Here is a 288358-nt window from a genome sequence, read left to right as displayed (position 1 = left end):
TCTTGAGTGCTCTCTGATTCTCATCATTCTGTAAGAGCTCTCTGAGCTCAGCAGAGTTTGGGTTCTTGGGCTGTTTAAGGCCTCTAAGAGTTGCCAAATGCCTGAGCTCATTCTGATTAAGGGTAGCAAAGCTGGATGGTGCCCTCTGGGGGTCACTCTCAACAGAGATGGGTACAGTGGACCCCTCTGCCCCGGCCATTGCTCTTAAGTGTGGGTGGATGTGTTGCAATCTACCTACACTTGGGTTTACCTACTAAACCTATCTAGTAGTTGTAGTCAGGGTGTGCTACTCCCTTTGCTCTACAACAACTAAGTTCAGTAGAACTTAAGTATATCTAATCTTGTTTTATATGTACCTACAGGTACCTATGTGATCTTTCAATTGGTAACCAAGAGATTACAATGGTAAAACACAGCAAGCTCAAATCCAACCGCTGCTCACCAATGTGAGAAGTTGGCCTGGTATATGCTGTTCACTAGTTCTAGTGACCACCTTGTACCATGCCAAGCAACCCTTATGGTGTGGTTGTAAGTCAACCTTTTTGGACTAGCTGCCCTAGTGGTAGCGTAGGCTAAGCAGTCTTTGAGGCTAAACTCGTGATGCGTGTTAAGCCAGCTGTTTTACCAAATGCAACCCCCTTTTATACCAATGAAAGGACACCACACAGATATATATTCAAAATATATATGTATTTATTTCTCAAAGTAACCCCTAGTCTCTTTATGAGCACAGGAGCACAAATCGTCAAACAAGATTATCACAGAATACACAGAAGTTGCACTTTATATGGATAGGCCCTGGTGGCCACTCGAACCATATACTAAAATAGTGGTATAAGTACCACGAACAGAAAAGGGAAAAGGCCTAGGGCCTCTAGAATCGCTGGGCCTACGAGGAGCTAACGTCAGTTAGTGACCAGGAGGTCCACGGGTGGCGTGTGCAGAGCAAATAGTCACACGCGGGCTCCCATAGGTTTCAATGGGTGCGTAAAAAGTACAAAGTTACTGCAAAAGGAATCTTCCGGATGACCTAGGAACTTAAGATTTGGAACACAGGCACTAGAGATGTATTACTACACATGGGCACCGGAGTACCAGCTTTACCTCACCCACAGGAAGCGGGTGCATAGGCCTCAAAGTGCGTCGGGTTTCTTCTATCTGTTCCGTTGAGCCTGGGACAAAGATGCTGCAGGCGGTCGGTCGGGAAGAGATGCAGTGGATCCAAGAGTGGATCGGAGATGTTGAAGACCTGTAAGCAGAGGGGACAGTGTTCACAGTCACTAGCCAGTGACCAGCGTGGCACCAGGTGGGTACCAGGCGATGTCGGGTGCAAACAGGTGATGAGGGGTAGCTTGTCTCCGCAGCCACGTGGTCCCTGAAGGTCGACGACGTCCAGGAGTCGGCTCACGAGCTGTCCCACGCAGGTTCTCGCTGTCGGCGGTGTCGGCGACTTGATCGAAGCCAACAAGCCTTGGCAAAAGCAATTGCAGGAGGATTCGGAAATCAGCTGTTGGTTCTGACCAGCAAGGTCAGAGGGATTGCTCCTTTGGAGGGGAGCAAGGGCCAGTCTGGAGCAACCAGACCAGCGGTGTTTGTCGTAGATTTCGTCGCCAAGATGGCCACTAGCCAGCGGGCCAGCAACCGGTTAGGCGCGTCGAGTGGCAAAATGCAGAAGGGCCCCACGCAGGTCGTGGAGATGCTGGAGGGCTCACCTTTGGTGCAGATGCTGCTCGAGGGTTGGGCTTCTCAGGACCCAAAGCACAACTTGGAGGGAGCCTCGGTTGTTGCACTGGTCAGCTTGTCGTAGTCGTTCCAAGATGGCTGGCTCCACGTGTCTCGGTGCCTCCACGGGTCTCCTCTTTGCAGGGACTGTGGATCGGGCGGTGAGAGGTCTGGAGGTCCAGGTCTTGTCAGTCTCTGGGCTCGGGCTCCGGCGGGAGGCGGCGGCAAAGCAGACGGTGATTCGCTGGATGGTGCTTGCGTTAGCAAGGTGGTCACTCCCTGACCACAGGGGAGATTTTCTTCAGTCTTCTGTGCAGCAGAATGTCGAAGTTCCCGTCTTCTTCTTAGTTTCAAGTTGATTCCAGGATGTCTGAAGTCTTAGGACACAGCTCCTACCTTTATTCGGATTCTAGGGGCCGGACTACCTGCTAGGTCCCTCCCTATGGGTGGGACCAGGAAGGGGGGTGGTTACACCCCCAATCCTTTGTCCAGCTCGCCCCGGGCCCGGGACTGGTGTGCCCCAGGACCGGTTTGAACTGGCATATGCACCGAGGCTCCTTGTGAGCCACAGGCATGTCTGGTTTCTTTCAAGCCCTACCTGACCAATACACAAAATCCTGTCTGGGGTGGTGCACGCACCTCCCCTGGCAGGAAACCCTTTGTCCACACCTCCCAAGCTGGAAGGACTCCCAGCAGCAGGAGGGCAGACTTGTGTCTGTGGTGGCAGCATCCATTTTGTGGAGCTGAGGCTATGTCTGATTTTACCCGGGTTTCAGGTACTGTACATGTCGTGTCCCTCTAGAAGGGTGGAATGCTAACCCCGTCGCCAGAATTGGCGAGGGGTTAGTATTCCAATTCGTATGACACCTTACTCGACATGTTTTGATAAAGCCAAACCAAAGATAGCATTTAACCGCGAGGTTCATAATGCACTTAAGAGTATATGGTATGACGATATCTGGAAACAGCAGAAGGAAGTTGTTCCGACCACTGCAGACAGGCTCAGCTCATGCCAGAGCACCATCTCACATGGAACCAAGCACTCTGCCTTCAGGATTGTTAAGGCCTGCCATAGGAGTGACTTAGAGGTTACCAGGTGTCCCATTTAAGGTTAGGTATAGGTATACTACACCTAAGTAAGAGGTGATTACACCAACTTACCCCAGCTGAGTGATCAGCCAGTTGTGTCAGATTGTTAGGCCAAGCCTGGGGTGGCATAATACATGCTGCAGCCCCTGGCAGGCCTTGGGTACACCAATGCCCTGGGTACCTAGTGTACACTGGTACAGGGGCTGACAGGGTGATCCACTTCCAATTGGTTATGCACCTAGGGTGCATAGTTTTAATTTAGTAGAGAGAACAGCAGGCTGGGGGTCTGATTGGCAGGCCCACAGCCTCAATATGTCAAAAACCAGTGAAGCAAAAAGCAAAAATTTGGGGTGACCATAGGATAGCAGACCCTACTCTCCTACAGTTACTACCCAGGGAACAGAACTGGGCAGCTATTGAGAAAGAGTGCTTTTCCATTGTGTGGGCCTTGCACATTTTCCACCCTCACTTGTTTGGCACTAGGTTTGTAGTAAACTGATCATAAGCCTTTAAATTGGTTGATGTCTACGAAGGGAGAGATTGGCAAAACTGGTAGGAAAACCCATCCGCATACCCCTGGCTCGATCCTGCTCCGTGATCCATTACATAATCTAACCCTTACTGAGAAATAGACCATCTCAACAACTTGGGATTCTCAACCAGCCTCTCCAGGTTAGGAGTTGGTTCAGGATAGTCTGACCTGGGAGGGATGTCTGTTGGGATCGAAAAGTCCCCCACCAGGTGGTGAAAATTCACTGCTGCCCTATGTGCCCAGCTGCAATGATATCTGGATCTTTGGCACCGATTTTGGCGACGGTGGCGAACATGGATCATGCTCGCCATGACCTAGGCCTGTGTCACAGATTGGGGTCTTGTCTGACTGAGACGGACGCCCAAAGCACTACCTGTGTAGTGGTAAAGGGCTACTGCAGTTACCAAGAGTTAGACAGCACGAACGAGGTGGTGACAGCATACCATGTTTTTGAAACGGTGATCAGTAGAGTGTTTTTTACCAGCTTCATTGGAGTGTGACCTACCAGCTCAATCATGTAAAGTTCTGCTACTTTGTGCTTAACTCACCCTGGGCCTACATCATGTTTTCATGTAGTGCTGTGAAGAGAGCATGAGTGTTAGAACTGGGATTTCTGGTTGGCTAAGGCTTGCGCCAAAGTCAGGCAGAAACCACCACTCTAGTCAGGGCAAGGAAGTTACACGCCAAAGACAACCCCTGCTCACCCCCTTGGTAGCTTGGCACGAGCAGTCAGGCTTATCTCTGAGGCGATGTGTAAAGCGTTTGCGCGCGCACCCAGCAACAACACCCAAGGCCCACCACAAAGGAAACTCCACACAAGGTATTCTATAAAAATAGCCTTTGTATTATAGTAAAACACATTAGATAAAAACACACACTTTACAATGTGCCAACAGGCACGGGCAGAATTTACAAGGGATTATATGTACAGGGGACAGGGCCACATGGACCACTGTCAGGAATCAGCACTTTTAGAATATAAAATTACTGTAGCACAAAATACACATATAACACACAACCAGTAACTACTGGTAACCAGAAATTACCACCTACGCAACCCTAACCACCTTCGGAGAATGTCACGCAGGGAACTAGGACCTCACTAGCACCACCTGTACTAGGAGAAAACAAACAACCACCTAAGTATCACAATACCTGTAGGGGTAAACGCACATTACACATGATGCATAAAACATTCAGAGGTGTAGGACATGGAAAACACATGATGCATAAAATACATTCAGCGGTGTAAAGCAAGGCACATGACGCATCAAAAATACATTCAGAGGTGTAGGTAAGGAAACTCACATAAGCCACCACCTTGTGGCCGTCCCTAGACCAACTGGCCTTGTCGGGGCTAGGACGCTCTGTCCCAGTCAAACTGCGCCAGCTGCGCAAGCCAAAAGCGTAAAGATCCCCCAACCTAAACGTTGCAGCTGCCCACTAAGTGCTGGGCAGCTGTAGGAATGCTGGGCACCACTAAGATGCCCTGGGACACGAATCCGCCTCTCTCGTGGAGCCTTCGTGGGCTCTGCTAACAATATGTCCCCAAGAGCCTTCGTGGCTCAAGACCAATGTGCCCCGGAGTCCCTCTGGACTCTAACAAAATCTCGCCCCCAACGTTGGAGCGTTAGCGCTCTAAAATACACAGTGGGGGCCAACGTTGGAGCGGCCCGCTGCCTTTCGGGGCCGCTCTGAGTGCCAAAGAAATGCCTCGTTTCACCTGGCAGCCTCACGGGGCTCGAGACCCCAATACTTCGCCCCTTCGTCGGAGCCACGGGGCTCAGAAACCAATGCGCCCCGTTTGGAGCCTCACAGGCTCTAACACTACTGCCCCCTTCGTTGGGGAGCAGAGCGAGGCTCTCGGTAGCAACGGGCCCGCGCCGGAGACGGGGGCCGCCTACAAGCTCAGCCGGTCTGAGACCGGCACCCACGGTACTCGTGCAGAGTCCCCAAGCCCTTCCCTACTCACCGGGCTGTCCTCGGGGGACTCCGTTCCTCTTGTCCGCACTTCCTGGTCGCCGGAGCGCGGGGTGGCCTCCCGCCTGCTCCCTTCCCCAGCGCGACGTCTCTCGGGGCCTGTGAACACGTGGGCCACACCTCCTCCCGCTGAACCAATCACAGCGTGGCAGGGGGATGACGCGGCCGGAACTCCGGGCTGCGGCGGTGAACTTCGTTCTCTCTACCGCGGCGATGCGGGGGGGCTCCCTCGGAGGTCACGCCAACAAGCGGGGTGGGCACCCGCCAACGAGCACAGCAACGTCCCTGCAGGGTGGGCACCTGCCAGGGGTCCTCAGGATCAGCAAAGACGGGGCAAACGCCGGGTGGGCACCGGCTTCCTGAAATAAAGCGCTCACCGCGCTATAAAAGCCCAAACAGCGCGCCCAGCGCTATAAAGTCCAAAGAGCGCTCCCAGGAGCTACAAAGCCAAAAATGTCCAGCCATAAAGTCTTTCAAGAGCAGGGGGGGCAAAGACTGGGCCCAGAGCCAGCTCACAGGGCCCTCCAGCAGAGAGGCAGTCCCCAGTGGCGGTCTCTCCTGGCGCCCAGCAGCAGCAGGCCCCCCCTCAAGTGGATCCTGCAAGAGAACAAATTGTAAGGGGACACAGCCCCTTTTTATACAGTAAAAGTCTTTGTCTGAAGGTGTAGGGAAGGGGCGAACCAGTTACAACAGGTTCCTGAGCACTTTGTTTTGCTCAGCCCCTCTCCCTATTCACTGGCAGGGCTAGGGTCATCAGACGCACCACAGGGTCCGGAGCCAGCATTGTGTGGGGAAAGCCCTGTCCTATTCAGGAGCCAGGTGTACTCCTCCCCAGCCATCAGTATGCTAAACTCCCCATTCACCACTGGGTGACTCCTCCTGACTCTGGGGAATCCCTAGCCCGTCACATGACCTCCACCAGCCAATCGCCAGACAAGCCACACATTTCATACTGCACACCGAAGAGCCCACTTCTAGAAGTGGCACTTCCACACTAGGTACATGCACGCCGCACACATCATCGCGCAGCATTCAATCACACGAGTCCGCACATACCAAACTCGGGCCTGCACACCCCACGCATCAGGAAGTACCAGGACACATACATTCCCCCATGCATTCCTATGGGAGGGCAGGCCAACCTCACAACACGCACGCACTTTACCCTGGGACACAGCGGTAAAGTGCGCAGGAACCAAAAATCACTACACCAAGTCACCAATAAAAAGCAAAAAGTTTCGGGGTGAACCTGCCAGAAGGGCCGGGTCCAACAATGAGTTTGTGTGTGCTCTGCAAATGATGCTCTTTGATTCTGGAGAGGTCACTGATCAGAAGGGCCTGGGCGCATCTCAGGAACAGGATGGGCTTATAAGGGAAATGCTGCAGAGACCGGGAAGCATAAAGAACAGGGCCTTTGTAAACTTTTGTTAGGCATATATCAGTGAGGCTGTCATTCAGGTTTGATCCTCGAGTCATTCCCATGGCCTGTGTTGTGGGGCTATCAAACTTGGGCTCACTCCTGCTGTGACAGACTGCTTTCTGGATAAAGGACAAGATAGAGGAGTGGACACTTTGAAGGAGACAACTTCCACCACACAAATGTCAAACACTGAGAGACTAAATCACATCTTTGTCTGGAAATGGATTATAGAGAGGGAAAAGATTGCATCTCCCAAATGGTCAACTAGTCAAACTGTGGCTGTACAGCAGCGTAGAGAAGCTCAGCATGACCTCTGCCTGAAGTGACCAGGATATTGGACCAAAGTCAGATAGTATTCCTGCTGGGTGAGGTGATGGTTTGCTCTGGAGCACCTACACCTGCCTACTTGCAGAGACCAAAGGACCCCTTAGAGGAGAAGGAGAGTGCCTGGAGGGAGCGAGGTCCAGTTTAATCCTGTCAAGTTGACTCATTAAGCAAAGTGTGAGATTCACTGTCCTGAACACTGCACTGTTTGGGCCATCTGCCTGTGTGTCACCTAAAGTCTACAGCCCAGTATTCCATAGGGGGCACCAGTGAGGATCAGTACTGTCGAACCGATTTGATCACTGCCCATGTGCTGCCTTAAGTGGGTGGCCCCGTATGCCAGATGGGGCCGCCGTGAAGATCAGTATTGCCACACCGATCATACTGTTGCCTGTGTGCTGCCTGTAGTCGGCGACACCGGATGCCAGAGGGGCCTCTGTGAAGAGTAAGGGCAATTACCCTAGAACAGCATGCAACAAGAGCACCTACTTGAGCATGATAAACCCAGTAGCTGCCCAAGACTTACCGTCTGGATCAAAGGAACTTACCGCACCAAAAGAGAAGCATCATGGACACCCAGCCACTTTGCCTGTAGCGACAACACTACCGCTCATCACAGACTGATCGCCGGGCCGCAGAGCCTTGGGGGAACTTGCTCAGACTAATAGAGCTACGGTTTTGGGACACTTTGACTTCTATGAAGCCATCGTAGAACTTTAAAGACTGGTACTCCCCAGTGGGCCCTAACCTGAATGCTGTCTCTTATTGATGGGGAATAACTACTGTCAGTAGACGGAGAAGTGGGACTCAGAATCTCACCTGGACAACACTAGAGGGCCATCTTTATAAAGACTGTGTATTGTCTGTGTGTGCCGTTTTTCACTTTTTCTTCATATATAAATACTACTTTTGTCATAAAAGTATCTACCTGCACATTAATTTATTGGGGTTGCTGGATGTATTTTGAGTTGTGTACCCTTGTAAACCTTTCACCTACCTCTCACTGAGAAGCCTTGGACTGCTCAACCCGCACTACCACTGAGAGTCAAGTGCTAAAGGGGTAGTACTTGGTCCCGTTACTCAGAGCCCCACAACATCAGGAGTAAAAGGCCTCAAACCCCATTGTTGGGCCCAGTAACTCATCTTTGCCCTGTGGCCCTCTGAAAGGGGTTCTGGCATATGGTATATGGTATGCTTGTGTGGTACAGTAATTGTGGCAGGAAATCAACATTCAAAGCATATTGTCACATCTTCATTCTTCTTTATGTGCCAACACTCCGGCAACCAATAGTGCAAAGCTCATTAAGGATGCCACCAGCTTTAAGGTGTTCAAATGTCATTGGATTTCTGCTACGTTCGTGGGGTGCCAGTGGTCCAGACCCTTCTTTGAAATGTATGTCATCTTCTAAAGGATGTAGTAATCTTCTTTTGAGCTTCTCAAATGTTCAATTAGCGCATTAATACTACTTGAGCTCAGGCTGGCGTTTCTTTCTTAAAGTTTCTTTCTACCATTCTTCCACTGATGATTCACCAGAATCCAGTTTCCTCGTCAAAAAACTATCTTCCCATTGGCGAATGCACACGGTTGAGCCAAAATGACCAACAGCACAAAGGAATTAGTCACTGGTAATGCAGTCTCCTTAATCCTCATACCTCCAGTAACTAAACAGTAGGAATCTCTTTAACTTGAAAGCATGCTGGCAGGTTGACCCAGGAATCACTGCGAAAGATGTATTTGTTGCAGCCACTTATTGCTATAGTCATCATATCTGGCTCCTTGCTCAATGGTGATAAGTCTGTTCGAAAGCAAGGGGATTTCTCTTATTGGTACTGGTGCCAGCACTTTCAGCTGAGCTCCATTTTATTAAGCAGTACTGCAGCCACAGAGCGCCTGGTGTGGGGGACATGATAGATGCTAGGTGATACTGATTATCTCTATTGACAGCACAGCCTTGATAGCTTGTTTCATGATAAACCCTTTATACGTTGAATTCCAAAGAACATATACAACTCTTACGTGTATGACAGACCAGGAGGGATATGTGGGCTGGCCCAGAGAAAAGTCTCTCAGGATGCCAGGAAGCTATTCTGAGGAATCCTATTCATACCACGAGAAGAAGAGGTGGATCTTCAGACCTCTTTGAACCTTTAAGAAGTCTTTTCCAATTTTCTAGACAGAGACAGCAGCATTCTAGAGGAAGGAACCCATTACTTGGAGAGGTCTACCACCAAATGTTTTCAGCGTAGTTCAGTGTTTGGCCAATAGGTTTGTAGATTCCAATCGCGGGGCACCTTTGGTTTGATAGGGCTGGAAACTTTTTTTTTTACTAAGGAGCCTATGGCTCAGCCAAGGAGGGGTTTGTGAACGATGCTAAAAAGGTTAGTTACGCAGGTTCTGTGTGAACACTCGAGCAAAACATTATAAAAGTGCACGAGCGCAGTGGTAAAGCACTGGCCCAACATTTAGTAAATCTATGCCAAAGAGTCTTGCATTGTGATTTCCCAATGATTTTAGAAGCCAGAAAGGTTATCAGAGAGAAGAAGTTATGTGATTGTTATGCCTTACTTGTTTTCAATGGGAACCATGCGAGGATGGCCACAACAAAGTCCAAGGTGATCTGTGGGATTTGGAGGGAGGGTGGTGCACTCCAAAGCAAATGCAGATAGAGGATTGTGCTTTGCAACTGCAGTGACAAATGAAAGGCAGATTTGCTGGCTCCCTTCTCTGCGGATGGGTCCATTGATCCACGTTACGTAAAAGGCAGTGGTGAGTGTTTCACCAGGTTTACAAGCCTGATCTCTAAGTTTTCACTGACCATCTTAGCCAATTTTGTTTCATCCAATACTGAGCTTAGACAGTTTACAACCCGATGGCAATCCACGATGCCTCCTCCAGCTTAAAGAGTATCTGTGTGTCATCCACAGAGGGAGGGTGCAAATTCCTGGGGGGCTCCACGCATTCAATTTGTGGTAACTGATAACATAGCAGCCAGTCTGCCTCTAGAAGAGCAATTATTCAGGAAGACAGTAAACCATATGCGGGTGGTTACTCCTGCTCCAACAAGGTTTCTGATCACTGAAGCACCTTTCTTTGTCAAATGCTCTTGGGTAGTCTAGCACCAGCAAGACTCAAGAGTACCCTTTTTTGCAAGCAATGAGTAGCTTTTCTCTAATGTTCAGGAGTGCACTTTCTTTCCGGCAACGACGGTGGAAAGCAGGCTGGAAGCAGATCGTTGTTATGAATCGCTGCATTAGCTTTACTACTAAGGTCTGCGAGGAGCCTGTACCTGAACAGACTCTGGGTAATTTTTTGAAGGGAGGTGCAATAATGGCACATTTCAGTTTTTGCTGGGCTTTGCTCGTCGGAAGTAAGGTATCAATGATCTTGTTGGTGATCAAAACAAGAGCTTGGAACCCAAATTGATGCCTTTGTGCTGCAGATGTGTTTAGGTGGTGCATATTTTGTGAACGATGGTAGGATATTAGTGCTCGCCAGTTCTTTTGTAGGAGTACACTCAATGCACCTGCTTCATAAACAAGTTATACATATAAACCTGCAGGTGTATGACCTCATATTGATTGAAGTCTGTCTGGTATCCACAACATATTTCCAGACAGTGCCTGGAATCTGCACCAGCTGTAACTTTCGGGGTCTAATCTTTTTTTGTCTTTGGCAGAGGCATTTTAGAATTAACTATTGTGTAATGCCTGGGTGCTTTTCCAATGGCACTTTTAAAAACAAAAAATTCTTCAATGCTACAATTTTTCACAGTGGAGGAACTTCTTTCCTTACACCTGTAGTGGGAGTTGTGGTGGGTCTCCAGTACACGTAACCTAAGATTCAAGCCCCTTCCCTTTCTATGAGTAGTAGTGATTGCACCATCAAGGCGGTGTCACTGCTCTATAGGTTCACTCAATAACCGGAAGTACAATACAACCTGTCCCACCCAGTCTGGCCATGGGTATCTGTCATATCCACTCACAGTTCTTATTCCAAAATGAGTGGGTATTTACATTTTTAATGCGTTAGATTAATGTGAGAAAAAAAAACATTAATAAAAGCCAGTACCATTTACAATACAAAACTCACACTAGTACAAATGCAGTGCAATAGATTTCGCAATTACAACAAAGTGAGCTATTGCCATTTTGCATTACACCATTTAATTAATGCTTCACGAAGGGGAAAAAAAACAATAACATTTACAATGCCAATAGCTCAAAACAATGTCATTGCGAGACCTATTGCATTGTAAATGCTTTTTTTCCTTCCTGCCAGGACTTGAAATTACCGGTGGTGCCGGTAGAAAATCGACCAGGTGGCAACCCTGTTCACCTAAGATAAAGGAAAAGGGGCAAAGAAGCACAGAGAATGGAGGTGGAGTGGATATAAATGGGGTACGACAAAGGAAAGAACTAAGATACAGAGGTGGGGTAGATATGCTTGAGTAAAAGTACAGCAGAGAAGTGACTGATGGCTGTAATGGGGGCAGAACGGCAACAAAGAGCAAGAGACTTGAGGAAACAGAAAGAGGAAGAGGAGCAGTGAGAGAAGGGAAGAGTCTGGGCAGGGCTGGCGCTAAGCATGGGCAATGTGGGCAGTTGCCCAGAGCCCTATGTTCAAGGGTATGGGACCCTGCTTCTGTGTGAAATACCACACTATCAGTTATCCCACCTGCTCCTCCAGTGCCCCTTCCCCAATCCGATCATATCACAAATATATTTTTCAAGGGAGGTGTCTTGACCTCCCTCGTCCAAGGTGGCATTCCTGGGGGTGCAGGGGTGGTGAAAAGAAAACAGTGGGTAAGGAAGTGGGCGGCAGTCAAGCCAACAATTGTGTTGGTTCACCACGTCTGGAGCAGAGCAGCATACCTCGCTTAAAAAACTGCCCTGAAGCCTTGCCTGCCTTTTCTGTTTTGCATTGCCAGGCAACAAAAGGACTCATTTATTCCAAAGATCAGCCAGACATTATCAGGTGAGATGAGGTGGCTTAAGGGAGGAGGAAGCAGCCAGAAAAGACTGACATGGCAGGGCAGCGTTTAGCAAAGCTCAGTCACCTGGGCTTTGAAGCACTGCATCAGGCTGCAAGATCAAGGTATGGGGCACCTTTCCCTGGGCCTTGTTGCCATTATCCAGGGCCTCAGTACTGTGACGCCCAGGGGATACAACTCTCTTACCTGGACCCCGCAGTACATGGTGTAGTTTAATGGGAATGGGGAACCAGTTACAGGTCCTGGCGTTAGCTCTAAATCCTATAATTCTGGGAAAATCATGAAATCTCCAAATTCCTTAAAATAAACCCTGACCTTTTGTAATGGGATTGGTACTTGTGTAAAGCACTCCAAAGACATTTGGCTGAGTTTGTGCTATATAAAAGTGCAAAAAAAAGGAACCACAACGCCATGTCTCAGTCACCTTACATCCTGACACTGTGCATCATGCATGACTCGTGAACTCCCTGCTGAACGGATGGACGGAAGGGTTGGTGAATGAAAGAGTGAAAGCAATGATGGATGGACGGAGTGAAAGAGTGGACGAGTGAAATAATGGATGGATGGGTGAACGGATGGCTGGGTGAGTAAAAGGTTGGATGTAAGGATGGATGAGTGAAAGGATGGACGAAGTGAAAAGGTAGTTGGATACAGTGAAAGGGAGGATGGATGGATGAACAAAAGGATTGTTAAATGTGTGAAAGGATGGATGAGTGACAGGGTGGATGAGAGAAAGAATGGATAGATGAAATTGGTGGAGGGATGAAAGAAAGGATAGTGAAAGTGTCAATGGATGGACGGATGAGTGAATGGATGAGTAAGTGAAAGGATGGGTGGATGGGCAAAACTGTAAATGGATGAATGAGAGAAAGGATGTAGTGAAAGTGTGGCTGAATGGATGTGCGATAGGATGGATGGATAATCAAAATGATGGGTAGATGGATGAGTGAAAGGGTGGATGGAGTAATGGATGAGGGAAATGATAGATGGATAGGTTTGGATGTGGATGGGAACACGGATGGATGGACATGGTGAATATCAGCAGGTGGATGGGAGAAGGAAACGATGAATGGATAGATGCTTAGATGGAAGAGACAAGAGGGCTATTCTGGGGAGGGCTACAATGACTTGCTTGGTGCCATAAAGGTTTGCTTCAAAGTGGAGGGTATTTACATTTTTGGGCTATCCCTTGCCTATGTGTGATGCTATGTGTATTTGCTGTGTGTTTACATATGGCATATCTACATCATATGTATGACATTTTGAGTGCCACCCATCTACTACTTCAATGTTACACTAGTAATTGTAATTGTAGCATGTTTTGTTTTAAGTGTTGGGTTCTAAGGAAAGCCTTATAGTGCCATGAGCTGTGCTTATGGTGTATATTGTGCTTGTAGCAATAGGCAAGGTTTCCAAAACTGTGTAATAGTGTTTTCTCTAAGCCTTCTTCAAAAACGCTTTAGAGAAAAGCACCTTTGTGACCACTGCCGCCCAGTGCCGGCTTCCCGGTATGGCAAACATATTGCAGCTCTATGCATTGCCCACATGAACAAAGTCTGACTCTCTATTTTAAGTCCCACTTGTTAATACATTTATAATGCGCCCCTAGAGTGGGTCCTCCACAGCAGTCCCCCTCTTTGTTCACCACTACAGCAAGAGCTCTTTAGTAACACCCCCTCAGCAATGCAATGCAAGAACTTCTTAATGACTCCAAGAGTATATAAGACCAATTCTCTGGGGATGAGTAAGACGTCAGATTTCAGTGTCTAGCTAAGAGCCTAAACTCTAACTCTCATAGCACAAGCAGGAATGAACAGTGGAGAGCTCAATTGCCTACAATACATGCTTCGCTTTGTTTCTGCAGAACTCTGTTGCCCCTTACGTTCTGACCTGTGATTTATAAAGCTTTCTAATAAAAATGAAAAGGTACATGTATTTGAACTCAACTTTATTTAGCTATATCCAACGGATCATTTTTACCATAGTGAAGCCATTCAAATAATATTCTGCGGTGCTCTGGACCTTTTATCATGCACTAGTCTGGAAACAATTAGTCAACATTGAGTAAGGAATTCCTTCCTTGTGAGACAGTGCCTAGCTTTACCGTTCAATGTGACTAAAATAATCCACCTAATACGGTGTTAAAATTGACGGATTTATTTCAATGGGTATTTATCTTTTTATTCATGTTACTGATATGCACACACATGGTCCCTTGGCGATCCCAAAGAAAATTATAAGTCCCGTGATGTCACTCTCTGTGATGCCTCTTCTTGTGCTGTCACATACAAATTAGAGGGGCCTCACATCTTCCCGTTTGTTCCGGACCCAAAATTCCTAGGACCGACCCTGACACGAATAATAAGTTCGATATCAGCACCTCAGGAACACTTTATCTCTCCACGCATTCCTGGTTCTCTATGCACTCAGCTGAATGACTTTCATTGTTCCTCTGGCCATCCGGGCCGTACAGCTGGCGTACATCAGGTGCATATCAGGCGCGTGGGCACTGTGAGGTAACAGTGGAATGTTCAGTGAACGCCCAGTACAGTTCGAAGGCAACCAAACAGAGCCACCTGTTGCATAGGGAAGGCACTTTGGTCCAACCAGTGCTTAATTTGTCAAGGAATAGTGCAGGGACCCAAAGAGTTGCTCAGGAGTTGGAACCAGTGTTACTGAATGTAAGCGTGCCGCATCCCAAGGCTGCATATTCTTGATTTCACCCTACACCTCTTTCATCCACCACATTATACTTACTACCTGCCTCTTTATCTCATTCTTTAAAGTTCTTTTTCAACCATTTCTTACTCACTGTTTTTTACTCTTCCGCCGCCTTTTACCCTTTTGTGCATTTCTCTCTTGCTTTATGATGAGTTAAAATACGTGTTGGTCCTCGAAAATTGGTACCAGTTGGCCCCACCTGCAACCACTGACTCAAATTAAGCACTGCTCCTGTTAGGAAGAAAGTGCCGATTGCTAGAGAAGGTCTGTGGTTTTTTTTATTCACTTTTGACCTTTCCTTCAAGCATGTCTGCCTCCAGACACTGGTAAATAGTGCATTGTTTATATTGGGAATTAAATACTTGTTTCCAGAATGGTAATATGATAAATTGATATGCTCTCGTGGCTGTTCTATTTTTGGCCTGCTGAAGAATGGTATCAGTTGTGGATTTGGGCATCGTGTGGGATGCCAGTGGTAAAGAAGTAATTTTACTCCTAGACTATGCTCTAATGATAGTTAGTAACCAACAATTCCACTGGGACGTTGCTTTACTACTATTTTCCTAAAGGTTGCACACTTCTTAGCATTGGAATGACTTGGAATTCAGTGTGCTCTACTTGGTGGATTCCGTTATGTGACTTGCACTGCATGTATTGCTGCTTCTATGTGTGTATTGATGCCTATTGAGGAAATATGTTGTAAATGTTTATTCTCAAATGTATTTACTTGGTTCTAGCCCTTCCTTTGTGTCCTTTACCTTCATGCTTCTAGAACCAGGGAATGTTCTTTGTGTGTTCTTTGAACCTGGCTGTGTTCGAGCTTGGGCATTTATGAGTTCGGTCAGCTGGGGAGTTGTACGCTGTTACCTTCGTTCCTGAATAAACCTCACACCTACCTTTAAGTGAAGTACTTAATGTTATTCTTCTCCGCTTCATCTGACATCACTTGGCGACGATCTTCGAAGCTGATTGGACCGTGACTCAGGAGCGGTTTTGGTGTGGAGGAACAACTTTTGCGACAGCGACTCTTCCCAAGCATTTGATCCTGCGTGCAACTGCACCGGCATCGTTTTGTGCATCCTATCCTATGGACTACAGGCGATTTGGCTGTCCTGTTTTGTATTCAGAGGAGCTTGGCACCCACGTCATCTACTAACGGTGAAACGGAGTCTCTTCGCGCTCGAGTTCACGCGCGTTGCCTAGTTACGTTTGGTGCGCACACCGCGTACTCGGAGCGCCACCTACTGGAACAATGACATCATCGCGTTGGGTAACAATCGGAACTATTCAGGATGCGAAGCAGCTAGAAAGCTGTCTTCATTAGTAAATCTCTGATTCGACATATTGACTTTCAATGCTCACCGTAGCGACACAGTAGCCCACAATATTGAAGTTTACTGGTAACTGGTGACTATTTACTTATATTTTTTGTGTGTGTTCTTATTGTATGTACCTACATTGTTTTTTTACCAAGTAAAAGCAGTACTAGTTAATCGACTGTGGAGGATCACATCCCTAGTCACAATTTATTTCAACCTTTTGCGCTTTCACTGGGCTTGTATTTCCAGATTTGTGACTACAATTAAACTTCACATAGCTTTAGATTATCAGTATGGCACAACAAGTTAATGTGGCTCTTCCTCCACCCTTTTTAAGTGAACCTGGAACACCTCAAATTCCTTGGGAAGACTGGATAGTTATGTTTGATAACTATCTTGATGCCCTTGACGGTCAAGAGTTTTCTGCAAAGCGGAAGAAAGCGCTATTATTGGGTGCCCTTGGTAAAGAAGCACAGCGTATTTTCAAATACCTACCTCAAACATTGCAAGCTTCTGGTCAAGCATCGCCCAATGAATACAAGGACGCTGTATATAGACTAGAGGTAAAGTTCACAAAGGAGGAAAACCTAGTTATGAATAGGTATAAATTTTACACACACAAACAACGTATTGATGAGTCCATTGATGATTTTGTAACACGGTTAAGAGAATTATCCGTAAAATGCAATTTTGGTGCTATGGCAGACAAACTAATACGCGACCATCCCTTATGTGTGTATTCTGGCAGGGGTCCCTCCATTGAGACCAGGTCAACGTGAGGAATACACTGACTTGAAAAACAAGTGTATTCATAGGCTGAACAGGAATCGCTCTCTCCCACACGGAGTTTTGGCCAAAATTCTTTTTGTAAGAAGGGTGGACTGGGTTGGGCAAAGTCAGAAGACAATTGAGGGGGACTGTATTATTATTAATTTTGGGGACACAAGAGCAGGGGAGTACATTTGTAGAGAGCATTACCAAGGTATGGTCTCTAAGATAAGACCGTTACCCTTAACATACTTTTACCCTGCCTCCCGTAGGTGTTCAGAAGACTAGGGCCTGTATGAGCGAATTTGGCGGGGTGGCCCGCTAGGAAATAGATTTGAAATATTGTCTGGTTTAGAGGAGTGTGATTGACCATTAACTACAACTCTTCAACATAACCCAACACGTATTTTAAAAGGTTCCGCTCCCCCAAGCCAAGGTTTGATAAAGATTGGTGTGGATCAAGGAAACCCATATGTTTCTAATTACTCCCTTGTTGAGACTTTACCAAACAATGGGAGCATAGGGGGTAACAACTTAGAATCATCAGTGGGGACACCCATGATTTTAGGTTCTCCCCTCATCTATGGGGGTTCCCCTATGCTAAATACTTCATGTACCCAAAGTTCTACAATTTTAAAATTTCTATCTTGGAATATTGCAGGGTTGTGTTCCTAGATGGCACACCCTGAATGGTCAGAGTATATTGACATGCATGATTTATGTTTCTTTCAAGAAACATGGGCAACAGTGCCCCTTTTTCGCCTGGGATATTTATCCTTTCAGGTCATTGCGACAAAACAAGCGAAGGGCCGCCCCAAGGGGGGCCTGGTAATATGGGCACGACAGGCAGTTAGGTGCAAAATCACCCAAATATCCATAAATTGCAATGACATTCTTGCCATAAAAATTACAATAGATCAAAGTCCTACCCTATGCATTTTTAATGTCTATGCAAGAGGACTGCCTGGTGGTCATTGTTCTCATGTTATAACAGCCCTGGAAAGGTCGTTGGATAATATCCAAAGGGATTTTGATTTGATGGTTGTGGGGGATTTTAATACCACGTTTGAACCGTTGGGCTATACTGACCAAAATCTAATGATTGAGGAGGATGAACTTTGGGGCATACCCTCATTGGAGGTGGAGCCAATAAAAAAATGGTCAGATGTGGCAATTCAAATGACTGGATTGTGTATCGGTCACCGGCTGAGGGCCGTTAATGGCCGCACACCCTCTGACAAGATTGGGGCAAACACATTCAATAATGGGCGTAGGACGAGCCATATAGATTATGTGTTGGTAGGTCTGTCCCTGTGGCATTGTGTGAAAGACATGGCTGTAGTTACCTGAGTAGAAAGCGATCATGACCCTCTTGTTGTCACAATGGAGGGGCTTTTGGGTGTATTAACGCCAGCTAGCCTAGTGCAAGAACCCATAGATTTAGTGGTATCCAACGACACACGTCATTTGCAGTGGGAAAATGTCTCTAGATCCCAGCCTACATTGATAGAGATGAACTCTGAGTTGGATAGGGTGCTTGAGGTCTGGGCCTCAGGTGAGGGAAATCCAATTCCCCTGACCCAATTCACTGTGATGCACACAGCACTGTTTGAGCAACTAAAACTGTTCTTCTGTAAACCTGCCAAGTATCTTCAGGGCAAGAGGAAAGGGAAAAAAACGAGGGATGGTTTTCCGACAATTGTCGCCAGTTGCGAAGAAACCTGGGGTTAGCGTTTTGTGAAGGAGACCCAGGTAATGTAAGGATGGTTCGGAATTCTTATAAACGAGCAGTTACTGACGCCAAAAAATCCTGGGATCAAGCAAGATGGTCTGAGCTTAAAGAAGCCTGTATGTCGCGGAACCCTAAAACATTCTGGGATACGTTTAAATGGGACCGGGGGGGGATTCCAGACCCCCCGCAGAACAACGTTGCCCACCACCAATGGGTGGAATATTTTAAACCCCAGTATGCATCTTCGGAGGATGAACAGTTTATAGGGTCCATCGAATTAACATTCTTCTCCGGAGAGGTATTTACGTTAGGTGATGTAGACAGGGCTTTGAATACCATAATTCCAGGTCGTGCTCCCGGAATGGACAACATCCCAGGTGACGTGTTTGTAAATTACAAAACATCTTGGCGTCTGTATATAAGATATTTAGCAAATGCCATTGCCTGTGAGGCTCCGATTCCGGCCTCTTGGAAAGGGGCCGAGATAATACCGGTTTTTAAAAAGGGGGATAAATCAGTTGCGGCAAATTACAGACCAATAAGTCTTATTGACTCCATCCAAAAGATCATGGGGAGACTGATCCTTCATAAGATTCACTTATGGATGGATGAGGAACACATTCTTACCCCACTGCAAGCGGGTTTTCGTCCCTTTACAAGTACTATAGACCAGGTTTTTCATTTTATCAACATCTATTGGAAGATAGTTGTTTTGGGAAAAGGAGCCCTATATGTGGTATTTGTAGGCCTGAAGGCAGCCTTCAACCTGGTGCCACGACGAAGGATGTGGGACGTCCTTAGTAAATTAGCAATTCCTGCTGATTTGTTGTCCCTGATCATCAGCTTACATGAGGATAATCATGCGCGAGTTTGGTGGGGCACAAAGGGTGAGGTTACCGACTCTTTCCCCGTTGCCAGGGGTGTATGTCAGGGTTGTGTGCTTGCTCCTACCCTTTTCTCGCTCTTTGTGAATGTGGTGGCTGACTTCCTCCTGGAGACCCCAACCGATGCTCCTGTGTTGGCAAATGAACGCATACCTGTCCTCATGTTTGCGGATGATACCCTGATAGTGTCTAAAACCCCTAGCGGGTTACAAAAGGCCCTGAGTAGATTTGAGGCCTTTTGTTCATCTCGTGGTCTCATAATAAACACAGAAAAGACAAAATTTATGACATTTAATGAACACAAGTCTTTTCGGGGCAAGGTTTTTATGAACAACGTACCTCTTGAGAAAGTAGATGCCTTTACCTATTTGGGGGTTATGCTTCAGTCAGATATGAGCTGGTCTAAGCAAATCAATACAGCTACTCTGAAGCATAAGCAACATGCTGGGATCCTTGCAGAAAACTTTAATATCTCCTTCTCCAAGCCAATTAGCCTATTAATGGAGATATATGGTCTAAAAGTCCTAAGTTCTACTCTTTATGGTGCCGAACTTTGGGGGTTTCAGAACTTATCCACCATAACCATTGCTGAAAATTCGTTCTTGCAAAAGGTTATTGGTGTCCCGCAAAGTACTCCCACGTGTCCATTATTGCTCGATATGGGTAGGAAACCTATAAGGGATTTGGCCAAACTCCGCCCTCTCTTATATTGGAGAAGATTGTGGTGCACGGCCGAACTCTCACATTATGCAAAAGGTTTAAAAGATGTGATGGACTCAGATCATTACCATAGGATTAAATGGTTGAGGGAAATAAGGTCACTGTTGGTGAATTTAGGCTTGAGAGACCTTTGGGAGGACCCCTATAATGCTTCTTTTCCCTCTAAAAAGGTATTAAAAGAGTTGTTTTGGGATATGACAATGGCATCAATGCGAGCTAAGGGTGCATTAAAAGATCTGTCTGGTCGGTTTCTTGAACTGAAGTCAAAGCCTGCCCTAGAAGACTATTGGTACTTCATGGAGAAACCTTTCGACAGGAAGCTATACTTTCAACTGAGGATCGGTACCCTACCAGTTAGATCATTTACTGGTAATTGGGTTGGGGTTAACATGAAAGCTTGCCCAAAATGTTCCGATAAAGATGAAACAATTAGCCATTTACTGTTCTTTCGTCCACTATACAAAAAACCTCGTGCTAAGTGGGTTATACCTATCTGCAAGATTCTGGGCTTTAGGAAACATGAAGAGGCCTTATGAATACTTACTACGGATCCATCGCAGCCTATAGCAATAGCCATGGCTAAGTTCCTAGGTTGGGCTTGGTCCATTAGACTAAGGGCGTTGCCTTAGATAGTTGATTATTTTGGCCCTAGTAATACTGCCATGTTTCTTTTTGTCGTAATTGGATCAGGATAATTTTGATTGAATATGGGCTTTTATCAAAAAAGGGAAAGGGAAAGTTACCTTTCTATTTTTATGTGCAATGTATTCGGCAGCTATCATGTTTAATCTGTTTTTAAATGTTTTAGAATTCAGAATATTTATTGTCTTAAAAATATTGTATGTGTGTACTTGCTTTATGACAAAACTGTCGAATAAAGCTTTGGAAATTGGAATACGCGACCAATTGATCGTGCAGTGCAATAATAAAAAGATACAAGAAAGACTCTGGGCAGCCAAGAATCCTTCGTTAAAAGTTGCAGTGGATTTGGCTAAAGTTGTTGAACAATCCAAAATATGTATGAAGGAATTACAGAGATCCAGTACTCAGGCACAGATATCTGAAGTATCTGAGAAATATATGCAAGAGTGTGAAAGCGTTGATGAGGAATCTATTGCTGCACTCAAATTTAAAGGAAAATCCTTTGTAAAGAAAAATACTTTTGTGAGAAATCCCACAAAATTTTGTTCAAGATGCGGTAGCAACACACATGCCTCAGACGCCAAAGAATGTCTAAAATGTGGCAATATGGGGCATTTTTCAAAAATGTGTAGCTATAAAGGAAAGCCTAAAGTTGCTGTTGTGGACGATAAGGTCATTGAAATTAAGAGAGAGAAAGATAAAATCTTACTAGTAAATGATTCTGATGTACATGTTAATGTTATTAATGAGATGAGGGAAAAACGTCCAAGGGCAGACTTCGATATTAATGGTCATGAGGTAACCTTAATGGTGGATACTGGTTCAAGATATACAATAATTCCTGAACCTATATTTAGAAAAGAGTGGTCTGATTTACCCCTCTTGTCCTGTGACATATGTCTCACAGGTTATCAAGGCGAAAGTATAGATTTGTTAGGATATTTCAATGCTGACATTCCTTTTTCAGGCAAGTTCACTAAAGGTAAAGTGTACGTTGCTGTTGATGGGCCTCCAATCCTTGGGTGGATTCACCAGTATGACCTACATATAATTGTGAACCCTAGAGCGTTTCCCCAAGTGATGGTTGTTGATGAGCTTTCACTTAATAGTATTTTACAAGATGCTAGCAGTGTATTTGACAATGAATTGGGTGAACTAAAAGGGTATGTCCACAAGATATTACTAAAAGAAAATTCTATTCCCATCCAACATAAACTGAGGAGAGTTCCCCTTACAGTTAGAGATGAAGTTAGATCTCTAATTAATGAAATACTACAGGGTGGTATTATTGAGCCAGTTGAGGCATCCACGTGGATTTCTCCGGTTGTGATTTCCCGCAAATCGAATGGGAAAATTAGATTCTGTGTGGACCTCAGGTCCCTTAATAAGAGTGTCATAGCTGATACCTTTCCTCTGCCTAATATTGGAGAATTAGTTACCACATTAAGTGGTGCAAAATATTTTACCAAGTTAGACCTTAAGAGTGTATACCATCAGATTCGCTTACACGACGAATCTAAAAGCCGTACTGCATTTATTACCACAGAGGGGACATTCCAATTTACTAGGCTCCCTTTTGGTCTAACCTCTGCTGCCAGTGTATTTCAGCGGATGGTGACAGAATTGTTTAAAGGTATCAATAAGGTCGTGTTTTCCAAGATGATATCTTAATTTTTGGGGAAACTATTGGTGATCATAATTGTGTCCTTAAAGAGGTTTTGAGGAGGGTTGGTGATGCTGGTTTAACCCTTCGCAAAGAAAAGTGCTCATTTTTAGTACAACAGATCGAATACCTAGGGTATGAAATTCCTGCACAGGGTGTTAGGCCCAAAAAGGATTTGTTGCAAGCCATACGTTTGGCTCCTTGCCCTGCTGATAAGGATCAACTCAGATCCTTTATGGGTCTTATTGAATTTTATTCGAAATTTGTTAGGAATTTTTCTGATAAGACTCTGACCTTAAGACTCTTGCTAAAAAAAGGTGCGAAATTTGCTTGGGATGTGAGTCATACTGAGTGTTTCAATGCAATAAAAAAAGAATTGTGCGAAGCTAAAGTTTTAGCATCATTCGACATCAAACGTCCCTCGGTGCTTATGGTAGATGCAAGTGCAACTGGTTTAGGGGCTGTTCTTCTCCAAAAATTTGATGAAGGCAATAGAACTATTGCCTTTGCATCACGCACTCTTTCTACTTCAGGACAGAATTACTCAGTGATTGAGAAAGAGGCTTTAGCTGCCGCATGGGGCATACAATATTTTAGGACTTACCTCTGGGGTACCAGGTTCCAACTCATGACAGATCATAAACCGTTGATTCGGGTTTTGTCTCCTGGGGGAACTGGGAAAGGTTCTCCTAGACTAGCTAGGCTTGCATCCAGACTTCAGGAGTACCAGTATGATATAATTTATATCCAAGGATGGCGCAATATACAAGCTGATTGTTTGTCAAGGTTGTCTATGCAGAGTGAGAATTGCAAATATGACTCATCTGAAGTTCAAGATGATGGTGCTATTGCATTTGTTCATGATGTTGTGGCATTGAGTGATGGTACTTTTGATAAAGAGGAGTGGTGTTCTGCCATGTCTGGAGATAATGTTTTATTAAATGTCATGGAGTTGGTTAAATTAGGAGCAAGACGTGAGAGTTGTGTTCAACCCTCGGTCCGTCCATTTATTAAGATTTTGGATGAATTATCTGTTTGTGGCGAGCATATTCTTATGAGAGGGGACAAGTTTATTCCCCCATGTATCTTGAGACCCAAATTAGTGAAATTAGCCCATGAAGGCCATTTGGGACAGACTTTCACTCAACGTAGAATTAATGCAGATTTTTGGTGGCCGGGTTTGGATGCACAGGTTTCTGCCTGGGTTGAAAATTGTCCGGTTTGCAGAGACAGTGAGAAAAGACTTAAACTGGTTTCTACTCAGACCATGGGCAGTATTTCTACTCCTGAACAGGCTTGGTATAGTATCTGCCTCGATTTTATTGGTCCTATGGATGAGTTGCTATTAGACCAAAGGTTTGCCATCGTTGTGGTGGATGTGTTTTCTAAATGGCTTACGGTCAAATTTGTAAAGGACATAACTACTGAACGCTCTGTAAAGTTTCTTAAGGATTTATTTCTAGAAGAAGGTTGTCCTTCAATTTTGATAACGGACAATGGCACACAGCTCACTTCACATAAAATGCGTGCCTTTTTGTCTGGCTGTGATATAACACACCACCGTACTTCTTTGTACAATCCTCAAGGGAATGGTGTTTGTGAGAGGGCTAATAGAGTGGTGAAGGGATTATACAAATGTCTTGTTCTTCCGGTTGTTTTACTGATGAGATGGTGCAAGACATGGTGTGGGCTTACCGTACCACATCTCATGAGCATAAAGGAAAGTCTCCTTTTGAGTTAATGCGAGGGAGGCGCCCTGGTACCAAATTGACACCTTCCTGGATCAAGAACAGACTATCTGACAACAGAAAGGTTGATACTTGCTTGCATGAAAACCGAGATTTTTCAAGGTCTATATCTTGTGGTGATTTAGTTAAGGTGAAACCGGGGAGGTTTACTAAAGGTCTCGCTAAGTTCAAGGGCCCATATAAAGTTAAGGAGAGTTTTCAAGATTATGTTCTACTAGACAATGGGCAGAAGTGGAATCTTAGGAGAGTCGCTTTATATCAAAAGTCCTCTTCTCCCAATTTTTCCAATCATCTGATTCAGGAATCCAAGTCCAACACGGGGTACATGCTCTCTACTTCAGTTGAGGGAAATCCCTCTCCTTCTACAACCTCTCGCAGTAGTGAAGGAGGTGGTGATGCCTTTCAAAGCGGTTCTAGCGAGCAGGTTTCCCAAACTCCTACTAGTCAGGCTTCCCAAGAGTGTCCTTCTGACGGTGAATCCAGGAGTGGAAGTGTTCGCAGACCTCCTATTTATTTGAATGATTATTTGCGCTAGTTTTCAGATCTTTTTATCACACACACCACATATGTTATTGAACAATTATTTGTGCTAGTATTTACAGGGGGTTGTTTTATTGTTGTGACTTATATTTAGTTGTAAGGGGGAAGATGTGTTGTAAATGTTTATTCTCAAATGTATTTACTTGGTTCTAGCCCTTCCTTTGTGTCCTTTACCTTCATGCTTCTAGAACCAGGGAATGTTCTTTGTGTGTTCTTTGAACCTGGCTGTGTTCGAGCTTGGGCAGTTATGAGTTCGGTCAGCTGGGGAGTTGTACGCTGTTACCTTCGTTCCTGAATAAACCTCACACCTACCTTTAAGTGAAGTACTTGATGTTATTCTTCTCCGCTTCATCTTACATCAAAATACTTATATGCTGACTGTCCGTTATGCCGGCTGGCATGTAGGGCAGCAATGAAGGACCTCCACTTCTGTCTGTCTTGGGCACATTTATGTATGGTGCCCCTCTTGACTTCAAAGCTATACTTACTAACTCCCACCTTAAAGGACAAATTATCATAGAATCTCTGATGAAGAGAACTATCTGCTGTGGTATGCCACAGGCTATCAGTCTAGGCCAGAGGTTGTCACAGTGGATACTGTTAATGTTTTTTTCAGAATCAATAAAGTTGATGCATAGTTGTTTCTGCCACTCCATGCACTGCTCTACGATGTTTCGTAGAGTAAGACTCTGATCACCACACCCTCTGCCCTTGCGGATCCCAGCCTGTTCTTTTCTTAACTACTTGTCCACGGCATTATGTATGCGCTGTATAATGATTTTTACCATGATTTGCTCAGGTGAGGGGAATGAGAGAACTCAATATGGCCGATGTGTTTGTGGGCAATGAGTGAACCCGACTGGCAGATGTGTCAGTTCATGTAGTTCTAAGGGAATGAGAGTTCCCGTATTGTGCAAATGAGGGGTTAATGAGAGTACCGGATTTGGCTGATGTGTTCACAAGGGAATGCAATACCTGATTTTGCTGATGTGTTAGGAGAGAAATTCAAGCACCCAATGTTATGCATTTAAGAGGGAAATGGTAGTACCCTCGTTTATTCTTGATGTGAGGAGAATTAGAGTACCCTCCATGCTATGCAAATGTACGCATTGTTTATAATTAGAAAGATTTGTGGCAGGTTGCCTTTTAAGGATTATAAGCAAGTGTTGATCATTACATAGGTTGGTGGCTGTGTGCTTTGAGTTTATTAGTGAACGTGGAAGAATAGTAGTGTGGCTGGAGTGAGTTGCCCATGAATAAAATGGTTTAGTGGATGGGTATGCTGGTGTACAGGCATGTGGTTTAGGTTGTCATGTGTAGTCCAAGCAGTGGTTGTGCGATAATCATGTCCTTGTTAAGGAGGGGGCTATGATATAACTGAATTTTTCTTGTTCTTATAAGGAAAGGGGTGTGTTATATCTATGGTCTGCGTCTGTTACTGCTCAGCCTGTATGAGTGATGTTGTGAGAATGGAAGGTTAGGTGTGGAATGTGTGTTGTGTGAGCCGGTTGGTGTCTGGAAGACCTTGCTCCTGGTGGATGTCCCATTGATCAACTTGCCTCTTATATACTTCTTCCATTGGAGTGTTCATGGAAGTACGGAATAAAGAAGCATCCTACATGATCTGGTGGTTCCTACCTCTTGACTCCACACACACTTGAATATGACATGTATGCATAAATAAAAGTATTTATGACAGCAAGGTCCCCTTATGCTAATCAGATGTACTTGTAAATCCAATCACTTGAACATCCAAGTCAGATCTGACCTTTGCAAATAGGGCCCTGTGAGTAGTGGTACGGACCTGGGCTTCTAGGTGCTATAGGTGTGGGCTGGAGAGGTGGATTGCTTTTTAGCAAGTGAAAACCTGTAGTGAAAATGTGTTGGTATTAGTGCCACTCTACACCAGTGACACCACTGTGGCGTTCAATCGACCATAATGTTAGACAGGCATTGGCATAGCCAACAGGTCTCGGCTTTGGGACCTTATAAGTGTTTAGCCATGCAACAGTTGATGTTGTTGCACCAAGGATATTTTGCTGGATAACTAAACACTTATAAGGTCCCAAAGGCGAGACCTATTGGCTATGCCAATGCTTGTTTATATAGAGCACGATTGGGTATTCCTTGGTCACTAAGGCTTAAGGTTTGCGTTTCTCGCAGAGCTATAGACAATAGCGGGATGCTGAGGAAGCACCCACAGTGTCTCTTCTTTATTTAAATTCGGATATGCGCTTCTGATCAAGCCTACGGAAAGACAGCCTGGTTTGTGTCAGTTGCAACATATGGGATATAGTCTCTTTTCTGTAATTCCGTGGCAGAGAGAAAGACACGAGCAGGGAGGGGTGTGTGTGTAGGTGTGCCCTTTTTCCCATAATGAATGCCGCAGTACAGGCATGTCCAAGTGTAGCAGGATACCTCCCCGCTGAAGTACTAGCTCTGAGTTTTGATTAACTTTAGCCATTTAGTGAGCCCAAACCGAGATGTTTACGAGTGGTGTGGTTTAGGAGCTTAAATGCCCATTCTGTCATCCCAGAATAGCAGGCCCCTGTACGGAAGTCCAAGAAAATGGCCTCCAAGTGGCTGACTGCCTAAATAGCAGGCGAAGCCCATCACCAAGGGTGGAGGGACCCTTGTGCAAAGCATGAAGAGAGATGTCAGGCTGAGCAATGATCAGCTTGACAGACTATCATGTTTGGGTCAAGCAGCCAGGACTGTACATGTGCTAAATGCACAGCTGCCTGTTAGTCTGAGTCAAACTTTGCTGGGCCGAAGATTTCACAGCCCTGAGGACCTGACCTTCTCAGTTCGGCAGAGCCCTTTGACCCTCCCCTGATGACGGAAGGTCATGTCACCGATAAACTCTGACCTGAGCACTTCAGTTTTAAGCCCTGAAGTGCCGAGGTTGGACTGTCAATCAGTGAGCCTAGTCACAGACTGGGGTGGGGCCAGCAACACCAACTGACCCCACCACACTCTGTGAGAAGTGAAGTAAGGTCTTTCTCTTATTGGCTGACCTATGATGTCAGCTGAGAGAAGGCGGCAGGATCATCTGGTTTTCATTGACCTCCTTTACATGCCTTTTGCTTCCCCTCCTGCTGGACCTGCCATCACTGTCGCAGCTCGGTTAAGTACCTTTTGTTTAATATTTGGGTGCATGTATGACTGTATGTCTATTTGGAAGTGTGTGCTGTAAATGGGTGTGTGTATGTGCTTGTGAATGGTGGGTGTATGAGCGTGCACTGATGAATGTATGGTTTTAGGTGTGCATGTGGAAGGGAGAGTGTGAGTGTGTGCATGAGTGTTGCCCACCCGACTGGTCAGTCATATCAGTGGCCACCACTGCTAAATAGAGAAGCAAACTCCCACCTCGTTGGGATCAAGCTCCCTGTCCCGATTCCATAGACTCTATAAACAGCAGACACCTGCAGCGAGAACTTCCTAGATCAGTATGCTCATGGCCTTAAGTGGTCACCCAAATGTAAAGCACTGTTCTGCTGATATCCCTGAAGCTGTGACCAAGCAGGAAGAAGTACTGCCTGGGCCCTTACCCAGCTTTCCAGCCTGTTTAAATGTTCATCAGTAGACCAAAAGCCCTCACCAGCATGAGTAGACCTTCAGTCACCAGCTCAGGGTCGACTTCTGGTTTACAGACTGTCCCTGTGGATCCATAGTGGAGGAGGCTATCCAGAGGGGCAGTATGACAAGCAGCTTGGAGAACTGACATGTTGGCCAGTACAATTCCCTGCACACACAAGCAACCTTTCAGACTCTGTAGACACGTGGTGTCATATCCCTTCTCTATCCCGGGCAGCTAGGCTGATTTTCTCACAGCCTAAATGGCATCATGTTAGTCCTCTCATGAAAAACCTACACTGGCTCCCAGTGAGTATGCGCGGTCTCTTTAAGATGGGTTGTACCATTTTCAAAGCTCTACAAGGCATTGGTCCGATCTTTATCTCGGCGCGTTTGTATCGCTATACCCCCTCCCGTAATCTTAGATCCTCCCATCTAAATTTGTTGAAAGTCCCTATAGCTAAGCGAAAGAAGCATGGTGGACTAAGATTCTCCGTTCTCGCCCCACAATTCTTGAACTCCCTTCCGGCTGAGATCAGGTCCTTGGCCCAATTCAGGAAACAGCTTAAGACTTGGTTGTTCACGCAGGCCTACACCGATTAAAGCTATCCTTCTGCTCACTGCTGTGACCTTTCCCTGAGCGCCAAGAAACCGTTGGTGTATGTGCGCTTAATAAATATTTTTAACATAACATAACATATCCCTACTAGCAACCTGGAATCATCCAGCATTTGCTGGAAGTGTCTAGTGAACATCAGAGTCTCAACCAACCTATGCACAAAATATTCTTTTGGCCTGGAACTGGTATTCCACATATCTGATACAAATCACATGCTTATGTTGGCCTTTAGAGGAGTCCAAAATCCCCTCGACATTGGACCCCTCAAACATTACCCTTAAGGAGGCCCAGGAAAGTAGGATTAGAAATTTCCCACTGAAAAGTAATTTCCAAACATGAGTGATCCACCCACACCTTTGTCTAGCCAGCAGCCCTAATTAGAAAACCGTACATCATTAAAGTCTTCAGCACACTGGGGAAAACAGAAAGCTGTCATCACCAGTCTAAAAAGAATGTACAAAAGACAAGTGGGCCTAGAGGGATCTAAATTCCAGATTGTAAGAGCTGAACACAAGTCCTTCTAAGTACTCCTCAAAGTGGCTGGGCCAGGCGGATAGAAGCTTCAATCGGAAATGAAGACAGCATCCGCTGTCACATCTACAGATATATTTTTTTAACATCTCAAAGAAGGCGACGACAACCTGTCATACAGGATCAGTCAAAGTTCCTCTCTGAATGACAAAATATTGTTCAGGTAATTAGGCCTGGACGGCTCCTGCATCTTGCACCCACTTTGTTCCTCTTGCAGCTACTGGCTACATACTCATTCACTCCTTTCACAAGCTCTGGCCTCTGGTGGATGACTAACACCATGCCAGCCGCAGCAAGTATGGATGGTGTCATATCATGAGGCGAAGTGCCCGGCAGATTGAGAAAACTGACTTTACAACGCTGGTGGCACAATAACTGCAAGACCACTCCTCCATGTATAGAGGATCTTGCGCCAATGGGACCAATCCATTTTTATTTTAGGTTACACTATATTATTAAAATTCATTAAGATTGCAGAAAAAGGCAAGATCTTATATAGTGTATCAAGATATCCACAAATGTTTCACATTTTATCTAGTTTCTCTAACAATATAAATCAAACCGTATTTCTTCTCAAAACAAAAATATCAGACTGGACTTTGACCTTTTTTTTTAATAACTTATTTTAGGTTTATGTTTAAACTCAAATCTCTTTAGATGGCAGCTGTACCCCTCCACAATATATTGATAACACAATAGGAGATGAGAGAAATGATACACACAATAAAAAGATTTAAAATTCATTCAACACTGCGTCACCCAAAATCACGGCGGGAGCAAATGCTCTGATGGGGAAAGAGCTTCTAGGTGCTGGGGTTGATATTGAAAAAGGCAGGGCTTCTATTTTTCTGTGCGAGATGCAGGGGGTATGGGCAAGGAGGCATACAGCCGATCTTGGATGCCTGATAGTGGTAAGTGGTGTGAAAGTGTTGAGGTAAGCAGGGCCAAATCGAAAATGTGTCTTGTATGCGAGTTGTTTGAAGGTACCCCATTTCTGGATGGGGTGCCAGCGGAGCTCTCTAAGGTGTGGCGAATGTAAGCTCGAGGAGGGAGGTTGAGTAAGAGTCTGCCGGCAGAGTTCTGAACAACTTGAAGTCTGTTGGTGAACCTGGTGGAGACGCCCAGGTACGAAATGTCGCCGTAGTTTAGTCTGCTGGTGATAGTTGCTGGTGTAACTGTCGTACGGGTGTCCAGTGGGAGCCATTTGAAGATTTTTCCGAGCATCTTGAAGGTATGGAAGCACACTGCAGCTAAAGTGTTGACTTGGCTGTCCATGGAGGTTCGGCTGCTGACTAGCATTTCCAGATTCCTGGTGGCGCTGGTGGGATGGGTGCGGGTCCTAGGATGTCGAGGCATCAGGCCTGGGTCCTTAGAGAGATGTGCTTGATGAATAGTACAGCTTCTGCTTTTTTGCAGTTGAGCTTAAGGCCGTCTTTTCATGCAGACTGCTATCTTAAAGATGAACGCTGAGGTTGGCTTGAGTTCTAGGTGCTTTCCTAGAGACAGAATACGAGTTTCATGCAGTGCTGCCTGCCACATTCAGCGTGTTCTGGGATTATTTGCAACCTGCAGGGTTTTGGAGGTTTTTTGTATCCAATGCTAGAGAGCCCAAATCCAAATGTCTCATACACATCTGCATTCATTTGGTCAGAGTTGTGTCCTGCCTTGGAGCAGGTGTCGGTCAACACCTCATGTGTTGTTGAATGCACAGGTCTGTATTTATTGTGTTAAGGAACATTCTGCAATCTTTCTTTTTTTAAAGTTTGTTTGAGACCAATAAAGGTTATAGCAGTTAAATACTATATTATATACACATACATATATATACATATCTTCACTTTTTCCAGATTTTGCTTGGGACGCTCGATTTAAGGACTCGGACTGAGCCTGCTCGGCTCAGCTCAGTAAATAGCAGCAAGGGGGATTATCTTTATTGTAAAATGCATGGCTTTTTGAAACGTGGAATAGACAGAGAATATGTCGAGATGTCCCTAGGGCAGGGGTCTTCAAACTGTGGGGCGCGACCCCCAGGGGGGCCGTGGAGTGATGCAAAGGGGGTCGCGCCTTCCCAGTCACACTTCTGCCCAGGCCCAAGGGCTTCAGCCCCCCCCTGTCTTCCCCCGTCCTGTGTCTCAGTCCAGGCTGCTGCAGTGAAACTCGAGCTGCTGTGGGCTAGGCTAGGCAGTGTCTGGAGTCTTATCTCCGCACGCCCGTGTTTTTCACAGGTCTTTAAAGACCATTTGCATTTTTACATGCCTTTACAAACTGGTTTCAGAGACTTAGGTTTTTTCCCTGGCTCCAGTACCCCCTGGGTCCCCACTTACATTTGTATGTTACATTTACTGCTGTTGTGTGAGAATGCATTTCATGGAAAGGAATATAAAGTAGGCTTGCCAAAAGAAAAATGCCTGCCCTGTTTTGTTTAAAGAGTCTGCAAAGATCTCCTCTTGGCACTAAATAGACTAAGAAATAAAGAAGTATGTATGCATTCGTTATATGACTTTTCCGTCTTTGTTCTCTTTAATTATCAGTCATGGATCATTGAGGCAGCCCTAGAACACAATTAAAAGTGCTTTCTATTTATATTTGCTGTTCAAAGTATGCAAAGATAAGGGCTGAAAATACAGCTTTAGGTGACTGCTTTTTTTTTGTACCGAATGGGTCATCAAAATAATCTGCTGGCAACCCTAACCATAGGACTGGAAGTTTGTTGCAGGAAGGTGTGCACGTACCCGAGGTTATGACACCTATGCACAGCGTGAGGCTCCCTTGGAACATTGGTATACACAGGTTGGAGGTGACACAACAGAACTAAAGGACTCCAGGAATTGAGTGAATGATAAACGTGCAAATGAACATGCTTTTCACAGAAATGCAGCCCTTTCCATACACTGACCGTATCTGGCAACTAAGGGAACTAACACACAAGAAGGTAACTTATTGTGTTCGGGATCACATACGCGTTCAAGTAAGAAATCTTACTGCGAGAACTTTCCAAGGTTTGACTTTCTAAGATCCGAGCATGTTTACACACTTGTTTTTCAAGCTTCTTTTAGTTTTACCCTGGAGGTGAGCAGCAGGCCCTCTCCCAGGAGCCGATAACCTGCTCTGTCTCCAGGAACCGAGGGGATTGTGTGACAAGAAAACAGCTCTCATAATGGGGCATGATCACTTCGACCACAGGCTTTAAAAAACACAAGAGGAAAACCGACTCTGAAACCTCAGTTAGCAGCACCTGGCGCCCATCTTTCCCTACCTGGCGTGGCTTTGCGTGCACTGGAGCTACTGTAAACGTTAGACGTGTGTGAGTGTTGCATTCCTAACAGAAAGGAGACGAGAGGGCTTCTTCCTGCGAAAATGGGGGAAGCGGATTTTTAGGTCTTGCGCCTAGCGTTGCGGTGCGAAACCCTGCTTGCGCAGTGAGAGATTTATTGGGGTAGAGGGATTTTAGTAGAAGGACTTTTGCTCCCGCCCATGCTTTCTATTGGGCAACGTCAATATGTATGTTAAACCCTGGCTTCTTATTGCTGTGCAGGGGTTTTCCTTACCGCCCTGTGGCTTTTTAGGTCTCGCCTGACCCAGCGCATGCGCTGGTCTGGCGAGACTTTTAGTGAGGGCTCAAAAAATGCTGCCATGGCCAGCCTAGAGTACAGTGCATTTGCGCGGGCGCGCGCTTAGGAGCAGAGGCACCATATGGCAAATCTCATCATGCTCATTAAGCGCCCGCGATCACTTTCACTTTTGCCCTCAATCACTTTCGCAGCGCCCCTTTGATGTTCTCGTTCAAAGAACATCAAACATCAAAGAACCTGTTGTTGTGTTAATGCTTTGCTGCGCCCTTTGACTTACAATGTGCTTTCTCTTTCCACAAACTCGATGTTATTTTGATATGCTTTTAGTATTAGTGTCACACACACAACCACACACAACCACAACCACACGCACAACCACACACACACAACCACACACACACAACCACACACACACACACACAACCACACCCACAACCACGCGCACACACAACAACCACACAACAACCACACAACCACACACACAACGACACACACACAACCACACACACAACCCCACACACAACCACACACACACACGAACACACACACAACCACACACACAACCACACACACACACAAACAACCACACACAACCACAACCACATACACAACCACACACACAACCACACACACAACACACACAACCACACACACAACCACAACCACACACACAACACACACAACAACCACACAACCACACACAGACCGACACATACACAACCACACACACAACCCCACACACAACCACACACAACCACACAACCACACCAACAACCACACACACACACACAACCAGACACACAACCACAACCACATACACAACCACACACACAACCACATACACAACACACACAACCACACACACAACCACACACACAACACACACAACCACACACAACCACACACACAACCACACACTACCACACACACACACAACCACACACACAACCACAACCACACACAACCATACACACACAACCACACACACAACCACACACAACCACACACAAAAACACACACAACCACACATACACACACAACCACACACAACCACACACACAACCACAACCACACACGCACAACCACACACACAACCACACACACACAACCACACCCACAACCACACTCAACCACACCCACAACCACACACACACACAACCACACACAACCACAACCACACACACAACACACACAACCACATACACAACCACACACACAACCACACACACAACCACACACACACATAACCACACACACACAACCACACACAGAACCGCAACCACACACAACCAAACACACACAACCACAACCACACACACAACCACACACAACCACATGCACAACCACACACAACCAACACCACACACACAACCACACACACAACCACACACAACCACACCCACCCACACACACACAACCACACACACACACAAACAACCACACACACAACCACAACCACATACACAACCACACACACAACCACACACAACACACACAACCACACACACAACCACACACACAGACAACCACACACAGACAACCACACACACACAACCACACACACAACCACACACAACCACACATACACACACACACACACAACCACACCCGCACCCACACACAACCACAACCACACACACAACCACACACACAACCACAACCACACACACAAGCACAACCACACACACACAACTGCAACCATACACACAACCACACACAACTGCGCACACACAACCACACATACACAACCACACACACAACCACACACAAAACCACACACAAAACCACACACACAACCACACGCACACAACCACACGCACACAACCACACACACACAACCACACATACACACACAACCACACACACACACAACCACACATACACACACAACCACACACACAACCACACACACAGACAACCACACACACACAACCACACACACAACCACACACACAACCACACATCCACACACACACACAACCACACCCGTACCCACACACAACCACAACCACACACACAACCACACACACAACCACAACCACACACACAAGCACACCCACAAGCACACACACAACCACACACACACACACACAACTGCAACCATACACACAACCACACACAACTGCACACACACAACCACACATACACAACCACACACACAACCACACACAAAACCACACACAAAACCACACACACAACCACACGCACACAACCACACACACACAACCACCCACAACCACACACACAACCACATCCACACACACAACCACATCCACACACACAACCACACACACACAACCACACACACACAACCACACACAACCACAACCACACACACAACCACATACAACTACACAACCACACACACACACAACCACACACAACCACACACACAACCACACACACATTCAACCACACACACACAACCACCCACAACCACACACACAACCACATCCACACACACAACCACATCCACACACACAACCACACACACACGACCACACACACACACAACCACACACAACCACAACCACACACACAACCACATACAACTACACAACCACACACACAACACACACAACAACCACACAACCACACACAGACCAACACATACACAACCACACACACAACCCCACACACAACCACACACAACCACACAACCACACCAACAACCACACACACACAAACAACCACACACACAACCACAACCACATACACAACCACACACACAACCACATACACAACACACACAACCACACACACAACCACACACACAACCACACACACAACCACACACACAACCACACACAACCACACACACAACCACACACTACCACACACACACACAACCACTCACACAACCACACACACAACCACAACCACACACAACCATACACATACAACCACACACACAACCACACACAACCACACACAAAAACACACACAACCACACATACACACACAACCACACACAACCACACACACAACCACAACCACACACGCACAACCACACACACAACCACACACGCACAACCACACACACAACCACACCCAACCACACCCACAACCACACACACACACAACCACACACAACCACAACCACACACACAACACACACAACCACACACACAACCACACACACAACCACACACACAACCACACACACAGACAACCACACACACACAACCACACACACACAACCACACACACAACCACACACAACCACACATACACACACACACAACCACACCCGCACCCACACACAACCACAACCACACACACAACCACACACACAACCACAACCACACACACAAGCACACCCACAACCACACACACAACCACACACACACAACTGCAACCATACACACAACCACACACAACTGCGCACACACAACCACACATACACAACCCCACACACAACCACACACAACCACACACAAAACCACACACACAACCACACGCACACAACCACACACACAACCACACATACACACACAACCACACACAACCACACATACACACACAACCGCACACACAACCACACACACAGACAACCACACACACAACCACACACACAACCACACACACAACCACACATCCACACACACACACAACCACACCTGCACCCACACACAACCACAACCACACACACAACCACACACACAACCACAACCCCACACACAACCACACACAACCACACAACCACACCAACAACCACACACACACAAACAACCAGACACACAACCACAACCACATACACAACCACACACACAACCACATACACAACACACACAACCACACACACAACCACACACACAACACACACAACCACACACAACCACACACACAACCACACACTACCACACACACACACAACCACACACACAACCACAACCACACACAACCATACACACACAACCACACACACAACCACACACAAAAACACACACAACCACACATACACACACAACCACACACACAACCACAACCACACACGCACAACCACACACACAACCACACACACACAACCACACCCACAACCACACTCAACCACACCCACAACCACACACACACACAACCACACACAACCACAACCACACACACAACACACACAACCACACACACAACCACACACACAACCACACACACACACAACCACACACACACAACCACACACAGAACCGCAACCACACACAACCAAACACACACAACCACAACCACACACACAACCACACACAACCACATGCACAACCACACACAACCAACACCACACACACAACTACACACACAACCACACACAACCACACCCAACCACACACACACAACCACACACACACACAAACAACCACACACACAACCACAACCACATACACAACCACACACACAACCACACACAACACACACAACCACACACACAACCACACACACAGACAACCACACACAGACAACCACACACACACAACCACACACACAACCACACACAACCACACATACACACACACACACACAACCACACCCGCACCCACACACATCCACAACCACACACACAACCACACACACAACCACAACCACACACACAAGCACACCCACAACCACACACACACAACTGCAACCATACACACAACCACACACAACTGCGCACACACAACCACACATACACAACCACACACACAACCACACACAAAACCACACACAAAACCACACACACAACCACACGCACACAACCACACGCACACAACCACACACACACAACCACACATACACACACAACCACACACACACACAACCACACATACACACACAACCACACACACAACCACACACACAGACAACCACACACACACAACCACACACACAACCACACACACAACCACACATCCACACACACACACAACCACACCCGCACCCACACACAATCACAACCACACACACAACCACACACACAACCACAACCACACACACAAGCACACCCACAAGCACACACACAACCACACACACACACACACACAACTGCAACCATACACACAACCACACACAACTGCACACACACAACCACACATACACAACCACACACACAACCACACACAAAACCACACACAAAACCACACACACAACCACACGCACACAACCACACACACACAACCACCCACAACCACACACACAACCACATCCACACACACAACCACATCCACACACACAACCACACAACCACACACACACAACCACACACAACCACAACCACACACAACCACATACAACTACACAACCACACACACACACAACCACACACAACCACACACACAACCACACACACATTCAACCACACACACACAACCACCCACAACCACACACACAACCACATCCACACACAACCACATCCACACACACAACCACACACACACAACCACACACACACACAACCACACACAACCACAACCACACACACAACCACATACAACTACACAACCACACACACAACACACACAACAACCACACAACCACACACAGACCAACACATACACAACCACACACACAACCCCACACACAACCACACACAACCACACAACCACACCAACAACCACACACACACAAACAACCACACACACAACCACAACCACATACACAACCACACACACAACCACATACACAACACACACAACCACACACACAACCACACACACAACCACACACACACCACACACAACCACACACAACCACACACACAACCACACACTACCACACACACACACAACCACTCACACAACCACACACACAACCACAACCACACACAACCATACACACACAACCACACACACAACCACACACAACCACACACAAAAACACACACAACCACACATACACACACAACCACACACAACCACACACACAACCACAACCACACACGCACAACCACACACACAACCACACACGCACAACCACACACACAACCACACCCAACCACACCCACAACCACACACACACACACAACCACACACAACCACAACCACACACACAACACACACAACCACACACACAACCACACACACAACCACACACACAACCACACACACAGACAACCACACACACACAACCACACACACACAACCACACACACAACCACACACAACCACACATACACACACACACACACAACCACACCCGCACCCACACACAACCACAACCACACACACAACCACACACACAACCACAACCACACACACAAGCACACCCACAACCACACACACAACCACACACACACAACTGCAACCATACACACAACCACACACAACTGCGCACACACAACCACACATACACAACCACACACACAACCACACACAACCACACACAAAACCACACACACAACCACACGCACACAACCACACACACAACCACACATACACACACAACCACACACAACCACACATACACACACAACCGCACACACAACCACACACACAGACAACCACACACACAACCACACACACAACCACACACACAACCACACATCCACACACACACACAACCACACCTGCACCCACACACAACCACAACCACACACACAACCACACACACAACCACAACCACACACACAAGCACACCCACAAGCACACACACAACCACACACACACACACAACTGCAACCATACACACAACCACACACAACTGCACACACACAACCACACATACACAACCACACACACAACCACACACAAAACCACACACAAAACCACACACACAACCACACGCACACAACCACACACACACAACCACCCACAACCACACACACAACCACATCCACACACACAACCACATCCACACACACAACCACACACACACAACCACACACACACAACCACACACAACCACAACCACACACACAACCACATACAACTACACAACCACACACACACACACAACCACACACAACCACACACACAACCACACACACATTCAACCACACACACACAACCACACACACACACAACCACAACCACACACACAACCAAACACACACAACCACACACACAACCACACACAATAACACACAACCACACAACCAAACACACAACCACACACAACCACACCCAACCACACATTTACACACACACAACCACACCCGCACCCACACACAACCACAACCACACACAACCACACACACACACACAACCACACACACAACCACACACACAACCACACACACACACACACACACAACCACAACCACACACACACACACAACCACACACAACCATATACACACACAACCACATCCACACACACAACCACATCCACACACACAACCACACAACCACACACACACAACCACACACAACCACAACCACACACACAACCACATACAACTACACAACCACACACACACACAACCACACACAACCACACACACAACCACACACACATTCAACCACACACACACAACCACCCACAACCACACACACAACCACATCCACACACACAACCACATCCACACACACAACCACACACACACAACCACACACACACACAACCACACACAACCACAACCACACACACAACCACATACAACTACACAACCACACACACAACACACACAACAACCACACAACCACACACAGACCAACACATACACAACCACACACACAACCCCACACAACCACACACAACCACACAACCACACCAACAACCACACACACACAAACAACCACACACACAACCACAACCACATACACAACCACACACACAACCACATACACAACCACATACACAACACACACAACCACACACACAACCACACACACAACCACACACACAACACACACAACCACACACAACCACACACACAACCACACACTACCACACACACACACAACCACTCACACAACCACACACACAACCACAACCACACACAACCATACACACACAACCACACACACAACCACACACAACCACACACAAAAACACACACAACCACACATACACACACAACCACACACAACCACACACACAACCACAACCACACACGCACAACCACACACACAACCACACACACACAACCACACACACAACCACACCCAACCACACCCACAACCACACACACACACACAGCCACACACAACCACAACCACACACACAACACACACAACCACACACACAACCACACACACAACCACACACACAACCACACACACAGACAACCACACACACACAACCACACACACACAACCACACACACAACCACACACAACCACACATACACACACACACACACAACCACACCCGCACCCACACACAACCACAACCACACACACAACCACACACACAACCACAACCACACACACAAGCACACCCACAACCACACACACAACCACACACACACAACTGCAACCATACACACAACCACACACAACTGCGCACACACAACCACACATACACAACCACACACACAACCACACACAACCACACACAAAACCACACACACAACCACACGCACACAACCACACACACAACCACACATACACACACAACCACACACAACCACACATACACACACAACCGCACACACAACCACACACACAGACAACCACACACACAACCACACACACAACCACACACACAACCACACATCCACACACACACACAACCACACCTGCACCCACACACAACCACAACCACACACACAACCACACACACAACCACAACCACACACACAAGCACACCCACAAGCACACACACAACCACACACACACACACACAACTGCAACCATACACACAACCACACACAACTGCACACACACAACCACACATACACAACCACACACACAACCACACACAAAACCACACACAAAACCACACACACAACCACACGCACACAACCACACACACACAACCACCCACAACCACACACACAACCACATCCACACACACAACCACATCCACACACACAACCACACACACACAACCACACACACACAACCACACACAACCACAACCACACACACAACCACATACAACTACACAACCACACACACACACAACCACACACAACCACACACACAACCACACACACATTCAACCACACACACACAACCACACACACACACAACCACAACCACACACACAACCAAACACACACAACCACACACACAACCACACACAATAACACACAACCACACAACCAAACACACAACCACACACAACCACACCCAACCACACATTTACACACACACAACCACACCCGCACCCACACACAACCACAACCACACACAACCACACACACACACACAACCACACACACAACCACACACACAACCACACACACACACACACACACACAACCACAACCACACACACACACACAACCACACACAACCATATACACACACAGCCACACACACACACACAACCACACACACACACACACACACAACCACACACGCAACCACACAACCAGAACCACACACAACCACACACACACACAACCACACACACACACACAACCACACACAACCACACACGCACAACCCCACACACCACACACACACAACCACACACACACAACCACACACACTCATAACCACACACACACAACCACAACCACACACACACAACCACACACCCACAACCGCACCCGCACCCACAACCACAACCACACCCACACACACAACCACACAAACAACCACACACGCAACCACACACACACACAAACACAACCACAAACACAACCACACAACCACACAGACACACACAACCACACACACACAACCAAACACAACCACACACACAACCACACACACAACCACACCAAGCATTGGCATAGCCAATAGGTCTCGCCTTTGGGACCTTATAAGTGTTTAGCCACGCAACAGTTGATGTGGTTGCACCAAGGATATTGTGCTGCATAACTAAATACTTAGAAGCTCCCAAAAGCGAGACCTATTGGCTATGCCAATGCTTGTTTGTACACGCCCTTGGGACACCGAGTCTACGGCTTCCTTCAGTTTTATGGCTTTTCTCTTATCTGATGGGGCATGTCAAGGGAAGGTTCAGGGAGAGTTTAGCATGGCATCTGCTTTCCAGGCCGTCACAAGCCAGTCCGGCTCTCTCATTGGCCATGTATTTCTGATCGAGCTGCCTTCACGCCGCATTCTGCCTCTTCTCTCACCCTTTCCATGTCTCCCCCGCCCTTCCACCTTCAGCCTCTTCCTCTGCAGTTGTTAACGCTACTCCTTGCTCTGGCTTCTTGGCCTCAGCAGCTGTGAGACCGTGATTGATAAAGTTTTATTTTATTTATTTATTTTATGCGTTTTTATATAGCGCGGACTTTACCCGAAGGTGTCAGAGCGCTTCACAATAGGAACAGTACTGATACATGAGGAGAAAATGACAAGTGAGCATGTTACAAAAGCAAACGTTACGTTACATGAGGCAATAGTGACAATTGTGCAAGTATCGAGAGCAAACAAAATACAAGAGGTAGCAAACGATGTGTTACAAAAGGAAAAAGTAACATGTGTGCATGTTACAAAAGCGTACAAAGTACAAGTAGAGGTAAAATACTGCAATAAATGGCAGACACTCAAAACACAAAAACAAACGTTACGTTACATGAGGCAATGGTGGCAGTTGTGCATGTATCAAAATGTATGGAAGGGATTGATTGGGATGCGGCTCCCGGTTACAGGGGGGGGGGGCTAGTAATGACAATGAAGAGGGGAGGGGTCTTATCAAAATGACTAGATGCAAAATGTTTATTTTATTTATTTAGTGCATTTTTATAAAGTGCGGACATTACCCGAAGGTGTCAGAGCGCTGTACAATAGAGCTAGTTCCGTTACAAGAGAAAAGTGATACAAAATAGAACATTACAAAGACTAAAAATGAAGGGTACACAAACACAAAATCCAACACAGCACACAAAGGTGAGGAATGTACAGGAAAAAATACAAATTTACAACGAAGAGCGAACTTCCAAGAGGGGCCTGAGAATGAAGGGTACACAAACACAAAATAAACACAGCACGCAGGGGTGAGGAATGCACAGAAAAAATAAAAATTTACAATGAAGAGCGAACTTCCAAGAGGGGCCTGAGTATGAAAGTATTAGTTCTGAAAGTGTCTTTGGAAGAGAAGAGATTTGAGTTCAGCGTTGAAGATCCGGGTAGAGGAAGTGGCACGGAGCAATGGGGGAAGTGAATTCCAGATACTCACCGCATTGCCTGAGAAGGATTGCGCCATCGATCTTTCCCTTTTGAAGACGGGGGGCTGAAGCAGAAGCTTTCCCGCATTGCGAGAGGGTCGAGAGCCTCCGGACAATTTCAGTTTATTCGCCAGATAGCGAGGGGAGGAAGTGTTCAAGGCTTTCTGGGTGATGCAGGCAGTTTTGTAAATAGATCTTGCCTCGATCGGAAGCCATCAAAGAGAGGACAGGATAGGAGTGATGTGGTCGCTTCGTTTAGACCCTGAAATGAAGCGAGCTGCTGAATGGAGGATGGATTTGAGAGGGCAGAGGTGGGATTTGGGTAGGCCCGTCAGAAGAGAATTGCAATAATCCAGTCTTGAGAGAACCAGCGATTGTACCAAGGTTTTTAAGTCTTTCTCCGGGAAGAACCTACGGATCCCCCACAGAAGACACAACTGGTACCGTGCGTTCTTGGCAATAGAGTTGATGTGGGGGATTAAGTTGAGTCTTTTGTCAAGAATGACACCTAGGGATTTAGCGCTGTCGACAATGATGGGTTTGTTGTTGAGCAGGTTCAGCTGATCCATCCACAATTGAACAGGAGGAGGTGAGAGAGAAGTCGAAAGGAGGAGGAATTCAGTTTTGGCGGGATTTAGAATGAGTTGGTGAGCTAACATCTAGTTGTGGATGGAGTTGAGAGTAGAGTCGAGTAAAGAGAGATCGTGTGCGGAAGACACCTTGAGGTAGATTTGAGTGTCATCCGCATAAAGATGGTAATGGATCCCAGATTTGCTTAGGAGGTTCCCTAATGGTTCCAGGTAGAGATTAAACAGAGTGGGTGCCAGGATAGAACCTTGAGGGACACCTTGAACTACAGCCAATGGAGATGAAAGACTGTTCGCTATCTTAATCATTTGGGATCTGTCTGAGAAGAAAGAGGCAAACCATTTAAGCACTGTGCCATCCAATCCCATTCTCTGTTGAAGAATGTTGAGGAGGGTGCTATGATTAACAGTGTCAAAGGCTGCAGAGAGGTCTAGAAGAATCAGAAGACACGATTCCCCGGAGTCGAGTATATGCAATGCATCATCTATCACTTGCAGCAGGGCTGTTTCAGTGCTGCAATTTTGGATGAAGCCAGATTGGAGGAGATTATTGTCCATAATATGTAGGGAAAGTTGTTTCGCAACACATTTTTCAGGGATTTTCAAAAGAAAAGTGAGGTTGGTGATAGGGCGGAAGTTGTTGAGGTCGGTCACATCAGCGGAGGTTTTTTTTAGAAGAGGGTTAACCTGTCCTGATTTAAGGGCAGCAGGGAGGGAGCCTTGACTGAGGAAGAGATTAACTAGCCTGGTCCAATAAGAGAGAGTATGGGTGTAGAAATCGATGGCGATGATGCTAGGGATGGGGTCAGAGGAGTGGTTGGAGGGTTTGGTTTCAAGGATGCATTTGAGGAGGTCATCTTCCGAGATGACGTCAAAGTATTGCCAGGTGACTAAGGATTTCCGCTCCTCAAAGGGGGTGGGGTGGGCGACTTGATCCACCAGTGCTTTCACCTTTTCATCGGAGAAAATAGCGAAATCGGCTGCTTTCTTTGTGGAGTCCTCGGGCTTAGTAGTTAGGAGAGAACAGTTTGGGTTTTTGATGAGGTCAAAAAGTTTTTTGTGTCTGTTTTTGGCTGAGTCAAGGAGGGATCTGAAATGGGATGTTTTTTCATGGAACATGTGGTTGTGGTATTTGGATCTTGCTGAACGTAGCAGAGAGAGATTGAAGGTAGGAGGAGATTTTCTCCAATGTTTCTCCAGGATTCTAAGGTTTTTCCTTTCATTGTAGAGAGCTTTATTGAACCAAGGTGCTGAGGGGGTGTGTCTTTTCCTTTTGCTTTGGAGTGGAGCGACATTGACGATTTCAACTGCTAGGACTGAGAGGCACTGAGTGGTGAGAGCTTTGACATCCACGTTAGGGTCAGGTCTAGTTAGTGACCGCATAGCAGAGTCACAAAAAGTGTCAAGATCAATGTTTTTAGTGTTGCGGAACCAGGTAGTAGCTCTTTTAGGTTGGCCGAGAGTTATAACGTGCGAAAGATGAAAACGGAAGGGAACGAGGAAGTGGTCAGACCAGTCTACATGGATGGGGGGAGCAGTAGTCAGCAGGCCTGTTTTGGATATAACAAGATCCAAAATTGAGCCCTTGGAATGAGTGGTTTCCGAGCAATGTTGGAAGAGATCGTTGGCTGAGAGAAAAGTGGCAAGCTTGTTGGCAGCCGAGTCTTTCAAAGAGCCCCAATGGAGATTAAAGTCACCCAGGGAGATCTGTCTGTCACTTTGAGAAAATTGGTCACTGATGAAGTCAGTGAGTTCCTCCACAAAGGAAGAGCAGTTACCGGGTGGGTGGTAGATGGCATGGAATCTAAAGGGTAAGCCATGATGTATTTGAAGTTCTCGGGATAGGCATTCGAATGTACGGAAAAGGGTGGTAGGGAAGGCTTTCAGTTGAAGGGAATTCCTGGAGATGATAGCGACACCGCCCCCAATTTTGTCTGATCTGTCATTTCTGAGGATAGAGTAGTCAGTGGGTACCAGAAGGTCAAACAAAGTATGAGAGGAGTCATTAAACCAGGTCTCAGTGAGGAAGAACATGTCAAGATTCTGGAGGATGATAATGTCAGAAATTTCCAATTTGTGTTTGATTGCAGATTTGCAGTTGTGGAGCAAGCAGTGCAGCTCTGACGCAACTGTTTTGGTAATGGGGGTGTTAGGGCTGTTAAGGGAGATAGGGATAAGATTCTTGAATGAGGGTGCCCGGTAAGAGGGAGGCTGGTAGGCTCTGACAGAGGAGATGGTCTGAATAGTGAACTGCGTAGAATTAATGGGAGAGGAAGGTGGAGGGGGAGTGACGCTGGTGGTCTTGTAGCTGGCTAGTAAGTTGGAGATGTCTGTAGAGGACAGACTGTGGTTTGCTTTATTGGGGCGCGGGAGCACGGAACTCCTCGGGAGGGTATTAGGGAAGGGGACATCTTGGCGCTTAAAAGTGAGATGGACGCTACAAGCTGGGAAATAGAAGAGATGAGAGAATCAAGTTTATTTTCCAGGGAGAGGAGAGCTGAGCACGGAGTGTTGGGTGGCTCGATGGATAAGGGTGGGAGTGCGGAGGGTGAGGGGGGATGGGTGGGGGAACAGGATAAGGGAGGTGGTGCAGAGGGTGATTGAGGACGGGGAGGGATGGATGAGCGGGAAATGGGAGGGAGTGCAGGGAGTGAGGGAGGACGGGGCAAGTTGGGGGAGCGGGAAAAGGGAGGAAGTGCAGATGGAGAAGGAGGGAGGGGAGGGGTGGGGGAATGGGTGGGGAGGTGGGAAAAGATGGTGGGCGATAGGAGAGGATGATAAAACAGAGGTGGGAAGAGAAATATTTTTACTGGTGTTGAACATAGGGGAAGTGTAGAGATCATAAATAGGAGGAGAAGGTTGAGGAGTCGGAAGGGGGTCAAATGAAGGCCAAAGGTAAGGGGAGAAGAGAGGAGAAGAGGCTGAACAGGGAGGGGAGGACAGGGGGTTAGATGAATGCCAGAGGTACGTGGAGAAGAGAGGAGAGGGTGCTGTACAAGGGGGGGAGGGAGGGGGATCCAAGGAAGGCCAGAAGTATGGGGAGAAAAGAGAGGAAGGAGCTGGACAAGTACTGTAAGTTATGAACGGTGATTGAAGGGGGACAGGCAAGAGGTGGAGTGAGGGGGAGACGAGGAAGGAATTGTCGAGGAAGGAGACATGGTTAGGAAGCACAGGACGAGGGAGGGGAGGTTGAAGAGAGAAGGGAGGTGGAAGAGAAGAATTAAGGGGACGGGGGATGGGGAAGAGTGGAAAGGGATGAGGTGAAAGGGGGAGGGAAGGGGGAAGGTAAGGAAAGTTGATCGGTAGGCCAGGTTGTAAGACAGGTGGAATAATAAGGGGGGGAGGTTGGTTGGAATAGGGGGGAGGAGAAAGCGTTAGAGAATTGGGCAGGTGCAGGATGGGGAGGGGGAGTGGATGCCGGAGGCAAGGTAGACGAGCTAGGGGGAGGAACCAATTGGGAAGGGGGAGGAGTGGGAGAGGAGGGAGCAAAAGTAAAAGTAGGGGGAACACAGGGTAGGCCTGTGACTCCCGGGAACGAGGCCTGATCGAGTATCGGGGAGTCAGGGGGGGAGAAAGGGAAAAAGGAGATGAGCTCAAAGGAGAATCCAGGGAAATCATAGTTGTATGGGTTGGACGAAGGGAGTGGAAGAGATGATCAAAGAGAGAGAGACAGGAGTCTGTAGCTTGTATCATGACAGTGCCATTATTGTAAAGTGTAATGGTGAGAGAGCCATTAAAGCTAGTGGAGGGGGAAATTTTTAGCCGCTGTCCATGCGGGATAGATGAGGAGGAGGAGACGCTGAGGGAATTGAAGAAGCTGGTGGACCAGGAAGGGATATCGTGAGTGAAAAAAATTAAGTCATTTTTGAGTTTCCCTTGGCACCCGTTATGGAATTGATCAACAAAGAGGGAATCAGGGATCTGTTCAATGGCGTTGTCCTTGAACCGTTTTGCTGCTGCTTTGGACAGATTGGGGGATAAATGACTTTGAAGCAGTTAACTCCCGACTTAATTCGAATGGAAGCCATGATAGGGAGAGGAGGGGCCACTAGGGTAGCGATAGCGCAAAGAAGAATACTAAGAAGAAGAGGGCGCATATTCCGGAAGTCGAGTGAGGATAATCCAATAAGATTGTGGACAGGAGGCGACTAGAAATGCACGGTCAGGGACTCTGGTCTAACTCCCCTCTAAGCCATCATACCGGTGGGATAGAAGGCTAGGTTGTGTCCAGTGGCGGAGAGGGAGTGGGATCATAACGGGGCCAAAATCTACCACCCAGGGAATAGGACCTCCAAGTATGGAGATCAGCATGGAAGTGGGAGTCCCCTAGAGGATCACAGTGCTAGGTAGAGACATTTATCCTGACCTGGATCGAAACTCCGGGCGAAGGCAGCTCTACGGGCAGGAAGAAGACCGCCGTAGTTGCAGGACCAGAGGGGAGGTCATGCTGGTTAAGTAGAGACACAAGCGGTTGGAGGGCAAGTAGAATTGGACCGATAAGGAGGAACTCTTGGTCCTCCTTATCGTGCATATCATAAGTGTACCTTGCAAGCTTTGTTGTTGTTTTAAGGCTCCAAAGTGGAACTGCTTGGTCTTGGCTCACATTGGCCTCGCGAAATGTCGACGCTTTATTTGGTAGATACAGCGCGGCGCTGGGCTCACTCAAAGCACGCCGTTCACAGGAGGCATTGGAGGCCTGAGGGGGGACACCGGCCGGCTCAGGGGCATTGCTCTCCTCCCCTCACGCTATTGTAGTGAATGACCCACTTTTGGGGTCTGACACCCTATGATGACCCTCAACCACCACCATTTTAACTGATTTTAGTGTGTTATGTTAGCCTAGCCTTAACGTAGGATGGCCATGCATATGTCTGCTTCTCTTCTGTCCTGTAATCTTGGTGTCTTTCAGTAGAATAGTCTTTCTAAGAATAGAAGGTATGGGATGTTGAGGTGCAGTGTTGTGGGTGGTGGTGCACACATGTGCTCAATGTTGTATACTGAGGGATAACGTCTATAGTGTTATTTGGGTTATTTGAATTATGTGTTGAACTATTGCCTTTGACATGGCTTCATGTCATTCTGATATCTGACTTTCTCTTGCTTAACAGCAGTGCTTGCTATTGGCTTTGGCATGATCATCTTGCATACTAATTTTGCTCTTTTGCGTGAATAGAGGCTTATGCTTGAGTGACTCCATTTTCTGAGCTGTCGCCATTTTCTGACCTTCACTAGGTGAGAAGGGCATGTTTTCCTTTTCACTTGTTTTTCGCACTTTATTGACCAGAAAGAACTGGATCTTGTCAGAGGAATGTGCTCGCTCTGCTCTGAAGCCATAACAGACGCCTGGCCAGCTGAAGCTGTGGCCTTGGTGCGGAGTGGTACGGACTCTGATGGGAAAAGGGGGCGAGGCTCACCAGGAGCTTCGTCTTACGTCTCCACTTGTACTAAAGGAGGTGTCTGGGTTCTGTTCGGTGAAAGTTCATCACAGGGCAGACGTGCAGCTGTGGCAGTGGGGCGTATAGTGTCACTACTGTCTCCTGTTTCGGCCGAAGAACCGGACTCCCCTTTGGCGAAGTGGAAACGGGATGGACAGACAGTTGGTGAGTTGTTACACTAATTTCTAGTTTTCCTACTGTTCTTGCTTACTATAACTTTATTTTCAGGTTCCATACATTTATATACATGTATATATTTCTACATTTATGTTTGCCTTGATTGTGTTTCAATCATACTATTGATGTGTTAGAGTCTGCTATGATAGGTACATTTGGCTTACCGTGTGGTGCTATTTACTAATAAATATATCCCAGATATACCAATCCGTCTTTTCCTTGTAGCAGGAGGTGTGGACTCTTCTTGGCCAAGTATTCTGTTGTAGAAGGATGGGTGAATTCCTTTCTAGCAGGTAATTGTGTTATAGGAAGTTGTTCTACTCCTGGCAAGTGATGTGCAAAGTATATCTCGCTCTAGAGAAGTGTTGTGTGTGTTACCTTGGTCTAGAGGAGACTCATGTGATATTGTTTTCTTGCCTTGCCTTTGGGGGAGTGTTGAAAGTTTGCCCACCTTAGGAAGTGCTGTGTATACGTTATATTCCATAAGTTTGGAACTGATATTCTCTCCCTGGGAAAGTGCCTTGGTCCAGGGGAGATCTGAGACCTTTCATTACAGCTATGTCTAGAGACTGCTCACACTCTGTCCCGGCAGCTAGCCTTACAGCCCAACGTGAGGTCGATCCAGAGCTCCATGTGACGTGCACTAGGGTGGCGAGGGCTTTGATGTTTGTAGCTGGGTCGGGTGGTTGTAGCCGGGGTGTACTCCAGTCCCGTCCCACCCAGCACCATTGAACAGGTTAGTGGCAGTAATGCGGCGTTGTGTGAGGGTGTGTGTGACCGGAGGGCTGCTTGTACCATATTATGCATCCCCTCGGCTGGCACTCGTGCCCGCTACCTGTGTGGTGAGTAGCTGGTGCCAGCGAGGGCTCTCAAGTTCTATCCTAGGTTGAGGAGGTGTTTGGGGGTTCTGTCCTGATGTATGCTCTTGTAACGCGCTGTGTTTGTTTTCGTGGGCATGGCTGTAGTCAGCACTACCCTACTTCCCTCTGTGCTATGTCAGTCGTGTGTGCAGTGTTGTGCCTGATGCGTGCACTGAGCCTTGCAATGAAGGAAAGTCTGGTGGTCATCACAGAGTGCTGGACACGCTATATGCCATAGAACTACAGTTCCCAGCAGGCCTCAAACTTTTGCGTGTTTAGAGACACCACATTCATCCTTAAGGTTCATGGCGTCCTGTGCATAGCAGCCATGCTTCAGTGTGGCTGCAGTGAAGACCTCGCAACACGGATGTGGGATTTCAGTTGTGAACATGTGTGACTTCTTAAAGGATTATTCAACAGACATACATACTGGTTTACAGAAAAATACCTTAAAGTTGTCTGCTGCTTCAAACCTACTTTTTCCGCTCCTGCAATACATAGAGTATATAACATGGGGACGGGTTTATCTGCTGCAATAAAGGGATCCTGCGAACGGCATCTGTAAACTTCAATATCACATAAGCTGCGCTATAACCTGACATTAATGCATGGGTAAAATACATTGCATATTTAAGGTTTGACTGGCGCTAGACCCTGTTGTTTAATAATTAATATTATCACATTGTTCTTTTAAACTAGCACTTTGTTTCACAGTAGATTACATATTGCCTATCTGAGTTGTACACATCTGTGCATCTTCAGAACTATCATACTGATTTAGCCTGCAGCGACCACACCCAGCTGCACATAGCTTCCGCCCAGATCTCTGCAGCAGGCGCACTAGCTCACCAAGCTATCCAACCAGCATAGTGTTTTATCATTTTACAAAGAGTCAGTTTAGCATCCCTATCAGTTCTTGCTGCCCATTCCCTAAGGTGTAATAATTTGCGCAAGAAATAGGAGTGCTACACAATAGGATATAACAGGGGTCGCTAATGTACGCAACTGCTAAAGAAGAAACGCTGTCCTCCGTTGGAAATGCCAGTCAATTAAACAGCGCCCCAGGCCACACCAAATCAAAACAATCAACGCCCCTACCCCAACAAAACAGCATGTACTACACAAGCATTGGCATAGCCAATAGGTCTCGCCTTTGGGACCTTATAAGTGTTTAGCCATGCAACAGTTGCATAACTAAATACTTATAAGGTCCCAAAAGCGACACCTATTGGCTATGCAAAGCGGCCGTGCGGTCGCGAAAGTGAAAGTGATCGCGATCACGATCAAACATCACAGCGGCCGTGCGGCCGCGAAAGGGAAAGTGATCACGATCGCGATCACGATCAAACATCAAAGTGGCCGCGAAAGTGAAAGTAATCGCGGTAAAGCGCGGCGCGCGCGCCCGCGCACATGCACTGTATCTCTAGGCTGGCCTGGTAGCACTTTTTGGAGCCCTCTCAATAAGTCTCGCCAGACCAGCGCATGCGCTGGGTCAGGCGAGACCTAAAAAAGCACGCACACACATCCCCGCTGCGCAGCACGCGCCCGCCTTCCATCACTAGTGTTAAAGCGCTATAATAATCACGTGTTAAAGTGCTATAATAATCACTAGTGTTAAAGCGCTACAATAATAAATGTTACTGCCCAAGCACTAAAATAAACAGGGGGGAGGGGGTTGGGGCGCAAAAAGCCTTTCAGCACAAAAGGACGGGATTTCTTTGCCTCGCCCTAAGAGGCCATTCTAGGCATAGCTGACACTCTAGAGACCCCTGTAAAATGCACAGTGCATGGAGCAGTGTGCTAAGGTGAGGAGAGGATGTGGTCCGTCGGCTAGACTGCCGACTTTGGTGCTGGAAACCAGGGTTCGAGCCTTGGGGTCACGTCCACATCCTGTGATTCTGGGCAAATCATGTAATCTCCCCGTGCCTAAATATGTAATGTAAATACGGGTGCTCATTTACAGCGCTCCAATACCTTTGGGTCATGTTTGCGCTATATAAAAGATGCAAAAATAAATAAGGTAGGAAAGAAGGCAAGTTTGTTGGTGGACGTAAGCCCACCCACAGTCTAGGCGACGGCCATTTTACATGGGAGGAGACATTAAGGGAAACCCCTTTTAAATCAGGCTGATGTAAATACATTTAAGCTATGCTGGTCCCTCGATTTCAGCCTTATGTGCCATCAGCATATTTTGTTTCAATGATCCCAGTTTCCCCCATTTGTTTATAGGGAAGGCTTTTTACATTTTTAAGTCCCTTTCACGTGAAAACCTGTCTCCCCTGCGCACACATGGACTCAACCTACTTTGTCACCCTTGCAAAGCCTATCCTTAGGAGTGCTGCAGTGGCATGGCTGGATGTTTTATGCGTTGTTCGCCCACTTTTAGCCAAACTACGGGAACAGGAGCAAACCGTCCAAAAAATACATATGCACGTTGTACAACACATACGTGCTACTTACCATGTTAATTCTTTAGTAAGGAGGCTGTGTTTTTAGGTCTCGCGCCTAGCGTTACATTGTGCAGCAGTGTTCGTGCAGCGAGAGTCCTTTTGACGGGGTTTTAGAAATGGACCCTGGAAATGAACACGCTCGTGCGTGTATGGTCTTCTCTAATTGGGCTTGGAGTGCGTGTTGTTTTGTAACAGAACACGCAATAGGCCATAGGCGGTCGCGTTGCTCCGCCCATGGCCTATTGGTGTCTGTTACGCGCACCAAAGCCCATTTGTCTTCAATTATCATGCCCAGACACGGGAGCGATAATTGATAATTGAAGACATATGGCTCGTAGTGTGATCGCTTTCAGTGCTGCTTGTTTAGTATTTGTACTGATCGCGACGACCGCACCTGCTGACTCATGGAGAGGATCAGCTGTCTGTTTTATTTGTCAGGATTTCTACTCTTCAAAGATGGCCGATCACATTACTCGACTTTAGAAACATGCTCTCTGACCGGTTTGATGCCTGTCGCTAGAATAATGTCATTTATAGGCCCCGTTGACTGTTTAAAAGACCCGGAAATACTCATTGCTGGTTTCTTTAATCTCTTAGCATGAGGGCCGAGAGGAGTGGTTCTGTTAACCCTTGGCACCAATTGCAGTACGTTTTCTCCATCATTTTTGTACAGTTGGTCGAGAGGCATTTCTCTTAAGAGAATGTGTGCTTTCTATTTTACCTACATGCGGCTGAGATTAGAGAGACCTGTTATGTGTGACTGGAGGAATTTTTTAATTTCATTCATGGTGGTGATAATGCCGATGCACACTTAAGTGAGATACTTTAGACATTGATTACATTTTGGTTTTGGCTTTTGTGAAAGGGGTTTGTTGATTGGAGTGCATGTTCACCATATTATGATACGTATACTATTGGAGAACGGGACTTTTGCTTTGAGTCCTAAAAATTCAGATGCTTATTCCAAGCATGTCGTTGGGGGCTTTTACCTTGTTCTTTTATGTATGCATGAGACTTTCCTCGCTCCAGAAATTTGCTTTGATATTTTATGGTTCCCTGCTTTGTAAATAGGAGCCATGCACATTCAGCTTTGGTGAAACAGTGGGCCTGTGCTATAAGCTCTTGGGGTGTGTATAACTATACATGTCAAAGATGGGCTCCATATGGTCAAACAGCAAGTCACTGGGTTATCTGTCATTTACTTCACCATATTAAAATGGCTGAAAAAAATCTTATGGATGATCCCCCTCTCTGCTCAAACAAGCATTGGCATAGCCAATAGGTCTCGCTTTAGAGACCTTATAAGTATTTAGTTATGCAGCAAGCACACAATAGGCCAGAGGCGGGCGCATAGCTCCGCCCCTGGTCTATTGGTGCCTATTACGCGCATTTCCTGCCATATGGTTTCAATTATCGTGCCCAGACACGGGCGCGATAATTGAAAGCATATGGCGCGCGCGCGCACCACTCGTTTCCCTTTGTTCTGCATTTGATAGGCCTGAAGCCCCGAGTATGCCAAGCCTTTATGTCGCATTTATAAATACATTGAGAGTGTTGTTGCTTCCTTATTTTTTCTTAGGCTAAAGAAACCTGTGTGTGTGTGTGTAAGCCGACGGCTGGAGTACTAGGCACTTGATTCCAGCCACAGCTGCGAGCGCCCCTTGGCCTGGACTCCATTTCCCAAGCTGCCTTGCTGCTCGTTAATAGATGCAGTGTGGAGTGTGCCTGTCCATGTGAGCTGCCAGGAGTCTCTTGAGAGTAGTGCAGCAGCTCAGTCACTGATCACAGCCAGCAGCACCGACAGGCAGAGCTGCTTCCTCACTCTATGGCCCAGCAGCACCGACAGGCAGAGCTGCTTCCTCACTCTCTGGCCCAGCAGCACCGACAGGCAGAGCTGCTTCCTCACTCTCTGGCCCAGCAGCACCGACAGGCAGAGCTGCTTCCTCACTCTATGGCCCAGCAGCACCGACAGGCAGAGCTGCTTCCTCACTCTCTGGCCCAGCAGCACTGACAGGCAGAGCTGCTTCCTCACTCTCTGGCCCAGCAGCACCGACAGGCAGAGCTGCTTCCTCACTCTATGGCCCAGCAGCACCGACAGGCAGAGCTGCTTCCTCACTCTATGGCCCAGCAGCACCGACAGGCAGAGCTGCTTCCTCACTCTATGGCCCAGCAGCACTGACAGGCAGAGCTGCTTCCTCACTCTCTGGCCCAGCAGCACCGACAGGCAGAGCTGCTTCCTCACTCTCTGGCCCAGAAGCACCGACAGGCAGAGCTGCTTCCTCACTCTCTGGCCCAGCAGCACCGACAGGCAGAGCTGCTTCCTCACTCTCTGGCCCAGAAGCACCGACAGGCAGAGCTGCTTCCTCACTCTATGGCCCAGCAGCACTGACAGGCAGAGCTGCTTCCTCACTCTCTGGCCCAGCAGCACCGACAGGCAGAGCTGCTTCCTCACTCGCTGGCCCAGAAGCACCGACAGGCAGAGCTGCTTCCTCACTCTCTGGCCCAGCAGCACCGACAGGCAGAGCTGCTTCCTCACTCTCTGGCCCAGAAGCACCGACAGGCAGAGCTGCTTCCTCACTCTATGGCCCAGCAGCACTGACAGGCAGAGCTGCTTCCTCACTCTATGGCCCAGCAGCACTGACAGGCAGAGCTGCTTCCTCACTCTCTGGCCCAGCAGCACTGACAGGCAGAGCTGCTTCCTCACTCTCTGGCCCAGCAGCACTGACAGGCAGAGCTGCTTCCTCACTCTCTGGCCCAGCAGCACTGACAGGCAGAGCTGCTTCCTCACTCTCTGGCGCACACACACGTTTTTTTCCTGCTGTTTTTTCCTCTTTTGGAATCTGGTCCCTGGTGAAGCTTTTCTGCAAAATCGGCATCCAGTGCCTTGCGCTCTCCACTGCAATGCACGTGTGTCATTTTAACGGGGTAGAGGGCTTGTGAGGATGGGGTGGTGTTGTCCTGCTCAGGAAGTCAGTGCTGAACTTTTTTATGGCGGTGCACATCTGCAGCGTTGCTGCAGCTTCCTGGCCGAGCATGACCGGGGCCCCCGTGTGTGTACCTGCGGGCTGTGCCAGGCCTGGCTGTGCTGCCCCAGTCAGTTGTGGGGGTCTGCAGGCACCGCGCCCCCCCAGCCCCGGCTCTGGGAGCCAGGAATGGAAAGAACTCTTCTCCCATTGATGACAGCTCACCGTATATGTTGTCTGAACACCACGTAAAGCACTCTTAGATCCCCTCATATGTCCTGTTAGTTCCGCGTCTGTGTTCTCTTAGCCCTCCTGCATGCACTGTTATCTAACCGAAAAGGGACATTTAGCTCCCCCTGCACAGTAATGTTATCTAACCATGCAGGCACTCTACATGTAATCTTCGCCATCCCTGCATGCACTACCCATAAAAGCACTCTCCAGGTACTCATAGCGCCATGTAAAGCACTATTTTCCCGTACAGGCACCCTCCAAGCAATCGTACATCCCTGTACATAGAACACTGTTATCTACCCGTACAGGCACTCTCAGCGAACTGCACAGTACGGTTATCTGCCTTTACAGGCACACTCCAAGCAATAATACGTCCCTGTACTATAATGTTATCTACCAGTACAGACACTCTACAGGCAGTCTTAGCGAACTGCACAGTACGATTATCTACCTGTAGATGCACTGTCCAAGCAACCTTAGCTTCATGGACAGTACTGTTATCTGCTTGTGCAGGAACTCTACAGACAGTCTTAGCTCCCCCTGCATGCACTATTATATACACTCTCCGGGTGCTCTTAGCTCCATGTGCAGTGTTGTTACCTACTCGTACAGACACTCTCCGGGTACTCAGCTCCATGTACAGTACTGTAATCTACCCGTACAGGCACTCTTCGGGTACTCTTAGCTCCATGTGCAGTGTTGTTACCTACCCGTACAGGCACTCTCCATGTACAGTGCTATAATCTACTCGTACATGCACTCTCCAGACAATCTTCGCTCCCGGTACAGTACTGGTATCTATCCGTACAGGCACTCATAGCTCTCTGTACATCATTGTTATCTGCCCTTACTGGCAGTCTCCAGGCAGTCTTAGCTGCTTATACAGCACTGCTCGCTACTTCTGACCCACTCCCTCCCCTTTACCCCTTGCAGTCCAAGCTTAAAATTCAAACAACACTCGGTGGCTCTCAGTGCTTCCGGAGGTACAGCTCCTCTCTCAAGAATGTTGCAAAGAAAGACGTTCTAGTGTTATTTCCTTACACGTCTTTCAAAACGCGAGAGCAGGAAAGACAGGCCAGATAATAACAAGCATTTACAATGCAATAGGTCTCGCATTTACTAGAGTTTGAGCTATTGGCATTGGAAATGACAATGCCTTTTATTTATTTGTTTCAAAAACCAACACATTAATAAAAGGCATTGTAATCTACAATGCCAATAGCTCAAACTCTAGTAAATGCGAGACCTATTGCATTGTAAATGCTTGTTGTACCTTATTAAAGGCCACATATTGTAAATCCCATTAGTAAATTTGGTAGCTATTTACAATTGAAAATAACAAGGCCTTTTATTTATGTATTTTTTTTTAAAAACACGTACTTTACAATGTCAATAGCTCAAACTAATATAAATGCAAAACCTATTGCATTACATCCTTAAATATCCAGGAAAATACTTCATTTTAGGTGTCAGTAAGTATCGCATTTACATGAGTTTCTGCTATTAGCATTAAAAATGCATTATATTTATCTGGTTTCAAAAAATTACATTAATATAAGCCATTTACAATGCCAATAGCTCACACTATTGTAAATGCAGTGCTATAGGTTTTGCATTTACAAAACGTTTAACTATTTGCATTTTTAATTTCAATGCCTTTTATTTATATTTTACAAAAGAAAAATATTTAAAAAAATGTCATTTACAACATCAATATCTCAAAATAATGTCAGTGCAAGACCTATTGCATTGTAAATGCTTGTTATTCTTTGCCTCGACAATCTGCTCACGGTTTATTTAATTGTGGGGGTAAGGGTGACCCCTCTCCTGTCGCAGGGAACTCTGCGTGGATTCCACTCACAGAGCTGCTTTTCCTTAAAAGGAAATCTTTGGTTGGACGCGAGACAGCCGTGCCAAGGCATGCCAAGTGTGTCAGGGATGACGATCTAAAGACCCGGAGCTGTCCAAACACAACACTGCCACGAGCAGCCAGAACCACGGCAGAACCCTCGGCTGGAGCGGGAGTAAGTGCGAGATGTGCTCCAGGGCTTGGGGTACAGGTGTTCCACATGTGTGACCGCTGCAAGGTGTAGCGGTGTGGTGAAAACCGACCGCTACTTGGGGAGCGAGGGGGCGCTCCCTCTGACAGGACCACATTTCGGTGTAGGATGTTGTGAGAAGTTGGCCTGGTATATGATGCTCACTAGTTAAAGTGATCACCTTGTACCATGCCAAGCAACCCTTATGGTGTGGTTGTAAGTCAACCTTTTCGGACTAGCTGCCCTAGTGGTAGCGTAGGCTAAGCAGTCTTTGAGGCTAAACTCGTGAAGCGTGTTAAGCAGGCTGTTTTACCAAATGCAACCCCCTTTTATACCAATGAAAGGACACCACACAGATATATATTCAAAATATATATGTATTTATTTCTCAAAGTAACCCCTAGTCTCTTTATGAGCACAGGAGCACAAATCGTCAAACAAGATTACAGTAGAATACACAGAAGTTGCACTTTATATGGATAGGCCCTGGTGGCCGCTCAAACCATATACTAAAATAGTGGTATAAGTACCACGAACAGAAAAGGGAAAAGGCCTAGGGCCTCTAGAATCGCTGGGCCTACAAGGAGCTAACTTCAGTTAGTGACCAGGAGGTCCACGGGTGGCGTGTGCAGAGCAAATAGTCACACGCGTGCTCCCATAGGTTTCAATGGGTGCGTAAAAAGTACAAAGTTACTGCAAAAAGGATCTTCCGGATGGACTAGGAACTCAAGATTGGAAACACAGGCACTAGAGATGATACTCTACACTTGGGCACCGGAGTGCCAACTTTACCTCACCCACAGGAAGCGGGTGCATAGGTGTCGAAGTGCGTCGGGTTTCTTCTATCTGTTCCGTGGAGCCTGAAGACAAAGATGCTGCAGGCGGTCGGTCCGGGAGAGATGCGGTGGATCCAAGAGTGGATCGGTGTTGTAGAAGACCTGTAAGCAGAGGGGACAGTGTTCACAGTCACTAGCCAGTAACCAGCGTGGCACCAGGTGGGTACCAGGCAATGTCGGGTGCAAACAGGAAGAAAGGTGTAGCTTGTCTCTGCAGCCACGTGGTCCCTGGAGGTCGACGACGTCCAGGAGTCGGTTCACGAGCTGTCCCATGCAGGCTCTCGCTGTCAGCGGTGTCGGCGACTTGATCGAAGCAAACAAGCCTTGGCAAAAGCAATTGTTGTGGAGAACAAGATAAGCTGATTGTTCTGACCAGCAAGGTCAGAGGGACTGCTCCTTTGGAGGGGAGCAAGGGCCAGTCTGGAGCAACCAGACCAGCGGTGTATTTCTTGAAGTTCGTCGCAAAGATGGCCACTAGCCAGCGGGCCAGCAACCGGTTAGGCGCGTCGAGTGGCAAAATGCAGAAGGGCCCCACGCAGATCGTGGAGATGCTGGAGGGCTCACCTTTGGTGCAGATGCTGCTCGGGTGTTGGGCTTCTCAGATCCCAAAGCACAACTTGGAGGGAGCCTCGGTTGTTGCGCTTGCAGCTTGTCATCGTCGTTCCAAGATGGCTGGCTCCACGTGTCTCGGTGCCTCCACGGGTGTCCTCTTTTCAGGGACTGTGGATCGGGCGGTGAGAGGTCTGGAGGTCCAGGTCTTGTCAGTCTCTGGGCTCGGGCTCCGGCGGGAGGCGGCGGCAAAGCAGACGTTGATTCGCTGGATGGTGGTTGCGTTAGCAAGGTGGTCACTCCCTGACCACAGGGGAGATTTCCTTCAGTTTTCTGTGCAGCAGAATGTCGAAGTTCCCGTCTTCTTCTTAGTTTCAAGTTGATTCCAGGATGTCTGAAGTCTTAGGACACAGCTCCTACCTTTAAGCGGATTCTAGGGGCCGGACTACCTGCTAGGTCCCTCCCTAAGGGTGGGACCAGGAAGGGGGGTGATTACACCCCCAATCCTTTGTCCAGCTCGCCCCAGGCCCGGGACTGGTGTGCCCCAGGACCGGTTTGAACTGGCATATGCACCGAGGCTCCTTGTGAGCCACAGGCATGTCTGGTTTCTTTCAAGCCCTACCTGACCAATACACAAAATCCTGTCTGGGGTGGTGCACGCACCTCCCCTGGCAGGAAACCCTTTGTCCACACCTCCCAAGCTGGAAGGACTCCCAGCAGCAGGAGGGCAGACTTGTGTCTGTGGTGGCAGCATCCATTTTGTGGAGCTGAGGCTATGTCTGATTTTACCCGGGTTTCAGGTACTGTACATGTCGTGTCCCTCTAGAAGGGTGGAATGCTAACCCCGTCACCAGAATTGGCGAGGGGTTAGTATTCCAATTCGTATGACACCTTACTCGACATGTTTTGATAAAGCCAAACCAAAGATAGCATTTAACCGCGAGGTTCATAATGCACTTAAGAGTATATGGTATGACGATATCTGGAAACAGTAGAAGGAAGGGGTTCCGACCACTGCAGACAGGCTCAGCTCATGCCAGAGCACCATCTCACATGGAACCAAGCACTCTGCCTTCAGGATTGTTAAGGCCTGCCATAGGAGTGACTTATAGGTTACCAGGTGTCCCATTTAAGGTTAGGTATAGGTATACTACACCTAAGTAAGAGGTGATTACACCAACTTACCCCAGCTGAGTGATCAGCCAGTTGTGTCAAATTGTTAGGCCAAGCCTGGGGTGGCATAATACATGCTTCAGCCCCTGGCAGGCCTTGGGTACACCAATGCCCTGGGTACCTAGTGTACACTGGTACAGGGGCTGACAGGGTGATCCACTTCCAATTGGTTATGCACCTAGGGTGCATAGTGTTAATTTAGTAGAGAGAACAGCAGGCTGGGGGTCTGATTGGCAGGCCCACAGCCTCAATATGTCAAAAACCAGTGAAGCAAAAAGCAAACATTTGGGGTGACCATAGGATAGCAGACCCTACTCTCCTACAGATGTGCTCCAAATGTGTAACTAGAGCATGGGTACAGGTACAAGAGTGGTGTATCACTGGAGCATGGACATGTGTGTGTGATATGCCCCCGGGGCACTGGCTGGAGCATGGGCTACTGGCTTAAGTGTGAGCCCCAGGGCCTATCAGGGGCATGGGGTAAAGGTACACATGGGAACTCCAGAAGTCTGGGGTACAGGTACTGCGAAAGCCTGACCAGAGAGGCAAGCGTCAGTGCGAGATGTGCTCCAGTGGCCTGAGCAGAACACAGTGAACAGGTGCAGGCGTCAGCTCCGCAGGCCTGACTGGTGCATAGGGAAATGGTGGGATATGTGCTACAGGAGCACTAAGTATAGGTGTGAGCTCCACAGGCCTGACTAGTGCATAGAGTAATGGTGGGATGTGTGCTCCAGGTGTAAGCTCCACAGGTCTGACCAGACGATGGTCATAGGTACAGTGCAAGTCTGACCGACACAGGGTATTTGTGTGAGATGTGCTCTGGACTCTTGATCGTTGCATGAGCTTTATTTACAGGTGTGAGCTCGACAGGCCTGACTGAAGCACCAAGTACAGTTGTGAGCTGTGCTCCAGAGCCCTATAGGCTGCATGGAGCACAAGGGGTAAAAGGTACAGTTGTGAGCTCCACAGGCCGAACAGGAGCAAGAGTACGGGTGTAATGTGTGCTCCAGAGGCCTGCCCAGAGCCTGGCGGTACAGATACAGATATGAGCTCCAACGGCCAGACCACAGCACGGAGATACAGGTGCGAGTGCTCCATAAGTCTGACTAGGGCATGGGGTGGAGATGCAAGTCTGAGTTCTACAGGCCTACCTACCCAAGCAATGCACAGATGAGACCTCAGACCAGTGTGTGAGCAGAGCTAAATGGAGCCACTAACCGCTGGCTTCAATGGCTGCTATGAGCATGAACAAAGAATGAGGTTTGCAGTCGGGACGGGAGAGTTGGGTAAGGATGGGAGCCCTGTTGTGCCGACACAAGACTGCTGAGTATGGCATACTATCAGCATGAACTGAAGAGCAGCCCTGACGGGAGTAGAACACATCATTGAGAGTTGTGCAGACCTCAATGTGGAGTATGATTGTGACAATGAATTGTTAGATACATCACTATAAGGAACAGCACGACATCAAGAACAGCTCTCACTGAGGAATGGAGCACTCGTGTTCCATGTTAATAGGCGTCACACACAAACACACAGATAAGTCCAGCTCTTAAATACCAGGAGGTGCTGCACGTCGGAACGAAGCCGTGGCTGTGTCTGGGCGTGGGTAGGAGGGTAGCAATGGGTGATTTAAGTCTGGACAGAGAGGCACTGGCAGGGCAGTGTTTAGATCCCAACCCCGCAAATGCAGGGGATGCTACAGATCAAAACTGAGGAGCACAGAGGAACCCACGTATGGACGGCAGTACTGGAATTATAGGTGCTGAATAACAGCACTGAGAGCTTTTGGCAGGGCCCATGTACCTGTCTGTACACCTCAATCAACAATAACTCACTTAACTCCAGTTATTTTAAGTGGAATTATGGCATCGCATACGGACCGCCACGGCTCGCATCAAATGACCCAGGGAATATGGGTGTAACACCGTGTAGCAGAGCTTCCGGTGTATGCACGTGAGCATCTGTCCCGGTGCGTACTAGCAGGAGATACTGTGGTGGCGCCGCATGTACAGGTGGGCCGCAGTCCCAAACGGCTTAGAGCACTGGCCACAGGTGTCCTTCAGAATGCCAGCCGCAGCCCCAGTCACCCCTTACACTGCTCGGCTCTGGAGATCTTTCGGCTTGCATAAAGACAGCCCTTCCAAGCTGCAGGGCCGGGCCGGGCCAGAGACCAGAGCGGCAGTCATGCAGCATGGTAGTGGATTAAATAATTAGTGCATAAAGGGGCAGCTGGCCATCGCTTTCGGCACCATTCTCACGTGAGAGTGAGAAGGTGGTCTGACGAGACCTCGACTCCCACTGCAGGACCAACAAGCGAGGCGCATGCACGAAGTTTGCCACAGTCAATGGCCACGCTGCTTTCCCACCATAAACAAACACGCGAGAGGGGGAGGAGGCAGCAGGGGGAGGGGAGAGAGGAGGGGGCCTGCTTCTGTTTCCCTTGCGGGAGCGAGCAGGAACCATCTGTTAGTTACAAAGAGATGGTTTCAAAGCTCGCTTCAGCAAGGGAATCGCCAAACGTGCACGCGTTGCCATTCAAAGCAATGCAATGGGTGCCTGTTTTTGCCTGAAAAACGGAATCAATTTCTAAAGGTCTCCTCCTATGCAACGCATGCGCGCTGTGTAGGCGAGACCTAACAAGTAACACAAAGCTGTGCAATGAGCTGCTTTGCATTACACTACATCGAGAGGGCATTCTCTGCAACCACTAATGTGTTCTTTTATTTTTATAAAACTTTTTAGTAACAACTCAGCAGTACAATCACATTACAGATGAGGGATGAATCTTACGTCGTGACTACAGTAGGCAATTGGCATCATTACAGAATAGAGCCCGGAAAGTCTAGGGTGAAGGGGTATCTTCATTACATGTAGCAAGGGGCGGTTGACATATATCACCCTGGTAGGCATTCCAACCCAGGCCCTTAGAGGCTGCATGCCACACATGTACTGAGTGCTTGGTGGGGCCCGTAAGCAGAACACAGCGCGGTTTGGAATAAAGGGCTCTATTGTAGGTCCCCCCAGAGAGCAACCATCTGTCCATGTTATAGCCCGGGTCTTCGGGTCTAGCGTACGTTCCGTGATTGATGGAGGCTAGGTGGGCCGCCCAGTAATACTTTTTAATATCGCCACTAATGTGTTTTGATTAAAATCCCTATCTACAAACATTTGTAGACTGGGATTTGCTGCAAAATCCTACATCTCCTCAAGGTTGGGGCAATGAGGAGAAATGTTGTCATTTCTCCTTATTCTTGCTATAGCACAACTACAAAGCAGGAAAAGTGTTAAGGAATAGTTTGTGTACCGGGAAGGAGATCCTTCCAGTACAAAAACGACATCTTCCATAACACACATACCCGTGCACTATGACACAAGGGTTGGTACATTGCCACGACAGCCAAAAGTGTGACAGTGCAGGGAGAGAGAAAAAACCACCACATCTTAGTAGATATGGCTCCGTTCGGCTCTCTCCTTTTCCCGCAATGTAGGGTAAAAGTTGTGCGCTGCATTGCGCAACTTCCTAGTAAATCTGAGCCTCTGAGACTGCCCTCACCTCCCTGCCTCATCTGAACCCTGTTCTCTCTGTGTTGTTCTGTTTTAATATGCTCTATGCCAGGAGTCTCCAACCTTTTCTGTAATAAGAGCTACTAATGTTCAATGAAAAACATCCAGAGCTATTGATATTCTAAGTGTTGTAACAGTGACCACATCAGACATGATTACATTAGTGGCCACTATATGCAAGATTACCATCAGGAATGGTTGCCAGCAGTAATGTAAAACAAGGTATTAATATTAGTAATACGTCTCCCCTAACACTGCATGATTTATCGCTCAAATATAAGCTGTAAATATATTTTGAAAATTCAGCCATTTTCCTCCAATCATCAGCATATGATTTCTTTAAATATGCCCATTTTTGCGTTGAATACTCCATTTTCAATGTAGGTATACACATATATTCATTTGACGCATCAAAAGCTTCTAATGTGGTAGGCAAGGCTGCACACAGAACAGCTACTTACATGTAGCCAACGAGCTACCAGTAGCTGACTAGCTACTTGTTGCAGAAGCCTGTTCTATGCTCTCTGAACTCTTGATTTTTAATATCTGATTCTTTTCTTCGGACCCCGACCCATGCTTACTGCCCTTCTTGCTCTCTTATTGTTTTAACCAAATTTGTATTCATACTCTAATACAGTTGCCAGAGTTGTGTGTATTCTGTGCAAAATACATATCTCCTTAGTCAATTTCTAAAATTGTTTTGAGGTGAATATTAAATCGTGTTAAGAATAGTACTATGGAAAAAGTAAATGGTTTAGAATAAAGAATAAAGATCTCTCTTCGCGCTCCATCCTTTTCAATCCCCCCCATGGTGTTGTGACCATTTTATACCACTAACTCCCTTACACCAACTATATCTTGCTAAAAAATAGGAACAAGGGAAGCGCGTCCCTCTAGGCAAGGCCAGAAGAGAGAGGGCATCCAAGGAAGGCACCATGCCTACTGGTAGCAACTGAGCACGGATCAGGTAAATTTTTTAGCTTTTAAATGATACTTACTTAAAAGAGAAGGAAAGTAATAGTCCTACCTGCTTGCATTGAAACATTAGGTTTATGCCTGGCTAACTGCAGTGCTCACTACTCGGCCAGCACTGTTTTCTGATTTAAAGCAACGCTTATCAGTCATGCCTGGCTCTGGAAAAAGGCAATTCTCTTCAGATTCAGTCTTGAGGTGTAGTGGTTGTACCTGGCCCCCAGAGGATCCAATGTTCGCTTACAATCCTCCTTGGACTCCGCTATCCAGCAATTGACCTCTGCATGGCACTCCTCTCTGACAGATGTCCTACGTGCTTCTTCTGTCTCACAGCTTCAGCAAAACTGGGAAGGTAGCTTGCAAAAGCAAGCACCTGCAAGTACCCTCGTCTCAAAATGTTATTGTTCCATCCGCAAGCTCTGTCAAAACTGATATCTGTGCGTACAAAAGCAAGCGCCTTCAAGTGCAATTTGATGCCTGCCTGCAGTAAGACCCTTTAAAAGTGTAGGGCTTTTAAAGACATGAAGCCCTGCATTTAAGACCTATGGAATACTTCTCTCTAGCCTACATTCCTGACTCTGGGGTCACTGTGGCTAATTCTTTGGCTTTATATACTCCCACTTCCCAAAATATACCTGTGGTAGTTCCATTTTTAGGTCTCGCCTGAGCTATCGCGTAAGCGATGCTCTGCGAGACTTATTGTTATTGAGTGGGCTCCAAAAAGTGCTGCCAGGCCAGCCTAGCGATACAGTGCATGTGCGCGGGCGCGCGCGCGCTTGACGCGTTTACTTTCACTTTGGCGGCCGCACGGCTGCTTTGAAGTTTGATCGCGATCGCGATCACTTTCGCGGACGCACGGCCGCCCTGGAAAAACTCCCAGCCATTGATTTATTGCTTTTCATAAACAAGCCCTCCACTTTAGAGGTTTCTAATTCATGAGAGCATGCAATCCATGTATAAAGACTCATCTTTAATGTACTTATTACAGGCAAGTTGTAACATCTGTAGTCACCCGTAATAATGAAATAACATTGTAAATTACTGAAGTAAGATATTACAGTTCAGTTTTGAGGAAGCAAATTCCACAACTGGCTATTATGTGCATTTAGTTAACACTGGAGAGAAGTAAATACAATGTTTCTAGTGTATTAAATATAATGAAGGACTCATAGCTGAGATGGGTATGCCTAGTCAAGTTTCAGTCACACTTCAAATGCTTGTGAGATGCAGAGCACACCCTCATGTTTTCTTTTTCTCTGCCTGTGCATCAAGAATCCTAGAACATGACCTTCAGTTTTCTATTTAATATACAAAATTCAATTAGCTCTTCAGTGCAGCTTGCACTGTAATCTTTTAAGAAATATCATTTTCTGGTCATGTTGTTCCTGAGGAAAGGACGGAATTCAACTGCATACAATTGAAGGCAACTTCCTTTGGCTGAAAGGAGAGGCTGTTTATATTGTTGAATGTGCTTTTCTTCTAAAGGATTATTGAATAGATGTAGGGCAAGAGTCGTTTTACCATGTGATCTGTTTGGTTTTCTGTTTTACTATTGGTTAATAATAGGCAACTTTTATGATGAACCATAGTGACTGCAAATTCTCTTTCTACAAATGTATAAAAACTCTCCTTTTATAAGACACGTTCTTTCCCAGTCCCCTTAGAGAGCAGACTCCACGTTAGTCTGTTTAATGATTTGTACTTAGAATATTTTCTCATGTTCTTCCCTCCTGCCGTTATTGAACAGTCTATAGTTCTTTGACTATGATTGGTTATGTGAAAGGCCATATTTGGTTCTGCATATTGACAGATTGGGGCTCAGCTTACACTGTCATTGCCGATTTACATATAATTGCATTTAGAGTATTTTGAAATGATTGACTAACCATTGATTTTTGTCTTCTGTAATGATTCTTAAACTTTAATAAACCGTTGTAGTTTGCAAACCTGAACCTTGTCTTGTGTGGATTTTAATTACTCACAAAGAGGTCCGATCCATAAATCGGCCATTTTCATACTAAAAGGACTGGCTGTTATGACGTCATAACGCCACCTAGCAGAGCCAGCATCCTATGCGGAAGACAGGTCAAAGAGCATGAGTTCAGCTGGCGCTGGAAAGAGGCATTACAAGAACTCGTTTTTTAGGTCTCGCCTGAGCTATCGCGTAAGCAATGCTCTGCGAGACTTATTGATATTGAGTGGGCTCCAAAAAGTGCTGCCAGGCCAGCCTAGCGATACAGTGCATGTGCGCGGGCGCGCGCGCGCTTGACGCGTTTACTTTCACTTTGGCGGCCGCACGGCCGCTTTGAAGTTTGATCGCGATCACTTTCGCGGACGCACGGCCGCGTGTTTCAGTTAGCGTCACTGTCACTGTGTCCTGCACTCTCTCCTACAACTTTTCCACATGCTTTTCACTCCCCATGGCTGTTACTCTGCTTTGCTTTCAGGGCCGTTTAAGCCGCTCATGTACCGCACACATATGCTACTGACCACGATCCAATCACAGGTAGCGCCGCAAGGCACAGGTCCCTGGAAAGACAACTGACCTGTGACCTGTTGCACATAGGCAGCAAAACTTATCATTATTTCACATTCAAAGGCTTTCATTAAAATATTGAATAGAAGAGCATTACAACTCATTGGATGTAATGTCATTAACTAATAAATTAGGTTTTGCTTATTATGCTCACTAGCCAACACAAAAATCATTACATAAAAAAGTGATTTAAGATTAATCATTTTCGATCACATATGCATGTACTCTTAAAACAATATAGTTTCCATAATATCATATTAGTCTCAGCACCCTTGGCAGTGTCTGCACGTACACCAGTATCAGGCCTCACTCATAGACAGACTACGTGGGTGACGTGTAGACCTCGTACGTGGCAATGCATTACACAGTATCGTGCAATCACACACTGCCCTTGCCATACGTGAAGTCAAAGTAATACAACATTCTGATGCACGTGCACCACTCACCTGGCTCAAGCTGCGAGCACCCAATCAAATTAAACAACGATGCCCCCTGCAGCCAATGCAGGCCCCATTCAGTATAAAGCCTATGGATTTCTGTGGCATATATAGGAGTCTCGAGGGCCCTCGTCCTATTCTGCGGGGGGGCGGGGGGAGACAGGGTGAGGCAACACATTTCGTATTACGTAACCATGGTGATGCCTTATCGATATTTGTGCCTTATATGAACCCGTGATAAATTAAGAATGAACTTTTTTTAAACCCGGCCTTCTGGTAATACAGTGCTACATTATAAAACACACAACAGTATTAGGCACACAACATTAAACACACATAACAGTATCAGAGGTTTCGTGGCTGCACGTCTACTCTACATCTGAGAATATGTGTGATGGTTAAAATGTTTCCTAAAATAACACTCAAAATGTACGCATCCCGTTTGTATGAATTTCGGGGCATTCTTTAAAAGAACCTATACTAATGGACTGTGCCATGCCATCTCACACATGCGTAATTGTTTTAAGTTTTACATAGCGCGAACTCGACCCGAAGGTATTGGAGCGCTTTACCTGAGCACCCGTTACATTACACAAGGACACATTAATTTTAGGTAGGCATGGAGAGCTTCAGTGATTTGTCCAGAATCACAGGATGCTGAGCCGACGCCAGACTCGAAACCTGGTTACCCAGCTCTAAAGTCGGCAGCTCTGGCCGTTAGGTGGCACCGGACCCAGCGTTCCCATGGGGAACACGGATGCTAATGGCGCAGGGCACAGCGTTCCCATGGATAACGCAGATGCCACTGTTCACATAGACAACATGCGAACTGCGAGGAGGCAGCAAGCGTTGCATTTTGCATAGGTTTCCATTGACAGCAAGGAATCCGTTTCCATTTATCATTCAGGAAGCACATAAAAACAAGCATTGGCATAGCCAATAGGTCTCGCTTTTGGGACCTTATAAGTATTTAGTTATGCAACTGTTGCATGGCTAAACACTTATAAGGTCCCAAAAGCGAGACCTATTGGCTATGCCAATGCTTGTTTTAATGTATATCGAGGCTATGTTCTTAAACAGAAGAGGGCTTCGTGCTTTCTAAGATATGTGCAAAGGCGAGACAACCAGAGTTTCTCCTATACAGGCAAGGCTGAATTTGAGGCTCTGCATTCAACACAACACATGTATGTATTCGGGATAAGCACCGATTGATCTTTGGGTCTTATAGAGGCTCTTATGCTGTTTATATACATGTGTCAACAAACTGCACAATCTGACCGCTGATGTGATGAGAGTAATGCCTCATAATTCACCATGAGGTTCTGCATTTTTTACAATGTTCTTTTTTTAATGTACATGTGATGATTCTAGTACTGTTAATTGTCCTTTGTTAATCGTTTGAGCACGATTAGTCAATATAAATATACAAGAGTTCGACCTTACATAGAGAAAGATATCGGAGTTGCAATCCTTTGATTGTACTTCATATGGCTGTTATTTGTAACCTTACACTGCTATGCATGGGACTGTGGAGTCCAACCAGTAATTGAGGGTGCCTCAACGTTTTCTCAGCTGTGTGCATGGCACGCATTTGCCTTTTGTGTATCATTTGACCCATGTGTCGTCTCCTTATCTCCTCCTTATCCAACAGATATTGTCAGGATTTGTTCCCCTCTACGAGAGAATTTTACAGCTCATGAGATTTATCGTGACTGAGTTAGTCCCTATCACTTGTCTGATTTTTCAATGAGACATTACACCTGATAACTAAATCACTGACCTTTCCCTCTCCATTTTTATAGGAGCTACTTTTGAGCTCAGTTTCTTCTGAATGCACAGCACTTGTGCTGTTGCCCAAGCAGGTATTTGTTACCACTTTTATTTAAATCACTCACCCCTTTTGCTTAGAACCATAAACCACCCTCACACATCTCTCTGATTATTCTCAGATGCTCTTCTCAGCCTTGTCCTGAAGAAGGCCCCAATGTGAGGACTGAATCTACCCTCAACCATAGGGGTTGAAACATTGACACCATACAACCCTACTACAAGTTCTAAGATAAAGACAATTAATATGTACTTCTGAGCTATGTATATACTCAGGAACAACTGACCTGTGTTAGGCTGAAAAGGATTTATTTGATTAACAAATGATGTATACATGTCACTATACCTTTTTCCTGTCCCTCACTCACAGATCCATCACCATCTACCCAACGTTTTCCCCTTACACAAAGAACACTGTAAATATTTATTGCACTACAAACTTTTGTGGAGCAACTGTATTGCCAATAAGTAATGCTTTGACTTGAAATTGCATTCGATGCTTCTCAATTTTGGAATTAAATTAGATTTGAGCATCACAGATAAGCAAAAGTGGTGAATGTATTCTTTTTCTTAAGCTATTGCTACCTCGACCGCTTTTTCATTGTACTGCATACTGGTAAGTAGCATTTTCCGTTCGAGGCATATGAGCAGCAGATCATATACTTGTGCATAGACTGTACAGCAGTTATCTCCCAAAGCGGTGGCTAACCTGTAGCTGTTGCAGTAGTCTGAAAAAGTGTACGTAAAACTGCCTGGCCAACTCTAGCTTGTTGTGTTGCTAATACATCCACTGAGTAATGTTTTGCGAATGTGTGTGGGGTGGCCCATGTTGCAGCTTTGCATATATCATCTATGGGTATATTCCCTAGAAATGCCATAGAAGCTCCCAGTTTACGTGTAGAGTGTGCTCTAGGGGAACCGGTAATGTTCGTTTAGCCTTTTGATAGCAAATTTGAATACATTTTAGAATCCACCATGCAATGCCTGATTTTGATATGGCATTGCCCTTGTGTGGTGGAGCAAAGGCTACAAAAAGTTGATTAGTGTTTGTGAGAAAGTGCCACCTTTCTTGCATGGTATGCCCCCACTTTTTGCTGAATTGCTGAATGTACTTTGACTGAGTGTGCCCTGGACTCCTGCCAATCAGGTGCCCAGGGCCTATGTTCCTTCCCTAAAACAAACAAAACCCAAATTGGCAAACCCTGGCCACATGTCAGCCCCTGGTAAATGGTACCCTAGGTACCAAGGGCCTTGTGACCAGGGAAGGCCTCTAAGGGCTGCAGCACTCATTGTGCCACCCCTAGAGGCCCTGTACCCTTACACACACACACTGCCTTTGCAGGCTGAGTGTTTGGGTGCAAGAAAAAAACAAAGTCGACATGACACACATCCCTGTGTGCCATGCCCATCACCTACACTGCCATGGCATACATCAGCCACCCCTCTAGCTGGGTGCCTTATGCCAATGGTGTGGGCACAGGAGCAGGAGCCCTGGGCTCCTACAGTACCCAGGTCCATTCCTGAGCACTGTAAGTGCAGTGCTGCCATTTAAGAGTACATGGTGCTGAGAGCTCGTCAAACACGAGCTCCACAGCACCATAATGGCAACACTGAAGACTGAGAAGTTTGGTATCAAACTTCTCAACACATTAAACCCACACTGATGCCAGTGTGGGATTTAATGTACCAAGCACCCCAGAGGGCATCTTAGAGATGCCCCCTTAAACCTAACCTACAATCCACGTCTGCTCTGAGGCTGCCTAGGCTGCCACACAGGAGACATGTTGCTGGACCCCTGCTCTCCTGGGCCTGCAACAATTCACATCCTGGGCGAGGTGCTAAATCTCCTCTCCCAGGATGGGCAGGGGGAAGCTTCAAAGGCATGCCGCCTCTGTGAGCTTCCCCAGGCCACTGCAACACCCACTCTGGCGGGAAGCTTTGGCCGGAAACCCCAAATAAGGACAGGGGATGTGCCAGCCTGCCAACCCCACCCCTCAGGTGGAGGAGGCGAGGTGAAGCACATCTCCGGGCTCTCGCCATCTTAAAGATGGGGAGCCCTACCCTATCAGGACTAGGCTACTGCCCCCCTCCCACAGGAGAGAGGCAGGAAAGGGGGTGTACCCACCCCAGGACAGGGACAAATTGGTCCTTGCCCTTCACCTACCTGTAACGCCCCTAAATCTAGTATTTAGGGGCACCCTGAACCTTCCTTCCCGGGATTCCAGATTCAAAACTACAAAGAAGAGCAAGAAGAAAGAAGACCTGCCCGGCAGCTGCTAAGAAGAGGAAGACACCAACTGCTTTGGCCCCAGCCCTACCGGCCTGTCGACCCTCGAACCTGCTCCTGCTCCAACCCGGCATCTCTTGTGGCCAGCAACCTCACAAACCCCGGAGGACCTGGCTACCTTTTGGCTCTAAGCCCCTGGGACTCCCATGAGTAGAGGCTCTACTCAAAACCGACCTCTAATCCCTGGCAGCAGCCCGGAACCGCGAACCCAGCACACTTTGCACCAGCCAAGCCTGGCCAGTGCCGGAGTGAACAAAGACCACGAGGACGACCCCACGGCGACTGTGACCCCGAGTCCGGCACCCAAGGACCTCCCTCGACACTCCTGAAGACGCCTGCAGCCTCAGAACAAGGTGCTCCACCCACCGCGATCAACAGAGGGTAAGATTTCCCGACACCAAAAGGCACCCCTGCACGCGGCGCCCCGTGGCCCCCTGTGCCCAATCCCGGGGTACCTACCTATCCTCCAACTACCCAACTTACCTCTCGAAGTGGTGGTGGCACCTGAAGAATCCTCGTCCCCGAGCTTGCAGTCTTTTTCTAAACCGGAGATTTCCCATTGAAATCAATTGAGCGCCCGAAGGCTCAAAAGCACCCTGCACCGAGCCGCCCGAGTGGCCCTGGCAGTGAAACCTATACACCTTCCTACTTCCCCACTTGCCCTGAGTAAGTGACCAGGAGCCCAGCTCCCACAGCCGCGTGGCCTACCAGTCAGCAGCCACCAACCAAGGCCCCCCTATCCCTCCTAGGATAACATTGGGCCTAACTCTCTCTGCACCCGGCCGCCCCAGAGTCGCTGAGGGTGAACCAACTGTACCTACCTGACCCTGGGGGACCCCAGAGTCTATGCCCAGAACCTCAACTCTGCCAGTCGAGTACTTACCCTTAAACCGATAACTCTATTTTCCTCGTAAGGTAAAATTGACTGGCTTTTTCCTGAAATTTCTTTCAAAGTGTGGACTTTTCAAATCTTAAAATATTCACCAAAAATCAGCCGAGTAACGAAAACGAAATTACTCACCTGCTCTTAGGTGAGCTACTGAGTCTAGGCACCCAGTACTGGATTACAAAAGTTACGAGAACATACTGTACCTGCAACTTGAATTTTCTTCCATAGGGAATCATTGACTGTTTTCTTTTAAATATTTTCTGTCAACTTTTAAAATAGCTAAATATTGTTTAAAAATCGTTACAGTAATTAAGTCGACTTTCATCACTTGATTCTAAGTACTGACCCAGGACTGAATCTAGGATCCAGTCCTGGAATTCCAAAAGTAATCCAAAAAGTAATCTGTTGCAAATAACTTGAAATTTCCATTGAGCTCAATGCATTGTTGTGTTTAAAATAGAGTTGCCTATTGCAACCACTTGTAACTGTTTACAAACGTCAATTGCATATTGCAAAAGTATTTATAAAAAAAACATCTAATTCTGAGAAAGTATATTTTAAATCCAAGTGTTGGTTCTAAAATAAAACAAACATATATTTTTTTTATATATAAACCATTGGCCTAGAGTTCAGTTATTGAGTGTGTGAGACCATTTGCTGACTGAGTGTGTACAACAAATGCTTTACACTGTCCTCTGATACTGCCATACTGCTCGACCAAGCTACCACTTTAGAGAGTAAGGTTATATCTAACTTTAGCCTCTGTCAAACCCTTGGGCACTGTGGACTCTGTACACCCTGTACCTATTAAGGAACAGTATATACAGAGCCACTTTCTCACATTGGTGGATCAGCGGTGGGATACAAACTTGCATTTGTTGGACTACTTGGTTACCATCTGATCACACGACAGAACTCTTAACATTGCTTTTAGAATTTTGATTGGTCTTTTCCAAAATTACTAAAAGTCTTGCTAGGGCCTTGCTTAAGTCCCATTAGAATTTTAAAAAAATAAAAGTCACTATAGTCAGGGTAGAGGATTAGAACTGTCAGGTTAGAATGACTCAAACAAACCCAACTGTTAGTGACAATAATAACATGGACCTGGTGGAGGAGCTCGACCTCACACCTTACTTACACTTGTCTTTCAAGGAATTGAGGTCCCTATGCAAACTTAAAAAATTACAAATGGGCCTGCATCCAACCAAACTAGGGCTCCAGGAGCTCTTGGCTGAGTATGCTAAGGACCACCCATCTGAACATGGTGATGGCCAGTCAGATGAGGAAGGGGAAGCAGAGGAGGTTGACAATAACCCCCCATACTATCCCCTAGGGAGGAGAGGGCACCCATACCCTTCAATCCAAGAATTAGCATCTGGGCACCTAGAGATTACACAGGTGACTCTGGTACCAGAGAGATCACTGGGGGACCCACCAGTGAAGAGGACAGCCTTATGAGGCTGGCCAGAAGATTAGAGCTAGAGTCCAGGCTCCTGGCTCTAGAAAAAGAAAGGAGAGAGATGGGTTTAGCACCCATCAATGGTGGCAGCAATAATAAAAATAAGGATAGGGAGGAAACTTCTGACCTTAAAATCCCCAAAGGGATTGTCCCTTAATTTGAGGAAGGTGATGATATCACCAAATGGTTCACAGCCTTTGAGAGGGCTTGTGATATCAGAAAAGTAAAGAAACCTCTCTGGGGGGCACTCCTGTGGGAACTGTTCTCTGGTAACTGCAGGGACAGGCTTCTGACTCTCTCTGGGCCAGAAGCAGGATCCTATGACCTCATGAAGAAAGCTCTGATTGAGGGATTTGGATTCACCACTGAGGAGTATAGAATTAGATTCAGGGGGGCTCACAAAACCCAGACCCAGTCCTGGATTGATTTTGTAGACTTCTCAGTGAAGACACTGGATGGTTGGTTAGCTGGACATGGTGTGCAGGATTTTACTGGATTGTACAATTTATTCATGAAGGAACATATATTAAGTAACTGCACAAATGAAAAGTTGCATCAGCATTTGGTAGATCAGGTCTAATTTCTCCCCAAGGATTGGGAAAGAAGGCAGACCACTGGGTCAAGACTAGGGTGACAAGGACAGCCACTGGGGGTGACCAAAAGAAAGTGGTCACAAAACCTCCCCAGGGGAAAGGTGGTGAGAATCCCCAAGATAAAAAGTCTGAGTCTTCCAAAGGGCCCCAAAAACCTGTTCAGGTGGGTGGGACCCAAACTACTCCCTATGTGCCTCAACCCTATAGGGGGAAGAACTATGATCCCTTAAAGGCCTGGTGTAATAACTGTAAGAAGTCAGGACACCTAACTGTATCTTGCCCCCACAACAAAGCCCCTAAGGCACCCAGTACAGCTACTCCTGGGGCAGCAAGTATACAAATGGGATCAGAGGTGTACCCTGAGCAAATCTGGGAACACACTGAAGCAAGTCTAGTCTCCTTGGGAGAAGTGGAGTTTGCCACTGTAGCTGTGTGGCCCCCCAACTTAAAGAAATACTTACAGTACCCCTGGGTGAATGGAACTAGGGTAGAAGCTCTGAGGGATACAGGTGCCAGTGTCACTATGGTGAAAGACACACTGGTTTCCCCTGAGCAATACTTGATTGGGAAGTCTTCCCAGTCACCAACGCTGACAGTGTCACCACTAGCCATCCCATGGCCATGGTGACATTAGGCTGGGGGGGGGGGGGGGGGGGGGTTACTGTCCTGAAACAGGTAGTGGTCTCTCCAAAGTTGCCAGCTGCCTGTCTGCTTGGAAATGATCTGGAAACCTCAGCCTGGGCTGCGGTTGAGCTAAAGGCCCATGCAGCCATGCTGGGCATCCCTGAATTGGTGTGTGTGCAAACCAGAGCACAGATCAAGAGGAAGGGTGAGAAAGTAGGTCTGGAGCCTGAAATAATGGCCCAACCAACCAAGAGAAAAGGTAAGAAGACTGGGGAACCAGCTTCTGTACAGCAGAACATTCAGGACCCCTCTCCACAAGGAGAGGATTTGGATACCCCTGAGGGAACTGAGTCCATGGAGCTTGACCCTTACCAGGTTGAACTCTTGGGCCCAGGGGGACCCTCTAGGGAAGAGCTGTGCCAGGGTCAGCGAGACTGCCCCACTCTTGAAAGCCTGAGGCAGCAAGCTGTTTCAGAAGCAAGGGGAGATGTCAGTGGTACCCACAGAGCTTATTGGGAAGAGGGATTACTGTATGCTGAGGCAAGAAACCCCACTCCTGGAGCCACCAGGAGGGTGGTAGTGCCACAGAAGTACAGGGAGTTCCTCCTAACTTTGGCTCATGACATCCCCCTAGCTGGACATCTGGGGCAATCCAAAACTTGGGAAAGGCTAGTGAGTCACTTTTACTGGCCCCAGATGCACCAAAAGGTAAAGGAGTTTGTCAGCTCCTGTGTTACCTGTCAAGCCAGTGGCAAGACAGGTGGCCACCCAAAGGCCCCCCCTCATCCCACTACCAGTGGTGGGGGTCCCCTTTGAGAGGGTAGGAGTGGAAATTGTGGGTCCACTTGAACCTCCCACAGCCTCAGGGAACAAATTTATTCTAGTGGTAGTGGATCATGCCACTAGGTACCCTGAAGCAATTCCACTTAGGACTATTACAGCTCCTGCAGTAGCCAAGGCCCTCCTTGGTGTCTTCACCAGGGTGGGGTTTCCTAAGGAGGTGGTTTCAGACAGAGGTTCCAACTTCGTGTCTGCTGACCTAACACACATGTGGAAGGAGTGTGGCGTGCAGAACAAGTTTACTACACCCTATCACCCAAAAACCAATGGCCTTGTTGAGAGATTCAACAAGACATTGAAAGGTATGATCATGGGTCTCCCTGAAAAACTCAAAAGGAAATGGGATGTCCTGTTACCATACCTGCTTTTCGCTTACAGGGAGGTACCACAGAAGGGAGTAGGTTTCTCACCCTTTGAACTTCTGTTTGGTCATCCTGTAAGGGGACCACTTTGTCTTGTAAAAGAGGGCTGGGAGAGGCCTCTTCAAGAGCCCAAACAAGACATAGTGGACTATGTGCTTGGCCTAAGGTCCAGAATGGCTGAGTACATGAAAAAAGCATCCAAGAACCTTGAGGCCAGCCAGGAGCTCCAGAAGCACTGGTATGACCAAAAAGCTGCACTGGTTGAATTTCAACCTGGGCAACAGGTGTGGGGTTTTGAGCCAGTGGCACCAAGGGCTCTCCAAGATAAATGGAGTGGCCCTTACCCTATCCTGTAGAGAAAGAGTAAGGTCACCTATCTAGTTGACCTGGGCACTAGCAGGACACCCAAGAGGGTCATCCATGTGAACCGCCTCAAGCTCTACAATGACAGGGCTGACATCACCATGCTGATGGTGACTGATGAGGAGCAGGAAGCAGAGAGTGAACCTCTCCCTGACCTCCTCTCCTACAGCCCAAATGATGGGTCAGTAGATGGTGTGATCTTCTCAGACACCCTCTCTGCCCAACAGCAGACTGACTGCAAGCAAGTCTTGCAACAGTATGCTAGCCTCTTTTCCCTGACCCCTGGTCTGACAAACTGGTGTACCCATGATGTGGACACTGGTGACAGTGCACCTGTCAAAAACAAAATCTATCGACAGTCAGACCAAGTCAAGGAGAGCATCAAAGCTGAGGTCAGCAAGATGCTGGAGTTAGGGGTCATTGAACCCTCTGAGAGCCCCTGGGCCAGCCCAGTGGTTCTGGTCCCCAAACCTCATCAACAAGGTGAAAAGAGAGAGATGAGGGTCTGTGTGGACTAAAGAGGGCTCAACTCTGTCACCAAGACAGATGCCCACCCTATCCCAAGAGCAGATGAGCTGATAGATAAATTAGGGGCTGCCCAATTCCTCAGTACCTTTGACTTAACTGCAGGATACTGGCAGATTGGCATGGCCCCAGGAGCAAAATAAAAGACAGCATTCTCCACCCCTGATGGGCATTATCAATAAACTGTGATGCCCTTTGGGTTAAAGAATGCCCCTGCCACTTTCCAGAGGCTGGTGAACAATGTCCTGGCTGGGCTGGAGTCCTTTAGTGCTGCTTATCTTGATGATATTGCTGTCTTTAGCTCCAGCTGGCAGGATCACCTGATCCACCTTGGAAACGTTTTTAGAGGCTCTGCACAATGCAGGTCTCACTATCAAGGCATCCAAATGCCAGATAGGGCAGGGCACTGGGGTGTACTTGGGCCACCTTGTAGGTGGAGGCCAGGTACAGCGCTTACAACCCAAGATCCAGGCCATGATGGACTGGGTAGCTCCAACAACCCAGACCCAAGTCAGGGCATTCCTTAGCTTGACTGGGTACTACAGGAGGTTTGTGAAGGGGTATGGGTCCATTGTGACCCTCCTCACAGAACTCACCTCCAAGAAGATGCCCAAGAAGGTTAACTGGACAGTTAGTTGCCAAAAGGCTTTTGACACCCTAAAAGAAGCAATGTGCTCAGCACCAATTCTAAAAGCTCCAGATTATGCCAAGCAGTTCATTGTGCAGACTGATGCCTCTGAGCTAGGGATAGGAGCGGTCCTATCCCAGACCAATGATGAAGGCCAAGACCAACCTGTTGCTTTTATAAGCAGGAGGCTACTCCCCAGAGAGCAGCGTTGGAGTGCCATTGAGAGGGAGGCCTTTGCTGTGGTTTGGTCCCTGAAGAAGTTGAGGCCATACTTGTTTGGTACTCACTTCCTGGTTCAAACTGACCACAGACCTCTCAGATGGCTAATGCAGATGAAAGGGGAAAATCCAAAACTACTAAGGTGGTCCATCTCCCTACAGGGAATGGACTTTGAAGTGGAACACAGACCAGGGACTGCCCATGCCAATGCAGATGGACTTTCCAGGTTCTTCCACTTAGACAATGAAGACCCCATAGGGCAAGGTTAGTCTCATCACCTTTCGTTTGGGGGGGGGGGGGGCGGGGTTGTGTGAGAAAGTGCCATCTTTCTTGCATGGTATGCCCCCACTTTTTGCTGAATTGCTGAATGTACTTTGACTGAGTGTGCCCTGGACTCCTGCCAATCAGGTGCCCAGGGCCTATGTTCCTTCCCTAATACAAACAAAACCCAAATTGGCAAACCCTGGCCACATGTCAGCCCCTGGTAAATGGTACCCTAGGTACCCAGGGCCTTGTGACCAGGGAAGGCCTCTAAGGGCTGCAGCACTCATTGTGCTACCCTTAGAGGCCCTGTACGCTTACACACACACACTGCCTTTGCAGGTTGAGTGTTTGGGTGCAAGACAAAAACAAAGTCGACATGAAACACATCCCTGTGTGCCATGCCCATCACCTACACTGCCATGGCCTACATCAGTCACCCCTCTAGCTGGGTGCCTTATGCCAATGGTGTGGGCACAGGAGCAGGAGCCCTGGGCCCCTACAGTACCCAGGTCCATTCCTGAGCACTGTAAGTGCAGTGCTGCCATTTAAGAGTACATGGTGCTGAGAGCTCGTCAAACACGAGCTCCACAGCACCATAATGGCAACACTGAAGACTGAGAAGTTTGGAATCAAACTTCTCAGCACATTAAACCCACACTGATGCCAGTGTGGGATTTAATGTACCAAGCACCCCAGAGGGCATCTTAGAGATGCCCCCTTAAACCTAACCTACAATCCACGTCTGCTCTGAGGCTGCCTAGGCTGCCACACAGCAGACATGTTGCTGGACTTTCTGTCGAAGGACCAGTTTGACCGAGGTCTGAAAATATTATTAGCGCTCATTGTGAGCACTAAGGGATTGTGATCCGAGATAGTCTTCGGGAGTTTGTTTATTTGTGTCTCATTCACACATCTACTTGTCATCCAGATGTAGTCGATGCAAACATATTTATTATGCAGGTGGAAAAATATGTGTATCCCGGATCTGAGTGGTGCTTCATATCCCATACATCCGCCAGGCCTAGACTTTCCTTTAATTGTAAAGCAGCTCTATATACCTTTGGTTTATATCCGACATATTTAGATTGAACATAGCTACATATTGACCCTTTTTGAGTCAAAGAGATGTTAAAATCCCCACAAAATATTAGAGTATGGGGCCAGGATGCTAGCTCCAGTACTAAATCGGTAAAGAAAGAGGGATCATCCTGATTGGGTGCATAAATAGAACATATAGTAATACCTATTCTTAGCTCAAGAATCACCCACCTACCCATAGGATCAACTGCTTTACGTATAGGCTGTCCTAAAAAAGATTTTGCCAGAATAGCTACTCCTCTTGTTTTAGTGGTATGGGTTGTACATGCCAATAAATCAAAACCCGTGATCCTCAGTACATTTCTTTCTAACCATGGGATATGTGTCTCTTGCAGACAGAGTATATCAAATGTATTTTGAGTAATCAACCCACACATTTGCTCCCTTTTCCCTCTATCATTGAGCCCCGCTATGTTCCATGAGCATAATTTTAACCTAGCCATATTCTCTTGTATTTATTATCCAGTCAAATTTTACTGTGTGACCAAACTTAACCCCAAACTCATGAATACCATTTCTATCTCTACTTCCATTTTTGATTTCTACAACTAAGGTTGCTGTTTTTACGTACTTTCCCCCCCCCTCCACCTTCCTCCGTCCCATCCCTTATCGAGTGCCCTTACCCACCCTACCCAGACCCCCCCCAACTTCCCACATTTGGGGCGAATAGACTCCGTAAGAGTCTATAGTGATGAACGTGTAGTGGATGAACCGGTGCTCACAATTAAATAAATCTACACACCTCCTTACCCTAGTCTCTTTAACGCCTTCTTTTTTTTTTTTTCCTTCTTCCCTCTTTTTTCTTAAATTTTTACGTTTTTTTTTCTTTTTCTTTTTTTTTCCTTTCCCCCCCTTTATAAATTTTAAGGAGTACTTCATAGCATGTCATAACAAACAAACAAAAAAACAAAACAAGCCGGAGACAGCATAGAGAGACAACATAGAGAAGAAAATACAAGGAATATTGAAGATTTTCAGTATCACCTATTTTCTATCCATATATGTAAACAGGAAATGTATCCCTAAAGGGTATCCAGATATTCCTTAGCCTTAATTTCAGAGGTAAAGAATTTTATCTGATCACCATTGATCACTTTCAGACAAGCCGGGTGATTCAAAAATGCCTGAGATTTTTTGTCCTGAAAAGGTCTGATGAGCTGGCGGAGACGCCACCTCCGCTCAACCGTTGCATGACAAAAGTCAGGTCGTACAAAATAGGTTATTTGACCACTAGTTTTTTTAGCTTCAGGTCTCGCTTTTTCCCAAACTGCCTGTCTTAAAAGAAAGTTTCCGAAATATACCAATATTGCCCTAGGATATGCTACGGGTTTAGGTGTATTTCTCACAGTGAGGGGTACCCGATGTGCGCGCTGCACCTCAATATCCCATTTCCAGGCTGACAACTCAGGGAGGGAGTCCTGAAATAGTTTAACCATGAAGGAGCGAGCATCCCCCCCCTTCCGCTCCTTCCGGAACTCCCAAGACTCGTAGGTTGCTTCGCCTTAGACGATTCTCCATATCCTCGAGCTTCCACATCATATCTGAGAGATCTTTGTCATGCGCATCAGTCTTTACCCGATTCAGAGCTGTTTCTGTTTCATTGACCAGTAATCTTGACTCCATCTCAGTCATTCGATCATTAAAGGTGCTGATTTTCCTTGTAAGTTTACGGAGCACACCCTGCACCTTACGAAGCTCTGCTTGAGCCTTACGACCATCATGGGAAGTCTCTTCCCTATGAGCGGCTATAGCTAGCAAAACAGTTTCTAGCGTTGGCGCTAGTGTGTCTTGGGAAATTCCTGGCTCCTGGTGTTGATTGGGGCCAGGGGTGAGCCCCTGTGACTGTCTAGGAGTATCCACTGGGAGAAGATTACTGGTAGGTGTATAGTCCCATGTCAAATCTGTTAAGTCATGATGGCTTTTCCTGTGTTTGAGTGCCATTTTCTGAGCAGTTCTGACTCTATTATCGTTAATCTCCTCGTTGCTAGAATCACTCAGATGAGATGCAGTATCAGTTGACCACCCCAACTCATCTGAAAAAGAATAAAAATCGCTGGGATCTTTATCCTTATCCCTATCCTTATCGGTATCTTCGTCACTCGGATTTTCAGAGCCTTGCTGCCTAGTTTCAAGTCCGTCCGATACGGATGCTGAAGCATGGTCTGATTGCGGACCTCCTAGGCTATTTATTTGGGCAGAGAGAGTTACTTGTGAATCTTTAGCCAAAAAAAGATTGCTCCCGGGGTCGGTGATGAGAGTCAAAGGGAGATTACTAGCATTTTTTTCCACCCCCTCTGATTCGATCTGTGCGTGCAGCTGCATCTCGTGTCTAGTACCTTTTGATAAGTCTTTGGGATAATCCCCTATTAGAGGGGAGATCCGTCTCACCGTATGGTCCAGAGGCTGCATAACCCCCGCTGAGGAATTACCTCCGACCTCGGTCCCGGCTTCAAGCTCTGATTCTGCGGTAACTCGAGCAGCGCCCAACAGAGCATCTGGCGCGTTCCGCGTACTAGGCTGACTCCGCCTGCCCCTGGCTGAGTATGCTAAGGACCACCTATCTGAACATGGTGATGGCCAGTCAGATGAGGAAGGGGAAGCAGAGGAGGTTGACAATAACCCCCCCCCCCCCATACTATCCCCTAGGGAGGAGAGGGCACCCATACCCTTCTATCCAAGAATTAGCATCTGGGCACCTAGAGATTACACAGGTGACTCTGGTACCAGAGAGATCACTGGGGGACCCACCAGTGAAGAGGACAGCCTTATGAGGCTGGCCAGAAGACTAGAGCTAGAGTCCAGGCTCCTGGCTCTAGAAAAAGAAAGGAGAGAGATAGGTTTAGCACCCATCAATGGTGGAGCAATAATAAAAATAAGGATAGGGAGGAAACTTCTGACCTTAAAATCCCCAAAGGGATTGTCCCTAAATTTGAGGAAGGTGATGATATCACCAAATGGTTCACAGCCTTTGAGAGGGCTTGTGATATCAGAAAAGTAAAGAAACCTCTCTGGGGGTCACTCCTGTGGGAATTGCTCTCTGGTAACTGCAGAGACAGGCTTCTGACCCTTTCTGGGCCAGAAGCAGGATCCTATGACCTCATGAAGAAAGCTCTAATTGAGGGATTTGGATTCACAACCGAGGAGTATGGAATTAGATTCAGGGGGGCTCACAAAACCCAGACTTAGTCCTGGATTGATTTTGTAGACTTCTCAGTGAAGACACTGGATGGTTGGTTAGCTGGACATGGTGTGCATGATTTTACTGGATTGTACAATTTATTCATGAAGGAACATATATTAAGTAACTGCACAAATGAAAAGTTGCATCAGCATTTGGTAGACCTAGGTCTAATTTCTCCCCAAGAATTGGGAAAGAAGGCAGACCACTGGGTCAAGACTAGGGTGACAAGGACAGCCACTGGGGGTGACCAAAAGAAAGTGGTAACAAAACCTCCCCCGGGGAAAGGTGGTGAGACTCCCCAAGATAAAAAGTCTGAGTCTTCCAAAGGGCCCCAAAAAACTGTTCAGGTGGGTGGGACCCAAACTACTCCCTATGTGCCTCAACCCTATGGGGGGAAGAACTATGATCCCTTAAAGGCCTGGTGTAATAACTGTAAGAAGTCAGGACACCTAACTGTATCTTGCCCCCACAACAAAGCCCCTAAGGCACCCAGTACAGCTACTCCTGGGGCAGCAAGTATACAAATGGGATCAGAGGTGTACCCTGAGCAAATCTGGGAACACAGTGAAGCAAGTCTAGTCTCCTTGGGAGAAGTGGAGTTTGCCACTGTAGCTGTGTGGCCCCCCAACTTAAAGAAATACTTACAGTACCCCTGGGTGAATGGAACTAGGGTAGAAGCTCTGAGGGATACAGGTGCCAGTGTCACTATGGTGAAAGACACACTGGTTTCCCCTGAGCAAAACTTGATTGGGAAGTCCTACCCAGTCACCAACGCTGACAGTGTCACCACTAGTCATCCCATGGCCATGGTGACATTAGGCTGGGGGGGAGTTACTGGCCTGAAACAGGTAGTGGTCTCTCCAAAGTTGCCAGCTGCCTGTCTGCTTGGAAATGATCTGGAAACCTCAGTCTGGGCTGAGGTTGAGCTAAAGGCCCATGCAGCCATGCTGGGCATCCCTGAATTGGTGTGTGTGCAAACCAGAGCACAGAGCAAGAGGAAGGGTGAAAAAGTAGGTCTGGAGCCTGAAATAATGGCCCAACCAACCAAGACAAAAGGTAAGAAGACTAGGGAACCAGCTTCTACACAGCAACACATTGAGGACCCCTCTCCACAGGGAGAGGATTTGGATACCCCTGAGGGAACTGAGTCCATGGAGCTTGACCCTTACCAGGTTGAACTCTTGGGCCCAGGGGGACCCTCTAGGGAAGAGCTGTGCCAGGGTCAGCGAGACTGCCCCACTCTTGAAAGCCTGAGGCAGCAAGCTGTTTCAGAAGCAAGGGAAGATGTCAGTGGTACCCACAGAGCTTATTGGGAAGAGGAATTACTGTATGCTGAGGCAAGAAACCCCACTCCTGGAGCCACCAGGAGGGTGGTAGTGCCACAGAAGTACAGGGAGTTCCTCCTAACTTTGGCTCATGACATCCCCCTAGCTGGACATCTGGGGCAATCCAAAACTTGGGAAAGGCTAGTGAGTCACTTTTACTGGCCCCAGATGCACCAAAAGGTGAAGGAGTTTGTCATCTCCTGTGTTACCTGTCAAGCCAGTGGCAAGACAGGTGGCCACCCAAAGGCCCCCCTCATCCCACTACCAGTGGTGGGGGTCCCCTTTGAAAGGGTAGGAGTGGACATTGTGGGTCCACTTGAACCTCCCACAGCCTCAGGGAACAAATTTATTCTAGTGGTAGTGGATCATGCCACTAGGTACCCTGAAGCAATTCCACTTAGGACTACTACAGCTCCTGCAGTAGCCAAGGCCCTCCTGGGTGTCTTCACCGGGGTGGGGTTTCCTAAGGAGGTGGTTTCAGACAGAGGTTCCAACTTCATGTCTGCTTACCTAACACACATATGGAAGGAGTGTGGAGTGCAGTACAAGTTTACTACACCCTACCACCCACAACCCAATGGCCTTGATGAGAGATTCAACAAGACATTGAAAGGTATGATCATGGGTCTCCCTGAAAAACTCGAAAGGAGATGGGATGTCCTGTTACCATGCCTGCTTTTCGCTTACAGGGAGGTACCACAGAAGGGAGTAGGTTTCTCACCCTTTGAACTTCTGTTTGGTCATCCTGTAAGGGGACCACTTTGTCTTGTAAAAGAGGGCTGGGAGAGGCCTCTTCAAGAGCCCAAACAAGACATAGTGGACTATGTGCTTGGCCTAAGGTCCAGAATGGCTGAGTACATGGAAAAAGCATCCAAGAACCTTGAGGCCAGCCAGGATCTCCAGAAGCACTGGTATGACCAAAAAGCTGCACTGGTTGAATTTCAACCTGGGCAACAGGTGTGGGGTTTGGAGCCAGTGGCGCCAAGGGCTCTCCAAGATAAATGGAGTGGCCCGTACCCTATCCTAGAAAGAAATAGTGAGGTCACCTATCTAGTTGACCTGGGCACTAGCAGGACACCCAAGAGGGTCATCCATGTGAACCGCCTCAAGCTCTACAATGACAGGGCTGACATCACCATGCTGATGGTGACTGATGAGGAGCAGGAAGCAGAGAGTGAACCTCTCCCTGACCTCCTCTCCTACAGCCCAAAAGATGGGTCAGTAGATGGTGTAATCTTCTCAGACACCCTCTCTGCCCAACAGCAGACTGACTGCAAGCAAGTCTTGCAACAGTATGCTAGCCTCTTTTCCCTGACCCCGGGTCTGACAAACTGGTGTACCCATGATGTGGACACTGGTGACAGTGCACCTGTCAAAAACAAAATCTATCGACAGTCAGACCAAGTCAAGGAGAGCATCAAAGCTGAGGTCAGCAAGATGCTGGAGTTAGGGGTCATTGAACCCTCTGAGAGCCCCTGGGCAAGCCCAGTGGTTCTGGTCCCCAAACCTCATCAACAAGGTGAAAAGAGAGAGATGAGGTTCTGTGTGGACTATAGAGGGCTCAACTCTGTCACCAAGACAGATGCCCACCCTATCCCAAGAGCAGATGAGCTGATAGATAAATTAGGGGCTGCCCAATTCCTCAGTACCTTTGACTTAACTGCAGGATACTGGCAGATTGGCATGGCCCCAGGAGCAAAAGAAAAGACAGCATTCTCCACCCCTGATGGGCATTATCAGTTTACTGTGATGCCCTTTGGGTTAAAGAATGCCCCTGCCACTTTCCAGAGGCTGGTGAACCATGTCCTGGCTGGGCTGGAGTCCTTTAGTGCAGCTTATCTTGATGATATTGCTGTCTTTAGCTCCACCTGGCAGGATCACCTGATCCACCTTGGAAAAGATTTAGAGGCTCTGCACAATGCAGGTCTCATTATCAAGGCATCCAAATGCCAGATAGGGCAGGGCACTGGGGTGTACTTGGGCCACCTTGTAGGTGGAGGCCAGGTACAGCCCTTACAACCCAAGATCCAGGCCATAATGGACTGGGTAGCTTCAACAACCCAGACCCAAGTCAGGGCATTCCTTGGCTTGACTGGGTACTACAGGAGGTTTGTGAAGGGGTATGGGTCCATTGTGACCCTCCTCACAGAACTCACCTCCAAGAAGATGCCCAAGAAGGTTAACTGGACAGTTAGTTGCCAAAAGGCTTTTGACACCCTAAAAGAAGCAATGTGCTCAGCACCAATTCTAAAAGCTCCAGATTATGCCAAGCAGTTCATTGTGCAGACTGATGCCTCTGAGCTAGGGATAGGAGCGGTCCTATCCCAGACCAATGATGAAGGCCAAGACCAACCAGTTGCTTTTATAAGCAGGAGGCTACTCCCCAGAGAGCAGCGTTGGAGTGCCATTGAGAGGGAGGCCTTTGCTGTGGTTTGGTCCCTGAAGAAGTTGAGGCCATACTTGTTTGGTACTCACTTCCTGGTTCAAACTGACCACAGAACTCTCAGATGGCTAATGCAGATGAAAGGGGAAAATCCAAAACTACTAAGGTGGTCCATCTCCCTGGACTTTGAAGTGGAACACAGACCAGGGACAGCCCATTCCAATGCAGATGGACTTTCCAGGTTCTTCCACTTAGACAATGAAGAATCCATAGGGCAAAGTTAGTCTCATCACCTTTCGTTTGGGGGGGGGGGGGGGGGTGAGAAAGTGCCATCTTTCTTGCATGGTATGCCCCCACCTTTTGCTGAAATGCTGAATGTGCTTTGACTGATTGTGCCCTGGACTCCTGCCAATCAGGTGCCCAGGGCCTATGTTCCTTCCCTAAATCAAACGAAACCCAAATTGGCAAACCCTGGCCACATGTCAGCCCCTGGTAAATGGTACCCTAGGTACTCAGGGCCTTGTGACCAGGGAGGGCCTCTAAGGGCTGCAGCACTCATTGTGCCACCCTTAGAGGCCCTGTACCCTTACACACACACACTGCCTTTGCAGGCTGAGTGTTTGGGTGCAAGACAAAAACAAAGTCGACATGACACACATCCCTGTGTGCCATGCCCATCACCTACACTGCCATGGCATACATAAGCCACCCCTCTAGCTGGATGCCTTATGCCAATGGTGTGGGCACAGGAGCAGGAGCCCTGGGCCCCTACGTACCCAGGTCCATTCCTGAGCACTGTAAGTGCAGTGCTGCCATTTAAGACTACATGGTGCTGAGAGCTCGTCAAACACGAGCTCCACAGCACCATAATGGCAACACTGAAGACTGAGAAGTTTGGTATCAAACTTCTCAGCACATTAAATCCCACACTGATGCCAGTGTGGGATTTAATGTACCAAGCACCCCAGAGGGCATCTTAGAGATGCCCCCTTAAACCTAACCTACAATCCACGTCTGCTCTGAGGCTGCCTAGCCTGCCACACAGCAGACATGTTGCTGGACCCCTGGGTAGGAGAGCCCCTGCTCTCCTGGGCCTGCAACAATGCACATCCTGGGCGAGGTGCTAAATCTCCTCCCCCAGGATCGGCAGGGGGAAGCTTCAAAGGCATGCCGCCTCTGTGAGCTTCCCCAGGCCACTGCAACCCCCCACTCTGGCGGGAATATTTGGCCGGAAACCCCAAATAAGGACATTGAATGTGCCAGCCTGCCAACCCCACCTCTCAGATGGGGGAGGCGAGGTGAAGCACATCTCCGGGCTCTCGCTATTTTGAAGATGGGGAGCCCTACCCTATCAGGACTAGGCTACTGCCCCCCTCCCACAGGAGAGAGGCAGGATAGGGGGTGTACCCACCCCAGGACAGGGACCCATTGGTCCCTGCCCTTCACCTACCTGTAATGCCCCTAAATCTAGTATTTAGGGGCACCCTGAACCTTCCTTCCCAGGATTCCAGATTCAAAACTACAAAGAAGAGCAAGAAGAAAGAAGACCTGCCCTGCAGCTGCTAAGAAGAGGAAGACACCAACTGCTTTAGCCCCAGCCCTACCAGCCTGTCGACCCTCGAACCTGCTCCAACCCGGCATCTCTTGTGGCCAGCAACCTCACAAACCCCGGAGGACCTGGCTACCTTTTGGTTCTAAGCCCCTGGGACTCCCATGAGTAGAGGCTCTACTCAAAACCTACCTCTAATCCCTGGCATCAGCCCGGAACCGCGAACCCAGCACACTCTGCACCAGCCAAGCCTGGCCAGTGCCGGAGTGAACAAAGACCACGAGGATGACCCCACGGCGACTGTGACCCCGAGTCCGGCACCCAAGGACCTCCCTCGACACTCCTGAAGAAGCCTGCAGCCTCAGAACAAGGTGCCCCCACCACCGCGATCAACAAAGGGTGAAATTTCCCGACACCAAAAGGCACCCCTGCACGTGGCGCCCCGCGGCCCCCTGTGCCCAATCCCGGGGTACCTACCTATCCTCCAACTACCCAACTTACCTCTCGAAGTGGTGGTGGCACCTGAAGAATCCTCGTCCCCGAGCTTGCGGTCTTTTTCTAAACCGGAGATTTCCCATTGAAATCAATTGAGCGCCCGAAGGCTCAAAAGCACCCTGCACCCAGCCGCCCGAGTGGCCCTGGCAGTGAAACCTCTACACCTACCTACTTCCCCACTTGCTCTGAGTAAGTGACCAGGAGCCCAGCTCCCACAGCCGCGTGGCCTGCCAGTCAGCAGCCACCAACCAAGGCCCCCCTATCCCTCATAGGATAACATTGGGCCTAACTCTCTCTGCACCCGGCCGTTCTAGAGTCGCTGAGGGTGAACCAACTGTACCTACCTGACCCTGGGGGACCCCTGAGTCTATGCCCAGAACCTCAAATCTGCCAGTCGAGTACTTACCCTTAAACCGATAGCTCTATTTTCCTCATAGGGTAACATTGACTGGCTTTTTCCTGAAATTTCTTTCAAGTGTGGACTTTTCAAATCTTAAAATATTCACCAAAAATCAGCCGAGTAACGAAAACGAAATTACTCACCTGCTCTTAGGTGAGCTCCCAGTGCTGGATCTTGGTGCCCAGCACTGACTCTGAAAAATACTTACAACTGTACTTACCCGTAACCCAATTTTCTTCCGTAGGAAATCATTGATTTTTTTTCTGTGAAATTTCTTCGAAGTGTCAATTTCTGCAATCTATAAATATTCTTTAAAAATCGTATAATATCTGAAAACGTAATGACTTACTTGTTTTGGATAACGGTCCCATTACTGAGTCTAGGCACCCAGTACTGGATTACAAAAGTAACGAGAACATACTGTACCTGCAACTTGAATTTTCTTCCATAGGGAATCATTGACTGTTTTCTTTGAAATATTTTCTAAGTGTCAACTTTTAAAATAGGTAAATATTGTTTAAAAATCGTTACAGTAATTAAGTCGACTTTCATCACTTGATTCTAAATACTGACACAGGACTGAATCTAGGATCCAGTCCTGGAATTCCAAAAGTAATCCAAAAAGTAATCTGTTGCAAATAACTTGAAATGTCCGTTGAGCTCAATGCATTGTTGTGTTTAAAATAGAGTTGCCTATTGCAACCACTTGTAACTGTTTACAAAAGTCAATTGCATATTGCAAAAGTATTTATATAAAACATCTCATTCTGAGAAAGTATATTTTAAATCCAAGTGTTGGTTCTAAAATAAAATAAGCATATATTTTTTTATATATAAACCATTGGCCTAGAGTTCAGTTATTGAGTGTGTGAGACCATTTTCTGACTGAGTGTGTACAACAAATGCTTTCCACTGTCCTCTGATACTGCCTTACTGCTCGACCAAGCTAGCACTTTAGAGAGTAAGGCTATATCTAACTTTAGCATCTGTCAAACCCTTGGGGACTGTGGACTCTGTACACCCTGTACCTATTAAGGAACAGTATATACAGAGCCACTTTCTCACAGTGTTACGGAAAGGTTTTGTCCTTTCGATGTAATACAGCAACGCTCGTTTGACATCTAACGTGTGCAGAGCATGTTCTGCCACTGAATCTGGCTGAGGGAAAAAAACAGGCAACTCAACCGATTGATTAATGTGAAAGGCAGAAATTTAGGGCTGGTCCGAAGAACTACTTTGTTGTGGTGGATCTGCAAAAAGGGTTCTTCTATGGTTAATGCCTGTATCTCACTGACTCGTCTGAGAGATGTGATAGCAACAAGAAAATTGCAGTTCACATCTGTGTAACGGTTCAAAAGGTGGACCCATTAGCCTAGTGAGAACCACATTGAGATTCCACACTGGAGCAGGTGGACGTCTTGTTGGAATAACTCTTTTGAGTCCTTCCATAAATGCTTTAATGGCAGGTACCCGAAAAAGAGACAGATGCTGTCTATTTTGGAGATATGCAGCTATCGCAGCAGGATTTAAGCGGATAGATGAGTATGCTAAATTGGTACGTTGCAGGTGTAACAAATAGCATACGGAAGAGGTGTGGCGCCGCGGACAGGGCGACTGATGCTGGAATCTGGGGCTCATGGTTCGATCCCCGGCATCGGCGGCAGGTCAGCCCAGCACCATGTGACTCTGGGCAATAGCTTGCTTAATCTTCCTGATGGCGCCCAGTGCCAGGATGCCTTCGGGTAACTGTTCGCGCTTTACAAATACTGGACTTACATTTACATATAATGTTCTGTATGGAAGCGTCAAGCGGGTTGATGTGGTTGTTGTTACAATAAATCACAAACCGCTTCCATTTGGCTGCATAGCAGGCTCTGGTGGTAGGACGCCTAGCTTCCTTGAGAATGTTCATACAGTCTGGTGGTAGATTTAGGTAACCAAATTCTAGGACTTCAGGTGCCAGATCGCTAGATTGAGTTGAATTGGAATCTGGGTGTCTTATCTCGCTATGGCTCTGGGTGAGCAGACCGGATGAAAGTCTAAGTTTTTGGTGAGGAACTACTGAGAGTTCCAGCAGAGTTGTAAACCACGGCTGACGTGCCCATGTGGGAGCAACCAGGATTAGGGTCAGGGACGTTTGTTTGAGCTTCCGAACCACTAATGGAATGAGTGGGAGAGGCGGAAAAGCGCAAGCAAATATTCCTGACCAATTCATTCATAGTGCATTGCCTTTGGACAATGGGTGTGGGTATCTGGAAGCGAAGTATGGGCATTTTGCGTTTAGATGCATGGCGAATAGGTCTATGTCTGGGAAGCCCCAGATTTGGAAGAATGGGAGGAGTACCTGAGGATGTAGTTCCCATTTGTGTATTTGCTGTGTCTGGCGACTTAGCAGATCTGCCATCTGATTGTCCACTCCTGGCATGTGTTCCGCCAGGAGAAAGATTTTGTGATGAATAGCCCATCTCCAGGTGTCCTGTGCTAGCTGGGTTAGTTGGAGGGAGTGTGTCCCCCCCATTTTAAGGTCGAGCTTGTAACAGCGCGCATGCGCTGTTCTGGCGAAAACTCTATGTAGGGGCTTTTGAAATCTGCCCTCACACTCGCTCACGCTCGTGCATGTGCTTTTTCTTTTGTCCTACGCTATTGGCTTTTGTGTGCGTCTTTTTAACAAAGACAACACGCAATTGGCCAAAGGCATGCGCATTGCTCCGTCCATGGCCTATAGGTGGCGGTTACCTGCACGGCCGCCATGTGGTTTCAATTATCGTGCCCATACACGGGCGTGATAATTGAAACCACATGGCTTGTTGTGGGGCGCACACGCTCTCGTTGTGTCTTCGGGCTGTATTTGTTCTGGTGCCGTTATACAGTGTGCATAATATACTGATTTAGTAATTCCCACGATCCTTTAATATGTTTATGTATAAAAAATGAAAACAGGCCCCTCTTTCACGACTGAGCCCTAATGTCTATGCTGAGTTACTGCTGCCGCTAAAACTCATTATTCATCCGTGGGTTGAAGCCTTCTGAGTCTCGGTGGTCGGGTCCTATTTCGTGTTGACTGTAGGAAACGAAAGGGCGAAGAGCAGCCCCTAGACTTCAGAACACTATTTTTTCTACCTGACGGTGTGCCCCAAGAACTTTGTGATAGGTCACCACTATAATCAAACAAGCATTCGCAAAGCAATAGGTCTCGCATTTACGCGATTTTGAGCTATTGGCAATGTAAATGACAATGCCTTTTATTTATATTTTGGTTTCTAAAACATAAATAAAAGGCATCGTCATTTACAATGCCAATAGCTTAAACTCGCGTAAATGCGAGACCTGTTGCATTGCAAATGCTTGTGTTTTTAGTTTATGAGGATACGCTGAGCTTCCAAGTTTAGACTCAGGCAGCACGATGCATAGTGCAAGTGAGATTTCAGATGCATGCTGGACCCTGTATTTCCTTTCAATTATAAAGGCAATTCCTTCACCATTCTTTTCAGTTGACGCACTAGTGAAGAGTTTGTTCATTGAGTCTTCACGGTGTTTGCGGCACAAAGATCTAGATTGTTTACACACTGTTTGTGATTGAGCACATAATTGTGAGCACGCACTGGTTGGGTGTTGCACTGTTCCTCCCTCGCAGCTCTCTCTGACCATTGACCATTAACAGGAGACAGTTCTAGCCGGCCAGATTGGGTGTGAGGTCTTGCGGGTGTCGGGTGTGAGGTTGTCTGTGTGTCTGACTGTACGTGCCTCTGTGTGCGTTTGTGTATTTCTTTCTGTCTGCCTCGTCGTTTTTTACTGGAAACTGAACTTTCATTCCTTTTCGTCGACAGCTCTCTTGCGCCGAGATGTCTTTCCATCTGCGGTGGACGCTATAAGAAGGGTCAATATTATAATTCTTACAAATATTTTGAGTTACTTTTTAATGAGACGATGTCTGAGAAGAGCAGACACATCTTGTGCACGCCCGCACAATTTTATGCTTAACTCTCATACTCTCCGTTTGCAATATAACTCGGGAGTACATTAATGTACCTTATTAAACACTAATTGTTGCGTTTTATATTATACATGCCGAAGCACAGTGTTTATTATATATAGTAAGCATGCTGGAATAACCATTGTTTACATTACGTATATTAAATCTGCTGATGTAGGTACTGTATACGTTGGCTAGTATTTCGGCAAGTACGACAGTAATATTTACTAGAGGGTGTAATGATTTATGCAGTACTGAATATTCTACGTAGGCGGCGAGCTGGGTTATAAACTTAATACCCAAGCCATGTACTTGTTATAATAGACTACAAGTACTATAAACATATTTTGTGAAAGATTCGTGATTCGCTGCTTAAGAATAAAAAAACCATGGTCTTACTGGAGTCAATTTCAATTTCTATTTATAAAGCTTTATTCGATACATTGCAATAATGACCATAAAAGCACATATAAACAAACGTCATCATACTAGATACAGTGAGATAATTGAGCCTTTCAATAATTAAAACATCATACTATTCCTCAAATGCATACATTTAAAAAGGTAGGTAGCAGTAAAAAAACAAATATCAGCTTCATACATGTTAAAAAGCAATTTCATTGAATCGCACACAGTCCTTACACCATATTTAACAAAAATTGGTTTTAAAAAGTATATTCGTAGATGATGATACAATTTACACGTTAAAAGTAGATGCAAAGTGCTTTGTGCAGAAGTGCCATCACAGGGACAGGGACCAACAGGGTGTGATTTAGGGGAGGGGAAGGCTACCAGGTTAATACAATACCCAGTCTTAGTCTGGTCAACACAAACCGGTGTGAGGCTCTAGTAACATTACTAAGATAAATTGGGTAGCCATCACCATCTGCATTTTTGTTGTAAAATATGCTGGTAACTAGATGGCCAGTGTTCACCTTCCGTCTCTCCCCCCAATAAGTCATAAAAATATTCTTCATCTCTGCTTTAGACAAAACTGAAGCAGCATAACAATCCACAGTAACATCTATTCCATAAATATCTCTAAAACTACATACAACATATTTTAACCATGGAATGTTAAGATAATTATCAAGGGAAAGACAATCAGTTATAACAGCCCTATTAAGGGAAGTCTCTTCCTTCGGCCAAGCAGAACGCCACAACATCAGTGGCTTTAGGGAAATCAAGTCGGATAAATGATGAATCCCTAGCTCTCTATGGGTTAATTCGTTAGGGGCTGATTTGGGCAGGCACAGTAACCTTTTGAGAAAAAGATTTTCCTCTAATTGTAAGATGCTGTTGGATGTAAATCCCCAGACCCCCGCACCATAGAGGGCAATGGACACGCTACGAGCTTTATAAATTTGTAGCATATCCCAAATACGTCTTTCCCCAAGCTTAGCAGCAAATTTAAAAATACCATGGGCACTTTTCGCCATTTTAGTCCGTACATTAATAGTCTCATAGGTCCATCTGCTATCCTTAGCGAATGTGATTCCCAGATAGCAGAATTTATCCACTTGTTGGACCTTGTATCCATCCAAAAAGAAGGATTTAAGTCTCCTAGACCCTGCCCCACAGGTCATAATAAAAGTATTGGTTTTATTGATGAGTAGTTTTCTATTCTCAATAAAAGCAGAAAAACTATCCATCAGGCGTTGAAGCCCTAATGGAGTCCTAGCAAGTAACACGGCATCGTCAGCATATAACAGTACCGGTACATCTAGGCCATTGATCTTGGGGACATCCGCGCTCACCCCCTTTAAAACAGCATCTACCTCGTTTATAAAAAGCGTAAAAAGAAGTGGAGCAAGAACACATCCTTGTCTAATTCCCCGGCGTACCCTGAACTTTGTCGTACACTCCCCTGTAGAGCCATAACGAATACTCGTTCGAAGATTAGAGTATAATTGGGCAAGAAAGAAGACAATACCTTCTGGAGCTCCCATTTCTAACAGTTTATTCCAGAGAATCGAGTGATCCACCATATCGAAGGCACTGCTCAGATCAGCGAAGCAGAGATAGAGGGAACCCGTTTTGGCCTGCGTATACTTCCCTATAAGGAGATTCAAATTTAAACACTGATCCACGGTTCCACGCCCCTTCCTAAAACCATACTGGGTACTAGCCAAAATCCCATTGTCTTCAGCCCATTGTTCCAACCTCGCCAATAAAACCCTACTCATTATTTTGACCGAGGAATCTAGGAGAGAGATAGGGCGGTAGTTCTTAACATCCCCTCTGTCACCTTTTTTATAGATTGGGATAGTAATTGATTCTTCCCAGGTTGGTGGGACCCCATCGCATACGGCAGCATTAAAAACCGTGGCTAACAGTGGTCCCCACATGTCTGGCAAAGCTTTATAGAAATCAATAGGGACCCCATCAGGGCCCTGTGCCTTGCCCCCCTTACTCGCTTTAATACTCGATATGACCTCTAAGACGGTAACATTCAGCGGGATAGAGGGCCATGAACCGCCACTATTGTCCTCGGACAATAAATTAGAATTAAAAATAGTGGAAAAGTGGGTTACCTATGTAACATTGTTCACGTTTGAGGTAAGTTCAGGTACCATATCATCTTTGAGAAAGGGGCAATTGACTGTTTCCCAAAATAGAGCACAGTTATGTGTCTCCGCAGCCTGAGTCAATTTGTCCTAGGCCTCTTGCTGTAGCTCCTTCTTGCGCCGCATTACCTCGGTCTTGTAGTTCTGCCTAAGTTTGTTGACCATAGTCTTATCTCTAGGCCTAACGGCCAAGCCCTGCTTAAGCTCTGATAATTTAGTAGTACAACCATGGTCAAACCAACCTTTCCTGGGGGCTAGTTTCCCAGAGACATTTTTAGTAAATTTATTTTCGATTACTTTATTAATGAAAATAAAATCCTTTACAATGTCATTGGCCTCACAATCACACTCTAGGATAGCAATACTTTTTTCTCGGCAATCCTTAACTATAGATTCAATAGCTCCTTCCGCTTTTTCTCCTTTCCATCTAATTCTTACGCCATTGGGTCTGTGAGCTTCTATATTCGCCACAGAGCGTTCGGGGGGAGAAGCTCTATACTTCCATAAAAAGATGATAGTAATAATGCAATTATGATCACTCATCATATAATCGATGAACTTGGGTGGTTTACACAGTGGAATAATGTGGGATGATACACAAACATGATCAATCACTGTGTTTGCATTCCTGCCCGTAAATGTGGGGATAGTATCACCCTGATCATTCTTTGCGTTTTCTAGAATTACCAAATCAAGGGAAGCCACTAATTTATTCAGGGCCTCCCCGTAGAGATTATGCGGGAAGTGCAGATCATCTTCCTCAAAATGGTTCTTAACCCCACAAACCCCCATGTTAGAAAAAATACAAGTGGATATATTAAAATCCCCTACCCAAATGTAGTTAAAATCGATATTGGCCCCAGACGTTAAATTTTCTAGGGCAACCTCCAACTCATTCACAGCACTGTACCTTGAGCTATCGAAGACGTTGTTTTAAAAATTAATTAAAATAATATTAGAACCCTGGTTGTCTGAAAGCCATAGGATCTGTGAGTGGGCCCCAACGGTCCGGTATCTTTTTACCTCAATTGGAATTTTAACAGAAACCAAAACCAGGAGCCCTCCCTTCGGTCTGCCAGATGGAGATTCCAGAGCTGGCAGATTAAATGAAACATGGCCAGAAAAGCTGACACTTTCTTTGCACCAGGTTTCTTGAAAGCAAACAATGTCAAAAGAGCTAAGAAACTCGGCCCAACCAGGGTAACCATCTTTGGCAGCTATGCCAGCAATATTCCAGCTAACAATAGAACAGGGTGGGTACTCATGACATTTTTGGGGCCTTAGATTCGAGAAACCCACCTCCATCCTCCCGGATTCATCCTCCACTATACTGGGTAGATCCGCGTCCCTCTTGGTAAAAGCCACTGCGGGGCCATATTCTATCACAGTGTTACCCCCCTCATTCACAGAAACAATAGTTGGAGGTTCAGGACGTAAATACTGGCCTACTCCTCCCTGGCTTGTACTGTTACCGCTCAAGGGGGGAAAGTACCCAAGGGAGCTCCCCCATTCGCCTGTTGTCAATCGACAGTCTCCAGTCCACTGAACCGGTTTTGTACGGGAATCTCACTCAAAACGGGCGGGTACACTTGCCAACCCCTAGTGGTCATTCTCTTTCCTTTCCGTTTAACTAGTGTCCACTCATCCTGTTGTGTAGGGAAATGATTGGGGAGATAGAAATAAGACAATGGAAAGGATTGGATTGTAGCTCCTGGACAATGGGTTTCCCAATTACAAATATATTCCACGGTTCTTGGATCCCTAAAATTAACAAGAACACAATCACCCCTAATATCCTTGGTCAAATGTCCCACCCAAGACGGACCATAAGTATTTTACTAGAGAAGTGGGGGGGCAATGGCCTAAATTTATTTAACCAGTCGACAACTTTGTTCTTTAAACTCATAAACGATTCTTGACCAGATTTACACAGTTCCGGGACCCCTGTTAAAACCACCAGATAGGGACTCACTTCCGGGGGCAAATCAATAATAATATTGCCCGAAGGGGCCTGAGTTGTAAAAGCCCCCACTCCCTCTTTAGACTGAACCGGTTTCAAAACCCGTGGGTTCGTGGTCACATCTGCCATTGATATCTTCGGTGATGAAGCAACTGAGATTGGTAAAACTAGAGTAGCAGTTGCGGGGGGTGCAGGTTCTATAACATCAATTCCTCCCCCATGGTCATTGAAAGGTACAAAGTCTCTAGGCATAAATCCTTTGTTTTGGAAATCTAGAATTTCCGAGGAAACAAGTCCAATCTCATTAAGCTGCTGTTCAATCTTAGTTAATCTGGCTTCAACTGGGCGAAGGAGAAGGCTAAATAGATCACTCAGTTTGGCTAAAATGGCGTCCTCAATCAGCGCCCTCACCCCCTCACAATTATCCTTATCCTTAACCTGTGGTATCGTTCCCATAGTTATTGAATGTTCTACTGATGCGGCAAGGGTGTCCGGAGGGTTAGTAATGGCCTGCTTCCTAGCATTAAGTACGGGTACAGTGATAGGCAATTTATTTTTTATCGACTTCCCTCTCTTGTCTTTATTGGCGCAAACCTGGCCTTGTTTGCGCTTTGTAGTTGCCCCTTGGCGTCTCTCCCGTAAAAGCCTGGTATTAGGAGTCTTGACAGGGCTAGCCACTATAGGAGGTGATAGAGCTGGTGAAACCGAGACCCTTGATTGCTCCCCCGGTCTAATGCAATCCAAATCTCAGTCAGTCGATATTGCGTGCATAGATTCAGAAATCACCGGAATAGTATTACCTCTAGACTGACCATGGGAATTGGGAGACCGCACATTAGCAAAATACCCCAAAGAGGATCTTCTAGCAATGGCTAAGTCTTGGGAAACCCGCCGCTCCATCAGCGTAATCCCTTGGTCAATAACTGAGTTGGCCCTAATGATAAAGTTATCAAGGGTACCGGTTAAGGTCCCGATACCCATTTTACTTCTGCTCTCCCTCAGGGCCATAATATTGTTAATGTATAGTGCTCTTAGGAGTACTTACAAATACGGGTCCGGGAAAACAATAAATGAAAGGGAAGAGAGGTGGCCCAGCCCGGCCTCCCTCGGCCCCTGACGGGCACGGACGGGCACGGACGGGCCCGCCCTTGGCCCGGGCGAGCGCGCGTGCGTCCCGCGCTGCGGGAGGCGCTCAGTGCTTTTGAGGGCCTCTGGCGCCCTCTAGTGACGTCCGGTGCGACTTCGGCGCAATGCCCCCTGGGATGGGCAGTCCCACCGCAGAGCCGTTCCCCTCACGGCTGGAAATGATGCGACGTTGGAGGCAAGCAGGCGGGAGGTGAATGGCAGCCGTTCCCCTCATGGCGAGTGAAACCCGAGAAGCTGGAAGATAGCTCGGTAGTCCGGAGTGCCTGCTGCAGAGGTGCTGTTGTTTCGACTCCCTCAGAACCAAACTCGGCTTTCATCCTTCTAAGATCACTGCAAGGGCCATACCAGCGGACGCGAATCACGCCTGTTATTCTAGCGCCAAGGGGGCGGTGAGTGCTATAACAATAGCCAGTTTTATCAGTGTTTAAACTCACTGTCATTATGTACTCGCGTCATGTGTTTTCGGACTACAATTCTTCACCAGGGAGATGGTGCACCGACCTTGGAGACCTCTCAAGCCTGAGGGAAATGTTTACTTCAGTGGGGAGTTCATTCATGGGCGGGAGCTCCACAGACAATAACCATTTAAATGTGCCTGAGCAGGGAGGGGCGCTAATTCCAAGGAGGGGGCTGGTGCCATGAATTACTAAACACAAAGAGGCGTTTGGTTGGCCAGGGGGTGAGATTTGTATGTGTAAATGGTAATTAACACGCACTGTGCTGCATTTCTCCGTGTTGTAAAGCCATGTCTCTTCCTACCATGTTCTCGAAAATCGTATCGCTGATTTAAAAAATACATGTTCCAGTGCAACAGGAAAGGCGGATCTTCACAGGCAGTTGTCTTTTTTTGCCTTTCAGGTTTCATTCCTTCCATGTTTAACCATGTACTTACTGGTAAGTGTCTGTTTATCGAGGCTCAAAAAATGTTTAGTGACTCTTCATGCATATAACATCCTCTACTTGTCAGTGATCAAACAGCCGCCTGAGTGAGCAAAGGCCAGACGCACATATAAAACAAGAATAATATGCTGTCTGAAGTTTAAAAAAAAATCCACATTAAGCTTGTGACAGGATACAATTTTCACAAAGCAGTGGGTACAAAAATCAGCAGGGCTCGTTTTAGAGCTTTTACGGTAATCTTGCTTAAATTATCCCAGTCACCTCTGCCAGTGTTGGGAAAGTTGTTTAACAATCTCGGGGGTCGGAATGTAAAGATAGGCGCAAGGGCCGGCAGTCAGAGCGCTCAGGCCCGTAGTATCTGTATATATACCGCGCTGTGCATGAAGAGGCGAGGTGCTGTAAAGTGGTGCTGCACGGCACTATGACAGCGCTCCCAAGCGGCAGGAGCAGTGCCGTCTGCATTGGTGGCCTCGGTTTGGCAAAGTGTCAATCACCCTGCGAGCCACGCCATTATGAATAAAAGCCATAATTAAAGGTAAAGCGCCGTGCTGGATGTGCTGCTTCTGTCTCACTGAGCAACAGCGTTTGACAAAGTGAGAGTCACCCTGCGAGCCGCTGTGGAGAGAGAATAAAAGGAAGGCGGGGGCCATGATGAAAGATAAAGCCGGCCTCGGAAATGCCCTACTGGAAGTGCTCTGTGCGTCAATGAGCTTGTCCTGCCAGCAACAAAAGCTATTTCAAACAAGCATTTGCAATACAATAGGTCTCGCATTTACGCGAGTTTGAGCTATTGAAGTAAATGACAATGCCTTTTATTTATGTTTTCGTTTTTAAAACATAAATAAAAGGCATTGTCATTTACAATGCCAATAGTTTAAACTCGCGTAAATGTGAGACCTATTGCATTGCAAATTCTTGTTTAATGTAGTACATGGCCGTCATGTTGTCTGTGCGAATTAATACTGTCTTGTGTAATAATTGCACTTGAAATGCCTTGAGAGCCAGAAAAATCGCTAGTAGTTCTAGGTGATTTATGTGAAGCTGTATCTGCTGAGGGCTCCACAACCCCTGAATTGTGTGGGTTTGGAGATGTGCTCCCCAACCTGTGAGTGATGCGTCTGCCGTCAGTACTATCTGTGGAACCGGATCGATTAAGGGCCGCCCTTTTAACGGGTTTTGTGTGTTCCACCACTGCAGAGAGCGATGGGTGCGGCCGTCTACCAACACTAGATCTGATAACTGACCGCGAGCCTGGTTCCACTGACGTGCTAAGCATTCTTGCAGAGGGCGCCTGTGAAGTCTTGCATATGGGACTATGAAAATGCAAGACGCCATCATTTCTAGTAGTTGCATAAACACGCAAGCTGGTAAGGAGTGTTGAGGCTGGAATTGAGACATTACGTTGTGAAACGTTTTGAGTCTGGCTGGAGTTGGATAAGCTACAGCTTTGTGTGTATGTATGGTAGCCCCTATAGTCTTGAAACATGGAAGGTTGAAGATGGGACTTGGCGTGATTTATTGTTACCCCCCTAGTTGGTGAAGGTGTTGCACAATTATGTTTGTGTGTTGCAGGCAGCTGTCGTATGAACTGGCTTTTACAAGCCAGTCGTCCAGGTAGGGGAAGACCTGGATGTGTTGTCTTCTCAGGTGGGCTGCAACTACTGCCAAGCATTTTGTGGCGCAGTTGTGACTCCGAATGGTAGGACCTTGAATTGATAATGTTGGCCTGCCATGACAAACCGTATGTATTTGCAGTGAGCAGGGTGTATTGGTATATGGAAATAAGTGTCCTGTAGATCGAGAGCGGATAGAAAGTCGCCTTGCTTAAGGAGAGGAAGCACTTGCTGTAGTGTTACCATGTGAAAATGTTCTGAGTGAATGTATAGGTTGAGTTGTCTGAGGTCCAGTATGGGTCTGAGAGAGCCGTCCTTTTTGGCAATTAGGTAGCATAGTGAGTACACTCCTGTCCCCTGATATTGTAACGGGACCGGTTCAACTGCCCCTTTTTGCAATAATGAAAGAACTTCTTGCTTCAGAAGTGTAAGATGTTCGTGTGACATGAGATGTGACCTTTGGGGAATATTGGGTGGAGTGCTTGTAAGCTCCAGGCAATAACCAGATTGGATAATTTGGAGAACCCATTTGTCGGTTGTAATTGTATTCCAAATGGGTAGAAATTGTGAGATGCCCCCAGGAGTGGGATAATCGGGGGGTATGGGGAATAAGTAATTGTTTATTGTTATTGGCGGGGGAGGTGCAGGTAGAATTACCTCTGCCCCTTACCCTACCATTATTTCCCCGATATCCTACTCGAAAATAACCTTTGGAAGAGGTCGATTGATTGTTGCCCTTGTAGGAGGAAGAGACATTGTTGGTAGAGATGTTTTTGGAGCCGCCTCTATAGAATGAGAGACGAAACAAACCTCTGTTGGAGGGTGCTTGCAATGCCCCCAATGACTTAGCAAGCTCTGTGTCTTTTTTAATCCTTTCTAAAGATGCAGCAACCGTTGGCCCAAAAGGTGTTTCTTGTTAAAAGGTTGATTAAGAATAGAGGCTTGAACCTCAGGTTTAAACCCAGAAATCCGTAGTCAAGCATGTCTGCCAAGCAGTACGCTAATATTTATTGCCCGAGCCACATTAGCTGCCTAACCTAGGGCACATCTGATGGAGGTATTAGTTATTAATTTACCCTCTTGAATAAGGTCGCTGGCTTTAGGTTTATGCTTGCCAGGAAGGAATTGGATGAGCTTCTCAAGTTAATAATAATGAGCTCTTTCATATCTTGCCAGTAATGCCTGGGCATTAGCAATGCGCCAATTATTAGCAGCCTGTGATGCTATCCATTTACCAGAAGCATCTAATAACTTGGACTCTTTATCCGGGGTTGGGGCGTCATCTGTGGTCTGGGAGTTAGCCCTCTTACGAGCATTAGAAACGACCAAGGAGTCCAAAGGTAGTTGTTCCTTGATGTAGACTGGGTCATTAAGTGCAGCCCGGTATTTCCTCTCTACCATGGGAGTGATGATCCTAGCTTTGACAGGGTCCTGGAAGATATCATCCATATATTTAAGACGGGCGTTTAACATTGGTGAGGTTTGTGTAGCCCTTTGAGATGAACTAAGGGTCTCTAATATAAAATCCGCTTCTAGGCTTTCCTTGTGTAGCTCTACCCCATGGTATTGAGCAGCTCTATTAATGAGCTCAATTTACCCAATATTGTCATCCGTAGGGGAAGGTTTAGAAGGATATTAATCAGGGTCATTATCCGGTTGGAGGACATTATAATTATCCCAAGGATCGGGATCCTGTGGGACATCTTCTGGTGCATAGTCGTCTAAATCCTCATCTTCATCGTCTCCTTTACCGTGTGGGTCAGGTGAAGGTGGTGTAGGAGAATGTGTAGGTGAAATAAGAGGAAGTTCAAAAATGTAAGGGGAAGAAGAGTCAATAGTCAGCACTTTCCTCTTCAAAGGAATGTGGTATACATCCGACAAGCCCATTTTCCTATTCTCCGGAAGTTTGGCAACAATGTGTCCAGTTACCGGGTGGACTGCAATTTACTTTTGTCTGGGATCCAGTGGATTTTTGGTCCGAGGATCTTTATTTTCGCAGCACCTTCTTTGGATGGCAGTCTTGGCATCGAGAGTTTCGGATCCGGTGGATTTTCGGTCTGAGGATCTTTATTTTTGCAGCACCTTCCTTGGATGGCCGTCTTGGCGTCGAGAGTTTCGGCTCCGAAGTTTTCGGCTCCGAAGATTTTCCTTTCTGTAACGGCGGGATGGAGACCAGAAGGGGTTTCGGTTTCGACACCGAAGGTTTGGGGTCGGCACCGGCGTGCGTACGGGTTGAGCCAGAGTCTGAAGGCTGGTTGAGCTTCGGCGACGAGCCTGAATGCAGTGTGCTCGAAACTTCTTCTCAGTGCCGACCTTGGCCCGCAGGCAGAGGCGGGACCGGAGACTTTTTCTTGTAAAGGAGATGATAGGGGAACAGATAGTCTTTACTCACGGTCCTTTGAGCCGGGGGAAGGCCTTCGGCATCAGAGTCGTCGGACACAGAGACATGCTCCTCCTCCATGTCAGCCTCCTGCGCGTGTGATTCCTCTTGATCGCACTCCTCCACGAGGAGGTCAGTCGCAGGGCCGCTTTGCTGGTACATTTCGTGACGTTGAGCCAGACGATCACGGAGGGTTTTCTTCGACCAAAACGACTGGCACGCGTCGCAGTCTTTCTCGTCGTGTTCCGGGGATAGGCAAAGATTGCACGCCTTGTGCAAGTCAGTGCGCGGGAACTTAGCGCGGCACCTTGGACATAACATGAATGGAGTTCGTTCCATCAGCTGCGACCAATCCCGGCGCGGGTATGTCCAACAGCCTTCTACGAATGTTACGATTGGAAGTGTTCAAAGTTAAACGATACGCGGAGAGCATGAAACGCAGACGATTAACAATACCGTAGAGGGTAGTGGATTGCGTGTCGAAGGGGGCCCGAAAGACTGTGCCGAACCAGAGCACAACAATTCACATCCGAACCTAATGGCGGGAAAAAACTATTTAACAATGGAGTCGATGCCCATGCGCACTATCACCTAAGGGAGGAGTCACCTACCTCGTGACTGGAAAGACTTCTCTGAAGAAAAACAAAGTGCAAACATCCAGACCCAACACTAGATGGCGATCTATGCACAAGTATATGATCTGCAGCTCATATGCCTCGAACATTTTGTTGTCTTTGTTTATGAGGGAAAGGGGTCTGTACGAATTGCATTTGTTGGGAGGATTTTCTTGCTTGAGTAATGTAGAAACGACAGCCTCCCTAGTGGTCGGGGAGAGAACCCCATTTTGTAAGGATTCCGAGTACATTGCCGCAAGATGAGGCATCAACAGTGAAGCGTACATTTTGTAGAAAGCAGTCGTCAGACCATCAGGCCCGGTGCTTTATCCGATGGAAGACTTTTTATGACCTGTAGTATGTCGTCTTCTGCAAAAGGCTCATCTAAGTATTCTCCGTGAGCATTACTAACCCATAAGAGCTCCAGAGAGTCCAGATAAGCGGTGAGCTCAGAGTCTATTTGCGGTGTTGTATAGCGAGGAGTAAAATTGGGTTAGATAGTCGTGTATTTCTTTGGGGCCCCTAATGGGCATACCGTCATCCCCTGACAGTTCCATAATGTAGGGAGAGCAATGAGAGGGTTTAAGGAGATTTGCAAGCATTTTTCCAGGATGATCCCCTTCACCATATCGTCTAGCAGTGGCATATTTCCCAAGGAATCTGGGCTCTCTAGTGGCGTTATCGTTGAATTCAGACAGTTTCTCACTTAAGGAAGCTAAGAGTGAGGGGTCATCGTTGTCAAAATATTGGAGTTCAAGGGCTCTGATTTCAGTTTCTAGCTTGCGTAGTGTACCTCGGAGAGCCTTCATAAACCCGATTGACAAGTTATACATTTCTCCCTTATAACAGCTTTACAGGCTTCCCATAATACAGAGGAAGAGGAGACGGAACCCAAATTTAATGAAAAGTATTCAACAATGTCGCTTCTTATGTCGGCGTGGAATGCCAAATCAAGGAGGGCGTAAGGTGGGAGTCTCCATGTGAAATCCCGTTTAATGGAAGTCCGGAAGGCTACTGTACAGATACAGGGGGAATGATCCGATAATGTCCTGGAAAGGTGTTGTGCATCTGTTGTCCATGTTGCGACATCATCGGAAACCAACCAACAGTCTGACCTGGACCAGGAGTTGTATTGTGTAGAAATATAGGTGCCTTCTCGTGTGTGTGGATTCAAATGTCTTTATATGTCAACTAAATGACAGTCAGAAATAATTGAATTAAGAGCATGACTAGAAAAGGGTTGTAAGGTGCGGTATGAGCCTAGTCTGTCCAGTTCATCAAATAAAATAGCATTGGAATTCCCTATCAAGGTAGTGTCACAACCCATTGCCACAATTTTTGCCCATATATCATAGAAAAACTCTGGGTCATCAATGTTCGGTTCATAGATGACAGTTAAAACCAACTGCGTGCCTCCTTGAGATCCTTTCAATATGATATATCTTCCTTCAGTGTCTACATGTGAATGTGATAGTGTCCAGTCTAGGCCGTTACGTATAAGGATGGCTACTCCTCTGAAGTAGTTAGGATAGGCGGAAGAGTAATACTATTTATTTGTGTCTGCTGACTGGAGGTGAGTCTCCTGTAGGAAACAAACATCAATTTGTTGTCTTGCTAAATAGGCATGTACAAGCCTAGCTTTTCTATAGTTGTTGAGACTTCGGACATTCCAAGTTAGAAAATTGTACTGAGCAGGTGCAGAAGCTGGCGGCATGTTAGAGGTGTGTTGTATGAAGTGTAGAGGTCCCTATAGTAATTGGAAGCCTTTTATAGGTGACCTGATTAGAGACATTGTGCGCCAATCGTTGCTGTGAACAAGTGTGAAATGAAATGCGGTGTAAATCTCAAAATCGCAGTGAAGACTGTGATGTGTGCGCTTCTACAAAAACGAAACATACCAGTTTAACTTCCCCCCTGACCCCTGCCCACACCAACCTCCCAATTAGGCCATGCATAGTTCCCCCCCTACACCCATCTCAACTGAGAGAACAAGAAACATTATTGGTGAACTTAGGGAGATCTCCCAGGGGTCATGAAGTCGCCAGCACACAACCCCACCATGTGGAGGGGTGGCCGTGCAGTCAAATAATTACCAATGGGAGTTCACTCCCCATAAGTACCAAGCAGAGTTGAAGGACCGGTGCAGTTGAGTCTATGAAATAGATCGGCCTTGTAGGAGAGTGGCATCGACTGCATAGTTGCCCCCAACTTTTTGCTGATGTTTTGACTGTTTTCTGACTCTAGCCAGGCTGTGGCCCTGCTATCCAGGACCCCAGCCTATCTGCTTCCTCTCTAAACTGATGTGAGTACCCTAGGTACATCCCAATTGGATACTGAGGACACCCTATCAGCCTCTTGTAGATGGTACCCTAGGTACCCAGGGCATGGGTCCCTCAGAGGCCTACCAGGGGCTGCAGCACTTATTGTGCCACCCCTGGGACAGCCATACAAACTGACACCACCATACCACTACTGTAGTCTGCGTAAGGTGGTGCTTGCACCCCTTACAGGGATATAGGTATTCTGTATCCCACTTAATACAACACATATATCCTCATAGGTCACCCCTAAGGCAGGCCTTGCTAATCCTACAAGGCAGGGTGCTGAGATATGTGTGAGGGGGAACCCCTACCTGAGTAGGGCCCCTCTGCAACCTTTGTAAAACTATTGCTGGGTTGTTTGAAGTGCAGCCATACCATATACTCTTAACCGCATTGTAAGTAATCGCGATAGCGTGATAACTTGAGAGTGGCTGCACAGAACCATGTCGTGTTTGGTGTCAAACATGTAGGAATCATACCCCCAATCCAACCATGGGAGTGAGGGCATGATTCCCCCCTGCTAGAGGGGCGATATGGTAAAAGCGGAGATTTTAGACACCAATTTAAAAGTGCACACGTAGTACAAAATGGATGCTACCCGCCACCTTCACAACTCTGGCTACCTGTTGCTGGGCAGAACTCCAGCCACGGCAGCTGGACAATAGGGATCTTGTTGCAGGGAGGTGCTCCCACCTCCCCAGACAGACTATGTGGATTGGAACTGGGTGGGTGCACCATAGGATGTCTTTCAGACTTGCACATAGGCTTCTCCAGTGCCTACTTCTGCATACACCGCCTCAAACCGGTTCAGGGGCATCCTGTCCCCTGCCCGGGCGGGAAACCACACAAAGGGGAGAGGGTGTAGCCACCCTTTCCCGCCTGAACTCTCATTGGTGGGCTCTGATCTAGACACTCCCCTAATCCTTGGATAAAGGTGAATACAGGGGCCCTGGGAGCCTCAGATTAATCTTGGACTTCACAGACTTGAACCTTCGACTTGCTGCCGCACAGCTGAATGAAGAAATCTCCCTTGGGGTAAAGGAGTTACCCCCCTGCTTGGCAGGCACCTGAAACACTGCAAGTGACCTGGTTGGAACTCTGCTGCTCCTACGGACAACGAAGACTTCTGCCTACCTTGAGGTGGGTTTCCAGGCATCCCAGAGGCCAGTGAGTGTGCACAGCAAAAGCTCAGCACTGTGGACCCCGTGGGTGCCGAGATCCCCAATACCCCAGGACACCGGCCACCTCTTGCACAGAACAAGACCCCGACCAGTGGGGAAGTTGTGCTTTGGCCCATTATTGAGCCAACCTCTCAGCATCATCTGTGCCAAAGATCGATGCCCTTGCCCGCTCCGGCGACCCGTGGGCGCATCTTTACGCATGCCAAATTGCTGCCTCCCGCGGTCCCTTGTCTCTCGACTGGTGGGCCCTAGCGGAGGCCAATCTTCACTTTAAAGGGCTCCCCTGGTTGCTCCAGGCCTGCTCTACAGTCTCCTCGCTGGAGACCTTGCTCAGACCTCGTGGGTCTGCACCAGTAGGTGTTTTGTGATTCTTGTGTGGGTTGCGGTTGCCAAGGTTTAGTGGATCGAATCCGGACACTAATACCGCAGCGACCCTCATCCTTCGTGGGACAGTCGCCCTCCAGAAGCTGGCCTTCCTTGAAGCCTCCTGGACCCCGTGGCTGACGATCCAAGCTACCCATCTTCCACCTGGAAGCACCCGACATTGAAGGGCTCTTTCTCCTGAGCCCCCTGGTCACTGTGCCGTGACCCAGACTCTGTCCCCTCTGCTTTCAGGTCCTTACCTTCAAGATCTACATCTTCAATCTGCACGACATCGACGACGCTTCATGCCAGCAGCAGTTCTTCACCTTTTTCCATTGAAAACAAGATCGCGACCCGACATCGAAAACGACCTATGCACCCGGCTTCCCTGGGGCAGGTAACAGTGGTACCTCGGTACTGTCGTGGCTGTGGGCCCTCCAAGAGCTTAACTCCAAGCTGCTGAACTTGAACTCCTACTAGAAGTGTTTTAATTCTTGCAATTTCCAACCGCGACATTCTCCATAGGGTTTAATAGAGTTCCTGACAGTAGTTTATATCACTGCACGCGTCTCCCGTGGGCCCCCTTCCTCACTACCTTGGGTGGTTTCTTCCTAGGCACTGTCTGTAGAATTGTCGTGGTTCTTATACCACTTTTTAAATATATGGTTTGGTCCCCCCCAGGGGCCCTATGATTCCAGTGCTATTTATTGTAACTATCAATGCTTGTTTGAATTGTATCTTTACCTCCAGTTTCATAAAGAGACTAGTGGGATTATCTATGGTAAAACAATAAGCTTAACACTCCTTCAAGACTTAGCCTGAAGGCTGCTCTCCACAGCTACCACTAGGATAGCTTTCTTTAAAGGTTGTCTTTTACCCTATCACCACAAGAGTCGAATTGGACTGGTGCAAGGTGTCCCCTATAACTAGTGGCCAGCATATGCCAGGCCAACTTCTCGCATTGGTGGCAGCGGTGGGATTCAAGCTTGCCATTGTTTTACCAGATAACAAATTGAATTTCTAAAGTGAAAACCACTTTGGTACTAAAGGTACATATAAATTAAGCTTAGAATACAATAAGTTCTACTGAACTTGGAGTTGTGTGTAGAGGGCTTAGCACATCTTGACTACAACTCAAGAAAAGGGTTCAGTAGGCCACACCTAGTGTAGGTAGATACAACAATCCACTACACTAGAAATGTCTTCAGGATCAGAAGCCCATAAGGCCCTGGAAGGACCTTCAAAGGTCCCAGTCGACAGGTATGACAATCTCACTTTTGCTGAGCTTAGGGAGATGTGCACTGCTAGACATTTGAAGACAACCAAAGGTGCCAACACTCAACGTCTCAGAGAAATTCTGCTCATTGCAGACTTCAAGCAGACTTTAGTGTCTGATGGGGTAGACAGGTTGGGTGGGCATCCCACAGAAGAGGACACCCAGGTGGTGGACTCTGAATAGGACCAGGAAGAGGACAATGAACTTGACCTGGATGAACCAGACCACTCACAACATGGAGGTGATGGCCCAAGAGGCACTCCCTCCATCCCTAATGGGAGAGTGGTGGATCCAAACAGACGGGACAGATCCCCCTCAGAGGAATCTAACCATTCTAGGAGATCCAAAGGGACCTCTGCCTCTTCTCAGAGAAGAGAGTCCTCCCAAGAGAGGAAAAGCAGACTGATCCAGTTTGAGCAAACTAAGCTTCAGCTCAGGAGAGAACAGTTAGCATTAGACAGGGAGTCCCTGGAGCTTCAGAAAGCTTCAAGAAAGTGGGGTCTAGAGACCACTGGTGGCAGTAATAATACCCCTAGAGTTAGAGAGAAAGCTCCTGACCATAGGAACCTGCATAAGATTGTGCCCCCCTATCAGTCAGGGGATGATATCCATAAATGAATCACTGCACTTGAGAGGGCCTGTAAAGTTCAAAGGGTCCCAGTAGATCAGTTGGCAGCAATCTTATGGCTCTCCTTTGCTGACAAAGGAAGAGACAAGCTCCTCTCTATTAGGGAAGAGGATGCATATGATTATTATATCTTGAGAGATGCTTTGATAGATGGGTTTGGTCTAACCACTGATCAATACAGGTTAAAGTTCAGAGATACCCAGAAAGTACTAAATCAAGATTGGGTAGACTTTGTAGATTGTGCTACCAAGGCTCTGGAAGGTTGGTTAAATGGCAGTAAAGTAAATGATTATCAAGGATTGTACAATCTCATCATGAGGGAGCAGATTCTTAATAACTGTCAGAATCAACTATTGCATCAGCACCTTCTGGACTCAGATCTGACCTCTCCCCAAGAAATGGGAAAGAAGGCAGACAAATGGGTCAGAACCAGGATCAAGCAAAAGGTCCAGCCCTTGGGGGTGCAACTAAAAAGGAAGATGCAAAAACTCTGAGAAGGTTGGGGAAAAGACCAGCAGTCTTCAACAGGCCCCCAAAAAGCAGCATCTGATAATTCCCAATCCAACAAAGCTAAACAGCCAAGGAAGCCATGGTGTAAAATCTGTAAACAGAAAACCCATTGGACTTCAGACTGTAATAAGGCCAAAGACTTCACAAGTACCACTACACCTGCCCCTAAGGCACCTGTTCCCCCTAGTCCAGCTATAGGTGGTGGTACACAGAACAAGGGTATGGTAGGGTTGACCCTGGGATCTGGAGAGGACTCTGGCCTAGTCAGAATGCCAACTCAGGCTGTATTGGTTTGTGATGGGGACCTGTCCCTATTTGTGAGTCCCAGTGGTCTGGGCAAATACAAGCAACAGCCTAGGATAAATGGAAGGGAGTCTCTAGCATACAGGGACACAGGGGCTAGTGTCACCATGGTGACTAAGGACCTTGTGGATCCTAGCCAAATCATACTTGGAGAAACTTACCAGGTGACCAATGCGAGCAATGTCAGTACTAACCATGCTCTGGCAGTTGTTAACTTCTCTTGGGGAGGGGTAACTGGCCTAAAGAAGGTTGTGGTGAGTGCAGACCTACCAGTAGAATGTTTGCTAGGGAATGATTTGGAGACCTCAGCATGGGCTGAGGTGGCGCTGACTACTCATGCAGCAATGCTGGGTATCCCTGCAGAAGTGTTTGTCCTGACAAGGTCAAAAGCTAAGCTGACAGAAACTGAACAGTCCTTGGATCCTGGAAAAATGGACCAAGGACCTTCCAAGAGAAGGAGTAGCAGGGGTAAGGCAGTGCCTTCCCCCCAGGATCAGTCTGAAGAGAATCTTATAGCAGAAGAGGATCTGACACCTGAAGAAGGAACTGTCTCAGAAGAACTTGAACCTGATCAGGTTGAGTTCTTGGGGACAGGGGGACCATCTAGGGCAGACTTGAGCCTGGAGCAGCAGAGCTGCCCCACTCTTGAACCCCTCTGACAGCAGGCTGCTGCTGAGGCTGCTGGGAATGCTGGTGAACCCATAAAATATATTGGGATGATGGACTCCTTTACTCTGAGGGTCGAGACCCCCAAGCCTGGTGCAGCCAGGAGGTTGGTCATATCTCAGAAGTTTAGGGGTTGCCTGCTCACACTAGCCCATGATATTCTCTTAGCAGGACACCTAGGCCAAAATAAGACTTGGGACAGACGTGTCCCTCATTTTCATTGGCCTCAGATGAGTGAGGACTGTAAGAGCTTTTGTAGCTCTTGCATTACCTGCCAGGCCAGTGGCAAGGCAGGTAAATCCACAAAGGCCCCCCTGATACCACTACCTGTGGTGGGGGTTCCCTTTGAACGGGTAGGGATTGACATTGTTGGTCCCCTTGACCCACCAACCGCATCTGGGCACAGGTTTATTCTGGTGGTAGTGGATCATGCCACCAGATACCCAGAAGCTATTCCCCTTAAGACCATCACAGCAACTGTGGTGGCAAGGGCCCTCCTGGGAATCTTTTCCAGGGTGGGTTTCCCTAAGGAGGTTTTGTCTGACTGAGGTACAAACTTTATGAGTAGCTACCTCAAGGCAATGTGGAAGGAGTGTGGTGTTAACTACAGGTTCACCACCCCTTATCATCCTCAATGCAATGGGCTTGTTGAGAGATTCAACAAGACACTAAAGGGTATGATCAAAGGGCTCCCAGAAAAGATTAGGCGAAAATGGGATGTTCTTCTGCTCTGCCTTCTCTTTGCATACAGGGAGGTGCCACAGAAGGGGGCTGGTTACAGCCCTTTTGAACTTTTGTTTGGTCACTCTGTCAGAGGCCCACTCTGTCTAGTGAAGGAGGGATGGGAGTTACCTCTCAAACCCCCTAAACATGATATTGTGGACTATGTACTTGGTCTCTGCTCCCGGATGGCTGAGTACATGAAGAAGGCGACAAAAAACCTTGAGACAAGTCAGAAATTGCAAAAAGCCTGGCATGACCAAAAGGCTGTACTGTTGGTGTACCAGCCAGGACAGAAGGTATGGGTGTTGGAGCCAGTGGCCCCAGCAGCCCTCCAAGACAAATGGAGTGGACCCCATACCATATTGGAAAAGAAGGGAGAGGTCACCTACTTGGTGGACCTTGGCACTCCCAGAAGTCCCAACAGGGTACTTCATGTAAACAGACTGAAACCATATGTGGACAGGGCTGACATGGGCTTGCTCATAGCACCAGATGAGGGACAGGAGGAGGAGAGTGACCCTCTCCCAGACCTGCTCTCTCACAACCCTGATGATGGGTCAGTCGATGGTGTAGCCTTGGCAGGCAGCCTCACTGCCCAGCAACAGTCTGACTGAAGACAAGTTCTCCAGTCATTCAGGCATATGTTTACACTGACTCCAAGTCAGACCACCTGGTGCACTCATGAAGTGGACACTGGGGACAGTCTGCCTGTGAAGAATAAGATCTACAGGCAACCTGATCATGCCAGGGACTGCATAAGGACAGAAGTCCAAAAGATGTTGGAATTGGGAGTTATTGAGCCCTCAGAGCCCGTGGGCTAGCCCAGTAGTCCTGGTACCCAAACCTCACAACCAAGACGGCAAGAGAAAGATGAGGTTCTGTGTAGACTACAGAGGACTCGATGCAGTCACTAGGACTGATGCACATCCCATTCCCAGAGCAGATGAGCTCATAGAGAAATTGGCCTCAGCCAAATATCTGAGCACATTTGATCTGACAGCTGGCTACTGGCAGATAAGGTTAACTGAATCTGCAAAAGCCAAAACTGCATTTTCTATCCCTGGTGGGCACTATCAATTTAAAATGTACCTGCCACTTTTCAAAGGTTGGTGAACCAAGTCCTCTCAGGCCTGGATGACTTTAGTGCAGCATATCTAGATGATATTGCTGTCTTCAGCTCCACCTGGGAAGATCACCTGATCCACCTGAGGAAAGTTTTGGAAGCCCTGCAAAAGGCAGGTCTCACTATCAAGGCGAATAAGTGCCAGATAGGGAAGAGTCAGGTTGTGTACCAGGGTCACCTTGTAGGCGGAGGCCAGGTTCAACCACTACAGAGCAAAATCCAGACCATCATGGACTGGGTTGCTCCAACCACCCAGACTCCGGTCCGAGCTTTCTTAGGCCTGACCGGTTATTACAGAAGATTTGTAAAGGGATATGGATCTATTGTGACCCCCTTAAATGACTTAACCTCTAAGAGGATGCCCAAGAAAGTTCAGTGGACTGTCAGCTGTCAGAAAGCTTTTGATGACCTAAAACAGGCAATGTGCTCTGCTCCAGTGCTCCAAAGCCCCAACTACTCCAAAGAATTCATAGTTCAAACTGATGCTTCTGAGGTGGGGGTAGGTGCTGTATTATCACAACTGAATGAAGAGGGCCAGGATCAACCAGTAGCTTTTATTAGCAGAAGGTTGACCCCCAGAGAGAAACGTTGGTCAGCTATAGAGAGAGAAGCCTTTGCTGTGGTCTGGGCCTTGAAGAAGCGGAGGCCATACTTGTTTGGCACTCACTTCATTGTTCAAACCGACCATAAGCCCCTCCTATGGCTAAAACAGATGAAGGGTGAAAACCCCAAACTACTCAGGTGGTCCATTTCCCTACAGGGGATGGACTATACAGTAGAACATAGACCTGGGAGCAACCATGCCAATGCAGATGGCCTCCCCAGATATTTCCACTTAGAACATGAAGACTCAACTGGTCAAGGTTAGTTTAATGTCCCTGCGTTTGTTGGGGGGGGGGGGGGGTTATGTAGGAGAGTGGCATCGACTGCATAGTTGCCCCCAACTTTTTGCTGATGTTTTGACTGTTTTCTGACTCTAGCCAGGCTGTGGCCCTGCTATCAAGGACCCCAGCCTATCGGTTTCCTCTCTAAACTGATGTGAGTACCCTAGATACATCCCAATTGGATACTGAGGACACCCTATCAGCCCCTTGTAGATGGTACCCTAGGAACCAAGGGCATGGGTCCCACAGAGGACTACCAGGGGCTGCAGCACTTATTGTGCCACCCCTGGGACAGCCATACAAACTGACACCACCAGACCACTACTGTAGTCTGGGTAAGGTGGTGCTTGCACCCCTTACAGGGATATAGGTATCCTGTATCCCACTTAATACAACACATATATCCTCATAGGTCACCCCTAAGGCAGGCCTTGCTAATCCTACAAGGCAGGGTGCTGAGATATGTGTGAGGGGGAACCCCTACCTGAGTAGGGCCCCTCTGCAACCTTCGTAAAACTATTGCTGGCTTGTTTGTAGTGCAGCCATACCATATACTCTTAACCGCATTATAAGTAATTGCGATAGCGTGATAATTTGAAATGGCTGCACAGAACCATGTCGTGTTTGGTGTCAAACATGTAGGAATCATACCCCCAATCCAACCATGGGAGTGAGGGCATGATTCTCCCCTGCTAGAGGGGCGATATGGTAAAAGCGGCAGATACTAGACACCAATTTAAAAGTGCACACGTAGTACAAAATGGATGCTACCCGCCACCCACACGACTCTGGCTGCCTGTTGCTGGGCAGAACTCCAGCCACGGCAGCTAGACAATAGGTATCTTGTTGCAGGGAGGTGCTCCCACCTCCCCAGACAGACTATGTGGATTGGAACTGGGTGGGTGCACCATAGGATGTCTTTCAGACTTGCACGTAGGCTTCTCCAGTGCCTACTTCTGCATACACCGCCTCAAACCGGTTCAGGGTCATCCTGTCCCCTGCCCAGGTGGGAAACCACACAAAAGAGAGAGGGTGTAGCCACCCTTTCCCGCCTGAACTCTCATTGGTGGACTCTGATCTAGACACTCCCCTAATCCTTGGATAAAGGTGAATACAGGGTCCCCAGAGCCTCAGATTAATCTTGGACTTCACAGACTTGAACCTTCGACTTGCTGCCGCACAGCTGAATGAAGAACTCTCCCTTGGGGTAAAGGAGTTACCCCCCTGCTTGGCAGGCACCTGAAACACTGCAAGTGACCCAGTTGGAACTCCACTGCTCCTACGGACAACGAAGACTTCTGCCTACCTTGAGGTGGGTTTCCAGGCATCCCAGAGGCCAGTGAGTGTGCACAGCAAAGCTCAGCACCGTGGACCCCGTGGGTGCCGAGATCCCCAATACCCCAGGACACCGGCCACCTCTTGCACAGCACACGACCCCAACCAGTGGGGAAGTTGAGCTTTGGCCCATTATTGAGCCAACCTCTCAGCATCATCTGTGCCAAAGATCGACGCCCTAGCACGCTCCGGCGACCCGTGGGCGCATCTTTACGCACGCCAAATTGCTGCCTCCCGCGGTCCCTTGTCTCTCAACTGGTGGGCCCTAGCGGAGGTCAATCTTCACTTTAAAGGGCTCCCCTGGTTGCTCCAGGCCTGCTCTACAGTCTCCTCGCTGGAGACCTTGCTCAGACCTCGTGGGTCTGCACCAGTAGGTGTTTTGTGATTCTTGCGTGGGTTGCGGTTGCCAAGGCTTAGTGGATCCAATCCGAACACTAACACCGCAGCAACCCTCATCCTTCGTGGGACAGTCGCCCTCCAGAAGCTGGCCTTCCTTGAAGCCTCCTGGACCCTGTGGCTGATGATCCAAGCTACCCATCTTCCACCTGGAAGCACCCGACATTGAAGGGCTCTTTCTCCTGAGCCCCCTGGTCACTGTGCCGTGACCTAGACTCTGTCCCCTCTGCTTTCAGGTCCTTACCTTCAAGATCTACATCTTCAATCTGCACGACATCGACGACGCTTCACGCCAGCAGCAGTACTTCACCTTTTTCCATTGAAAACAAGATCGCGACCCGACATCGAAAATGACCTATGCACCCGGCTTCCCTGGGGCAGGTAACAGTGGTACCTCGGTACTGTCGTGGGTGTGGGCCCTCCAAGAGCTTAACTCTAAGCTGCTGAACTTGAACTCCTGCTAGAAGTGTTTTAATTCTTGCAATTTCCAACCGCGACATTCTCCATAGGGTTTAATAGAGATCCCGACAGTAGTTTATACCACTGCACGCGTCTCTCGTGGGCCCCCTTCCTCACTACCTTGGGTGGTTTCTTAAGTGGTTAGCGACCCTAAGTGCCCTAGGCACTGTCTGTAGAATTGTCATGGCTCTTATACCACTTTTTTAATATATGGTTTGGTCCCCCCCTGGGGCCCTATGATTCCAGTGCTATTTATTGTAACTATCAATGCTTGTTTGAATTGTATCTTTACCTCCAGTTTCATAAAGAGACTAGTGGGATTATTCTTAGAATAAATACATATATTTTATATATATATATACCTGTGTGGACTACTCTTTCATTTGGTTATTCAAGAGGTTATCTATGGTAAAACAATAAGCTTAACACTCCTTCAAGACTTAGCCTGAAGGCTGCTCTCCACAGCTACCACAAGGATAGCTTTCTTTAAAGGTTGTCTTTTAACCTATCACCACAAGAGTCGAATTGGACTGGTGCAAGGTGTCCCCTATAACTAGTGGACAGCATATGCCAGGCCAATTTCTCACAGGCCTCTGAAATTATTCGTCTAATATCCTTAAATAGAAAGAGTGGTGAGAATGCACGGTAATACGATAGATGTCATTAGTCATTATCACGGAGATTAGCATTAGAAGCAGTGTCAATGGTCGAGGCAGGTTTGTTCTGTTGCATTTGGCCAATGTGCCCTGCAAATTTCAGTGCTCATTTGGCATCAGTGAAATAGTGTGGCATACACTCGTGTGGCACTTTCAATTTTGCTGGATAATGAAGAGCATACGTAGTGCCGGACTTTTGAAGAAGACGTTTGGCTGGGCCAAATACCCGCCGCGCAGCCTGGACAGTTGGAGTGAAGTCTGGGAAGAATGAAAGTCTATTTCATTGATGAGTGATTGCCCCTTTTTCCCTGGATTTTTGCAGTATGATATCTCTGTCCTAATAGTTCAACATGCGGGCTATGATGGGTCTGGGCGTAGTTCCGACAGGAGGTTTGGGTGCCAGCGTGCGGTGAGCTCTTTCTATTATGAACATAGGGGATAAGTCTGGTCCGAAGAGGTCACGTAAGAGGTCTTCCATGAACACTTCCATTTTGGTAATCGCGGTGGTCTCTGGAACCCCAAGAACTCGGATGCTGTTTCTCCTAGAGCGTGCTTCAAGATCTTCTTTCTTCGCTCTAATGACAACCAGCACCTTTTCCATATGGAGGTGTTCTTTAGATTCAACTTGAAAGTCGTATGCATCCGATGCCCTGTTCTCAAGTTGATCAAGACGGACCTCATGAGTATCAACCTGATTACGAACCTGATCCAGTTGGGAAGAGAGTCTGTCAAGTTTGTCAATAGCTTTGAGGCTGTTCTTGACCTCTAAGAGGATGCTGCGCAGATCTTCAGACGGGTCTGTGAGAGTATTCACGGGTGATTCTGCGTCCTGATTTGCTTCAGAGTCAGTGGTGCGGGTACTGCGTCTGCTGTCAAACAATATTTTGGACTGCTTAGGGTCAGATTTCCCCATTTTGACTAAGGCAAGGGGTGATGGCGGGTCTTCGTGGAGAATACCGGTCCGAAGGACAATATCATAGATTGTGGTTGGGCAGAGTAGGGATCCTGAGGGGCAAAATCGCGTTAAGAGGTACTGGATGGCACAGGGCTAGGGAGAACCATGGACCCCGAAATGAATGAGCACAGCGTCGTCAGGAGCCTTGTTCAAGTAGCAGGTGCCTGAAATGTTCACGACCTTCAAAGTCAATGGGGTGCAAAGGCTGGGTGTGAGACAGAGTTCGGTATATATGAGGATAAGAGTACCTGGTGACTCCAGGTGATTAATGCGATGAGAGGCTAGTTGGTGGTGTTGAATATTGCTACGAGGCACGGGGTATAAGTTGCAGTTAGACGATTATGCAAGGGTGCCCAGTCCCAAGTCAGCATGTAGATAAAGTTCCTCTGTGTTCAAGAGAGGTACTCACGGTGCCACTTATAATGACGCAGCAGTGGGCCCCGGCGTTGGCCACGAGCACGCAGCAGGCGATTAAAGCAGTGTTGAACCGAAGAAGACTGTGCCAAAGTCTTGGTATGAGGTGCCGCACTGCTATGGGAAAATTCAGCGCCAGTCTGCGCGCAATTCTCCAAACGACTGCAGGCCCCAGCCGGCCAGGGGATATCTCAATGAGACCTCCCCGTCCCCCGCTCTCGCGCTGGACAGTGCAGGTACAATCAGGCTTAAGATCTGCAGCCCCCATCACTTTTTAACTCCCAGGTGAGCCTTCCGCTCTCGAGGTACAATAGTATTGCAGGGCCACTGGGGATGAGTGGATGAGCTCAGGCGGTGTCAGGAAATCACACCAAGCATCAATACCGGATCAGAGCTCCAGTGGTCCTAGGCCAGTGACGTGCAGCGGCGTCTCCGAAGATGTAGCAGCAGGTTCCCAGCAGGGACTCCGGGGGTGAGTCAAGCCGACCGAGAGGGACTACATGGCAGACGGGGGCTGCGAAGACGTCTATGAGTAAGGCGCAGGGTTCCGAGGGGAAGATCCACGCTTGCCGCTACGCAGCTCCCCAAATCACTGCAGGCCACCGCGGGTCACGGGGCCGTGTGACCGAGCATTCGTGAGGGTCGCCTGAGCGTTGGCTGGCACAAGATCGGCTATGTCAAGTCGATGACGGCTCCTCACCTTCTAGGCGCCGGAGAGGATTCCCGTCCTCGCAGTCGAACAAGGCAGCAGCGCCGCCTGGAGTGAAATGGCAAGCCCGGTCTTCCGCTGGGCGCCGATCACCACACCCAGTCTCTGAAGATCACTGCGGGTCTGGGAGGGGCCCTCCCGTCCACGCCCTCACATCCGAACCAAAGAGCTGGTGTTGCACGTCTAGGTTTCGCAGGCTGAAGGAGCAGTCTCAATAGGTTCACAGGGCTCCCAGGTGCCGGGAATTGCACCGACGCAGGGCCTACGCCCCCAAGCAGGTCTTCAGTACCCACAGTCGCAGGTCCGTATCGATAGCTGTATCACACCAATATCGTTCTTTGTAGGATCGCCTGGGACTCCGGGCCAATCCTAGTCAGGATTGACGATGATGTAAGTGGAGAGCGCCCCGATTAGGCAGGATAAATGCCGGATATACAGCACGGCCGGCAGAGCTCACTTAGAAAGCGGCCATCTTGCAGCTCGGCTTGGCCATGCCCCCAGGATTCCGATTATACTTGAGTAAACCATTGATCCTCCATATCTTTGAAGGGATCCTTCTCAGTAGCACAGGGAGGAGAATTTGTGGATACAGGAGCCAGAAAACGCTTTTCAAACACTGAGCCTACTGTTTCCTTAATAAGATGTGATAAAGCTGCAGGAAGTAATGCAGTTGTGCAGCCGGAGAAGGAGGCAAAGAGAAAGGAGGCAGTGGAGTCCCAGGACCTGGAACAGAGGGAGAGCACTCATAATTTTGTTTGTCTCTTATAGGAGCATGAATGGCTCCTAAACGTTGAATCCATGTGCCTCCCATGCAGGAGCGCTTGTGTGAAGAACTTCTGTCACTCATAGTATCAGTCTACCCAGCCACCATCTTGCACAATATCCAAGTCTGAAGTAGTCTATAAGCAGGATGAAACAAAACGACTCCCACAGTGAAGAAAAACAATAAGGAGACACTTATCCAATCTCTGTGGTGCCTTTTTTGTATACTTAGCAACATGTCTTCCTCCTCCTTCCACTTCCAGTTGGCACACAGACTTGGCTCCTGAAAAGTATTAACACGCATGCAGAACAGTCATTTGCACTTCCCAACAGGGAGCTCCTACTAAAGACCCTCATGCCCCTAGACCCACAAAGTGAGTCATAAAATTGAAATTTAGCACTACTGGCGATAAATGAACTGAAAGATGCCTCCATACAGCCAATGTCTTATTCTATAAAGAACATTGTTGCCATGGAGTGACTACATAGCAGTGTCCCAAAGTCCAGATGCAGACTAGAAGACCCAGAACCCTGTACAGTAGAATTCTCTGGGAAAAGATAAAAGAACATTAGTGCCTTGCCTAAGAGGCAACAGCACCCAGGAGCTTGCCTTGCGAAAAACAGAACATTTTCTAGGAGGATGACTTTCTTAGTTCTCCCAAGAGAGGAGCTGAAAAATAAGGGACTTGGGGCTCTGAGGACCAGGTCACCTCAGTGATTAGGACAGGGTGGAGGAGAGGGTAATATGGTTAGATTATTCTTTTGGGCACACCCAGACTACAACAGTTTGACAGCTCCTGTACCCAATCAGGAATTCTGCTCTTCCCAGCTGTAGCTCCCTGTCCTCACTACATCCTGTGCTCACTCCAGGCATTCAGGATTCAGGGCTATCATTAAGGGGTTAGGTACTTTCGCTGATTCATCATGTGGGGGCGGCAGACTGGCAGTTGGACTGTTTAATCTGACAGCCTTCTGGTGTGGTCTTCCCCTAAAATATCGACCTACTCAACTTCTGCTGCTCAAAATCAGTTTTGTTGGCTTTAGGACTTACTAAACAGTGCTGAAGTGCTTGTGGTCACTCCTTAAAACATGGGAAAATTGGCCTGCACTTGATTGACACATTTAATTTCCTTATAAGTCCCTAGTAAAGTGGTAAAACATGTTCCTGGGGTCTTTACATTAAATGTTACTAGTGGCCCAGTAACACTTATTGTGCCACCCACTTAAGTAACACTTTAAAATATGTCTGAGGCATGCCATTGCAGTTTGTGTGCAGTTTTAAACTGCCACTTCGACCTGGCAAATTTTGCCAGGCCTAAACCACCTTTTGTAATACATATAAGTTACCCCTAAGGTAGGCCCCAAATAAACCATAATGCAGGGTGCATTGCATTTAAAATGTTGGACATGTTCTTTTAAGTTTTATGGTAGTGAAAAAACTCCTACATTTGATTTTCACTAGTTTGAGTCCACTCTCTTCTATAGGATAACATTGGATTACCTGATTACATTTAATAGGTGCTATTGTTTTATGGGGAACAGGTAGAAAAGTCATATTTAGATCTCAAAAGAATTGTAATTTATCATCTGATTTTAAATCACAATCCTGAAAATGCCACTTAAAGGAAGCTGGCATTTTTTTGTACTAACCATTTAGTGCCTGTGACCTGGGTCACATGACTGTGAATAACTGGTGGTTGGCCTTTGTGTATTCCTTCCAGACAGAGAGACTAGATGTCAGGAGGATGGGAGGGACAGAGATGTTCCCAGCCCCAATTACATTACAAAGGAGCTGCCTCCAGCACACAAAAAACATCACACCAGTCCTTTGTCATCCTAGACTTCTTGCAACCTGGGCAGAGGAGGAAGAAAACTCCAGAACCAGAATTGGGGAGTTTGGGAGGGGGGTCTAGAAGTTTCTCCCACTTCAAAGGCTGAAACCAGGTATAAATATTGGACCCTCAGACAAATTCTTCAGTTCACTTCTAGACCTGTGAAGGACCCCCAGAAGGACTACTTTGTGATCCAGAGGACTGTTCTGCTGCTTGAGGTCTGCTTAGTACCTTAGAGGACTACCCTGCTGCTTGAGGCCTGCCTTGCTTTTTTTAAGCTTGCCTTGCTGCTTATTCTCAGGACTGCCAGAGTGACTTCAAGGGCTAGTTGGCTGCCTTCCTGTTCTGAGCTACAGGGACACAAACAAGGTCCAACAACCTTGCTCCTGCACCCTGTCTGAAGTGAGTCCTCCCCTCCAAGTGGTGCCCTCCCAGGCCTGGGCCCTTGGAAGTTGTGCTAAAGGTGCCCAAATAGCCCAAAAACTAAACTTGGGACTTTGAAAACTTTTCTACTAAAAATGACCTGAGAACTGACAGGAGACCGGGACCTACTTGCTCACCGATAAGCCCAAGATGCAGCGCCGGTCGGCCTGACTTCTGGGTAGCTCCAACTATGTTCTTTCCGCAGCAGCAAATCCTGTTCAGCTGCTCCTCTTCAAACGGGTATCTGGCTCCATGGAATCCTCATCAGCTACAGCCTGTGGATTTTTGACGTCCAAAAAAGTGCCAAAGTCCGAATGTAGAAATCTTCACCGCACCTTTGTCCAGCAGTTCCTCGATGACGATGCCTAATCCTTAGACACCACCGACTGCCTTGCTCCACTGAACTTTACTTTCACAAACATTTTTCTTCAACAATTCTTCTAAGTCTGAAGGTAAGCTGCGATCGGGCCCAATCCACTTCTTGTATCTCGGACCTGGCCATCGTGGTCGAGCATAATTTTTTACTTTGTCCAGGTCTCTCACTAATAGATGCCCTGGTTGGCGCTTTGATCTTTTAGGAGCTTGTTTTCATTCAAAGGTTTAAAAATACAGAACTCTGGTTCAACTGATTGAATCTTTGTCATTCTGGTGTCAAATTATTTATTACAATTTTTTCAATTTTTCTAAAGTGGTGAGGGATTTTTCTTGTGTGGTGTTTTCACTTTATTACTTGTTCTGTGCTCCACAAATACATTACACAGTGCCTCCAAGTTAACCCTGACTGTTTATGTGCCAAGGTACCAGAGTTAACCACAGATAAATGTAGTGACGTTTGTGGTTCACCCTGACAAGGATTGCGTTTGTTGCTTGAGAATGGTTTTCACCCCACTTCAATCAAAAACCCAAATTCTAACAGGGACGAAGCACTATTTATCTACAGATCAGACAACATGGAAGGACGATTTTGAGCCTTCAGTGATTTTGAAATTGGTCTCAAATGCTTGAGTGTATATCTGGCATACATGGTCCTCGGAAAAAAACACAGATGGATTATAAAGATACAGCACTGCCTTTGATGGCAATACCACATAGATTAGAATTGACTGTGTAAGGGTTGAAACTTACTTTTGATGGATGACCAAAGGTGAAGACTACAGAGGAGTTGGAATATGGTAGGTGTGTAGGATGGTGGGTAAGACTATAATGGCTACAAATGGTATGTACTGCAGTTCCCTGGAATAAATCATTGTTGGAGGAACATGCAAAAGAAAAGCAAGCTGTGTGAGGGAACCACTGGAGTTAGAATACGAGTATGGGGATTGCATGATCAGTCAATGTAGGAATTTGAAGAGGCTGGTGCATATGGTCCTAATGAGGTTAAAAAGAGAATGGCGGGCATGGCATTTGGTGAAATAATAGAGGGAGGTACAGCATTACAGGAATCTAGAACAGGGGCAAGACCATAGGGAGGGAGTGGAACGTGACTTGTGAAACCACAGAGGGGTTAGAAATGCAAAAAAACTTTCAGTCACTGGTTAAAAACACAGGGATATGCAAGACTCCGTAAAACCACAAACTGTGTTGAAATGATATGGGTTCAAAAGTGAGTGGATAGGAAGGTCCTGCAAGAGACCTCAGAGAAGGTTAAATTGCAAGGGACTTTTGAAAAATGAATTAAAAATATACAAAGTTATCTTGTTCCCAGTTTTTTTTACACTTTATTTGGTGTTCAAATAGCAATTCAGTGTAAACAGAAGCTTTTCCAGCATACCCCAGGCATGCAGCTCATACCAGTATTCTGGCCTGGACTGACTCAAGCGTTCGTACATTGTCAAAGGCTTGTAGACGATGGCGAAAGATGCAGATGGGCTTCATTTTATTTCCAGGCACTGTGGATAAAGTGTAACATGGATCCTTGATCCCACGTCTGTGATGGCTGAAGATTGAATAGACAAGTCTTGAAGTAGCTATCCACTGTTCGGTCATTAACAATGAATGTTGCACGTTAACTGTTGCTCACCTCCGCAAGAGTCCAGGATACTCACACTCACTATTTAATTGCTAACACATCTCTGTTATGTGGCGTGTTATAAGGGTGGGAGTACCAATGCCATTATCCTAACACAGGCCCAGTAGCCCATATCTGATCAGAAAGCTTTACTTGGCTTTTACTGGGGTCTGCACATCAGATGGCAGTTTCAGCAACAAAGAATGAGACGGACGGGGTTTTGGGGAAAGTCCATGGTACCTTCCTGCCTCTGCCCAAATGTCCTGCTCATCTTGAACCTTTAACAACTCTCTTCTCCCTGGCAAGACAGGGTATATAACTAACTGCCTCCCCAATACCACACACTGACTAAGTGGGAGAGGAACAAGTGCTGGAGTCCAACCAAATAAGTGATCCAGTCATCCATGAAAGGTTCAGTGGCCCTTGAGTGACAGGCTCTTTCCTCCTTACTTAAAAAGGTACGAGTGGAGTTCTTTGTTAGACCATTATTGGGATTTCCGGACCCTCAAACGAACTGAATTAGTGATGGATGCCAAGATATTTTCTCTTTAGTATTTTCCTTTCTTTGCAAGCACTAGGAGCAGAATCACACGTGTCTACATGCAACCTAACCTAGTTTGTAGAAAGCCTGTTAATATTTCATTAAGTTTGCATGTACCTTCATCATAACCAGTGTATTACCACATGGAACCTGTACTGCACCCTCATTATCAGTATCTGAAGATGCCTGCCCTGTTCGACTGGCCCTAACTGTCCGCTCATGATACTGTCACTGGGCCTTGACTCACTCCCTTTTGCAAGAGATGTCTATGTGGTCCACTATTGCTACTGTGTAGCCGGGGTGCCAACATTCTTATTTTAGCAGGTAGGTCATCTATGAAAATGCATAATTAGAGGTCGGCACTAGTAGAAGTGTGGGGACCCTTAACATGTGGGAGGCCCAGAACGTGTGTGGTAAAGCAGGTCTCCATGAGCCCGATACCGGATTCATTGCTGTGTGATGAGCCTAGAAGGACACTAAGGGGAAGTCGGTTTGGCACAATAGGATGCTTTGATGTGCTGTACATGTGGTCTCAATCTCACTCACCATTAACACTACACTTGGGATGTACGAGTGAATTGCTGAACTCAGACCTCAAACCAAGCAGAGATCAAAAAGTAGGCTTGCCAGTGTCCCAAAGTGACATCATCAATCTGTACCTTTCACCAAACTTTGTTAAGACTAAGGATAGAGGAGTTAGTTCAACAAATGTCACCAGCTTTCTTAAAGGCCAGGGAAACCCAAATGGGTTGCACAGGCCTGGTGTCATGAGCAGGAGACTTAAGGCTTATTATCCTGGAGTAACAATTAATATTGTAATTCAACATTTCTGTAGTAGACAATATTTCTTGTAGTGAGTTCCAGGAAACACCCATCTAATGTAGACTAACACTAAAATGCAGAACCCATGAACATGGATTGGGGCGTTTGATCTCCTTGAAAGATAGGGATGCAGATGCATCAACTGGCCTAAATGCACACAGACATATAATCCATCCAATTTCCTAATGACTAGACATTGTATTAGTCTGTGTAAATATTTTTCTCTGTAGTGTGTATGGGGTCTACAGCCTTCTGTGCAGCAACCCTAACTGTGTGATTCCCTAAGCGGAGACCTGATGCGTTACGTAATAACCCCATCCCTGAGATATCCCTAAAGACTGTTTTGTAAGTAATGCAATGTAAGTTTTTGCTCACAACATTTCTCAGCCTATGCTCCAACTCTAACGTCTAGCAGGTGACTGCTTGATCATCAGATGTTCCCAGTAGAAGAGTAACACCATCCCTTGCGTAGATAGGTGCCATTTGCAACCGAGCCTCAGATGGCAGGATTAGGTCAATCTCCTCACCTGGTAGTCGAGTGGCTCCATCTTCCAGCCTGGCAAAGTTGAATGCTACCTATTATAGTGTCTCACATGGTAGAGTGTCACAAGCCACAATTCCCCAGATCTTGTGTGGTATACATTTTACCATTCTAAGTGCTGCCCATCACTGCGATTCACATGTTTGCATGGTTGCCAATTCCCTTTCAGTGACCTTAACATGGTGGATTTGGGTCCATCTCACCGTACTTGATAATTGAGAGCCATCCATTACTATAACCACATGCATGCATGTGTGCCCCACATGGAGGGACTGCTCCCTCTCACTTTGCATGGTAGTTGAATATGCCCCCCATCATCAAAATTCACATAGTTGGGTTTGGTGTTGACAGCAGTGGCACATTGTCTTGCATGCGGCGGTTGTGGCCTCTAAGCAGTGAGGGTCGGCGGTAAACCTCGCCATCCAGCAAAGTCTCAGGTAAGGGCTTGCGCTTGCTCTCAGGAAGCAGCATGATACTGAGGATACAGAGGATGGCTAGCGAGGTCAAGATCATGTGTTGCAGGAAGTAGCCATGCTGGTTGTGCAAGTCCAGAAGTGGGGAGCTCAGCTTCCCCAGCCAGGCAAGGGCAAGTGTAAGGCCCAGGCAGCGCCCCCTAGGAGATGAAAGAATGTTCACAACATCAGCGAGGGCAGAGATCAGATAAGGTATAAATTGAAGCATGCAAGAATAAAGATGCACCTGAATCAGGGTGCCCAGGAACTGGGATAGCAAGAATGGACAATAGTAGAAATAGGGAACCTCAAATACAGCCCAGCAATCAGGAAAAACACCCAGAAAAAAACATAAGCCAGAGTTCACTGTACTAACAACATGAAGGACATAAATCGGGTGCAGGACTGAAGTACAAAATCAGACAGTGGAGAAATAAGGTAATCAGAGGCCTGGAAGTATGAAACAACAAGTAGATGAAATAATTCTAGGGATTTAGCAAGCACAGGACTGAAAACAGGGTGTACAAGAATCAGACAATTAAGGAATATGAGTCCACAGGAAGCATAGTAACCAGGAGATGGGGCCGGGATCATACAAAATGAAGGGCTAAATTCTGAACACAAAATTACAACATGCAGGGATTAGAGACAAGATTAAGTGTGGCCAGACATCATGTTGAGCATTACTATACCTATTTTAATCCACCTTTGGTCACCACACTACACACACAACATAACCCACACCTCATCATACGGCATACAAAAAATCTCCGAATACATATTTATATAATGTATTAATTATTAGCAGAATATTTGATTCACAGTATATTAAAATATTTAACATTTACTACTTTAAACTCTATATTAGAAAACTCCCATATTTTTGTCTTCTTTTGGACGATATTAGTGTCAACGATTTCCCCCCGATATTTTTGTACTTACCATTAGAAGTATAGGCTCATGATATTGTGATAAACAATATTTGTGACAATATTTTTGTCAACGATATTGTATACCAGGATATTGTGCAAGTGATCCAATAAAACTCTGCCCTTCCATTTGCAGCTCACCAACACTTTTGCAACCAGGTACTCCAAAAGTGGGATGTTAGGCTTCTGCCTTACTTTCTAGGTAATCTGCATTTCTCAATAATGCAGGAATGCCTCCACCACCATATTGAAAGATCCCTGCATACCTTTCTCACAGGTGGAGGGCAGAAGCAAAGGACTTCCCCAACCAGGCAGGTCCCTTGCAAAGGTCTAATGTATTCCAATATCTTTTAGAGAGAAGTTGAAACTCTACAGCAGGGCAAGGCAGGCAACACCTCTGTAGATTCTGAGGCTGCTTTGCATCCAGAATTAATTGGCTGCTGTTTCCTATTGTTTGTTCGCATACAGCATTTATTTCTAAATACCAAAGACTTCCAACTGGGGCATGGTAGGGCATAGTGCCTTAGGAGGACTCCCTGAGGCTGGATACAAGCTGCTGTCAGAACTGAGTTTTGTCAAACCCTTGGATTCTGGTGCCAAAAACTCAGAGCATACCAAACTTGCAACTTGTAGCAGCTGAAGTCTTTCCATCACTGGCATCGCCTTGCTGCTGTCACCAGCTCTCTTTCTCTTCATTTGCAAGTCTATGGAGCTCAAAATCCTGCAGCAGCGCAAGGCTGGCTCAGTCCCAGTCCTAATTTTAAATCCAAACTTCTCAGGTTAATGTGCATCTTTCTAGAAGTCACTGAACAGAGTACAGTCTCCACAGAAGCACATTTAGTAAAACTCTATCAACAGGTTACTTCAGTAGGCGAAGAGCAACAACTTTTATCTCAGGAAGGGTCCTTGCCCTTTTGCAAATTAACCACAACATTGAAACGAAAAGAGACAGTTTAGCGACACGTCAGAGGATTGAAAACGAAGCAAATTTAACTGGAGGAAAAGTGACCACACAATCCAAGTTTTGAAAGAACTCTGTTGGCACCTTATGGAAGTCTCCTCATGAGGTAGTGCTCCCCTGTCTTCTTTAAAGTAAAAGGGGGGGGACGTTCCAAACAGTCAACATCAACACCAAAAACGTTATTGGACAGAAATTCAGTTTGGGCAGTTCATATAGAAGAACAAATCCCACTAGATGTTAGATTGTGTTGCTAGCTTGCTGAATTTAATTTCACCATAGTAATCTCCCATACGTAGAACATTATTGGATGTACAGGAAGGTACTCCCTATAGTAACTGTGACAAGCTTCATCCCCTTCGACAGATGACCCGTCCTGTAAACTAAACACATGCTGAATAGAACATGCTTCCACTCATAGACCGAAGCAAAAACGTTCGAGTGGAAATGTTTGGAACAGAGTATGCGCTGGGTGGCAGTATCCTCCTCAAAGCATGCCTTAAACCTGTTATAGTCTTGTGCCATGACTTGGCATCTCATGCATATGATCAAAGGGCTAAAGGACTAATAGTAACAGTTACTAACATGTCGACTAAACTGCACTTTTGAGGTGGTACAACTCCTGGTCTGTTCTGCATATGCACACTCTTTATCGTCCTTTCTCAAGGTCTCTATCGTTTTCCTAGGAATTAAACACCAGTTCCCCTTTGCCACCCAGATCACCAGCAGTTGACCCTTTGGCCAAACACACTCACCTGACAACAGTTGGGGTGATTTCCGCGGCAAACAAAATGCTCAGGGAGGCGGCAGCATAGGAAGCGAAAAGACCCAACATTGAGAATGTCATGATGACGGCTTCATTCAGATCTGCAGGAGACATTAAAGAGAGAATGGTGTTGGGAGAGGAGGGAAGTCAGAGGAGATGTGGCAGGACAAGAAAGGGAGAAAATAGCAGAATAGAATGATAGGAGACAAGGAGGAGGAAAAATAGAAGTGAATAATGAAACAGAAGGAGGGGGGAGAGAAGAGGTGCCAGAAGATGTGAGGTGACAGCAAAGAAGAGGAAGAAGATGTGATCACAAGAGAGGGTGAAACAGGAATGGAGAGTTCATAAAAGAGAAGAGGAACATAAGGGCAAAATACAAAAGAAAAACAAAAACAGGAGAGGGTGGTGTCAGAAGAGGAGAAGGTATAGAAGTTACGAAGAAGCAGAGGAAAGGGAAGCAGAGGAAAGGACAGTAGAGGAAAGAAAAACAAGAGGACAGAGACAGAGAGGAGAGAGAGATGGCAGCAGGAGGTGAAATCAAAAATGGGGGCAAACCAGGTTAGGAGAGTAACAGCATGAGGTGGGTGAGAAAATAAGCAGATTAGGGATGAAACAGGAGAAAAAGATAAAAGAGGAAGAAGTAGAAGTAGAAAGAACAGAAGAGGCAACATAAGGTACAGGACAGGGAGGAGGAAAAAACAAGAGATTAGATTGACAGACGAGAGGCAGCAAACAGAGAAGCTAAGAGGAGTGGAAAAGCAAAGGAATAAAGCAGGAGAAGGGCAAGTGTACCCATGCCAGGAAAAACAGACGAGGGTGAAAAACCAAGGAGGAGAAGGAAGTATATTAATATTTGTAAGAGTAAAAGTGTGAATCTACTGTTTTTTTGCATTTTGCCCACATACTAAAACATTCCAAATGTACTCGAGTAGACACTAGACAGCCAAGGAGACAAACAAATACACAGGTCTCACGGACATGGACTAAGAAACATGCATTTAGGTACCACTCACAAACAAAAGCACCCTGATAATACTGCCGTGGACACACAAGCTGAGGTAAAATTTCTTGCTGATAAATGCCCATTGGGGTGTGTGTACCCTCCACCATTTCTTACACTCGATGAGCCCCAGAAGGGAGAGAGAAGCGATGCCAGTGAGGGTCATGGACAGCAGCAACATTGCTCGGCGCCCAAAGCGGTCAACCGTTGCCCACAGGAAGATGCAGGCGAGGAGCCCAGCACCCGCAGACAGCAAGTAGGAGAGGTAGAGTCCAGATCGTGCTCCCTGGATGTCTTTCCGGAAAGTCCCATAACAGTGATGAATCCCATGGGCAATACACCTGGGTGAAGAGATGAATGGCCCTGCTGGTTAGTAACTAGACACTGCCTGGCCCTTTACACACTGATTTTCCATGTTACTATTGATGCTCTTGTCCTATATAGTGGGAACTCATCTTAGTGTTTATGCCTTTATTTTGCCTCCTTTTCTGTCCCCCACTTCAGCAGTTCTAGGTCTGTTGACCAAGTGAAAATCAGTTCGATTGACACTATTTTAATGGGTTTTTCAGAAATCAAAAACTGGAGCACCTTACCTAACTCCAATTATTAAATATTATTTTATCATGCGCGAGAAAAGAGGGTTACATGGCATTTTTTTTAAAAAAAGGTTATGTTTTCTCTAGCAATAGTTCTGAAGTTTGAGTAAATATTAGTTCAGCAGCTATGCATTACTCCATTATCTAGTTAGTGGCTGAGCTTGGAAAAACATCTAGAATATATACGGTGTAAATAATAATCAGAGTCTCCTAGGCTCTAGCTCTTGTACTCTCTCCTTCACAACAGTTCAGGGATTTCCAGCAACCCACAGCCAGGACCAGACATTTCCTCCAAAGGAACTCCATCATTAAAAATATCCTACTCCTAAGATGCGCCTCCAATCAGACCCTAGGTTCTGTGCGCTGTTTCTGAAAGTTGCAAAGCATGCATATGCTCTGGCAGGATGGCTAAGTGAGTATTGTGAAGAAAGAATATTAAAAAGGCGACTAAAAGTACCAGAATCAACATGAAGCTCATTCTTCTACACCCTGTTGTCTTCCTATATCTTTTTCCAAAATGGATGGGAATTTTACTCAACACCACACTATTCAGTGGATGAGAGACGGGGTGTAGGGGCATATGTACAACAATTCAAATACGTTCTTCAGAATTTTCTGGATGGAACCTGTAGGGCTAAAGGCAGTTATGAGCATGTGCAGTAGTCCTGCATTGTTTTTTGTGAACTAGCCCCAAAATATATAAAATTGGAACATTAAAGGAGTATTCATATACAGGTATACAGTTGACAAACTGTGTCTTTGTGCACTTTTACTAATAGGGTGCTCGATATTTCGATGCCAGTTCACAAAGGCATTTATGAGTATGTGAAGTAGTACTTCAGTACTACTAAATGCATTTGTGAACTGGCCCCAGTATCTTGACTGGATGTAGTGCCCCACAATTAATGTTTGCAAAAGAACACTGAAGGCGATGATGGAAAGTAAGTAGAAAAGTTTTACATATTTTGGACCGGCGCTAGAATTCTCTGGAATTTATGTTGGTTGATTCAAACCCCAGACTGCGGATGCAAACCAGACAAAGATCATTCCGAAAGCTCTCTTAACATGAAGCTTCTACCAGGTCGCTGTGCAGTTAAGAGAATAGTTGTTTACCTTGAAGGCAAGAAGAGCCTTTACATCCGCGAGAGACTTTCGTAACAATGAAGGTGCAGAGTTTAGGCATGAAGTTTCACATCTTCCCTAATGGTGAGGAGGTCCAATGGCAACTTTTAAGGACATGCTGTGCTTTTCAATTATCAACTTAAGGAAGTAGTCATCCTGGGGAGTTACATGGCCTGCAAGATTTAACCTAAACTTACATAATAGAATGCTGTCCCAAACAGGAAGTGGTTCAGGTCTTAAACATTTATTTTAAGAATTTATAAAGCGTGCTAATAACCCAAGAAAAGGGTGAGCTGGCGTTGATGGAAGGAACGATACTAAGTAAGGCCAACGCTATGGGGTTCTGAATAGAATAGTTTTTAGCAGTTTCTGGAATTTATTAAGGCACCTTTTGGATCAAATGAAAAAAGGAAGAATGTTCCAAGCCTTTTCAGTCACCACAACCTGTGGTAAAGCATATATATCGTGCCACAGAGTAAAAAAGAAACGAGCTTGAACATAAAGTCCTAGATGGGATATATGTTGAAAGGAGAGACAACATATAGTGGTCAGAAGGAACACTATAACACCCCATGACATAAGCGGAGAGCTTTGATAAGGCGCTATTTGTATGTAGGCAACCAATGTAGTTGAGCAAGGTGCGAAGAAATATGTGCACGCTAATTTAGGCCCAGCACAAACCGTGTGGCTGTGTTCTGACCCAGCTGAAGTCTGTTCGTGAGGTAATATGGAAGCTTAACAAAGAAATAATCCAGTAGTTGTATACCAGTCTTTCTTGGCATAAAGAAGTATCTGGAATAAAATCCTCAAGCTTGATACCTCAAAGAAGAGGATTTTAATTTTTTTACATTTTGTCCAGGACTTCTCAAATCCCAGACGACACGTGACTGAAACAAAGGCTTATTTCAAAGTCCTAAATAACAGTGTAGGAGGACAAGGGTCCTTTGACTGTGAAAACAGAACCCTCCTCCCCCTATTCTCTATCATGCTCATGGGTTCAAGCTTCTGGATCCTTGGAGTACCTAACTGTATCCACAAAATAAACCAGTCTTAATTTTTAAATGTAAATGTCTTATTGAATCTAGACAAACATATAACCCTCTATCGCTCTCACCTCTCCTGTTAACTCTTCTAAACTACACAAAAATAAAATGACCTATGCCACTGCTAGAAATATTTAAATTGAACCCCGTTCAAATGCTAGTCAATATAGACCTCAGCTGGCTTCAAAGAAGTGATCAAATTTATGAACACATCCGCAATTCGTACCACAAAATACTGAGGACCACTGCAAGATGGAAAAAATAAGCTCGCAGTTCAAGGTAGAGACGATTGCAACAGTGGACCCAAGAGAATACATAAAGCCACAACAGTGGGAAATGGGAATAAAGAAGATGAAAAGAGGTGTTAGACACTGCACTGACCTTTAATCTGATGGAGACATGATAATCCAGGATAATGCCCTCCAAACAATTCATTGCAGGGGCTGGGTTAAGGAGATCCAATACTACACGACCACAAGGACTTGTCTCAAAGCACAGGAACATTTCTGATAACCAGCTGCTCAGTATGGTCATCGATAAGTTTAAGGAAATGGTTTGATCCCTGCATTATTGCACATCTTCCCAAAAATCCTGCAATCTCAAAAGAGACAACGATGTCTTTTCAATCAAGACAAATAATCAGATAGGTGTCACCTCATAAGAGTATGCCATGCAATCAAATGATCTGATCCGCTTCAAAAAAGGGACGCCTAAAGGTATAAAACAATATGTAAGAGAGTGAGCTCTACAGCCCCTACATTGTACCACGTCCCCCGATCTAAAATATGGAAGAGATGGCATCTAAGAGGGCCTTGCTAGGAAGGATTTATGCAATATAAGCAGTATCCCCATTTCGTATTTCCCGGAGTCTCTGGGTCATACCTTCATGATGCATGGTGTTGAAAACAGAGGAAGGTCAAGCAAGATGACTTCTGCCATGGTCACAGCACTGTCTCTCAGGATAGCACAAGATTACATCAATGACCATGGCTAGGGCAATCTCCATCCCCTGATCTGGGTGAAAATCCAACTGACGAAAGGGGTTAAGAATGTTCAAAATTTCCAAAAATGAGACAATGCTTTGCCACGAAGTTATCTTCCATTAGGCAGGCGGAAAAGTGATGAGTCAGAGGGTATTTACATTGCTTGTGTCCAGTTTTATGTTTTTCAACATTGGAGTTATCGTAGTAACCAAAGAGAAACAAAGCAGGTCTACGGCAGTGCTGGAGATGTCAATGGCTACAGGGCTAGGATCATTGGGAGAGCCTGATCCAAAGGTCGGAAAGTGGGTCTTTACCTTTTCCTCTGGAATTTCTCTGAATGATTTCCAGTAATTGGTAATCACTTTGCCACAAAGAGAATAAAGAGTACTCAAGCAAGAGTTCTAATTGATTTTACTACCCTTATATTACATGGAAGCCAGCAATCCTTGTATAAAGGACTACAGGCCATATGTAGGAAGCATCACATTTACCGACTCATAAATACCGAATTTTACCGATTCGGTATTTATGAATCGGTAAATGCGATGTAGGTAATAATTCGGTAAAATTTACCGATTCGGAAAAAATCGGTAATTTAGAATCGGTATTTACCGATTCGGGTAATGAGGCATACCTTCCCATTGATTGAATCAATGGGAAGGTAAATACCGATTCGGTAATGGGGGGAGCAAATACAAGGGTGGCAGGGTGTCACATTGACACCCTGTTGTACCCCTGAATCTTGCATGTGGCACACATACATGCCCTCTGCCACATGGCACTTCTGCTTACTATCTCGTTTTGCAATGTATTCGGTATTTTCCACCGACCTATATTTGGTGGTAAATACCGAATTCATATTCCTAAACATCACTCCTTACAGTGCTCCCTACATATGGATTCAGGATTCTGAATTTACCGAATCGGTATTTCTACCGATTCGGTAAATACCGAATCCTGACATATGCCTCCTACATCTCAAATAGCTAAATACCAGTGGGTAACAGGATATTTACCGAATTTCGGCCGTTACCGACCGGTATTTAGCTACCTACATGAGGCCCTACATCTCTAGTCACTTGTAATAATGAAATGACCTCTCTGCTGAATTGTAATAATTTAGTTCAGTCGAGTTGCGATTTTACAATGCCTACTGGCAGAATCAGAAGCCACGTGACAGGCAGGGCATGGAGCATCATTGTTTGAACAACACAATAAAATTAAAAACGAAGTTTTCATTCTTATGACCTGTTTTCCAAAAACAAACTGTGATAAGCAGAAAGAAGATATCTATGGCAACATGTTTATTTTTTGCACCCTTAAGATCATTACAGGAAAAGTAGAATCTCTTAATTTTCCCACACATACTGACCCTCAGCAGTTTAATCTGGCTTACATTAAACTGATTCTAATCTAAAATGTTTTTGCAATAAATTACAAACTGCTTTTTGATGTGTTCAATTTCACACTTTTATTCTTCAAAGTCTGTAATCATACTATTGCTTTCATATGAATGAGCAAGACACCAAGCATTTAAGTGGTTTGCAGAAAGGGTGATGGTGTGACCATGTATTAAAAGGCATTAAATGCCCCCTGCCATACATTTTAAGCATACTGGAAGTCACCTTCGAGTTCCATTACCTTATAAAGGAACTCATTCTATGCCTCATTCCTATATATGGTCACGTAACTCCTCTGTGACTTTCAATATCCTTATAGTGATCCGCAGGGGTACTTTGTCCCATATATAATCGACTTTCACCTTGCATTTAAAATGTATAGCAATTCTGTCACAAATGAATTAGGACACAGGTATAGCGATGAACATGCAAGACGACAGTAGGGTAATGAACAAATTCAGAGTAGATACAAGTTAGCGGGGGAAATTCTAAGGCTCAGCAACTCTAGCAGAGCAATAACTGGCTTCAGTAGGGGAGGAGATCTTATAGCTATTCAGGTGGCCAATTTCCTCCAAACATGCTCGAGTTGTCTAATCAATAAATCAATATCAGAAAATCTGGAAACAAGTCTTTCTTGGACTTAGCTTCATGCAGTTCACCTCATCCCCCCACTATTCCTCTATTCTGCCTCGTTCACAGGCTACATCCTTCGGTCATTGCACCCCTCACCCGATGACTTAAAGCAGACTTTTTACCATGTGGAATTAGTTTAAAAGCTCTTGTATAACTTAAGAAATTGATTTAGCTGAATTCCTTGATTAACCTATTCAATTACGGCTGCTAAATGAAGTCAAAGTAGCTCAGTTGCATGTGATTCTAGTGTTGACCCTTGTTCTTTCCCCAGTGTTTAGCAACTCCCAGTTTGGCTGCCGACCATAACTGCTCTTATGTTTCCTAAACTTTGAGTGACACATGTTCTATAATATTCCAATAAACAAAACAAAAATCTTTAAAATGCAGAACATTTCCAGAAAGCATTGAGCACTGTTCCCTCTTCTCCCAGCCCAACCTACGTTTATCCAATTTTACACCACTTTATTCAATCAATATCACTGGAGTGTGGTGCTACCGGTGTAATAATTTAAACATCAGTTAATTCTCAACAACATATTGGGTTGTACAGTTTTCTCGCTCTACAATGTTCACACAATACTCTTTTGGTATCACCTTTGCATGTTCTTTCGCCCAAGCAATTTGATAACTCTACTTACTGGATCCTGTCATTTTAGTAACAAGCTTGCATATATCTGAGCCCAGTCATGGGTGTGTTCGTATCCATTTTGCAACCATTACTCAAACTGTTAGTGGTCTAATGCACCCAGAGTTGGACTGCAATAGAAAACAGGATCAGGCACCAAAATTAAAGTGGTTCATAACTAGCGAATCACATAGCTAAAAGAAAGTGGTTACAAATTGCAAATATAGCAGTTCTGAACTTGTAAAGACTAGCTGTATAGGCTTTTTGCAAGCTACGTGAGAAGGCATTCATTTGTTCTTGCTATAGGCAATGTTTGTGGTAAAATCAGAGATATCAACAGTAAAAACCGACCCATTAGACCATAAAACAGGCACACAAGCGTAAACAGAATGGCTCTCACACTGACCACACTGACCAGTCCCTCTGGCACTGCCTGATTGCCCCCTTCTGAAGTACAAGATGGGTAACACAGAGATGTAATTAGTTGTATCCAAGTATTTAAATTTCTTGAGAGACAAATTATTTTTTTATTTGGCCAAAGCATTTACTGATTCCTCTATTATTATATACAACACACATTTTCGTACACTTATTTCTTTTCATAGCTTAGGTCTCTCCTACGTTCGATAAGGCACAAATTCAGGATTGTTATCTAACATGGGAAAACGGGAAAGGAAAGTGTTGAACAAATTGATCTAGAAAGCACCATAACTTTTCAAATTTCCTCCTGCACCATTCAGCCAGGAAAGGGAGCTTCGATAAATGGCACTCCAAAATCACCCCAGTTCTGATGTAAGAGCATCCATTTATGTGGAATACTCATGTTTTGCCCATGCTAGAAATAGAATTGCTAACGGCTTTTTGGAAGTTCATTAAAAGGGTGCTAGGAGCATCAATCTTATGTATTGTCTGAAACAAACTAGTTTCGGAGGTACAGTAGTTTTAACCACTGCGATCCTTCCAAACCAACAGCAGGACCTGGAATGCAATGACTGTACTTTTCCGGTAAATTACGCTGTGAGAGGAGGTAATTAATGTCATCCTATGTAGAGAGGATGTACTTTTCACTCAATGTAGCATGACGTTTTTTTAAAACAAAACTGGTAATACCCTTCTACGTCTCTTATGGCTTCAAAGTCGAGAGAATCATTATATCTGTGTTTCTGAACATTAATTTTACATTTCGTAAGTTATACCTTGAATTAGCAGATACTTGCACGAGAAAAGAAAAGATTAGATCACACAATGACGGCAGGTCCCCTATGGAAGGTACCATGAGTCTGATGGCACAGAGGAACCCCACACCATATAAATCACAGGTCACAAAAGTGAGACTAGGGGTCTGGGATAGGCTAGCCACGAAGAAAGGGCTCACATCCGTTCCCTCGCCTTTCACCCTCTCTGGGGAACAGAGTTCCCACCAGGGCTGACGGAACTGAGACACATACCGGCACTGACTGGAGGGAGGATCTAAAGCCCTTTGGGATATGTTCGAGGAGGAACACAACAAATCCTTTGAACACCCCAAAGAGTAGTTTGGGTTCCCCAAAGCGGAGGTTTTGATACTGCAGCAGCAGTAAAGCATGCAGCAATGAGACCATTAACACCGTTTGAGAAGTACCTCCTGTCATGCCCTAGTGACTCCCATGCGGTATCCAGAATATACTGTATGGCCCACATGCAATACTGTTTAGATCAGGGGTCTCCAACCTTTTCTGTAGTGAGAGCTACTTCTGCTCAAGGAAAGTCTTCCCGAGCTATTAGCAAATTTTACACCTGTAAAATAGTGACTACTACACTATGACCACCCAAAGCAAGATTTTCAGTAGTTACCACCCAAGTATACCAAGTGCGGTTACCAGCAGAAATGCTGTGAAAAAGTTCTTCAAAATTAAATGCCTCCCCTTGACTTATGAAGTAACATTCAAATCTTGACATGCCCAGTGGCACAAATGACATAAGCACAGCAGTACGTCTCCCCAGTTCAGCTTGAATTATCATTCAACAGTTTCCGAAAATGCAAATTTTTCTATCTAATACTACTTTCCACTGTGGGCAAACAAACACAATTTTCCAGAAGAAACCCCATTTTTGAAAACTAAAACTGCCTTTAAAATATCAGTTTTCCGTTTTTGAGAAATACACAGTCTCAAAACATCAGCTTGTCATTATCATCATGTACTCCCATGTACAAATGCCTCATATGGACATACTACTTTGAATTTCCAGGTATTACAGTCATATGCCATGGATGCTCACCATTGGTATAGGAAACAATGGTCCTAGACTTCTTTAAAGCTACAATTCAGTTATGAAAAACATTCATTAGTCAAAGGGCATCCGGCACATATAGAATTAGCATTGTATCATTAATGTATCACCATTTTCTTTACAATGCAAACAAATATATCCTCAAAAGACACAAAGGCACAACATATCGCTCCAATAGTGACTGTTTATTATTTAGTTACTTTTATAACAGATCACCATATTCAATGCTCCAAAGAGAGAAAGTGGTTGCTCCAAGGGAAGTGTGAAAAAGGAAAGTGCTCGTGAGGCAGGACAGATATAAAGGAGGGGAATCCAAAAGGCAAATTCAATGACCAATCAATTCCACATTCTGGTATCCTTAGTAAAACTGGTCATGGTTCATAGTGGCACCAGTTTTACAGACAGCCCTGTCCCTTATGGATTTACAAATATTCATTTCATGATTTTCTGATGACGCACAGAGAACATTCGTCTGTGAATAGGCAGGGCTGGGATGATATCAGGTACAGACCCACTGTGGTGGTGGGGGGGGGGGTATAGGAGTGTCGATGTTTCGACTCTGGTGCAATGAGGGTAATTTATATCCTCTGCAGGCGGGACTTCCTCAGGATGGTTGGAGGGGAGTCAACCTAGGGTGAGGTACAGTCAGGATAGAGCCCCTGAGGAAGACCCGCCTGCAGAGGATATAATTTATCCTCATTGCACCAGGGTCGAAATTTCAACACTCTCCCCCAGTGGGCCTGTACCTGATATCATCCTAGCCTGCCTTTTCACAGATGAATGTTCTCTGTGCATCATCAGAAAATCATGAAATGAATATTTGTAAATCCATAAGGGACTGGCCTATCTGAAAAACTGGTGCCACTATGAACCACAACCAGTTTTACTAAGGATACCAGCATGTGTAATTGATTGGTTATTGAATTTGCCGTTTGGATTCCCCTCCTCTATATCTGTCGTACTTCACGAGAACTTTCATTTTTCACACTCCTCTTGGAGCAACCTCTTTCTCTATTTGGAGCATTGAATATGGTGATCTGTTATAAAAGTAACTAAATCATAAACAGTCACTATTGGAGCGATATTTTGTGCCTTTGTGTCTTTTGAGGATATATTTATTTGCATTGTAAAGAAAATGGTGGTACATTAATGATACAATGCTAATTCTATATGTGCCGGATGCCCTTTGACTAATGAATGTTTTTCATAACTGAATTGTAGCTTTAAAGAAGTACAGGGCCGTTGTTTCCTATACCAATCGTTACCCAGGTCCGTGGACAATTGTGGGTTACCCCAATATATCATACTGGATGCTCACCATAGCACCACGGGTGCCTGGATTATGCCAGTAATGCCCACCATTATACTAGGGCCACTGTTGTGCCAAGGCTAAAAACCAGAAGGATCAGGGATAAGACCACATATCAGTCATGACCATTAATATGCCAGGAATAGGTACATATAGGCCAGTCATGCTCAGAGTAGGTCTATGATGGCTGCCAGCACTAGACCAAAAATACTGAAATAGTCAAGGATGACCATAATTATGGCATTGGCACTATTATGTCAGGAATGGACACAATTATGCCAAATATAACACTCTTATGACGTGGCTAGCATATATATTTGGCGGTTCTTGGCACCAGGCATAGTTTCAGGGAGCAATAGTGTTTATTATGAGCACACGCATAAATGTTGATGAATCTCTTAATTTTCTCTGGTCTGGCTCATACCCTGTTCTCCTCAGGTCTTGAGCTGATCGTGCATCTAACTGACACATTTTCACTCTGACTCCTGCAGTCCCGCACTTTGGTGAGTCAGCACTGATTACAGCTCAGGCTACTGCTGTCATACTTTTTTGATGGTGCACTGTTCACACACATGTTGTGACTGATAAAGGAGGGACTGCAATATGGTCATTCTCCTTGTGGCTTAATTATATTGAGATTGGATACAGACTATCATGTAGCAGGTCCTATAAGCTGACACAGTGTGTATTTGAGTGTTAGTATGAGTTACTGTGATAGGTTTGGCTGGCTGTCACTCTTAGGGTCTTGAGATGATCAGTGCTGCCTTCTTTAATAGGCACCAAATCTGAAATTGATACTGGGCTTGACTTCACCTCAGAGAGCTACTTTGAAGGTACTGGCGAGCTACCAGTAGCTCCCGAGCTACTCGTTGGAGACCCCTGGTTTAGATACATTTCCATCCCTTTCAGACCTATAGGAAGAAATACTTTATTGAGAGATTGCTTTCCACGTAGACGGGAGGGAGACAACACTGAAAATACTATATAGTTGGCATTCCTTGAGGAGATCCATGCCTGCCGCAACTTGTCTCGATTTAAGAAACTGCTTAAGACCTGGCTGTTTTAAGATTCTGCTGCTCATTAGGTGACTGCTTCTCAGGCGCCGAGAGATCCCCCTGGGGATGATTCGTTGCGCAATACAAATGAGTATAATAATTACACTTCAGTGTGGCTGGTCCATATTAATATTGATAGAAAACTCAACTGATGGAGGGGAGGTGTGGTCGTTGACAAATTCTCTGGTCCTGCACAAAAATTCACATTCTGGATTGGGATGTTGACATCTATACATCAGATTCCAGGGGCAGACTTGGCCCGATGCCCAGAGGTCACACTATTGGGCCACCCAGATGATGATAGCTACCCATTAGCGGGCAAGAAAGGACACCTTCTCTCTCACCTCCTGTTGGCAGTTAAACAGTTGATTTTGGCTCTTTGGGGACAAAGTGCGGTGCCCACTAAGGTCAAAGAGGGCTGAAAGGCTGTAGAGGCTTCTGGGGATGGAAAAGCTCTCCATAGGGGCCAGAGGAGAAACTGAAAAGACTACCAAATAATGGGGTTCCCTACTGCAGACAGACTATAAGGAGCTCTGCTGCCCAAACTTAAGAGTTTTAAAACTCAAACTTTATGACTACTATAAAGAAGCCAAATCAAATGGGACGGGGCTCTGACCCAAGGGAACAAACCAGGGAGAGAGACATTATTGACGAAATGGATAAACAACAGAGAAGAGGGGGAATTGTGTTTTGTGTGGAAGGAGATTTTGTTGATAAAAGGTGGCAATTCAGTTCTGTTGTTGGTGTTTTGAGAACATGTGTCAAAATGACAATAAAAATGTCATCAACCCTACCTCCGAAACCCACCAAAAAGGGCAATCCAGAGAGAGGGGAAAGTAGAGGCTGAGAGGAAGAAACAGGAGACACAATAGCATCATCCCAACCTTCTTCCTAAGCCGTCAATTGTGCAGATCTTAATATAAATACGGAACCGCAAATCAAGGAGTGGGATCAAGTGAGGAAAAGGAGTGGGATGTCCAACATCGCCCCGAGCTCTTGTACTGTCCGAAAAGTCCAGCACAGGATACAATTATGTGGAAATATGTGTATGGCCTTCATTCACAAGCCTGAGTTAGGAAGAGAAACAGATCGAGGTTTACGTAGTTTATGGCTAGAAATTCCGTCTTTGTGGTCAGGAGCCATTTTGTTCATTCCCGAGTGGTTTGACGCAGGTATATACAAATCAGTGCCTGAGAATCTTGTCGCTGCAGGACCTTCTTGGCAGCCAGCCACGTATTTAGCTTGTGCTATGAGGAGTTGCTCAGCTCGATTAAAATAGTTTGAGCGCAAGAGAAACTGATGCTACTGCCGTGAGTTGGAAGACAGAAAACGTTACCGATTTTCACTGTATCTGTACAATCTCTCTGATCACGAAAAGTGCAATATGAGCTCATTGTCTTAGTCTGATTGACTGCTCGATAGTATCACAAAAATCCTATGCTTGGTGGCTCTTGGTATGTTCACCAGAAGTTCAAACTGCTTGACATAAAGTGTGAAGGATACCACACAACTCATTACTGGGGCAAGGTTTTTGAAATTCTGTCACATGTTCTGGAGTCAGTACCTTCAAGTTCATCTCTCTTATCCATACTAATGACCTTCGTTTCAGCCGGGTTTTGCATTGTGCTCTGCCAAGTTATCTTCAGCAATCAAAACCTTTTGGCCTATACCCCAAATAATTGGTCATAGGTCATTCAGAAGAATGAATGCAGAGATGTCTTCCGTCAAATCCATTGTGCTTCCAGTCTTTTGAGATGTTTCATAAACAAGTGTGTCAGCATGGGAACTCAATTTAGTTGCAAGCTCCTCTGCCCATTTTTCTCTGTTTGGGAAACATGCCGGTGTAATACTGCAATTAGTTCTCTCCACTGCTTAAGTTTAAGAAACTCACAGAGCCCTCGAGTTGCGCCGAGAGCTAATTCCTGAAGAGATCTGCTGGATGACAATCTCACCCAAGCAGCCCCTGCCCCGATACCCTTGTAGCTCTACCAGCAAACATTGCTGCCTTACCACCAGAGTATAAGGGGTGAATCCCCTACAGTCCAAGTTCACCATGGAGCTCTCCTCGCTTTCTTGTCTGAAAGAGTGCTTCTTAGAGAGATTGGTGCACCCAGGCACCGGTGGAAGTACTTCTCTAGGCTGCTGCATTTCTGATCTGTGCAATCTCTAAAGTGTTCTGCAGGCGGGACTAGCGGTCAATCCTGCTTCTTAGGGCATCAGGACTGTTGTGTTGTTTGAAACACCCCAGGATTCTGCCACAAGCGTCTTCATTTTCTAGATCACACTCATGCCCTACGTTGCCAGAGCCAGCCATGAAATGGGTCTGAGAGTGGCAAAATGCACTTCCCATGTTCACAGGGACAGGTGTCCCCAAGTTCCCCTTATTCGAGCATAAATCGGTCTGCAGCAATATGCAGTGCATCTGCAATAACATCATGTCATCAGTGTGCAGGAAGTCCTTCGATGCATTCTGTGCTATCCCTGTATTTGAAGGATATGCTGCGCTAGTACTTTCCATGGTGACAGCAAAAAAGAAGTAGGGAAATTGCATAGCACTCGTTCGCCTTGTCATCTGAAGAGTTCTGAAACAATCTTGGTCACCCTTGTCCTAGTCATGGGAGCATATCTTCTCACAATCTGCATTTCCTAAAGTCCTCCTCAGCTATCAAGCTGTCCTTCATAAATATCCAGTTCATAACAATAAATGCTCTTTCTGCATCTTTGGTCACCAGGACCACCTTCTCCCTACATTTTCCACAAATGGTTCATCAGGACATACCTAAGTTGGCATCAGCAGGTATAAATGTGAAGAAAGAACTGCAAATAGTTTGCCATCTAAGTAGGGCAATGTGATTGGTATATAGAAGTTACATTGTGTAGGTTCTTTTATTGAAATAACAGCCCCTTGCATGGAGGTGTCATCTTCCAGTGTCAAATTAAGCCAGGTGTGTTAGTGTCTGGCTTAGGGATCCCACACATAATTGTAGAACACACAATTTATCAGCTATATTGTGGCTGTCCCCCACTCATGAAGGAAGCTGGTGGCCCTGTTGTTTGCGTTTGCTCGATGTCAGGTGACACCGTGTGTGGATGAAAGGCTTGGCTCTCAAGTTAAAAGCAAGCTCAGTGGTGCTGTATATTATAACAAGAGAGCTGGAAATTATGTATTACTGCATGTGCAACGGGCGAGACTTAAGGACATATAGGGGCCCGTTTTGTGAATACATGGCCCAGAAACTGAAGCTCGATGAAGATGCGACTCCTTCAGAGATGGACCCTTATGAGTCCATAGAGCGGGAGACAACAAATTGATCTGCTGTTCTTTGCAGTGCAGGGTCTAGGACCTATCAGGAAAAGTACACTGTGCAACATAAGTGCGAATTTATAATAGTTGAGTTATAGGATACATGTATATAGTTAGTGTACTCACATCACTTGTGTGAGAAATCCTTGAGTTATTCGTCAACCTCATAGTTTGTTAAATTAAAGTATTTTGTTAAATTTGGAAAACTTAAATAAAAAGATTTTAAAATAAAGAAATTGCAGAACACGTGAAAAACAGTCAGAATATAGTTTGGGTTTTTAATAGCCCTAACTAAATTCTCCTCTAGAATTGGTGATGTTAACTCCAGTGCTTGCTCACTTTTCAATTTAGGGATGTTAGACCCATTTAAGTGCTCCATCTTGGTCCAATTTTCCACCTGCGTATAGGGTTTGGTAAAAATCTTCTGAATAATGCAACGTTTCCAGTGTTCCTTTGCACCTTCTTTCCATCTCATGATATCAGTTCCTTAACTTTAGATTTGAAGACTTTGATCTTTGTTTTATAGCTAAAATTATTTCTACTTTGTTTCCACACACAGAACTGTGTTGAGAGAAAGTTCCAATTTTTCTAGTGTTAGCACCTGTGTTTGTGCTCCCATAGCTAATATCTTCCTCCAAGTTTTTCTTCAATTATGTGGGATTAAGATGATTTTCTAGAGTGAACAACCGGAGATCAGTTTCTCTTTCAATTGGATTCTTATCCTACTGAGATACACCTAAATTACGATGAATTTGCCTTGGAGAACTGTTGTAGACACTTCACTATGTATCCTATTTTTGTATCATCAGTACTACATTCTTTAAAACAGTGAGATGTTGGTTCCTTTCTACTCTTTCACTAAAAAGTACTTTAAGAGTCCCTAAATCTCTCTCCATCACCACCAATGATCTAGTTCAACTCAGCGAAGAGTGATTTAAACTATTGTATTTCAACAAAGCTTCTAGCCTTCCCTGGCAACCTAGATGATGGTCTTTGTTAATATGTTTTTAAACTATATTTTAGTATTAGAAAAACAGTATTTCTCTTGTTTGTTTGCATGAAGCATAAGTATTTCTCCTGAAAAGCCAGTATCTAGTATTAATGTAATGCCCTTCATTTTGGAATGATCGCAAGTGAGAATTTGTCATGCGTACACCATCAATTTGATTCTTCCGGATTACTCTAACAACAAAGGAGTCTCCCGCAATATTCAAATGTCTCTCTTCAAATTAGTTAATGAATTTAGTCTCCACAATCTTTTGCTAGGGATACTGCCCACCCCGTACATTCAAGCTCACAATTTTAACCATAATCACCAAGTTGGAGCTCAAGGCCCATTTAGACGTTTCTTTGATGTCATTTAGTGCAACCCTGTTTCCTCTTTAATGTTCTACCCTCCAATGAGACAGTAGCAGGTCCCTCAACACCCGTTTTCCCATCCTACTGACACCTTCCATAACTAACATTAAATTCTTCATTCCCAACATGAAAAATAATGATAGCCCCTTACTCCTACAACAAACTCTCTCAACGCTAAGAGTGCACTTGCTAGAAATGAGTGTAGAAATACACTCTTCAATGCGCCCTGGGTGCTTGGAACTTGCACTGTGTCCCATTTATTTAGGAAGAGCCCCCACCCAAACTTTCCCCATTCAATGATCTAGCACTCAGCTCATTTGTCACTGGACTGGTCAAAACAAAAGCTCAGCTGCCTTCTAAATTTTGGCTCCCCGTCTCGGTTCAAAGGCTGCAGGGTATCTTTTTTTGGTAGTGCATTGTCTGCAGACGCTGGTCCTTTCCTGTGTTTCCAAGATTGTACCTTTTTGCCAGATGGGTCTCTGGTCTTGATGATCACGTAATTCTAATCCTCTTGGGTTTTAAATTCTTTATAGGTTTCTCAATCCATCAAACTCAGAGCTACTGTTTCTCCCCTCCTACAAAAGGATAAACGTAAGTAGTTAACTACAAAGACAGGGAATCCATATTTCCCTTACTTAGTCATTAAGTGGTTTAAAGTGTTGGTTTTTGGAGACCGTTCTGGATGATAGGTCCTGGTAGAGCCGAATCCTCCCTTTACGCTTCAAAGAAATGGGCTCGTCAGAACATCTGACAGACCCTCAGAGTGCAGATTTGTTGAAACAAACGAGTGTATGGTGTATCCCAGGAGGGTTGAGGGAGTCTGTCTGAGTTATGGGTAATAAACGAAATACATGTTTGTTTTTGCACTCTGCCTTTGAGGGGCTTATTAATATGCAAAACCTCTCTCTGTAACCTACTAAGGCACAGGTCTTCCACTCCGATTCTTTGGTTTACATTGGAATTAGGTAATGTAGTAAAGAGCAGATCCGGGAGTTGTGCATGCGCATATGGACGACTTAATAGCCTGGTCTTAGTAATTGAAGTACTGGGTATTTTAGTCCCAGCGGTGCAGGGGCACACACCCTATGACTTCTGGGTTCACCCTGTTCCAGACCTACAGAAACACAGAGTCTTCTGGGTGAAGTCAAAGATTCGTTTATTGGCTGCAGACCAATTACAGGTATCCTAGAAGTACAACAGCGTGTATGTTCTCAGGAGACTGCTGAAAATCATAGGAACGGACTTCATCTTAAATACACTTTTTCCTGCCTCAAGCATACATTCCTAGGTTTATGATATGGCCATTACAAGTATACATTACAAACGAAAAAGCAGAGTCATGATGACCATCCCACATTCCAGTTCGGCCAGCCCACAATGATTTACACAGCAAGGTTCAGATCCCACATCGGATGTCAATAGACCCCCCAATAAACATGAGCATCTCCTGTTTTGGGAAACAAGTCATAAAGCAGGAACAAGCAGGTGTGAAAGAGATTAGCCGGAGGATTGTGTAGAATGAAAGGGTTTTATGACGGGTCAAGCCCTGATGCTAATCACAGGTGGACGGAGGAAGGGGAGCTCGTGAGACCAGTTTGACCTGGGGCAGCAGAGCCAGCTGCTCAGGTCACAGAGAAGTCAGAGGAGAAGCCCATGTACTGTGAGGCCCGTATTTACTCCATTATAGCCTATGTGAGGGCAATGACAAGATGGCCACTGCTTCCAAAATGGAACCCGCGTAGTGAAGCAGAATAACGTGTACACAGTGCATTCATAGCTAGAACGATATATAAAGCACTCGTACATGCCGCATTTACCATTTGCGGTTTGCTAATACCAAGATAGACAGGGGTAGGGCCCTGTTCCCTACGCGGTCACAGAGATTAAAGTACGACATAATAAAGCAGGAAATGTAACTTTGTATTCTGCAATTATGAATATGCCACAAGGTGGGGGGGAGGGGGGGCACGTTCTTCCTGGTGCGGAGGTTTTTTCCAGCAGAGCATGGACTTACTCCTTGAAGCCTCTACATATCAACGATACTTCTGAGCCCTAGGCCATGGGGCACCAGCTGTTTTATAGCTGCAGTATGCCTTCCACCTGAGATGTGTGTCTGTCTAAATCTCTGCCATTTGAGATACAACTTGTGTGCCCACTAACCACTAACTTGAATGATTCGGTCAACAGTCTCCAGCCGCACCACTGTGAGTTTCAATAGACTTTAGGTGGCGTTGGATCGGTTTTTGTTGATGTGATTTCCGATTCCTTGGATGAGACCCTACATAAAGCTGGTGGGATCTTGCCCTCTTATTTAAGGTTTTGTTTCTGATTTGTGCTGTTTCCCTACAAAACATACCCCAGTGGCACAAGAGCAGCAAGGATCATAATAGGAGATCAGCCACTTCTTTCCATTGTCTGCTGCTTAAGAGTCCTTGGTTCCAACTCCTGTAGCCTCATTCCCTGTCTCCCCACTCTGAAGGGCCATCCCACTGCTCAGTCTCATAAGCCTTCTTATATGGTCATAGATCAATGGCATCATTGAAATGTTATATTCAACTTCTCATTTAATCGTTGTGGTCGGCTTGGTATGTTTTTCTGCACCAGCAATTTGCCTCACTAATACTCCAATAGGTACTCTACATGATTTCGGACATTACTCACCAACAGAGCGCTGTCTGTTAGGTGGTAGGAATACATTCACGGTATTGTTTTTTTTAGCATGGGTTTTTACAGGTACCTTAACCAGGCCTTGAATGATGGTTGGTGGCAGCTAATCAATTAGTTCTGGTGTACAGGCCTATACTTATTTTGCGGGAAATCAAAGAAGAGAGAAGGGTCGAGCTATTGGTGAAGGATGTTTTGGGATTTTACTTGGCGCAGCTCATAGATATGGCCGGCGGTTACAAAATGAGAAATACAAGAGTTTCACTCATGAGGCTGCTGTCTAGATGATAGCAACTATTAGACTCCGTCTCGAAAAGCCCCCTGAGGAAGGGACCCTCGTGTCCCGATATGCATAGGGCAACATATGAATAAAGATGGAGTCACGTCAAAGCAACATTGATCTAAAACATTATTTTACTTTATGGTTGCTTTGTTGTACACTTTGAATAAATGTTTAAATGTAAAATTACACGAGATTGTGTATGTATATAAAAATACATGTGTAATCTAATAAGAATGAAAACAAATGGGTCAATGATTGTTTGTGATTTGTTTTGTCAAAATGTAAAATTGTTACTTGAAATTGCTGACATACATATAGCTGTGCACTCAGTAACTCAGGTACATGTTTACTTGAATATCAGTTACAAGTACAGGCCTATTTACCATCATCCAAGTGGGGAGACTGCCTCTACCTGTGAACATCTGTGTAGTCTGTTCTAAGACCCTAATTTTCCCCAAGAGTAAGAGGTGCCAACTGAGAGCGATCAAAGCGATACCAAAGGGGATGATGGACGGAGCGTTTGAGCAAATCAAACACTCACCCCCAGTCAACTAAGTTGGCAGGGTATGCCCAGACGTGGGTCCCTTGCTCACTTTGCCACTGGATTCAAGATAGCCTGGCTGATGAGGGTTATGAACCAGAAGCCGGTCCCAGGATGCTTGTTTCCGGTCCAGGGAAGACATGGCTTGGCAGTTCGGGCTGGACTGTTCCCATGAGGCACAGGGTCAGACTGATTTGCGTGTGGCCATGTCTGAACTGGGGTGGTGGAGTGAGCTGAAGAATGATGATGGATTAAACCCAGATCAGTTGACTGAGGGTGAGTGTTTGATTTGTTCAAACGCTCCATCCATCATCCCCTTTGGTGTCGCTTTGCATAAACTATACAGCAGTAATCTCCCAAAACGGTGGCTAACCTGTAGCTGTTTCAGTCGTTTGAAAGAGGGTACGTAGAACTGCCTGGCCTACATTAGATTGTTATCTGGCTAACACATCTACACATTAATGTTTTGTAAATGTGTGTGGTGTAGACCATGTTGCAGCTTTACAGCTATGGAATGTTTCCTAAAAAAAAAGGCATATAAACCCCTATTTTGCGAGTGGAATGCGCTCTAGGAGGAATTGGTAAAGTTCTTTTTGCTTTTGCATAACATGTCTGAATACATTTGACTATCCGCCTTGCAATACCGGATATAGAAATGGGATTGCATCTGTGTGGTGGAGCAAAAGCAACAAAGAGTTGTTTAGTAGTACGAAAAGGTTTTGTCCTTTCAAGATAATAGAGTAATGCTCGTTTAACATCTTAAGTGTGTAGAGCTCGTTCTGCCACTGAATATGGTTAAGGAAAGAACACAGGCAACTCAACGGATTGGTTGATATGGACAGCAGACGCTACTTTGGGTAGAAATTTAGGGTTTGTGCGAAGAACCACTTTGTTTTGGTGTACTTGGAAAAATGGTTCTTCTATGGTTAGTGCCTGGAGCTCACCCACTCTCCTCAGTGATGTAATAGCAATGAGGAAAGCAACTTTCCAAGTGAGAAATTGTAGTTCATATTTATGCAATGGTACAAAGGCTGGACCCATTGGTCTGGTAAGGACAATATTAAGATTCCACGCTGGGGCAGGTGGAAGTCTTGGTGGAATAACTATTTTAAGTCCTTCCATAAAAGCTTTGATAACAGGCACTCTGAAAAGAGACGGATGTTGTCTATTCTGAAGGTATGCAGTTATCGCAGCAAGATGTAAGCGTACAGATGTATATGCCAAATTAGTGCTGGCTTTATGTAGAAAATAACAAATGATATTTTGAACTGAAGCATCAAGTGGGTTGATATGGTTGTTGTTACAATAAATAACAAACCGCTTCCATTTTGCTGCATTGTAAGCTCTTGTAGTAGGTTTTCTAGCCCCTTTAATGATATTCATACAATCTGGTGGAAGATTGAGATATCCAAACTCTATGATTTCAGGTGCCAGATCGCAAGGTTGGGAGGCTTGGAATCTGGATGTCTTATCTCGCCATGGCTCTGTGTGAGGAGACTGGATGTGAGACGTAATTTTTGATGAGGAACTACTGATAGTTCCAGTAGTGTAGTGAACCAGGGTTGACACGCCCTGTGGGAGCTACCAGGATTAGTGTGAGGGATGTTTGACTGAGTTTCCGAACCACTAGTGAAATGAGTGGGAGGGGCAGAAAAGCGTAGGCAAATATCCCTGACCAGTTCATCCATAGAGCATTGCCTTAGGAAAATGGGTGTGGATAACTGGAGGCGAAATTGGACATTTCGCGTTTTGGTGTGTCACTAACAGATCTATGTCTGGAAAGCCCCTTATCTGAAAGAACGGGAGGAGAACTTGAGGGTGAATTTCCCACTCGTGGATCTGTTGTCTTTGTCTGCTGAGCAGATCTGCAAACTGATTGTTCACTCCTGGGAGGTGTTCCGCTAGGAGATAAATCTTGTGAGGAATGGCCCACCTCCAAATGGCTTGTGCAAGGAGTGACAGAGAGTGTGTGTCCCCCACCTTGCTTTTGTATGTAATACATGGCTGTCATGTTGTCTGCGCGTATCAAGACAGCTTTGCCTGCAAGGGGAGCCTGAAAGGATTTGAGCGCTAGAATGACTGCTAGCAGCTCTAGATGATTATGTGGAGTTGTTGTTGCTTTTGACTCCACAATCCCCGATTTGTGAGAGTTTGGAGAGGAGTTTCCCAACCATTGAGGGATGCGTCCGCCGTTAGCACTGTCTGGGGAACTGGGTCGATGAAAGTCCGTCCTTTGGAAAGGTTCTGTGGATTCCACCATTGCAGAGAGCGATGACTGCGGTCATCCACCAACACTAGATCTGCCAATTGACCCAGAGACGGATTCCACTGACGTGCTAAACATTCCTGAAGGGGAAACATTTGAAGTCTTGCACAGGGAACTATCATGATGCAAGATGCCATCCTTCCGCGGAGCTGCATGAATACCCAAGCTGGTAATGAGTGGTTGGGTTGCAACTTGGAAATCAGAGCCTGAATATTGTGAATTCTGTCTGTATTGGGATAGGCTAGAACTTTTTGTGTATCTAGAGTGGCTCCCAAGGACGTTTGCATATTGGAGGGTTAAAGATGGGACTAAGAGGTCGTGAAGAAAGTGTTCTGTTCTTTGAGTGTGCTGTAGACACTTTGTGAGAGTGCTGGAGTATGAGAAGATGTGACTATGTTGTCTTCGCAGATGTGCAGCGACCAATGCCAGGCATTTGGTGAATACTCTGGGAGCAGTGGTTACTCCGAATGGGAGCACTTTGAACTGGTAATGCTTATCCGCTACCACGAACCTCAGGAATTTGCAGTGAGCGGGATGTATTGGAATATGGAAATATGCGTCCTTAAAGTCTAGAGTAGACAGACAGTCGCCTTGCTGAAGAAGTGGGAGCACTTGTTGGAGTGTTACCATGTGAAAGATCTCTGAGGTATAATATAGGCCTGAGAGATATGTCCTTTTTTGGTACGAGAAAGTAAAGGGAGTATACCCCGAGCCCTTGATATTGTAATGGGACGGGCTCTATAGGATCTTTTGCAGTAGAGAGTGAACCTCTTATTTGAGGAGATCCAAATGCTCTGTTGACATTTTGTATGCTCGTGGAGGAATGTTTGGGGGTTTGTCGGTAAGCTCCAGATTGGATAATTTCTAGGACCCATCTGTCTGAAGTGATTGTATCCCAGATGGGAAGAAATTGAGAGACGTCCCCCGACGGGTGTGGAATGATCGGGGGGAAGCGGAGACAAGTCACTGTTTGTTTGCTGCAGGTGAAGTACGGGGAGTGTTACCTTTGCCCCTTCCCTTGCCACTATTGCCTCGAAATCCTCTTCTAAAGTAACCTCTGGAAGAGGTTGACTGATTGTTACCTTTGTAGGAAGAGGGGGTGTCTGTGGGAATATTTTTAGAGGCCCCTCTGTAAAAGGAGCAGCGAAAGGAACCCCGACCAGCTGGGGTCTGCAAAGCCCCCATGGATTTTGCAACCTCTGTGTCTTTAAAAAAAATCTTTTCTAAAGAAGCATCCACCACAGGACCAGAGAGGTGTTGCTTATTGAAGGGTAAGTTTAAAACAGAAGTTTGGACTTCGGGTTTAAACCCAGAAGTGCGTAGCGAGGTGTGTCTTAAAAGGACACTAGTATTCATAGCGCGAGCTGCTGTGTCAGCTGCTTTTAAAGTACATCTAATGGAAGTGTTAGAAATTGGTTTCCCTTCCTGAATCAAATCATGTGCCTTTGAGTTATGTTCATCTGGCAAGAATTGGAGCAATTGTTCCAATTCATCGTAATGAGCCCTGTCATACCTCGCTAAGAGAGCCTGTGTATTGGCAATACGCCAGTGATTGGCTGCCTGTGCAGCTACTCTTTTGCCTGAGGCATCTAATAGTTTGGACTCCTTGTCAGGAGGAGGAACATCACCAGAAAATTTGAGAGTTTGCTCTTTTGCGTGCGTTAGAAACCACTAGGGAGTCTAAGGGAAGTTGTCCTTTGATGTAGACAGGGTCTGTAGGTGCAGATTTATATTTTTTTGTCTACCCGTGGTGGTAGTACTTTTGCACGCACCGGCTCTTTAAATATATTGTCTACATGCTTAAGCATGCCCTGAAGCATGGGTAGTGTGTGAGAGAACTTAAGGTCTCACAGAGAAAATCCTCCTCCTTAGTTTCTTTGTGAAGTTGAACCCGGTGATATTGAGCAGCCCTAATAATTCTATAAACCCTACATTCTCGTCAGGTGGAGATGGTTTTGTAGGGTATAGATTCGGGTCATTGTCAGTGTTAGTATCTGTATTATACTCATCCCATGCATCAGGATCATTGTCATCCAGTGAATCGTCATCCCCATCCCAATCACCTTGGTGGTCAGGTGACTGTGGTTGTGGTGAATGTGTAGGAGTAATGAGCAAGTTAGGGTCAAGTGAGGAAGGTGGGGAAAGAGGAGGAGAAAGATTAGTGGCCACATCTTTCTTTTTAAGGGGAATGTGGTAAGCTTCCTCCATCTCTGGTTTCCGTTTAGCTGGCAATTTTACATTGGATATTGCCAGTCTTAGGATAAATGACAAGTTCTTTCTTTTTCGGGTCCGTGTTGGAAGGCTGAACGTCGAAACAAGGCTCCTTGGATAGGGGAGGGTTCGTTTGGTCTTTCGGCGCCGAGGTTTTCAGAGCGGCATGTTTCAGCGCCGAAGTGTTCGGAGCCGAAGATTATTTTTGTTCGGTGCCCGAATGGGGCCGACTTGGTCCCGAGCCGAAGGCTTTGGTTGGTGTTTCGGTGCCGAGCCCGAAGGCGGGGCGTTGGAAACATGTTCTCGTGCCGACCTTGGCCCAAAGGCACAGAGGGGCCCTTAGCCTTTTACTTGGGCATGGTTTGGGGCAGGGAGTATTAGTACTCACAATACGTTGACCCTGCGGAACGTCTTCTTCCATGTCAGATTTGGCGTCTGACAAGTAAATGTATTTTTCTACTTCGGCTCCTTGGGCATCGAATATTTCTTCGTAATCTTCTCCAAAAAGGTGCGGAGCGGAGCTGCTTCGTAGGCACATTTCGTGACGTTGAGCCCGACGATCGCTAAGCATCGTTTTTGATCTAAAAGATCGGCACGTGCTGCAGTTATGTTTGTTGTGTTCTGGGGCGAGACAAGTTGCACAGTTCGTGCAAGTCGGTGCACGGATATTTAGCGCGACACCCAGAACAGAATTTAAATGGAGTCTGTTACATCGACTGCAAGCTGACCCAACGTGGGTAGGCCCAACAGCCGACCACGGGTTTTCCGATCAAACGTTTTTTGAAGGATACGACACAAGGAGAATGGAAAACGCGATCGAGAAACAATACCATCGAGGGTAGTGGATTGCACACCCAGCGGAACCCGAGAAACGGTGTCGAACCGGAGCGCAGCAATTCACGTCCGAACCCGATGTCAGAAAAACCCAATCTGACATTGGAGTCAATGCCCATGCGCACTGTCATCGAAAGGAGGAGTCACCTACCTCGTGACTGGAAAAGTGCAAACATCCGGACCCAACACTAGATGGCAGACCTATGCAAAGCATGTGATCTACAGCTCACATGCCTCGAACATTAGTTTTCCCTCATTTACCAAATCTTGTGCTTTTGTTTTATGCTCATCTGGGAGATATTGGATCAATTGCTCCATTTCATCCCAGTGTGCCCTGTCATACCTGGCTAAAAGTCCCTGCGTATTTGCAATGCGCCAGCGATTGGCAACTTGAGCAGCTATGTGCTTGCCAGAAGCGTCTATTAACTTGGACTCTTTATCTGGTGGAGGAGAGTCCCCTGATGTTTGGGAATTAGCTCGCTTACGAGCATTAGACACTACTCGTGAATCTAATGGCAAATGTCCCTGGATAAATACTGGATCTGTTGGGGAGGCCTTATACTTTTTGTCAACTCTAGGAGTCAAGATGCGTGCACGCAAGGGGTCTTTAAAAACTTTGTTGGTGTGTCTCATCATGCCCTTAAGCATAGGAAGTGTTTGTTTTGACCTATGTGTGGATCCTAAAGTCTCGAACAAAAAATCCTCTTCTAACGATTCTTTGTGCAGTGTCACCCCATGATATTGTGCAGCTCTGGCAAGGAGTTCTTGATAGGACACATTGTAATCTGGAGGAGATGGCTTGGCGGGGTAAAGGTCTGGGTCATTATCTGCTGGAGGATCAATTGTGAAATCAGTCCATGGATCTACTGGTAAATGTGTACCCTCATCATCAATATCATCATCATCATTTTCATCATGGTGATATAGTGGAGAATCCTGAGGTGTGATTTGCAAAGGATTTGAAGATGGAGAGGGGAGTGGTGGAGGGGATGGTGGTGGTGGATGAAAATGACTGGTAGCAATAGACTTTTTTTCAAGGAATCTTATAATGAGGAAGCTTGTGTTGGAGGTAGTTTAGTATGAGTACCACCTGTTTCAGGGTTAATATACAGTCCCTTTTTTTTGGGATCTTTTTTCGATGGAACAATGTCTAGGTCCAAAGGGGTATCTTTTGGTTTTGGTGCCGGCGTTTTCGGTGCCAACATGGGCTGGCCTTTCGGTACGGAAGATAACAGCTCCGAAGGCCATTTTGTTTTTGGCTCTGAGACAGATTTGTGCTTGGAAAGGGAGGGCTTCGGTTCCGATGAGGATTTTTACAGACTCGGTACTGAGCCGGAAGGCTTGACTGGATGTTTCGGAGCCGGGCTGGAGGCGGGGCGACGGATACGTCGTCTCGGTGCCGACCTTGGCCAGAAGGCAGAGGTGTTTTTTTGTGGGCGAGTTGGAGGGGCAAGGGGACTTCCGTACTCACGTCATCTTGTCCTTGCAGCAGTTCTTCGGTGTCGATGTCTATCTCGAGCTCCAAGTCGGAGTCCTGCATGGAGAAGGCTTCTTCCTCCTCTGCCACTGATGCACCAACATCTTCTTGACCAGAGTCTTTACCGAAGGTGTCCGGCGTGTCTTCGATGCTGCATCTTTCGACATCGAGCCTGACTATAACAAAGTTTTCTTCAATCAAAACGTTCTGCAAGCTTCGTAGTCTTCTTTGTGCCCTGGAGACCAGCACAAGTTACACACTGTATGAGTCAGAGCGCGGATACTTTGCGTGGCACTGAGGGCAGAATTTGAACCGTGTCAGTTCTATCGATGGAGAGCTGACCCGACGCATTCAGGCCCGAAGGCCGCTCATGAAACTTTCCGATCAAAAAGTTGATTCCGTTGACCGAAACAATACGCGTAGATGTGGGAAACACATACGAAAAATACCCTCAAGGGTAGAGAGGATTGTGCAGTTTCGAACCGGAGCGCAGCAATACACGTTCGAACCCAATGGCGGAAAAAAAAAAACAATAGACTCGATGCCCATGCACACGGTTATCGAAAGGAGGAGTCACCTTACCTTGTGACTAGGAAAGACTACTTCGAAGAAAAACAACTTGCAAACATCCGGACCCAACACTTGATGGCAGGAGTATGCAAAGCATGTGTATCTACAGCACACATACCTTGAACATTAAGTCTTTCTTCATAAAAGATAAAACCACTGGCTAGGCATCGATTTATTTTGTGAGATATGGACAACAACAACCTGCAATCATCCGAGCCCAACACCAGATGGCGATCTTATCCTAAGTGTGTGATCTGCAGCTCATATGCCTCGAACCTAATGTTCTAGCCCGGCTCTGAAATTCATCAGAGGTGTACTCCATGCCCCATGGCAGAGACTTAACAATTCTCATATTTGGCTCCCCAATTTCTGAATTTGTTTATACATATTTGGCCAGTATCGCCCCTCTGATGTCCTTACGTCCCTATCAAGGGTTTAAGCTAAAGCCTGTTCATGCCATGTTTTATACATACATCGATTGTTGAGCCTTCTTTGCGGCTGCTCCCTGTATTAACCCCTCATATGTCTGAATTTCAAACCTTTGACCTGGAGGAATACCAAGAATACTAGGAATATAACCAGTTAACTATTTTGACAATGATTTGATTGAGGCACTGGACAACTCAGTCCAGCATTCAGTAGGCAAAGCTTTGGCTAAAGCCTTTCACCCTATCACTGCCAACTAAAACGCTTTGTGGCTCTATAAGATCAGGAGAAGAGTACGTCATTTTGCAGAAATCCTGAGGTATCTACCGGAAGACAGGTGGCTGGTACCTCTCTTATGGGTACTAAGTGGGCGCATACCGATGCTACAGAGAAACTTTCCCAAGCCTACTTGAAAGACCACGGATATAGTGGCCCAGGAACATCGAAAGACCTTCCTGGAACTAGTTCTCCATATAGAAAAGGCGGATTCTGATTCGGTATCATCAAAGTCAAACTCCTCAGATGAATCAGTGGTTTCCAACAAAGGGAAGGAGAACACGTTTGCACATAGCAGGGTCACCTCCTAGCAATCTAACATCTGTACTCACATTTGACCCGGATTACATTGTTCATTGCAATTGTCGGAATGAATGCCAACAACAGAAGTGACAGAATATGTATAGACATGACTGCATAAAGGAAATGAGAAGGAAGTGTGCAAATGCCTTACAGCGGAATGTCCTAGGTCTGCCTTGGTAAGAGAAGCCGGAGGTGGATCCCAATATGTTCAAGGTTATGCACAAATTTTCAAGAGATTCGAAAAAAAGGTGCAGACAGATCATGGAAAGCATGCCAAGATAAACATCTAAGTATGAGCTGGTGGAAACCGAACATTTTCACTATCTTGCGTAGGGCCATCCGGTGCATGTGCACATTTGCGAGGGTGCAGACCTGCCTGATGCACTGCATTTGGAAGACCGTTTGCTCACTGAACCCATACCTGATAAAGGGGTTCCCACAATTTACCAGAAATTGATAAATAACTCCGCTGACCTGCTGTGAGCCCTACAAAACACTTGGGGGCCTATGCATCAACAATGCCATTTGCGATTCCTTATTAGCGAAAAATAAGGAATCGCTAATAAGGAATAGCAAAAGGCTATGCATGTAGGAATCGCTATTCAAATAGCGATTCCTTAATATTCCTTATTACCGAATCGGTAATACCGAATCGGTAATAAGGAATACCTACCCATTCATTCCTATGGGCTTGGAGGCCCATAGGAATGAATGTAAAGCCAGTCTGTATTAGCGATTCGGTATTACCGAATCGCTAATAGCGGGAGCACTTTCAAGGGTGCCAGGGTGTCAAAAGGACACCCTGTTGCACCCCTGAAAATGATATGTGCACATATGTTGCACACACACATGCTCTAAGGGCATGTGTGTGCGCAACATGAAACTTTGAAAAATGCACAAAAGTGCATTTTTCAAAGTTTTTGCAAATTACCATGCAGTTCATCTTCATGGTAATTTGCTCCCCCTATTAGCGAAATCGCTAATTTTTTAACTTTGATGCATTGCATTTAAGGAATCTCACTTTGGGATTCCTTAAATGCAATCGCTATTTAAGGAATCGGTATTTAAGGAATCCCTATTTAAAGAATCGCTATTTAAGGATTCCTTAAATAGCGATTTCTGCTTTTGGGTTGATGCATTGGGATTGGGTATTTTTTCCTTAATACCGGGAGCTATTACCGAATCGGTATTTTACCGACTGGATTTTGGGTTGATGCATAAGGGTGTTGGACGGGAGACCTAAACAAAATAGATGACGACAACTGGGCTGAGGCTCTCCAGGGCCCACGGGAAACAGCTATTCAAGCCCAGTTCAGACTAGTCTAACTTAAGATCCTACATAGGTCATATTACTCTCACACTTTTCTACATAGGATTGGGACGGCTGGCACGTCAACACGTCGCAGTGCACTGGGAGCTGCACCCAAGAGGGCACCTTCTTACATTTCTTGTGGGAGTGCTCAATGATCCAGGGTTTCTGGTGTGGGGTGACGGGGGTGATGTCCTGGGTTGTTACCCCACAGGTGTCTCTGGACGCCAAATGGCTTTTGTTAGAGGTGCAAGGACGGGAGGATTGGCCTCGTTATCAAAAGATTTGGCTGATGATGACAGCCGGAGTGGCAAAATGTAATGTCGCAAGAAGATGGTGTACAAATCTTTCCCCAAGGGTAGCAGAATGGAAGGTGGACCTAGACTGGTGTCAGAGGGTGGAAGAGGTGATCTATCGGAGTAGGGGCTGCCCCAGAAAGTGTGGAAAGGTGTGGGGAGCCTGGCAAGAGTTCCAGGGTACTGATATGGTTACAGACTGAGGGAAAAAAACGTAAGCTGTGCGATTTATTTGATTATGTGTATTGTCCATCCTTGTATATCACAAGGCCGTAAAAGCACCAGAGGGGTTTTAAGTTCAGTGCCTGTTACTCGCATTGTGATCTTAATCAGTGCAATACTACACTTGATTGACTACTGTTTCTCTCCGTCCTACATTGTATGAAAAGCATTTTTTTAATAAAAAGATTTTTTTTGAAAGATAACACACCTAGACTTGTGAGGACTGCTGACTAAAATACTCAAATTGCCTTACCAAGCTAAGAACTCTGGCTCCCATTACATCCAGACACTCCCAGGATGGGCCCAGCGTGCTATATACCAGTTGGGTAACGCCAACTGAACTATTTCAACTGAACGCAGGCACTCCATTCTCATGAGAACTGACCCAAAATTCGTAGAACTAGATGCGGCTGAGGCAGGTCCAGTGGCTGAGGGTCTACTCTTTGGTGATCCTTTGTAAGGGATCCGGAAGAAGTTTGTTAAGACGCTCACACAGCATTATATAAGGCTCAACTCTCATTGAAAAAAGTGTTTCCGCCTTCCTTTTTTGTGAGGGCCAAGCAGTATCAGGTCCGATCACCAAGCCACTACTCGTTTCAAGGTCCCTGAGGGAATATCAATACCCCCGAAGTAGATCCTGGTCAGATGGATCTAGTGAGGAATCCTCTTCCCAAAGAGAAGTATACACGAGGACGGAACAGGCAAATACAGAGGCATTTACAGAGGTGCTCAAGTCGGCGGCACAGAAGCCAGATATACTGGTATAAATTATACCTTTATCTCATGTAATTTCAAGGGGCAGACTACGTCTGTTCATTCACAATTGGCAAGTGTTAACACAAGATGTAGGGGTATTAGAAATAGTACTGGGCTGCAATTTATTTTATGGTGCCCTGGTTCAGGAGAACAGCCCCTGTCCTCTGATTTCCCCAAACAGAGCAGTTTTTTATTGACATAGAAATTCAGGTTCTTTAGGACAAAAAGGCTTTATGTCAGAAAGAGCCTCATTCCAGAGGATTTAGCAGCAATATCTTATAGGTACAAAAGAAAGGAGGAGGTTTCAGACTAATCCTGAACCTTCGGGACCTCAATCAGTGGATTATGAGCAAGATGGAGAGAACCCACCTTTTACTAGCTCTTCTCCAATGTTGGGACAGGATGGTTAAGCTGGACCTCAAGCACGCATTTCTAATCATCCCGATACTTGCCCCACAGAGGAGGTTTCTCCAATTTCAGTGAAAAGGACTTTGGTGCGAGTTCCAAGATCGCCCATTTGGGTTGCCATAAGCCCCATGGTGCTTCATGAAGCTTATGAAACCAGTGCTGGGAGCACTGCATTCAGAAGGCTTTTGGCAGATTGTTTACTTGGACACTCTCATCATTATGGCCCAGGATCGGGGTATGGTGAGGATGCATCTTTCCCGGGCGATCCACCTACTTCAGGAGTTGGGATTTGTGTTAAGCTCCGAAAAAGTTATGTCGGTCCAATCACAATCCATAGAATTCTTAGGGTTTCAGGTGGACTCACTCCAGGCCAAATTGTGTCTTTCTGGTCACAAAATGAAGTCTGTCAAGAAGCATTGGAGATCAGCATTGTTCAAATGGACTTCTGTCCAGGATTGTGGGTGTATTAACCTTGTCAAACAAAGCAATATCCCAGGGTCTCCTGCATTACAGGGCTTTACATGCTAAATAAACAAACCAGTTTGGAAGGAGGGACAGTTTTAGATAAACATTGCAATAATTGGGGAGGGGTTAACTAATCAATTAAAATCAATCAACTGTCATGGGTTTCACCTATACCTTTATTGAACTTCCCAGTGCCTAGGAGCGTTTTCAAGTCTTTTCCTCTTTTTTTGTTTACACAATTCCCTCAAAAACGTTTGTAAAATGTATTCTGTTGACAAGCTTAAACATTTGCAACATTTGCCTATTACTGAGTGATATTTATCTGTGAAATCCTCCAAGAAAGACGTGCAGGGAGCAATGATTGTGCAGAATTCTTGCAATATTATAGCACATTTGGAATCTAACAGCTCAGGGTGGGTGCAAATCAGTAGAACTTCCTGAGCTTACAGTTAGATTGCTTGTCAACAAGTCACCTGCTACAAAAAACATTGAGTTCATCACCCTTTATCGAGGATTCCCTCATCCTTAGCAGCTTTCTCAGGGAGGCCTCAACTCCTCCTTCTAAATGAGACCTTACTTTACCCCTTCTCAATAAAGTGGGACCCCTACCGAACACCCTCTCACTAGGTTCAGGGCTCTTACGTGGTAAATCCCAATATGACCAGGTTCTTCCAGATGTTTGTGCAGTTCAGTAGCATGGTGATGGATGGTTGACTGTTTATGTGGCGCTGCAGGGAATTCTCCATCTCTGTAAAGAGAAACAACAAATCAGTTTCAAGCACATTACCTGCTTATGTACTTTTGGGCTGTTACTGCTATGAAGCTGCCAGGGATTTATTTTTTTACCACAGATTTTATAATTTTTGTTAACCCTGATTATAGTTGGAGAACTGTGTTTACGCCCCATACTTCTCAGCCAATAATGCCATTAAGAGTTACATTTCCGGATTTGCCTTGCATTTAGCAAAATTTATTTATTCTTGCATACATTAATTCCACTCCTCCGGATTATAAATCATTAGTTTTTTCCTCATCCGGATTTACCTGGTGTAGAAGAACCTGACCTGATTTTTCCCACCAGATTGAATGACATTTTGGCTGCAGCAGCAGTCAAGTCTCATGCTGTCTTATTTTTTCTGTGGAGACTGGTTATGTGTGTGTTCACCACGGTGTGGTGACAGGCATATGCTAAGAAGAGCGCTAGTGGATCAGTGGCTAGATAAGGAGTGTTATACATACCAGCAATATTGCGGAGGAGGGATTATGTGAAGATATTGTGTATGAGGAACAGAGATGCACTCTAATCACGTTGTAGTGAGCAACAAGTACAACTAAGGGGAGGAGATTGGTTAAAAGTCATTTGTTTGGGGGCGTGGCTTGAACGCCGAGGAGAATGGCCGCTGCTCGTCGGAGCTCCGTGACGAGGTAGCGCGCTGAACTCCCTCCAGGGCATCTTCCCTTGGGTTCGGGATCTTTTCAAAGGTGGGAGCATGCGGGGGATACTCGCCTGTACCGCTGGCATTATCGGTGACCTCTGGAAATGACGGAGTTGGCTGTTTCTTCCGTTTTGCTTCCTCTCGCGGCTGTATGAACGCCGCGGCCGCCATTTTGAATGTTTCGGTTTCCCGCGTTTCGTTGTTTGCAGTTACTCCTCACATTCGGCTGCACTTCTGAATGGTGGTGAGCGTTTATGGCCTCAGTTGTTCCTGTTTTTTTTCTTTTTTTTGGCAGTTGCTTCCTCCTGATATTATTTTTGTGGTCTTCAAAATATGAGGCATTAGCGCTCGTGGCTAGACGCTCCATCTCTCTGGTGATGAACATTTTCCACATAGTTCATTGATGCTTTTTATGTTTCTTTTACCCTCATTTTCTCTGTGACTTCAATATATTTTGGTATCTTTTTCTTTGATCTGCATGGCAATGCCTCGCGCTAACCGCAGTAATGTTCAGCAGCCCAAAATTTCATCAGTGGAGGATTCTAATCCTTTCAGTATATTGCAAGAGACTATGGATGAGCCTGGTTCGGATTCCGTCAATTCTAGGATGTTGTCCTCAGTGCCATCGTGCTCCAGCTCTAAACCAGCCTCTAAAATTCCATCTGCTTCTCCTTCTGCTTCTGGTAAGAGAACAAAGGTGAATCCTCCGTCTCCTCCGACTACTTCACCTACAATTTCAATGGAGCTTTTGCTTGAAGAAATACGCTCTCTTAAGCCATACATGACAGAAACTAACTTTCGCCTTCAGAATCTTGAAGACAATTGGTCAAACACAGAGAAGAGGGTTGATGCTCTTGAGATTCATGTAGATTCTATTCAAGCTATCACAGATCACGTTCCTGAAATGCGACGGGAGATCATGCATCTTGCACAGCAGGTGGAACAGTTGGAAAACCGAAATCGGCGTAATAACTTGCGCATTTATGGCCTTTCGGAGGGCCTTGAAGGTCCTGACCCCTTGTCATTTTTCCGATCCTTCCTACCAAAGCTTCTTGGTTTTCCGGAATCGCCTCCTCTCAACATTCAGCGAGCTCACCGCTTGGGTCACAGTCCGGGTTCTTCTGCTGCGTCTTGCTCTGTGAAACCTAGAGGTGTTATTTTATACTTCTTAGAATACACAGATTTGCTCAAAGTTCTTCAGGCTGTCAAGCAAAAAGGGAAGATTCTTTGGAATGGCTCTAATTTATTCTTTGCTCAAGACTATTCTAAAGCCAAGGCGGACCGCCGGAAGAAGTTTTTGGATATGAGACCTGCACTCCGAACTTTGAATGCCCGTTATGGTTTGTTTCATCCATGTTTGTTCAAAGTGACATACAATAACAAAACAACTAACTATGAGGATCCGGCTCTTCTTCAACATTTTCTGAATACTTGTAGAGATGAATCCATGGACATGTCCAGATCGTAATTTCTTTGGCTTGTGTTAACCTTTGTTGTGGTTATAGGTTTCATGTTCAATTTCTGTATTTTTTGTTCACTATGTGACCCTGTTGGTTAATATTCTTTTCTGTTTCCTTCATAGATGCACTATATGATCCCTCCCTCTCTTTTGTTCTTTCGTCACCCCTGGAGGTCGTTGTTCCTCGTGCTCCCATCGGTCCTGGAGCTGTCCGTCTGGTATGCTGCCTTTTCCTATGTGGCTTCACCCCCCCCATCTTCATTGTTTTCCTGTGGTATGTTCATATGGTATATTTTATTGTGTTTTTCTAATGTGTCTCTTGGATTTTTGTTGCTCTTCTCAAGTATTAGTGCTACTTTGTATTTTTTATTCTATAATTGGCTCTTTTGTCTTTTTTCTCTGTTTTTCCCTTTTCTTTCTTCTTTCATCACGGTTATATTAGGTACACTGTTGTTGTTGTTATTCTGCTTCTTGTCCTTATTTATTCTTTTCTCATTTTTTCCTACCTTCTTGACCTATTTTCTTTTTTCTTCCTCAAATTTTTCACATATCTCTATTTTGTGTTTTTCTTTTCCCTTTTGTCTTCAGCTTTTTTCTTTTATACTTTTAAACGTTTTAGTTTTATTCTTCTTAGGTTATCAGTCTTTCTTTTTTACATCATCTTCTACTTTATTTCGTCAATCCTCCTCTATTTTTATTTTTTCATTTTCTTTCATTATCACTTTTGAGTGTTTATTTCATGTATATATTTGAATTCTTCATGGCATTTTTATAATATTCTGTATTTTTAAAATGTTGTTAAATATAATATCTTGGAATGTTAAAGGTTTGGGCTCTCCCATTAAACGACAACGGGTTTTATCTCACCTAGCGAATTTAAAGGGAGACATTGTGCTATTACAAGAAATTCATGTTAAAGAGGCTGAAATTTCTAAATTACGTCGTAATTGGGTGGGTCATGTTTTTGCATCTCCTGGTTCAGGGAAGCGTAATGGTGTTGCTATTCTCTGTCACAAGCGATTACATGTTAAACTTATACACCAAGATACTGACTCTGATGGCAGGTGGGTTGCAATATCCCTGTTCCTTGATACAATTCCTATCACTATTTTTAACTTATATGCACCCTCCTTGCAGGACAAATTATTTTGGCCACATATTCTCTCCCTCTTGATGCAATATACTGATGATTATTTTATCTTAGGAGGAGATTGCAACATGATCATGGATCCCTTTAGGTCTCACTCTCGTTTTTCCCCCTCTTCCATGCATGCTCAATTTACCTCTACTATTTCTCAAAGATCACTCATTGACTCATGGAGACTTTGCCACCCTACACTACAAGAATTCACTTATTACTCACCTGTTCACTCCTCCCAGTCTCGTATTGACTATATCTTAATTTCTAAAGCTCTGACTCAACACATTGCTCATTCTGACATAGGATCTATTCTTATTTCTGACCATGCTCCAGTTTCTTTATGTTTAGATTTACTTCCCCCCACAAGAGGTACTCGGAGATGGAGATTTAATAATTCCCTCCTCTTAGATCCTAAATTTACACCAGCTTTTCTTAATTTTGCAGATTTGTTTTTTAGTGAGAATGAATCTTCTCAAACATCCCCTCAGTTGGTGTGGGACACTTTTAAAGCTGCTTCTAGGGATTTCATTATTTCATTTGTTGCTCGGAAGAGACGTACAGCCGCTCAGTCTATACAATCACTCACTACGCAAATTAAACACTTGGAGCACTCTTATTATTTATCTCATTCTCAATCTGACTTAGATTCTCTTCTTCAAGCGAAATTTTCTTTTAATAAATTATCTACGGAATCTGCAAATTTATACCTACTCAAATCTAGTGCTAAATATTATAGCGCACAAAATAAAGCTGGCAATCTTCTTGCTAATTATCTCAAAGTTAAAAAGGAACATACCAACATTGAATCTATTGTTAGATCTCCTGATATCATACTTCATAAAGATGAGGATATTCTGAGGGAGTTTACTTCTTTCTATCAGAATCTTTATACTTCGGAGTCTTCTCCTTCAATCTCTGATATTGACCAATATTTGTCCTCAGTTCCTCCTCCTTCCACTCTAGATATAGATTTCTCTTTCTTAGATTCTGATATATGCCCTAAAGATATTCTAGAACCCATTCAGGCTCTTAAAAAAGGGAAGGCCCCTGGGCCGGATGGTTTTACTTTAGAATTTTATTTACACTTCTCCAACGTACTTGTTCCTAAGCTATATCACCTTTTTTCTTTTTTTATAGCTTCCAATAAGTCTGAAGGCCCTTTTCAAGAAGCTTTGATTTGTCTTCTTCCCAAAGATAATAAAGATCATACTTTATGTAAGAATTATAGGCCTATTTCTTTAATTAATTTAGATTATAAGATATTTGCCAAAATCCTTGCTTTTCGTTTAGAAAAAATTCTACCGCAGTTAATTGGCAGAGAACAATGTGGTTTTATCAAAGGCCGTCACCTTTCCGATAATACCCGTTTATTTTTTAATGTTCTTAGCAGATCATTTTCCTACAAGCATTCTTTAGCTGCTGTTGCCTTGGATGCCGAAAAGGCTTTTGACAGAGTCAATTGGCAATGTATCTTCTCAACCCTTACTTGGTTTGGTTTCGGCTCAAAATTCCTTTCTTATATCTCGTTATTATACTCCTTTCTTAGATCATTTATATTAGCAAATGGTCTTATTTCCTCTTCATTTCCTCTCTTCAGAGGGGTTAGGCAGGGATGTCCTCTTTCTCCTTTATTATTTATTTTGGCGTTAGAGCCCTTTCTCACAAAAATTCGTTTGAATGAATGTATCTCAGGCTTTCCTTATGGGGATAAACATTTAAAAATTTCTGCTTATGAAGATGATATTCTTTTATTCATTTCTCACCCTCAGCCTTCCATTCCAGCTTTTTTATTAGAAGTTTCTGATTTCGCAAAGGTGTCTCGATATAAACTTAACGTTGATAAATGTGAGATTCTTCCCTTAAATAAATTCTGTTTTCATGCCGATTTTTTGGCGTCCTCCTTTCATTGGAGCCCCACTAGGATAAAATATTTGGGTTTATGGTTTACTCCTTCTATTAAAGATACGGTAACATTAAATATCAAGAATCTTCATACAACTTTATTCAATTCCACAACCCGTTGGAATCCTTTATACTTATCCTGGTGGGGTAGACTAGATTCTATTAAAATGATGTTAGTCCCAATAATTCTGTTTTACCTATCGAATCTCCCGGTTAATATTCCTAAATCCTGTTATAAAAATATTTATTCTGTTTTATCAAAATTTTTGTGGCAAATAAGAAACCGAGGATGTCCTTTGCAAAACTTAAATGCCCTAAACAATTGGGTGGAGTTAATTTTCCTGATTTCTCCCTGTATCATACTTCATTTTTTCTTCATCACTCTGTTTCTTTGTCTTCAGACCATTTACATGATCTCTCTTCTCAGCCTCTATGGGTAGAGATTGAATCCTCTTTTTTTCACCCTTTTACTTTTGAGGAATTTGTGGTATTGCCTCAAATTCCGCAGAAGTTCTCGCTTCCTATTCTCAAAAATTCTCGTAAAACATTCTCTCCTCTTTTTTCACAGGGTAGTGATGATCGCTCTCATTTTCTACTTTCTCCAATTTGGTATAATCCTCTTATTAAAATCAACAATAAAACTCTTTTTGGAAGGAGTGGAGAGATTTAGGCCTAAAGTGGACTCGTCAGCTTTTTCATGAAGGGTCTTGTTTGCCTTTCTCTGTTCTTCAGGCTCAATTTTCTTTACCAGCATCTTTTGAGTTCAAATTTAAGTCACTTTGTAATGCTGCTCAACGTAGTTATGATCTCCTCACTTCCTCTGTCCCTCATTCCACTTCTTCTCCTATCACTCTCCCCTTCTTACTTTCTTCTTCCTCTGCCTCTCAGATTTATAGCAAATTGCGTGATCCCTCTCTTACTCGAGTTAAATCTAAAATAGAGAGTGATTGGGAATCAGACTTAGGCGAATCGTTCTCTATTGCCATTTGGCATAAAATTTGGATCAAAGTAAGGAAATCCTCTAGAGCAGCGAATACAACTCAAACTTTATTTTTTATTTACAACAGGCTTCTGATTACTCCTGCCAAATTACACATTATAGATCCATCAATCCCTTCTACCTGTTGGTCTTGTCCTTGTGCACTGGCAGATCTTAAACACATGTTATTTTCTTGTCCATTGATTTCTACTTTTTGGTCTAGAGTGTGGGATCAAATCAATAGTATTTTCTCTACCCATTTCCCCTTTACTCTTTCTCATATTTTCTTAGGTAGTCTTTCTGAGATCTGGTCCTCCTCCACTGTGAATACTTCTATTGTTGACTTACTTATTGCTGTGGCCTTTCAACAGATAACTAAGTCTTGGAAGACCGCATCAGATGTCTCTTTCCAAGCTTGGTGGTATGAAGTTTGTTATAATCATAGACTAGACAGGGCCTACGTTTACCCCATCTCACTTGCCATTAAACGTGATTTATTGTGGTTACCCATTACTGACTTTTTGAACAAATCCGCTCAGAACTCAAGTTTACATGCCCCTCACATTGAAGAAGTTCCCAAACCTCCTTGACGTTATTATGATTAATTTTTTGCGTGTGGTGATCTTTTTTCTTAATTATGTTATGTGGTTTTTCTTAGACGATTTCTTATATGTCGGTTGCTATATTTAAAATGTATAAACTATTTGGTATCATTTGATATTTTTCTCCCTCCCCCTTTTTCTGTTTTTCTTCTCTCTCTTTATCTTTCTTTCATTTGTTTATAATATATATTGCCTTCGTTCTGTTTCAACTTAAAGAGATGTACTGTACTCACTAGCTCTGTTATTTAATAAAATACTTTTTCAAACTTAAAAGTCATTTGTTTGTAATAGCAGGTCACAGATATGAATGAAACCGTCAAGTCTGCAGAGCTGTACAGATGAGCGTGAAGGTTCCTGATGATATAAGTAAACACTGTTTTTGTTTGTGCAAAGAAATTCAAGCCTCATACCCATGCTTATTGTGATTCAGGATTTCAGATAAGAGGTCCCTACTTAATTGCAGACTGTGTCTAGGCTGACAGGTCAGTACATTCCTTTAAAAGATGGAAGTTTCTATTCCATGTAGTGTGCAGTGGGCTTAGCAGACAGTCTAGAAGGAGATTGTATTTGCTACCTGAAGCCAGTGTAGGAGACCGTGGCGGCTCCGAGTAGCCCCAGTGCTCTCGGAGCAGTATAAAAGTAAAAAATAAGATGATAATAACAGAAGTTATTTCCGCGATTATCATTTTATTTTTAGTATCAGCCTGGTTGGGCGGGGCTGGGCTCCCGTGACATCAGCGAGGAGGAGTACATGAATGCTTGGCCGGCCCGAAGCAGTCCTGAAGACTTTGCATGTTCCCCACCAGGCTGCATCCCATATCCTGGTGGAGGAAATGCCCAACCTCCCATTCCCTGTCTGAGAGCCAAGCAGTGCAGCTTTGTGATTAGCTTAGAGGAGGGAGCCTGTGTGCTTCCTGGTTCTGGCCACAGAGAGACAATGGACCGAGGAGAGACGACTGAGGAATTGAGACGCGGCGAGTGGGTAAGTGGCTTATTTTTTATTTTGTACCCCCCACCCACGACACCCCCTTCCACTCTCGTTCCCTGCCAGCTGCTACTAGCAGCAGCGCTGATGTGATCTGTGGCTAGAAATGCAGGAGAGCCGTTGCCATAATGTGGAGGGTGCAAAAAAAATTGGGATAATTTCCTAATGCAGCTGGCCCACAAGGCACTCTTAGCTAGTCATCTAGGCATAATAAAACACTAAGGATGTTTAGTCAGTTCTTTTCTATTGGCCAGGGGTGGCTCAGGATCTGGAAAGGTTCAGACAGACCTGCCCAGTTTGTCAGGCCAGCAGCAAGCCTGGAGCCAGACCAAAACATTATTGGTACATTTGCCAGCAGAGTGAGCGCCATTTGAAATAGTACGCATGAATAGTTTAGATCATGAGGGATGAAGTAGCTGGGACCTACTCCTTCTGCACCGCTTACCACCCCAAGAAAAATAGGTTGGGGGAAAGGTTTAAAAAGACACTTAAGAACATGACTGTGACCCTCATAGATCCTCTCAAGAAGAAGTGGGATTGCCGCTTGCTACAACTTTCCACCTACAAAGAGATACCACAAAAACATGTGGGGTTTATCGACTTTGAACTCCTTTTTTGGGAGTGCTGAACAACATTTCCTGACTTTAGTCAGAGAGGGCAGGGAAGGGAACCTCGAGTCCCCTACCCATGCGATAGGCAACCATTTCTTCGGCCTTTGGAAATGGATGGCACAGTTCTTAAAGAAGGTAAAGGCCAATATTCAATGTAATACACACTAGACTATACTGGTCCATGTTACCTAACCACACAATCAATTTGAGATCTGGTAGAAGTCACTGGGAGCATCTGCTCTTAGAAGTGTCCTCACCCACCCAAAGGTGGCATGCTTCATTATCAGGACTGCTCCTTGTTGCTGGTAGACTAGGAAAGTTGATGAGACCCAGTTGGTCACTGACACAATTGGAAAAGATTTGCTGTAGATTTACTAGGAATCCAGATCTATGTCAAATTAAAAACAGTGTGAGAAAATCATGACACAATGATCCTAGTTGCTCAAGAAAAAAGTCAGATGTTGTGGTATATTAAATGCAGGGAGATCAAGTAGATTTACATTGATCTTGGTTTTCGGTCGACCCGTTTCTTGCCTAAGTGTGGTAAATAATGATCAAGTAGAATTTCTTCAGAACCTACAAAATGATACACCTAATCTTCTACAATAAAAGAGGGGATGCCTGTAATCCCTTTGCATATCCCCCACCTCTGTGGAAGGTGTGATATTCCAACTAAACAATAAGGCAAACAACTCACACTACTATGTCTATGTTCAATAAATCAGTGACCCTCCAAAATGTAGGAAAAGTCCCCTTGGACATCGAGGACGAGCCTCACTCTCAAAGACGATTTGTGCCGAGCATGCTGTTGGTTCAATGGACTATGCCTGTTCTCGGTTCAATGACCTACCCCTTTTCTCGATTCCGGAATCTAGAACAGGAATAGGCCCCTGTGACTTTTCGCAGATCTCAAACTGGTTGTCTGGTTAGTTAACATGGAACGGTATACCAGAGTTTGTATTATATTAATATAGAGGAGTCTGTATACTGGACTGAAAACCTCGTCATTCCAAATTTTAATGGCAATATTCAATGTACTACACTGCGAAAAACTACTACCTGACCTATGACCTTTTACTATAGGCTATTGTAAGCTCTATGGGCCACCCACTGCTATACATACACATCAATTCTTTATTTTTTATTTTTTTCATTTTGTTCTTTTACTTTATTCATTTTTTTACTTTTTGTCAATAAGAAAAAACTTTATCTAATATTTACTTTTTTTATTCAGAAGTTAAAAACATATACATGAAACCACCAAACATATTTAAAACGCAGTAAATACAATTCCAATATACATGTCATATTCGTCTGAGACTGTCATCTGTGAGAAGTTGGCCTGGCATATGCTGGTCACTAGTTATAGTGGCCACCTTGCACCAGTCCAATTCGACTCTTATGGTAGATAGGTTTAAGACAACCTTTTAAAGAAAGCTATCCTAGTGGTAGCTGTGGAGAGCAGCCTTCAGGCTAAGTCTCTGAGGAATGTAAAGCAGCTTGTTTTACCTTATAATCTCTTGAATTACCAAATGAAAAGGACACCACACAGGTATATATATCAAATATATATGTATTTATTTCTAGATACACTACTAATCTCTTTATGAGATTAGAACCCAGGTACACATTCAAATGTCAACACTTCTCAATAAATTAAGCACAAATATGGCTGTAGCCCTAGGGGCGTACCAGACGGGAGACGCGTGCAGTGTCTAAACACAGCCGCGGGTTTCCTATTGGTTTCAATGGCACAAGTCGCGGTTTGTAATTTAAGGTTTTAGGGCACTTCGGAGAAGTCACCAAGCAAGCCACTTACAGGGTAAGTATTTCGAGGGCCAACACACACTTGGGCACCGGAGTGCACGAGTTACCTCACCCAGGGAAGCTGGTGCATAGGTGTCTTTTGGTATCGGGTCGCGATGCTGTTTTCAATGGAGATCACTGAAGACTTGCTGCTTGTGCTGACTGGAGAGGTGTCCGCTGGAATCCGAAGATGGATTGGAGTTGAAGAGGACCTGAAAATTGAGGGGACAGTGTTCAAAGTCACTTGCCAGTGACCGGTGGCCAGCAGGATGGATGACCACTGATGTCGCGTCGTTTCAGGTCGTCGATGGTGAGTTGTCTCTTCGCTCACAAGGTCCAGGAGAGATCGACGATGACCAGCAGCTGGATTCGGAGGGTCCCACGACGTCTGCAGCTGATGACGGTGTCGGCAACCGGATTGGAGTCAACAAGCCTTGGCAACTGCAAGTCTCGTGTGGAATGAAGATGGACGGTGATGCAGACCAGCAAGGTCTGATGGACTTACCCAGCGAGGGTAAGTGAGGGCAGGCCCGGAGCAACCAGGAGAGCCCTTGAAGTCGATGAGAAAGTCTTCGGGTGAGTCACTAGCCAACAGGCAAGCAACCGCGAAGACGCCTTTGCAGGTAAAGTTCCACAGGAGCCCACGGTCACTCGGCACGGGGTAGGCCGCTGATTTTCGGTACCAGACCTCCTAGGGACTTGGACTACAGATGGTCTAAAGCACACGTTCGTAGAACGATGTTTAGGGTTCGCACTCGAAATCAGTGCACGGTTCCCTGGTATTGCTGTTCCGCGTCACTCGTGGGGTCCAGACGCCACAGCCTCGCTGGGGACTCAAAATGGCCGTCGAGAGGTCAGGAAATCCGCTTCAGGGGACGCAGGGACTTCGGACTCCGGCGGGAGCGGTGAAGTTTGCAACCGTTGATCAAAGTTACTGGTGCCTGCCAAGCAGGGGAGTCACTCCTTGACTCCAAGGGAGATTCTTCAGTCTTCCATAGATAGTGGAACGTCGAAGGGCCAGGATTCTTCTTTGTAGAGCGTCGTCCAGGGTTAATCTGAATTGCATTGACAATGCTTGGTATCTTATAGTGAAGATAGGGGAGGGACTAGCTCTATGACCACTCCTCTAGGAGGGTCAGGGTAGTGGGTGGTTACAACCACTTCCCTTTGTCCAGTTTCGCGCCAGAGCAGGGGCATGTAGCCCCTGAACCGGTTTGAGTTGGCATATGCACAGAGGAGCCTACTGCTCCCCCAGTGCAGGACTTCAAAGCACTCTAAGAGTGCACCCACCCAGCTCCAATACACTAAATCCTGTCTGGGAGGTGGTGACACCTCCCTGTGACAGGATACCCTTTGTTGGGCTTCCTCCACTGCGAGTTTCAGTCAGCAGCAGGAGGGCAGCCCAGTGTCTGTGCTGGTGGCATCCATTTTGTGATGCCAGGGCTCTAGAAGGTTTCTACCGTTTAGTACAGTGGCTACATGTCGTCCCCTCTAGAAGGGTGGGATCATACTCCCACACCAGTTACTGGTGTGGGGGTATGATTCCAAGTTGTTTGACACCAAACACAACATGTTTTGATGCAGTCATTCCAAAGTTAGCATTTACCGCGAGGTTATAATGCACTTAAGAGTATATGGTTTAACCGCATCCACAAACAGCAGCAGAGAATAGACTCTGCCAGCTGCAGAGGGGTCCTGCTCATGCAGAAGCACCCCCTCACATAGTAAACCAAGCACTCTGCCCTCAGGATTGTTAGGGCCTGCAAGAGGGGTGACTGATAGGTTTATATGTGTGTGTATGGTGAGATATAGGAACCTATACCTCAGTGAGGAGTGCTAACACTACCTCACACAGGCTGCAGTAGCAGGCCTGTGGTGTCAGATTGTGAATGCTTCCCAGGGGTGGCATAATACATGCTGCAGCCCCTGGTAGACCTGTGAAGTACCAATGCCCTAGGTACCTAAGGTACCATATACTAGGGGCTCATAAGGTACCACAGTATCCAATCACTAGTGCATCTAATATGCACACCAAGTTGTGTTAGAGAGATCAGTGAGACTGGGGCCCTGATTAGCAGGGACCCAGCCAGACTATAGTCAGAAACCAGTGTATACATCAGAAAAAAAGTGGGGACAACATAAGTGCAGATCCTACTCTCCTACATCATCTTAATTACAAATTACATGTACATAGAAACCAGTAGCATGTCCCCATAATCATACCACACTCACATCCTAACCGGTCACTCAGCCCCACACTAGCACACACTCCTCACATACATAAACTTCCCAGCCTACAGCAGCATACAATGATGGAATCATGGAGATGACAATTCATAACTATTCATGGTTGTGTTATCAACTGGGATGTCACTCAGCCAGGTCATCGTATGTTTCAGTGGAAATTATAACTTGTATTCACCTTCATCAGGACCACTCATTATTAGCTTTTTAAAGGTGAGTGGTAGGGGATCTACTGCTTGAAGGTCTAAACCAAATGTCGCCTAATTCAAGCAAGAAACGCTTTTCGTCTTAGAACATCTCCAGACTTTTATGGTACAGCGAGTAGCCCATACTTGAGGACACAATTTGCCCTTACCACCAGTTAGGGTGTTTGCGGTTGCACCATACTATTAGAGGGAGATAAAGGTTAAAGTAATGAACACCTACTTTATGCGTCTTAGAAACACAGAGGCTAAAATTTAGGTTATATAACTGTCTTTTTCATTCGTTCTTTACCTTGCCATGCCAGGTCTTAATGCATGGATTTTTATATATTTTAACAGGCACATTGGTGATGGCTTCTGTCGCTTTTGTTTTCTGAAAGGTGGAGTAGTATTCACCACTCTTGGAAAATTATATGAGCAATGAAAAAAGCTTGTAATATTGAGCCCCTTAATATTGATGCTATACTTTCTGTTCTCAGATCCCCTACCACTCACCTCTTCAAATCTAATAATGTGTGGTCCTGATGAAGGTGGATACAAGTGATAATTTCCACTGAAACGTACGTCGACCTGGCTGAGTGGCATCCCAGTTGGCAACACAACCAGGAATGGTTATGAATTGTCATCTCCATGATTCCATCAGTGTATGCTGCTGTAGGCTGGGAAGTGTATGTTTGTGAGGAGTGTGTGCTAGTGTGGAGCTGAGTGATAGGTTAGGATGTGAGTGTTAAAGTTCAAGTTCATTTTTATTGTTCGATTACTTAAAATCATTACAAACCCCCCCCCCTAGAACAAATAAATAAATATTACATAAACTGAAACCTTGTTGTTCTGAAACAAATCCACATCACTTGTCAATAAAATTTAAGTTTAAAAACACTTGCATTAGCAACTTTAAACTTGAAACAACAGAATTATTATAGTAAAAAACCCATTGGGGATACTGTTGATCTCGTTATACTCGTTTTATTTAGAATCTCCGTCGGCTTGCCGTAAGAGTCTACTGACTAAATTCATGTATTTAATTCCATGGCATGCCAGTATGATCGACGTACCCTCTAGCCAGCAAATCACCGCTTGCCTGCTGGAGCGAATTTTCACCTCATTGAAGATAGATTTCAAGTACTGTCTCCTTTGGTCTAGAACAGCTGTACAGGCACATATTAGGTGGATTAAAGTTTCCTTTTTAAAACCACATAGTCTGCAGGACTCTGATTTAAATGGCTTTTTCCACTGTGGGTATAAGTCCTTTGCCTCATGCACGCCCATTCGAAACTTTAAAAAGCTCATTTTTAACTGTGAGCTAAAATGGGCGGATAAATATGGTTGTGGCCTCAAAAGTCTGTAAGAATTTATGACTGTCCACCCGTGCCGCCGCTTGGTGAGTGCTTTTTTGTCAGCCCACAAAGATTTCTTTTTAGCTGCGCTGTTTACTATTTTATCAAAGCTTCCTCTGTCCAACCCATTGGCCCATGCTGCTTGTAAATCCATCTCGGCCAGGGACTCTCTCAGAAAGCTTCCCCAGGAGTTCGGTGTTACTAGATCCCCCTGGAGCTTAATTTCTTCCCAGCATAAGCTATTCAAGGTATCCGGGTCAGAAGAGCGGAGTGTATAGCAAAGTTTAATAAAACAGCTCATTCCTCGGAACTTCTGATGCTGGAGGCCGAATTCCAGTCTGACCTGGGAGGGCGAAGCAGATTTTGGCAAGTCAAAGACTGCTTTATAGATCTTTGTCTGCAGTTTATTCAATAAGTGCGCTTCTTTGCCACACCAAGAGGCCAAGCCGTAGGACAAACTGGGTTGTATTTGGGCAGTCATTAGTTTAAGCAAGTAAGAGAAGTTTGGGCAGTCCATCTTTTAACGTAGTAATTTATATGCATAAATAAATGAATGTGCCTTTGCTTTTAGTGCCAGTTTGTGTTCTTTATGAGTTGCACCCTGCCCAATTATTACGCCCAGATATTTATATGAACTAACTTCTTCAACGGTTGCCCCCTTTGCCATCCATTTAAACTTGAGTTTCTTGCGATCCACTAGGGGCACTATTTTTGTTTTCTCTTTGTTTAGCTCCAGTTGTTCCTTGTCCAAATAGGCTACAAGGTTATTTATTGATCTCTGTAGGCCGATGGGAGTTTGGCTCAACAGAACTATGTCATCCGCATATTGTAGTATGGCAATTGGCACGTTGACCATTTTCGGAGGATGTGATTCTGTTTTTTCAATGTAAGGTGCAATGTCAGATAAAAACAGATTGAATAGACTGGGGGCTAAAACACAACCTTGTTTTAAGCCGCTTTGCGTCTGAATACTTGCAGTTGTACTCGAACCATCGCCCAACTTGACTATTGCCCAGGTATCCGTGTGCAAGGCGATTATAGCGTTGAGCGTTGTGATTGGCAGGCCCCATTCTTTAAGTTTCTTCCAGAGCTGGCTCCTGCTCACTCTGTCAAATGCAGATTTGATGTCAATAAAGCAAGCGAACAACCGGAGATTCCTTTTTTGCGCTTTTTCTGTTAAAAGAGCAAGGGTTACGAGATTGGTTGTGGTACCCATACCTTGCCTGAATCCTGTCTGAAACTTTGGGATTATGTGTTTTTCCTCCATCCAACATTTCAACTGAATTAACAGGCACGAGGCGTACAGTTTTGCTTCCACGTCTATCAGTGAAATTAATCTATAATTTCCAGGCTTACGATGGTCTCCCTTTTTAAATATGGGGTGAATGATATTCCCCCTCCAAGAAGCCGGGATGTTGGACTGGTTGTAAATCCCATTGAAGAGTGGAGTAAGATAGGAAGACCAAAACTCTGGGTCATTCTTGAAAAAAGCGTTAGGGATACCGTTGGGGTCAGCCGCTCCCTCGGGTTTGAGTTTCCGTATAAGCCCTCTTAGCTCATTCCCATTTGTCAGGGTATTTGTCCCGCACATGGTTGACGCTGATTGTTTTGAGCTATCTTCCACATAAGCTGGGGTGGTGGAGTCTTGTATTTCTTTTTGATCATGATCTTCCCCAAGGGACCTTCCTACATGTCCCGTCCCTGCCTTATTATACAATGATTGCAAATGTTCAGTCCAGATGTCTGCTCCGATTCCTGCTTCTTGCAGCAGTTTTGGACCAGTTGACAGCTTGTTAATTATACCCCAAAACTCACTGCTGTTGGGCTTTTTACTGGCGGATAATAATTTCAGCCAAATGGATCCTCTATGCGCTGTTTTAGCTTTCCACAGATTCCTCCTGTAGGTGCGCCTCAATACATACAGCTTCATTTTTCCTGTTTTAAATCCCATTTTTTCTGCTTGTAATAGCAGTTGCACTTCTCTTGCGATCGCTCTTTTTTGATTTCTGAGGTCTTGGTTAAACCTGGGATCGCTTCTTGGGGTATGTCCCAAGGAGGCCGGAAATTTATGAACTAGAAACTGAGCCAAATGCTCCCAGGTATTAACACGATCATTCTCGGATTTGCAGCCCTGTTTAGCCACGAAAACCTTGACTATCTCCTGAATGGCTTGGGGTACCACTCCCCGCGATTTTAGCTTTCGGAGATTACATTTTTCGGGCGGTTGCACGATGGATTTAATTTTTTGTGCATGATTAACTTTTTTAATCATGTTTAAAACGAGAGGCAAATGGTCGCTTTTGGCTCGTGGAGTAATACGGAGTTTATTAATTTGTGGGAGCATGTTATTAGTAATAATTATGAAGTCTATCGTTGAGGAGGTTTTTCCACTCAAATATGTTACGGCTGCTGGGCTGTCCCCCATGACATTTCCATTCAGAATTGTCAGGTCGAGAGTATCTAAATTGCTCACAAATGCTCTTGTTCCCGGAGTAGCTTTTCTTTTGCTTCCCCACTGATTAGCTAAAAGGTTGCTGTTAAAATCTCCTGAGATCAATAATTGACAGTTCTCATGGCTTCTCTGCATTGATATTATTAATAATTTGGTTAAAATTGTGTATTTTCCCTTCTGCTTTTTTCTTTCTGGGTGAATATAAACATTGATTAGTAGAAGTTGCCAGTTTGATTCGTTGGGCGTCTTTTTACTACTTACTTTGGTCATTTGGATCCAGTTGACCCCAGTGTCTAATTCTTCCATTGCCCAGTTCAGTTTGTGTGAAATAAATGTTGATAGGCCCCCTCTCGGATGTCCAAAGCGTGAATATCTTTCTGCCATACAGTGATGATCTGTGAATCCTGGAATTGAACTTGCAACCAGGTTACAGGCTTCCTGGAGCAGGATAATGTCGTGTTGAGTAAAAAATAGTTTGGTTTCTTGATCTTGCCCCGTATCATTAAATCCGTGAATGTTCCACGAACAGAGCGAGACATTGACTGTGCACGCGTCTTCCACTTTGAGGGCCGTCCTCCTCTCTGTTTTTTTGCTTATCTTTGCTTGGTTAGGGATGCTTATTGTTTAATATTCTAGGCACCCAGGACCAGTCCCTAGATTCCTGTGAGCTGCTCTCTGTAATATCGGGGCTTTCTCTTGTATCATTTGTGTTATTGCTGGGGGGGAGCTGTTGGAGAGTTGGCAAGTGCTCCACGTACACATGTTGGATGGATTTTCCCCGATCTGTTCACTTCATTTGGGTTTTTGAGAAGGGGGTGCGGATACCTTGAGCGTTCGTAAGCCTTTAACGTAATTCCCCATACTCCAAACCTTCCGCTCATTGATACTGTTTTTTTCACCAGGTCCTTTGAGGACCAAGTTGTCAAAGTCTCTTCTGTTCCCAGCCCGGTTGTTTCTACGAATTCAACTGAAGTTAGGTCGCTGGAGCAGGTTCCTTTTAATTCTGGGATTTCGTTAAACAGCCTCAAGAGATTTCCTCTGTTTAGTGTGTCTTGTGTTCCCTTTGACGAATATTCTTGTATGAACGATAATTTCAGTTTGAACTCGTCCGGTTGGATGTACTCAGTATGCAAGAGGGGTTATTTTTCCTTTCTTTCACCTTCAGTTATTAAGGTTAATGAGGTGTTTTTTTCACGTTGCGGAACATACACGGAGGGATCTGAAGTTGTTGCCCCTGTACTCAATTTCGGAGTTCCGGGGCTTTTTTGAAATGTTTTCCTTTTTTGCGGCTCCCGTTGGTCCTGGTTGAGAAGTTTGCATAGGCGAGATTTTCCCCTCATCGTTACTGCAATTGATTTTAGCAAGTTTTCAGGCTTGGGCGGTGTTAACTGATCCAACATCTTCACTGGAAGAGGATTATAATTTTCCAGTGCCAACTCTTTATTTCTTTCGTCTTGTTGTAAATCACATTGTTGTATGCTCCGACCTTTACCTCTCCCCGGGGTACTACTTCCCGAGGTATACAAGAATTTTTCTTGACCCACTCCTTTATTACCTCCTGTTTTTCCTCCTTGGTGCTGGGCTATCGAGATGACTTTTTGAACTCTTTTGTCCTTTGGGTGGGAGTTTCCGGCCCCTTGTGTAGTTTGAGGAGAGGTTTGAAATGAGGAGGATTGACTAGTGCCCTGTTGCTTTTGGTAGGGCAGCTGATAATCTTGAGGTTGATCACTTGCGGGGCAAACCACCCGATACAGGGAGGAAGTATTCTTTTTCTTTTCCCTAGATGATTTTACTGTGAATAACGGGAAAAGATTTTCCGTAGCAAGGCTGGGTTGTTTGTTGTATTTAGGCCGAGCCTTTCTTGCGCGTTTTCTTTCCCTTTTTGTTGGTTTGGCAACCTCAAATACTTGTTTGGCAGGGCTCTCTGGGGCATCTGTTAAGTTAGATTGAGTCTCGATCTCTGTTTTTACTAATTCGTCGTTAATATCGCTTAATTCTTGTATTTTTTTTTTAGTTTGATTTGCACTTTTCTCTTGAACGACGCTTTTTAGGGGGGGGGAGGGGGGGGGGTTGTAAGGTGCTTGCTAGTGCACGATAGTTTTACTGCCCCTAGGACGTCTTTTAAAATTTCGGGGAGGGTTGCCAGTTTCTCAATTATTGGACTGCAACAGCAGGTTGACTTATTTTTATGTCTGTGTTGCTCCAGATTTTCCCTTCTTGAAAGGAGCGTGGTTATTAAATCTATTTTGCTGTTTACGCCTGAAATGTGACTGGCAATAAGATTTACAAGATCAATTTGGACGTCCATTTTATCTGACTGATAGTTTAAAACCCTTATAGCTTGTTCGAGGGTCTGAATCAGAGTTTGCGCCCATTGCATATGGGGGTGATCTTCAAAATGCTGCACCAGGGCCTCTAGCCCGAAGTCTGATCCGCTTTACGATGAAATTGTTATTGGTAATGAGAGGTTTGGACCTTTTGATTGCTGCTTAATCGTTGTGGAGCAATGGCTGGTCTCCACTAATTCTGGATACTGGGGATTTTTTTCGCCCTGAGGGCTTAACGGTGTTGATGAAACAAGCTTGGATCTCCTTTGCGTTTTTTTTTTTTTATTTGAACCTGGGCTAAAACAGACGTTGTCCTGGCAGTTAGATTCTAGTAATTCCCAAATTTCTGTCAGGTTTGAATCATTTATGTTGGTGAATAATTTACTGCACACTGAATCCTTAGGCACTGCGTTAGCTGCGAGTTTAGTTAGATTTATTTTTTCGTATTTGGTCCATTTAATATCAGGTTGGCCTGCTTCCTTAAGACTAGGTAGTTGTTTGCCGACCTTTAGGGCCGTAGTAGTGGAGTCTCCTTTCGGTGCTACTTTAGGAAGAATGCAACTGTAGTTAAGTTTTTTGCGCTCAATGTTTCCCCCAACGTAGATCACAGACGTTTCCAAGAGGTCTGCAATTGTATTTATCTTTGTACTGCTCTCAGTGGGGGTTTTGGAAGGTGCTTCGGATTTTGTTGTAAAAGTTGTGACAGGAGTTATGGGGGCTGCCTGATGCACCTGAGCTGCTGTTGTCACAGATTTCCTAAAACCTGGATGGACCGTGTTTTTTCCCACAAGTAATTCCTTTTGTGATACATTGATGGAGTTTACAGGGGTCCACAGAGCAATGGCTTCCGGTTTGTCTGGCTGAATTGGGCTTGGTAACTGGGACGATTCTTTTGAAGGGGCGTATATTGCCGCCATTGGCTCTTTTAAGAAGAAGAATTTTCGAATCCCTATTTGGTTATTCGAGTTTGACAATTGTACTGTTGTTGGTGTGGACACTGAAATCAGCCTCTCCCTTTGTCCTGCCCCGTTTACTGATTTATTATGTAGAGAGTCCTCCTCTTTTGCTGAATTAGATTTTGGATTTTTAGCTTTTTTGTTTGTTTATTTACCTTGTTTCTTGCCAATCGCCGCTTGTCGGACTGTCCCTGATCTCATTTGGGCAACCCTGCCCTTAGCCCGGAGAAAGGGCTCTATAGACAAGTTTGCTGATTTTTTTTGTTTTTTTTTGTTTGGGGGCTGGAAGATTTACGGTTTTTCTTCGGCCCCTATAGCCCTGGGGGACGTTAACCGTGAAACCACTTCGACAATGGGCAATAGCAAATGGCAGGGCCGCCAACGATGCTACTTCTCTGGAGACTCGCCCCTCACCGCTGGTCACTGGCCCCAAGCACGAGATGGAAAGCTGGTGGGTGGATGATGCTAAGTGCAGGAGTTGCAGGCAGGCTGTTGAGCTTCCGGCCCCTGGCTTCTGGCTCCCTGCCGTGTAGACCGTGAACGCAACAGTATGTCGCAACAGCAACCTCCCACGCTCCAGGCTCCGTTAGACTCAGAGGGCTCAACACCAGGTGAGCTCTCAGCAAACTGTGGCCTGGATCAGGTACACAAAGCAGTGAGAGCTACAGACAAATTCGTTGACGGAGGGGGGCAAACCGGGAGCAAAATAATCAGGGCGCAGGGAACAGGAAATGGGCCAAGATGGTAGACCGGGCGGGTGGAGCTCTACACGCTCCTAAACCTGCTCACACTCACTGCCCCACAGCCGCTGGCTCCTGTTTTCCGTCGCGGTCCGTGGTCTGTGGCTCAGTTCTCCCAAAGAGCACACAGGGCATGCACCACCAGCCCGCTTCGCCGGCACAAAAACCGCTGCGTGTGTTTCTCGCAGGCCTCTCCCTGCTTCCCCGCTCACCACCGCACACCACCGCTCACCCCCTGCGGCTCCGCTGCTCCGATGCTCCTCGGCTCGGCAGCTCCGCGATTCCGCGGGGGCTCAGGCAGCAATTTGGTGAGTTTTTGGGCGGGCTCGATACGGCTCGTCTCAGCACAGCTCGGCTCTGGCAGCAGCAACTTCACCAGATGGTGCTCCGGCTCAACCCGCAGCTTTCGCGGGCTTACGCAGCTCCTCCTCCGGCGGACAGAATCTTCGCAGGCTGTGGATGTGAGTGTTGTATAATTATGGGGACACGCTAATGGCTTCTATGTACATGTAATTTGTAATTAAGATGACAGTCTCAGACGAATATGATATGTGTATTGGAATTGCATAGTTGTATTGATTATGTTTTAAATATGTTTGGTGGTTTCATGTATATGCTTTTAACTTTTGTATAATCAAAGTAAATATTAGACAACGTTTTTTCTTATTGACAAAAAGTAACCTACAGTAAAAGGACAAAGGTCGGGTGGGAGTTTTTTGCTGTGTACTATGGTTTGCTTCCCCCTTGCTCCCAGACCTACAAATTACTCACGGAGGGTTACCCCTCTTTGTACAATATTCAATGTAGCCAAAAGCTGAAGAAGTAGTGTTACAAGCTTTAAGTTTTGCTTGTTTGCTAACAGGAGGGTAACGATGTTTGGGTTCTCAAGCTGGCACCTACAATGCAGCGGTGAAGAAGATTTCTGAAGTCAACGGTTTGACTGACATAGGTGCCATATGAAAACACTGAAGGGTATTACATGTTGATCAGCAAAAACTGTATTTCAGCAGGTAGTAGATGGTATCCATCCTTGCAGTATCTAAATGTGTGTCCCCATGGCTTGCTGCAAGAGGGTAAGAGAGTTGGTAAAGGGAGTCAAGCTCACCTTTGATGCACAGCAGACTAAGTGTAAAGTTGATCTGGTTTGCCCATTTGTTTTCAGTCTTCCCGGGGTTGAGATCAGTCGCTGTTCATCGGTGGCGCCTCCAATAATATTTTTTTTGGGGGGGCACACACTGGGCCAAAGATAAAACTGGTGGGGTACCTGGCAAGGATAGTTAGAAAGTGTGTGTGTGTGTATTTGTCCCCTCATCATGCTCTGCTTAGGGCCTCACATATCATTACTCATAAGATGTTAAATGACATCACTGATAATATTTTTTTTTTAAAACACTGTTGAAATTACTAATGAGATCAACCAATGATTCTCACAGTGTGCAATAGGCTTTGTGAACAAGGAGTACTGGAACTAGTTTAATGAACTCCTATAAGCTTTTCAGTAAGCTTTAGAAAGATGTAAAAGAAGTTGGATATTTCAGAAGTGAACCACTTTTGATGGATGTCACTGCCTTTTCACTTGGATTCACCCAAAAGATGGGTGTAGCAGGAGAAGGTAATTTGCAGGGAGCTGGCCGCCGAACATCACCGAATAATAGACCTTTTGGTAAACCTTTGCAGTGAAGGGCTGAAGGCTGAGCACGTAGGGTGTCAGGTGGTCATGGAGGGGTGAGTGCAGGGTCTGGCCACATGCAAGGCCCTGCGGTCCAACCCCCAGAGGCTATGCACTGCGGGCGTTGGAAACATGCGTAGGGTTAAGCGCAGGGTCTGGCCATAAGGTAAGCCCTACGCCCAACCCCTACTGTGTGAAGGATCTGGTGTACCACCAGGCCTTTCAGACAACCTTCACTGTGTATGTCCAAAGTCTGTGCATAATTGTGAGTGGCTGCTTGTGGAGGGGTCGGTGCAGACCGTGGCCATAGGCTAAGCACTGTGTCAGCTTGTTCCTACGTAAGAGTGTGTGCAGTACGAGTTCAAATCCTGATGCAGACTTTGATGCAGGGTCTCGCTGGAGGGTATGACTGAGAGGTCATGAGTGATGCCATTTAACAAACCATGAGTGAGGTGAGGTTTAATCAGTGCACGATGGGGCGCAAGGTATAGTTAGTTCACTCAACTAGAACAAGCGTATTTCAGTGGTTGTTAGATTCTTAACGTTAGGTCGTACCTTATTCCAACAACTAACTGTGAGAAGTTGGCCTGGCATATGCTGGTCACTAGTCATAGTGGCCACCTTGCACCAGTCCAATTCGACTCTTATGGTAGATAGGTTTAAGACAACCTTTTAAAGAAAGCTATCCTAGTGGTAGCTGTGGAGAGCAGCCTTCAGGCTAAGTCTCTGAGGAATGTAAAGCAGCTTGTTTTAACTTATAATCTCTTGAATTACCAAATGAAAAGGACACCACACAGGTATATATATCAAATATATATGTATTTATTTCTAGATACACTCTACTAATCTCTTTATGAGATTAGAACCCAGATACACATTCAAATGTCAACAGTTCTCAATAAATTAAGCACAAATATGGCTGGAGCCCTAGGGGCGTACCAGACCATATACTAAGAAAGTGGTTTAACAAAGTCGACTTGCAAAATGACAAAGCCTAGGGCCTTGGGAATCGCTGGGGCTTCACTACTGCAGTGTTAGCAGGTAAGTAACAAGCCCACGGGAGATGCGTGCAGAGTCTAAACACAGCCGCGGGTTTCCTATAGGTTACAATGGAGCATGTCGCGGTTTGTATTTTAAAGTTTTAGGGCACTTCGAAGAAGTCAACAAGCAAGCCACTTACAGGGTAAGTATTTCGAGGGCCAACACACCCTTGGGCACCGGAGTGCACGAGTTACCTCACCCAGGGAAGCCGGGTGCATAGGTGTCTTTTGGTGTCGGGTCACGATGCTGTTTTCAATGGAGACCAATGAAGACTTGCTGCTTGAGACGACTGAAGAGGTGTCCGCTGGAATCCGAAGGTGGATTGAAGATGAAGAGGACCTAAAAATTGAAGGGACAGTGTTCAAAGTCACTTGCCAGTGACCGGTGGGCAGCAAGATGGATGACCACAGATGTCGTGTCGCTTCATGTCGTCGATGGTGTTTTGTCTCTTCGCTCACGAGGTCTGCAGCTGATGACGGTGTCGGCAACCGGAATGGAGCCAACAAGCCTTGGCAACTGCAAGTCTCGTGTGGACTGAAGATAGTCGGTGGTGCAGACCAGCAAGGTCTGATGGACTTACCCAGCGAGGGTAAGTGAGGGCAGGCCCGGAGCAACCAGGAGAGCCCTTTGAATCGTTGAGAAAGTCTTCGGGGGACCCACTAGCCAACAGGCAAGTGATTGCGAAGACGCCGCCACAGGAAAAGTTTCACAGGAGCCCACGGTCACTCGGGACGGGGTAGGCCGCTGATTTTTGGAACAAGACCTGCTGGGGACTTGGGCCACAAATGGTCCAAAGCACAAGTTCGTAGAACGTTGTTTAGGGTTTGCACTCGAAATCAGTGCACGGTTCCCAGGTATTGCAGTTCCTCGTCACTCGTGGGGTCCAGATGCCACAGCTTCGCTGGGGACTCAAAATGGCCGTCGAGAGGTCAGGAAATCCGCTTCTGGGGCCGCAGGGACTTCGGACTCCGGCGGGAGCGGTGAAGCTTGCAACCGTTGATTGAGGTTATTGGTGCCTGCCAAGCAGGGGAGTCACTCCTTGACTCCAAGGGAGATTCTTCAGTCTTCCAGAGATAGTGGAACGTCGAAGGGCCAGGATTCTTCTTTGTAGAGCGTCGTCCAGGGTAATCTGAATTGCATGGGCAATGCTTGCTATCTTATAGTGAAGATAGGGGAGGGACTAGCTCTATGACCACTCCTCTAGGAGGGTCAGGGTGGTGGGTGGTTACACCCACTTCCCTTTGTCCAGTTTCGCGCCAGAGCAGGGGCAGGTAGCCCCTGAACCGGTTTGAGCTGGCATATGCACAGAGGAGCCTACTACTCCCCCAGTGCAGGACTTCAAAGCACTCTAAGAGTGCACCCACCCAGATCCAATACACTAAATCCTGTCTGGGAGGTGGTGACACCTCCCTGTGACAGGATGCCTTTTGTTGGGCTTCCTCCACTGCGAGTTTCGGTCAGCAGCAGGAGGCCAGCCCAGTGTCTGTGCTGGTGGCATCCATTTTGTGATGCTAGGGGCTCTAGGAGATTTCTACCGTTTAGTACAGTGGGTACATGTCATCCCCTCTAGAAGGGTGGGACCATACTCCCACACCAGTTACTGGTGTGGGGGTATGATTCTAAGTTGTTTGACACCAAACACGACATGTTTTGATGCAGTCATTCCAAAGTTAGCATTTACCGCAAGGTTATAATGCACTTAAGAGTATATGGTTTAACCGCATCCACAAACAGCAGCAGAGAATAGACTCTGCCAGCTGCAGAGGGGTCCTGCTCATGCAGAAGCACCCCCTCACATAGTAAACCAAGCACCCTGCCCTCAGGATTGATAGGGCCTGCAATAGGGGTGGCTGATCGGTTTATATGTGTGTGTATGGTGAGATATAGGAACCTATACCTCAGTGAGGAGTGCTAACACTACCTCACACAGGCTGCAGTAGCAGGCCTGTGGTGTCAGATTGGGAATGCTTCCCAGGGGTGGCATAATACATGCTGCAGCCCCTGGCAGGCCTGTGAAGTACCAATGCCCTAGGTACCTAAGGTACCATATACTAGGGGCTCATAAGGTACCACAGTATCCAATCACTAGTGCATCTAATATGCACACCAATCATTTAAGGGAGTAAGCAGATAGGCTGGGGTCCTGGATAGCAGGACCCCAGCCAGACTAGTCAAAAACCATTCAAACACCAGGAAAAAAGTGGGGGCAACCATATAGTCAGATTCCACCTTCCTACACTAACTATAAATTTAGTTTTTTTCAATGAATATATTTGCATACCAACATGTTACTATTTTCAAATTAGGTAGCTGTTGAGCGACAGACGATGGGTAGGATGAGTAAACAGATGTGGAAAAGAGATGCTGTACTGATGCAAACATGTCTCTTTAACTACTTTTAGCTTCTTTAAAAATAAATGATGCCTCAAATCCTAATTTTAAGACTTTCGGTATTCACAGAAGGCATTTAGGAGTCCTAAAGTTAGGACTCCTAACTTCTGTGAATACCGAAGTGAGTAAGTCTCTTCTGTGAATACCAAAATGAGTAAGTGCCTTCTGTGAATACAAAAATGGTAGTAAGTTTAGGATTTTGTCTTAAGTTAGTTCTGTGAATCGGGCCCTTAGCCTCTTTATATATCTACACTTTATTGATCTGTTAATATTATTAGATTTTTAAAGTAGTCGCGGACCCCCTGAGGAGGCTTCGGGGACCCCCAGGGGTCCCCGGACCCCAGTTTGGGAACCACTGATTTATATTGTGAGTAAAATCTGTTATCACCATTTATATGTATGCCTCAATGTGACCCTCAAAACCTGTCATTCACTACAATGCATTTCCGATAAGGCCATGTCCCCGAGTCCTTTAATGGCTGCCACAATATGCTGTCCATGTTTTGTCTGGTCAATCAAGCGTGAGTCCATTTGGGATCTCCCTACATGCCCCTGGAATCAGGGTGTGCTCACCCTGCCTCCATTGTTTTATCATTCATACTCGAAATGCAGAATGGACCATGTCCCTCAGTCCTACCACAATATTGTTTTCATGTTGTGGCCAGTCAATAAGGATTGCCCAAATAAATTGGACAATCAGAGCTTACCTACACATCAACAGTCCAGATATACCTAACTTTTTAACCCTATCATGCCCATCCAAGTCCCTCTTTAAAAGCAAATTTCTCTGAAACGGCTGAAAGGATTTACATCAAATCACAAAAGGTACACTTATGAGTAAAGTTCTAACTCTTTACCAAACTTGGTCTAATTTATTTCAGCTGTTTTTTTCTGCATTGGACAGTAAGATTTCCTATGATAATTAAGATGGGAAAAATACACTTTTGAGATCCCCCTATTTCCTTGGCCTCCACTTGACAGATCAGCCGGAAACATGAAGGAGCAGAGGATACGATATTTATATATATTACCTAGCGGCTGTTGCCACAGGGTAGTTATAGTTAGGACCAAGTTTCTATATGAAATGCATTTTTTGTGCTGCTAATAACTTTGGCCCGGTTTTATGAACCTCCACAAAACGTTCCAAAAAGTGCTACGTTTTGACTAGTTTAGGCATGGAAAGTTTAGGGGTGATCCAGCAAGCGGGGCCCAAGAAAAAGAGGGGTCCCAAGACGTGTTTTCCCCATTCATTTTTCCATAGGAAGTGTAGACACTGCTGCAGCCCAAATTGCTGAACGGACTTACACCAAATCGGCCAGAAAGCTAGATCTTGGTCCAGTAAGAATGCTTTTTGGTGAATTTCATTTTTTTTTAGAGTTAAAACATTGAGTTATTACTGAACATTTCACCGAACAACAACGTTACTTTAAACTTTGTCTTTTTCAGTGAATATATATGTGTATATACTGATATATATATATACACACACACACACATTTCGATTAAAATGTTCGCATCTGACTTTTTATAGAAGTATATATAGATACACACATAATAGAAAGTCAGATTTAAACATTTTAAGCAAACAAGTAGGCTCATGCACCACCTCCAACAAACACTGCTCTGCAGTGATAGAGAGATGGACAAATAAATTTGCATTGCAAGGTGCAGTGTCTGTCTTTTGTTTGCTTTGCTTGCTCTTCGTACATTAAACAGCTGTGGTGTTGGGGCCCAAGGCAGGACCAGGACAAATAAAGCTGGTGCACAGGTCCCTTCTGCCCCCCTCTAGTGACACCACTGGTGTTCATACATAGGCACTTGGTATAGAGCGCATGTAAAGAGCAAAACTTACAGGATTTTAGAATAGGTCTAGCAGTGTATCATTACTGAACTGGCTAAGACACTGGCCCTGGGTATGCTCGAGCGCATCCACAGTCCATGGGCCAATCCATTTTTACTGGTACCCAAGCAAGGGTCAATGGACTTGCAATTCACCAACAATAGCCGAGACATCAACACAAATACCAAGCTGGATGTCCAGGCTATCCAATAAGCCAACGAGCTAGTTGATAGGTTAGGTAAAGCAAAGTACCTTAGTACTTTTGATCTGATCAGTGGCTCCTGGCAGATCACCTTTCCCTTGGTGTCAACAAGAAAGGAATATGCTACTTACCAGTATGCATCTGTTCTTGGCATGTAGAGCTGCAGATCTATACACTTTTGCATAGATCGCCATCTGGTGTTGGGCCCGGATGTTTGCAGTTTGTTTTTCTTCTTGGACAGTCTTTGGAAGTCACGAGTTCGGTGACTCTTCCTTCGGTCCGTACTGCGTATGGGCTTCGGCTCCATCCTCAGATTGATTTTCGCCAGCAGGGAAAAGATGGAGCGTAGTGATAATAGTAAGAAACCCATGTGTGTTGTATCTAAATAAGATAGACTGGAACGGATACAGGTAGCCGGGGAGGCGGGTGGGCGTGTATAGATCTGCAGCTCTACATGCCAAGAACAGATGCATACTGGTAAGTAGCATATTCCGTTCGAGGCATATGAGCTGCAGATTATACACTTTTGCATAGATTATATAGCAGTACCCAACCTTAGCGGCGACCACCGGTATCCGTTGCAGTGGTTTGAAATAGTGTCTTTAGTACAGCCTGGTCCACACTAGCTTGTTGTTTAGAGTGCACGTCTACACAGTAATGTTTTGTGAAGGTGTGCGGTGTTGACCATGTGGCTGCTTTGCAGATGTCATCTATGGGTATGTTCCCTAGAAACGCCATAGAAGCCCCTATCTTTCTTGTAGAGTGGGCTTTAGGTGGAACAGATAATGTTCTTTTTGCTTTTTGATAGCAAATGTGTATGCACTTTACAATCCACCTAGCTATCCCTGATTTAGAGATGGGGTTGCCCTTATGCGGTGGAGAGGAGACAAACAACTGTTTAGTCTTTCTGAAAGGTTGCGTTCTTTGTATGTAGTACAGTAAAGCCCTTTTAACATCAAGTGTATGTAGAGCCCTTTCCGCAACAGATTGAGGTTGCGAGAAAAAAACCGGTAATTCCACCGATTGATTAAGATGGAAGGGGGAAATGACCTTGGGCAAAAATTTGGGATTTGTGCAAAGTATCACCTTGCTGTGATGTATCTGTAAAAAGGGTTCTTGTATAGTGAACGCTTGTATCTCACTAACCCTTCTAAGGGAAGTGATAGCTACGAGGAAGGCTGTTTTCCAAGTGAGGAACTGTAGCTCACATTTATGCATTGGTTCGAAAGGCGAGCCCATTAGCCTTGTAAGAACTACGTTTAGATTCCATACTGGGGAAGGTGGTGCCCTGGGTGGAATTACTCTTTTAAGGCCTTCCATAAAGGCTTTAATAGCAGGCACTCTGAACAGTGATAAATGCTGTCTGTTTTGCAGGTAAGCAGCAATTGCTGCTAGGTGTAGACGTATGGATGAATATGCCAGGTTACACCTGTGAAGATGGAGCAGATAGCATATGATGTGCTGTATGGATGCATCTAAGGGGTCGATTGTATTGTTACGGCAGTAAACAACAAATCTCTTCCACTTTGCGGCATAGCATGCTCGAGTGGTAGGGCGTCTGGCTTCCCTGATAATGTTTATGCAATCAGGGGGAAGGTTAAGGTATCCAAATTCTAAGATTTCAGGAGCCAGATCGCAAGGTTGAGCTGAGCTGGGTCCGGATTTCTCCATGGTTCTGGGTTAGGAGGCATGGGGACAGGTGCAGCTTTTGGTGTGGCACCACTGAGAGCTGTAGTAGTGTGGTGTACCACGGCTGCCTGGCCCATGTTGGAGCTACCAGAATGAGTCTGAGGGAGTGCTGTTGTAGCTTCCTTACCACTAATGAAATTAGTGGGAGAGGTGGAAAGGCGTATGCAAATTTGCCTGACCAGTTCATCCATATCGCATTGCCTTTGGACAATGGGTGTGGGTATCTGGCGGCGAAGCTTGGGCATTTTTTTTCGTGGGTGGCGAAGAGGTCTATCTGAGGATGCCCCCACTTGTGGAAGAATGGGTGAAGAACTTGTGGATACAGTTCCCATTCGTGCATTTGCTGCGTTTGTCTGCTGAGCAGATCTGCCATGGTGTTTTGTATGCCTGGGACGTGTTGTGCCAGGAGAAAGATTTTTTGTGGAATCGCCCATCTCCATATGCTCTGTGCTAAGCGGGAGAGTGTACCCCCCCCCTGTTTTTGAATAGAATACATTGCAGTCATATGGTCTGTGCGAATTAGGACTGCCTTGGCTGAAATTAGTTTCTGAAACGATTTCAGGGCTAGAAAGATCGCCAACAACTCCAGATGATTGATGTGGAGTAACCTCTGTTGTGGCGTCCATACACCTTGCACTGTGAGGTGTAATAGGTGCGCTCCCCAGCCGGAGAGCGATGCGTCCGTTGTTAGAATCACCTGAGGAACCGGGTCCAGGAACGGTCGCCCTTTGGAAAGGTTTGTGGTGTTCCACCACTGCAGAGAGCGATGGGTGCGACCGTCCACCAACACCAGATCCGTCAGCTGTCCCTGGGCCTGGTTCCACTGGCGTGCTAGGCACTCTTGGAGTGGACGCATGTGAAGTCTTGCATGAGGCACTATGAAAATGCAAGACTCCATCATCCCTATTAGTTTCATGAACACTCTTGCTGGGAGAGAGTGCTGAAGAAGGAACTTTTGGTGCCGGGCTTGCATGCTTGCGATCCTGGCTGAGTTGGGATAGGCTATAGCTTTTGAGGTGTCTATAGTGGCACCGAGGTATTGCTTTGTGTGAGAGGGTATCAAGTGGGACTTTTGGTGATTCACCGTAAAGCCTAGCTGGTGGAGTAGTTGTATGGTAGTGTTTGTATTTTGTACACACTGGTGGTAGGACGCGGCTTTTATGAGCCAGTCGTCCAGGTAGGGGAAGACGTGAATGTTTTGTCTTCGGAGGTGTGCTGCCACTACTGCCAGGCATTTGGTAAACACCCGTGGTGCGGTTGTGACCCCGAAGGGGAGAACCTTGAACTGATAATGTTGGTTGTCCACCACAAATCGGAGGTATTTTCTGTGAGCCGGGTGTATTGGGATATGAAAGTATGCGTCTTTCAGATCCAGTGTAGTGAGAAAGTCGCCCTGACGGAGGAGTGGGAGAACTTGCTGAAGAGTTACCATATGAAAATGGTCTGAATGGATGTATGCATTTAGAGGTCGGAGGTCTAGAATGGGCCGTAGGGTCTCGTCTTTCTTCGGTATGAGAAAGTACAGAGAGTAGACCCCTAGATTTTGCTGATCGACGGGTACCTGCTCTATCGCGTGTTTTTGCAGGAGGGAGAGTACCTCTTGTTTCAGAAGTGTGGTATGTTCTTGTGACATCGCACGGTGTCTGGGTGGAATATTTGGGGGGGTAGAAGTTAGTTCGAGACAGTACCCTGACCGAATAATTTGGGTTACCCATTTGTCTGATGTTATGGCTTCCCAGGTGTGAAGGAAGTCCTGTAGTCTGCCCCAGACCGGAGTGGAATGGTCTGCGGGGAGCGGGGGAAAGTCATTGTGTGGGCGGTGTGGCAGAACGGGCGGTGTTGGTTTTGCCCCTGCCTTTATTATTGTTTCCTCGATATCCACCTCTTTGGTAGCCCTTTGAGAAGGTATTTTGAGGAGGGGACTTGTAGGAAGTGGAGGCGTTATCGGAAGAGTAACCTCTGCCAGAGCCTCGAAAGGAGGAACGGCGAAAGGAGCGTCTAGGGGTTTGTGATTGCAGGGCTCCCATAGACTTCGCCGTATCCGTATCCTTCTTCATTTTTTCCAGGGCTTCGTCTACTTTTGGGCCAAATAAGTGGTGTTGGTCAAAAGGGTGGTTTAAAATAGATGCTTGGACCTCTGGTTTAAAGCCTGAAATTCTGAGCCAGGCGTGACGGCGAAGCAGGACACTGGTGTTTATAGCCCTGGACGCCGTGTCTGCTGCGTCAAGTGCACATTTGATAGAGGTGTTGGTAATAATCTTCCCCTCTTGTATTAGCTCATGAGCCTTATTCTTATATTTATCCGGGAGATGCTGCATGAGAGCCTCCAGCTCATCATAGTGCGCTCTATCGTACCTTGCCAGCAGCGCCTGTGTGTTGGCGATGCGCCACATATTGGCAGCTTGGGAGGCAGTGCGTTTGCCTGACGCATCTAAAAGCTTGGACTCCTTATCAGGTGGTGGGGCCTCACCAGATGACTGAGAGTTGGAGCGCTTCCTAGCTGTGGAGACCACTAGTGAGTCTAGGGGCGCAGGTCCTTTAATATAGACAGGATCCGTGAGGGCTGCCTTGTACTTCTTTTCTATTCTGGGGTTTAAGACCCTAGCTCTAACGGGGTCACCCCTTTAAGCATGGGTAATATAGAGGTGGATTTATCTGCTATGTCAAAAGTGTCAAGTAGGAAGTCTTCCTCAACTGGATCACTGTGTAATTCCACCCCATGGTAATGTGCCGCCCGTTGTAAGAGGTGGTGGAACCCCAGGGAGTCCTCTGGTGGAGACGGCCTGGATGGATAGAGATCATCCTGAGGCACATCTGGGACATCGGGATTGTGATAATCCTCCCATGGGTCAGGCGTTCCCGGAGGAGTGGGGTCCTGCGGGGCATCTGTGGGATCATAGAATGGATCTCCGTGGTCATCAGGGTCTGGAGACGGGGTTGGAGACCGGTGAGGCAAGGGTGGAGAAGGTGGGGGAGGAGATGGAGGGGGTGGAGGAGGAGGAGGTGGAGGTGGTGGGGAGGGTACTCTGAACGGGGATGTGGCAGAGTCCTTCCGTTTTGGTGGTGGAGGAGGAGTTGGTTTGTCCAAAAGTCTTTTCTTGACAGACAAAATTAAATGTCCAGTCTTTGGATCCTTTGTTAAAGTCTTTTGAAGAGGATCCGGTGCGAAAAGCTCCTCAGGCACCGATTCGTCCATCGGTGCCGACGTTTTCGGAACCGAAGGCTTCGTCGGTTTATCCGCGCCATGCTTTCTCTGGATGTCCGATTTTTTGGTCGGCGCCGAGGCATGCTTCGGCACGGAAGCGTCGGTGCCGAGGGATTTGTGTTTGGTCGGCACCGAGAGGCCAGGTTTCGACACCGATGGCTTCAGAACGGAACTTGTTTTCTTCGGCGCCGAACAATGTTTGTCGGCGCCGCTAGGAGGCTGGCTCGAGCCCGAGCCACCAGGAGACTTGTGATGCTTTTTCACCGGGCCCGAAGGTGGGGTGATGGAAGCAGTATGCTTGGCTTTCCCTAGGCCCGGAGGCGAAGGGGTAACCGGAGTCTCTTTCGGTATGGGCGCGGGAGGGGGAGGGGGTAGAGTACTCACGACCCTCTGCGCCGGTGTGATCTCCTCCACGTCGGAGTCGTCGGCCTCGGAAGCGTTGACGATATCTTCCTACTGCTCGGTGTGCTGCTGTCCCGAAGCTCCGGTGTCTTCTCCGAAGATGTCAGGTGGAGCCGAGGTCGATGAGTGCGCCATGGTGCGTCGAGCTCGTCGATCCCGAATAGTCTTTTTCGATCGAAAAGACTTGCAGGCGGGGCAGTCTCGGGCCTCGTGTTCGGGAGAGAGGCAGAGGTTGCACACCTGATGGAGGTTGGTGTGGGGAAATTTAGACCCACATTTCGGGCACTTCTTGAAAGAAGTCGATCCCGTCTAAAGAATCTCGATGGACGAGGATTTTCTGTTGAAGGTCGAACTGGAAAGGTTCGAAGCCGGAGCACGAAGTATCACATCCGAGCCCGATGGCGGAAAAAAACAATCTGTGGATGGAGCCGAAGCCCATGCGCAATACGGACCGAAGGAGGAGTCACCGAACTCATGACTTCCAAAGACTGTCCAAGAAGAAAAATAAACTGCAAACATCCGGGCCCAACACCAGATGGCGATCTATGCAAAAGTGTATAATCTGCAGCTCATATGCCTCGAACACATAGTTTTCCCTACCATACTGACAGGGGCCTGTATCAGAATGTTTCTGCCACTTTTCAGTGCCTGGGCAACTCTGTCCTGTCAGGCAGAGTTGTGTATAACCTACCTGGACAACACATGAAACACCTGGAACAGGTATTATTAAGAGTTCAGGGGGCACACTGACCATCAAGGCGACCAATTGCGTGGTTGGTCAGCCCTCTGCGATTTACCTTTAGCATCAGGTGGGTGGTGGGATGATTTGGCCCCTGGTGGTTGGAATGGAGCTGTACAGTAGTAGACTGTTTGGTTTCTTCTAAGCAGACCCATGGGTGAGCATTCTTGGGCCAGAACGTAGTGGTCAACTATGGGACTAGCTAACTCCGACAGCCTTCACTTGTAAATGGAAGAGAATATAATACTGTTTTGATGATTTGTAGGCACATGCAGCAATGCACCCCTACTGAAGACACAGTTATCCCCTTGTATAGAATGGTGTTTCTGTCAAGGGAGTTGGGACATTTTTTACCCAGCATGATGAGAAGAGGAACGAGCATCCAGTGGCCTTTATCTGCCACAGACTACTCCCTTGTGAGAAGAACGGGGCTGTTATTGAGAGTAATACTTAGCTATTCTGCAAGACCTTTGACGGGTCAGACCATACTTGTTTGGGTGGAAGTTTAAGTCTAGAAATTCCTCATATGATTAGGATTGTCACAGGAAAATGCACACATTCTGTGTGTCAGAGCGTCTACAACTGGGGAGTAGAGTATGTTCAAGCTGTTCTGTTTTGAGAGGGGTGTCTGTTGGAAAGGGAATTTCTCTACTTGGCTCTTGAGAGCATGCTATAGTTTCCCAAGTCACTTTCTCGCTGTAATCTCTTATTTTTTTTATTTTTCCATAGTGAGTGCAACAATCATGTGAGCACACTGCAGGTGAACAGGGACACCAGAGGAGTGCTTTGAAGTCAAGGTAGGCACCCAAAGCCTGCCCTCTTATGGAGAGTGATACTGTACTCTGTTACCACGGTTTGTGGTACTGGTGGAGGTAGCCCTATTTTAATGACCGGGCAAGATATTTTACTCGTCTCCTCTATAAAACGTTCTACCACTCTACCATACGTTGGACTTTCGCTTACATATGGTTGGGATTTGTGTGCATGATAAAAGGCTGCGTGACTGCTGCCGCAAAGTGCTCCTAATCCAATTGTGCAGTTGTGGAAATACTGATTTGAACACCTGATCCTGGTCACCAGTACTGTCCTTGCTGAAGTATCTTGAGTCTATGATCCCGGACACCCAAAAAGCCATCAATCTCCAACCGCAAAAGGCAGTTTCAGAAATAAAGTAAATTGTGCGGGGAAACTGGTGAAGGGACACCAGTTTTCAGCTGCAGTCCTCTACTGATGCCCCCTCGGGTTTTGGACTCACTGGAGTGTGTCCCTGACATCATGCTCCGATTGCTGCCTTCCTCACTTCATCCCCCCTTCCTCATCCCCCCCAATTAGTAACAGTTTGTTTGCCAGGCTTTGGGTAGGAACACTGTTGCATGTTTGGGTGGTCTGCTGTGCAACGTTACACTCTGGAGAGGTTTTATAGCATGTTCTGTGCAACCCCATCAAACACTTATCACTTTGAACTGCAGAATGGAATTTGCAGCAAGTGAAGACAACTTACAAACTACTTTTCAAGTGTATCAGTCTGACAGGCGGTGGCATATGTATGTTGTTTTCGGTACATCACTGAGATTGTGCAGTTTGTCATTGATAGCCAGGATCTTGCTTACAAGCCCGCTTTAAATAGTCCCAACTGAATTTAACTACGACCATTGCGTTACACAATTTGCACACTGTGTATGGGGACAGCAACTGCTATCCATTAAAGGGCATTGGTTATAGCCTTCACAGTAATGTAACACTTATGAAGTATAGTAGTTCTTGGAATCCTACATCAAGTCAGACAGCTCTGATTTTCTTTGTTCATTGTTTTTTTTATTTATAGTACTGAGTTCTATGTGTACAACTTCAGTCTTCTCTTTATAAAGTTAACACTGATGGGATACTCAGTTATTAATGGCGGTTATGTTTTGCTGAGTTACGAGTATCTAACCCTCACCACCTCCTTGTGTAAGTCTTAGGATGCTTGTTCAGAAGCAATAAATAGTCCAGTTTGGGGTGTGAATGATTCCACTTGTCACAGTAGGAATCTAATAACTCGACAGCCCTGGGGCCACTTGACCAGGTCTCACAGATAGCTCCCCTGATTTGTTGCGTTTGCGACTGAGAATACTTCAGTGGAACATTTCATTTTCAAGACTATGGTACAGAGATATGGGTGTTAAGGGAGTCAATCATATAATCACCTTCAAAAAAACTTACAAGAAACTGGACACAGCGCTGTAAAGCTACGTTCCAGAAAACTGAGATCAGACCACTGGAGTTGGGACACTTTAAAACTAAACCCGAGACACAAGAAGTAGAAACAGCTAAAAAAAAAAAAGCATGGACACCAGAGCACTGAGGCAAAGTCATTGGGAATGAAACAGACCCCAGTCAAGTAAGTTGGATCTCTCTGAACCTTGCCCAGATCATTAGGCTGCAACACCTCAGACCCGACCAAGCCCAAGATAGAGAGATAAAGTGATATAGATAAGAGTATTAACCTTTGGTTTCCGGCTTTTCCATGACACCAGTAGAAGAATCTCAACTCTGACCCTTTGCTGTTTGGGGAAGGACTAGGGAAACATTTATCCTTACCCAAAAACACATCCTCTGCGTCAGCCCTCACGCCTTCAAATCCCCGTCCATTTCGCTCCACCAGCACTTTCAGGACGGCCTTGGCTTCAGGGATCTTCTGGGAAGCCAGCAGCCAACGGGGAGACTCCAAGAATAGATGAGGGAATCTATGAGAAGGGTGGAGAAGAAAGAAAAGAGGTGTGACAGATTGGAAAGAGGGAAAAGAAGAGAAGATAGTCATGTTAAAAGATATGCAGCTAGGGGAGAACACTTCCAGGAATGGGTAGAACAGGGGGGCTCACCTAGGAATGAGCAGACAGAGAGGCTACGCCTTATGCAGTCTATTGTGAGACAGAAGCCCAGGCACATTTATAAGTGAATGAGAGGGCCTCTGAGTCACGGGGTAATTGAGACCACCTCATTTGGGCAGCAGGGAGAGGGGCTCATCCATGAGGGAAGAGGGGGTATACGTGCTCACCCAGTCACAGGAGGGACTCATGGTGCCATGGTTGGTTCACCCAGAAATTAAAATGGAAGATAGTCTTACCCATACAGTAGAAAGACTGCCAGCGGTGCAGTGATCGCAGCCTGCAAAACCCTCCAGTCCTTGCAACCTACAGCCAGTCCAAGCAACAGGAACTGCCCAGAAATCATGGCCAAAGCTGCCCCCACGGTGAGAGTGAGGCGTTGGCTTGGGCGGCAGAGTTCCAGCCCTAAGAACAGAGAGGAAACAATGGGGCGAAAACAAAAAGGTCATAACTAGGGAGGCTTAAGGAAAGCAAAAGAAACTGACAAAGAAACTTCTCTGAGGGGTGTTACTAACCAAGAAATAGGTGCCAAGAAGTGCATCCTGGCTGCGATTAGGACTCTTATCACAGAGTCCTAATTAAAGACAAGAAGTAAACCTCACAATGGCTATAAACTGGTGGGGAGTTATTACGCAAGCCTGCATTAAGGAACCAGGAAAAGCCCCTCCAACTGGGTGTTAAATAACACTTTTTAGCGACATTACTGCAAAATACTCTTCAAGATGTCATATTTCTATTAGGCATTTATTAGCAGAAAACACCCATTGCATAGCATGTGGACTGGCAGGGTCTAACCCGAGTGCTAGTATCAGATAGAAACTTGACGGTATTTAAGGGCAGAACGAACGAAACAAACAAAAGTACGTACGTACAAACAAACAAACGCACGCACACACCCCCTTTAAAAATCTGAGACTGTCCTTTGTCCTAAAACTGTGAGAAAATAACAACTGTGACATGTTCCAGAAACCATGAAATGCTCTTTGTAAGAAGAAATTGGTGCATGAAATGCTACCATTAAAGGTCATTAACAGCCAAGCAATTCTACCTATGAAAGATATTAACAGGCAAAAACGAACTCTCATTGGGCCTGGCAGCAAGGAAATAACATTGGTACGGGAAAGGGATAAACACAATGAGTTTAGTTAATTATTTTTTGGCAATACTCTTTAGCTCAGAGCAGGATTAATTTCCTGCATAATTAATACCTTCTATGTGATATAAGGATAGGGTCCTTATGGAGGTTTGGCTGAAACGTAGGCAACAAACCTTATTAAATAGTTTTACTACATCTGGAAAGTTGAGGGAAAACAGGTAGTCGGATCATCAAAATGAGGAAGTGTTCCAGGAACCCGAAAAATTGTAAGAGCAGAGAATGGCTTGAGTGTGAGAATGAAGAACATCAAAGACAGGGACTAGGTAGGAACATAAGAATCTGGCAAGAAGGACCATTTGTGTGAGTCAGGGTCAGCCAAGTAATAACTTAATTCGTCTGTGAAGGATAATATGGAGCAAAAACTTCCCTCAGGTATTATTATTGGGCAGAAACTTCATCTGTATCGAGGTCAAAACTTAGTATGCTTTTCCCCAGATAGCACTGTTCATAACTTGAGTGTTCTCAGTCTACAGACAGTAAGGTACCGGTTGGCCCCAACTTACGGATGACGTAGAGTGAGAGGTAGACTCCAGCCAGCATGGTGCCAAGGAAGAACCTCATGAGGATGAACATGGCAGGCGAGGTAGCTAGTGCACACAGTGTCCCGCACAGCACCGCCAGCTCAAGCGAAAGGAAAAAGGTTTGACGCCTCCCAAACCTAGATAGTGCAAAAAGGAGAGGGAAGCAGGAGGGAGAATCGAAGAAATTTAATGAAAACAGAGCATGAGGGAAGGGAGGGTTCAACATTCTCAAATCCAGGCACAGCAACACTCAAGACATGGTCCCTACCACAAACATGACCAAACTTGAGCACTTTCTGCCTTGCACCTCAGATAACAGGGCCAAGATGGTTTGATGGATATCATCCACAGAAAGAGCCAGTGGTTACCTTTACCACAAAACACAGGAGCTCTGTGTGAAACATCTGGAAGCCAGGAGTGTTAAGTAACTTATACATGGACAGCCCAAACACAAGCAAGGAAAGGAATGACACTAGAACCAAAACGGATGAATTTGCAATATAAAACAACTATTGTTACTGATATTTGAATATATGCATCCTGGATTCAAGAGACCTTTTGCTATAGTCAGAGAAGATTTCGAGAGTCAAAAGCAGAAACTACCCAAGAAAGTTGACTGAAGAACTAAACCATGGTTAAAAACATATTCCAGAACACTTTTCCTAAAGTAATTGTTAAACTGTAAAAAATGTATTCTGTTAACTTAGCCTCCGCTTTCAGCCATTTTGTCTACCAGCCCCCACTTTGTGTTTCTGTGGGGACTTTTTGCAAAGTCAGAAGTTACATGTTCAGTGAAAGCTGGTTGTGTTGATAATACTTACGTGAGGCCCTGCACTGCCGAAAGGTCCCGAGCATGCAGATGTTCCTATCTACAAGCCCACCAACGCCTGTACCCACCACTGCCTATCTATGAAAGTGGCATGGGAGGAGGTTTATCAGGATTCAACAGTTCAGCATGTAAGCATTATACAAAGGGGTTGTGTAAGCATTATGTAACAATGACAAAGGGGTTTTAGTGCTTGTCTTACTGTACCAAATTTGTATAAATACCTGGTTTGAAACCATGCTGGTCAGTTCCCTCTCAGACACTTGCAGTGTCTTTATGACGGATGGAGCTCGCTCATGAGATGTAATAAACTTGTGTTTTGTTCCACTCCAGTGTCGATCCTCATTTTGTGAACCAGTAGACTATGGCTGTCCCTGCACCAGTGAGACAGATACAAATCTCACTTCTACATAATCAAAAATAGCAGTGCTATGTATTATAGTAGTGCTATGTATTATAGTGATGCCATTGTTAAGATTACCATGCTTATGATAAACGAGGTAAAAGGAAAGAGGCAAGGGGGTGGAGGGGGGGGGGGGGAGTGGGACTACCAACTTAATTCCCTGCTTCCGAAGCCATGAGAAACAGCGTCCTCCAGGTCTGCTGAGGCAACATTTGGAAGATGGTGTCATGGGTAACTAAAAGATTTGATCACTTTCTGATCACTCCAAGGACTGCCGCCTTTTGGTTAACTATTGCTATCTTATTGAGGGTGTGCTGTTTTAGGACGGGCCTGTGAAGCCCCATAATGTTTTATCCGCTGCTAGTACCCAGGGAAATTAAGTGAGCAGTTGCTTATAATAACCTTAGTCAGGCATGTGGTGGGAACAAGGAAGATAAAATAGTAAGGCAAGATATTTATAAAACTGAAAATGTCTGTTTAAGCTGCTGGGTTGCAACCTTCTAGCAATCCAGACAGGGTACCACCCTTAACATTTCTAGTACTAGGACACCCTTTACATAATGAAGGGATTGACACAGCCAATACCTACGACATGAGAAGATCCCAAAAGAAAGCGGAGTGTCATATTTGCGTTCTGATGGATATCTAGAAGATTTAGATTCAAGCTTCACATTAAGTCTATATATATGTAGGTGATTTATAGAGCACGGCTGTTACTCCCAGGAGTGTCCTGCCGCTGTGAGATAGGAGCCGTCAGCAGGTAAAGAGAAGAGAATACGTTTAGGTGCAGGAAAAGAGCCAGTTCAGAGGCAATCTCCATTTTTACCTCTTTCCACTTCCTAGACCACATTCCTGTTCATGCGTGAGGCAAGCACCAATCAGAGTGTTCCTTTTCTAGAGCAACGAGCAGCATAAATGTTACACCTATACAGCAGGCACAATCTCGGATTGTTACATAGTCTTTCTTATACAACAGCGGCCTCCCTCTCTCTTACCTGTCAGCAGAGAATCCCAAGATGAGGAATCCGGTCAGAAACCCAATGATAAAGCACACCTCCTCTAAAGGCGCCTTCCAGTACTGGCTGCATACCAGATTCCACTGTTGCAAAAACACATAAGGGTGTTAACCTGAGTTAGCGTTACATGTCAACATTTCACCAGCTCTTTAGTAGGAGCCAGAGCAATTGTAATGTACAGTCAAACTAATACAACAGAATAAGAGCTTGTGGTCCGTCAATGGAGGAGAGGATAGTCTGTTTGAAATGCGTCAGTCACAATAATTTAAAGGACTGTAGTCCTCACCTACCCTAGGGTGGCATGCTTCATCATCAGGCCCCTCCTTATACCAACTCAAGTGTGGTGTTGGTGAATTTTACTACAACCTTTAAGGTAGGGGTGTTCAAAGTTCTGTAAAAAGTTAAAACCATCCTAAGTAGAAACACAATTCTTTGTTCATTCTGAGTTCATTAATGACTAGTAGTATGCATCCTATGGCAAAAAGTAAAGGTGGACTCACAAGATTTGAATTACTGAGTGCTCTGCATTGTTACAAGTGCAGAAACACGGCATGACTGCTGGACGGTCTGGTGCCAAATACAACGACGAAAGCCCAAGAGAGACTTTTATGGTCTCTAAACTGATGGCGGAGGACCTACCTTCTATTGTTATGCCGCTGGGCTACAGGGCTGTCCGAGAAGCAGAGGCGACACTTGCCTCAAGCCAGATCAGGCTATAAGGAAGAGTGTGCGGCCCGTGCAGTAGCAGTGGCGTCATTCACGTCCTAATGTAAACGGGGCTGAAGGATATGTAGCCCCATTGCATTCCTGATGCCGTAATGTTCATATAAGCCTTGGTGAGGGACGGTTTTAATCATAGTCTGTAGACCTTGTTATATCTCCGAATAGAGCAGCCAGTGTGTTTTGCAGCATGTATTGAAAAAGAATAGGTATGATCATGTTATCAGCAGAACTTGGAGTATATCCAGAAGCATGCCAAGGTAAGTCAAGGTTGAAGAGGTTAAAAAAGAGGGTATTTTAATTGATTTAAATAGGGATGTTAATGAAATGTCATTGTTGAGGCCTATGTGCATTAGGAGCCTGAACACCCAGATCTGTTCTTTCAAGAACAGGGTATGACTGGAATCACCTGTATGACATGGAGGTCTGGGTTTTTAGATGACCATCCAGCTAATGTAATTTACATTATGACCCAACTGTAAGAAATGTATTGTCATTTTGGTTGTGGAATATCTACATCCGTTATTTCACCTGTGTTTTGTTATACGGGTCTTGATCTTTCTAGCAGTCATCCCTACACATTGTAAACCAGAGAGGCAGGTGATCAGATGAACACCCTCACTGTTGCAGTTAGTGAACCTACGCAGTTACCAAAACTGGTGTTACCCAACTCATGATTAGTTTGTTGCTCTGTAAACATACACTCCACAGTTGCCGGATGAGGACGCGTTATTTTAGGCAGGTTCCACAAGTTATTTGGGAGTTAAAAGAAGTCTGCCTTGCTCCGATGTGGATTAAAAAACATTTCAAGTTGTGACTATGTTTGGACACAGAAAGTGGTCTACCTAGTGTCATTCGTCCTGTATTGAGGATGTGCCAGTTTTTATGGATAGCTTTCTTGATATCATTAGCTAAATCGGCAAAAGTGTTAACACAGACTAGTCTCTCTGAGGCAGGTTTATTTGTGAGTCTCAAGAAGTGCAATTCTATCGTCGTTGCAGACTCTTTTTTTTATAACTCAGTCAACTAGTTTTTGGGGATTTGAACTCAGCACTAGTTGTTCACTCAGTAGATAAGCAGGAGCCTTAAAAGGTATGTAGGTTGGAAAACTTTCTTCTGAGTCGGTGGAACGGCCTTACCAGAAAGTTGTCTTTGCGGGCTCTAAGATGGTAACTCTTAAAAAGTAAGAGAATATATGTCCAAGTTCTATAGGTAACATGATCACACCAATTCCTTTGCAACAGATGCTGCGCCACACCCTCTCAATATGCTGTAATAAGAGACATCAAAGGGTCTACACAACAGGATTAAAAAAATGTCCCTCCCAAAGCTTATGTAAACATTACGGCATGGAGCATGCAATGTGTGAATGACGTCACCGCTACTGTATGAGCGGCACACGCTTCCTTCTAAATTGGTGACCAAGCCTGTGGCAAGTGTGTCTTCTGCTTCTCAGAAGGCACCATGGCTTGGTGGCATGGAAAAAACAAGGTAGATCCTCCACTTCCTTGACTCCAGAGATCATATTGTGAGAAGGAATATGCTACTTACCAGTATGCATCTGTTCTTGGCATGTAGAGCTGCAGAGTCACACACTGAGGATAAGATCGCCATCTGGTGTTGGGCTCGGATGATTGCAGGTTGTTGTTGTCTTCGGAAGAAGCCTTTGGTCACGAGGTTGGTGACTCCTCCCCTGGACAACAGTGCGCATGGGCATCCACTCCATCGTCAGATTGTTTTTTCGCCATGATGGGAAAAGATGGAGTGTATAGGAATGAAAGAAAGGATGTCCATGTGTAATGTCTAAGTAAGACGGATGCTGGAACAGATACAGGTCCCGGGGAGGCGGGCGGGCGTGTGTGACTCTGCAGCTCTACATGCCAAGAACAGATGCATACTGGTAAGTAGCATATTCCGTTCGAGGCATATGAGCTGCAGATCACACACTGAGGATAGATTATACAGCAGTGCTTCCCCTTAGCGGTGGTCGCCTGTATCTGTTGCAGCAGCTTGAAATAACGTTTTTAGGACAGCCTGGCCCACTGAGGCCTGTTGTTTGGCCTGCACGTCAACACAGTAGTGTTTAGTGAAGGTATGCGTGGTAGACCACGTGGCTGCCTTGCAAATGTCTTCTAAGGGAATGTTACCTAAGAAGGCCATAGAAGCCCCTATTTTACGCGAGGAGTGCGCCCTAGGGGGAACTGTAAGTGTACGTTTAGCCTTTAGGTAGCATATTTGGATGCATTTAACTATCCACCGGGCTATACCGGATTTGGAGATTGGATTGCCTTTATGTGGTGGTGCGAAAGCAACAAAGAGTTGTTTCGTCTTTCGAAAAGGTTTTGTCCTGTCGATGTAATAAAGCAAGGCTCTTTTGACATCTAAGGTATGTAGGGCCCTTTCAGCTACGGAGTCTGGGTTTGGGAAAAAGACTGGTAGCTCTACTGATTGGTTAAGGTGGAAAGGGGAAATCACTTTTGGAAGAAATTTAGGGTTTGTCCTAAGAACCACTTTGTTACGGTGTAGTTGTAAGAAAGGTTCCTCTAGTGTAAGGGCTTGTATTTCACTTACTCTGCGTAGGGAAGTGATTGCGATAAGGAAAGCTACCTTTCATGTTAGGAATTGTAATTCACAATTGTGCATAGGTTCAAATGGGGGACCCATAAGTCTTGTTAGAACCACATTGAGATTCCACACTGGGGCAGGTGGCAATCTTGGGGGAAGAATTCTTTTGAGACCTTCCATAAACGCTTTGATGGCTGGTACCTTAAAAAGGGACAGGTGTTGCCTATTTTGCAAGTAGGCTGCCAAGGCTGCTAGGTGTAAACGTACAGAGGAATACGCTAGATTGCATCTTTGCAAGTGTAGTAGATAGCAAATGATGTTTTGGATGGAAGCATCCAATGGATGTATGTCATTATTAGCGCAGTAAATGGCAAATAGTTTCCATTTTGCGGCATAACACGCTCTAGTAGTAGGTCGTCTAGCTTCCTTTATGATATTCATACAGTCTGGAGGGAGATTGAGGTATCCGAACTCTAAGACTTCAGGAGCCAGATCGCTAGGTTTAGTGTTTGAGGATCTGGGTGTCTGATTTCTCCATGGTTCTGGGTTAATAGATCCGGGGAGAGGCGTAGCCTTTGATGTGGAACTAAAGATAGTTCCAGAAGTGTGGTGAACCACGGTTGACGTGCCCAAGTGGGATCTACTAGTATTAGCGTTAGCGATTGTTGTTTCAGTTTGCGTACCACAAATGGAACTAGTGGGAGAGGCGGAAAAGCGTACGCAAATCTGCCTGACCAGTTCATCCATAGGGCATTGCCCTTCGACTGTGGGTGTGGAAACCTGGCGGCGAAGGTTGGGCATTTTGTGTTTTCGGGAGTGGCGAACAGGTCTATGTCTGGTTGTCCCCATTTTTGGAAGAAGGGGAGTAGAACCTTGGGGTGTAATTCCCATTCGTGGATCTGCTGCGTGTGGCGACTTAGGAGGTCGGCCACTTGATTGTGGATCCCTGGGAGATGTTCTGCTAACAGGTAGATGTTTTGTGGAATTGCCCATCTCCAGATTTGCTGTGCCAGTTGGGACAGTTGGAGAGAATGTGTCCCTCCCTGTTTCTGTATATAATACATTGTCGTCATGTTGTCTGTGCGTATGAGGACAGTTTTGTTCTTTAGGTGTACTTGAAAGGATTTTAGTGCTAGGAACACTGCTAAGAGTTCCAGGTGGTTGATGTGGAGCAGTTTCTGTTGACTGGTCCATCTGCCCTGAGTGGTATGGTGAAGGAGGTGGGCTCCCCACCCTGTGAGAGATGCGTCGGTAGTTAGCACAACTTGTGGAAGAGGCTCTAAGAACGGCCGCCCTTTGGACAGGTTGATGGTGTTCCACCATTTCAGTGAGCGAAGTGAGCGACTGTCCACCAACACCAGATCGGTAAGTTGTCCGTGAGCTTGGTTCCACTGTTGTGCTAGACATTCCTGTAAGGGGCGCATTTGAAGTCGTGCGTGTGGGACTATGGAGATGCATGACGCCATCATGCCTAGAAGCTGCATGAACACTCTTGCTGGAAGAGATGGATGAGTTTGAAATTGAGAGATGAGATTTTGAATACTGGCTATCCTGGCAGTGCTGGGATAAGCAATGGCTTTGGATGTATCTATGGTTGCTCCTAGATACTGATGTAAGTGGAAAGGTTGTAGATGGGATTTGGGGTAGTTGATACTGAATCCCAAATTGTGGAGAGTTTGAATTGTGCGATGAGTGTGGAGAACGCATTTTTGGCGAGTATTGGCTTTTATGAGCCAATCGTCCAGATAGGGGAAGACATGGATCTGTTGTCTTCTGAGGTGCGCGGCCACGACTGCTAAGCACTTGGTGAACACTCTGGGTGCTGTTGTTACTCCGAATGGGAGAACTGTAAATTGATAGGGTTGCCCATCTACCACAAATCGTAGATATTTTCTGTGAGCGGGATGCATAGGGATGTGAAAGTACGCGTCCTTGAGGTCCAATGTGGCAAGGAAGTCTCCCTGTTGTAACAGTGGGAGGACTTGTTGGAGGGTGGTCATATGAAAATGATCTGAATGTATATACTGGTTTAGCAGTCTGAGATCCAGTATGGGCCGTAATGTTTTGTCCTTTTTGAGAATGAGGAAGTATAGAGAATACACCCCTGTTCCCTGATGTTGAAGAGGGACTGGTTCTATCGCATGTTTTTGTAACAGGGATTGAACTTCTTGTTTGAGGAGAGAGAGATGATGTGAGGACATTGGACGTTGTTTGGGTGGTATGTTTGGGGGGGATTGTATGAGTTCTAGGCAGTAGCCAGACTGGATAATTTGTCTTACCCATCTGTCTGTGGTGATGGAAGTCCAGACAGGTAGGAATTGTTGGAGTCGCCCCCCGACCGGAGTGGAATGGTCTGGGGGGAGTGGTGGCAAGTCACTGTTTGGTGGCTGGGGAGGTGCGGGTGTTGTTGTTGTTGCCCTGCCCTCGACCTTTGTTATTGTTTCCCCTATAACCTCCTCGGAAATATCCTCTGTTAGGGGATGTTTGTCCAGAATTTTTAAAGGTGGACGTGGTCTCAGTTGCCGTGTTTTTGGAGCCTCCTCTATAAAAGGAGCGACGAAAGGAACCCCGGTTTTGAGGAGACTGCAGTGCTCCCATAGACTTGGCAGTCTCATTATCCTTTTTCATTTTTTCTAATGCAGTGTCCACTGCAGGGCCAAATAATTGCTCTTGGTTGAAAGGTTGAGCTAGAATTGCGGTTTGAACCTCCGGTTTAAAACCGGAAATACGGAGCCAGGCATGTCGTCTGAGTAAGACGCTAGTATTGACCGCCCGAGAAGCAGTGTCTGCCGCATCTAAGGCGCATTTAATGGAGGCATTAGATATTAACTTGCCTTCTTGAATGAGGTCAGCGGCCTGGGATTTAAAGGGATCAGGCAGATGTTGCAGAAGGTCCTCAAGTTGGTCATAATGCGCCCTATCAATGCGCCCTATCATACCGGGCCTGGGTATTGGCAATACGCCAGTGGTTCGCCGCCTGTGCGGCGACTCGTTTGCCTGAGGCCTCTAAAAGCTTAGACTCCTTGTCCGGGGGAGGCGTTTCTCCAGTTGTCTGTGAGTTAACGCGCTTCCTGGCATTTGATACGACCAAGGAGTCTAAAGGGAGCTGGGCTTTAATGTATGCAGGGTCCTGCGGGGCTGGTCGGTACTTTTTCTCGATGCGGGGGTTGAGAACCCTAGCTCGAACAGGGTCTTTAAAGACCTCAGTGGCATGCTTTATAACCCCTTTAATCATGGGCAGTATGTGAACAGTTTTTTGTGACTGCTCAAAAGTATCGAGGAGAAAGTCCTCTTCAAGGGGGTCTGTGTGCATAGCGACACCATGGAATGTTGCTGCCCTATTTATTAGTTGGCCAAATCCCAAATGGTCATCAGGAGGGGAGGGCTTGGAGGGGTAGGTAGTGGGGTCAGGCATGTCAGGCATTGGATAAGACCAGTCATCTACTGGTGCTGTGCCTGGAAATGTAAAAGGGTCGTTTGGATCAACAGGATCATTAAATAAATCAGGGTCCGCCCCTCCCCCTAAGTCATCATTATCATCCTGTGGAGGAGGTGAATGATAGGGAGATGGTAAAGGTAAGGGTAAAGGAGAAGGAGGAGGAGATGGGGGGGACGGGATAGGAGGTAATACAGGAGAGGAAGGACGAAGTGGTGAAGTGGCACAGTCCTTTTTCCGTATGGGAGCTGGAGGAGGTGTGATGTCCAGTTTCCGTTTCTTGTATGGGACGGCAGTCACATGTCCAGTGTCGGGATTGATGTAGATCCGCTTTTGAGTAGGATCTGGGCGAAAAAGTTCATCCGGCTCCGAAGGTGGTGGCGGCGACGGCCGTTTCGGGTCTTTATGAACTTTTTTCGGTGTGGACGTAGTTTTCGGTGCCGATGAAGTTTTCGGTGCCGATGTATGTTTCGGCGCCGATGGCTTCGGTGCCGAGGGACTTTTAGGCATGGATGTCGAAGAACGTTTCGGCGCCGGTGGAGACTTCGGTGCCGAGGAACGTTTCGGTGCCGAAGGAGATTTCGGTCTTGAAGCCTGTTTCGGTGCCGACAGTGGTTTTTTCGGTGCCGAGGGTGTTAAAGGCACAATCACATGAGGTTTGCTCGAGCCCGAGCCACCTACAGGCTTAGATGTCTTCGGAGCCGGGCCCGAGGGCGGGGCTTCTGAAGAGGATTTCCGGTCGCGACTGGGCCCAGCTGGCGGAGTCTTGACCACTGTCTTTTTGGATGGGGCAGGGGCAGGGGGGGTGGTACTCACACGCTGCCCTGGAGTGATGAGGTCATCGGAATCGTCGGCCTCGGACACGATCTCGAGATCTTCGGTGTCATCTTCAGGAACATCTTGAGCAAAGATGTCCTCCGGTTCTGGAGCTGGTTTGGCCATAATATGGCGTCGAGCTCTTCGGTCCCGGAGGGTCTTCTTCGAACGGAAAGCGGCACAAGCTGGACAGGTCGATACGTTGTGTTCCGGCGACAGGCAGAGGTTACAAACCTCGTGGTGGTCACTGTGGGGGAACTTAGCTCCACACTGGGGGCATTTTTTAAAGGGTGTCCTGTCCATCAGCCGCTTCCGGAACCGGTCCGAGTTGATTTCGACGTCGATGGAATGAAGATTGAAGAGTTAAATCGATTGCTGGAAGTTTTCTGCTGGAGCGGAAAAAGTTCATCCGAACCCAATGACGGAAAAAAACAATCTGACGATGGAGTGGATGCCCATGCGCACTGTTGTCCAGGGGAGGAGTCACCAACCTCGTGACCAAAGGCTTCTTCTGAAGACAACAAAAACCTGCAATCATCCGAGCCCAACACCAGATGGCGATCTTATCCTCAGTGTGTGATCTGCAGCTCATATGCCCCGAACAGTGGATTTCTGTGGCAGTAAACCCCCCGCCAACCCCCCCCCCCCCCCCCTTTTTTTTTGTTGCCAGACTACTGATGCTCTTTGACTTTGTGCTCTGGGGCCCTGCCAATCATGAACCCAGGGCCTGTGTTCTTTCCCCAAAACAAAACCCAATTGACAGCTCTGGCCACAGGTAGGTCCCTGGTAAATGGTACCCCATGTACCCAGGGCACTGTGACCAGAGAAGGCTCCTAAGAGCTGCAGCACCAATTGTGCCACCCTTAGAGGCCCTGTACCCTTTGCAGGCTGAGTGTCTGGGTGCAGAACAATACAAAGAGACGACATGGCACACATCCCTGTGTGCCATGCCCACAAAACACTGCCTTGGCATACATCAGTCACCCCTCTAGCTGGGTGCCCTATGCCAGTGGTGAGGGTACAGGTGCATGAACCCTTTACCCCTACAGTGCCGAGGTCCATTCCTGGGCCCTGTAAGTGCAGTGCTGCCATTAAGAGTATATGGTGCTGGGAGGTTGTCATTACGAACTCCACAGCACCATAATGGCTGCACTCAAGACTGGGAAGTTTGGTATCAAACTTCTCAGCACATTAAACCCACACTGATGCCAGTATGGAATTTAATGTAAAATGCATGACAGAGGGCATCTTAGAGATGCCCCCTGAAACTCGACCAACTCCCAGTGACCTGACTGAGTGGCTGCGCAGGCTGCCACCACCAGACATGTTTCTGGACCCCTGGGTCGAGAGCTTGCTGCTCTCGGGGGCCTGAAACACCGCACATCCTGGGACGAGGTGCCAAGCCTCCTCCCCCAGGATGGGCAGGGTTCACGAAGCAGAAGCTTCAAAGGCATGCCGCCTTTGTGAGCTTCTCCAGACCACTTGCTGTACTCAGCAACTGGTCCCCACTGGTTCTAGCCCCCCACTTTGGGCAGGAGACCCGGCGGGAAAAACAAAGTGAGGAAGAGAGGTGTGCCCACCTCTGCCAACTCCACCCTTAAGGAGGGGGAGGCGAGGTGAAGCACAACCTCGAGTCCCTGCCATCTTGAGGATGGGGGACCCAGCCAACCAGGGACAGGCTCCTGCCCCCCTCCCACTGGAGTGGCAGAATAGGGGGTGAACCCACCCCAGGGAAGGGACCCATTGGTCCCTGCCCTTTACCTACCTGTAACGCCCCTAAATTTAGTATTTAGGGGCACCCTGAACCTTTCTTCCTCAGGTCCAGCAACCACAAGAAAAGAAGAAGGACGAGAAGCTGTGCAGAGCTAACAAGAGGACGACGCCCACTGACTTGGCCCCAACCCTACAGGCCTGTCTCCCCTCGAACCTGCTCCTGCAAAACCCCGGCGTGTCCAGCCGCCAGCAACCTCAAAAACCCCGGAGGACCTGCCTGCATTCACTCTCCAAGCTGTTTCTCCCGTGAACACCGGTCGAGTTTGAACTACAGCTTCTGGTGCCAGCCAGAAACCGCGAATCCAGCACACTCTGCACACGCCGAGCCCGGCCTGTGTTTGAGTGAACAAACACCACAAGAAGGTCCCCCTGGCGATCCTGACCCGAGATCCGGCGACCCCTGTCCTGCCACATGCCTCCAGACGACCCCTGCAGCCTCAATCCAGAAGACCCTCCCTACCACGACCAGAGCGGGTAAGAAAATCAGACATCCACAGCCTTGTGTGCCCAACCCAGTGGTGCCTAACCATCCCTCTACATCCCAACTTACCCCTCAAAGTGGTGGTCACTCCTGGAAGATCTTCGTCCCCGAGCCTGCAGTGTTTCTTTGTCCCGGAGAATCTCCATTGAAGTCACCAGGGCACCCGACCTCAAAACTGCACCCTGCACCCGGCTGCCCTAGCGCCGCTGAGGGTGCCCCTTTGGTGCTAACTTGGTCCCCAACGTGCCCTGAGATTAAACCTAGGAGCTTTGCTCCCACAACCTTGTGGCCTGCTTGCCAGCAGCCACCAACTGGAGCCACCCTATCCTCCATAGGATAACATTGGGCCTCAACACTCTGCACCCAGCCGCACTAGTGCCACTGGGGGTGAAACAACAGTGCATCACTGACCCTGGGAGACCACTGAGTCTAACCCCAGAACCCTAACTCAAAAGACCGATTACTTACCTGGAAACCGATAACTCATTTTTCCTCATAGGATAACATTGAAACCTTTTCTCTCAAAAAAGTATCTAAGGGTCGACTTTTGAAAACTGCAAATATTCCTTAAAAATCAGCCGATTAACCAAAACGCATTTTCTCAACTGTTTTCAGGAAATGTCCCAGTGCTAAATCCAGGATCCAGCACTGAGTGAGGAAAAGTAACGATAACATAACTTACCTGTGAATTTCCTCCCATAGGATAACATTTGTGATTCTATGTGAAAAAGTTTCTAAGCGTCAACTTTTGAAATACAAGAATATTCTTTAAAAATCGTTCGAACTACAAAAACTTAATTACTTACCTGTTTTAAGTAGATGTCCCAGTGCTGAATCTAGGAGTCCAGCACTGGACTGCAAAAGTACCGCAAAAGTAACTTACCTGCTAGGTGAATTTCCTCCCATAGGATAACATTTGTGATTCTATGTGAAAAAGTTTCTAAGCGTCAACTTTTGAAATACAAGAATATTCTTTAAAAATCGTACGAACTACAAAAACTTAATTACTTACCTGTTTTAAGTAGATGTCCCAGTGCTGAATCTAGGAGTCCAGCACTGGACTGCAAAAGTAACGCAAAAGTAACTTACCTGCTAGGTGAATTTCCTCCCATAGGATAACATTGGTGATTCTATGTGAGGAAGTTTCTGGGTGTCAACTTTTGAAATGCAATAGTATTCCTTAAGGGTCATACCTTTAACCAAAACACGTTTACTCACCTGTTTTCAGGAAATGTCCCAGGGCTGCATCTAGAATCGAGTCCTGTGGTTAGAAAAATAATCTGGAAAGTAATTAACTGCATTTTACTTAAAAAGCCCATTCAATTGAATGTACTATACCTGCAATGTGTTGTAAATTGCTTTCTTAAACCTGTAATCAAAACCAGTACCAGTTATACTGCAATTCTGAACTGTGTTCAAACAAGTCAATTACTACTGCAAAGTATTTATATGCTTACCTGTACCAGGCTTGCATGGTTCTAGAAATAAAACAGTATATTTTTTATACAAAACAATTGGCCTAGAGTTCAGTTCTTGAGTGTGTGAGACCATTTGCTGACTGAGTGTGTACATCCAATGCTTAACACTGTCCTCTGATACTGCCTTACTACTCGACCAAGCTACCACTTTAGAGAGTAAGGTTCTAACTTTAACCTCTGCCAAACCTCTGGAGACTCTTGGACTCTATACACACTGTACCTCACTTTGGTGCAGTATATATAGAGCCAGTTTCTTACACATATCTGTCGCTCTCTGGCCTTCGTTGTGTTTTCGCACTTCTAACATAGCCAAGCACCCTGTGATTCAAATTTTGTGAGTCCACCATTACTTTCCGCCTTAGGCTGCATGTGCCATGTTGCCAGTCATTATTGGTGACCCCTCAGAATGAACAAAATGTGGATGTTAATAGTACGCTCGGATTATGATGGTTTTGACTTTTTATACATGTATCTTCTCTTGCCCCTCCCTAGGTGCACTATTTAGATTCATTCATGCCCAGTCTGCCAAGCACAGTTGAGGCGCAATCCCAACTGGAAGTGGTGATCCACTCACCAGTCTGCTGTGTTGGTGGGAGGGGGTGTTGACGAGGGAGAGATATAGAGAATATGGTGTCCACTTGTCACTTTTAATCTGCAGTACACCTGTGACTGCGGTATCCACAACTGAAGAATCACACATTTTATCATCTAACACAGGCTTATTTTGTGTCATCTAAACTGCTTGTTTTCTATCTTCAAATGAATACAGGTTCAGAACCACAGTGAAATCCAGAGTGTAATTAGCCTTCGCTAGTTATACAATTTTAATTTTACTAACGTTCTTTTGATTATTCATATTAGTAGAGAGGTTTTTTGGTCCTGGTGAATGCATCCACGCTTATCATTTAGGCAGAAACATGTTGATCTTATGAATTGGGACGAATTATACCCCATGTTTTTGCCATTACTCACTGGGGTAGGGTGACCAGACGCCCTGGATTTACCCGGACAGTCCAGATTTATTGTTGACTGTCCATTAAAACTGACAAATATACGAGTTTTTGGGAGAGGGGTGTGTAGTGTACACATATGATTTAAACTGTTTTCCTTTCGTTTTAAAGACACTCCAACTGTGCTGTACTGTCAATGAAGCAGCACTGCAGGATGTAAAGAGGGGCATATCAGAATCTAAAAAAAAAGACCCTCAGATGTCCCCTTAGGTTCATCACAACATCTAGGAATGAAGGAGAGGAGTGATGAAAATACTGTTTACACTATTTTAGTTTGGATTGTGGAACGTGGGCAAAACGTTAATGCTATCTCACCTTCAAAAAGAAACCCTGTATGCTTTATTTTTGGTTCCAGATTGTAGAAAAGGCAGATATATATATTTATGGATCCATGTACATCTCTCCATGTTATACGTTGTTGGCACGTCTGTACTTTTATAAAGTCTTGATTTAAATCATTTGCTTTTTGCACTTTCAGCTCTGTGTATACTTTTTAGGTCTCGCCTGACCCAGCGCATGCGCTGGTCTGGCGGGACTTATTGAGAGGGCTCCAAAAAGTGCTACCAGGCCAGCATAGAGCTACAGTGCCTGTGCGCGGGCGCGCGCGCTTTACCGCAATTACTTTCACTTTCGCGGCCGCAGGGCCGGTTTGATGTTTGATCGTGATTGCGATCGCGATCACTTTCACTTTCGCGGCTGCAGGGCCGCTTTGCATAGCCAATAGGTCTCGCTTTTGGGACCTTATAAGTATTTAGTTATGCAACTGTTGCATAGCTAAACACTTATAAGGCCCCAAAGGCGAGACCTATTGGCTATGCCAATGCTTGTTATAGGTGCAGCCAAGGCTACAAGTCCCAGAATGCCAACAGGCTCAATGATCTACTCATAGGCAACTTGAGACCTGTGGAATGTCTTTCTTTAGCTAGGTGAAGCTTAGCAAAATGGTTTATGGGGTGTGCCAGTGTAGTCATTCCATGACAATGAGTGAAGTCATTATAGTTAGCATGACCTAGTGTCATGAATATGCTGAGGCAGGTTTGAATTCTCATAAACTGTCTGCAAGTTTCAGCGCATGTCCTGGTTTTCGAAGAGGCCAGATAGTACAAAGGGAGGAAAGTGGTCATGTATTTTATATTATCCCTTATCAGAAAGTAATTTAGTTAGCACAGATAATACTGAGTAAAAGATATTTTTATTTCCCTGTAGTACCTATTGTCTGTCTTTCCTATTTTTGTCTTTACTGTCAATTAAGACTTTTGGTGCCCATAAGTCGATGCAAGATTATAGTCCTACTTCTAATGTTAGTGGACTTTCTCGGTTTTTGGTTTACAAAATCTAGTCACCCTACACTAGGAACAAGCATAAACCATTACGAGGTCCACAAACATATATTTTTTAACAGTTTTTCACCCTCTACACACAACTTTTTACACAACTCTTTTTTCAATTCAACTTATTGAGGGTTCCCTCCTTACCTTTAAACACCCCATGTGTTCCGTCCCTTGGCGACTGTAACCTATGCCAACACCATACTTGGAGTTGGTGTAAAAGGGGCCCTATGATGAAGCCTGCCACCGCAGGGTGGGTGAGGACTGTAGACTTTTAAATTAATGTGACTGACACATTACAGACAGACTGTCCTCTTCCCCATTAACTGACCAGGAGCTCTCATTGCGTTGTACTGATTAATTTAGGAGGTCTTATTCTGTGATCTTTGAGCCCTCCTTATTTCCCCTTATTTGTGTTTCCTAGTCAAAATAAGCCAAACAAGTGTAAAGATATTTACCGATTCAGTATAACACTGGTCAATCTTGTATACTTTCTAAAACCCAAGTCAACCTCAAAACTGAGTGTTAGATTTTCAGATTTCTCCTGTCACATAGAGCATCCTTCTGTCATGCATACGAACAGGCCCCACAAAAATATCTAAATCCCCAAGTGGAACCACAACAAGAACAGTCCAATCTTAACATCTCCCAACTGTAGAGTACTTCAGTCCAAATCTAGCATCACCCGTTTTAACTGCAACATACCCAAAACCAGCTTCATACAACTAAACCGTACCAAGCCTAGTCCGATTCTAGCATTCTCAGCAGAATATATGACTACCCAGTAAATTGCAACCTCCTGTAAACCAATCCCAACTGTCAGCTGACTAGCCCCAGAGAGACATCTTCAATCACTGTCCCTTCTTAACTCCCAAAGCCAGGTATTCCTACACCACCTGCTAAATCACCTTCTCCCTCCTATCTAGTCCCAACACACCGCTACAATAGCTCCCGTTTAATTAGTCACCTGGGTCACCATGTTGTTTGCCAGTGCCGGTTGGTTGCTGTACTCCCAGCCTCTATCACAAGGCCCCTCTTGCCTCTGAGAACTGCTATTGTAGAAATAGCGGCTGCATTGGCTGTGTACAAAGACGCCCTCATCATTGAGACTGAATGGAATTGTGGCATTGAGCAGCTCTTCACCCGTGGCATTGTGGAGCGCCAAAGGAAGGTTACTCAGGTCCACAAGACATTGGTGATCAGGAGTCAAAGTCATAAAGATATCAGAGAAGATTCCAAATGCCACTAGAAGGTTAGGCAGCCAGCTGAGGATCAGCTGAAGGCGTTGGTGCTGCCCAAAGCCGTCCAATCTCACCATGGTGATCTCAAAGGATGGTGGCTCAAGTGCAGGCTCCAGTGTGCTATGTCCCGAGTAATCCCTTGGCAGAGAGGGGGCCTCGGGCTCTGTCACCGGTCCAGCCATCTCTAGAATGTTTGGTTCCACAAAGTCCCCAAAAAATCGGAAGCTGGGAGCAAGTGAGGGATGCGGAGTGACTCCCTGCAAGAAACAAGCACATAACTTGGGATAAGCATAAAAAGTTACACTGGAAGAGAGACAGTGGGGGAAGAAAGAAAGGAAGGCAATAAGCAGAGTGAAAAGCCATGTCCTTGTTAGGATCTGCAGAATTAATAGTAAATGGTTAATGGCTGTATGAGGGAAAGGGATACAAGAGACTCGAATTGACAACTGTACATTAGGGGTACCTGGCCGTTTTTACTTGTCAGAGGGAGAGCTAGCAGGAGACACCAGAGGAGTTGAGACAGAAAGAACATGAGCGAAGAGACTGTGGGTTTGTGTGAATGTATACGGCCTTTTTCGGGTAGCTAGAAGAGTGTAACACTAGACCGTGCTGCCCAATTGTATTTTATACATTTTTGAGTCATAATTAAGTGTGAGCTAAAATGACCTGAGAATCTAAACAGACAAGACATCACGTCCAAACAATTCCATTCCCTGTGTACATAAAGCAATAAACAAAATGTACTAGTGGCATCACTACCTAACACTGGCAGACACAGATTTGGTTCCCAAATAAAGTAGTGCAATAAAAACTCTCTCATGGAACTTTTACAGAAGAGCAGAAGGAAGTAGCTGTGGACAGACTTTTGGAAATCAGCTGGAAGCTCTGACCGATCTCCTCAAGACTATTCTTGTCCCAATTCTACCACAAGTAGAAATACTAACAACTAGAAACCTGCCCTAAAAACCAAAAATATGCTACCAATAAGCTGAGAACATACAATATTAATTAAGTTAATAGATCTGGAACAGTGTGGCTTTAAATTTAGATGGATGGCTACACTTGTATAATACTCCTATGGAATAAAACCATCTCTTGAATAGAATGTATCTAGTCTATATCATCCTGTGGCGGGGGAAGGCTTCCAGATAAAAATAAATGTATTTAGGACGACTCGGAACTTTATGCAAATAGATTATTATTTATCAGCTGTTTTAAATGTTGATCATTTCACAAAGCAAAATAAAGATCATGTAAATGGAGTACGGATGAAAACGGTAACCTCCTTAGGCTGATGAGTACACAACGAGGCTTGGAGAAGAAAAAAAGAAAGAAAACCAACCATGGAATTTTTAGGGGGATATTTTATGATTACAACACTAAGAAACATGTGGTGGACAGGTCAAAGAGGGATTTACGTACAAATCGGAGGGCTTAAGTTGTGTCCTCGCTTGTATATGGAGCATAAGAAGCTCATCAAGGTCTTTGAAATTTGTTTAATTTCTTGTGCCTGCAAATTGTGAGTTCTGAGGCAGAACCAGATGTTTCTTGGATAGTCGTAAATCAATGGAGCTAATATAGTCGAGCTTGGATTTAAATGAAGATGAACCGAGACCCATACAGCAACTTTCTTATGATGAGAGTGCATAAAGCCCTGGTAGAACAGAAAACATTGACGCACAAGAGCTGGCACCCATTAATTGCTAACAAAGTATTGAAGCTGTTGGTTGTTGAACAGTTGTTAAAAATGTTCAAGTTAATTGTGAAAACGAGTTACGGCCATATGTAAAAGTCAAAAGATGTACAGCAGGCATTGGTCCTTGTTGGTAGAAGAGCAGGAATAAATCAATGATAGTCCTTACCAAGGCGAAATGGTAATATCAAGATTTTTATACATAGCCATATGTCATCTTGACACGTTGTGACCCACTATCGCAGAGTATATCCTGCTCTTTCCACAGTTTGAATAAAGATATTAACAATTATGACACATTGAAAGCACTGTGCATGCATTTAGTGTATGAGCTCTCTGCTGACGGAATAAGTGCACACAGTCTGTCTCGTGTCATTTTCTGGAATTTTTTAACATTAACTGTATCTGACATTAACTGTCTATATAATAATCTGCTGAAAGTAACCCACGGGATATATGGACCAAGATTATATCTGGGAGGACAGGCTGCGGATCCACCATGGGGACGGAGCAAATTACTCCGTCCCCATGGTGGAGAGGCCGCCCACCTTATTTATAAATGACCGCAGACTGGCGGTCATTTATACAGACATTGGCAGGAACCGGACCCAAAGTGGGATTTTCTTTCTGAAAAGAAAAACCAGTAATGCTTCCCTCACCATATGAGGCTTCTCCCATGGCGGGGGGTGGGGGAGGGAGCATTATAATGTGTTTTACTGTTCCTTACTGCCAGATAAAAAACAGAATAAGATGGATACATGTCTGCTCTTCTTAATTGGGCGAACAAATATGTTGTATTCACACTGGGGGATCACAGGATCGGCCTAGCTGGTTACGTACTGATCCAACCATTAAATAAATTCACTCTTAAGTACGTCCGGTGTAATGAGGTTCATAGTGCTAAAGGCTAGTCTACTGCCTTGAGATATACCCTTTCAGAACTAGTGTGTAGGTGTGTGAAGTGGTAAAGTTGTTACTCTGGGAGGAGTCCTTTTTAAGGACGAGAACCCTCACTCACCCAAAAGTGACATGCTTCATCATTGGGTCCCCTCCTAATCGTGGTCGACATGTTTCTACCAAACAGCGGACCCCAAGAGGGTCCACAGTCCAGGGGTTCCAGGGCATTCATCAGGACCTTCAAAGGTTAAGTCACTCTGTTATATGTGCTCTTATGAAGCCAAAACTCAAAATATAAATAATGATTCTTTATACTGGCCCGTCAAAGATAGAAACAGCTGGGTCGGTGGCCCAAGTATGTGAGAGGGTCCACCACCATTCTCAAGGAGTCAGTCCTCTCCACCATCAAGCCACTAGATACATCCAGGAGCACCCCATGGTCACTGGGTGCCTCAGGCCTTTTGGGGTCCGCTGTTGGGCAGAAACATGTCGACCACGATCACCAAGAGGGTTATATTTGTTAGAAAACCCCAGTTCTCTTTTTAATCCAACTCCTCTGGACCTACTGAATAAAAAGATTTTGGCCCTCTGGAAGTAGTTTTAACCTACACAACACATTATAATTTCTGAATGCTCTCTGTCCCTCACTGACTATTTCCATCGCTCATCTTAAACACCTCTGCTCCTCCCACTTTGGGAGTTGTAGCCCACACCACGGTCCTCGCAGTTCGGGTGCGAGGAGGGGACCCAATGATGAGCAATATGTTGCCAAATCTCTGACAGCCCTTACTCCCCAGGGCCGTATGAGAAGTCTGACCACGCAGAAACAGAGTAGTCTTTGCTGTGGCCAAACTAAAGGTCCGTCTGCAATTAAATTTGGAGGGCAGGTGGCAGACCACTATTTTGGCATGGAGGGAACTCTGTCGCTGTTGTGACTGAGTACCCTCTCTGCCAATATATAAATCAGACCTATAGTTCCTTTAACAGTTCAATTGCTCCAGTATCCTGCTAATTTGGGGGTAAGTAAACCTTTGTTTACAGAACACAAAAGAGCTCTAAAACCAACAGGAATGAACAAAACTAAAAAATGTTTTTCTTTAAAGTTGGAAGGTCCTTCAAAACTGAACAAAGTGGCAAGCAGCAAGCAATAATAGATTTAACAAAAAAGCAAGGTGTTCAGTTTCCTCCAAAACTGACCGACCTTGTCACTAATCGCGGCTTAAGTGATAATTCAAAAGAAGGTCCAAGGTCATCTTTTTTGTATTTTTTCCCCCCAAAAAAGAATGCAAAATGACTCTGTGTGACATAAGTTAATATGCAACTCTAGGCAAACAAGTGATGATAGTTCAGAAGAAAGCTGGAAGCCTTAGCTTTGACGAGCTGCAATACTGGCTTTGAAGAAGGAGGGCCAGGATACGAAGAAACCTTTCATTTTTTTTTTTTCATTGAGTTAGTTGCTAGGATCAAGGAGCTAATTTAAATAAATAAAATTTGTATTGGCTGGTTAATCAAATAACCTTTACAATAACCACAAGCAATACACAGTTAGATTTAAAACAAGTCTCCACACTAAAAGGTTCCCAGTAGGAATATTTTTTTTTTTAAAACAGTGAATAGAAGTCCCACGGGGTAAGCATTATAAAAAGGAGTGTATAACATGATAAAAACAAGATCTGATAATCAGTAAAACAAAAGTCCTGCTGAATGCTGTCCCTCTTACACCGTGTTGTAAAATCAGTTAGAGAGAGCCACTGGAGGACAGTTATAGACTACATTACCAGCATTTGCTCCAACTGCGTGATCATGATATTGCAAAACTTGGTGAGCTTCCCAACTATTTTTTTATTTGAATGTTTTTATAACCACTCAAACAACTATTTGCCGTCATAGAGCGCTGTAAAGATAAGGAGTCATTAAAATGTTGCAACAGTGGGAACCACAATATGAAGGAACGGAGAACGAAGAAACTGAAATAGCATCATTAGTGTAGTACAGTGATCAAAGTCTCTGAGCGATGGTAGAGCTAAGTGTGAAGCACGAACAGTTCTTTCCTTGTCCAACACAACTTCAGAACTCACAGTGGAGGTACTGCTGTATGCAAGTTGCACGCATCTCCGCCAGCTGTAGATTGCGTATTATTCACTTTCGATACATCCAATGTATATATTGCACACCCGCAAAGCTTTACAGACTCAAGCTGAGAGATACAGATAACTGTGACCGATGTGGTGGACCAGGGGCCGGTTTTTTGCACCTGGCGTGGGAATGCCCCCAGGTCTCGGAATACTGGGTGAAGGTCTTTGAGGCACTCACACAAATGACATCGAATGTAGCCCACTTTTGGCACTGCTGGGATATACTGAGCAGCTTCCAAGGGCCTATCGCCGGTATGTCACACTTGCATTATTGTTAGCAAAACGCAGGGTGGCGTGCAGATGGGGGTTGGGGACGTGCCCCCAAATTTAAAGAGTGGCTCGATGATTTGATATATAGTCAAGACCAAGGTGCCATATATGTGGAATCGTTACCCCGCAGATCTAGACCCAAGAACATATGGGGACCCCTTAAACAGTACCTCCTGCAGCACACCCCTGAAAACACCACATGAGATGCAATGTTGACCCTGATGTGATAATCGCTGGGAAATAAGCTCATGGATCTCGTAGCGGCTCATGAACAGGGAGGTAGAGTGACGTTGCTGTGCTTTGTCTCCCCTGTGATGTGGGAATCCGCGGAAGTATATGTTTTGGGGCTTGTGTGGGGAACTGAGGGTGTTGGTTGCGGATTGAGTTTCCCCTTCTGAAACATTTTAATGTATATCTCTATGTGGCTCACTGAAGAGGAAATATGTGCAGTATGGAACGCTGGACTATGGAACTGTCCAAAAGTCGTCGACCCAACTAATATGTGCATATGATACATGTAATGTGGCAAATGTCTTACTGATGTATACTGCTTCGTTCTGTATTACTTGCGGATGTACTGCATTGCCTGTCTGATGTCTTTTGTTATTCATAACCAAAACCTAATAAACAAAGTTATAAAAAAAAATTTAAAAAAACTTCAGAACTCACAGCAGTGGGTCAAGCTCAGAACATACAGTGAGGTCAAAAAGGACACAGACACCAAAAGCCACAAAACGACAAAACTCACAGGAAAATCACAGAAACTAAAACCTCTAGAGGTAGAAGGATCACAGGCTTTAGAAAATCTACTCGTTCACTCGCTTTGGCGAGTCTGAGTCTATCAGGTTGAGCTACGTTTAAGACCTACTGGTCCATTCTGGCAAGTAAACTTAAGCTGCAAAGGAACATCTGTTCGGAACATTCAGGAAGTGAATGAGCAATAAAGATGCCTTTAAATCTTGTTTTTACCTTGAAAAAACATCTGCTGTCTGTGTAAGGACAGAGGTCAAATGCCAGTTTCTCTTTTTACTAATTGATGCTCATCTTATCCTGGAAAATGGTGTTTAATTTTCTTACTCATAGAGCATTTTGTAAAGAGAGCTGCCTGAAAATCATTGTGAAACAAAAGGCTGTAGGATGTCAGTTTTCTTTCTAACATAAAACATGTAAATAGCTTGTAAATGAATAGTATGGGATTAAAAAGGCAAATTTGTTTATAATTCAGAAGTGTGATGCAAACAAAGATATAAACAGGAGCAAAACAAATTGGAACACTTTACTTGATGATGTGCAAATGACAACTATTTTCAGAAACTAGATTTCCAAACTTTGTTCGTATACTATATAGTGTTATTAATAAAACCACAAGTCAGTGGGAAATTTTGTGGCCATTTCAATGGAAAATGTGCTGATAGCAACCAGCATTGTGCTACCGCTTCATGCTTTAGTTATATATTTATTTTAAAACATGATTTGAGACACATTCCTGACCCCGCCCTGATGACAATGCTGTCAATGAACTAAGAGGCAAGTCAGGGGCCATTTGTGTCCTACATGTGGCTAGATTTGTATTAGATATCTAGAGAAAAGGTTATGTCTATTAACTCAAACAAAAGAGTTTTTTTATACAGCAGAAATGATGAACTCACATATTTGAAGGTGCTCTCATATGTGTTAACGAAGAAATTGGCAGCTCAGTGAATTAAAATACTTACCCAGGATCACATGATCAGAAACCAGTTCAACCTGCAGGTCTGGTAATATTTTTATGATTGTTCGAGGCCTAGATCAGGACTCATATACAAAGCACTATCTTAGAAAATAGAACTAAAAGAACAGAGGGATGGTACGGAACCCAGAAGCAGAGGGTATGTAAACTGGAGGCTACAACAAAGCCCAGGAAACAGAACGTACAGACACCACAGAACGTTAATACAAACTACAACCTATAGAGGACAAATGATTTACAAGAAGATGGCTGGAGCAGCCAGTGCAGCACTTACCACTACGATGTAATCACTTATTTGTACAGCAGATTCAAGACAAAGAAGGGTGCACACGTATGGGGGGAGGGGGGTTTATCAGCCACCTGCTGGGAAATTACTCTTTATACAAAAAGAAAGCCCTGTTGGTACCAACGATACATTTTTGGGGGGACCAATATTTCATTAAGGGATCTAAAGAGCATAATTCAATAACTTTTCAAACAAACAAAAACAAATACCTAAGACACATAACAAATGAAATTACCTCAGTCACTTTCCTTTTTAGGGCTCGCACCTTGCGCTGCAGTGCGCAGCACTGCTCGCGCAGGCAAGCCCTTTTGTAGGGGGTTTAGAAACTGACCCTGGAATCGCACACGCTCGTGCGTGTGCTTTTCCTTGTGGGTTCCGCTATTGGGCTTTGCGTGCGTGTTTTTTTTTTTAACAGAGCACGCAACAGGCCAAAGGCGGGCGCATTGCTCCGCCCATGGCCTATTGGTGTCTGTTACGCGCACCAAAGCCCATATGTTTTCAATTATCGTGCCCAGACACAGGCACGATAATTGAAAACATATGGCTTGCAGTGGCGCGCGCACCACTCGCGGGCGTGTTTGTTTTTCCCATAGCGATCGCTTTCACTTTCACGATCGCTTTTTTCATTTTACTTTGGAATGCCTTGGTCTTGTTTTTCTTACTGCTCTTCCGTTCATTTATATGGACGTCGTATGTTTAAGGCAGCGGAGAAGCTGTACAGTGTTGAATGCAATGACCGAATCTGAAAGTGAATCTGGGCTGTGCTTGACGCAGAGGAGGGTGGATTGCTATGTCGCAATCTTGTAATCTTTAAGTGGATGTGTCTTCAGCTCGTTCACCTTGCGGCATTTATATGACCGTCCAGATCATTGGCTACTGCTCAGATGAAGTCTTCAAATCCACCGTTCGTCTTTCTAGGTTCTGCAGTTTTCTCTTGTTTTACATACGCCTTTTCTGGTAACATATAGCGGCAACCCTTGTGCAGCTTATTTGCGCAGAGACTTGGCGCCTCCTTTAATCCTGAATAATACATTGGCCTTCGTGTTGAGATGCCCGAGGTGGTATCCCAGAACGACACTGCTTTGGGCAAATAAAAGTTGCTGGTGTTTCTAGACCTGGGGTTCCTTGTCCGCAAGTGGAGGATCTGGTTTTACGAGTTGATAATCCAAACCCAGTGAAACCACGGATGACTGGCAAAGCCAGGCGACCATCTGCCTCCCCCTCGCACCAAAAAGAAGCAAATCCCACTCATCCCATTATTGTCATGCCCAGCCAACTCGGGTTATGCACGCTCAGCCCTACCCCGTCCCCGATGCAAATAAATGGAAATGAGGTTTGTTGAGCACAGAATTTATTAATGGGTACAATAGGTTCCACCATAACTATCTGTGTTTTGCACTTTCTCCTACTCCAGACCATTAACAGCTTATCAAGAGGTTCCTGCTCACAGTTTCTTCATGCTGATGGAGATGCCCAGTGCTATTGTCTTTGCCTTGAATCGACCCCTGGACTTCAAATTGCATCTAACTAATCAGTGCCGATGAGTACAAGGGTGCCACATACCAGAATATTTCAAGAAACTGCCTCTGTGCTTTCTGCTTATTGGCGTGAAGTGTTCTGATCATCATGCAGCTGATTGTCTAGGGGATCAAATAAATATGAAAGGAAGAAACCTAAAAATAGCACTTAAGAATCTGAAATGTCTGGTTACTCCAAAGATGCTGACCAGCCAGTGCATTTTATTTTCTCTCATTAGGCACAATGAGGCTCCTCTGGGCATCCCACCTTCCTATCAAAGACGAGGTAACAGCCACTGGGGATCTTGCAAGCTCCTAATATTTGCTTTTCACAGTGCGACTGTGTGAGAAGTTGGCCTGGTATATGATGCTCACTAGTTAAAGTGATCACCTTGTACCATGCCAAGCAACCCTTATGGTGTGGTTGTAAGTCAACCTTTTCGGACTAGCTGCCCTAGTGGTAGCGTAGGCTAAGCAGTCTTTGAGGCTAAACTCGTGAAGCGTGTTAAGCCAGCTGTTTTACCAAATGCAACCCCCTTTTATACCAATGAAAGGACACCACACAGATATATATTCAAAATATATATGGATTTATTTCTCAAAGTAACCCCTAGTCTCTTTATTAACACGGGAGCACAACTCGTCAAACAAGATTACAGTAGAATACACAGAAGTTGCACTTTATATGGATAGGCCCTGGTGGCCGCTCGAACCATATACTAAAATAGTGGTATAAGTACCACGAACAGAAAAGGGAAAAGGCCTAGGGCCTCTAGAATCGCTGGGCCTACAAGGAGCTAACTTCAGTTAGTGACCAGGAGGTCCACGGGTGGCGTGTGCAGAGCAAATAGTCACACGCGTGCTCCCATAGGTTTCAATGGGTGCGTAAAAAGTACAACGTTACTGCAAAGAGGATCTTCCGGATGGACTAGGAACTCAAGGTTTGGAACACAGGCACTAGAGATGTAATACTACACTTGGGCACAGGTGTGCCAGCTTTACCTCACCCACAGGAAGCGGGTGCATATGCCTCGAAGTGCGTCGGGTTTCTTCTATCTGTTCCGTGGAGCCTGAAGACAAAGATGCTGCAGGTGGTCGGTCTGGGAGAGATGCGGTGGATCCAAGAGTGGATCGGAGATGTTGAAGACCTGTAAGCAGAGGGGACAGTGTTCACAGTCACTAGCCAGTGACCAGCGTGGCACCAGGTGGGTACCAGGCAATGTCGGGTGCAAACAGGGAGAAAGGTGTAGCTTGTCTCTGCAGCCACGTGGTCCCTGGAGGTCGACGACGTCCAGGAGTCGGTTCACGAGCTGTCCCACGCAGGCTCTCGCTGTCGGCGGTGTCGGCGACTTGATCGAAGCAAACAAGCCTTGGCAAAAGCAATTGTTGTAGGAGATGAAATAAGCTGATGGTTCTGACCAGCAAGGTCAGAGGGACTGCTCCTTTGGAGGGGAGCAAGGGCCAGTCTGGAGCAACCAGACCAGCGGTGTATTTCGTAAAGTTCGTCGCCAAGATGGCTACTAGCCAGCGGCCAGCAACCGGTTAGGCGCGTCGAGTGGCAAAATGCAGAAGGGCCCCACGCAGATCGTGGAGATGCTGGAGGGCTCACCTTTGGTGCAGATGCTGCTCGAGGGTTGGGCTTCTCAGATCCCAAAGCACAACTTGGAGGGAGCCTCGGTTGTTGCACTTGTCAGCTTGTCGTGCTTGTTTCAAGATGGCTGGCTCCACGTGTCTCGGTGCCTCCACGGGTCTCCTCTTTTCAGGGACTGTGGATCGGGCGGTGAGAGGTCTGGAGGTCCAGGTCTTGGCTCTGGCGGGAGGCGGCGGCAAAGCAGACGTTGATATCGCTGGATGGTGCTTGCGTTAGCAAGGTGGTCACTCCCTGACCACAGGGGAGATTTCCTTCAGTCTTCTGTGCAGCAGAATGTCGAAGTTCCCGTCTTCTTCTTAGTTTCAAGTTGATTCCAGGATGTCTGAAGTCTTAGGACACAGCTCCTACCTTTAAGCGGATTCTAGGGGCCGGACTACCTGCTAGGTCCCTCCCTATGGGTGGGACCAGGAAGGGGGGTGGTTACACCCCCAATCCTTTGTCCAGCTCGCCCCAGGCCCGGGACTGGTGTGCCCCAGGACCGGTTTGAACTGGCATATGCACCGAGGCTCCTTGTGAGCCACAGGCATGTCTGGTTTCTTTCAAGCCCTACCTGACCAATACACAAAATCCTGTCTGGGGTGGTGCATGCACCTCCCCTGGCAGGAAACCCTTTGTCCACACCTCCCAAGCTGGAAGGACTCCCAGCAGCAGGAGGGCAGACTTGTGTCTGTGGTGGCAGCATCCATTTTGTGGAGCTGAGGCTATGTCTGATTTTACCCGGGTTTCAGGTACTGTACATGTCGTGTCCCTCTAGAAGGGTGGAATGCTAACCCCGTCGCCAGAATTGGCGAGGGGTTAGTATTCCAATTCGTATGACACCTTACTCGAGATGTTTTGATAAAGCCAAACCAAGGATAGCATTTAACCGCGAGGTTCATAATGCACTTAAGAGTATATGGTATGACGATATCTGGAAACAGTAGAACGAAGTTGTTCCGACCACTGCAGACAGGCTCAGCTCATGCCAGAGCACCATCTCACATGGAACCAAGCACTCTGCCTTCAGGATTGTTAAGGCCTGCCATAGGAGTGACTTATAGGTTAACATGGGTCCCATTTAAGGTTAGGTATAGGTATACTACACCTAAGTAAGAGGTGATTACACCAACTTACCCCAGCTGAGTGAACAGCCAGTTGTGTCAAATTGTTAGGCCAGGCCAGGGGTGGCACAATACATGCTTCAGCCCCTGGCAGGCCTTGGGTACACCAATGCCCTGGGTACCTAGTGTACACTGGTACAGGGGCTGACAGGGTGATCCACTTCCAATTGGTTATGCACCTAGGGTGCATAGTTTTAATTTAGTAGAGAGAACAGCAGGCTGGGGGTCTGATTGGCAGGCCCACAGCCTCAATATGTCAAAAACCAGTGAAGCAAAAAGCAAAAATTTGGGGTGACCATAGGATAGCAGACCCTACTCTCCTACACAACCCCCCCCCCCAAACGCTGGGACATTAAACTAGCCTTGACCAGTCTCGTCTTCATGTCCTAAGTGGAAGTACCTGGAGAGACCATCTGCATTCCCATGGTCAGTACCTGGCCGGTGCTCCACTGTAAAGTCCATCCCCTGTAGGGAAATGGACCACCTAAGCAGTTTGGGGTTTTCACCCTTCATCTAAATTAGCCACAAGAGGGGCTTATGGTCGGTCTGAATCTTGAAGTGAGTGCCAAACAAGTATGGCCTCAGCTTCTTCAGGGCCCACACCACAGCAAAGGCCTCCCTCTCAATAGCTGACCAATTCTTCTCTCTGGGGGTCAACCTTCTGCTAATAAAAGCAATGGGTTGGTCTTGACCATCTACATTACGTTGTGACAGCACAGCTCCCACACCCAACTCAGAAGCATCTGTTTGGACAATAAACTCTTTGGAGTAGTCAGGACTTTTCAGGATAGGTGCAGAGCACATGGCCTCCTTCAGGTCATCAAATGCCTTTTGACAGCTTACTGTCCACTGAACCTTTTTGGACATCTTCTTGGATGTCAGATCATTAAGAGGAGTCACAATGGACCCATAGTTCTTAACAAACTTCCTGTAGTACCCAGTCAAGCCCAAGAAAGCTCGAACTTGAGTCTGGGTGGTTGGAGGAGACCAGTCCTTGATGGATTGTATCTTACTCTCCAGTGGTTGAACTTGGCCTCCACCTACAAGGTGGCCCAAATATACAACCTTACACTGCCCTATCTGGCACTTAGTAGCCTTGATAGTGAGGCCTGCCCTTTGTAGAGCCTTCTTCAGGTGGATCAGGTGATCCTCCCAGGTGGAGCTAAAGACAGCAATGTCATCAAGATATGCTGCGCAAAAGTCATCCAACCCAGTAAGGACTTGGTTCACCAGCCTTTGGAAGGTGGCAGGTGCATTCTTCAGACCAAAGGGCATCACCACAAACTGGTAGTGCCCACCTGGGGTTGAGAATGCTGTTTTGGCCTTAGACTCCTCAGCTAATCTGATTTGCCAATAGCCAGCTGTCAAGTCAAATGTGCTCAAAAACTTTGCAGAAGCTAGTTTGTCTATGAGCTCATCTGCCCTTGGAATAGGGTGTGCATCTGTCCTGGTGACAGCATTGAGACCTCTGTAATCCACACAGAACCTCATCTCTCGCTTGCCATCTTTGGTGTGAGGTTTGGGGACCAGAACCACTGGGCTAGCCCAGGGGCTCTCTGAGGGTTCAATGACACCTAATTCCAGCATTTTATGTACCTCAGCCTTTATACAGTCCCTGACGTGGTCAGGTTGTCTGTAAAGCTTGTTCTTTACAGGCAGACTGTCACCAGTGCCCACCACATGGGTACACCAGTCAGTTTGACTAGGTATCAAGGAAAACATATGTGAAAATGATTGTAGAACCTGTCTACATTCAGTCTGCTGATGGGCAGTGAGGTTGCCTCCAAGGGCCACTCCTTCAACTGAGCCATCTTCAGGGTTCTGAGACAACAGGTCTGAGAGAGGGTCACTCTCTTCCTCCTGTCCCTCATCTGTAGCCATGAGCAAGCCCATGTCTGCCCTGTCAACATATGCTTTAAGCCTGTTAACATGGAGTACCCTGTGGGGACTCCTGGGAGTTCCTAGGTCTACCAAGTAGGTGACCTCTCCCTTCTTTTCCAGGATTGTATGGGGTCCAGACCATTTGTCTTGGAGTGCTGCTGGGGCCACTGGCTCCAACACCCATACCTTCTGTCCTGGCTGAAACTCAACCAAGACAGCCTTTTGGTCATGCCAAGCTTTCTGTAAGGCCTGGCTTGCCTCAAGGTTTTTGGATGCCTTCTCCATATACTCAGCCATCCTGGAGCGGAGACCAAGTACATAGTCCACTATGTCTTGCTTAGGCTTTTTGAGAGGTAACTCCCATCCTTCCTTCACCAAACACAGTGGGCCTCTTACAGGGTGCCCAAACAACAATTCAAAGGGGCTGTAGCCAACTCCTTTTTGTGGGACCTCTCTGTAAGCAAACAGAAGGCAGGGTAGAAGGATGTCCCATCTTCGCCTGAGCTTTTCAGGTAATCCTTTGATCATACCCTTTAGGGTCTTGTTGAATCTCTCAACAAGCCCATTGCATTGTGGGTGATAAGGGGTGGTGAACTTGTAGTTGACACCACATTCCTTCCACATAGCTGTCAAGTATCCTGACATAAAGTTGGTACCTCTGTCAGATACTACCTCCTTAGGAAACCCCACTCTGGAGAATACTCCCAGCAGGGCCCTGGCTACAACAGGTGCTGTAGTGGTCCTAAGGGGAATTGCCTCTGGATACCTGGTGGCATGATCCACTACCACCAGTATAAATCTGTGCCCAGATGCAGTGGGAGGATCCATGGGACCCACTATATCTATTCCCACTCTTTCAAAGGGGACCCCCACCACAGGTAGTGGTATCAGGGGGGCCTTTGTTGTGCCACCTGATTTGCCACTGGCTTGGCAGGTCACACAGGAGCGACAAAACTCCTTTGTATCTTCATTCATATGAGGCCAGTGAAAGTGAGGGACAAGCCTGTCCCAAGTCTTGTTCTGGCCTAAGTGTCCTGCTAAAGGAATATCATGGGCCAAGGTAAGAAGGAAGCCCCTAAATTGCAGAGGTATAACCAACCTCCTGGTAGCACCAGGCTTGGGGTCTCTAGCCTCTGAATAAAGGAGCCCTTCATCCCAATACACTTTATGGGTACCTTGAGCATTCCCAGCAGCCTCAGCAGCAGCCAGCTGTCTGAGGGGTTCAAGAGAGGGACAGGATAACTGAGCCTGCCTCAAGTCAGCCATTGAAGGTCCCCCTGTCCCCAGAAACTCAACCTGATCAGGTTCAAGCTCTTCAGGGACAGTTCCTTCAGGGTCCTCTAGATCAGCTTCCTGGGAAGGCTGATCATCACTCTGAGGCAGGGGGGAAGGCACAGCCTTGACCCTCCTGTTCTTCTTCTTGGTAGGTGCTTGGTCCATTGTTCCAGGATCCAAGACCTGAGGTTCAGTGAGGCACTTTTTGGCCTGTGACCTGGTCACAGCAAGGACATGTGATGATATACCTAACATCTCTGCATGAGTCCTGTACTCCACTTCTGACCATAGAGAACTCTCTAGGTCATTGCCCAACAAACATTCTACTGGGAGGTCTGCACTAACCACAACCCTTTTGAGGCCAGTTACCCCTCCCCATGAGAAGTTAACAACTGCCACACTATGTGAAGTAGTGGCATTGCTGGCATTGGTCACCAGGTAGTTCTCACCTGGTATGTACTGTCCAGGGTCCACAAAGCCTGGTGTCACCATAGTGACACTGGCACATGTGTCCCTGTAGGCTTGAGCCACTTTTTCGTTAATTAAAGGAGTCTGTCTGTACTTGCCCAGGTTACTGGGGCTCACAGTCAGGGACAAATCAATGTCCCCATCACAGATCAAGACTGCCCGTGTCAGGGTTCTGTCTAAGTCAGAATCTCCTTCAGTTCCCATAGTGATTCCCACTACACCCTTTGTCTGGGGACCAACGCTGCTAACAGTAGTACTGGGAGCAGGTGCCTTAGGGGCAACAGTGTTGGGGGCTCCACCCTTCTTACAATCACTGGTCCAGTGAGTTGTATTCTTGCAATGATTGCACCAGGGTTTCTTTTGACCTTCTTTCTTCTTTCCCTTAGTTTGTTGTTGGGACCCACCCTCCTTAGCAGTAGTTTGGGGCCCTGTTGACGACTTCTGGTCTTTAGATTTCTGATCTCCACCCTTTTGGTCTGTTTTCTTCTGATCACCCCCTTGGCCCTGGTTCTGGTTCTTTTGCTTAACCCTGGTTCTGACCCATTTGTCTGCCTTCTTTCCCAATTCTTGGGGAGAGGTCAGATCAGAGTCAACCAAGTGTTGATGCAGTTGCTGGTTTTGACAGTTATTTAAAATCTGTTCTCTCATCATCAAATTATACAATCCTGTAAAATCAGATACCTTACTTCCCAGCAACCAACCCTCCAAAGCCTTAGTGGCACATTCAATGTATTCAGACCAGTCCTGAGTCTGTGTCTTTTGGGTGTCTCTGAACATTAACCTGTACTGTTCAGTGGTTAAGCCTAACCCATCAACTAGAACACTCTTCAGGACTCTGTAGTTTCTGACATCCTCTTCTCTAACAGTGAGGAGTCTGTCTCTGCCTCTTCCTTCAAAGGAGAGCCAGAGGATTGCTGCCCACTGGTCTTCAGGAACCTGCTGTACTTTGCAGGCTCTCTCAAGAGCAGTTATCCATTTGTGGATGTCATCCCCACTTTTGTAGGGGGGCACAACCTTAGACAGGTTCCTATTATCAAAGACCCTATCTTTGTCCTTAGGGACAATGCTGCCACCAGTGGGTATAGACCCACTCTCTCTAGGTTGCCTAGCCTTGTTCAGTTTTTCTTCCATCAGGGCTACTTCTAGCTCCTGCTTCCTGATCCTCAGCTGGGCTTCCTGCATTCTGGCCTCATGTTCCCTCCTCTGAGGGGTGGTCATCCTTTTCCTGGAGTGACCTTGAGAGCCTCTAGAGGCATGAGAAGCATTAGAGTCACCTGAGCGATTCCTTTGCCTCCCAAGCCCCTGGTTAAGTCCACTGGGGAGATCCAATGGGATGATCCCATTGTCAGTCCCCAATAGCCTTAGTTTAGCTGGGCCAAGTATAACATTTGGCACTGGGCTAGTTCTCCCTTCATCATCACTACTTTCTGTATCCTCCCCACTTTCCTCCTCTGTAGTATGGTTCTCATCTAAGGGGTGGCTATTGGAAAGGGGTACTTCTGTAGCATCTTCAGAAGGGGGGCCTCCTGTTCCTGACCCTAAGGGGGCTAACTGGGAAGCTTTCTTGAGCTCTCTCTGATTTTCATCATTTTGCAAGAGTTCTCTGAGCTCAGCAGGGGTAGGGTTCTTGGGCTGTTTAAGGCCTCTAAGAGTTGCCAAATGCCTGAGCTCATTCTGATTAAGGGTAGCAAAGATGGATGGTGCCCTCTGGGGGTCACTCTCAACAGAGATGGGTACAGTGGACCCCTCTGCCCCAGCCATTGCTCTTAAGTGTGGGTGGATGTGTTGCAATCTACCTACACTTGGGTTTACCTACTAAACCTATCTAGTAGTTGTAGTCAGGGTGTGCTACTCCCTTTGCTCTACAACAACTAAGTTCAGTAGAACTTATGTATATCTAATCTTGTTTTATATGTACCTATAGGTACCTATGTGATCTTTCAATTGGTAACCAAGAGATTACAATGGTAAAACACAGCAAGCTCAAATCCAACCGCTGCTCACCAATGTGAGAAGTTGGCCTGGTATATGATGCTCACTAGTTAAAGTGATCACCTTGTACCATGCCAAGCAACCCTTATGGTGTGGTTGTAAGTCAACCTTTTCGGACTAGCTGCCCTAGTGGTAGCGTAGGCTAAGCAGTCTTTGATGCTAAACTTGTGAAGCGTGTTAAGCCAGCTGTTTTACCAAATTCAACCCCCTTTTATACCAATGAAAGGACACCACACAGATATATATATGGATTTATTTCTCAAAGTAACCCCTAGTCTCTTTATGAGCACAGGAGCACAAATCGTCAAACAAGATTACAGTAGAATACACAGAAGTTGCACTTTATATGGATAGGCCCTGGTGGCCGCTCGAACCATATACTAAAATAGTGGTATAAGTACCACGAACAGAAAAGGGAAAAGGCCTAGGGCCTCTAGAATCGCTGGGCCTACAAGGAGCTAACTTCAGTTAGTGACCAGGAGGTCCACGGGTGGCGTGTGCAGAGCAAATAGTCACACGCGTGCTCCCATAGGTTTCAATGGGTGCGTAAAAAGTACAAAGTTACTGCAAAGAGGATCTTCCGGATGGACTAGGAACTCAAGGTTTGGAACACAGGCACTAGAGATGTAATACTACACTTGGGCACAGGTGTGCCAGCTTTACCTCACCCACAGGAAGCGGGTGCATATGCCTCGAAGTGCGTCGGGTTTCTTCTATCTGTTCCGTGGAGCCTGAAGACAAAGATGCTGCAGGTGGTCGGTCTGGGAGAGATGCGGTGGATCCAAGAGTGGATCGGAGATGTTGAAGACCTGTAAGCAGAGGGGACAGTGTTCACAGTCACTAGCCAGTGACCAGCGTGGCACCAGGTGGGTACCAGGCAATGTCGGGTGCAAACAGGGAGAAAGGTGTAGCTTGTCTCTGCAGCCACGTGGTCCCTGGAGGTCGACGACGTCCAGGAGTCGGTTCACGAGCTGTCCCACGCAGGCTCTCGCTGTCGGCGGTGTCGGCGACTTGATCGAAGCAAACAAGCCTTGGCAAAAGCAATTGTTGTAGGAGATGAAATAAGCTGATCGTTCTGACCAGCAAGGTCAGAGGGACTGCTCCTTTGGAGGGGAGCAAGGGCCAGTCTGGAGCAACCAGACCAGCGGTGTATTTCGTAAAGTTCGTCGCCAAGATGGCTACTAGCCAGCGGCCAGCAACCGGTTAGGCGCGTCGAGTGGCAAAATGCAGAAGGGCCCCACGCAGATCGTGGAGATGCTGGAGGGCTCACCTTTGGTGCAGATGCTGCTCGAGGGTTGGGCTTCTCAGATCCCAAAGCACAACTTGGAGGGAGCCTCAGTTGTTGCACTTGTCAGCTTGTCGTGGTCGTTTCAAGATGGCTGGCTCCACGTGTCTCGGTGCCTCCACGGGTCTCCTCTTTTCAGGGACTGTGGATCGGGCGGTGAGAGGTCTGGAGGTCCAGGTCTTGTCAGTCTCTGGGCTCGGGCTCCGGCGGGAGGCGGCGGCAAAGCAGACGTTGATTCGCTGGATGGTGCTTGCGTTAGCAAGGTGGTCACTCCCTGACCACAGGGGAGATTTCCTTCAGTCTTCTGTGCAGCAGAATGTCGAAGTTCCCGTCTTCTTCTTAGTTTCAAGTTGATTCCAGGATGTCTGAAGTCTTAGGACACAGCTCCTACCTTTAAGCGGATTCTAGGGGCCGGACTACCTGCTAGGTCCCTCCCTATGGGTGGGACCAGGAAGGGTGGTGGTTACACCCCCAATCCTTTGTCCAGCTCGCCCCAGGCCCGGGACTAGTGTGCCCCAGGACCGGTTTGAACTGGCATATGCACCGAGGCTCCTTGTGAGCCACAGGCATGTCTGGTTTCTTTCAAGCCCTACCTGACCAATACACAAAATCCTGTCTGGGTTGGTGCATGCACCTCCCCTGGCAGGAAACCCTTTGTCCACACCTCCCAAGCTGGAAGGACTCCCAGCAGCAGGAGGGCAGACTTGTGTCTGTGGTGGCAGCATCCATTTTGTGGAGCTGAGGCTATGTCTGATTTTACCCGGGTTTCAGGTACTGTACATGTCGTGTCCCTCTAGAAGGGTGGAATGCTAACCCCGTCGCCAGAATTGGCGAGGGGTTAGTATTCCAATTCATATGACACCTTACTCGACATGTTTTGATAAAGCCAAACCAAAGATAGCATTTAACCACGAGGTTCATAATGCACTTAAGAGTATATGGTATGACGATATCTGGAAACAGTAGAAGGAAGTTGTTCCGACCACTGCAGACAGGCTCAGCTCATGCCAGAGCACCTTCTCACATGGAACCAAGCACTCTGCCTTCAGGATTGTTAAGGCCTGCCATAGGAGTGACTTATAGGTTAACATGGGTCCCATTTAAGGTTAGGTATAGGTATACTACACCTAAGTAAGAGGTGATTACACCAACTTACCCCAGCTGAGTGAACAGCCAGTTGTGTCAAATTGTTAGGCCAGGCCAGGGGTGGCACAATACATGCTTCAGCCCCTGGCAGGCCTTGGGTACACCAATGCCCTGGGTACCTAGTGTACACTGGTACAGGGGCTGACAGGGTGATCCACTTCCAATTGGTTATGCACCTAGGGTGCATAGTTTTAATTTAGTAGAGAGAACAGCAGGCTGGGGGTCTGACTGGCAGGCCCACAGCCTCAATATGTCAAAAACCAGTGAAGCAAAAAGCAAAAATTTGGGGTGACCATAGGATAGCAGACCCTACTCTCCTACAGACTGCAAACTAGGTTTGCACAGCACTATATATAAATATGTACATTTTGTCATTTTTTTCTCATAGGCAGTCAATCGATCTTGAGGTGTTCCATATCTTGTGTGCGCAGCCTGTCATGCCCACCACTGCCGCTCGCTACCCTGCACGTGCCGATTATAGCCCAGCATATATAATGCCTTCCATTGGTCAAGCTGGTGGTTCCTATTTATTTTGGATCAGTTTCTAAATCGGACCACTCCTATTCCAGATCAAACATTGGGTCCCACAGTACTGAAGAGTTCAGCTGGTGTTGCACTAGAAGTACAATTGTGGACTGGCTTAGTCTGGTTGAAGTCAGCCAACGGTAAGCAAGCCAGTTGTTCTGCATACCCAACAGAGGCCCAGTGTGCCACCGCCCCTTTTTGTGATAGTAGTGCCATTGCTGAAACAGAAACGTGGACTATTGGGGGAAACACTTCTCGGCAGCAGTGATTCTTTGGTGCTATTTTACTACTGCTGTTTGTGTAATCATGAAAGCAATCACTTCCGTTAAGGCCATGCGCTATAAAATGAGTTGAGTTCCAGGGTCAGCCCTGGCAAACGCCTTCTAAAGTTAAGCACTGCACTGTAGAAAGTAAGAGCTGCAAACTGTACCATCTCGCAGTCTCTGTACTACGTACTACTGCCCTCCATTCCATCAGTTTAGGAGTACTTTTGTGTAGCATCTAGGGGTACCTACTGGTAAAAATATCATCTTAGGCTTAAATTCACCATAATATAGGGAAGGCCTCCCATTGCTTTCAGGAAATACATGGTTGTTTTTTTAACATTCTTTTTTTTTTAAACCCCCTGGTCCCTATTTGATTCGAATTATTTACTTCCAAAAGGGTTACTAGTGGTGGTTGGCGACGCAAGTTAGTTCAAATGACATTTTATGCTCGGATTTTAAGGTTACTCGACCCATATCTCAATGTATGAATATCTCTGATCAGTAGGGCAGCAATAGTGGCGGGTTTCAATTCTAAGGACATAAGAATAATCTGTCGCTTTGTGAAATACCTGAAGTTGGCATATTTTAAAATTGGAAGCTATCTCTGAAGTGGAGGAAGGACGAATTACAGATACTGTGCCAACAGGGCCCCAAACAGTGAGTAATCATACATGTCTGACGATCACGATATTGTGTTGATCCTGGCTTTTTTTTTTTTTTTTTAAAGAACTACACTACTGTCATTTTAACCCAAGCTTTCATTGATCGATGCCACTAGGTTTCTAAATCACATCTGCCTCGAACATTGTTCTTGCATGCTCAGAAGTCTTATACACAAATAAAGCCATCATATGAGCCATGGGCACTAACTTTTTATTCTTTCCTCTAATTTTAAATACAATTCAGTATACTTTGTCATAGAAATGTTATGATTATAATGATATTTATAATTGTACAATAAATTATTCTGGTTCAGGTCAGAAAGCATGGACATGTGAAGCAGTATTACCTATACCGTATATTGATGAACCAGCCTATGCCATCTACATTAGAAACCAAAGCAATTGTGTTTGATTGTTAAAGAAATCATAGACCGACTTCACAGTATGAAAACGCATATGCGCAACTCCTGCTGTAGGAGGAATCTGGCTGCAGCACAAGCCGTATTAGGAAATATGAACTTTTTAAACATCCATGCAACATGTGGCAGGCACCTTGAGGTGCTTGCCACATGATGCATGGATGTTTGGGTGCCCCCCAGGTCTCATAGCAGAGGCTGTGGGGGACGGGGGCCCTGTTAGGGGCCCTCAAAGTCCCTTTCTGACAGGCTTTCTACGGCGGTCGGACCGCCATAGAAAGGCTGCAGTAAAAGTGCATCGTAATCACCACTGCGGTACCTGAGCAGGCACCGTCTCCATTTTGGGTATTACGATCCACCCAATGGATTTTTTGAGCCTGGTCGGATTCCTCCCCTACCCCACTCCCCCTCAGGCATCGGTCGGACCAATGCCTCAGATGTCGGGTGGAACGCTACAGACGAGCTGTTGGAAGGCCTTCCACCCGATATCGTAATGGGGCCCTTAATGTGGTAAAAGTTCAAGTAATCCATGTCCGTGATTTATTTACCGTTTATATTTCTCGTTTTACTGAAGCTTGCACTTTATTAGAGTATTCCCAGGGTGGTGGATTTTTTTCCCCCCATTCAGATTATTGCTCTCGAGTGCATGCTTCAACGGAGTTGCTTCAAGGTGTTTCTAACAGCCATGAGAAAGCTCTGCTGTTGAGGCTCGGGATAGTGCGAGTTTCTCACAGTGCCTGTGACTGAGGCAAAAAAGTGTTCAGATTACATGGCCATCCAATGCTTGGCTTCTCTCCAGATCGCAGACAGATGTCCATTGACAAAGCCAACAGTGCACGCAGGCTTTAGATGCACGTCGGTGCCTGTGTTAGCATATCTGGATACAATAACAGTAAGCGCATTAAGACACCAAAATACCAGTTGGGTGGCGCACTATGGGAATTGCAGAATTTTAGTTTATGGTGGTGAAGCCGCACCTATACCTACAAAAGCTACGCCTGCCCTCACGCACATTTTTTTTTAAATACCCCTTAAAGCCCTGGTGAAAGTACTGAAATGTCCAATGTCCCTAGTGTGCACTCACCATTACCAGTGAAGTGATACTTAACACGGAACCATCTTCTCCGTGAGCCGGTCTGATAATATAAAGTAAGAGACAGAAAAGGCGTGTGGTACACTCCAGAGCTACTTAGCTTCCAAGTGTAATGTCTTCCCGCAGGAGTGCATTATTTTAATTACCTCTACTTAATTCTGAGTGTTAAAAGCTGATGTGTACATGGCATGTGACCCCAATGCCGTCACGTGCGCTCTCTGTGGTTGCAAATACTCCAAAGTATGCTATAAAGCAAACCACTTGTCACGTGCTCCTTAAGTATTGATTGTGTGTAATGGAGTCCTTCTTACCTGGTAGAGACTCACCCGTATACAATTCTGAGTAAGTAAATGTAATATATTCTGCGGTTCGCTCTTTGTTATTATGGGTATTGTCCGTCAAATGATATTAACATTCAGAAAATACTAAATTAACACACTTGGATGAATTGCAAACATCAAGAAAATGTTCATTGTTAACCGGAATCCATTCTCTTAAGCATCAGGCTATAGACCCGTTGAAGCCTTCCTTGTGAGCACTCGTGTAATCCGTGCACGACCGTGTCATTTCACGGGCAGTTACCCTGTCTGTGCATTTGACTTTTGTTTTGGCCTCGGTGACGTTGCACGGTAGTTCCACAGCCGGCGCAGATCTGTCAGCGCAGAAGCTGCCTCTAGTCTCGTCAGGGCCTCTTCACAGGCTTGTTGCACTGCTGCGACCCCTCTTGCTGAACGTGGTTCTTTAACCGCTTTTCCCCAAATGCAATCCTGCTTTCTTGGCTTTGTTGGGGCACTGAACCCTTCTGGGAGGCAAGCATTTGCATTGCCATTCGTTGGCAGTCGCCATGTTGAAACGCAGGAGTTTGGTAAAGACAGAGTTTGTGTCGTAATGCAACATATTTGCCTTGTATGTGATGCATTGTGAGCTTGCAGGGACGGTGCAGGGATGTCCTGCAAGCTTTTTGTTGCTAGAGCGCCCGGCTCGCCCTCAAAAGGGCTCTCCTTGTGGTGCCTGAAGGCCGCTCCCTTCCCCTGCTTCATGGTGGTGCCACGCTTGCGGTAGAGATGAAGCGTGCACGGGGAGGAGTGTCGCGCATAGGGTGCTTAGAAAGCAGTGCACCCAGTGCTTTAAATGGGCCGGTACTGTCCGGTACGGAGTACCGGCCCGTTTTTATTTTGAGGAGGAGAGTACCGACACTTCTGGCACTTCTCAGAAAGATGCAGGTACTCTGCTACAGAGTACCTGCACTTTTATTTTTCCATTTCAACCACTGAGTGCACCTGAACATGTTAACCAACACTGCCAAATCTACTGTCCCCTGGAAGATGGCAAGTAAAAAGTGCCATCTTTGCATGGTAGGAAGGATGAAGTCATTGGTTATGCTTGGGCAGAGTCAGGAAGAATGCTGGCGAGGAGAGTTTGTTGGATTCATGAGCGAGGTGAGACTGAGTAAAGTTTCAAGGCGCTCTTCAGTATTCAGAGACAACCCGCAGTCGAGCGCCCTTCCTGGGTACAGTCCCGCAGAGCCTCGCAGGGGCACAACAAGCTCCCTCTTTAATCTTGTTGGCTTTGCATTATTATCAGCAACGCTATTAGCTCAAACTTTTACTAATGCGAGACCTATTGCATTGCAAATGCTTGTTAGGTCTAGCCTACGCAGTGCACATGCACTGCATAGGAGACCTTTAGCCGCCGTGCAGCTGTTTTTCCAAGCTCATACTCGTGCTTGTGGTGGCATACGCCTGGCAGGAGTGCGCAGCAGCGCGCCACAAGCACGAGTATGTGCTTTGAAAAAGAGCAAACAGCTGCTACTTAGCACGCGCACACTCCCCCCACCCCTCCCACTTGTTCACTCTTGCGTTTGGTCTGCTTTTTTGTTCGTCTGCATCTCCGCTTTCACCAGTTGGTGTGCCCGTTTCTGTGCCTTCTTAACTATCTGCACCTCTTTCCTCGATTCAGGCCTTCTGTTGTGCTCCCCACAGCTTAGAGTTGTGCTCAGTATTTCAAACTCCATTTGCGTGTTGCACGTATTTTTTTTTTTCAGCAGAGCATTCTCTCTCAAACAACATTCTCTCTAACTCTTCCCGGGCCTCCTGTTCTGTTCCCCCGCTGCCCTGTCTCTTGTGTCCTCTTCCTACCCATCTCTTCCACCGGACCCTACTTCACAGGGACTGTATCATACTGTCCTAGCGCCTGTCTCTCACATTTGTCTCCCGTCTGTCGCTGCTGCAGCGCACCTACTGGCCTCGCAGCTTGTCTCTCAGGACAGTGCACCCCCCAGGAGACGGGTACCTCTGGACCCCGCCCCTACCAGCCCTGTCTACTTTCTATCAGACCCTGCGAGTCCACGTCAAACTCTTCCTCTGCCCAGTCTGTCGCCTCCTCTTCCTCCTCCCATTTCAGCTTGTCTCTTCAGTTCATTCCCTGTACCCCAGTCACCATCTCTTAATCTTCTAGCGACTTACTCTTTCACTTATCTCCCCTCTTCCAATGCTGCCGTCGTGCTCGGGCACTCAGTGCCCTTGTCTGTCACCTCTCCTTCTCTCTGCCCTGCTTCCTCTCCCCTATATTTCCTCAGTCTTGTGTCTACTCCCTCCCCCTTGCTCTTTCTCCCTCCCTCTCCGCCTCATCCTACTCTTTCCACCCCCACCACCCTACTCTACCCTCTCTCCCTGTCCCTAAACCCTTTCCTCCCCTCTTAAGTTCATGCACTCTCTAAAAAGCGGTTATTTTCGCCAACAATACTTGTTGTTTAGTGTTTAAACAAGCATTGGCATAGCAAATAGGTCTCGCTTTTGGGACCTTATAAGTATTTACTTATGCAGCACAATATCCTTGGTGCAACAACATCAACTGCTGCATGGCTAAACACTTATAAGGTCCCAAAGGCGAGACCTATTGGTTATGCCAATGCTTGTTTCCCAAGTCACCCTGTACGAGCACTCATGTTACACCTTTGCACATATTGGAGTAACCAATCATTGACATGTACACAGATTGTTCCATGAACTTTGAACTTAATACATGCTGGGTGCAGCACCGTTCATTCAGGTTATTTGTCTTATTTATTTGAAAAGATATTGAATTATGCTCTTTGGGTACCTTAAAGAAATAAAGGTCCCTCCAAACAAATATGGCTGGTACCGACTCGGCTTTCTTTTTGTATCAATGGCTACCCAGGCCATGAGGTTCACTGGGTTACGCAAAAACCAAAGGAAATGATGGACGGAGTGTTGAACATTGCAAGCACTCACCCCCAGTCAACTGATCTGGGTTTAATCCATCACCGTTCTTTAGCCCACTCTGCCACCCCAGTTCAGACATGGCCATATGCAAATCAGTCTGACCCTGTGCCTCATGGGGACAGTCCAGCCCGAACTGCCAAGTTCCCCCATGTGTCTGTAAAGGGCAATTATCCTTGTCAATAAGAAGTATTGTTACTCAGCACACCAAAGAAATATCCTGAGAATAGTACAGCTCCACAGTTAGCATAGATCAAATGTCCATGCGTCCGTAAAATGCAATACTCAAATCCCATTATTATTCACTACTTTACTGTTTATTTTCTTATAAAAACATTTTTGATTGTAGCCATAGCCAACGCGTTTCATCCCCCATGAGACTTCTTCAGGGCTTAATCAAATTCCATTTGCAAATATAAGTTTTCACATGTGGCCCTCCGATAGTATATGGAAATTGGCCTTTACGGTCCGGTAAACTGGGTCATTTCCGTTTAGCGTCCTATGCAGCATGCGTGTAAAACCCTATAGGGATGGGGTCAAGAGAAGCCAAACCCCACTATAGCAGCATGAAGCCTAAATGCACAGGTAGGGGGCACAGAAACTATACCCCACTAGTAAAGTGTTTGGAACAACTTGACTCACAAAGGGGTTGCCACAGAACCCCCTAAAATGATACACAAAGGAAAGTACTCGGGGTGGAGAGCACAGAAATCTGAATCCATGAGGAAGCTGTTACAGAACCCACAAAAATGATAGCCCTCCCCAGTCTACAAGCGAGAAGGCGATTTCTCGACTAGGGTGTTACAAAACCTAGAACTAACTTGATGTGCACAGAAATGATGCCCAATGTCCTGCAAAGAACAATGAAGCACTGCCCTCGCTTCAAGGAGAAATTATCTTTATTATAGTTTCGAAAAGTTGGAACGTCAGCGAGGGACAGGAATTATTTTTAACTCACTGGGATTTAGACAAAGAAACTAGAACTGTAGGGTCAGGTTCCGCCCGTAAACGATGACTGCTGAGCCCGTTATGGATTCAATTAGGTTTATTTACTCTGTCGGAGGGAGAGCACGGGCCGCCATGATTGTAGCGCCCACCGCCCTAATGGCCGCCGCAGCTCCCATGATACTTTGCGCGGTCATGTGATGATAGAAAGCTAGACCGCAACACCACATATCTTCGCCCTTCAACAACACCAACAATGAGCACTAGTTCTTTATGTACACAACCATAACAAAATTGACACCACAGACTGGAGCGCCAGGAACCAGAACAATTACGCATTTTTTCATAAGAGGGAGGGCCGGGGAAGGAAGAGGAAAGGAAGGAACATACAGTTGAGAGAACGTACGCAGTAACAGGGTGATTACATATCAAATTCTCTGTATCTCTTAGGTAGCACAATCGCTCTGCCTGTGCGTGTGATGGGTACTTGTGTCCCTTGTGCCTCTCGTGTGTGAACTTGCTTCCCCAGTACTCCCCTCCCTGGCCCTGTCGTGTGCAATGGGAGTTCCCTTCGTGGTGTCTGGGTCGCGGATGTCGTGGCACTCTTGGGGTATGCTGTGTCGTGTGGCCACGTAATTACTCTGTTCCTGTGTGGTGCCAACAGCACATTCCATGTCTCTCATCGTGCCATTTCTCTGTCTGTTAGTAGCTATTCCATCCTCCTCATTATCCAGCTCCCACCCAGTATGTCCGGTATTTGTGGATGGGTCATCCTTGTTCCATCTGATCACTTTATTGCATTTGGCCATTCTACTGTGTGACTATTTCTTTCCATCACTTAATAGGGCAGAGCGCAAGTATGTTTCTCGGACTTGTAAGGGCTCGCTGAACTTGCTGTCTCCCTTCCTGCGTAATTGTCCAAGCTTCACCCTGACCCATTCCCTCTTTGCTAAGGAGACGTCTCGCTCTCCGTGCTTGTTGTAGTTGTCCATGTAGAGGTTCTGAGCCTTCTCCAAGTTGCTTCGGACCACTTGCTCTGTAATGTGAGGTTCATCCAAACAGCGTTATCTCGTGTGAACGGCTCCCGGCCACATAGGATCTTGAATGGACTGTAGCCAGTCAGGGTAGGGGTGATGCGCTATGCCCAGACGGTGTTCCTGATTACTGTCTCCCAATTCTTACCCGCACTGATGGCTGCTTGCACGGACCCCATGAGCACTCGGTTGAACCGTTCCACGAGGCCCTTGCCGGCAGGGTGATACACTGGGGTGTGTTTGGTTGTGACTTCATTCCTTTTGGTGAAAGCCTTCCACTTCTCAGATGTGAATTGGGGGTCGATGTCGCATGTGATGACTTTCGGGATCCCTTCTCACAAGAATGTTGTAGGAAGAAAAGCAATGACAGTTTCCGTGTCCACTCTCTCGCATACTTCCACCTCCGGCTATTTGGAGTATCGATCGCTAAGGACAATTGCGCATTTGAGTACGCCCCAGGAGTCCAGAATGGGGCCCAAAATGTCGACAGACCACTCCTCCCAAGGGCTATTGGGGGTGATGAACTTCCCTAGAGGCGGTCGTAGCAAGGTCAGGGATTTGTCTGCATTGCCACACTGCTCACATGCCCTCACATACTTCTCCACGTGGTTGTCGATGGCCGGCCACCAGTAAGATTGTTTGACTCGTCTCTTCGACTTCACTATTCCTAAGTGGCCTTCATGCAGGATAGTGAGCAGGCGGTCTACTAACTGTTGAGGAAGAATGACTTTGTCCCCTCGTAGTAAAAATATGGCATCATCACTAATGGAGAGTTCGTCTCGCACCTCCCAAAAATTTCTGAGGTCGCTGCTCACGTGCCTCTTCTCAGGCCAACCATGCGTGACGAACAGTTTCACGCTCACGAGTTGGGGATCTGCGTCATATGCGGTCTTCCAGTCTTGCGCACTAATCACGTCCTCCTGGTCCATCGTGAACGCCACGGTGTATTCATCCCATTCCGTGTGTGGCGGCGCCCCTTCCATTGCAGCAGATCAACTGAGGTAATCTGCCACTTTGTTCTTCTTTCCCGGTAAGTATTCGACATCGTAAAGGAAAGTCCAGCAGTCTGAGGGTCATCTTGGCAATGCGCGGTGTGGCACTGGCGTGTCCGCTAGATGTGAGGACTTTAACCAACGGTTTGTGGTCCGTTCGGAAGGTGAACTGGGAGCCCCAGAGATACTGGCGGAATTTCTCCGCGGCCCAAATGGCTGCGAGCATCTCCTTCTCTATGACGCTGAACTTCTCCTCGTTGGGAGCGAGGGAACGGGGGCGACACTGACGGTGGTTTCCGTGCCATCCGTGGACATCTGTGACAGGACTGCCCCCCAGGCCTTTGTCGCTGGCATCTGTGGTCAAGATGGAAGAGGCAGAGTCGTTAAATCCATGTAGGGGACCGGCGTCGCAAATGTCCCTCTTGACTTTCTCAAATTCGGCATTGGAGGCTGCCGACCAGCTGAAGGCATTTTTCTCTTTCAAGATTTGACGGAGGTGGCGAGTCTTGGTGGCGAAGTTCTGCACGAATTTACTGTAGAATTCGGCTAAGCCCAGGAACGAAAGAACGTCCTCCTTATTTTGATGTGTGGGTGTAAACATGATAGCTTCAACATTGGCTTTCTTTGGCGAAATTCCACTGTCACTTATTTCGTGCCCCAAGTATGTGACGGAGCGGAGACCAAACTTGCATTTCTCCCATTCCGCCGTGCGGCCGTTGGTCGACAGTGTCCGTAGCACCGCGATCAGTTTTTTGTCATGGTCTGGTTTTCCCCATGACCAGTATGTCATCTTGGAAGTATAGGACTCCACTGGTATCTTTGAATAGTCTGTGCATGAGTTTTTGAAAAACTGCGACCGCAGATGCCAAGGGCAAATGGTATGCGCCGAAACCTGTAGCATCCGAACGGGGTGATGAAGGACGTTAATTTCCTACTTGAAAGGTGAAGCGAAATTTGGTGATAAGCCGCTGTGAAGTCTATGGTGGAGAACCATTTGATCCCCTTGGTCTGAGCTAGCATTTCGCTGATTTTGGGTAATGGAAATTTATCCACGATTATGTTTTTGTTCAGTTCCCTGAGATCTATGCAGAGGCGCACTTTCCCATTTGGTTTACGGGCTACTACCAACGGTGCCAACCATTCCACGCTTTCGATTGGTTCAATTACACCGTTGTCCTCCAGGCACTTCAGTTCCATCTGCACCGCTTCCCTACACTTGAACGGGATGTTCCTAACTTTGTGGCACACAGGTACGGCGCCTTCCTTAAGGCAAATTCTGTGCGTAAATTTGGAAACCTTGCCTATAGTCCCGCCGAAGACTGATGGGAAGTCTTCTTTCAGTCTTCCCTCTTCCGGTGCTGGCGGGTTGTCCATCATGAGCACTTGTATCTCTCCACCTGGGTTGAGTTGGATACCCAACGACCCTTGATCAGCCCACCCTAAGACAGAGGGTCCCTTTTCCGCACATACAGTTTGCCTACAGAGGTCCTTCCCTTTAATTCAAATTGGAGTGGACGGAAGCCTACCATGGGAATCTTATCCCCTGTGAAGGTGACTGGATGGACATCGGTGGGGTGTAGGTAACTACCTAAGGTGCGGACGAAGTCCCTTTCCCAAATGTTGCTTTGAATTATGGTGTATGGGGACCCTGAGTCAGCTAACATGGAAACCTCCAATGGTCAACAAGCAAGAGGGTTTCTTACTACTATAGCAATAAATTCCCAGAATCTGGTCACCATTGCACAAAATACTGTCCTCGTCAGCATCCCCTTCCACCCCCTCTGTCTCAGATTCATACATAACATACTTGACTGTGGCGTTGCTAGGTTTCCTTCTACAGACTTTGCCGAAATAACCCACCACCCCACAAAATGAACATTTAACTCGGAAGGCCGGACATTGTCTGTCATTTGCTATGTGCGTTTGGCTCCCGCATCTGTAACAAGTGCCTTTGTGGTTGCTAGGTGATCTGTTGGGTCCTGTAAATTTAATCGATCAGCTTCCTGCCGTTTCTCGCCCCGGCTGTGGGTGGAGGTTTGTCGTTGTGTGCTTTCGTGCCACTCACTTTGCACACCGTGGGTTTGTTCTTGCTGTCTTTTTTCACTGCTAATGCGTATCTTTTGGACAATTCTGCCTTCTTCCAGATGGCTATAATCTCATTAAGGGGGAGCATCCCCACTCACCCACAATTTCTGTTGTATGTTCGTATTGACCGTGTGCATTATGATCCGATCTCGCACGAGATCATGAAGGTGGCCAAATTTGCAAGTCACAGACAGTCTTTTCAGCACAGCTACATAATCTTCCATAGACTCTGTTTTGGTCTGTTTCCGTTGGAAGAAATTATAATGGTCTATGGCAGTGCAGACAGCTGGTTGATAGTGACCGTCTAGGTCTTCCAACGCATGCTGAACGACATCTTCATCAGTGGCAGCCCTAGTCTTCTTTACCATGTTCTCATACACTCTTAAACCTTCTGGCACTAGATTGTGCAACAGAATTTTCTTTTTGCATTTGCTTGAAAATGCTTCTTCCCCTTCATCTTTCAGAGCAGAGAGATAATTCAGGAAGTAGCCCTTCCAATCCTTCCTCTTCATTGCTGGTTTGCCCGGCTTCGGCAGGAAGGGAACTGGGTTGGTAAGGGAGAATGTCTGCACGCACATTTTAGTGATAGGCTGGGCTCGGGACTGCAGGAACTTCTTCAGGTGGACGCAGGAGTAGCGTACAAGCAGTGTTTTGCGGGCAGGGGTGGCACTGTGCGACTGGGAGCAGACCCTGTGTGGCCGTACTGCTGCTTAGCCTGGGGTCAGGGCTGGATCTGTCTAGAGCGTCTCTCCCAACAACCAGGAGCACTTGACTTGGCAGGCTGTAGAGGGATAGAGGCAGGTGTACACACGTGATGGTTGGCAGGCACTTCACCAGAGGTAATTGGAGAACTGTGCCTCGGGCAGCAAGGTGTGAATGCCAGTCTATGATTTGAGACCCCCTGTAGGCGATCTGCTCCTTCACCCTGCACAATGACACGCACCAGGCACTTACTGTAGGGAGGCCGGTACGTGGTGAACCTCTGTGGTATTAGCGTCGGTGCTGTGCTATGCCAGGGCAAGCTCCGATGAGTGCAGTGACAGGTGGGCGCCAGATGAGTGAAAATCGGGAAACGACACTGGCAGCCGTGTGTCCCGTTGTAGCACTCCCCCTCCGATCTTCAGACGTCGCGTTCTAGCGTGGCAGCCCGGTACAAGCGGGGATCGAAGGCCTCTGCCTCTCGAGGTGTACACCACCTCGTCGCCAGTTTGTAGGGTCGGGTTCCGCCCGTAAATGATGACTGCTGAGCCCGTTATGAATTCAATTAAGTTTATTTAGTCTCTCGGAGGGAGAGGGCGGGACCGCTGTGATTGCAGCGCCCACCGCCCTAATGGCCGCCGCTGCTCCCATGATACTTTGCGCGGTCACGTGATGATAGAAAGCTAGACCGCAACACCACAGGAACCCGATAGAAAGACAGAAACCAAAGCTGAGATGGCGTCACAGTAACCAGAACATAAGCAGGAGGTACAGGACACCTCCCTGCCAGTTGATCTGCCTTGTCATTAAAACGTATTCCTAATGCATACATAACAAGCAGCGCAGGTCACCTTTGTGGGAGGGAGTCCTCATTTTTCGGGCCAGTGACTTCGCTACCACAAAGTGGTAAGTACCGACATCTCGCGCTGACAACTGGGTGCGCGCGCCTAGCGACTGCTCTCCCAAAGGCACTCACTCACCTGGCCGACTTCTCAGCCTCCGGGTGCGACGCCCGGCGCCCCCATCCAAGCGCCAGCACTGGGTGAAAGCTCACGGCTGAGGTGACGGGAGTGTCCTGCGCCCTCTTACTGCCTGCAGTGGGGCGACAGGCAGCACCAGCCCGACAGGTGACAGTGAGGGAGGGGAGAAGGAGGGGTAAAGAGAGGCCAGAGGGAGTAGAGACGCGAGGAGGAGGAGCTAGGGCGGAGAAAGGGGTAGGAACGGGAAGACAGAGAGGAGAGGCAGGGAGGCCACGAAGAGAGGAGAAATAACAAGCATTTGCAATGCACTAATAGGTCTCGTAGTTACGAGGGTTTCAGCTATTGGCATTGTAAATGACAATGCTTTTTATTTATGCGTTTGAAAACCTGCAAGCTGTGCGTAAATAAGCACTTTGTACTCATAGTCGTTGCTTACGAGAAGCAAGGCTGGCAATCTCTTCTACTGCCAGCCTTGCTTCTGGTAAGCAAGGACTATACGTACAAAGTGCGTGTTTATGCACCGCTTGCAGGTTTTTAAAACAAATTAATAAATACGGTTCACCAGAGCAGGGGCGGCCTTAGGCATGTGCAAGCTGTGCACCTGCACAGGGCCACCAAACCCCAGGGGCCACCACGAGGCCCCTGGCAGGGATTTGGCGCATGAACGACTGAGGCGTGCTAAATCTAATGTGATGCACGCTGAATGGTTGTTCTGATACTCTTTTCCTTTCTAACCCAGTCTCGTCTTTGTGTGGGATCGGCCTTGTTTCGGGCTCTTCTGGTAGGTCTTGTGCTTGTTTAGAACTTTTTTTCCAGGAGAATCGAGCTTGTTTTAATAGTCCAGATCTGGCACCTCCGGAGGCTCGCATGCGCGCGCATGCGCAGTGCCCGCGAGTCCTGCAGCGAAGGGGTTACAGAAGCCCCATGCATCACTGGCGGCAGGAGGGGTGGCAGCACCCGTGCCCGGCGTGCAGCGAGCAGCACCGAGACCGGCTGAGGCCATGCACCGGCGCGCCTAGAGACCCTGGGCAAGAAAGGCCGCCTTGCAGAGGATAGCATGCCAGTGTGCAACCTTTGGTGCCAGCTGCGAGGTGAGCAGCCCGAGGGTCAGGGCATGGGGAGGGGGAGTGAGGAGGTCAGCGTGTGCCACTGCAGAGTGAACCCGAGGGAAGGTGAGCCATTGGACGAGGGTGTGGGGAGCCCTGGGGAGGAGGGCAGATCAGGCATAGGAATGTATCCCAGCCCGTGGGGGTGAGGAGCCGGGGGCGTGGGGAAGGTTGGGTGAGGATGTTATTGTAGATGGTGTGTGCTTTGGGTCTGGGTGGAGGTAAGCCATGTGAGGTGGCGAGCTGGAGGTATTCTGGTGGTCATGGGAAGGGAGGGCATGATGAATCGTGAGAGAGAGCCTCTCTCTCACGATTCATCTCTGAGAGGGCGCGGGTCGGAGAGGTGGTCACTGTGCGCCAGGTGTAAGGAGTGGTACAGATCGGCGCTGTATGTTGAGGGAAATGTGAGTCAGGAGTGCAGGGGCGGTGTTTAGTTGTGGCTGAGGGGAGGCATGGTGACTTTTGGAGGTGTAACTTGGGAGGCACGGTCGTATTGGGGGGAAGAGGAGAGCAGGGTACGAGGTGTGAGACGTAATGTTAAGGATTCATTAAAATGATTACAATTACTTATCAACAATCATGAAAACAGAGTATGAAGCTGATACTTGTGATCTAATGAGTGGATCTGCCTGCACAAATCTTTTAAAACATCGAGTGTTCGAATGTACTTGGCATTTGGATATGTCTGTTTATATGGTGTTGAGGCAGACATGAAATGCAAGCACCTATGGATGGACGCCTGGAATAGGATGGCAGTGCCTACCCATGTTAACTCAATCTAATGCCCTTTTGCAGAGACCTTGGTAGGAGACTGGCTTCTTGATCATTTCTTTAATTACATTCCAGTGCTTGTCAAATGACTAGCAGAGAAAACTAGTTTAACTAGTCCTCAGTTTGCAATTGGTGAAGCAGCCTTCTCTGTCCATACTAGGGGCATAGTTACCATTGGTTCAGCAAGTACAGTGGTACTGAGACCCAAAACCCTCAGGGGCCCATTGAACCCTGATAATTGCTATATTCTACTTCCTGAGCAGCAGCCAAATGGGCCATTTTCCTTGCTTATGCCACGGCCCATGGGGTCGTTGGTACGCTGTGCTAGTGATTCGTACGTCTGCTTGAAAGTTGTCTCCTGACTGGATGTTCCTTGCACATTAATTTTGCTTCAGTGAACCTCTAGTGCCTTTTCATAGCCTTAGGACTCACTGTAATTAATCCTTGTTTAATAGGTGCTCTGTAAAGCGAGCAGAACTGTTTGCTGGAATATGGCACTATACAAGAAACCTTAATTAAATATATTGTATTTTGTCTTTTGACAATGTGGTAAAGTGGACGAGTCTTTGGTTACCTGTAGGCTGTCTTCAGGATCAGTTAGTGACGTACTGAGACAGGTCTCTGTGTGCCATGATTTCAAGGTAGCTTACTCTCTTCCTGCTAAGGTCACTTTCCAAATAGATCATGAACTATTCTCCAGGCTCTACTGTTCTCAGTGGACTGATAAAACAGACCTTGTATGCCAAGTCACATGATCTACCCTATAATTTTATAACACTCTTCAAATAAACCTTCCATATGTGGCTAGTCCTCATAATGTGTCATACATGTAGTGGGAAGGGTAATTACTATCAATCAGTCAGGGTTTGTAAAGCTCAGCTGCTTCACACATAAGGGTCTCGAGGCGGTGTGGGATTCATGCTGCTGGATCATGCTGCGTGTTGGTTGAACAGCGAGGTCTTGTAATCCTTCCTGAACTGCTGGAGCGATGGTGAGGCTCTGAGGTGCAGGGGGAGGGTTTTCAGGTCTTCACTGCCAGGTGGGAGAAGTAGCGGCCTCCACAGTTTTATCACCGGCTGCATTGGGTGGCTGCTAGGGAGATGGTTCTGGAACATATTTTCCTGGTAGGTTGGTGGAAATTCACTCGTTCATTAAGGTATGCTTGTCCTTCATTGTGTAGTCCAGGGAAGACATGGCTTGGCAGTTCGGGCTGGACTGTTCCCATGAGGCACAGGGTCAAGGCTGATTTGCATATGGCCATGTCTGAACTGGGGTGGTGTGGTGAGCAAAAAAACGATGGATTTAGGCCCAGATCTCTGTACTGGGGTGAATGTATGACATTGTTCTGCATTCTGTCCATCAACTGTTGTTTTTGCAAGAAAATAAAAATGACACATCAAAATCTTTCAGCAGCCGCCACTGCTGATTGTCTTCTTTTTTTCCCTACCCACTGCTAGCCTCGCCCGCTGCATTGCAAGCAAAATGAAGAGAATTAGAGTACACAAATCTGGTTATTCGAAACGAAAGAGAAAGGTGGCTCAGCAGGCTTTCGTAGTGTCACAGGAAGGAGCAATCCTGAACTTTATCACCCAAGGGAAACCTAAAGATGGAGAATCCTCTGGCCAGAGTACTGCTGATGCACTAGGTAAAACAGGCGCTGACGACCATAAAGAAGAACAAAAAAATGATGATATCCATGAGCAGAATGATACTCATGAGCAGACCAATGAAAATGAACAAGGTGACTCTGAAATTGATACAAACATGCAGCAATTACCAACTCAGGATGAGGATTATTACAAAAGACCCTCAGACAGAGAAACTGAAACATCATTCATCGGTCCATCAACATCTGGCATTCTGAAGGAGGTTCAGAGTTTACAGACGGATGATGCTGGTATTGAAAAGGAAGCCAAAGAGCAAGACCATGTTACAGACCCGTGTTCTGAATATGATTTATGTGATTGGAGGGATCCTACTTTGTGGCCGAACTCTCTTACGGACGCGCAACGTGTTTCTCTTGTTGAAAGGGGTCCCTCCAGAGACCCAGATTCTAAAACAAAGTATCCAAGTGATGAGCACTCAAAAAGTAAACGTTGTTTTTCTGTTACCATGTTACTGGTCATCTAACGCCTTTTCTGGACGTTTTATTAAAACACCTTCCTGAGCTCCGGCCCGCCCGGACCCCCCTCTTCCGGGGCCCCCTACCTGCGCTCCCTGCACTGGGCCACCATGAGCCTAGAGCCGCCCCTGACCAGAGCATACATTTATTGGTCAAACTCTGGTATGAAACACCCAGGCAGGAAAATGTATTGACTTAGGTACAGAATACTACTCCCCCTTGACAGAGAAGGGCAGTGAACTGAGGGAAGAAAAGAGTGCGAAAGTTAAGAAAGGAAGAACGGAATAGTGAGTAGAAATTGAAGAAATTATAGAGAAAGGGTATTGAAGAGGAGGGAGAACAGAAGTGGGATTGTGAAAGGTGGATCAAAGAGAAAAGAAGCAGAGGGAGGCTAAAAAGAATGACAACGCGAAGTGGAAAAGGAGTGAGGAGTGAAAGGAGGTAGAGTTGGAAAGTTGTGGAGAGCAGAAGATATTAGGGCAGAGAGGGACGGAGGGAAAGAGTATCATAGAGGACAGATGCAAAGGTCAGACTTGAAATGGACAAGGAGCCAGTAAGAAGCAAAAGGAAAAGACCGTGAGCGAAAGAAGAGAGGATGTTAAACTAAGCAAGAGGAAGGAATGGAACAAGAAAGAAAGGGAGAACATCAGGTGAGTGAGATAGCCGCTGTCGATATTTAGTATAAAAACAGTCCGGACGAAGTTTGTCCTCAGCACGGTTTAATGGACAGAGAACGTTTAGGCAGTAGTAGTGATTGTCTTGGTTCCCTGCTTCACCCTGTTTAACCACCTGTTATCACCAAAGCGCTGACTCTGTAGTCAAAATCCCGACTCCTCTATGGAAAATAGCCAGCTCTTCTCACTTCTGTACAACCATTCTCTTCAGTGGCGTAACAATTGCTCCCGCGAGAGGAGCCCCCCCCGATGTTCCAGGGGGCCCCCTCCGGCACCGTGCTTGGGTGGGCTGAGAGCTCCTGACTAGGCCTGAAGTGTATTGGCCCCCCCCTATGCACTTTGCAGGGGACACTCTGCAAGTATTGCTACACCACTGATTCTCTTTGACTCTTGCCTAAGCTCTTATGGTGACTTTTGTCAAACAAAGGAAACGGCTCATATTTAGCATGGTAACTGCATGCTGCTAGGTCTCCCACATTGTTCCCAGCATCAAGAATGGATTCCTTGCAGTGGAGCCAGCTTCTCCACTGGAAATAAGATTGGTGCCCATAACCTGCTCCGGAAAGGCAGTCGCTGTGCAAGACAATGGGCCCTACATGTTCATGGTCACTAGCCTTTGCTCCTACTCTGACAACAACAATGGATCACATTTAAAAATGGAGAGGATTCCAGATGTGAAACTGTTTCTCAGTACAATTAGACCACGGCCTCTCACCTCAACGATGAAACTGGTTCCCTCCCCACAGTACAAATGGATTCAGCACCTGTGATGCCACGGTTTCCATATTCTGTAATGCAGCTCTTTCCGGACACTGCAATGCAACTGGGTTCAGGCTCTGCAGTGGAACTGGATAGTCTAGCAGTTCTGGACACTCACTCTCCACCTGTGCCTTGAAGCTGGTTCCCGGCCCTGCAATACAATGGATTCAGCACCTACAATCCAGTGGTATCCAGATATTGCAATGAAACTGGCTCCACAGTCTACAATACAACTAGCTCCAGGCTTTGCAATGTAGATGGTGCTCTTTAGAGTACCGGAGCGCACACCTATCAGAAACTGCTAATGACCATGACAGCGCAACAGACCCTGATTCCGAACGGGTACTTGTGAAAGTTAATGTACTGCTTACCACGATTGTACTGGAACTGCAGTTTGAGCGTGTTTTTATCCAGAGGCCTCTGCCACCATCTCTGATCATAGACAGAAGCCCACGTCCTGGTTAGTACATCAGAAACTCATATATAAATATCTTTTTTTTTACCATTGCCATACAAATAAGCAAACATGGTGGAGTTTTAAGGCCTATTCTTTGTCGGTCGGTCTTATTATCCTCTCTTGCTCTACGCTGTCAGTCTTGAACAAGATAAATGAGCTCAGCTCAGAGCCCCAGCATCTCTCTTCTCCAATCCCTCCTACAGGCTACAGCTGCGTGTGAGAAAGTGGCTCTGTATATACTGTTCCCAAATAGGTACAGGGTGTACAGAGTCCACAGTCCCCAGAGGCTTGGCAGAGGCTAAAGTTAGATATAACCTTACTCTCTAAAGTGGTAGCTTGGTCGAGCAGTAAGGCGGTATCAGAGGACAGTGTAAAGCATTTGTTGTACACACTCAGTCAGCAAATGGTCTCACACACTCAATAACTGAACTCTAGGCCAATGGTTTATATATAAAAAATATATGCTTGTTTTATTTTAGAACCAACAATTGGAATTAAAATATACTTTCTTAGAATGAGATGCTTTATATAAATACTTTTGCAATATGCAATTGACTTTTGTAAACAGTTACAAGTGGTTGCACTAGGCAACACTATTTTAAACACAATAATGCATTGAGTTCAATGGAAGTTTCATGTTATTTGCCACATATTACTTTTAGGATTACTTTTGGAATTTCAGGACTGGATCCTAGATTCAGTCCTGGGTCAGTACTTGGAATCGGGTGATAAAAGTCGACTTAATAACTGTGATGATTTTTAGACAATATTTAGCTATTTTAAAAGTTGACACTTAGAAAATATTTCATAGAAAACAGTCAATGATTCCTTATGCCAGAAAATTCAAGTTGCAGGTATAGTATGTTCTCATTACTTTTGTAATCCAGTACTGGGTGCCTAGACTCAGTACTGGGACCTTTATCCAAAACAGGTAAGTAATTACGTTTTCAGATATTATACGATTTTTAAAGAATATTTAAAGATTGCAGAAATCGACAGAAGAAATTTCACAGAAAAACAGTCAATGTTTTCCTATGGAAGAAAATTGGGTTACTGGTAAGTACAGTTGTAAGTAGTTTTCAGAGTCAGTGCTGGGCACCAAGATCCAGCACTGGGAGCTCACCTAAGAGCAGGTGAGTATTTTCGTATTCGTTACTCGTCTGATTTCTGGTGAATATTGTAGCTTTTGAAAAGTCCACACTTAAAAGAAATTTCAGAAAAAGCCAGTCAATGTTACCCCATTGAGAAAATTGAGTTATTGGTTTAAAGGTAAGTACTCGACTGGCAGAGTTAAGGTTCTGGGCATAGACTCAGGGGTCTCCCAGGGTCAGGTAGGTACAGTTAGTTCACCCCCAGCGGCACAAGGGTGGCCGGGTGCAGAGAGAGTTAGGCCCAATGTTATCCTATGAGAGGTAGGGGGGCCTTGGTTGGTGGCTGCTGACTAGCAGGCCACGCGGCTGTGGGAGCGGGGCTCCTGGTCACTTACTCAGGGCAAGTGGGGAAGTAGATAGGTGTAGAGGTTGCACTGCCAGGGCCACTCGGGCGGCTGGGTGCAGGGTGCTTTTGAGCCTTCGGGCGCTCAATTGATTTCAATGGGAAATCTTCGGTTTAGAAAAAGACTGCAAGCTCGGGGAAGAGGATTCTTCAGGTGCCACCACCACTTCGAGAGGTAAGTTGGGTAGTTGGAGGATAGGTAGGTACCCCGGGATTGGGCACAGGGGGCCGCGGGGCACCGGGTGCAGGGGTGCCTTTTTGTGTCAGGAAATCTTACTCTCTGTTGATCGCGGTTGTGGGGGCACCTTGTTCTGAGGCTGCAGGCTTCTTCAGGAGTGTCGAGGGAGGTCCTTGGGTGCCGGACACGGGGTCACAGTCGCCGTGGGGTCTTCCTCATGGTCTTTGTTCACTTCGGCACAGGCCAGGCTTGGCTGGTGCAGTGTGTGCTGGGTTCGTGGTTCCGGGCTGCTGCCAGGGATTGGAAGTAGATTTTGAGTAGAGCCTCTACTCATGGGTGTCCCAGGGACTTAGAGTCAAAAGGTAGCCAGGTCCTCCGGCGTTTGTGAGGTTGCTGGCCACAAGAGATGCCGGGTTGGAGCAGGAGCAGATTCGAGGGTCGACAGGCCAGTAGGGCTGGGGACAAAGCAGTTTGTGTCTTCCTCTTCTTAGCAGCTGCAGGGCAGGTCTTCTTTCTTCTAGCTCTTCTTCGGATTTTGGAATCTGGAATCTGGGGAAGGAAGGTTCAGGGTGCCCCTAAATACTAGATTTAGGGGTGTTACAGGTAGGTGAAGGGCAGGGACCAATGGGTCCCTGTCCTGGGGTGGGTACACCCCCTATCCTGCCTCTCTCCTGTGGGAGGGGGGCAGTAGCCTAGTCCTGATAGGGTAGGGCTTCCCATCTTCAAGATGGCGAGAGCCCGGAGATGTGCTTCACCTCGCCTCCCCCACCTGAGGGGTGGGGTTGGCAGGCTGGCACATCCTCTGTCCTTATATGGGGTTTCCGGCCAAGCTTCCCGCCTGAGTGGGGGTTTGCAGTGGCCTGGGGAAGCTCACAGAGGCGGCATGCCTTTGAAGCTTACCCCTGCCCATCCTGGGGGAGGAGATTTAGTACCTCGCCCAGGATGTGCATTGTTGCAGGTCCAGGAGAGCAGGGGCTCTCCTACCCAGGCGTCCTGCAACATGTCTGCTGTGTGCCTAGGCAGCCTCAGAACAGACGTGGATTGTAGGTTAGGTTTTAGGGGGCATCTCTAAGATGCCCTCTGGGGTGCTTGGTACATTAAATCCCACACTGGCATCAGTGTGGGTTTAATGTGCTGAGAAGTTTGATACCAAACTTCTCAGTCTTCAGTGTTGCCATTATTGTGCTGTGGAGTTCGTGTTTGACGAGCTCTCAGCACCATGTACTCTTAAATGGCAGCACTGCGCTTACAGAGCCCAGGAATGGACCTGGGTACTGTAGGAGCACAGGGCTCCTGCTCCTGTGCCCACACCATTGGCATAGGGGACCCAGCTAGAGGGGTGGCTGATATATGCCATGGCAGTGTAGGTGATGGGCATGGCACACATGGATGTGTGCCATGTCGACTCTTTGTTTTGTCTTGCACCCAGACACCCAGCCTGCAAGGGCAGTGTGTGTGTGTGTAAGGGTACAGGGCCTCTAAGGGTGGCACAATGAGTGCTGCAGCCCTTAGAGGCCTTCCCTGGTCACAAGGCCCTGGGTACCTAGGGCACCATTTACCAGGGGCTGACATGTGGCCAGGAATTGCCAATTTGGATTTTGTGTGTTTAGGGAAGGAACATAGGCACTGGACACCTGATTGGCAGGTGTCCAGGGTACACTCAGTGAAAGTACATTCAGCAAAAAGTGGGGGCATACCATGCAAGAAAGATGGCACTTTCTCACACTGCGGCACAGCGAAGGGGCAGCACGTGCGAGCCTCCGCCCGGAGCGGCGCGCACCCCTCTGGCTTTCCCCTGGAAAGGCACCCAAATTAGGTGCGCGCTCAGCCTGTCGTGGAGCTGTGCCAGGCCAGAGGAGACCCGCGCAGCAGCGAGGATGCCCGGGAGTGGCCGTGAGAAGCGCGCACCCTTGTAAGACGCCGTGCATAGGTGCGCGAAAGCTACATCGGGACAGGAGATGTGCATGCATACACACGCCGTGCATAGGCGCGCGAAAGCTACATCGGGACAGGAGATGTGCACGCGTACACATGACCCATATGCGTGCACATCGCCTGTCCAGGCGCGCACATGTCCTGTCCCCCTTCGGCCAAGAAACCGACAACAATAGATCTCGCCAAGCCGGGCAGCGCGCATGCGCTGCGTCGCACGGCGTGACCTAACAACCAGGCAGTGTACGGCGAAGGAAACACAAGTGGAAAACAAGGATGTGCGGGAGGAGAAAATGCGGGAGATGTATGAGAGGAGAAGCTATGGGAGTCCAGAAGGAGCAATGTGTGAAATAGACAGGTAATTGAGAAAGTGAGAGGTTTGTGTGTGAAGGGCAAAGAACAAGAGAAGTGAATTGAGGCGGGGCCCTAAAAGGAGGAACCAGGGAGGAGGGCGGGGATACGCTGCAACTCTTTGATCCACCCATAGAGTACAAGGCGAAAGGCCCAGTGTGAGCTTCAACCCGAATGGACGAACAAAGCGAATGTCTCCGGAAAGTGCCAACATACAGAGGGCCTGCAGGGCCATGAGGCACGAGCCAATGAGGGCCGGGTGGTGGGGTACTCCAGCAGCAGCTAGCATGTGCCTCGTGAGAGGCTGTCACTGCGGGGCTGCCCTTGAAGTTCAAGAGGAGTCAGATTTTGGCACTGGGAGGGACTAGAGAAGTAAGACATGAAGAGTCCGAAGTCTTGGAGTTGGCAACATTTTTTGTGGGGGGAAGGGTTGTCACAAGGGTGCAGTGACATTAAGGGGGGGTGAAATGAAACGATATTGAACGAAACTGCTGTTATTGTGCTAGTTTGTAAGTATGGTTACACAGAGGAACTGGAACATTTTTTAAAGTGTGGGTGCAGCCATCAATGTTACATCACTGAACTCATACGGATTCTGAAAAATCCAAGCGTCACACAAAAAGCAAGTGTAGCAAATGAACCACACCAATGCAGTAGGAGAGTGGTATGGGTGTAGTATGTAGCTAGTCGTGCATTTTGGAGCACCCAGTTACAAATATACTAATACAGCATGGTAGGGTAGCACACTGTCATTTACAGACACATTTTCAAATAAATGCACACTGACATGCATGTTTACTAATAAAACTATATAGGGCACAAATGATAATGTGCGGAAATCTGGTTTCAGCAACTATTTATCATTTGCGCAGCACCAAGTAAAGTGTCTTGATTTGACTTGATCCTGTTTAAATCTTTGTTTCCATCACACTTCAGAATTACAAATAATGTGCTCCATCTATGCTTTTCTAACTGCTGATATATTTTAAAATAGTTCTACCCTTCATTTAAAGGCAGTGGTGTGACGAAAGTTTAAGGGGCCCCCCTGCAATGTACACGGAGGGGCCCCCGCTACGGATTTAATCCGGAGCGCTCAGGCCTGAGTACTGTGCTGAGGAGGCCCCCAGCAGCTCGGGGGGCCCCCCTGCACTGCGAGGGATGCGGGGGCCTGTGTTACGCCCCTGTTTAAAGGTAGGTACTTACATATTGTTTTGTTATAGGAAAAAAGGCACTCTACTGCCTTTACTTTCACACTCCCTGTACACCAGCAGGATGGTCAGATAGTTAACTTTACAAAAGCATAATCAGCCTCATACTGCAGGAGGTCACAACTAGAAATATGCTATGCATGGTTGGCTCACTGTGTCAGCCCAGCCTGCTTTGAAAGCAACCCCTATCCTGCAGCCTACCCAGGAAATGCCAGTGGGAGAATGGCCACTCAGGCCCTGTCTTTGACCAGTTGAAGTCTGGTTTTTAGGCCTGCACAAGGGGCATTGATACTGTGACCGCTTTTGTGGGCATCTTGGATGATCTGCTTGCACTACAAATGAAAGGGAGTCTCACTGTCCATAATGTTACATCTCGCCATGGCTTCCAACATGGTTGATCAGTTCTTTTCTACTTGAGCGGTTGAGAACCTGCCTGTGAGCCTCAAGCAAGCCCTCCCTTTGATTACCTTCTTTCTTCAGAGTAGGGCTCAGCGTATTACTCAACATATTTTGCAGGGCAATCCAGTAATATTTAGTTTTGACATATTGGTAAATGAGCCATTTTTGACAAAATATTGTATATAGCATACAACAAGAAAGAAGTGTGGGGCTAGTATTTAGAGCTGCTTTGCAAATGGTTATGCAAGAGGTTTACCATCAGTTTGGCTCAGCAAGGGAACTTGCATATCTTGCATATTAATCCATATCTGCTGTTTTTATTGGTGTCCTAATGGAACTTGTAAAACCCAAATACATTTAGATAGACACTGCTCTCATTCCGGTATTTCCTCTGATCCATATCCATGTGTTTGCATGTCTTCGTTTTTTAACCAGGAGTGCCTGGTTGCCATTAGGGATTAACTGCTTTGAAATAAGCGCAGGCAAGTAAAACAGAAGCAGAAACGTGGGCTTTGTAAAACAATTATAAAGAAATCATGAACATGTTGCAAATTAAAATATTTAACTATCGTGAATGAAGGATTCCAAATATAAGATATCTTAAATCCCAATTCTATATTTAGCCCAGTAAAAGAACAAATTCATTACGTAGCATGTTTTTCATTTTTTTTTCCATTTTTCGAAAACACTGAAACATTTTGAATTTAAAACTGAGAATATGGAAATACATCATTTTGTTAGATTGCTTGCTCCATGTACTCTGGGCACCAAGTTCTCCGTATTTCATTTAACCTTTATCCAAACAGCTGTCCTTCGTTTTGTCCTTATGTGACTCTCGATTTGCTTTCTTACCATATGTGTTGTGTGTGACTGGAAGGTTCCCTGTTTGTTTGTTTTCTGTGTCAGAAGGTACCTTGCTGTCTTTGGCTTGCACTGTGATATCCCTAATTGCCTACCATTCCTAATTCTCCATGAATCCTGATTCCTCACACTTTTTGTCATGCCATGGTTTATAAGCCCTACCCGCTCCTTCCTTCCATCTCCAACTGCCTATTTTCCTCACCTGCTTCTTCCTTTGCTACCAGATGCTGGTAGTTGGATACTGACTAATCTTACATTGGTCCCTCTCTGTTTCCTTCTTTCCACTTTACTGTGACATCTAGCACTTTTGCATGGTCTTAGAGTAGCATAAAGTGCTAGATATGCAACCAGTGTGACATGAGATATCCCTATTAGACCATCAACATGGGTGACCCCATGCCAGGTGGTCTTTGTGTCTGCGTGGGTGGCTTGAGGCATGTTGGCTTGTGAATTTATTGATGTCTGGATATATGTTACTTAGTCTGCTTATCTGCATGTTCGTGTTGTCTCTGTACCATGGATGGTGTGTGTCTGTGAACATGTGCGTATACAAAATTAAGACTTATTGACTTTGTTGGTGCTTGTTCCATTATTCACCGGCCAGAGCGGTGTTGGTCTGAAAGCTTGAGGAGGATGTTTCAGAATAAGGACCTGGACCACATGACGTGTGTTTCAAATTTCTGAACACATAATGGCCGCTTGCCTTTGAGGTGCCAGATGTATAAAACAAACAAATGGTGAGATAAGAGGACAGCCAATAAACACTAGGATAAATAAAGGTTTTTTTAGGGATTAAAATGAGTGCTCCCTCATGGACAGGGGCAAAAGAGTGGAGTTGCAGTGACCTCAAATATTCAGATGTCTGATCCAACAAGTCCCAACCCACTGTGGGTAAGGGGACTAATTTGTAGGTATTAGTGACAGCATGTTGAGAAAACCGGGCCTTATAACTTAAGTATTTTAGAAATGGACAGTTTGTGAAGGTACAAAAAAGAGCTGGATTACATAAAAAGAGGGAGACTCAAATATGAATGTTGCTCGCTGTTCCCTCGGACAGGGATCTTAAACTTGTGACTTCTGTTGATCATTGATGATGTCCAGGGACCCCCACTGATGCATTATTGGAATTTGGGAACCCACAATGAGTCTGCCCCAGGCCTGAACGTATCCTCTGGATCAAACTGATGCTCTTAGGGGTCTACCTCTCGACAGCCCCAAGACTGGATATAATTACACGCAGACTTTAGGATGGTCAAGCGGGGGAAGGGAAGGATGAGGACAGCGGGGAGGGAGATCTGTAAACACAAGAGGAAACAATACCAGTTTCGATCATTCAGAAGAAATGAGTGTCACCTCTCCCTCAATATCTATATGGATCCAACCTTCCACTAACCTGTAAAAAAAGGGAACTGCTGCTGTGCAGAAATGGGTGGTGAGCAGGTGGTGGTGAGCAGGTAACCCTTACACCTTATACTGCAATAAACAAAATAGATGAGTCTATAAACTTTGGAGAACCTATCTCACCTAAAGATCCCTATAGTATGTGAGGAAACTAATTCTGGTTCTAAACACATACCCTTGATATCAGTGTAAGTAGGCCGGAAACACAAGCAACAAGGATCACCTGCTTCTGACCACCCCTGTGGATATGTAAACACAATATGTGGAAAACTTTGATTCAATGTTGTTAAGAACAAAAGGTGCAGTCGAAATCATACACAAGCAAGGAAGTCTTAAACATGCTATGACATATATTCCAAAGTAATGGTTAAGCCGCAATCTTGAATGAGATAACAAAGGAACAGTGTTGAGAGTTCGTTATCACTCTCTGCGTGGCAAAAGCCCAATCCTTAATTAAGGCTACAAGAACCTTCCCTGTATGAGTCACTGCCACGGACTCGCCAACAGGGTAGGAATGATGATAGCCCCTTAAAGGGGTAATCGCAAAAGAGAAAATGAGCAAATGTTAGTGCACCCAAACGATAATGCTATTCCCTCGCAGGAAACACACAATCCAAAGAACAAAGAAATATGGACTCGCCAACGTAGGGAACATTTGTTAAAAAGCACTGACACGAACATCCACTCCAAGCGTGTTCGATATAAAGCCCTCCTTGGGCTCCAAGTAACAATAGAAATAAGCTGTCCCAAATGGCACCCTTACCCGACATGGGAACTCTCAGACTGCTGAGGATAGCAAATGCTAAGAACCGGACACCAGGAATATTCGTTAGCGTTTCCTGCCGGTTCCTCACTCTTCACAGGTCCCGGACGTCACGCACGACGGGGTGTCTGATGACAGACGCTGGGAGTTGTAGTTTTCCCGCGTGGCGTTTATTAACCGTTGCCTGGCAGTGTTGGTGTCCCGTGTTCCCTGACAGAGTCATTACTGAAAGCTGAAGTCACTGGCCTAAGCAATTTCGATGATTTGAACTGCAAAACAACACACAAAAATACAGAAACAAACATTCATCAAACAAATACACAAATTATTAAAGATTAATTTAATCCACAAATAAATGTAAAATGATCAACATTTTAATTTTAAGGAGAAGGTGGGGCTTTTCTAAATTCAATTGAGGCCACCCATTGTCCATACTGTATTCTGTTTGATGCACTTGCACTGCTCTCAGGAATCCATCTGAGGATGGCAACTTCATTTTTAGCCTCCAGTTTAACACTCATTCTCATTTACAGAACATTTAAAAATTTCCAATTTTGCTTGTTTATATACATTTTATTAATCTGCTAATATTATTTATTTTTCTATGCAGTTCTGAACCCGCTATTATATCTTGGGACATATGAATTCAGAGGGAAACGAGAGGAATCACTCCAAAAGACTCAACCCTCTGCTGATGCTCAAAAATGGTGCACAATACAAGCAAGGAAATTCGCCACACACCTGTGGTTGGGTAGTAAAAGACAACCATAACAGGAGTGGAATGTACCTTTACACTCCTGATCTACTTGCTGCACAAGCCTTAGCTACACTTTTGACAGCGTTGCATACAGAGACTTGAGGGCCACTGGCTACAAGACCTAGGGGATCCATGACAGTGCCTTTTTTGTGTAAGAATGAGTGCTGGTGCCTAAAGCTCTGCTCAGAAGACTGCAACCACTGATATTAAATGGCAGTGTGCTGAAAACCAAGGCTGTGTAGTCCTAAATCCACACCATGCCTCTTTAATCCACACCAGACACTCCCTGCCTCTTTATCTCACTCTTCCGGGTTCCTGCTTTTTACCTTTGCAAGGGGTTTTCCATCTTTCTCTTCCTCCTTTTTTCCCCTTTGTCTGTTTTTCCCTTACTTGCTCACGGAAAATGTCCAATGATTAACAATAAATGCTGGTCATCAAAAATATGAGTGCTGGTGTGTTTCACTGGCAATCATCGGCTCAGATTAAGCACTGGGATCCCTCAGCATCAATAGTCTCGTCTAGTTCCCCACAGTTTGGAAAGACACACATTTCTATCCTAATATAGAGGCTAATAGAATCAGTTACAAGTCGATAGAATGTTACTAAAATACAAGCAAGTGCAGTAATTAGATCATGGGAGTGGACGCAGAAGACTTTCTGAAAGTATCAAAATTAGTACACAGGTTTGACTGAACAAGCAACACCTAAAATGTTCGCATCGGGTGCCAAGGGTGCTCGATATCTCTATTCAGAGGCAAGCACTACTGGTTAATACAGTTAGCATAGATACTAAACATGACAGGTACAGGATACTACAGTCAAGAGGTAGAGAAAGGGATGTGTTTAATTTAATAGGATACACACATTTATCTGCCAGGCAACTGGCAAATCTACAGTTTTACAAGATGTGTAAGACATTGATTAGATATCTAGATCATAGATCCAGAGCTCCATGAATAATATGCTAGCTCCTACCTGAAAAACAACGCAAACACAAGGAGACCATGGATGAAGCGCTGAAACTTTTCAGACACTCATCCCCAGTCACAGATCTGGGTTGAATCCATCATCATTCTTTAGCTCCCTTTGCCTCCCCATTTCAGACCCAGCCCTATGCAAATCAGAGCCACCTGGGCCAGCGTGTGGCTTGCAGACAGATGGCCATTCTATTTAGCTCCCCTACTTACTGGTGAGGCACAGGCGGCCTATCAGATGGCCAATAGGGACGGTACAGCTGCCTATGGCCATGTGAAACAGTTCATTTTGGACCGGTTGGGGGTCGATGATGAGGCTCACGGCCTGAAGTTCCGACAAGAACGGGGTGCACCGGTGACACCCTGAAAACATTGTTTTACAAAATGAAGGATGTCGCAGACTGTTGGTTAAAGCCGTTGGAGTCTACTCGCGAGGAGATCAAGGACAAGATCAACCCCGAACAATACCTTGAGGCACTGCCTTATGGGACACAACAGTGGTTGCGCCAACATGCGGGTCTGACCCTGAAACATGCCATAGAGATGGCCACGTCGTATTCCAGGGCACAGAACCGAGCGATAGTAAAAGAACCTGAGAAAAATCCAAAGACCTTACAACCTGGAAAGGCAGAGAAAAAAACACCTAAGCTGCTATGTGAGCCCCCAAAACCAAGATACGAGAAACCAGATGCTCTCCCTTCATCTGGGCCCCAGTGTTATGAATGTGGTGGGTGGGGGCATATCGCCAGATTTTGCAGAAGGAAAAGGGAGAAAACAGAAAAAGAACCGATGGACTTGAGCTATTTGCCTCAGTCTATTCTCTACGCTCAAGAGACAGGTCCAATCTCTTAAAAAAATGGCTAGGTCCTCCGCCTAAAAAAACCCACTGTGTTTCCACTGTGGAAAATCCATCTCACACTGTTCACGACACCGTAATCAACCCTGATTTGACGAACAAAGAGGAGGAGGAAATCAATGCCCTCCTTCTTACTTATAAAGACATATTTTCCGACCAACCCGGAAGAACACATTTGGCTATGCATTCTATCCCAACCCAAGAAGGAGTCGTGATAAAACAAAAACCCTACAGGGTCCCTGAGGCCGTCGGGTTGCTCTTCAGAATGAGGTGTCCCAGATGCTAAAAACCGGGATCATAGTACCTTCCCACAGTTACTGGTGTTCTTTCGTGGTACTTGTGCCTAAACATGACGGTAGCATCCGGTTTTGTATAGACTTCCGAGCAGTAAACAGGATATCAAAACAGGATGGTTATCCCCTTCCCAGGGTTGATGAATTGATAGAAGGCCTGGGTGAGGCTAGCTACATCTCTGCGATTGACCTCACCAAAGGCTACTGGCAGATACCCCTGAACCCCGAAGATCAAGAGAAGACAGCCTTTGCTACACCCGATGGTCTATACCACTCCACGGTTCTCCCTTTTGGGTTACACGCGGCTCCTGCCAGTTTTCAGAGGCTGATGGATACGGTACTGGCATCCCACCTGTCCTACGCCTATGCATACTTAGACGATATAGTAGTTCACCGCAGAAGCTGGACAGAACATCTGAGGCATCTCGAAGCCGTCCTTACTGAGCTCATGGCTACCAATTTGCACATCAATGAAAAAAAATCCAGGTTCGCATTCCAGAAAGTGAAATATCTGGAATATCTTCTGGGTAAGGGTCTGATAGAACCCCAGATTGAAAATGTGAAGGCCATACAGGATACTCTATTCCCCAGCACTAAACGAGAACTAAGGGCATTCCTCGGTTTAGTAGGGTACTACAGACGCTTCATTCCCCAGTTTGCCAACATTGCTGCCCCCCTCACAGATCTTCTAAAAAAATCGGTCTCCTCTTCACGTCTACGCTCTCCCTCGGTCCCGGAAGGTCAGGTCTTACAGACACTTAAAAACGCTCTAACCACATACTCTGTGTTGCTGACACCAGACTTCCAGAAGCCCTTTGTCCTTGAAACGGATGCATCGGGTGTGGGTATTGGAGCAGTGCTTTCCCAGGTGGACAACAAGGGTGCTGAGAGGCCTGTACTCTACATTAGCAGGAAGCTGTCCCCTAGAGAGAAGGCCTATCCCACGATAGAGAAGGAGTGCCTGGCAGTGAAGTGGGGAATCGAAAAACTAAGATACTATCTCGAGGGTAGGCCCTTTGTCTTGTATACGGACCATGCCCATTGACTTGGCTCCAGCGAAACAAGGGCTGCAATGACCGAGTGCTCCGTTCGTTTCTGGCCCTACAGCCCTTCCAGTTCGAGGTCTGGCACCGTAAAGGCTCAGAGCGAGGAAACGCTGACTTTCTCTCGTTATCCTCTTTCCCCCGATCGGGGAAATCCTGGGGGAGGATGTGTCGGGGAATGCCTGGGGAGTGAGACCCACAGGTCTGTCTCGATACTGACACTTTGACTCTCCTCCGTGTGCAGGACTGGGGTGGCCACTCTCGAGGAGGAGTGTGACTGGACCAGGTACGTCGCCGTCTACAGGGGTTTTCTAAATCACGGGGAGGCAATGGGTAGAGCTTCGAGGTTGGGCACCGCTTTCTGGTCTCGGTACACGTGGTGGTGGTCCTCGGTGAACCCTTGCACTCCCCTTCCCATATAAACAGTGGCCCGGAGTGCCTCCCACTGATCAGTGGTTTCTTTGTTTTTTTCTTTTATTGACTTGGGACGGTCCCAATCGGAGCAAAGAAAACGGAACCCTCGTCGAGCACCAGCAAGCCCTCCCGGAAACGCCCAAGAACAAAGAGACTTTCCCCAACAGGAGGAGCCTGTTGTTATTGCTTAATTTTGACAATAAATTCCGGTTAAGACTTAACCATCCTGACCTACTCCTCGTTTTTGTAGACACTACCTTCCATAGTTAAACTAACCCCAGGGGCACGTGACAAAATTGGTGTCAGAAGACGGGATCTCAGCCGTCTGATACAGGATGGAGAACCTGATCACACAAATGAGAGAAGGACAAAGCAAATTGGAATGGGCCGTGGAGAAGAATGCCAGTCAAGTGGAAATGGACAGGGCTGTGTTTACCTCTGCTATACAGGCCCAGGCAGACAACCTTACCAAACTGGCTGAAGGACAGACACAGTTAATGGCGGCTTTGGGACAAGGGAGAGCGACCACTCTGCCTGGTACAGTGATCCCTCTACAAAAGTATGTGCCAGGAGATGACCCTTTCTCCTTCTTTCTGAACTTTGAAAGAGCCGCCCGGGCCAGCGTGTGGCCTGCAGACCGATGGCCGTTCTATTTAGCTCGCCTACTTACCGTTGAGGCACAGGAGGCCTATCAGGTGGGCAATAGGGACAGTACAGCTACCTACAGCCATGTGAAACAGTTCATTTTGGACCGGTTGGGGGTCGATGATGAGGCTCACCGCCTGAAGTTCTGACAAGAACGGGGTGCACCTGTGACACCCCGAAAACATTGTTTTACAAATTGAAGGATGCCGCAGACCGTTTGTTAAAGCCCTTGGAGTCTACTCGCGAGGAGATCATGGACAAGATCTACCTCGAACAATACCTTGAGGCACTACCTTATGGGACACAACGGTGATTGCGCCAACATGCGGGTCTGACCCTGGAACAGGCCATAGAGATGGCCACGTCATATTCCAGGGCACAGAACCGAGCGATGGTAAAAGAACCCAAGAAACATCCAAAGACCTCACAACCTGGAAAGGCTGAGAAAAAAACACCGAAACGCTATTTGAGCCCCCAAAACCAAGATACGAGAAACCAGATGCTCTCCCTTCATCTGGGCCCCAGTGTTATGAGTGTGGTGGGTGGGACCATATCGCCAGATTTTGCAGAAGGAAAAGGGAGAAAACAGAAACAGAACCAATGGACGTGAGCTATATGCCTCGGTCTATTCTCTACGCTCAAGAGACAGGTCCAATCTCTTAAAAAAATGGCTAGGTCCTCCGCCTAAAAAAAACACAGTGTTTCCACCGTGGAAAATCCGTCTCACACTGTTCACGACATCGTAATCAACCCTGATTTGACGAACAAAGAGGAGGAGGAAATCAATGCCCTCCTTCTTACTTATAAAGACATATTTTCCGACCAACCCGGAAGAACACATTTGGCTATGCATTCGATCCCAACCCAAGAAGGAGTTGTGATAAAACAAAAACCCTACAGGGTCACTGAGGCCCGTTGGGTTGCTCCTCAGAATGAGGTGTTCCAGATGCTAAAAACCGGGATCATAGTACCTTCCCACAGTAACTGGTGTTCTTTCGTGGTACTTGTGCCTAAACAAGACAGTAGCATCCGGTTTTGTATAGACTTCCGAGCAGTAAACAGGATATCAAAACAGGATGGTTATCCCCTTCCCAGGGTTGATGAATTGATAGAAGGCCTGGGTGAGGCCCGCTACATCTCTACGATTGACCTCACCAAAGGCTACTGGCAGATACCCCTAAACCCCGAAGATTAAGAGAAGACAGCCTTTGCTACACCCGATGGTCTATACCACTCCTCGGTTCTCCCTTTTGGGTTACACGCGGATCCTGCCAGTTTTCAGAGGCTGATGGATACGGTACTGGCACACCTATCCTACACCTATGCATACTTAGACGATATAGTAGTTTACAGCAGAAGCTGGACAGAACATCTGAGGCATCTCGAAGCCGTCCTTACTGAGCTCAGAGCTGCCCATTTGCACATTAATGAAAAAAAATCCAGGTTCGCATTCCAGAAAGTGAAATATCTGGGATATTTTCTGGGTGAGGGTCTGATAGAACCCCAGACTGAAAAGGTGACGGCCATACAGGACACGCCATTAGCACTAAACGAGAACTAAGAGCATTCCTCGGTTTAGTAGGGTACTACAGAGCTTCATTCCCCAGTTTGCCGACATAGCTGCCCCCCTCACCTATCTTCTAAAAAAATCGGTCTCCTCTTCACGTCTACGCTCCCCCTCGGTCCAGGAAGGTCAGGTCTTACAGACACTGAAAAACGCCCTAACCACGTCCTCTGTGTTGCTGACACCAGACTTCCAGAAGCCATTTGTCCTTGAAACGGATGCATCGGGTGTGGGTATTGGAGCAGTGCTTTCCCAGGTGGACAACGAGGGTGCTGAAAGGCCTGTACTCTACATTAGCAGGAAGCTGTTCACTAGAAAGAAGGCCTATCCCACGATGGAGAAGGAGTGCCTGGCAGTGAAGTGGGGAATCGAAAAACTAAGATACTATCTTGAGGGTAGGCCCTTTTCTTGTGTACGGACCTTGCCCATTGACTTGGCTCTGGCGAAACAAGGGCTGCAGTGACCGAGTGCTCTGTTGCTTTCTGGCCCTACAGCCCTTCCAGTTCGAGGTCCAGCACCGTAAAGGCTCGGAGCGGGGAAATGCTGACTTTCTCTCTCGTTATCCTCTTTCCCCCGATCGGGGAAATCCTGGGGGGAGGATGTGTCGGAGAATGCCTGGGGAGTGGGACCCACAGGTCTGTCTTGATACTAACACTTTGACACTCCTCTGTGTGCAGGACTGGGGTGGCCCCTTTAACTCCACTTGAAACCAGCAGGAGGAGGAGACAGGAGGAGTGACGTCGAACCCTGCCCTCCTATCAGGGACTACCGCCAAGCAGAAAGGGGAGGAACGCGTATGCGGAAGCGTGCAAGCCGGAGAAGAGAGAAGTGGAGTCGACGAAGAGAGAAGACCAGAAGAGTAGCAGCGGAATCTCCGGAAAACGGAAGGTCCTGGTGCCCAACTGGAGAAGCCGGGAAGCGGACTAATGCCAGGAAGCCAACGACCCCACGCGTCGCCCCGCCACTCTCCAGGAGGAGTGTGGCTGGACCAGGTACGTCGCCGTCTACGGGGGTTTTCTAAATTACGGGGAGGGAATGGGTAGAGCTTCGAGGGTGGGCACCACTTTCTGTTCTCGGTACACGTGGTGGCGGTCCTCGGTAAACCCTTGCACTCTTCTTCCCTTATAAACAGTGGCCCAGAGTGCCTCCCACTGATCAGTGGTTTCTTTGTTTTTTTCTTTTATTGCCTTGGGATGGTCCCAGTCGGAGCAAAGAAAGCGGAACCCTCGTCGAGCACCAGCAAGCTCTCCCAGAAACGCCGAAGAACAAAGAGACTTTCCCCTACAGCAGGAGCCTGTAGTTATTGCTTAAATTTGACAATAAATTCCCGTTAAGACTTAACCATCCTGACCTGTTCCTTGTTTTTGTAGACAGTACCCTCCATAGTTAAACTAACCCCAGGGGCACGTGACAGAGCGATACAAAAAACAATTGGTCCTAATGGCTATTATAAAACAATACTCAATATTGTAATAGCATTAAACAGAATCCATATGTAAGAGAGAAAGAGAAGAAAAACACGATTGAGCATGTTTATATAAAAGTTAATTACATTCTTTATATTTATATATTATATTGAAAAAGTTCATGAGTATACAATCAATATTAAAAGGTTGTTCTGATAGGTGCAAAGAAAAGTGGTTGTAGACGTGCTCAAGTGATGTGAAGGGGTAGGGAGGATAAATAATTAAAATAAAAACTTTTAACAAAGTAATGGAATTGTGTTACTACAGTAGATTTTTGAAAAGCCTGTCCAGAGAAGAGTCTCACACGTTGGACACAGTATCATTATAAGAGAAATAGGCCGATATAACCAAGGCACATCTGTCTTTAGGATGATGCAAAAAAATTGATCCAGGCTCTTATAGTTATATCGTCGACGTTCTGACCCAAATATAGGGTGTGGCAATTAAAGACCTATCAAGCTGGTTTTCATCAGGACATATAATAAACAACTTGGAAGTAAGGGAGGTGTATATACAATTAATCAGTGAAAATAAGAAACTGTCTCTCGCTCTGTAAGAAAATAAGTAGAGCCACTGACCTTCAGTGGTGTGGAAAACAATGCACACTCTGATCGTATAGGTGTGCCGATGTGTGCCGGCTGTAAGTAATAGCGGGATACCACTGTAAATTGAGAGACTGAAAAACACTATAAAACAAATTAATAAATGCACCTATTGTACAAAAGAGTAAAATTATTGAAACATCACTCACCCTTTAAGCAATGAAAACAGATAAAAACCCATGTGAGAATCAATCAAAAATGGGTTACTGGCTTTTAAATAGTTGGTCGTGTGGAAGGTGCCCCTAATTTAATCGGAATGTGGAGTCACTGAAAAAACAGAAGAAAAAGACTGTCATTGAAAAAGCCTATCATTGAAAAAATTGCATTGGAAAAAGATATGGGCGCAAAAATTGAGCAAGCCTCTCACCTCATATGAAAGGTTAAACTCCCTTTCCTGGCTCCGTGGCGTGATGACAGTTCAGCTGCGAGTATGCTGACTGAGTACTTTGAGAAAATAGAGCTTCGTTGGTGTGCACGCTGTGGAATTCGTGCCACAAACGTTGCTGGCAAGAAGCCTTATACAGCAGAAAAATGATTTGCATAAAAGAAAGCCTGACAGGGATGGAAAAAGGGAGGAAAAGTATTTCATGTCCTTTTGGACGGACAGAAAAGGAACGAAAGGCCAAGTCATATACCAGTATAAAACAGTCACTAGATTTTGAGACAGTAATATTAAAAAACTCGCACATGCAAAACATGATACACAGTCACATTTCTGCACATCTAATGAATCAATGTGTTCCGTTGGCAAAAGTTAAATGTGTGTTTACAGTAATTTTGGGTGTGTTAATATTATTAATGTCTCACCACAGTATGAGATCAATAGAAAATACATACATCTATGTACATTATATGTTGCAAAATGTTCAATAAACTTATATTATTACATTTTAAAGTTGTATTACTAATTACTAGTTACACTGTATTGTGTATAAAAAGTATGCAAAAAAGGGAAAGGCTAGACATCATGTTAATGAGTTATACACCTACTGAAAAATCAGACATGGGAATGTAAAACACCGTAAACAACCATTGTTGAGGATAGATACCTGTCTCGATATTTCTTCATACTCATTCAGTCCCTGTGCAACAGGGTCAAGACTGTGTATCCATCTGCATTCACATAAATTCAAGGTGTTCGCAGAATTGCCTCCTTGGCGTTGGCGGTCACTTTCTCAATCACCAGCCACGTGAGGTCAAATATGTCAAATACAATATCACAAAGACTGAGCATGAGTCCCAGCAATCTTTGAAAATCAACAGGGACATAGTAATACAACTGGCCTACAAAGGTGGGGAAGTGGTGGTCCAAAACACCATGGCTTATAAGAATGAAATTGTTGCACAGTTGAGAGGTGAGACCAACTACAAGGTACTGAAGGGCAACCAGACAAAAGAGATCTCATAATTGATAAAAAGAGTAACTGATGTGGGGTTGAATGAGGGCTTTCCTAATTACCTTGAACACAAGTTTTTGAATAAGAAACAACCACACATGCCCACTATCTATACCCTACCAAAAATCCATAAGAGCATGGAGACACAACCAGTTAGACCGATAGTCTGAGGATGTGGTTCTATTCTGGAACCTTTATGTAAATATATAGACTTATTCTTGAAATCCCTCGTTGAATCCACTACTACATATTTAAAAGACACCATGCAAACCATTACATTGATGGAAAACTTAGTATTTGATTGTATTAAACAGCTACTTGTCACCATGGATATTACCTCTCTCTAAACTAATACCCCTCAGAGACCGGCCTTAGATGTGATAAGAAAGGTATTTGAGAAAAGACCCCAACCTTACACAAGTTCCTACTGAGTTTATTTTGGATCTTTTAGAGATTACCATGACAAAAAAAACTTTTTTTTCTTCCAAGGCAACTATTATCTACAAACCAAAGGGGCGGCTATGGGAGCTGGATTTGTTCCTTACCTGGCCATCCTATACATGGACAAATATGAATAACTCCATGTATTCAGTGAGAACAATCAATATGTTGAGAACATCACTCTATGGAAACGTTATATAGACAATGTTCTTATGATTTGGACGGGTAATGAACAAAATTTCCATCTCTTTCACAATTGGTTCAATGAGAGATCCCAAGACATAAAGTTCTCTTTAGAACATAGTAACACGTCCATATATTTCTTAGACATCACTATAAAAGACATGAAAGATTGTCCATACACTACACTGCACGGAAAGAGCAGTGAGATGAACTCACTCATACGCTATTCTAATCACCATCTGCGCAATCTGAGGGATAACTTGCCCTATGGACAATTCCTCAGATTGCGGAGGAACTGTTCTAGAGAATCGGATGACTGTGAGAAATCTGATGCCACGATTTCCCATCTATCTGAGAGGGGATATCCCAAGAGCCTACTAAAACGCGCATGTAAAAGAGAGAGGCTCTTTTAAAACCTAAGCAGCGTACCAACAATCATATTGATAGGATGAGCTGCATGACCACTTTCTGTATTCACAGTACTGAAATTAGGAATATCGTTAACCTGCACTGGCCACTGGTATCTGACGAATTGCACACTGCTGTTCCACCTATGCATGCCTTCAAGAAAGGTAAAAGTGTGAGGGACTATGTAGTGAGCTCTCTACTTGGGGGACAACAGGATAATAATCTACTGAGACTGTCGGGATTGCCCCAGATTACTGGCCATTACAAATGTGACACTGCAGAGGCTTGTGCTCTCACGATAGAAACAAAGTCCTTTGAGTACAACAACCACACATATACTCTGAAGGAACACACCAATTGCAACAGCATGAATGTTATATACCTAATCATTTGTCCCTTAATTTTGTATACCTTATGTTATAACCTCTGTGTATTTCTTTCCTATTGCTTTTCAAATGTGTTGCACTGTTGCTAGGATGTTTATAGAATCTAGAATGCCTTCTGGTTCAGTTTACTTCTGCTGAACTTTGAGGCAAGATGTTGGATGCTGTGCTGCATTAAAGACACTGTATTTGTATATTTCTACTGGTGTCTGGATCCATTATTCTTCCCTATTGGCGACGAGTGGAGAAGTCCAGGAGCCCTGTCATCTACTTGGAGCAGCACTGGCGCAGAGGCTACATCTGGACAGGAGTCAAATATCTTTAATCAAAATGGTGTGCAGTTCCCGGAGTTCATGTGTAATTTCCTATGTGGCAGCCTTTAACACGCTAAGAGGAGTGGGCGTGGCTGGGCAAGTATGGGTGAAACTAACTTTGCTTTTATTTCATTCCTTTTTGAGACTTATGGACTTGCGGGCGCTGGGAGCCGCGCGCACTGCTACAGGAAACATTTGCATCTATTGATGCAGCAACGTTCTTCTTGTTTCCGCTGCGACATGGCTTCCAAGCGTCAGCTGTGGTGCGAGCCGATCGCTCACGTTCTGTTGCAGCAGTGTTCTTCTTGTTTCCATTGCGACTTTGATTTCAAGCGTCAGCTGTGGTGCAAGCTGATCGCTCGCGTTCTGTCACAGAGAAGCAAGAATCTGCGAATGCACGCATAACACGTTTTGACACGCAGCAGCAAGAGTATCATACGCTGCCATTGGTCAATTAGTTGCACTTTCATTGGGAGATGTGAGCTGTGCTGCCATTGGGCATTCAAGCATTTTCATTGTTTTCTTCATTTTTCAAGTGTTTTCTTTAACCGCCCCTCGTATATGCAAATATGTTTCTCCTTCAATTACATCGCGTTGGGCCATTGGTTGTTATAAGCCATTGAGAAGTTGGAGACTCATATTTAAAGGTGATTAGTTGCAGAGGGAAGTCGGTTCCGGAACTAGAGGCATAGTTGACTTTTTTAGAATGCATGTGGTACTTTTGGAACATTTTCTCTGCATTATTCAACATTAGTATTTAGGTTCACATATATATATTTATTTACTTAGGTTTATATTCTGTTGTGTGAAACTATGCAATTTGATCCTCCAGGAAAGTTCTTACCCAACAAAGGAGAACCAGCAATGCCTTGGGTGAGGTGGAAAGAGGAATTTACAACTTACATGACTGCTATTGACGGCCAAAGAATGGGTGGTGAGAGGAAAAAAAGCATACTATTACACTGTTTAGGATCTGAGGGCCAAGTTGTTTTTAGGCGCCTACCACAAATAGAACAAGAAGATTTGGATGTGCATAAGGAAGCACTACTTAGGATGGAACTTAGATTTAAACCAACCACCAGCATTGCGTTAAATAGGTTCAAATTTTACACTAGGACACAAAAAGAGGAATGAATCCTTTGATGAGTTTTTGACTGCATTACATGGTCTTTCTATGTCATGTAATTTTGGACAAATGACAGACGAAATGATATGAGATCAAATTGTAGTTCATGTAAAGAGCAAGAAAATACAAGAACAGTTATGGATAGTAGGAGATCCTAAAGTACAAGATGCTATTGCTATTGCTAAGGCATTAAAACAGTCTGAAAAATTGGTGTCTGTAGTTAGTAAGATCCTGGTAGTGAGGAAGTGTGTGCTGTAAACTCCAATGAAGGGAATTTGTGTGCGTTAAACAAAGGACGTGACTATAAAGAAAAAGATTAAGGCAGAAATACCACTTGTTACAGATGTGGTAGTTGTAATCACATTGCTTCCTTTGCTCATTGTCCTGCAATTTGGAAAGAATGTGTGAAATGTGGTCATGTTGGACATTATGCACGTGTGTGCAGAGACATGAGAAGAAGAAACAATGTTTCTACTAATCAGAGAGGAAAAGTTTCCTCTAGCTGAAATAAGTAGACATGAGGTTAACTGTGAGTGTGGAAGAACTGATGTTCAAACTGAAGGAATTGTTATATCTATAAATGATACCAGTCGGGAAGAAACAGGAGACAAAGATCCACCCAAAGGGCCAGCCAAATGCATCGTCAAAGTTCTTGGTGAGCAGTTAGAGCTCATGGCAGACTCATTATTACAAAGGAATATTTTATGGAAAAGTTTGGAAAATGTTTAGATTTGCATAAATTAAAACCGTCTGATATTATTGCAGAAACTTTTGATGGCACAGCAATTGATGATATTGATTACCATAACGTAGAACTAGAGTTCAAAGGTAGAAAAGCGGAAGTTAAACTTTACATAGCTGTAAAAGACGTGAATGTGTTTGGGTGGAGGGATCAGTGGAGACTAGGAATCATACTAAACCCCAGGAACAGTGAACCAGTCCTTATCATATCAGACAAAAGTTGTGAGGAAACCATTGTTGATCAATTCCCTAAATTTTTCTCAGACAGACTTAGCAAACTAAGAGGTTTTTCTCATGAGATAAAAATAAAGAAAGGGGCAATCCATGTGAGACAAAAATTACGGAACGTCCCCATTAACATCAGACAAGAATTGAAAACTATGTTAGAGGACCTGGTGAAAGAAAACATAATTGAAGAGGTAGAGTCTTCAGAATGGGTTTCTCCCATAGTTTTGGCCAGGAAAGGGGATCTGTCTTTGAGGCTGTGTGTGGATTTAAGAGCTTTAAATGCTAATGTGATAACTGATTGCCACCCACTTCCCAATATAAATGAGGTTGTGAGCATGTTAGAAAGAGCTGCTGTGTTTTCTACTCTGGATTTTAGATCCGCCTATCACCAGATAGAATTGACAGATACTTCTAGACATTGTACTGCTTATATTAAACCTTTGGTTTATACCAATTCAAGAGGATGCCTTTTGGTTTAATATCAGCAGCATCAGTTTTTCAAAGGGCCATGTACCACATTTTCAAAGATTGTGATACCGTTACAAAATGTTTCCAAGATGACATACTTATATTTTCTAATGATCATCAAGAACATTTCACTCATCTGGAGCAGGTTTGCAAAAGATTGGAGGACCATGGTTTGATGTTAAAGAAAACCAAGTGCAAATTATTCCGCACTTCTGTGGAATATTTGGGCCACACTTTTTCGGGAGAAGGTGTTGTTCCAAAAAAATCGTTGGTTGATGCTATAGTGAAAGCTCCTGCACTAGACTCTAAAGAGAAGTTACTTTCATTTGCAGGAATGTGTGAATATTATAGTAAGTTTATTAAGGATTTTGCAACAAAGATGGAACCCTTGCGTCTGTTGAGCAGGAAAGATGTAAAGTTTGAGTGGTCTGACAAACAAGAAAATGCATTTCAGCAAATCAAAAATTATATTCTATAGGCTCCTACTCTTAAAACATTTTGTATGGGTAAGGAATGTATAATTACTGTAGATGCCAGTATGTATGGTTTAGGAGGTGTGTTATCTCAGGGGTGTGGAAAAGAAGAATGGAATGTAGCATTTGCATCAAGGACACTTAATGAAGCGGAGAGGAAATATGCAGTGATTGAAAAGGAATTACTTGGTTGTGTGTGGGCCATCGAACATTACTGTAATTATGTTTGGGGAAGTCATTTTTTACTTAGGACCGATCACAAACCTTTTGTTCATATTCTGTCACCAGGTGGTGGTGGGAATGCCACTGCTCGTATTGCCAGGTTAACCTCTTCTGTGCCCATGACGAGATAGTCTCGTCATGGAGCACGGTCGCGCTGTGCCCATGACGAGACTATCTCGTCATGAACCCCACCCACTAATGAAACGCCCGGCACAGGAGGGGGAAAGGGCGTGGCACAGAAGGGGTTAATGTCTAGACTACAGGAGTATAGTTTTAAAGTTGGGTATGTACCTGGAAAGAATAATGTCATAGCGGATTGTTTTTCTAGATTACCTTGTAATGTTCAAGGAAGAATGTTGGACAAAGCTCACAAAGACATTATTGCTACTATTAGTGATGTTGTTGAGGAAGCTTTTGAAGGTATTGAAAATTCTGATAATTGCAAAGAAGATAATGCAAAGAAGATGAATTATGGAACAAGGTAAAAGATTATGTTTTGACAGGTTGGCCTAGGAAAGATCTTTTATTGCCTGAAGTACTACCTTTCTTTAAGGTTGCTGATGAATTGGAATTAGAAGGAGACTAACTATTAAAGAGTGGTAAATGTATCTCTCCTGTGGGAATGCAGGAGATTATTCTTCAATTTGCTCATAAACAACATTTTGGCATGTCTTCTATGAAAAAATTAATTAGGGCTAATTTTTGGTGTTGTGGTTTAGACAGGATGGTTGATTGAGTGGTGAGGGAATGTGGAGATTGTGTGAATAGTGAGAGAGGTCTCAGAGTGATTCCTGCACCTTTAAAACCTGTGGATTGGCCGGAATTTCCTTGGCAGAATGTAACCATGGACAACTCTGAACCTTTCAATTATTTGCCACAAGATGCGAGGTTTGACTATCATTCGAAGTGGCCTGAGGTGAAATTTGTTAGTCATATCACCACTGATGTAGTTATAGAGTTTCTTAAGGAAATGTTTGCAAGGGAAGGGTAACCTGAAGTACTCATTACTGACAATGGGGTTCAGTTTAAATCCAGAGATGCAAGATTTTCTGGTGCTTTGTAATATTTGGCATTTGACCACTGCCCTATATGAACCTCAAGGGAATAGCCAGGTAGAAAGATTTAATCGAGTCTTGAAAGAATGGATAACTGCTGCACATAAGTGTGGTGCTGAAGGGAAAAAATTTGGATGTATCGTACTACACCTCACACCATCACGCAAGTGAGTCCTTTCAAATTGCTCAAAGGCAGGAATCCTACCACTAGATTATGTCCTTGGTGGTTCAAGAAAAGATGGGAAAAGAAATGATATGATTATGATGTGCAACAAGTGGGCAAAAGGGTGGTGATCAGACAAAACAAAATGAAGGAATGGTATGATTGCAAATGGAAAGTTAAAAGTCTCAATTTGTGTGTTGGAGATTGGGTCAGGATCCGTTTGCCTGGGATTATTTCCAAAGGTATGCCCAGATTTGGAAAACCCATTAGAGTAGTAAAATTGAATTTGAACAGCGTGGTTACACAGGATGGTAACGTTTGGAATGTTAGGCGTGTTGCTAAATGCAATAGCTTCAAAAATGTTGATGTGCATTTGAATCATTCCCATGAACAGGATTACGAATTTCCTAATGAAGTAGTAATCTGTGATAACACAAGCCAGGTTGATCCAACTGAGTCTGTAGCATCTAGAGTCAAAGATACTTGCCGTGTGAGACGTGTTCCTCATAAATTCAATGATTTTACATTTTATTGATTTCTGTTTTAGAGGAGGAGATGGGTTGTAATCTCTGTGTATTTCTTTCCTATTGCTTTTCAAATGTGTTGCACTGTTGCTACGATGTTTATAGAATCTAGAATGCCTTCTGGTTCAGTTCACTTCTGCTGAACCTTGAGGCAAGACTTTGGATGCTGTGCTGCATTAAAGACACTATATTTGTATATTTCTACTGGTGTCCTGATCCATTATTCTATACCTAGGTCAAACACAACAAAAAGTGATGGCACATATTTACAACATTACAGCCAAATTCGATGCAAAGTACAAGGGGCTCCCTTGATTGAGCATTTTACTACTGTTGGCCCCTCTGCGACCAGCCTCAAGTGGCTGGTGATTGAGAAAGGGGACAATTTTGTGAACACCTTGAATTTAAGTGACTGTAAATGGATACACAATCTTGACACAGTTGGCCGGGGACAGAATGATTATGAAGAAGTAGCGAGACAGGTATCTATCCTCAACATTGGTTGATTACGGTGTTTAACATTGCCATGTCTGATTTTTCTGCAGGTGTTTAAACATTTTGCAACATAAAATGTACATATATGTATGTATTTTATATTGATCTCGTAATATTGTGAGACATTATTAATGTTAACACACCCGAAATTACTGTTAACACACTTTTAACTTTTACCAACTGAACACTATGAGACTGATTACGATGTTGGTAGGAAAGCCTGTCCTACAGACATCGTCGGTTTCAATTCCGACCAGCTGATTACAATTACAGCCGGTCGGAATTGAAACCGGCCGGTCATTCTGGCTGGATTCCAACGGGCTCAAGGAGCCCGTCGGGAATCGGTAGCCGGCCCGTAATCAATATGGATGGCGTTTTACGCCATCCAGATTACGATGCATGGTTCTAACAGGCTTTCCATGCTGGACTTTCTGACATGGAAAGCCCATTAGAAAGCATGTTTGGGGCCCCTAGCAATGCCCCCTTCTATTTGCGGCCTCCAGTTGAAGGGCAAGGGGACACCTATGGTACCCCTTTGTTGATCTCTGTACCTTGAGGTGCCTGCCACAGGTTGCAGGGATTAACACAATCTCCCATTTCTCTATGGGAGCTTGGTTACTACTGGTTTACGGCCGTAACACAAGCTCCCATAGGGCAATGTGAGAATGCAACACCACTATGTGCAGTCGCATTGTAATAAGGCAGGTCGGGCCGCCAACTAGAGAACGGTCAGTCCTGATTTTGCGACGGTGTCGGTGGGAGGCAACTCCGACTGACTTCATCATGAGGCCCTTAGTATCATCAGATGTGGAGGAATGTGAGTGAGTATAATGTTTTTTAATATTATTGTCCTGAAATCTTGTGACTTTGTTTCATAACAGTATACATGACTTGGCCTTTTATTCCCTTTCCGTCTGTCCATAGAACATGAAATACTTTTCTCCCTTTTTCTGTCCCTGTCAGGCTTTCTTCTATGCAAATCATTTTTCTGCTGAATCAAGCTTATTGCCGGCCACGTTCGGGGCTTGCAATCCACAGCATGCACGCCAACGCGGCGCTATATGCCAGGCTTCTTCTTTGTTTTTTCAGTGACCCCACATTCCCATTAAATTAGGGGCACCTTCCACATGAACAATTATTTTGAAGCCCGAAACCCATTTTTGATTGATTCTTGCATGGGTTTTTATCTGTTTTCACTGCTTAAAGGGTGAGTGATGTTTCAATTATTTCCTTCTTTTGTACAACAGGTGCATTTATTCATTTGTTTGATTGTTTTTTACCGTCTCAATTTACGGCGGTATCCAGCAGCAGTACTTACAGCCCACATTAAAGACTAGATAAGGCACCTATCAGCACCTCTATACAATAAGAGTGTGTGTTGTTTTCCACACCACTGAAGGTCTGTAGCTCTTCTTATTTTCTTAGGGAGAGAGAGAAAGTTTCTTATTTTCACTGATTAATTTACATACACCTCCCTTACTTCCAGGTTGCTTATTTTACATCCTGATGAAGACCCGCTTGCTAGGTCCTTAATTGCCACACTGTTTTTTGTTTTTTAAAGAGTTTTATATAGCGCGAACTAGACCCGAGACATCGGGTATCAGAGAACTTTACATGAGCACCAGTTTAGTTACAGATGGACACATTCATTTTTGTTAGGCACAGGGAGATTAAGTGATTTGCCCAGAATCACAGGTATTGAGCGTCGTTGCCGAGACTCGAACCTGGTTCCCCAACTTCGAGGTTGACCGCTCTAGCCATAAGGCTACATCCTCTCCCCAGATACACCTTTTATCTGGGTCGAAATGTCGATGAGATAACCATCTTAGAGACAGATGTGCCTTGATTAAATCGGTCTCTTTCCCTTTTATAGACATTGTGTATAACATGTGAGACCCTTGTCTGGACAGGCTTTTACAAAATCTACAGTAGTAACACAGTTCCATTAAACTGTTAAAGGTTTTTTGTCTATAACCTTTTGATTTATTCTCTCTACCCTTCACATCATTTGAGCACTTCTATGAGCACTTTTCTATGCACCTATCTGAGCCACCTTTTAATATTGATATTATACTAATGAACGTTTTCAATATAATATATAAATATAAAGAATTGCATTGACTTTCATATTGTATTGTTTTATCCTAACCGTTAGGACCATTTTTTTTAAATATTGGATTATACCCAGGTCCTATGGCGCTATGCGTTTCCAAATTAGTTTATAATGGTAGCATGAGAGCAGCGTTAGGATTGGCCTGTGAGGCCTGGATATACACTTCCAGAGAGATTGGGAGCCTGTGCCTGCTGTCTCCAACCTGGCAACGTGGCTCAGTTTGGAGACAGCTCAATGCTAAGACAGCCTGGCAAACCCGAATTCGCACTGACAACAGTGCAACCACTCCCCCTCCGTGACTGTCAACCCCATGGCCCCGCCCCCAAGACTCGGACCTTAGAACTTGAAAAACTGTTTAATAAAAAAAAAATTCAAGGCTGTGGGCGGTGGAGCGACGCTACTCTGCCATAACAGAGTAGCCACTACTCGGGTGAACCCTTAAAGTCACTAAATTAACCTGAGCTTAACCAACTGCAGCTATGGCACAGAGCAGAGAGGTTTAATTTAGAACAATTGTGAATGAAGTATATATGCAATACCCAAACAATAATAAAGTCAAAATGCAGACAATAAAAATCCCAACCCGAATGAAAAAACTAGAGTAAAATGTAATAAACAAAATGACAAAAATTTAATAAGGGATACTGGAGATATGGATTTTAAGTAAAATAAAAACACTGGAAAGCACAAAGCTGCACTGATCAGTGGGCCTAGTAGATCGTTACCTAAGCACAATTTGAGGCTAACCGAGAGGCAGCACCAACCAGGATAGTCCTGGTCAAAGATGTTACATTCAACCACAGGAGTACACGTTTAAAACCCTGAGCAACTCAGGGGAGGAACTTGGAGACTCACAAGGTATCAGGCAGGGGCCAACACCAGGGCTCAGTAAGGGCCAGTTGTCACTAGTTAGCTGAGTACTTCCAGAAAAAGGCCTCTCACAGTTTGTTGTTCCCTGTAGCCGCACAGGATATAAGCCAACTGTCCCTAGGAGTCCACTTTGTCCAGGGTACAAGATGGGGTAGGGCCAGCCCTTCAGGGCTCCTCTCAGGTGATAGACAGCAGGTCCAGTTTTCTGACCTTCTGTAGGTCCAAAAACTGTTCGGAGGTGGGTGCCTGGATATGCCCAATTTATCCCTAGAACCAGCTGGAGGGTTGGGGTAAAAGTCCCAGGCCAACTCTCCCACTTTAAACATTTGCAAGATGGTGAAAGTCTTCAGTCATACCAAAAGTGATCTCTCAGGGCTGGGATTGTATGAGGGAAGCCAACTGTGGTAATTCAAGTGTCCTCCCACATCTAACACTGAAATCCAGTTTGAGGCAGACATTGTACCCACAATAAACACAACAAAAGCAGGGTCCTTCAGCAACCAGACAGTGAATACACAAGAATTGTCTTGGCATCCTGTTCTCACTCTTTCAAGTATGCCCGAAGTATTATGTGTGGCTCACCAGACCTGTCTAGAAGGATTTGACACGGAAGTGTCAAAAAGGATTCCCACCCTGCATATTCTATTAAGCTCCCATTGAGGCCAGCTTATTGTTTACTTCTGAGAGGCATTTGACACCCATTTAAAGGTGAACACAGGCTGATAACTGGTAGAGATGTACGCTAATTAGCTTTCTGAGAGTTCAGGCAAGTAAAGGGTAACTTTATTAAAGTCGTTTTTCTTTAATATAAAAATTAAACTTCACCATCGAATTGTTTGCACTGCCACTAAAGTGGATTGCACTATATGTACTGCAGTCCACCAGTGGCATTTAAATTCTAGGCCTGTTACATTTTGTACCATATTCTAGGGATAGGCAGGTTAAATATACCAATCAGTAGTATGTCAATTCAACCATGTTTGAAGGGGGCGCGCAGGCACTCTACTATTAGTTAGCAAGGGTTTCGTGCACAGAGTTCTTAAGCCAGCAAAAGAATATATGACGTTACACAGCGGGCAAATACCACGCGGTAGGTTACAACGCAGACGTTACATCGTCCGCGTTGTTACCACGCATGGCATTACATCGCAAGTCGTTTCTACGACTTGCACTAGATTGCGCGCTGGACTTAGGAATAGTATAAATTACTATTCCTACTCCAGTTAGCGCAACAGCAGGGAATGTGTTGGACTTAAAATCCAACACATTCCCTGGTGTTGCAAGCCATCTAGCGCAAGTCATTGAAACGACTTGCGATGTAATGCCATGCGTGGTAACAACGCGGACGATGTAAATTCCACGTTGTTATCAACGCGTGTGGTACTGACAGCGTTGCAAACGCTGTCTCCCTTGCAAAACTATAGAGTGCTGCAACTTGTGAAAACAGCGAGGGACTACTCAGAAAAGGAAGATTTCCTACACCCTAGTACTATGTGCATCTGTCAGTCGGTATGTAAGTGCTCCCTATGTAGGTGAAAATAATGTATAATGCCAAACACATATGGCCAAGTGTAGAAAATTTGTGAAAGTAGTTGAATTCAGTATTTAGACTTGGGTTCTGATTTATTTTACTTGGTACTAAGCAAGCAAAGGACTTTATCATTCTGTGGACATTATCATACGCTCTGCCCTGATTACAGGTTGAGGACTACATTCCAATCACTGTGTAAACTTGTGTTTACATAGGAAGTAATTATCACACCCATTTAGCTTTCCTCTGATAAATTCTGGCATGTCAAACCTATATGGGCCAAAATATAGGCATTGCGCATTGGCAAAAGGAGGATTGCAGTACACTAAAAGAGATTGGGAGAAAGAGCTTATATATTGCTGTACAGCTTCAGACAATTTTAGCAACCTTATGCTGCCCAGGTTTAGGCTCCTCTATAATCGTACTTGCTGCAGAGTGATCCTGGTGACATTATTGCTTTTGAGTAATTGATGCATAATATATATGAAACTATTTTTTCATCTGACTTTTTCTCAATGTCTACTGAATTGTAACATGCATTTAAATGACGAATTTTCAGTGACTGCTTGTGAGTAATCAACTCCTTTATCTAGACCTATGATAGGATTGATCTGTACGATCTTTGTTGCTCGTATGCACGCAATGCTTTTCTTTCTTCTGCTGTATTTTTCTTGATATGAATACATATATTCAGCAGTAACAGGCAGTTAATCTTAAATTATAATGCCAAAAATACTTTGCCAGGTCTGCCGACATACTTAACCTCATCCTACCGAGACTCTTGATATATCGGACATCTGAGCCGTTGTCCATCCTGAAAAGAGAGCAATATTTATTTTTGTCTCTGGTCAGACACTGCGCTACGAAGCAGCTGACCTAGAGGTTCAGGAAATGAAATGTAATTGTAATTCTTCATCTGACCATTTGGCTCCTATGATAAGTCATGGCACTAACTCCCCGTAGCAGTCTGCTAGCGGTCAACTCAAATAATGCCTGGAGCAGACTGAAAAATGGTCCTGCCATTTCAGGCCTTCATATGAGTCAACTGTCATTCATTCTCCTGTCTGGCTTCCTTGGACAAATGTACCACTTAAGAGTGTTATGACCCCTTGTGTAGATTATGAATTTTCAGTTCAGTATTTTCAGGCCTTTGTAATGACGTAGGCCCGGAAAAATGACCTGGACTGAAAAGCCTAAAAACCTATGAATTGGCCATAACTGTCAATGAGACCCAACAACCATTCAAATTTCTATAACTCCTTTATGGCTCTAAGGTTCCTGTCTGGAAGCTGCAAGGTTTCTGATCTGATGCAGGGTCTGTCACAAACCTGAGAAATTCTTCTGTCTTAGTTTTGGATTGGAGAT

The 288358-nt window shown here is 46.0% G+C and overlaps 1 protein-coding gene across 5 annotated transcripts; it reads right to left on the bottom strand.

The window, feature by feature from the left end:
* Positions 1 to 125178: 125178 nt before the first annotated feature.
* SLC22A17 (solute carrier family 22 member 17) lies at positions 125179 to 250951 on the bottom strand. Of its 5 annotated transcripts, none has more exons than XM_085646282.1 (10): positions 250769 to 250951; positions 218231 to 218761; positions 203636 to 203739; positions 201394 to 201548; positions 199974 to 200139; positions 199448 to 199593; positions 163152 to 163257; positions 131620 to 131843; positions 130492 to 130603; positions 125179 to 128010 (listed from the first exon to the last, which is right to left on the bottom strand). In XM_085646282.1, exons 2-10 carry the CDS (start codon positions 218684 to 218686, stop codon positions 127722 to 127724), a joined length of 1758 nt encoding a protein of 585 aa, XP_085502408.1. In that variant the 5' UTR covers positions 218687 to 218761; positions 250769 to 250951; the 3' UTR covers positions 125179 to 127721. The 5 variants fall into 5 exon arrangements, with proteins under 5 accessions (XP_085502408.1, XP_085502392.1, XP_085502415.1 ...); XM_085646266.1 differs by lacking the exon at positions 250769 to 250951 and adding an exon at positions 249188 to 250418; XM_085646289.1 differs by lacking the exon at positions 250769 to 250951 and adding an exon at positions 250044 to 250418.
* Positions 250952 to 288358: the final 37407 nt, after the last annotated feature.

Source organism: Triturus cristatus, chromosome 1_1 (genome assembly GCF_964204655.1).
Source record: "Triturus cristatus chromosome 1_1, aTriCri1.1, whole genome shotgun sequence".
Lineage (NCBI taxonomy): Eukaryota > Metazoa > Chordata > Amphibia > Caudata > Salamandridae > Triturus > Triturus cristatus.
Note: the sequence above shows the minus strand (reverse complement) of the source record. Positions and strands in the feature narration are given on the sequence as shown.

What these genes read in the sequence shown, in the direction of transcription:
- SLC22A17 (XM_085646266.1), bottom strand. Translation starts at nt 249,667, where the DNA reads ATGTGCGTGCAGACATTCTCCCTTACCAACCCAGTTCCCTTCCTGCCG. An exon ending in GTCATATTGGGATTTACCAC is followed by an intron (nt 131,844 to 163,151) that starts GTAAGAGCCCTG and finishes CTCTTCACCCAG; the next exon opens with GTGTATTGCCCATGGGATTC. An exon ending in CCTTCTGGGGCTCATCGAGT is followed by an intron (nt 130,604 to 131,619) that starts GTAAGAAATGGT and finishes TGTCTCCTGCAG; the next exon opens with ATCTGAATGAAGCCGTCATC.